This window comes from Doryrhamphus excisus, chromosome 20 (assembly GCF_030265055.1).
Source record: "Doryrhamphus excisus isolate RoL2022-K1 chromosome 20, RoL_Dexc_1.0, whole genome shotgun sequence".
Classification (NCBI taxonomy): Eukaryota; Metazoa; Chordata; class Actinopteri; order Syngnathiformes; family Syngnathidae; genus Doryrhamphus; species Doryrhamphus excisus.
Genome location: NC_080485.1, coordinates 2,625,783 through 2,905,000, shown reverse-complemented (window position 1 = coordinate 2,905,000; position 279,218 = coordinate 2,625,783). Strand labels below are relative to the sequence as shown.

The window sequence follows — 279,218 nt, the reverse complement described above, 5'->3', positions numbered from 1 at the left end:
GATCATGCATCTGCACAGCTCCCAGGTCTACCTCTATTTGCAATGCCGACCTGTGAGGCATGTGCAGGACCCCCTGTGGTTTAAATGTCAGAAAAATACACATTAGGAGCAACAGCATTCATTTAAAGTCGGGACGCACCATTGGGAGATAATGCAACATAGCTGAGCTGCACCCCTGTAACCACAAATAAGATGCAAACCATGTGGGGACCTCATTTCCTCCTAGCGTGAGGAAAACCTTACTTCAACCTACCGTCTGCCTTTTGAAACCTTTGCAGTAAAATGTAATAGTTTGAAGTAAAATGCAAAGCCGACAGATGACTGCTTGGGAGTCACCTGGGAGTGACACCAATGAAAAATGCTAATAGCGAACAGCTCACAGAGATTATGTAATGCTGTGGTGATGCTTCATTTGGTGAGGATCATTTAAAAGAGTGGGGGCTTAATAGATTCTGCCTTTATATTAAGTCTTTCCACTACTCCATTGAGCAAACTGTTTTTTTTTCTTAAATCATGATAGAGAAATGTAATTGTGTGCCTTAATGGGGAGGTTTAAAGTCAGCAAGAGCTACTGCATGGGAAATCCAATGCTGAATAGCTTTGGCACCCTCTGCTGTTAGGCGTGCTCTCCAGATGGCTGACGCTTATACACACACACACACACACACACACACACACTGCAGAAAATAGGAGGAGCTGTCTAACTGAGAGGAAGATGAATAAATAGCCCTTCTCCGACTTGCTTGCAGGACACTGTATGCTCTAAATGCTTCCCACTATTAATGGGTTTTCACACTTGTATTGTCTTGATCAGAATTTGACTAATTTCTCGATACACTGGTTATTTGTCACATGCAGCTATTTTCGGGGTTATAAACAATTTGGAAAAGCTGACTCACTGTAGCTATTTCTTGTTTTGTACAAAGCATGTTCATAAAGCTCAAGATATACAAACAGTTAAAAAGAGGTGAGTAATTAATGAACGTATTCCAGCTAGAAAGCCCACTATTTAAACACCTCCAAAAAATTTTTATTTTATATACATGTTTTAATCAAGTAGTACTAGGCACATTCAAGATAACATGTAATACTTGCAAAAATTGGTCCAATTTTTGGTCATTTTAAGCATTACCGGAACTTCCCTCCTGGCTGCATTTAATTCACATAGCAGGTTTTTGTATCTTACTATGTCCTATGTCCTGCAGTGCACATTTCTACGGCGTCACACTCTTCCGTACTCTGTGTTTTCTGGCAGGCCCGCCTCTCCCCACTGAGACAAAGAGACTAGCTGACACAAGGACTAAATGTGTTCATGCCTTTGTTCTATGGAACAAACTCACCAAGGTGCTGAAACCAATGCACAGAGTGAACGCTCTTCCTGCTTGTTTAGAGGTGGCCGACGAGGGCAGCATGCACGTGGCAATATAGTCACATGCCGAAGCCGGCAGAATTATCAAGTTCATTCTCATTTATTTTGTAATTAATTAATTTTTTTGTCGTCACGGCCCATAAGAATTTTTTTCGGAATAAAAAATATTGTCATGTTTTAATCTCATAGGATTTTGTGACACCCATTGTTCATAGTAATTACTATTTGTAATATAATTATATTGAAAATGTGTTTTTTTTTCCTGATATTTGGCAGCCCGTGGAGCCCCTTTACTGTTTGCCAAGATTGCCTAATGGCCAGTTGGTCCGGGCAATTTCCCTCGAGACAGCCATTCTCTGTGACATGAGCAGCTTTAACTGCAATACAAGTGTAAAAAACAAGCAAATACTGTATATGTAATGTATAGTTAAACAATAAGGGCCAAAGGTAGGGTTACAGTATTATCAGTTATCAGTTTCATCTTAACAATCAGTAGGGTCACGTACGTTTTAGGTATAAATTATATAATTATTAGAATACTGACTCTTTATGTAAAATGTAACTCATAAAACTTGTGTAACTTTAACCCTACTTTTGGACCACTCTGTACATATAATATAATATATAATATTGTATTATATGTATGATAAAACTGTCAAGCTTTCAACTTTAAATTGTGTATTCAGTGACATTAATACAGTAAACCTCGGATATATCGGATTCAATTGTTCCCACTGGTTTTGTCCGATATAAGCGAAATCCGTTATATGCGTATACCGGAAAATGTCCGTTTTACGCATATATCGGATTTATATCCGGTATATGCGTAAATCGGATTTTATCCGTTATAAAAAGGCACTTCCTTGACTATGTTTCCAATGTACCTGGACTGGGCAATGAAAAGAGACGTAAGGTAATGAGAATTTAACTTTATTGGACTCTGAGCATAACAAATTGTTAATTAACCTAGGCCCTGTTACGCCCGTCAGACCTACCTATTTCCAATAGTGAGGTTAAGATCTCATTCACTGCTGTGCTAGTATTATTGACGTTACTCACTTTTATATATAATATAAAATATTATATATAATAAAATGATATAAATCGCGCAGGCAACGCTGCAAATGACGTCGTATAGCGATTCGGCGAATCGGAGCGCCACGATGCGGCCATCCGATATATGCGAGGGAAATTTAATGGAAATGCATTGGAACGGGACTGGAGATTTTGTCTGAAATAGGCGAAATCCGTTATAAAAAAATCCGATATATGCAACGAATTTTTATTGGAAATGCATTACAGAAAAATCGGTTCTTTTTTTTATCTGTCCGTTGTGAGCGAATTTCCGATATATCCGAGTCCGATATATCCGAGGTTTACTGTATGAGCAAGTTGACTGACTTTTTTCACCTAAAAAATACCCCAAAAATATTCTGCATTTTTGCAGTAGTCTATATAGGCAATAGAAATGCCAACGATGTAAGTGGGCCGAACAATCACTGCTAAAGACTTTGTAAAAATGTGTCCCACTGAACAATTTATTTGAACAGAACTACTTTACATGCTCACTGCTGTCCTCTGTTAAAGCCATGCACATTATTATGGTGCTGCACATTAGCTTGCCTGCTATTTGTGGTTATCTGACGTGGACCTTAATTGGTAGCACTGACTCCTCTCCTCCATCCCCTGCTGTAAGTCCACGTCATGCTTCAGTATCGTAATCGTATCATCCCACCTGATCAGAAATCTCCTCTGACAGCCTCAGCTGTAACAAGCTCTTGGTCATCATTTATCACCCCCCAGAACAGATTGACTCCTTTCATAGCACGTGGCAGCGGGTCATTCCCATGCAGGGACCTGGCTGGAGTAACAGCGTGGCAAGGTGTCTGCATGGAGGGCCGAGAGATAAAACTAGTGAGGAAATAAATGTGGGAGAGTGGAATGTGCTTGTCATCAAAGACAGAGGAGGGGGGGGGGCCCTCTCATTAACGTGCGAGTGTGAGCGCTTCGACAGCTCCAATATCGTATTAACACACCTACGCAGGCCCCAAGAGGGAATAATAAGACCTCTTTTGTGATGATCCTCACCATCTCCCTCAGAGATGTGCACCAGAGATTACCCCATTAATATATCACACTATTCACTGGGGGGGGGGGGGGGGTGCTTTCTAATCTAAAGCACATCTGTAGGATCTCACAGGTGGACTCTCTCCTGTGCTCTGCGGGTCTTCTGATTGTTAGCAAGCATGAAAAGCTCACTCATTCGCCATTAAGTTCAATTGTAAATGTGTTTTTATGTGAGATGACGTAGTGGACTAGTGGTTAGTCATGTTGCCTTAAAAGGCTCTGTCCTTTTTCCCCCTCTGTTGGGGGGGGCGGGGGGATCATCATCCACACCTGATGTGAGACAAGAACAGACGTGTTCCCCTTTTCTGTGCTTTTCACTAACACTGCAGGTAATGGTTCCAACACATCCAAGAACGTCCTACAACACTGGATATACAGTTCATGCTGGAACCATGTAGTATTTTTAAGCATTGATTTCATGAAGTGCTACTACCTCCATCAACAACGGCAAAGTGACTGCGTGTTAAGCTTGTGCCAGATGTTGAGGACCCCAGAGCAGAGACCAAGGCAAATGTAGAAAAAAAGTATTGAATGATAAACAAAGGGCGTTCACAGAGGAGGAAAAAAGTACAACAAAAGACGCCAATAGCAGAAGCCAGAAGGTCACTGGGAAGATAAAAGTAAAAAAAAAAAAAGTAGCAAAAACAAAGTAGCAAATAAGGAATTACAAAGTTGCTCAACTACTTACAGACATTCATTCATTTTCTTCCGCTTTTCCTCACGAGGGTCGCGGGGGTGCTGGAGCCTATCCCAGCTGTCTTCGGGCGTAAGGCGGGGTACACCCTAGACTGGTCGCCAGCCAATCACAGGGCACATATAGACAAACAACCATTCACACTCACATTCATACCTATGGACAATTTGGAGTCGCCAATTAACCTAGCATGTTTTTGGAATGTGGGAGGAAACCGGAGTACCCGGAGAAAACCCACGCATGCACGGGGAGAACATGCAAACTCCACACAGAGATGCCCGAGGGTGGAATTGAACCCTGGTCTCCTAGCTGTGAGGTCTGTGCGCTAACCCCTAGACCACTGTGCCGCCCCTACTTACAGACAGTAGGCACCAAAAACTACAAGTACAAGGCAGAGAGACAAAAGGTCTGGAGCAAAAAATGAAGCGTGCAATGCACAGTCAGGAGGAGGCATGACAAGGTAAACAATCTGAGGGGAACAATGTAAGTGGAGTAGTATATGAAGGCCTAATGGCTGATGGGCAACAGGTGTGCAGACCAGGAGAACAAGGCAGGAGTCTGCTGAAGGACAGAAAAGAGACAACAGGGGGAAGCATACCAAAAGTGCAGATCATAACACGCCTTACATATTTGCTATCTCTTATCAGTACAGACTACTTTAGAGCAAATAAGGATCTTTTTGAGTCTGAATATACAAAGGATGAGCTACTAGTTTTAGAAGCTGATCATGCAAGAAGAGTCAGGACCAGGTTGACTTTGTGGTGTAAATGTGGAGCGAGCAAATCCTAATTTTCTGTTAAACTGATTGAAACTCAGTGTTCCCATCGATGGAAAGGCTTTGTGTATCTGGCTAGGAAGGACACTGCTCCAAGAGACGACAAAGAATTGTCAGAGCTAACAATATTTTTCCACCTACGCATAATCAACTGAAAACACCCCCCAGACCAGCTGGACCACACGGACAACTGTCTATCAAATAAGTCACCATGATATTGATTCCGAGCACATACATGGAGCTTAATCTCACAGGCAAATACACAGTCGATCTAGGCACTGTGTCACAATGTCAAATATTTAGTTCCTCTGTGTTAGAACCTACAATAACATTGGCGCTATAACTTGGTTAATATGTAGGTTACTGAATGTACAGTAAATGGGCTGTATATGTGAAATAGGTGAATCCTAACACCTTCATTGTTTGTGATAAACCACCAGTATGAGGCGGCTGTCTAGAATACACATGTTCTTTTTTTTTATGATGGGCAAAATTCCTCCAAAATGATCAGATTTCCTTTAAGATACATTACATTCAGTGTGTTTGTAAGTCAGTTTCCTCACAAGTTGAAAGCTTGTGCCTTCTACTCATTGGTGGATGGACAAGTGGTTAAAAATGTGGCCTGCGACCCAAGGAACAAGGCACCGAACCTCTCCCTCCAATTGCTCAGTGGGTGCTGGAAAGGAGCCCACTGCCCTAGTGTGTGGCGCAATTGGTAATAATATATGTTGTCTTCACTCCTACTGTGACGGCTACACCACGTCCTATTCCGTCTCACCTTAAAAAAGTCAGGAAAATTAAAAAATATATATGTATATATATTTTATTAACAAGCTGTATCCTGGCTACTAATCCAAGTTCACTTTCTATTGTCCCTTTAAAACAGAAAAGCTGGTTAAATATGAGGGGTGTGCATTTGAAAGCCAATAGCATCACAGCAATGTACAAAGGCTGTACCACAATAATTCAAGGCCACCCAACATTATTAATTTTTGCAAAAATTTCACAACTTGTCTTCTCTGAATGTGAATGTGAGTGGAGCTTGCCATACTGTTTAAGCAGCAATAATTCAATTTTTCCCATTTTTATATTAAAAATCCATCCATACATCCATTTTCTGTACCGCTTATCCTCATGAGAGTCGCGGGCATGCTGGAGCCTATCCCAGCTGTACACCCTGGACTGGTCGCCAGCCAATCACAGGGCACATATAGACAAACAACCATTCACACTCACATTCATACCTATGGACAATTTGGAGTGGCCAATTAACCTAGCATGTTTTTGGAATGTGGGAGGAAACCGGAGTACCCGGAGAAAACCCACGTACGCACAGGGAGAACATGCAAATGCCACGCAGACATGCCCAATCGGGGAATCGAACCCGGGTATCCAAGCTGTGGGGCCTGCATGATAACCACTCCCCACCATGCAGCCCCTATTCAAGAAAATATTCAATGAAAAAACATCCTTCCATTGTTTGTATTTTGATTATGATCTTACCACGTCATAATCCATCCAAAGCCACTTTCACATTCGTCAGATCCTGTTTAAGGTGTTAAATACACACTTATGTGCATCGACTGTTGTTTTGAAAAGGTCAAGCCACAAATCAATGAGATCATGAAGAGACCCAAGTGGCTTCATCATGCGGGAGGTGACTTTGTTGACTCATGAGGGACATTTTCTTTCGCCTCTTGACATTAATTAGCTTAATTTCATTGCAAAGCCCAACAAGGGAATTGTGCTGTCCTCTGAGTGTCACCATGGAGATACGTTCACCACTAATGGGTCGAGATGGACGGTTTTGCTTTGATGACAAATTAAAGTCAGTTTTAATCGCTGAGACACAAGGTTGGATTCTTTACAGATCTAATATAAACTGGTTTAAAGTGGGTGTTTAATGGAAATAGTTTGTTTTTTTGTTTTTACTCTTTTGCTGCGTGTCTCTAAGGGAACTCTGACAGGTTGTAATCAATATTACGTGGTATAATCGACTATACTGGTGCACAAACAATAACCGTATTGTTGATCTGGTGTACACTTGTAAAAAATTAATGCTGGAGGCATTCTCACAGGAAGCAGAAATAAAATGAAATTACTTGCTGTGAGGTAAATCTGTCAGAGCACACCACCCACTCTGAAACTGAAACAGTATGTACACATTGGAGCGAGTCATAATAAATACGTTTGCAGGAAATTGACTTGTGCTGAGTCATTGTGGATCAGGCCATGCGGTTGCGATGACATAAATTTGACCAGGGTCATTCATGCTGGTGAAAGCAGATGCGATCAAGAAAGGCAGTGCTCCCCTCCACCTTCCCCAAAGCCCAGATTGACAAGGCGCATCAGACTCTGGAGATGAATATCACACGAGACAGTGCAGCTGCAGGGAGGCAGTCTTCAAGGCAGTTTTCAGCCTGCATCATTACAGTAGACAGGTGGATCCGGGTAACTGCTCCACAGACAGGTTTGACTTACAAGTGCTAATTGTGTGAATGATGTCGATGATCCTGACCTGAGAGGAAAAAGTACACAGAAACACGACTTTTCAAGAAGTATTTTTCTAATAGATCCAAGGGAATAAATTATAATAACATCCGACTGTGCACAAATTACAATCTGAGCTGATACAAATTCATAAAATACAAAATAGACAAAGGAAATGTTTGGATAATATCCTGTCTTTAAAAAAAATCCATGTTGATTTGTATAAAATTTTAGAAGACACAATGAACAAACTAATCAAAAATCATTGGTGGTGGTAATGATCCAGCATGTGGAGAGCCTTATTTGTGTTTGACTACCTTTTAGCACTGCGGCAGTTTCTTCATTGAGCACCGTGCACTCTCACAATAACGAGGCAGACAGAGCACTCACTACGACACAAAAGTGATGACAGGATACATGTTACAGGTAGGAAAAAAACACTTGGGGCAACTACAACTGTGTGGAATAATAAAAATACATACACATCTACATTAATGCTACAAAAGCAGAATGAATTAGCTCAATTGATTCATTAATAAATTACCGTTTTTTTTGTGGTTGTATACGACTTGTTATTACTCACAAACATGCACATTTAAGCACATTTCACATTTTCTTTCTAGCATAAAAATGGCTAAATGGATCATGATCGGTTGTGCTGTTTTGCTGCCGCCTGTCTGTCTATGGTTGCAGCACACCTCTGAGGGGCATGGGAGGGGCTACCTGAGCACACCTGCAGCCAATAATCCTGGGACTACTTATGCTGTGCTCTTTGGACTACTCTTTGCCAGACTTTTCTTTGTTCCTGGCCTGACTTGTGCTCTACTTTGTTGTGCTTTCTGGTCCACTTTTGTATCGTGTTTGAGAGTATTCTTGTTACCTGCTCGGCTACTCGTTGCCTGCTTGGTTTTCAGTAGTGCCTGTAGTATATGGAACTCTTGTCTCTGGAGTCTATCCCAGTGGTCTTCGGGCGAGAGGCGGGGTACATCCTGGACTGGTTGCCAGCCAATCACAGGGCGCATATATAGACAAACAATCATTCACACTCACATTGATACCTATGGACAATTTGGAGTGGCCAATTAACCTAACATCTTTTGGGAATGTGGAAGGAAACCGGAGTACCTGGAGAAAACCCACGGGGAGAACATGCAAACTCCACACAGACATGCCAAGCGGAGACTGTGTCGCCTACGTACTAAGACGCATTCAAATGGGTAATACAAAGTATTCTACACTAGTGAGTATGTGTTGGTAATGTTACACTAATGAGGCAATAGCGACTGCAGGAAGTACGTTGTCCAAAAAATTCAGGACTGTTGTAAAGTCCATTGTACTCAAATTGGGAAAGTCATTTCTAGACAACTGCAATTTCTAAGATTGCCAGTTCAAATAATTATACTGACTGTATATTTTTGACAGGATATGGTTTGTTTTTTTCAGAATTTTTTTTTTAACATTGAGAAAAAACTCCTTTGCCATCAGCATTTTGTAGGCAAATTACAGCATCCAGCATCCTGTTGCAATAATAAACAATGACATGAAAGAAGCTAATTCACTCATTCGCCTTCATGTTTGTCCACCACTACTTTACATAAAAGCATTAAATCAATGTTACCCTTTGCATTATCTCAGTGCATTTCAGTATCCTCTCATGTGTCTCACTTGCCACTGCGAGAGCCTAATCTCTGAGCATTAATCTTTATTATACAGAGAGCCACTGTGGAATTCAAATCAGCAACCATATACTCAAGGTCACAGAGAAAGGGAGAAAAATATTAAATGGATGAATAAATCAAAATGTACTGAACGATCACAGTGCAAGAGGCGCACTCACTGACTGATGTGTTCTTGATTTTGTCCAATAAAACCAACTTGAATACCTTTCACATATGACCCTGAATAGGAGAAGTGGAAAATGCATGAATCAATGGAGGATGCAAGGAATTTTTACTTTGTAGTTGAATCCAGAGTACTTATGAAACTCTATTAAGCTGAGGCAGCTTTTTGTGGGAGTGCCCAAGACAAGCAGTTTGTTGAAAAAGCTGCTGTCAGGGCATCAGCCAAATGTACTGACTGGACACTTATGTGCACTATAAGCCACGGTGTGCAGCCAATATTTGCCACACTCCTTAAAATACATCCAGGAGCAATGAGGGCAAATAATATTATCTCAATTTTTCCCCTGCCACTTAAAGGAACAATATGTTGTAATTTGACCTATAATAGCAACTTGAAACTCATTTGGGTGGCACACTAGCTTGTAATAAGGATCCTTGTCATTGTCATGGTAACTGCAGGTCACAGTTCCTTTGTGTTGGTATTTCTTTCTGTTTTATATGTAGAGAGCATGAATCACCTCCATTTTCAAAATGTGAGTTATTTTTTTTACAATTCTGCTGATCTGTAATCATAGTGGTCCAGCATGTAGTAAATCAAGATTTGCTAAGCAACTGTTGACCATTGTCAGTCAACCTCCTTCGTGTCTTCCTGTGCTGTATGTGTGCAAGATTTACACCACACAACACCCACAATGTCGACGGAATGTACTGCACCGTCAAAGGCACCTGTGGTTGTACCCAGAGGTCACTGTAGGGCGTTATTACGGAAGCTCAAACTAAAACACAACTCGATCGTGTGGACTGACAAGGAGGCAGAATTACGTCTAAAATTCCTTTTTATATTACAAAATCAACAAGATGCAAGAAAATGTTGATTGGGAATCTTACCAAAGGAAATCGTTGTCGGAGCCTGCTACAAGGAGGAGACCTTGAACATTAAATTGTTATTGGAGCAAAGATGGTTTACCTCAATTTACATCTTACCTAGTTTACCTCTTTATAGTAAAGTAAAGCCAAATTTGGACTTGCAAATACAAGCCAGCAAAAGCACTAAAAAAAAAAAAAGCTAAAACCAACATAGTGATGCTAGGAAGCGTAAAATTCCGGTTATTGGTGTCCATAACCACGGTGGTCTAGGGGTTAGCGCACAGACCTCACAGCTAGGAGACCAGGGTTCAATTCCACCCTCGGGCATCTCTGTGTGGAGTTTGCATGTTCTCCCCGTGCATGCGTGGGTTTTCTCCGGGTACTCCGGTTTCCTCCCACATTCCAAAAACATGCTAGGTTAATTGGCTACTCCAAATTGTCCATAGGTATGAATGTGAGTGTGAATGGTTGTTTGTCTATGTGTGCCCTGTGATTGGCTGGCGACCAGTCCAGGGTGTACCCCGCCTCTCGCCCGAAGACAGCTGGGATAGGCTCCAGCACCCCCCGCGACCCTCGTGAGGAAAAAAGCGGTAGAAAATGAATGAATGAATGAATGGTGTCCATAACCAAACACATAATCCGATTTTTCTCCAAATCCACACTTTGGCCGGAGGTTTTGAAAACCTTTGTTGTTAGTACGGTTGTTTGTCTATATGTACCCTGTGATTGGAAGTCCAGGGTTTACCACGCCTCTCGCCCAAAGACAGCTGGGATAGGCTCCAGCACCCCCACCACCCTTGTGAGGAAAAAGCGGTAGAAAATTAATGAATGTTTGTTGTTAGTACCAAATATCTGCAGGCTCATATGGATGATAGGCCGAATCTTGGAAAGGTAAGTTAATTTAATGCGATACCCGCCTATATTTGGACAGGGCCTGAGTGGCACTTTGCGGCAAGACAGATGGGACAAGACAACTGCTGCAACGGCTCCAGTGTGAGCCCGGGGTCAGATATACTGGTGCAGGACCGTGTAAGTGCCTAATATGAAGAATAAGAAGGATCATCTGAAACTCAAGTATAAATGTTACAGGTAATCAGTGCAGTGAGTCTAATACGGGTGAAATCTTATCTCTTTTGGTTTGTGTGGCAGTATTTTGGACTAACTGAAGGGACTTCAAAGATTTCTTAGGCAACCTACTAACAGAGAGTTTCTATAACCTGGAAGACACAAAGCGTGAAAAATGTTTCTGGATCTGGTAATAGGATTTTTTTAAACTATTTTGTGAATGGAAAAATGCTGTTCTTGACAGACGTATTTGGGAAGCTCCAAGAAGACACCAAGGTTTCTGACTGTATTGTCGGAGGTGAGTGCAAGACCATCATATAATTTACAATCTTGTCTCTTTGATTCTCGAAGCCAAGACCTATGATTTCAAGTTCATAATAAAATAGTTGAGTTCATCCAGCTCTTTATGTCGTTGAGACACGCCTGGCATTTGGACCGCTCCGATGCTCCATATTGGCCATATTACCAATAAATTGTCCAGTACTTCACTACTGATACTTCAGTACTAATCAGTACTGTCCAGTACTGATACCGATATGAGTATCAAGTAATAGCGATATACACGCATCCATCACTGTAAGAAATGACACCAAAAAAGTGTTTATTGTTAAATAAGGAAAATATTGTTGCATGTGGACAAGAGGCCAAAACGCAAAGAAAAATATGTGTTTATGTGAAAATGGCCCTAGACCAGGGGTGGGCAAACTTTTTGACTCGCGGGCCGCATTGATTTAATAAAATTGACAGGGGGGGGGGGGGCAGACTGTATAGTATTTTACACGTGACAGTCCATTTGTACACGTATATTTTTACACATATTTTACACGTAAAAGTGTCATGTAGTCTGCTATATGTGCACTTTGAGATCATTTATTTGATGTAAAGTGCATTATAAATTTATTGTGATTATTATTGTTATCATTATTATTATATTAATAATGATAAATATAAATTATATTAATAATTTTTATTCATAATTTTATTAATAATGATATTTTATATTTTTATTTTTATTTTTACGACCAGTCCAGGTATACCCTGTCTCTCGCCCCAAGACAGCTGGGATAGGCTCAGCCCCCCCGCGACCCTTGTGAGGATAAGCGGTAAAAAATGAATTAATTATTATTAGTAGTGTTATTACTATTATTATTATTATTATTATTATTATTATTACTATTATTGTTACGACCAGTCCAGGGTGTACCCCGCCTCTCGCCCCAAGACAACTGGCATAGGTTCCAGCACCCCCCGCGACTCTCGTGAGGATAAGCGGTAAAAAATGGATTATTATTATTATTATTATTATTATTATTATTATTATTATTATTATTATTATTATTATTATTATTATTATTATTATTATTATTATTATTATTATTATTATTATTATTATTATTATTATTATGACCAGTCCAGGGTGTACCCCGCCTCTCGCCCCAAGACAGCTGGGATAGGCTCCAGCACCCCCGCGACCCTCGTGAGGATAAGCGGTAGAAAATGAATGTATTATTATTATTATTTTAATTATTATTATTATTATTATTATTATGTGCTTGTGTCCCTTTTTTCAGGAGCATTTTGTAAACAACAGACCACACCAAATAACGAAATTGATAAAACAGCTACTTCAACCATCAAAAGGTTGGCTCAAGCCATGATGCCAGGTTGTATGTTGAGTTTAAATGAAATATTTTGGAAAGAACAGGCGGGCCATATTCAAATACTTGGCGGGCCGGATGTGGCCCCCGGGCCGTAGTTTGCCCACCCCTACCCTAGAGTGACACAAAAGTTCGAACCCCCTTTGTGCATGATGTCGCCATACCTCACAACACCTCAGTTCACTAGGCATCAAAGGATCCATTCTGGATGCTTCTTTTCTTCGCTGTTTTGTGTTTCTTGTGCCAAAAAAGGGGTGTTAAAAGTAGAAGAACATGAGAAGAGAATAACACAAACATTCAGCAGGGGTTTTCAAAGTGAGAGGCGGACCTCCCCTGGGAGTTGCCAGAAAACTTGAGGGAGACGCTGCAGTTTTAGTAAAATAAAGAAAGACATTTTTTTCCAAACTTGCTAAGCTACCTTGAGCTACAGCAAAGGCTAAATTAATTGATTTTTGCTTCCTATTGTGAGAGAGTAAACAGAGTCTGGGCTGAGTACAAAAATATTTTTTGTGGGGTGTAAAGAAGCCCCCAACATTATTTTCTCGGAGGTGCGGTACAGTGCCACCCTGGATGTGACATAAACAAACTGGCATTCTCAGCTTTATGACTACACTTTCACCATATGCATCATATATTATGTAAGTTATGGTAGCGTTTTATTGTTTTTACATTTTACTATGAACAGTGACTGGTATGTTCATAGGTTAGATTCCAGAGTCAGTGCTCTATTAATGCCCCTTGCCTGGCCATAGTGGGCGGCTTCTCCCGGCCAACCTTCGTGGTCATACAGCAGGATAGTGTATCCGACATGAATGACCCTGACCCGGCCACTGCGAGCGGCTTCTCTTGCTCTACAAACTGCCAACACATTTCCCAGAAACAGTGGGTGTCATAACAAGTCAGTCGGGATGCAACTCATGGTGTAAGTTAGTTAATGCTAATGAGTTAATGCCTCTTGTTTATACATTCACACTAACATACTTGGAAAACAGGCACCAAAAACAATTATTTCATCTTCTCAAGTGGTTAAGATCAAAACATTATTCATCCCATACAATAGAGATAATTCACATTACATCAGCTATATAGCACAAAATAGTGCTTTAACTCAAATAAATTATTCATTCATTTTTTTACCGCTTATCCTGACGAGGGTTGTGGGCATGCTGGAGCCTATCCCAGCTGTCTTCGGGCGAGAGGCGGGGTACACCCTGGACTGGTGGCCAGCCAATCACAGGGCACATATAGACAAACAACCATTCACACTCACATTCATACCTATGGACAATTTGGAATCACCAGTTAACCTAGCATGTTTTTGTAATGTGGGATGAAACCGGAGTACCGGAGACCCACGCATGGGATAGCATGTAAACTCCACACAGAGATCCCCGAGGGAGGATTCAAACTCCTAGCTGTGTGGCCAGTGCGTTAACCACTCAATCACCATGCAGCCATGCTGGTATTTGACTATAACTAAATAACCTGGCTGTGCAGTGTGGTTTTCGTCCTGGTCCGGGCGAGAGGTGGGGTACACCCTGGACTGGTCGCCAGCCAATCATAGGGCACATATAGACAAACAACCATTCACACTCACATTCATACCTATGGACAATTTGGAGTCGCCAATTAACCTCCTAGCCGTGAGGCCTGGGCACTAACCATTCGGACCGCCGTGCAGCCTCAAATAAATTAAATCTTTCAAAAAATAACATGAATCAAGGCACAAGAAATGTAAATATATTCTTATATTTAATACATGAATTATCTACTCAGATATGGGTGGAGTAGCCAAAAAAACAACCGTACTTATTTGAGAGTATTGTTACTTTACAACAGAGCTTCTCAAATATTTGGACGGGTCCCCGGAGGAGGGGTGGGGAATTGTCAGGGGCGACCCCCATTTTAATGCAGACCTACCAACATGTACTTGTAACATGTGACTTGTATAACACTTGTAAATGTAAATTTATAGTACTCAACATGCAGTTTGACTCCTGTATACGCGTGCTCTACATTCATTTGCATTGTCCTGGTTTCAGTTTCAAGTTCAGTTTCATGTACAGTACAGATAAATGAACAAATATTATCAGGTTTATTCTGGTTTATTCTGCAGGCAGCAGAAACACACCATTTCTGTCGCTATTTACACCACCAAGTCATGCCGGCGTAATGACTTGCACCCCATCTGCTATGAAGTGTCACTCACTCTCGCTTCTTGTGAGCTCAGCTTCTAAAACCTGTAGCTCATCCTCCGTATATATTCAGTCTCAAAAAGATGAAGTTCTGGATCCTCATTTGACCAAAGTAGTTTCCATGATCAGTCGTAGCAAACAGACAGGCATTTGACATGTTGCTGTTGTTGACGGATGTAGCGCTAGGGATCAATGCCCCCAGGAAAGATTTCCTGTAATATTTAAAATAACCAAAATGCTGTAGTATTACATCCAATTATGAATGTACCTGTTACTGCATGGTCAAAGAATGTATATAAAATGAAAAGGCCTTTTAAAGGGCTTTTTTATCAAAATAAGTGTGTCCCATGACATGCACTATTAGGTCCTTCATGCTAATTGTTTTTCGCTCATTAGAACACAAGAAGGGATTAGAAGAGAAAAATGTGTGCTTGTGTTTGACGTAATTATTGTTGATGATGGGCAAAGTTAAAAAAAGTGCAGTTTTCATTAAAATGCTTATCCGTGCCCGACCAGTCCAGGGTTTACCCCGCCTCTCACCCGAAGACAGTTGGGATAGGCTCCAGCATGAAGATAAGCGGTACAAAAAATGGACGGATAGTTTATCTGTGCCCTTCCACACGCAAAATTATAATTGTAAATCTATACAAATATTTCTGTTTTGATATTTCTGGCTTTCTGGAAAAGATTAGTTCGATTTACATGATTTCTTTTGTAAAAACATTGGTTTGGTTCATGATATTAACCTTCCTCTTGTGTTAGCTTTCTGGTATCATCTCTTAGGTTAACAGGTCAGTTTTGACCCATGTATTAGATAGATAGATAGATAGATAGATAGATAGATAGATAGATAGATAGATAGATAGATAGATAGATAGATAGATAGATAGATAGATAGATAGATAGATAGATAGATAGATAGATAGATAGATAGATAGATAGATAGATAGATAGATAGATAGATAGATAGATAGATAGATAGATAGATAGACTCCCTTTATTGTCATTGCACAAAAACACAGTAGTGAAATTGCCAACGAAATGTCGTTGCCTGGCTCCCATATAATAACAGACACAAAAGAAGATAAGTAATAATAAATAATAATAATAATAATAATGTGGAGAATAAATAGATAGAATAGACACCAAATATGAAATATGAATCAGCTATAAAATACACTAAAAACAATAAGTTACCATCAAATTTGCTTCTCATGTCTTGGTTACCTTCTTAGGCTTCCTCATCCATGAAAATGTTGGTTTTAATACTTTTGGTGTGGGCATGGAGGCCTTTTTTGTCACTATACCCCTCCATTTCAATTTCCAAAAATGGTAAAAGAAAAGAAAAGAAAGAATCATATTGATAAATTGAAGGTTCTTTTGTTACCTGGCTATTACTGAGGGCTATAGAACATATCTCTTAAATCAATTAGTTTTATTTATTTTCTCATTTGAGTATTAATCACTAAAGAAACATCTATGGTGTTCGGGTCAATTTTGACCCATATATATTAATGTCAAGAAAAGGTAAAAAAAAAGTGATTGTTTTCAGCAACAGAACTTTAGTATAAAGTGAAATGAAAAAGCAGAACAGGTCCAGATCTTGGTTCACTGTACTTCTTGCCATTCTTTCCATGATCCAAATAGTAAATGTGAAATCAGCCAATCAAATGAGTGAATTCCCCTCACATGTCTGGACCTTGTTTTTCTGCTGGTATACTGGAAAAGCGGTCAAAATGAGAATCCCCTGAAGCTTCCATGACGAGAAGAGGAGCTGGTTGTCATTGTGTTGGATAATTGTACACGTATGATTTCAGTTGTGGCTCAAAATATTGCTTAATAGTCATATTATTATAACCGGGTCGAAAGCGACCCTAACAATACAGTGGTCATAATTTCAACCAGACCATTTTAAAATTTAGTCAAAAATTTGTTTTTTGGTTTTATTTTGTTGAAATAGAGTTTCCTGACAAAGTCAAAAAGCCTTGATGCAATAAACAAATGTTATGTGATTCTTTTGATGCATTAAAATGTAAAACGGGTCGGTGCCGACCCTAACACAAGAGGAGGGTTAACCAAGGTTCTACACTACCAAAGTTTGTAACAGATCATTTCTATTTCCATTCTTTTCAATATTTGTTTCCAAATCTGCACAAAGGTTCAATTGAACAACATTGCCAAGAAAATAGAGTATATCTCTGAAAATGGTCAATTCAAAATGAGCCATCTGCTCACTGATCCCTTTGGGTCCTCATTCAGGTGCCCCTTATAAAATTAGAGGCATATCTCGAAGTGAAAATTGGTAACAGAGTTGTGCTCGTCCTCTTGACAGCAAAATGGTGAAACGCTTGAGAAGTTTCTTATCAGTTAATATGGGTGATTACCAAAGAATTTCACTCTCCATTGTCTGCCAGGGAGGCTAATTATTTTATCATAGAAATTTTAATTAGCTGTATCTCAGGGTTGTCCGCAAAGCTACAAAGCCGTGCCAGTTAGCAGCGCACCAATATGTGAGGTTTTTCATATAGGAATGGAGCTGTTTCACACACACCGCTACAAAAAATAAAAAAATAAAAAATATGGCCTGAACAGCCACAATGAGGAAGCCACGCTTATGATGATAAAAATGTCTCGGCGTGACATTCTGCAAAGTGTTCAGTGCAGCTTCAGGGGATGTCGATATAAAACCTCTATTATGGGAAGGACTGTGGTTGCAGAAGTTGGTAATAAAAGGTTCACTATAGAATCTGATTTTTTTTCACACGGCTCATCATTTATTCCACTGTGCACCATTTGGTTGATGTTGTCTACTGGTAATCATATTTATTTTATAGCAGTGGACCGTGTCCATGTTAGGGGTTAAAAGTGAAGGTGACAGACTTTGATTTGTGGCTCATGATTGATTTGTCAGAAGATGATGGAGTCACAAGCGTGCTCAAACCAATCAGAAAATTACAGGGTTAACTCCGAGTCATCTCCATTATTAACGGATAAGCACCTCTTTTCTGGTCATTCGCAAGATAGTCTTTTTTTTAAGCCATGCCTTGACATGCTCATCGTAGGGTAAAATAAATTAAGAGAGAGGCAAATTAAAATGTGATGGGTGATTGATGTGAAGGATAGTTTGTTATCGTGTGCATTCAGAATTGATAATTGCCAATGTGACCTATGATCTTCTTGATTAACAAGGAGACCGCTCTGTGTCCCCACTGCTGTGGGCCGATTCTGAAAGGTCTTTGTCAGCATGATTTCTGTGCTTCCTTTGTGTTGAATAAATCACTCAGATATGCTATCAGTCTTTCACATTTTGCTCCCTATAGACTGAAAAAGAACCTGTGAAATGATAATGACTTCATTCTTAGCATGCTAGTTGGAATTCCAGGACTTTAACTAATGAGGAAAGTTGTAGGTTGTGCAAGAATTGACATGCCTACATACAGTAATGATACAGTAATGGTAATGTCTTAATTTATTCCAAGGACAAGCAGCGTAGAAAATGGACAGATATTTATTTCAAATATGGTGATTAAAGTTAAATAACAACAAGAAAATACGTAGTAAGAGGCAAAGTTTATTTAATATAAATTCACTCAGCAATTTGTGATAGTCTGTTCACAAGAACAGAAAATAATTGAATATTTAATTTCACCATTTAAATTTAAGCAAATACAGTGTGCAGCCTGTTTTTTTTTTTGTTTTTGTTTTTTTTAAGAAGAAGACAGAGTTTTAAAATCCTATCCTGTTTGGGAACACTTTGGAATGCCTTCCCGTTGGAATATATACAAAACCCTCCCCGGCAAAGACAAGCACCCACACTTTAACCAGCCTTTAATTGTCTCAAAAAAATGTAATTGTCTCAAAAATGATGTGTGCACTGAGCTCCCAAATCCGTAAAAATGTTGTGCTACCTTGGTTAGCGCTCTGCTTGACTGACTGTTGGACCATTTCCCGCTGACACAGGGACGTAATATGTACGCTGGCAGCAATTAACCAATCAGAGAACAGTATGAAATGAATTCGGAGCTTGCCATCATAATCGTAGGATTAACAAAATAACTTCAACTGCTAGACATTGATTTACACAGGGTGTTCAAAGTGAAGTTCCGAGTGGCGTGAGAGCGATGGATGAAAGACGGCGAACATGGAGGAAGCACCAAGCGAGTTACGCCACCATATGTGAATGTATTGTGGACGCTTGGGCTAAGGTATCTGCTCTAACTGTTCTAACTTCGGGCTTTGGCAAAAGCCGGCATTGTTGCTGACTCCGACAATGATGAGAGGGAACCCGGCATGTTTGCTGTCAAAATTACCCAGCTGTTCGACCAGCAGTCTCTATCATCAATAAGGAAGTTTGATGAAAGAGCCTGGAATGAAAGTACACAGAGCTTATAAAGCAGTTGTCTCGCACCTCTAGAAAGTGAAAGTTAAGTTTGTGTGGAAGTGGGAGTTAAGCTAGTGTGAGTATATCTCACACTAACCTCACACTAATATCTGGTTGCAACTGTGGTTGTGCTATGTGAGTGTGGCTGTCAAGAAGGCCTTCTATGTGAAGCTATTAGACCAGGGGTGCTCATACTTTTTCAGCATGCGAGCTACTTTTAAAATGACCGAGTCAAAATGATCTACCCACTACAAAAATGCAAAACATCTATTTATTTTCAAATGTATTGAGGATTATTTGTACGTACAATGTATGTTGATGTACCTTACATAACCAAATGAGCCAATATTGCAAAACACACATAATTAACTATTAACATTTTTTGTAATTACCTGAGTTTACTTTGATGACTTGCACTGAATTGAACCAGCCAGGGATGCATAGTCCGGACAGTAGCTGCTGATAGCCAGCCTCAAGCACACTTCCAAATGTTTATCAGTCATGGATAATATCCGTATCATAATATCCGTATAATATTCCATATCCGTATGGAAGTGATATGTTTTTGCCTTTTTACTTGGTCCAGTTTTTGCCTTTTTACTTGGTCCAGCTCCTTCACTCATTTTAGTGACCATAAACTTTAGCGAGGGCTTAAAATCTTGCAATTCGCCGACTAGCCTAGCACTTTGCATCGTTGTTTACGCATGAGCGGTGACCTAAAGGTCAAAATTCAGTTGTCATCTGACTGGTTGTCCTGTATGTCAATCAAGTAACGGGGATGGATGATAGGCTGACATCGTAAGTTCTGCTGCACTTAGAGACGTTGTTTGATTTGATTGGTCGCCCGAAGGGCAACATTCAGTTGTCATCTGAATGGCTGCCCTGTATATCAATCAAGTGACGGCATTGATGCTGGGATTATATTTTTTTAATGTCACGCCGCGATCGACCAGTACCACCTCCGCGATCGACCGGTAGCTCGCGATCGACTTAATGAGCACCCCTGTATTAGACTGAAAATGCATTAATCTACAGTACAGTAGATCCTCCATCATGGGGATTACGATCCAGGACCACCAGTGAATGGTGTTTTGGTGTCAGGACCATTTTAGCACTTTTTCCACTTTTCAAAGTCTACCATGCCTTGAGTGTGCAGAATGGTATGTTTTAGGACCAACACTGGTGGTTTGTTTGCAACATGTAGGCTGCAGATATTTTAAATTATCACATACTACAGTATTAATTGGCCCTGTACCCTAGAAACCGCCCATGAATGATACGGGAAAAGGCCGAAATGATACTGTGTCAATGCCCAGGGCAGTGATACTGATAAACTATAGAGTTTAACCATGTCAGTATCAGCCCCCGTAGCTGTCCAATCAGAGCGTGCTGTTCTGGTATCGTGGCCGTGAAACAACCAATCAGAGAACAGCGCACGAGGGTTTGTTTTGCTGCCGTCTGTGCTCTGTCAACATGTCAGCGGTTGACACTCCCGGCGAAAGACAAATAGGGAAAAATAGCAAACAGAATATTAGAAATGGAACGTTTTATCACCATTAATGAGGAGGACACTCTTGAAATGATAGAAAAAACTAAAAATGCAAATACAAGTCGGAAAACCAAGGGCGACTGCAACTGCAAGAACGAACAAAGACTGGTAGAAAGTATTCCCCCGCCTGAGTTAGACAAATACGTGTCTATGTTTATTGTAACGTCGTTGTCGACGCTACGGAAAGGACACGACTGTGATCGCTAGCAAGCTTTTATTACACAACAATATTGGCTACTGTCGGCCGTAACCACGCCGTTGCAACCACCGCCAGCAACGCAACAGTGCTTACTCAACACGACACGCCCCTACCCCTGGTGCATTCACAGTCACGCGGAACAGTGATTCTCTCAAATCAAAATTCAACTCTCTGGCACGTTACATGATGGAAAAACCAAAGTACGTGATAATAAGCTCATGATTAAATAGTATGTGATAATAAGATCATCACATGGTTTGTCTGGTATCAGGCCCAGTATCATGCCCCCGCGTGCTAGAATCAGTGATACTGACACTTGGGGGCATGATACGGGGCCTGATACCAGACAAACCATGTGATAACCTCTAATACCAGACCCTACCAACGGCCCTTTTTAGTAGAATGTGATTTTTCAGCAATCTCAACATGGCAGATGATGTCGATTGGTGTTTTATTTTTTGTAAGTTTTTTTTCTGTGAAGGCTGTGAAAAGGCTAAATCTAGTTTAGGGGCCCGAGCCGTGCCACTAAGGAGCGTGAACATTTCAAGTCGGAAGAGCTTGTCAATCCAGTGTGGAGGCAGTAGCTCATGCAATATTTGCATAGCCAGAGAGGTTGGTTTGTGGGAGTCTAAGGCCTGCTAGTTGGAACCACATTCAAAGGGAACAGATAAAGGCCCCCGGGATTCATGCAGAGCAGCATTGTCTCTGACAAAAACACACACAAAAAGAACAGGAAGACTGCAAGGGCTATAAAAAAAAGTTGATTTGGAATGCAGTACTATACGCAGGCATGGAGAAGGCAAATAGAAATGTGAGTGGAATGGAAAGCAGAGAATGACAGTTTAGGTTCACACGTGTGTGCTTACATGATTTCCCTGAAAGAAGAAGTCACACATGGGGATGTGCCTGCTCAATCTTAAACCCTAACCCTATTTAATTCATTCATTTTCTACCGCTTATCCTCACGAGGGTAGCGGGGGTGCTGGAGCCTATCCCAGCTGTCTTCGGGCGAGAGGCGGGGTACACCCTGGACTGGTCGCCAGCCAATCACAGGGCACATATAGACAAACAACCATTCACACTCACATTCATACCTATGGACAATTTGGAGTGGCCAATTAACCTAGCATGTTTTTGGAATGTGGGAGGAAACCGGAGTACCCGGAGAAAACCCACGCATGCACGGGGAGAACATGCAAACTCCACACAGAGATGCCCGAGGGTGGGATTGAACCCTGGTCTCCTAGCTGTGAGGTCTGCGCGCTAACCCCTAGACCACCGTGCCGCCCCTAACCCTATTTAATTCATTCATTTTCTACCGCTTATCCTCACGAGGGTAGCGGGGGTGTCTTCGGGCGAGAGCCGGGGTACACCCTGGACTGTTCGCCAGGGCACATATAGACAAACAACCATTCACACTCACATTCATACCTATGGACAATTTCGAATCACCGAGCATGTTTTTGGAATGTAGGAGGAAACCGGAGTACCCGGAGAAAACCCATGTATGCACGGGGAAAACATGCAAACTCCACACAGAGATGCCCGAGGGAGGAATCGAACTCCTAGCTGTGTGGCCAGTGCGTTAACCACTCAGTCACCATGCAGCCTTGTTGGTATTTGACTATAACTAAATAACCTGGCTGTGCAGTGTGGTTTTCGTCCTGGTCCTGGAACTGTGGACCAGCTCTACACACTCAGCAGGATCTTTGAGGGTGTCTGGGAGTTGACCAACCAGTCTATATGTGTTTTGTGAACTTGAAGAAGGCATTCGACCATTTTTCTCTGACAATTCTATGAGTACTCCGGGAGTACAGGGTATCGGACCAGCAAATTCAGGCTGTTTGTTCCGAGTATGACTCGTGTCAGAGTTTGGTTCGCATTGCCAGCAATAAGTCGGACGCGTTTCCAGTGAGGGTTGGACTCCGCCAGGGCTGCACTTTGTCAACGATTCTATTTATTACTTTTATGGACATAATTTGTAGACACAGTCAGGGCGTAAAGGGGTTTTGGTTTGGTGTCTGCCGGATTGGGTCTCTGCTTTTTGCAGATTATGTGGTACTGCCGGCTTCAATGAGCCGTGACCTTCAACTCTCACTGGTTGCCATTTCAACGGCACGGCACATATAGACAAACAATCATTCACATTCATACCTATGGACAATTTAGAGCTTCCAATTAACCTAACCTGTTTGTGGAATGTGGGAAGAAACCGGAATACCAGGAAAAAAAACATTCATGTACACGGAGAACATGGGAACTCCAGATCTCGATCAAGAAATACAGAAAATCGGATGGCAGTAACATCAACCAGTGAAGCCAATACAGCTTATTGAACCATCACATCCTCCTCCAGCTAACGTCGGAGATTTATAATAATGATTTAAAAAATGTTGCTGTAGGCCTTGAACAGCTTGTGTCCTTGTGACAAGACTGAATTAATTTTTAAAGACGCAGGATGATTTCTATCCAAACATGTTACTTCTTGAAACATGTTGACGCACTGAAGCAAGACGGCGTCAGTTGTCTTGCGATAGCTGCAACCAAGCTTTGCAGCACAGTGTGTGCCGTATAACTTTGCATTTATTAAAGCCTCACTATCTTGAACTAAAGACTGTCTGTGTCTGTGGCGTGCTTGTCAAAGGCAACATTTATTCATAGCTCCACGTTGTCCCAGTCGTTCAAACACACTTGCCTCCCTCAAATTAAGCATTAATCAAATATATGTGTTTGTTTAACCTCTGTGAACCCAAAGAATTGCTTACCGTTTGTGCTATCAATGTGACACTTTCAAGGTTTGTCATTAACTTTTCTGCTGGGGATGAACATTTTACAATCATAGCTGTGTTAAGGTGACATCACCAAGTAACAGGACTCACAGACTTTCAATGACGGTTAACTGTATGCCCTCTTTCATTTGGACTATCTAGTGCAGGGGTGCTCATTAAGTCGATCGCGATCAACCGGTCGATCGCTGGTCGATCACGGCGTGACATTAAAAAAATATCATCCCAGCATCAATGCCGTCACTTGATTGATATACAGGGCAGCCATTCAGATGACAACTGAATGTTGCCCTTCGGGCGACCAATCAAATCAAACAACGTCTCTAAGTGCAGCAGAACTTACGATGTCAGCCTATCATCCATCCCCGTTACTTGATTGACATACAGGACAACCAGTCAGATGACAACTGAATTTTGACCTTTAGGTCACCGCTCATGCGTAAACAACGATGCAAAGTGCTAAGCTAGTCGGCGAATTGCAAGATTTTAAGCCCTCGCTAAAGTTTATGGTCACTAAAATGAGTGAAGGAGCTGGACCAAGTAAAAAGGCAAAAACTGGACCAAGTAAAAAGGCAAAAAACATATCACTTCCATACGGATATGGAATATTATACGGATATTATGATACGGATATTATCCATGACTGATAAACATTTGGAAGTGTGCTTGAGGCTGGCTATCAGCAGCTACTGTCCGGACTATGCATCCCTGGCTGGTTCAATTCAGTGCAAGTCATCAAAGTAAACTCAGGTAATTACAAAAAATGTTAATAGTTAATTATGTGTGTTTTGCAATATTGGCTCATTTGGTTATGTAAGGTACATCAACATACATTGTACGTACAAATAATCCCCAATACATTTGAAAATAAATAGATGTTTTGCATTTTTGTAGTGGGTAGATCATTTTGACTCGGTCATTTTAAAAGTAGCTCGCGTGCTGAAAAAGTGTGAGCACCCCTGATCTAGTGTATAAGACAGAAATTCTAGGCTTTGATTGTGTAACATAGCAGTACGGTATGATGCCACGCCATGGCTGTTCTGATATTATTCACACAAATAATCTGCCTACTGTAGATTTAAATTGGAACTGACTTTCAAATTATGGAAAGTATTTCAACGATGTTAAGCGCTTTAATATTGCTGTTCTAGGAGTCATCAACTGTTTTTTTTTTTAAATATGCCCCCTGTGTGGGTAATTGTGTGTAGCTGCTCTATACGTAGGTGTCCACATCTTAATATAAAGGTAGAGAAATTAGCGTAATAGGTGGCCTTTAGAGATTTTACAAAACACATTCACACAACTACGTCAATTACGTCATTGAGTGCAATCAATTGTTGATTGTCTTTTGAGCCTATTGAGGCAACATAGAGTGCGCAGCTTGGCTGCAACCAGCAGAGGCATTGAGTCTCAACTCATTTGTGCTCTTAAAGGGCATTTTAGCGGAGCATTTCATGTTTAATTACTGGAAAAAAAAATCACGGGTTGTCAAAAATATCGTGTTAACAGAGCTTACTCATTATTTCATTAATTACATTGTTTGTGGAAAGCACATCATGGCAAGCCGCATCTATAGGATGGCTGACGTCGACAAGTGTAGAGACTGATGCTTTTATAGCTTTATTCTGACCTAAACACACACCATATACTATACTATTCTCAAGGTGCATTCACGGAAACGACTATCCCAACAACACCTTAATTATGCGTGTATTTGTGGTATAAATAAACCAAATCAAATGAGACAGAGAAGAATAGTAAGTGGATGTTCTTATCAGCATTGAAGTGGGCTCAGAATCCCAGAAAAATACACTAAAAACATAAAACCAACTAAAATTCCAAGGTGTCTGAATGCAACCCTGATAAAGTGTGATTCAAATTCCTGCGACCTTAAAGAGAGTAGTGTTAGATTGATGTACATTTTCAGTTAATTTGGAGCTGGTAATCCATACAAATGCAGTATATACTAGGGATGATGATGATCTGTTACGGATGATACATTTTTGCCAGATACGAGTATGAAAAAAAGTAAATTTTGTGTATTCGTGTTTAAAGAAAATGCTAATTATGTATTCACTCTCCCCGCTCTGTGATTGGCCAGTCACATACAGCGACCGCCTCTCCGTAGACAAACTTTGCACGTGGCAGTCACAGAGATGCTGAGCTGAACTGAGTTTTCTTCAGCTGGCCTCTATTTCTGTATGCATCTAAAGTTACTTGGTAAACTTGTGGAGCAACATTTGACAAGACAGTGCTGTGCAGGCTTGCGTTACGTCCGTCACTTATGCATCAGGTGTAGCGTAACCATTTTTTTCCTTGAAATTTATTTTTGTTTTATTCCACAAAGTCATCATGAAACAGGCATGCTACTTACAATAAACAAATGTTGTTCATTTTTATTTGGCAGTACACAGACAGTGGTAACAGTAACCGATTAACTGACGTATTGACTGGCCAAAACATTAGGTACACCTACACAGTAGCTGCATCAAACACTGTAAGCCTGTATGGTTTTGGTCAAATTTGACACCCCTCTCAAAACTTTGCAGTATACACGGTTCAATTCTGATTGTTTTTTTTTTTTCGTCTGCTCTTCTAATTTGGCTGGTGAGATAAAGTCACTTGGAAAACTTTGCTCGAAGTTTGAAAAATACAATGAACAAGGCTGACAGATTATTTCTTTATTTGCCGACATCGCATGTTTGCATGAATCACCAACTTCACACAGATCAATAAAAAATAATGAAATAATAAGTCTTACAGATCACATACACAGTACACATATAACGGAATAAGAATAAATAGAGCAACTTCTGATCAATCCATGTCAATTTCAGACTTAAAATAACGTACAGACGTAAGACACACCTATTCTGGTTAAACCGCACTCACTTCCTGTTTATGCCCCGCCCACTTCGAGTACAGTACGGATACAGATCATTTCGATGGTTGAAAAGATACAGATATAGATAGTGGTGTACTTGCTCATCCCTGGTATATATCGTCCATATTTGGCATATTTCACACTTGGTTACAAATTGTGATTAATTCATTTGAAAAATGTGATTAATCTAACTACAAAAAACAAGTTGTTTGGTGCCGCTTGTTGGTAAATCGTGACACCACAAATGTAAGATGACTGATCTTTTTCAGGCTTTTTCTCGAGTAAAAACACTGAGTCTTATATTTGGGTCAGTATGGTAAAAAGCAATTAAATCAATTGTTAATTTTCCGCATGGTCAATCAAGGATATTTAACGATTGTTTGCACACTGTTTTGAAATGTGTTCACTGCTAACTGTCATTTATAAACCAGTTCAGGCCATGAACAATAATAAATAAGGTCCATAACAAGCTGGTATTGACAACTATGCATTGTGCATCATTGTCAAAAGTCTCATATTCCACACAGGGTCCGTCATTTTGATACATCGATTGCATGTGCAGTATATCTTCACAGAGCCTAAACTATGCATCTTTTTGACAGATATTGATTTTCTCATCGGGTTAACATACATTTCCCTTTGCACTCACTTGATGTGTTTATGGTTGCCATTCAGAACAAAGTGCAAGAACTGCCCTGAGTGCTTAACCTTATATCAACTACAGCACTCTGTGATGTCTGAAATGGTATTAATTAAGTATGAAGGGGGGAAAATGGCTAAACAGTCCTTGTAAGGATGCAAGGAAAGCATCCGGATTTTAATTAGTTAACAGAGTGAAACATTATTAGTGGAATGACTGCATCGACCCATAGGACACAAAGCTGGATAATGACACACAGTAGTCGCGACACATGAAGAGCGTTAATGCAAGCATGAATCCATAATGCAAATGTTTAGAGAGCATGTTGAATGTGTGAAGAGAAATGATATTAATAAAGTCGATAATCACAGTTCTTGACTTGGTACAAGGAAAAAAAAAACATTGGCCATCTTGGGTCAGAAATCCTAAATCTCTCTGGTTGAAAAACTGAATGTTTTAACAATATTTGTTAGAAATTGTGACATAGAAGATTGTTTTGACAGCATACCGAGTATTTTTGGGGGTGTTGTACATTCAACTTTGCTCACCAGGAACACAGTGTCCCAATTCAGGGCCTGCTTTTCAAGGCGGAATATGTCATAAAACTATGTCACTATTTGAAGGTTGCTTCTCTTCAGATTTTTTTTTTTTGCAGAAAACCTTGGTCCTATCCTTTGGAGCCACCCACTGCTCAATAAATGTGTTTCACTTTTTAAATAACTAGAGGTGAAGCATAACTCTGTAACATTTTAATGCTCATAAAATATGCCTTACATGCCGTACAAATTTTGCGTTCACATGTTTTGGTTGTGTCACTTTTTTATTTCCTTTGTTTGGTTCCTATTCCTGTTTGCTTGACAAAACTCTCAGTCGGTACAATGTAGCTTTTTGCAAACAAAGGAGTTGTGATTTTGATATTTGATATAAGTGAGCAATTGAATCCCGAGTGAAGATGTACACGCTACATGATGGTTGCTTTATTTTATTTAATATTTGTCAGGTTAACAAGTAAACTGACTTGATTTTTGGTCGTGATGCATGGCATCTATTATGTTAGATAATCCATCCATCCATTTTCTATGCCGCTCATCCTCACTAGAGTCATAGGTAGGCTGCAGCCTATTCCAGCTGTCTTTGGGCGAAAAGCGGGGTACACTCTGGACTGGTCGCCAGCCAATCACAGTATGTTAGATAAGTACAGTTTAAATGTAAAAAGTGAACAAAGTGCACACTATTTGACCCACACACTCACAGACGTGGAGACTTAAACACCGAGACTTAAAACTTTCTACCACTTATGGTATATGTATACATGCATGTATAATATCTCCATGGAAACCTTTTTATTTTATTTACTATATTTATACTATCTGGCCCTCACAGTGTCTGTAGAGAAAGATTATGGCCTTTAATCTAGACTCCTAGTATAGGGTTCTATACTGTGCATACATGCCAATACATGTCTGACACTTATGAATAAGAAAGTGCAACTTTTGCTATGTAATGGCAAACAATGCAATAAGACATTCCACAAAGGCACTGTGTATAAAAATAAATATAATGTAGATTTACGTTATTTTTTCCTCAGACACGCTTGCCATCCATTTACTATAGTAAGTCACCCAGCTGAGATTCCAACAGGGAAGAACCTATTATCACTGTGCTCAGACATACGCAACATATGGACTACCTGGTGCTGAAAACCCTGAATACATTTGGCTGGCGTCTGGAGAATTTACCCTATATGCTTTAGTGTGTGTGTGTGTGTGTGTGTGTGTGGTGTGTGCATAGATGTTTGCACTCGCAGACAGAAAAGCCTCATAATTTTTCCATGAGAGTGATCTCTCATCTATTCTTAAAGCCACAATACTACCTTGACTCATAATAGCTGGTTTGCATCAGTCGACGACTGTATAGGATTGTGTAAAGAATTCTGTAAAACGTCAAAAACGCCATTATTGTCTGCCTGTTTGATACTGTACATAGGCTATATCTGTACAGTATACATGTGTGCAGCACCTGTGTGCATATGTGCAATTGTGCAGGCTTGGTCGTCCCCTCACAAACAGCAGCAGGTGATAATAGGGCTGTTCTTTTTCCGAGGTCATGAATAATTCAGAGAGCATGTGCTCTAACAGATCCTTGAGTTGACAGAATAATATGACAGATACTGCCACCGCTATTACATGAGAAATATTGCAAGTATTTTGGAGATTCAAGCTGGGTAGACATTGACCTCCTCTATGTGCCACTGGGGTGTGGCTTAAGATAAATATATTAATATAAAGTATTATATAACATGTGACATAATAATTTCATATGATATAATAATGATAATGGGCGGCACGGCGGTCTGGTGGTTAGTGCGCAGACCTCACAGCTAGGAGACCAGGGTTCGGTCCCCGCCCTCGGCCATCTCTGTGTGGAGTTTGCATGTTCTCCCCGTGCATGTGTGGGTTTTCTCCGGGTACTCCGGTTTCCTCCCACATTCCAAAAACATGCTAGGTTAATTGGCCACTCCAAATTGTCCATAGGTATGAATGTGAGTGTGAATGGTTGTTTGTCTATATGTGCCCTGTGATTGGCTGGCGACCAGTCCAGGGTGTACCCCGCCTCTCGCCCGAAGACAGCTGGGATAGGCTCCAGCACCCCCCGCGACCCTTGTGAGGAAAAAGCGGTAGAAAATGAATGAATGAATAATGATAATATAATAATTTCTTAAATGTTACTATTTTTCATTCACCAGGGAGTGTTTTTTGTTTTTTTAAATTACAATTTAAGTATTTGTTTTTTGTAAGGTTGTCAAAGGAAACACATCAACTGTGGTAATTAATTTATTTCATTAATTAATAACATTTTTGCATAATTAATACACACACATGATGGCAAGTCGGACCTACTGTATATGATGGCAGACGGAGACAAGTGTAGTCAATCTGACTTCAAAGGGCATCATACACGATAGACTCATTGGGCTCTATTTTCTATTTCCGTGGACCAGATGCGACGCAGGACAGGTGGATTTGGAGATTTTTTTGTGGGCCCACTCCGAGTACAGATATGGATGCAGATAATGTAGATGGGTGAACAGATACAGATAGTGGTGTACTCGCTCATCCCTACTTCTTCATTTATTGTATTTTTTTATCAACTCGAAAACATTTGTGGTCGTACCTTTTATCTGTATATGAAGTACATGCAGTCTTTGCTTCTTTCAGGTAAAGTTCTGACGCTTTGATGCAAAAGTCTGATTACCTTGAGTTTGGGTATATAGTCCTCTTTTCATTCAGCAGAGCGGAAAAAATACATTTAATGCATTTGACTTTTTGCAAGTTGGAAAAATCAAAATGCTGGCTTTTCCTCTGTGGAAGAACATCAGGGATTATCACCTTCCAGCTCACGCCTGACCCCTTCAGAATGCAGCGGAACTGCAAGTTCCTCCAGTATGACGTTTCTCTGGATTTTATTGCCCAATTATGCTAGGAGTCCACTGGGTTCGCGAAAACCCACGCGTGCACGGGGAGAACATGCAAACTCCAAACAGAGATGCCATGCGGAGAATCAAACCCTGATCTTCCCGATCTTCCACTGGTAGCTTGCTATTTTTTTTTTTCAAATCAATACATTTTTGCTAAGATTAGACCACTTTGCTGCTGTTTGACAGATATTTTGTCAGTGTTTTTATTTATGTATTTATGTTAAAGTTCCCTATATATTTATTTACCACCACCTAAGGTTGTTTATATTTGTATTTCTTATTAAAAGAACCTGATGTATGGCTTAACTGAATCTGTTGAGGACAAATAACATTTTTCATTTAAAAATTGCACCTTGAGCAGAATTCATTATGTTCATTTGAATGAATATAACTTATATAACTGGATAAAGGACAACTTCCGAAAACAAGTTTCCACTGTTTTAATGAGTTAACCTTAAATACTTTAAATAACCTCATCTAATGTTATTCAATTTGTTTTTTTTTCTCCCTACATCCAGTCCACTGAGGAAATACATGTTGTATATGAGGCTTCAGGTTATCCTTAGTTTGAAGTACTCCTGTCTGAAAACAGACATTTTATACAACAGTTTTTAATATTAAGCAGTTAAGCAGTTTTGTTGAAAATGTGTTAATTATCAGTCATTTAGGCCGCACGGTGAGCGAGTGGTTTGCATGTAGGCCACACAGTCAGGAGATCGGAAAGACCTCATCTCTGTGTGGAGTTTGCATGTGTGGGTTTTCTCCGGGTACTCCGGTTTCCTCCCACATTCCAAAAACACGCTAGGTTAATTAGCGACTCCAAATTGTCCATAGGTATGAATGTGAGTGTGAATGGTTGTTTGTCTATATGTGCCCTGTGATTGGCTGGCCACCAGTCCAGGGTTTATCCGGCCTGGGATAGGCTCCAGCATATCCACAACCCAAGTGAGGATAAGCGGCATAGAAAATAGATGGATGGATGGATATTAGTTTTTTTTTTTTTAAGTTTATTGTGTTTATAAATAATCTGTCAAAACGTCAAGGCCAACTTTTGCTTTTAGATTTGTCTCTTTTGTCCGTTCCTGCTTCCATGTTTTGGGTCTTTGCTGTGACCGGTCAATGACTGACAAGAGGTCAGCAAACGATATTCTACTTGATATCTGTGGATTTCTCAACAGAATTTAGCCAGCAAATGCACACACACGCCCCCACACCTCAGTGACATTTTCATTAAATACATTACACGGGCTGTAGAAAGTCATGATATTATTGGCTACATGCTGACAAACAGAAACTGAAGTCAGCGACGGCACTAAGAGTCTCTGAGTGCACTCAGAGTCCACAATTAACCCAGAAGGGATGCTCGCGACAACTTCTTCTTAGGTTTCTGCCCTGGATTGGATCACGAGATTGGAATCATATAGAAAATACATTTATAATACAATTCAATGGACAAATACCTCACCTGCTTCCCGTCACTTGCTGTAAGGCATACAGTGCTGTTGCGTAGACGCCAATAAAAACTTCACTCTTTGTCATTCCATCAATGTTTTATACTCGTATTATAACAGAGCTGCTGCGGTAATTTCATTGCATGACAGGAGCTAATTGATGAAACATGTAGAAGGTGTAGGAATTGAATAAACTCTGCTTTGTCCTACTCTTTTTTTATGTGGAATTGTGCAAGTGTTAAATAGACTGTTTGCAACTGGCTCAAAATTACATATATTAAAAAATACACCACCGGCTAGCAAACGTTCCAATATGCTATACAGCAAATGATGGCCAATGTTAGTAGTTTAACTTTGTCAAATCTCTATCATTAAGAGACATAATTTGTATGTGTGTGTGTGTTACTTGGGGCATAGCTTACATGCTCAAAGCAGAATGAGGGATATAACAGACTATAATGCCTGCAGCACCCAAATTGTTGCAAATAGTCCCTCTAACACGTGATGTTACTTAATGTGAAGCATTTTCCGTCACAATGTGGGCGTTTAGTTTCCTTCCATGCATCGGTTCCTGTGTCCATGCCCTTATTTTGTAGCTACTTCCTTTGTTGTTCCCTTCCGTTCTCTCAATCCCTTCTCATTTCACGCACCTGCCCCTAATTTTCTATTCCCTATTTAGTTCAGGTGTGTGCTCTTTCCTTTGTTGCTTCATTGTCAGTTGTTTGCCTTGTTTGGCCGGTTGCCGTCTCTTTGTTGCTGAATAGCGCAATTAACATTAAAAATACATTTTTTTATCTGCATTTTGATCCTGCTCTCTGCATCCTGGGGTCTCGAAGCAACGCCGACTTATTTTCCAAACAAAAAAAACTACTACCATTGCCATAATAAAACACATTTGTTACATTCCCACATATAATATTCATTTTCTTTCAGGTATTTATTGTATTCTTTTATTAAACTGGAATATGTCTAATTTGAGATCTACCATGGTGGCATATCAAATACTTTACCAGCAAATTCCGGCTTGTACAGCATCCGGTGCATTCACTGTGCTTAAATGTTGACGCTACATAGTCATTCTGTAGTCGGGACTGAAGTGGCTTCCATTAAATTGTCATGATGGATGGCCGATGCCCCCTGAGTGTCATTCTTGAGAGTCCCGGCAGCATGTCACACCAAAACTTCCTTGGAAATAAAAAAAAAAACAAATAGTCTCTTCATGCAGCATCTGTTCAGATGGAAAAACATTCAACCATGGCTTGAAAGAAAGGGCCGGCTAATGAGAGTTAACTGTGCACGGAAAAAATGATTACAGCGACTGACACACACTCCCAAAATTTTAAAAAAAATGTAGTGAGGGACAATCGCTTCGATGTTCAAAGCTGTCCTTTCTGGATATGCAAATATGTCCAAATATGTAAATGAACTGAGCTCCAATAAGTGTGAAGGTCATGCCCATTAATTTGTCATTCATTAACTATTTTTTTAATGTGCATGGAGATTGTAACCCCATAAAGAAGGAGCCCACGCAATCCGTGCATGTGTTAAAAAGGAGCCACCAATGTGGACAATAAGCTTTTCAGTCTCGGGTACAATAGGATGGAATCAGCAAGCGTTTCAGATGACTGTGTATAACTCCCCCATCTCCTGTCCATTATATTGCTATCCTCCCCATGAATTGAGCCAGTAGGCAGTGAAGGCTATTGCACTGCTATTGATGCTGCATTGTCGCAGACCAACTGCTGAAGCTTGTACCACACATTGGTTTGAACTGACTGATGATTATTGAATGAAAGAGAGTCAAGTATTTGTCAGTAACTCTTTCACCAATGACTGCAGTCTATGATGATGCACACGGAAGACACAATGCAAAAAAAAAAAAAGACTCAGATTACAAAACAAACATTTAAGAACCTAAAACTACAATTTAATATGCAGTTACAGCGGGAAATACTTGTGATGTGATTTATATGACGGAGCAGCTGCAACATTATCAATTAATACTGTATTATTTTTCCGAGTCATGTCACATTTATAATGTCACAAATCTCTTGATACGTTTTAATTTGTCCCTCTATTTGTCCCTCTGCACCAAACACGGAGGAGAGGATAAGGAGCACAAAGACACACACTAAATGGATTAATAAAATAGCAATCTACAGAATATGAGTCTGTTTATGCACATGCATTTCCTGCGCCAGGAAGGAGAGCAATATTGTTTTCACTCCAGTTAGTTCGTTAATAAATTAGTTAATTGGATTATGCTAAAACTGAAGAATAAAAGACTGAAGGACACTGAATGTGGAAAAGCGGTAGACATTCCACGCATCAACAAAGTAATCTTTGGTGCAAATTTGAAAAAAAGTGCATTGACAAATGTATTTTGTTATGCCATACTCCAGGGGTGCTCACACTTTTTCAGCATGCGAGCTACTTTTAAAATGACCGAGTCAAAATGATCTACCCACTACAAAAATGCAAAACATCTATTTATTTTCAAATGTATTGAGGATTATTTGTACGTACAATGTATGTTGATGTACCTTACATAACCAAATGAGCCAATATTGCAAAACACACATAATTAACTATTAACATTTTTTGTAATTTCCTGAGTTTACTTTGATGACTTGCACTGAATTGAACCAGCCAGGGATGCATAGTCCGGACAGTAGCTGCTGATAGCCAGCCTCAAGCACACTTCCAAATGTTTATCAGTCATGGATAATATCCGTATCATAATATTCGTATAATATTCCATATCCGTATGGAAGTGATATGTTTTTTGCCTTTTTACTTGGTCCAGTTTTTGCCTTTTTACTTGGTCCAGCTCCTTCACTCATTTTAGTGACCATAAACTTTAGCGAGGGCTTAAAATCTCGCAATTCGCCGACTAGCTTAGCACTTTGCATCGTTGTTTACGCATGAGCGGTGACCTAAAGGTCAAAATTCAGTTGTCATCTGACTGGTTGTCTTGTATGTCAATCAAGTAACGGGGATGGATGATAGGCTGACATCGTAAGTTCTGCTGCACTTAGAGACGTTGTTTGATTTGATTGGTCGCCCGAAGGGCAACATTCAGTTGTCATCTGAATGGCTGCCCTGTATATCAATCAAGTGACGGCATTGATGCTGGGATGATATTTTTTTAATGTCACGCCGCGATCGACCAGCGATCGACCAGTACCACCTCCGCGATCGACCGGTAGCTCGCGATCGACTTAATGAGCACCCCTGCCATACTCATTATGTACAGACAAATCAGTCAAAGGATGAAAATACAGTCATCTCATTGTAATTCAATCGTAACATCTTCTGAAAATCAGTCAAGTTTAGGAATTTAATTACAGCGTTTTTGTTATTAATTTCTACAACTAGCCAAAAAAATATATTGCTACGGAAAATAATCATATCAACCCATTCCAGATTCACTAGTGTTTCTTCACTCCCAACTTTCTGCGGCCCCATGGTGGGTTATTATGTAGTTGCACTCAGTAAAAAAAATGTGCGGATAGTGACCAACACATAGGGTGTTTTATTTGGGCACCTTCAATCCCACAGAATACATACATACATACATTTATACATGTATGTATAATGTATACATGATACATTCACGGGAAAATGGACACAGTCATCCCTTATTCATGGTAGTTAATTGGTTCCAGAACTAACCATGATAAGGGAATTCCTGCAAAATAGGATTCCTTATTTATTAATCTAATAGTTTCATAGTGAGAGCATAAAAAACTGTTTACAACCTAAATATGTTTTTTTTTAACATTATTAGAGGCCCTATACATGAAATAACACCCCCATAGTCACATTGATGTTCATATTACCCAATATAGTAAACATAATCAAAGAAAATAGCTATTGAAGACATATAAGACTCATCCTTGTTTGTTTTTGGAATTGAGTTTTAGCTTGGTGTTCGTTATAAGAGTCGCTGATTTTAGGGCCTCTTGTTAGATAATTCAAACGTGCTTGTTGTTCTGGCGATCAAGTGTGGTGCTTGTGTATCTCATCGAACATTACAGTAACGTCAGTGAAACTCAGTGACCAGTGTAGAATACGACATATCATTACAACATCTTTGAATGCGGCTTCTGAATGCCTTGTATTTGTAATTAGATATTTTTATGTGGTAAAATGCTTAATTTAGGCAAAAAAAAATAAAGATTTGCTAAAACACGCATTAAAAAAAACTCAACCACAAAACAGTATGACTTTTATTTGAAGCTTGAGTTGGTGAGGAATCTAGTTTGCAATGTTTACTAACCAAGATAGGGTACAAAAGTTAGTGAAGAAACTTAAATGAAGAAATAAGTAGAGATGATATCTAATCCAAGTTGCACTAAGCACTATAAAAATCTGGATTTACGTTGTTGCTTTTTAAATGCCTACTCCTTTTCAGAAATGTAGAATTGTGCAACCAACAATATGATATTCCTTGATGTAGCTTGTTAAGGAAAATAAACATACTATAACATAGTAGAAGTTATTGATGATTTGTCTAAGATTATAAAACCCAACAGTGGTACTGCATTTTAGTCAGTCGAAAATCAAATAATGATATTTTTTCATGCATAAAACAATGCAACATGGCTTTATGTGGAAAATGTAATGGACAAATGAGCAGTTCACTTTGCTTTTACCTTTTATTGAAGACTCTTGTTGGCAAAGACGGCAATGAGTGCAGAGGAAGGACGGGACAGGGGGGGCCACACGGACACAACCTTTGTGTTTTGTAGCGGTTTCTTCTTTCCTGAATTCAGTTGTTTCTCACCTTCTTTATCAAAGTGCGACACTCCATTGTGGTTTATATTGCAGCCGTGGTGTAACTGTGTCAGTTCGCGAAGAACCACCGTCAACCAGTGATGACATCATCACCTGGCAACGGAGCTGGCTGACTTCCGAGTGGGAATTGAGAGCAGGCTAACGGACGTGTTTCGTAATAAAGACACAGTTGGGACTCATACAGTCTGTAACAAGATGATAACAAGACCAACGCATGGGATTCCACAAACTGATCCAATTCAGGTCAAACAGACTAGTTTTTGTCACATTCTCATGCCCAATGAATGAGGCTTGCAGGGCACCATAGTATTGTGTACACGAAGTATCAACATATTTGTTGTCGTTGAGTGTGCAATACAAAATAGCTGAATAAAGACATAATGCTACCAACGTAGGGTAAAATACAACAGTTCCAACAAAAGCCGAGACTAAATTTTGGTGAAAATGTTACGAGAACAAAGTCGTTCCAAAACCCGGGCTTTATTACATTTATGTTAGCATGCGGTTCAAACATTTATGTTAGCATGTGGTCCAAAGCATTTATGTTAGCATGCGGTCCAAAGCATTTTGAGCCCAACCCATAGGGGGCGCCATAAATGTCATTTACAGTCACTTGTTTAATGGCTTACGTTTTGGACTGGTATACCATAGTAGAGCATGCAGTGAGTTTGATTCCTGACTAGTGCACAAACACTGGACGTTAGGGTGCATCAAATTTGAAGGGGAAATTTTTAATTCATAATATCAATTTGGCTGGCATTCCATTTTTTTCTAATGAACATAAAAATGTCTTTTGCAAAGTTTTGAGGAAATCCATTGAGATTGAGGGGTGCCACCTCACACATAAATTTTTGTAAAAGTTTGGAAAATGTGCAATTTCTAGTCTAATTGCCAAAAAGTTGACCTGGAAATGTTGAGTACAATGAACTTCTACACAGCATCATTTTCTATAGGGTCATCAAAGGGGGCCCAGACCAAAGACCAAGCTGAGACTGCTAGTCTGAAAGGAACTAGTTGTTGAGGGCAGCATCTTAGGAGAGCTGGTGGGTTGTGCTGCACAGTGCCTAAAATAATACATGGACAAGTGGATATCACATTATGTAGGATTATGTAGTACCACTCTCAATAAATATGAAGCATCAGTAATACTGTCTACACTATATGTATTACTGTTGTTGATGTTATGCTTGCTCAGCTATTAGCTAACTGTCATTAGCAAACTATAGCTAGCTAATGTTAGCCACAGTAAAAGCAATGAGCACTAAATACCTATAAATATGACTACAAATCATTCAAATTACAAAGACAAAACCGCAAATTTGCTAGTAATATGTAATAGGAGTATAAATACCAACAAAAACATAAAGATCACCTGAGAGTTCTTGAGCTGCAGTCTTTGCTGACCTCAAATCTCCATGGCGACCACTGAACTGTTCACCACTTTATTCCACAAAAACAGATGTATGGTGGCACCCCTAAATAATCATGTATTGGAAAAATATTTTCTATGTGTTGTTTCTACATATATTGGAACACTTTTAGTACCCAGCCATATCAAAATTCAATAATTGTGTTTTTTGATGCACCCTACTGGACTGAATGTGCCGAAAATGTTGAAACACCTCAAAAGGCTTATGGTTGATTCCAAGAATGGCACATGAAAATGTCCTTTTTGGATATTCTACGACAGGGGTCGGGAACCTTTTTGGCTAAGAGAGCCATGAAGTATATATGATATTTTAAAATGTGTATCTGTGAGAGCCATATACATTTTGAATGCAATAAAATGTGTGCATTTTTATGTAAGACCAACAGTTTTAGATATAATGGGCTCTAATTACGTAGACCAGGCACACTACCCCACGCCAATGGGGTGTGGCCAGCACACTTTCGTGAGCAGCGCAGTGTCTAATAATAAATCAAATACTTGCTGCCATTAATGCAACTTCTGCTGCTGCATAGTTTTGAACCGTATTCAGTACACGTATTTCATTCTTTTGGCCATCTTCACCAGAAGGCTTGGTTCTGCAGCTTTAGCTATTTGACTAAAGGAGGAAAGTTTACATTTACATGTTTTTTTGACATCTCAATGACCGAGGTAGACTACAGCATTACCCAGTAATAATCAAGTTTTGGTGTTTGACCTGGAAAATATCATCAGGAAAGATAGATATGGTTGGCCGTATTGCAGCAGAATATAGATGGACGAATTAAAATGCATAAGAAAGTTGTTGATTTTGAATATTATTTTCAACAGTCATTTCGGTGATGGTTTACTTTAAAATGTTAGCAAAAATACATTTTTATTGTGGTAAGAAATGCTTGAGAGCCAGATACAGTCATCAAAAGAGCCCTACCTGGCTCCCGAGCCATAGGTTCCCTACCTCTGTTTTACGACAACCAAAATACATATCTTTAGATTTTGTAGTTGATGGAAACATTGTTGCGCTACCTGGTGGATACATTGGGAATTGCAGTTTCACCAAGCGGGTAACAAAAGTCTGAAGGCGCAGATAATGTTTTGCATCCCCATGTTGACATCTAAGAAGGTGAAAATAAATAAACAAAAGCGAGCTCCAATAAAAAAAAAACAGCATAATAATAATAATCCAGTGTAAAAAGGTGCGCTACAATAAATCAATGTTCCATCACTGTGCAGCGCAAAATGAAAAGCAAGCAGTCATCAGGATGATCCAAAGGCACCAGCAACATTCAGGTCCCAGTGACAGAGGGCGCTGATCTTATTTTGGAAATCACAGATAATCTCATCCAAATGTGGAGACAAAAAAAAAAAAATCTAATAAAAAGTTCCTGAAATATTCCAGCTTTGAAGGACGCCGCACGCTGCAAACGTTGTCTGAGCACAAGTGAGAGGGGTCCGGTTCAGGGGGGACCCCTTTTGATCGGAATTAAGTGGGGAGAAAAAGAGGAAAAACGGGAGGAGGAGGTGGAGGACGAGGATGAGGATGAGGAGGAGGGCAGGGAAGAAAGTGGGTGCTGGTGCCAGACGCAGTAAGAAGTGAACGTACGTGTGCATGGTGCTGCTGAGAGTGTGACGTGATATTGCAGCCCGCTCCTGGAGCTCTGCAAGCAGCCAGTAAAGCGCCTTTTTGCGTTCTCGCTGGCTCCCTAAACATCTCCGACTAAACACGGATTTTTTTTTCCTTTCTCCGCTTCCTCGACATGATGAGAGGATGCTTTTTGGCGACTTGCTCGGGAATGGAATAGAAATGACGAATAAACCTGTGGTTTTATTGTAAAATCAAAGATCTTTTTTTTTTTTTTGGAAAGAATTTCTCTCTTTAGTGTTAAATTCAGTGACTGTCGCTTGGCTCTGCTTGATTTGATTGTGGATGGGAAAGCCTGTGCAGATGATGAGGAGGAGGACCGTGGATACGAGCGGGCAAATAACGCATATTGTATTTGCTTTTATTTTTTGAAGCATCTTGTTGCGCCGGACTTGTGTGTGCGTGCGTGTGTGCGTGTGAGCGCGTGTTGGAGTATGGAATCACTTGAGGGCTGCGGAATTGATTTATAAAGGATGTGTTCAAGTATGTTGGGAAAATAGCCATAGCTTCCGCGGTGTAAGGTAAGATTTTCTTTTCATAATTTACACGCTCAAAGTTTGTGCATTTAAATAAGCGTGAGTGTGTCCGTGAAGCATGCATGCGTCCACGTATTTTTTAATTTAAGGCAATGATCTTGTCTCCTAAAAGACAAACATCACTTTAAAGTGTCTCCATTCACATCGCTTCAACAGAAGACAGACGATTGCTTTTTGGAAGTGTCTGTCTCCTGACGACCCATTTCTCCTCCTCGTCCCCGGGAATACCGATTCCCTCTTGACGCCCCTGCACATGAATCTTGCACAAGGATTCATGTGCATCTCGATAAGAGCCCATGATCCATGCCGCGAGCCACGCACGACAGATAAGTTCGAAAGCCACCATTTCCACACTATTCTTTTCCTAGTCTGTATGTGAACGCATCAGCCGTGCGATTCCATCGCCTTCCCTTCCGCGGTTGCGCGCACGAGCACGCGCGCCCACGCACGCACCCGCTCGCAGCTGCATTGCCTGCAGGATTAAAGCAATCAGGACATGGCATTGCATTCTCCCTCACATTCTCTCCCTCTCTACCCATCTCCGTCCTCGCCTCCTCGTTCACACGCCTCCCGTGCACGCGCACTCACACACACTGGTTGAAAAATGAAGCATTTTATTTCATGTAGTCTGACTTAAATCTGCTTTCTTTTTGTAAAACGTGCATGCAAGTTTGCATGGAGGGGGCAGGATTGGGGGGGGCTCGCACACTTGCACATATAGAAATGGCATATAGAAATGACGCAATTTGAGCATTGATCAAAAGACATTTTCCTACTTTTGACCCAGATAACAGCCTCTAAATGTCTCACGCACGTCACCCCAGCACACATATCCACCCAGAAATAAATAAATAATGACCAGAGTAACCACAAGGTGGCAATGTTTGCACAAAGTACAGTAGTGAGGCAGTCACAACACATGCAGCCGAGGTTTATGTGCCTTGTTTTTATGTCCATGATGAGAAATACATGACTCTTCATAGATCATCCATGTTGCTCCTTTGTCTCTCCTCGCAGGCCAAATGACATAGGATGAAGGCTGTTCGCAACCTGTTGATTTATATATTTTCCACCTATCTTCTGGTTATGTTTGGATTAACTGGTGCCCAAGATTATTGGTGTTCCACTCTGGTGAAAGGGGTCATCTATGGATCCTACTCTGTGACTGAAATGTTCCCGAAGAACTACACCAACTGTACATGGACACTTGAAAACCCAGACCCGACCAAATACAGCATCTACCTGAAGCTATACAAGCAAGACCTGAGCTGCTCAGAGTATTCTCTGCTCGCCTATCAGTTTGATCACTACTCGCACGAGAAGATCAATGCCTTGCTCAAGGTCAACGAGTCCATCGTGTACCTGTGTGATTCCAAGAATATTTATGTGTTTTTACTCTACGACAAGAATTTTGTTCAGCTGCGGAGAGTTTTCCCCTCTGATTCCAACGGATTGATGCTGCAGAAGCTGGACGAAGAAGAGAAGTCAATCGTGGAGTTTCTGGTGTTGAACAAGGCCAGCCCCAGCCAGTTTGGTTGTCAAGTGCTTTGTACGTGGTTGGAAAACTGCCTGAAATTAGAGAAAGGCACCGTGGAGACGTGCGGCATAGTGTACACAAAATGCACGTGTCCCCAGCATTTAGGAGACGGAGAATCCGAGAGCATGCTCATGCTCAACAATGTGGTTTTACCCCTCAACGCGCAGACGGAGGGCTGCTTGTCGCCACAGCTGCACGCAGGCCAGGTCTGCAATCTGAGTGCCGAAGTCAAGCGGCCTCCTAAGGAAGGTGAGTATCCTGTCCCTCTTCTTCCTCGTCCTCTGTGCTGACGTAGTAACGGAGCACTGTGTCATTTAATGTGCACGTCGATCACTCCCTACTTCTGCCCTGTAATACTGCATGTCTCAAGTGTGATGGCCCATGAAACAAAGAGCACACATACAGTAGAGGTTTCGTTAAGATGGTTGCTGCCACACAAATTGGATAAAAGAGCTTGGAGTTGTCAACTTTTACAGTGGAACCTCTGAAGTCTGTCGTACAATTTCGAATTAATCGTCATGTGTGACTCATGCCAAGACGATGAAGTTTGAAGGGCACTCTTGCAGGATGTCACACAAGAGCGGTGCTTTTCAAATAGTGGAATATCAAGGGGGCGTGATTAATCTTAACTTGGGAATTTTACGTTGTTGCAGATGTTATCTCAGCTTGTGTTATTAATCTAGTTTCATAATCAGGTGATTGTATAAATTTGCTGTTGGCAGCATCCCATGCAGTGCTTTGTACAGATAAAGAAATAATAATCAGGCTCTAAATGGTATTTTAATTCAGAGGGGGTGCAAAAAAAAGTCTATCCCACAGGGGTGGCATGACAAAATATAATATACCAGACGTTTTTCGCTTTTTTGCGACAAAAAATAGGTCTTAATGCAAGACATCTGCATATATCACAGCATCGCAGTTCAAAAACCATGAGCTGCATGAATTAGAATAATTAGAATAAGAATTATATGCATGCAAATTTTATGCAAAATAAGCAGTCTCCAGTATCACCTTACAATGTTTGTCAATCAATGTTTTTTACACTCGTGTGACAAGTAAGTAGGCTAAAAAAGTGATTTCAAAAGTTATTTTACGTCTTAATAATACGTCTTAGCAATAACAGTAATTACTATAATTATTCAACATAAATGCTACAACAGCAAATAACCGCGGGGATCTTTAATTACACTCTGACCTAAAATGACTGGCATTAACGCCTGTGGCTGTTTTTAGTTTTTATTAACTCCACAAGATGAAAAGAACTGCATTTAAAGTATCAAGAGTGGTCAGCATCCAGCAGTTGTCTTCCTTTGCATCCTTTTTAAAATGTCAGTTGCTACTCAGGTATTGGTGTGAATTGGCATGTTATACTTACTGTACTATTTTGTTTCATAAATTTCTAGCTGATTTGCTACTTACTACAAATACAATATTGGTTCTGTCAATACGGTGTTGTATAATATACTTAGAGGGGACCTATTATGCTTTTTCCACTTTTTGCCCTATAAATGTAGTTATAATGTTGTATTCCTGTGTTAAACGATACCAAAGTTTCAGCTAATGAGGTTGGCGCATTTGGAAGTGAGCTCTAAAAGAAGCTTGGGATGGCTCAATGCTCGGTTTCAAAAGGCGTGGTAAAACCGTTCCTTTGTGATGTCACAGAGGGGTGGACTTTCTCATATATAAGTTCTCTGCCCTCCCCCAAGCGCTGCTCCGCTGTTTACTTGCTAGCAATGCCCCGAAAGGGAAAGACATATTTACTTACAATTCCTAAAAACGTCACCATCAGGCAAAAGTGGTTGGAGTTCCCGTCCACGGCATTTCACACTGGACCGTTTTGTGAACATGGGCCAGTATGCAGCTGGACTAGCCGACAAACTTGCTGAAGCCTGACGCTTTTCCAACGTTACTTGGTCGTGTGGACTGAGCAAGCAGTAAGTAACAATTTATTACTGTCCTGTGTTTATTTTGTGGAAGTCAAGGAGCAAAAGCACTTGCATACAGGGATACCAACGTCGGTTACCAACGCTAAAATACTAAAGCTACTTATCATTGAGAGACGTCTTGAAGTAACCTCTTTTCTTGAGGAAATTCGGACTTTACAGTCTCTACTTCCGAATCACATAAGGCTGTGTGTTAAAAGCCGACATAAAAAAAAAAAATCAGCGTTTATTATGAGCTCCTATACTGGCACAAACCGGAACTCCTTTTGAGTACTCATTAGTGTGACCAACTACAGCGGAGTGGGTGTGCCTGTAGGCGGGCCGTGGGTGGAATACGTTAACAGGCCATTTTTTGCGGGAACCATGAAGTCCAAAGAAATACAGCTGAATATGTGCAGATTCTTGAAGAAAAAGCTTTGTGTGCTGGTTATCATGTGTAGCTGCTCTATAGGAGTCCACAACTCAATACAAAGGGCTGAAAAATGATCATAATAAGTCCCCTTTAAAAAGGAAATGGTCAAAGAGAGCTTTTCACTTCCTAATACACTCCAAATCGCTATTAAAGTGTAAAAAAAGGTTGTTATGCTGTACGTTTTCGCCAAGGTAACTAGGTAGCTAAACACCCTCTTATGATTAAGCATTTATGGTAGATTTTCTACAATTGTATGAATGTCTTCATATTAAACACTATTACGTTCACGCCAGTCATGTTTCACCGTGGAACGGATGGGGAAAATACTTTTCAAATACAGATTGTGTTTAACCTCAGAGTTTCCACTGTATTATACAGTTTTTATTATACAGTCAGATAAAATGCTGCAAATTGCACCTATAACAGTCAAAATGGCTGCAAAAAGTGGCTTTCTTAATAATAGAAGCAACGGATGCAATTGCTATTTGTGTCATGAATATGGCGGACACAATGCAACATTTGCTGATTAGCTTTTAAAACTCATGGTCGGATGTTTACAATCAATATGATGAGACTGTAAGGTTTTATGTGTTTTCACTGCGGTGCTGCCATAGGACAATGCAACATGTTCTGACTGCACATTGGCTTGTAACAGTAAACGCTTCTGATAAGGACATAATAGACCAAAGTGGGAACATTTGAGCTACGTGGGGAGCCCGTTTTGACACATATAGTACATGATTGCGGTAAAACGGATAGCGTTGTTTGAGAGATGCACCAATGAGTTAACCTTTTTTATTTAAAGGGCGGGTATAATGATGGGACAATTGCTATTGGTCTTCAGTTTCTCCCTTGTGGGATTAAGGAAACAGTTGCAGGAATCACTCCCTCGAGACCACAAAGGGAACAAGTATATGCTTTTATGCAGTAGTTGTACATGTTGGGAGGCTGCTGCTGCATGGATTGTATTTAGAAATTGTGTTGGAATGCATGAAGTGGATTTCTATTTCTATTTTAGACATGCAAGTTGATGTTCTTGACGCATCAAAATTTGGGACATCAAGACCGATTTTTAATAGGAAGAACAGCGTATGTGTCAGCGTATGTAAGCCATGTTTCCATCAAGCAAAGCAGTTTGGTCTGGAATGGTACATGACTATTACATCTTTGACCAATCAGAAACATTGATTGGTACCCTGAAGTATTGTGCCAAAAAGGGTTATTTTGGTACCCTTTATAACCTTTGATGATGGGAATACAAAAAAAGTGTAGCAAACAGAACTGACTAAATCATACATCTTGTCGGAAATGGGACCTTAATTAGTAAACAGTTAAAATATGTTATATATATTTAAAGACAAGGCGTTATATATTTTTAAAGACAAAGCTTTGCGGTATTATTAGGCATTAGTATCATATTTTTTTCTTGTGGTATGACTTTTGTTTGATTTTAGAATTGTTTTGTTCAAATTTTATTTGGAAAATGTGTCAATAAAAAACGAGCCACACGTCAACCCTCATCTGCTATTTCGTAGCTTACTTTATTGTAAAGAAATTATCTCAATTAAGAAGTGTTATTGAGAAAAGTGTGATCGCAGGATCAATGTGTTGCAACAGCTATTTTTATTGCAAATGTTGATCTGAAATTTGGAGGTGACAGCGTTCACTGACGAAAAGCCTTCTGAACGTGTTGTGTATACACACCGGAAATAGTGTACTACCAGCCTATCAATCACAGCCTTAGTCTGTATCGATTTTTTGAAAGGTGCACGTCATGCTACACAAGCGTGTTTGCAGGGGGAGGAGCTAGCAGGGGCAGTGTATGGTGGCCCCTTGACACGCACCCATTATCCAGGAGGGGTTTCTTGGAATAGTTGAATATTTGACGATTCTCATGGAATACTTATGCAAGATGGCGCGTAAACTCGTAAAAGTGAATCCCAGCGTGTCTTCCAGATTTGCAGTTTTGAAGTTATTTTGTTCATTGCGTCTGGTTGAACATCATACACTTGGATATTGGGTTTCGCCAAGCCAATGTTTTTTTATCACAGATCTTTGACTTATCTGTGAGAACTCCACAGTACCGGTGTCTCCACACTATAAAAATCCTTAATGGGAGACATCCCTTCCAGGTTTCACAAACTAAACTGGAAACTGAAACCAGAGTATGAAAAATGTGTACATATCAATCGTGGACTTCCGAGTTGTAGTCAGTGCTTGTATAATCTTTAAAAGCACCCTGAAACAACCAGGAGGTTTTTTTTAGACACTTTATCTTGACTTTGAACTTGTGTCATTCTATAAACTTCATATTGAAATGCATAAGCTATTGGTTATCCATGGCATTAAGAAATTAACGTACCCAATAGGTCACAAGCAGAGCCGGATTAATGCACAAGCTTTCCCAAGCTAAAGCCTATACTATGGCCCCCAAATGGTAACTTAATGAATGATGGATTATGTCAATTTCAGAGGTTGGTGCCATTTTGAAAGAGGACAGACAAAGACAATGTAGTCTAAGGGATGAAGCTCAAAAGAAAGGTTTTAATAGAAAATATCGATACCAGGGGTGCTCACACTTTTTCAGCATGCGAGCTACTTTTAAAATGACCGAGTCAAAATGATCTACTCACGTATGTATTGAGGATTATTTGTACGTACAATGTATGTTGATGTACCTTACATAACCAAATGAGCCAATATTGCAAAACACACATAATTAACTATTAACATTTTTTGTAATTACCTGAGTTTACTTTGATGACTTGCACTGAATTGAATCAGCCAGGGATGCATAGTCCGGACAGTAGCTGCTGATAGCCAGGTTAGCCAGGCAAACGCACTTCGAAAACGACATTGTGGAAAAAAAAGTCCACCTCCCATTCCGTATGGAAGTGATATGTTTTTGCCTTTTTACTTGGTCCAGCTCCTTCACTCATTTTAGTGACCATAAACTTTAGCTAGGGCTTAAAATCTGACGCAATTCGCCGACTAGCTTAGCACTTTGCATCGTTGTTTACGCATGAGCGGTGACCTAAAGGTCAAAATTCAGTTGTCATCTGACTGGTTGTCCTATATGTCAATCAAGTAACGGGGATGGATGATAGGCTGACATCGTAAGTTCTGCTGCACTTAGAGACGTTGTTTGATTTGATTGGTCACCCGAAGGGCAACATTCAGTTGTCATCTGAATGGCTGCCCTGTATATCAATCAAGTGACGGCATTGATGCTGGGATGATATTTTTTTAATGTCACGCCGCGATCGACCAGTACCACCTCCGCGATCGACCGGTAGATCGCGATCGACTTAATGAGCACCCCTGATCTATACATTTCCCCGCAAGTGACTAAGTTCAATTTGGGCATCTTGTCAACAAACTGCTATTATTTACCTTTACCACATCATCTTATATTAAAAAAAAATAATGACACTCGTTGAAAAACCCAAATGGTGGGAATGGTTGTTTGTGCCATGCGATTGGCTGGCGACCAGTCCAGGGTGTACCCCGCCTCTTGCTCCAGCATGACCCTGCGACCCTAATGAGGATAAGCGGTATAGAAAATGGATGGATGGATGTTTATCCAAAGAAGTCTTTAGTGAAGTAATTGTCTGGAAGATGTCACAAAGATGTCACTGGACTTTATTCCATCATGGAAGAAAGAAGAAGCCTGGAACTAGGAGGTGTCTATTCTGTTATGCTGTCCTCGAGTCCCACCCACCCAGGTGCGGTACCCTTTTGCTAAGTGGATCAGCGGTGTGTGGCCATGTGTCAGCATCAGCTTGTGTCAATCAAGGGTACGTGTGAGCGCTTTCTACGTGTGCAAGCTGGAGCGGGTTCGATCATAGTGCATTCGCTGTTTAATTCTACAGTACTTTTTCTGTTTAATTCCAATCAATTCCAACAACAGGACTTTTGCTTTTTTGCACAGGGAATTCTCTGCTACAGCGTGACATTTGACATTTTTCTATCAGTATGTTAATATCAGCTTAAGAGCAGAGCTTATTTTTTTGCCTCTCTTGGAAGATTTTCTACTAGCATCTATTTATAGTGTCAGTTGATGGGAGGTTTGAATAAATCCGTTTTCATCTGGATAACAGGGGGGAGATCAACACGCTGGGTTTTAAAAGAGCACTTGTCTCTCCTCCTGGCATCGTAGTGACAGAGTGGGTGTTCCTGATGAACAATAAAGCATTACAAACAGTCGACAAGGGCTCTATTTGATAAAATCACTCGTCTTTGATCTTCTCACTTCCTGTTGAGAAGGACGCCTTCCGAGTGCATCAAAAGCCGAGCCGAGCTGGAGTTTGTACGCTCGACACACACCCCTGCAATGGCCTTGCTTGCGTTGCACTCATCCTTTTAAAGGTTAAAGCTCGTACATATTTAAGGTGATTATGCAGACAAAAGACAGACCTCACTCGTCGATGCTTCGCCACTTTGGAAACCAAACTGACACAATGGCAACCCTTAACGCGGCTCCTGACTCATTTATGCAGCTTTATTTTTATCGCCGTCACCGTTTCATGCATTAAAGTTGTAAAAGCAGGAGGCGCAGTGCTGCACTGACACTCACTGTGATTTAATTGTCTCTCTCTCGCGCTCTCTCTCTCGTGTGTGTGTGTGTGTGTGTGTGTGTGGCCTCCTAAAACACTCACAAGCATGATGACTCGCCATTGCCCATTGGTGAATTAATAAGTGTTTGTGTGTGTGTGTCAGCTTGCCGATGTCTGGATGACGTGTCCAGGCTGCTTTTTGAAAGGTAGGACTTTGATTTAAAAAAACAAGAAGCAAAAGTGTGTCAGAGGGAACAGCTGCCATTCCAAATTGGGATGCTTTCACTTCCTTTTTTCTTTTAAAAATGTAGCCGAAAATTGCACAAAAAATAATCCGAGTTGATGTTATCGCAGGGGATATGTAAATAAATAGATAATATCAGTTTTGAATCGAATCCATCGTGGAAACATTTCTGTCCCCTAGAGGGGGCATGGCAGTAAATGGTAATGGTTTCAGTTGAACATGCATCAGATTACAATTGAGTGCATCCCATAATCAGTTCCCACTTCCTCATGTCCAAAAGGAGTAGGAAGAAGCAAAGCTTATTAAATCCTACCCCTCCATCTGGTACTTTTACAATCAGTAACTGTTACATTTGTTCACTTCCTGCTTTCCATAATACAGCTTAAGGTTTTATTTTTATTTTATTTTTTAAATAATTCACCTCATACCGAAGTACTGGGTGATATGAGCATCCAATGCCATAATGGGTACCATAGTGCGTGTCAATATAGTGATATATATAGCACATCATGACTGGTTCAAGACTCTTCATCCTTGTATTTAGCAAACATCAACTGCTTGTATTGTTTCTTGAATTGGCTCATCGTTGTGCATTGTTTGATTTCCTTACTCAATCCATTCCATAGTTTGATTCCACATACTGAAATGCTATGGCTAGCATAACGTAGTCCTAGCATAGAAGTGTTTCAAATGTACTTCTTCCCTGAGATCATATTTCTCCTCTCTTGTAGAGAAGTATTGGATGACATTTTTAGCTAATTGGTTATTTTTTAGCCTTATGCATTATTTTAGCTATTTGAAAATTAACTATATCAGCAAGTTTAAGTATTTGTGATTTTAGAAATAAGGAGTTAGTATGTTCTCTGTAGGCGGCATTATGAATTATCCTTACTGACCTTTTTTGCAGTACATTAATAAATAAAATAAATGTAAATAAATAAATTAAATAAATATAAATCAATTAATTAATGTAAATAAATGAAAAGCATTACGCTAGCTTGACGTTGGCGTTCTCTGCCACTTTTTCATTAACATTTGCAATAAAAGTGACTGTTAGAATGATGAGATTTGATTCCGATCCCGAATGTTCTTTCTTCAATATAAATATAAATATGTCAATTTTTTGCGCTAACAATTCATTGTGATGCAATCTCTCAGAACAATGTCCTCTTCGCTATACACATGAAGCCTTTCCATCAATGGTAACATTGTATGCCAACAGAAACACTTGATTTCTCTTGGCATGGCTCCACGTTTACACCACCACTTGCCCCCCCCCCCCCCCCCCCCATCTGCTACAAAGTTCCACTCATCCTCTGTATATTCAGGCTCAAAAAGATAAGGTTCTGGATCCTCCAAAAGTAGTCTTCGGGGGTGTCGCTCACTAAGTCTGCCATGATCAGTAGTTGCTTTCTCTGCCACCAATGTTGACGGAAGTAGCATTAGTTCCTCTCAATGGTCTATAGCAGGGGTGGGCAAACTACGGCCCGGGGGCCACATCCAGCCCGCCAAGTGTTTGAATACGGCCCGCCCAATCTTTCAAAAGTATTTAATTTAAACTCAACATACAACCTGGCATCATGGCCTGAGCCAACCTTTTGATGGTTGTATCAATTTCGTTGTTTGACATGGTCTGTTGTTTACAAAGTGCTCCTGAAGAGACACAAGCACATAATAATAATAAAAATTAAAATAATAATTATTATATTATTATTATAACTATTATGATTATTATATTTATTATATTAATGCTAATTATTATATTAATTATATATAATAATATTGTTATATTTGCATATTTTACATAATAATAATATAATAATTATTTTAATTTTATTTTAATTATTATAATATTTTATTATTTTTAAAATATTTAAATATAAATATAATATAATAAATAATAATAGCAGATTGCATGACAATTTTAAAAAATAAAAAAAAAGACATGTGCTCAAATTTCACATAAAGATTGTGGATGATGGGCAAAATTCCAAAAAAATTCATTATAAAATGTATAGGTACTCAGCACTAATGAATGATAATGATCACTAGAACAGATCAATCAAAGTCACAGACCAGTCACAACCATGATTACATCTTTTGTGACGCCGCCTCCACCTCACACTGAAGCAAATAGGTTCCCCCACTGTTACATTTTCAAACAGGCTGCTGATTGAAAATGCAATTAAAATGCATTATTCCATTGATGCATTGCATTACTTTTTTGCAATGAATGCTACTTCATTCCTTTGGCTTCAGTCGGATGTGGCAAAGAAAAGTAAACAATATATAACCTTCAATACTGGACTATGTTCCACATTATTGTTGTATATAACCCAACTAGTTTCTAGGAAAATGTTTAGCACTACAACCCTCAAGACTGGACTTGACAAAAATTAAATGTCAAATACACAAAATATCCCTTATCTGCTCTGGAACACATTTCACCAACATAGTAGACATATTTGTCATGTTTTTAAGTAGGGATGTATTCATGCTGTCTTCGCTTTCAAATAAACAAGTCAATATTAGGATTCTGCTAATAGCGCGCATTATTTTTTGGTTGTAATTCTCATGATAACAGCTCACATTTTTCTAGTGTATACAATACAATATGCACCTGTATTAGTAGGACATTGTATACAAGCTTTAACAATATTTTGCAAGAAGTGGTAAAAAAATCAGTCTTGGACTAATGTATTGCATTGTTATTGTGTTTTAGCAATTTTGTACTATGTCAAAGATGTCTTTCAAAAATTTACCAAAAAAAAAAAAGGCTCCCCTGCAGGTGCTGGCATTTCCTATCTACTATGTCGAGGATAAAAGCTCAATATCCTTGCACTTGAGCACTTATAAATCTTGCTCAACCTGCACTTAGCTCCAAGAAATCAACCGCTTCATGAGATATCTCCTCGTTTTGTTGCTCTGTCTACCCGTTTTTTTTTTTTTCTTCCCTCGGCTACATTCGACTGTCTCATTATTCTGGTTGTCGTTGTTGCTGCTTTTGGAGAATCAGGGTCGATACGTTTTGTTGCTTTGGGGTTGGATGTGTATTCTTGTTTGTATTCCAAGAAGCGGACTGTTAACGAAGCTTCAAATCGTCACGTTCTTGTCTTGATGTCTTACACACTGCAGGAGCTGCCTCATTCATGCTAATTTTGACGTGGAATAGAAATGAGATATTTTCATCCATGTATTTACATCCACATATTGTCCAGCCACCAATGTACAAAATGTCATGGAAAAAGATGGCTACAGAAGGAGGTTATAATTTGCATCAAAACTCATAATGCTACAAAAAAGTGGAGCTCATAAGTATGTAAAATATTCTAATGAATATTGAAAGAGTCCACAAAGGGGGCCTGCAAACCCCATGTTAGTACAAGAAGTAGGTTAGCAACACAAATCCTGATCCTCTTTCCCCACTTGTGGGAAAATGAACAATGAAATGGTCCTAAATGCAACATAGAATGCATCTTAAACATGATTCATGTTGGATTTCTTAGCCTTATTTAGCAGGAATGCTGCAGAAATCCCCATGAAACAGGAGCACATCCGCTTTCTTTGAATGTGATAACGTGCAGATTGTACACTTGCATGTACTTCATTTGAACATTCTGCTTTGTGAATCGGCTAAAGATGGTTTTTATCTGTGAATGAAACGTGGCGCACAGCGCTCCACTGCGCCGTCATCCGCCGCAGTTGTGAGCGTCGCCGTCGCTCGGCCCCGCTGCCTCGTATAGAGAGGCCTTTTATTCACTTTGGATCTCAGTCAAGTCACTCAGTAGTCAAACTGCATTATGCTCACCCCCATTGTTCCGTACACTTGGAGGCCATTTTAGTTCCAATTCAGTGAAGGAACGGCCTCAGCGCGACAGCCCTGAATCTGTATGTTTTACCCTACACATGAATTTCTTATTTCAAGCGATAGAAAAATACCTTTATGCTCCAAGTCACTTGAAAACACTGATTTATACAACGTTTTACATTTTTAATGGCACTTTAGATACGTTTCCCTGTGGTATTCTTTCTCAACCTGCCTTTCTTTCTTCACCTGAAGAACCTTTCTTCAACCTTTGCAGTCTTTTCTGCTGAGATGGAAAGAAAGTTCTTAGTGAGTGGCAAGGTCAGCGCAAGTAAGGCCAGTAGACTGTAGCTCCATGAAAAACCAATGTGACAGCACACGACATCTTCCTGGCGTGAGATAATTGGGAACTCTCTGGCCAAAGCATTAGGTACACCTTACTGAGAAAAAAAGTATGATGTTCTAGAAAAGTACAACCAAAATAGTAATTATTGTTACTGTAACTTTATGTTAACCCCAACGTAAGACTATATGTTTTCCCTATCAAATAACTCTCAAAAAGTTGGGCCATTTGCTCGCATCATCTAAAGATTTACACATGTAGACCAACAGGTGGCACCAAGATGGCTTCCAGTCAGAGGTTTTCTTCCTGTCACTCACAACATCATGAGAGATGCACTTGAACTCAAGTTCTCGGTCCAAACAGTCCAAACAAGAGCTCTTATAATTCTGCACATGATCAGACATACTTGAGATTTATCAAAATACGACTTGGAAACATGATTCTTTTGCAGTGATGTCATCATATTCAGAAAGCAAGGTTTCTCGTCTCCATAGCAACGACAAGTCGGTGTAATTTTGTAGAGGAGCCTGAATGAATTTGTATTTTTATTTTTTATTATAATGATTAATGTCATTCTTTTACAATGTCACTATATGCTCACTCGCACCCACCGCCCAAAATGGTAGAGTCCCATACAGACAGTAAAGAATATGGTGACTTTATGTTATGTTTGTGGGCCACACACTGCACACACTCCATAACCTCCCTTGAGACTTGGCAGCCCACCTTTGTATCATTTTTACTAATGAGCACACGCTCACTCTGACACATGTAATCATTTAAACGTAAATATCGCCTATGCCAGGAATTCTTTGTGTTGATATGCAGACCACTTTCTTTCAATTGAGGGCCCATCTCGTTATTTTTGTCAAGTCGTAAAAATACACCCTGATTTGCTCTGGTTCTGCTTTTAGCCTCCAACTGTACATCTCCAAAGATGCACAGCACTGATTTGTCCTGAACGACTTGTGAACATACATGAATGGAAGGATATTCATTAACAGCTCATGTCAGTGTAAAAATTCATGAGGCTCCAAGGTGACTCCTGAGTCACTTTACACACTCGTATAAAACTGGGGAAAAAACTCAGGTTTAATGTTCTTGCACTGTCACACATGGATTCAAATGGGCTCTCTGGAACCACTAAAGTCCCAGTTGACCACCCATTACAAAGTCATGGTCCAATAAAGTATACAGTCCAACACATGAGGCTTTTATCTGCATGCTATGACCTGAAACATGTCTTTAGACTGCAGGGAAGGAATGGATTTTTAGTTAAATTACTTTAAATGTAAAGTGTTGTTGAATTGTTGTTTGGAAGTTTATGCCATATTATTTTGTATTTATTTAAAAATATATTCGTATCATATTTATTTTAAATAATGTATTTGATTTTATAAGCAAATTGCTTTAACGTTGTATGTTTGAACTTGATTTCAGGGATGCAATCTTGTCAATCATCATACTTGTCAACCATCTTTACATATTTATTGTGGATTACTTAGTAATCGCTTGTTGACATGGAGTAATCCATTGTTTAATTGGTTAATTGGTTCCCGACCCGACTGTAATAAGTACATTTCTGCGAAGTAGAATTATAAATAAATGAAATGTTTCTAGTGTTAGAGCATACAAAACCTGTCCATTCATTCATTTTCTAACGCTTATCCTCATGAGGGTTGTGGGGGATGCTGGAGCCTATCCCAGCTGTCTTCGGGCGAGAGGCGGGGTACACCCTGGACTGGTGGCCAGCCAATCACAGGGCACACATAGACAAACAACCATTCACACTCACATTCATACCTATGGACAATTTGGAGTCACCAATGAACCTAATATGTTTTTGGAATGTTGGAGGAAACCGGAGTACCCGGAGAAAACCCACGCATGCACGGGGAGAACATGCAAACTCCACACAGAGATGGCCGACGGTGGGATTGAATTCAGGTCTCCTAGCTGTGAGGCACACTAACCACTCCTCCACCGTGCAGCCTTCTAAATATGATATTTAACATTATTAGAGTTACATTTTACTCTTGTATTAACCACTATAGTAATAATAACAAATAAGTCATTATCCTTTTTCTATGCCGCTTGTCCTCACTACGGCCACTAGGGTATGCTGGAAGGTATCCCATCTGACTTCAGGTGAGAGGCGGGACTCACCCTCGACTGGTCGCCATCAAATCGCAGGGCACATACTGTATAGACCAGGGATCAGCAACCCATATGTGGCTCTTCAGACTCTACAATGCTCAAATAGTTTTATTTGAGCATTATAATATTTAAATATTTATATATTAATATATAAATATTTATATTTTTAGCACCCGAGTGGGGCAAATTTACGTCTTTGAGACCATGAATGCACCCTGACTCAGTCCTTTTTCTGACTGGTGATTGGCTGAGCATGAGGATGAGCAGACACAATGCTAATTTCACACAGGTAAAAATGGCCGGAAAAAAGTAATACTTTCCCAGAGCTAAAAATAAATTAGACATAATATAAAAAAACTATCAATTCAAACTTACAGTGAAAGCTTGTTGTTCCGGCAATCCGATCAAATTTGGTGTGTCTCACCGAACATTACTGTAACATTACTGACACCTAGTGACTAGCGTCAAATACTACATATTAACACTTGTTGGGACTGAGCAATGCTGTTGCCTTGATAAGGCAATAAAGGTTAATAAGAGCAACTGATTCAGGTGGATGAGTTTGCATCAATTTAGCACTGCAACGATGCACATATAACTACTTTTTTCCTCAGTTCAGCTACTTCCGTTACGTTTCTATACAAGTTTCAGTATACATCTCTACCCATACTATTACCTACAGGCAGATTTTTGAAAAAAAAAACCCAAAACAAATAATGTTTCTATCACGTGTCAAGTCCTTTTCTTGCATTCCTACTTTTCCAAGAGACACTTGGACCATCCACCAGCAGGTGACGATCAGCTGTGCAAATCGTTGTTCAAATTTTGACATGGATTTGTGATCCCAGTCCGGAGGCAGTGTTCCTGCCGTGCCGCGACTGGGAGTCAGAGTGATAACTACCTGCTATCAGACTGTGTGCTGCCAACTCTGTCTGTGCAAATGGAAGAGAGGGGTTTTCATAGCGGCACCGCAGACAGGACGTGGTCAAAGTGTCGACATCGTTTATGGATTTGAGCCCGCTTGAGGGAAATGCACTGGGAGTAAAGGCACTAGGTTAGAACTCAGGAGAGTCAAATGCACATGAACAGCCAAAACAGCAAAAATTGTTTCCTCACTATTCCCACCAATTTGTTGTTGTAAACTGGAGTTCTTATCATTTGGAATATATGTTATTTTAAAGTTATTTGTTTTTAATAATGTACGTATATACAAAAATATATTTAAAAAATATTTTTATATTTAACATATATACAGCCAATCCATTAAAACAGCCACATTGCAGTTCAAATATCCCTCCCTCACTCTGTCATGATTTAAAAAATAAATTTAAAAAAATTATAAAAAAAATATTATGTAGTAATTTTGTCTACTAGGCGTCAGTAATGACACAGAACAGTCATGAGACAGGACAGGACATTTCATTACATTACCTTCACCTGCATGGAGTCAGTCATGACATGTCTGACATGATGGAGTGAAAAAAAATTATCTTCCCATTCCATGTGGAAGTGGTAAATTTTTGTATATTTTTTACATTTTGTATTTTTTCTGTATATTTACATTTTTTTACTCCTTCTTCTCCATTCTGTTGAAAAACCTTTCTTAAGTTTACAATAAATTAATTGGAGGCTAACTGGTTAGCTCGGGAGCATGCTGTGCTGATCCCGTAGCCTGCACATGAGCAATGTGGGGTAAATAAAGAATGGAGTGTAAAGGTGGATATAGGGTTGTTATTGCATGTCTACAGGGCTCTAATCATGATAGAAAACATATTTAGGAAGTCAAGCAGGTTTTCTATGCTCTAACTATGAAAGCGTTACATTCATGAATATTGAACCTTACTTGTGGAATCCTGTGGAACTTTGAAAATGGAAAACAACAGTTCTGAAAACCTAATCTGAACTAGCTCTGAAACAGCGACACACAGTATGTTTACATGCACTATCTCTAATTCGACAGTTGGCCAAATGTAGTGTGCCTCTGATATGCTGCGGGGGGGTGATTGTGGTCATATCAGCTTGTTCAGGATGTGAGTAGAGGCTGAGGATGCAACATGTCAAAATCTGTCACCAGAAGAGGCGTTGGGGTCTCAGGGACATTTCGGGGACTTTCCACAGCTTTCGTGTGGGCAATTGCATTTAAAAGTTGGTGTAAAAATGCAGCTGTTTGCTCCTGTTTGATTCAGAAATGTTGATTTATTTTACTGGTTTGAGTTTTTATGAATCATTCACGAAAAAGAATGAAAGCAAACACCTCATTAAGATAGTTAGATGTTGCAGATTTGTCCCAAATGCAAGAAAATGCACCAAACTGCAGAGAACACAAATTATAGTCATGGTGTTAGATAAGTACGACAACAAACTAGTTCACACATTGTATTTAAATACACACTGTGTGTGAACTTATGTATATAGAATGACAAATAAACCTAATAGACAACATGAAACAAATAATATTAACAAAAATTTAAAGAGCAGTGCCGCAAAGTTTGATCGTACTAGACTTATTTGTCATTCCCTACTGCTAACCTAAATGTGGCAAATTAGTAAAGGTTTTATAATGTAGCTGTTAGAGTGCTCGGATCCAAACCCAGAAATGGTTGGTTCAATTCCCGATTTGAGCTCAAACTGCCAGTGTACTCTTACTTCTCATTCTACTTTTAAGTGTATTTCCACAGCATTTCAGTCCAGCTTCAGCTTCTGAACGACTCCTCCAGCTGTTTGCTGATATTCCATCATCTAGTACCATGAGATCTTGTTTTGACTTTAAAACGATTAGTACGATTCCATGCAGAAACACGAATTAGGCATCTTCCCCATTCTATCTTGCCACATCCCGTATGGCCATGATGTCGATGTATAATTTAGCACTCAATGCGGCGTCTATATCATCCGGCACCATCATGCCTCGGAAAGTGTGTCCAGTGAGTCTTCTTTGAGTGGTCGGCTTGGCGTTAAAGAGTGAATAACTCAAACAGGGACAGGAAGTGGAAAGTAGACCTGATTTGCAGCAAGGAGCAGCAGATCTGTTACTTTTTCCACAGGGTTAATACTATACATCTATACTAACGCACTTGGACGGTCTGTTTTCAAGGAGATGACTGTGTAACTTATCACGGCATTATTCAGACAATGCACGAGTCTCAGCAGTTGTATAGCCTATTATTATGTCATATTACAAGGAGGAATCTGAGTTAAGTCTCACTTAATGAGCGCTGTAAGATGAAATAGCCTCCTCACATGTCGTTCAAACTATCAAACACTCTAAAGTCCTTTCTTGCTACTTACTACTCTGCACTCCACTTACTATCCACTATTTTCACTGAAACAGTATGAAAAAGTGAGTCGAAGTGGATGCTTCTAAAAATGATACTATTGTAGTTTGGGTGTAAAATTTGAAGCAGTTATCTGGGAAAGCAGAGGATATATGTAGGGTTTTTTTTCTACATAAAAGCTGTAGTCATGTTGCATGTTATACATGTGACATAATAAAAAAATGTGAAAAATAAGCATAAAAACATAAATGTAATAATAGAATAATAAATAAGAATACTTTCTCAATAAGATAAATAACTTAGTGAAATAAGTAATAAATAAGTGAATACATTAAATAAGGCAAATCAGAAAAATTGAGGATAAGTATACACAAAAATGTTAACTAACGCACACAAAGATATTTAAAGACATTTCTTTTTATACATTGAGCAATCAATCATCAATAAATGAATGTGTTTCTTAATCCAGGTGAATTTGGAGCATTTTGTTGTTGTTGTTGTTGTTGACTTCATGCTGCATCTGTCTCTATGAGCTGTTTTTTTTCCCCTTATATTGAAATGTCACCTTTAATATTTGTCCAGTTCCTTGATGTCTGTGACAACAAGTACTTGGGGTTTCTCTGCGTCCTCATTTTAGATTTCGATTTTTCAGTTAGTGCTCCAAGTGCCTTGGATTTTTCTCTGCTACCTGAAGTCATGTGCTTTCTTGTTGATGTCAGTATTGTGTTTTATCAGAGGCGCGTCATTGATGGAGACGTTGTTTTGTTTGTTTTTTTTTCGTTCCATCGTGCTTCTCTGCCTCAGCACTGCCACCAATGTTTTTTTGTTGGTGAACATTATGATGTTGATATTTCTGCTTGATATTGTTCTTGACATCTACGTCCGCCCCTCTGATTGCAGAAAGTTGGCCACCTGTTGCTGCCTTCAAGTAGATATGCAGGGTGTATATTTTTTTCATACCTGTATGTTTCTGTATGGATTTTTTGGAAACATACTTTGGTAAATTTGATCACATCTATAATATAGGGCATATATATATTTATAGTTTATTATTACACTTCTTAATCTAGAATTGTTCTTGTTATTTGTTCGTTACTGTAAAAGAAATTTGTCCCACTTCATGGGGCAGCATTGCTATTGGAGATCTAGTCAATGATCACACATTTAAAAAAAAAATGAATGAAAAAATAAGAGCAATGGAGTTTAACATAAATGAGAAAGATCGACAAAGAGCCCACAATGAAAGTACACAGACTCTAGAAAGTGAAAGTTAAGTTTGTGTAGAAGTGAGAGCTAAGCTTGTGTGAGTGTGAACAATGTGTCTAAGTGTGCCTGCCTGGAGTTGTATGTAAGTGTTGTGCAACTCTTATTGTGTTATGTGAGCGTAGGCTGTCTACAAGGAGCTATCATACTGAAAATACACTTACATAAACGAAACTCTAGATGTAATAATATCTAACATGACCTTTTCTGTCCAATTATGCTGCTTTAACAAACGAGAGAAGAAAAGCAGTTGGTGTGCATCGTTGAAAAGTGTCATGGCGTGGTCATACATTTTTTGGTTCATGTGAAATATGTGGCTGCACGGCGGACGAGTGATTAGCACGCAGGCCTCACAGCTAGGAGACCCGAGTTCAAGTCCACCCTTCGCCATCTCTGTGTGGAGTTTGCATGTTCTCCTTCATGGTTTCCTGCCACATTCCAAAAACATGCTAGGTTAATTGGCGACTCCAAATTGTCCATAGGTATGAATGTGAGTGTGAATGGTTGTTTGTCTATATGTGCCCTGTGATTGGCTGGCCACCAGTCCAGGGTGTACCCCGCCTCTCGCCTGAAGACAGCTGGGATAGGCTCCAGCACCCCCTGCGACACTCGCCAGGATAAGCGGTAGAAAATTAATGAATGAATGAGTTTCAGTTTCTTGAGTTCAGTTGCTGATTTGTGTGCGTACATTTCGGTGTTGCCATCATCGGCCACAATTTCTTGTTGATTTTGAACAATTTCCCATGACAGCTTTCATTTATATTTGCAGGCATTGTTAATTTAAATTAAATGACTGAAGTCATACCCAATGAACCACCTTCTTGCCAACTGTAGACATATTGAGTTGACAATAGTTCCGTTTTTTTTTATTAGAAGTGATCCAAAGCAGATTTAAACATGTTTTTATCTCATTCATGTGAGATAATTTTTGGTTCCTCTATAGTACATGAACAATGGCTGATTTGTACACCATCTGTTTCATGAGGTGAGTACTGTAGCAACCGAGTTATATGAATATCTCTGGCTAAAACCTTGCTGAAAAGACTGCCTTGTGTCCTGCAGCGTCACACGGTCACACGGGCATCATGCAACATTTCCATTTGTAATTGCACATCTTGCTCCCAACATCACAGCATTCAGACTCTATTTTGCAATTTATGAGTTAAAGATAAGTGGACTTCACGAATCAAAGGAAGCCACTGTTGCCTCCTCGGACTTCAAAAAGGCTTCTATATGAATACAAACAAAAGTAATGAGTCTCTGTAGATGAAGAAGGCCGTCTTATCCTCTTATTATACAAATTAGATTTGTTTATTTCCATCATATGCATAATTCACTATAAGAAAAGATCTCTGCAGTCTCGACAATGGAGTACACATGGAACTTGTTTCCGATCCCGTTAGCAAGAAGAAGAACAATTGCGATAAAAACATTTACAATGTCAAATCCATTGGAGTGGGCTCCTGCACCATTCATCCTTCAAAGAATACCGGCACAACATTTTGCATGAGCTTGTAAAGGTTTTGCCCTGCAGTTTTGTGGCGAGGCATAAACTCTGCCGTGAGCCTTTCTTGTCACATTTTTTTTAAGAAGCAAGAAAATCATATTTTAACTTTTTTGTGTGGGCTGCCGTAATATGTTTCTTTTTGTCCTCTACCCCTTGTCGCGTGGTGCTGGAGATGCAAATGCAAATTATGTACCGCTTTCAGCCTCTTAGTTGCATGCTCCTGCATTTCAACCCAGTTGGTTTTGGCCTGTCAGTGGACGGCTATTTCTGCCCACAGTGAAGAGGAATTTGCATAAACATCCACCCACAAACCCTGGAAAATGAGTCTGTCACTCAAAGACTATGTGGGGAAGTGGAGGAGAAATCCAATCCTTTCTCAAGGGGCTGTAACCACTCTCATTGGCATCCCTTCTGTCAGGGATGGCAAGTGTCCTTAAGAATATGGCCTTTGTGTATGTACGTTGGTGCACCGTTATGTGGAACAGCAGCAGCACATTATATAACAGCGTTTTGTCGTTAGTACATCCACACGGTTGAAACACAGCTAGCGGTTGAGATGAATTGTTTTACAACACCTACAGTTCAATTCATACTACACTGCATATGAAAGAATAGTACCTGTAGACCCATAAAAGCCTATTGCGTTGATGTTGATGACAACTGTGTGTATCACGGTTTTGTTTTTCAGAGCAATAAAATTGCTTTGTGGCTGTTATTAGACAGATTTAGCACCAGGAACATACTGGAGATCAGTGCTTTCACAGCCATCACTCTATGGAGTGTAACCTGCCTGGTTCAGCCAGCCCCAAGTTCCACCCTGGGAATGAACCAAAGTTGTTTGGAAGGAAGATTTCTATGCAAAAACTGGTTTCAAAATAAAAAATAAAAAACAGACATTGGCTGTATATGAGCTATTTTAATGTGATTTTTCTACCAGCTGTCTGTGGGTCCGCCATCACTCCATCACTCAATATCAAGCAATATCAAGTGCGGAAATTTTTCAACTGAAACTTCTCAAAAATCTTGAATAATATATTTTGCAAAGATTACGTAGCTGCCACACACCTTGAGCCGACGTAACAAGTCAACAGCACAAACAACATCGGCTCATCCATCCATCCTCACGAGGGCCGCAAGGGTGCTGGAGCCTATCCCAGCTGTCCAGGGTACACCCTGGACTGGTGGCCAGCCAATCACAGGGCACATATAGACAAACAACCATTCACACTCACATTCATACCTATGGACAATTTGGAGTCACCAATTAACCTAGCATGTTTTTGGAATGTGGGAGAAAACCGGAGTACCCGGAGAAAACCCACGCATGCACGGGGAGAACAGCGATGGCCAAAGGTGGAATCAAACACGGGTCTCCTAGCTGCGTGGTCTACGCCCTAACCACTCACCAACGTGCAGCCAACATTGGTTCAATACAATAGTTATTTTTTTGCCCGGGCAAAGATCCACGACCCACTGAAAACAGCTCAGGAACCAACTTTTGGATCACCCCCCACCAGTTGACAATTCCTGCTTTAAAGCAAATGAGGTAAAATGGAGTGCACTACTTGGCTGCAACCAAGAGTTGTTGTTTCCGTCTCAACCAGTTTGTTTTCTAAAGAAGCATAATGGAGCTCCATGTACGCTTTTTTTAGTCATACCACTGAAAAAATATATTTAAAAATCGAACAACCGCTTGTTAACTTTTCACAATTAATAAAGGAAATAGACATCCCTTGTTGCCTTCACCTGTACTTTTTACTGTGTTTTTTGTTCTCATTAAAAAGAAAATGAAAATGTCAAACGTGAATGTTTTTATGCTTTTTCTCTCAACAATGGCTGTCATGCTGCCATGCTGTGTTTTTGTGTATTTTCAACAAATTCACTTCTCGGCATCTTAGTCAATTATTTTGTGAGGCAAAAAAATCCACAAATGAGCACAAACCATTTACTCTTCAATATTTTACACATTCAAATGTAAAGGTTTTATTTAGTTGGGCTTTTCTTTTATTACTTCTTTGGACCAAGTAGTCAATTATCACAAAAAAGGGTTTTAAAAGGGTTTGAAAGTGTATTAACAATAAGTGCAATAAATTTGGTTAAAGTTCAGAATGAAAGTAAGACCCAAATCGACAAAGATGGGACATTGAAATGTGGAAGAATTTTTTATTCTGTGAGAATAACAATTTAATCTTGACAGCCCTGATGGTTTCCAATCAAGGGGATCCCATCTGAGATGTCTTCCACACGGCACAGTGGCGGGCGGGTTGGCCTTCATGATCTGGGGTGTTTTTTTTTTCCTTCAATGGAAGAATGGAGCAATGTCGGTGAAAATATTTCATTGTGAACATTTGACCTGCCTGTGTCGGCACTCCTGTTTATTATAATTATTATTTTTGATATACAATCTTCTCACGCAACAAGCAAAACAAGTACATATATAGAGGATAAAAGAAAATATTTGAACTATTTTTGTACTATTACACACGCTTTCACTTTATGAAACTGACAAAATAACACATCCCTCATTCTGGAGAAATAAAACAAGTAATCCATGTGCAATGCAATGTAAGCAAATTATGTAAATGAGGCATAACCGCACATACTCTATTCAGTTTTGTGCCCCCGTTTGCTTTCCTTCCTCAGTCATTCGTCTAGACTTGTTTAACAGATGACGACTAATGCTGCTGATGGCTTGACAGTCTGCACTGACTGGCCGTATGTTAGTATGGGGGTGGGGGTGACCTAGCAAACTGGAGAGTGAAAGAAAGCCTTAATAAGGCTAAATACACACAACAATTGAGTAGGGCTTTTGTATGCAAAGCTATGCAGTCGCTTCGTGAAAAATGAACATTACATTTTGTGTCAAACACTTCCGCAAATGTGAATAGTTTGCTCCTATTACAACATTGGAGACACCCTCCTTCATCTTGTGGTCCTATAAATAAATATAAATATATATAATATAAGTATAATGATAGTATTTACGGTAAAACCCCAAACTTATCCCTACCTGGATTAAGTGATAATTTCCACAAAGTATGATTCAATATTAATGAATAAAATATTTTTGGAAAGAGAGCATTCTAAATAGAGGCTTTAACATTATTAGAGCCTTGTAGAAGTGAAATAACACCCCTGTAGTCACTTTTACACTCCTATTATTGTTTACATCACACATTGTTGCCAGCTAGGTGACTTTTGTCACTAAATATGGAATATTCCAAACCCTCAAAAACGATCAAGCTACTTTTCTGGCATCATTGGATGTTTTTTTAGTCATTGGGGACCTAAAAGTGAAAGCATGTGTTGTACTTTTTCTGATTTCACTCAGCAGCGGTAGATGCTACTTAGAGATCTGCACAACCCGACTTGGAGGTAAACAGATAAAATACAAAAATTATTTTGATGAAGATGGCGACTTTTAAATTAACAAACCAAGAATCAGGTTGTAATTCGAAATGTACATAATTAGGGTGTTTTTACATTTTTTTTTTTTTTATGTTTTTTGTGATATTTTCCGACAGCATCCGCTACAAAGTAGCCCAGCTAATAGCTACTCTTCTTACTGAGGAGTTGGCAACAGTGACATCACATTACACGGGCTATGGGATCAATGCAGGGACATAACTGCTCGCTGCCACTAGCGTAGAAATTAACGAGTAACCAGTTAGCGTCTCCGATTTACTTACTGAAGAAGGAGAACCTGTTTTTATTTAGATTTTTTCATTTGAATTAGTCTCCATGCAGTGTGAAAGATAATGCAATCTGACATCATGGCTCTTAACATGAGCAAAATACTACCTGTATTTCATGAATACTTGTCTCAATATTTTGTGACTAATAATAGGTAGTCAACCATTAATCAGGGTGTTTTGGAAAAAATGTGATAAAGCGAGAGCCGACTGTATTGCTTTTTAGCAGCATGTATTCCATGCTTGTGTATTGTATCACAACATTGTAGTTATGGAAAATAGTTACTTCACTAATCCATGTATTTTTATTTCCGAAATTGACGGATAACATGCGAGTGACAATAGTTCAAGAGAAAAACAAATTAAAATAAACAATGTTCCCATGACTGACTAATTTGATTTAATTATTTAGTCTGCACACAAGGGGGCTTCATTAGTGATTCAACATAATCACATTAAAGTGACATACACTATGTCATCGTGGCATTAAAACCAGTAAAATGCAGAACGCGTGTGCCGCAGTCTGCCTCTTTAAGTCCATTTTCAAACTCTCCATCAATAAAAATCAATACATAACACGGCTGTCATATTTGGCGCATTGCTAACCTGCCAATGTTGCTGCAGATTTGAAACTCATTCGTCACTGACGTATACCACAATTACATACAGTGGTGTTGTGCATTGAGACCGCTTACCATTTATCTTCAGCGTGCCTGCAGCATGCTGCTCCAATGAACATGTCTACATACTGCTGAGACATTGCGGCAGCACCCGGTGCAGATGGCTCAACAATGCCTGAACATACAATTTGCAATCGATCACTCACATAAAGCTGAGTGGACAGTTAATGCTGGAATTGGATCGGATGCACAATCTGCGTTCCAACTGACTGGATATTGTATTTTTGTCTGAGAGACAATACTGTCTGTTTTAAGGGCTTAACCTAGCGGATGACTTATACGAGTCTCTTCTTCCGTTGTACAACTTTATGATGATTCTTTTATTAGGGTTAAAGGGACCGTTTGGCTAAAAAATATTTCTTTTGAAATCAAAAAAATATAAGAACCAGAATCAAGAGTCTTGAACCAGTCATGATGTGCTTTATATATCACTATATTGACACTTACTATGGTACCCATTATGTCATGATGTCATTTATATATCACTATATTGACACTTACTATGGTACCCATTATGTCATGATGTCATTTATATATCACTATATTGACACTTACTATGGTACCCATTATGTCATGATGTCATTTATATATCACTATATTGACACTTACTATGGTACCCATTATGTCATGATGTCATTTATATATCACTATATTGACAGTTACTATGGTACCCATTATGTCAAACATGTCAAAAACAAACAAACAAACAAATAAAAAAACCTTAAATTGTATTATGGAAAGCAGGAAGTGACCAAATGTAACAGTTACTGATCTTATCTTACTTATTGTCTGGAAATATGGGCTAATAACTATAAAAGCAATCTTCACTGGCTAAATGTACTGCAAAAAAGGTCAGTAAGGATAATTCATAATGCCGCCTACAGAGAACATACTAACTCCTTATTTCTAAAATCACAAATACTTCAACTTGCTGATATAGTTCATCTTCAAACAGCTAAAATAATGCATAAGGCTAAAAATAAGCAATTACCTAAAAATGTCATCCAATACTTCTCTACAAGAGAGGAGAAATATGATCTCAGGGAAGAAGTACATTTGAAACACTTCTATGCTAGGACTACGTTATGCTAGCCATAGCATTTCAGTGTGTGGAATCAAACTATGGAATGGATTGAGTAAGGAAATCAAACAATGCACAACGATGAGCCAATTCAAGAAACAATACAAGCAGTTGATGTTTGCTAAATACAAGGATGAAGAGTCTTGAACCAGTCATGATGTGCTATATATATCACTATATTGACACGCACTATGGTACCCATTATGGCATTGGATGCTCATATCACCCAGTACTTCGGTACGGGGTGCATTATTAAAAAAAAAACAAAAAACCTTAAACTGTATTATGGAAAGCAGGAAGTGAACAAATGTAACAGTTAGTGATTGTAAAAGTACCATATGGAGGGGTAGGATTTAATAAGCTTTGCTTCTTCCTACTCCTTTTGGACATGTGGAACTGGGAACTGATTATGGGATGCACTCAATTGTAATCTGATGCATGTTCAAATGAAATAAAACCATTACCATTACCATTACCATTACCATTACCAAGAACATGATCTGTATGACCCACAGGCTGTAACAAGCTAAAGTACGTCCTTTTCTGTGCTGAGCTGCTCCTCTAGCTTACTAATCCTTGCCTCCATTTCGGCAAATAAACTGCATTTCTTCCAAGTTTCATAGCTAACTAAGCATGTGACACACAAGCAAGAGAAATCAGGATGAGACAGAGAAGCCATGATAACTTCTAAGCGAGCTTGAATGTAGCGAAACGGAGGAAAAAGTGCTTAGTACACATGAGTAGAAGTCTAGCTGGAGACTAACCAGCTGTGAACAGGAAAATCAGCAAGTAATTTAGGAAGAGTCTTCAGATAGAATAATACAAAAAGAAGCTGCACACGACCGAAACCTGGAAATTCATGGTTAGTTTCCCACTTTGGGGAAAAGACCTGTAACATCCTAACCAAAGCAGGCAGCCAAACACCCGCTTCCCCTCCATTCCTCCAGCTCATCCAATCACTAGTCAGAACTCAGCCAGGATTCATTCAGGGTCTCACAGAAAGTCCGACAAAGATGCATATTTTCCCTATTCGGGTGTTAAAAAGCCACAACAAAGAGCCACATGCGGCTCTGGAGCCGTGGGTTGCTGATAGCTGGTCTAACAAGCCCTGGCCAATATCACTTAACATAAATATATTGAAAAATGCAGAGTTAATGCATGTGATCGGGATTGGTAACGGACAATTTCACACATGGATGATCGGAATCAGCAGCATCAAACCCTGATCAGCACATCCCTACCAGTAACCTGTTTAGAAATGGTTGTATTATACCTGATATGCCATTGAATATGTATTGATATACATAGTTATCGCAATAAGCACCAGTATATATATACCAATATGAATTTATGGCAATATCGCCCATTCCGACCGCCAGTGTCGTCAATGGCTTCTTGCAGAAGTGTAATATGGAGCGTTGCAGTGTTTTAGTAATTATTGGTCATTTTAACTTTTAACATTACAACTTGGTCAAATTAATTAGTGCAGGCAATTGATTGACTTGATTTGATTATTTGTTGACTCCGGTTTCCTCCCACATTCCAAAAACATGCTAGGTTAATTGGCAACTCCAAATTGTCCATAGGTATGAATGTGAGTGTGAATGGTTGTTTGTCTATATGTGCTGTGTGATTGGCTGGCCACCAGTCCAGGGTGTATCCCGCCTCTTACCCGAAGACAGCTGGGATAGGCTCCAGCACCAATGATTATTTGTTGTGTTCCTATAGTACTGAGTCAGTCAGTCACTTTCCTATGTCACAGGAAGTTCCATTTCCTTTTTGCATGGTTATCATTCCGCCCTGCCAAAAAAGGGAAGCAAAAACTTGCTGATATCATGAACTCCAAGTTTTGTTAGATTTTTGATCCGTAAATGGAGCGGACGCCTCAGGTTTCGAATCTCCACTAGTAAAGCATCATCGGTATTCATCAGGAAGGACATCGGGAATATAAAGGACTCAAGCCAAAAATCAGTTTGCGGATCAAAAAGATCCGACGTGGCGACTCGGTAAGGAAAAAGCTGAAAGAAACAAACAAACAATTCAAGTTCCTTGAAGTCTCCAGTGGCAACAATAATCTAAAATACTGAAAAATCTGATCTTTCAGCCAATACAGAAAACAAATCAGATGGTTAGCTGCTCTCTGCAGCATTTTATGAACTCTCCAACACGAGAGTCATAATGAAACGTGACAAATAAAGAAGGGCACATGGGACAAGCCTTTGGATGGCTGAATCAATACCGTGCCACCGCAGCTTGTCGAGGCGTCCAAAAAAACCTCTTCCCCGATAAAAGCCCACAGTTGGCCATGTCATGTTGGGTTTTTTCCTCTTCTTCTTCCAAGCGCTTTAAAAAAATAAAAATCCATCTGCATAGAATGGACTGAGTAAAAATTGTTGTGAAATGGTCAAATGTACCATTAACCTATAGGAATGTAGCATTTTCCTATTTTGGTTGTTATTGGCTTCAACTGGACTCTCTGATCTGTTATTTTTCTTCTTCTGTCTTCTGTGTCGCGTCTGTCACGTTAAACATGATGTAAATAAGGTTGGGTTGCTACCTGGAATTCTGTATTCATTTCTTTTCTTTGATTTGATGCATTCAAAGGCACCTTTTGTTTACAAAGATCACATTATTATTGGCAATTTGGATTTGTGAAGCACCTTTACGTTCTTTGATTTGGTCTCTTTGAGTCTTACATCAATGGAGGAAGGTCACATGACTCACAGCAGCAACGTGTGGTTGGTTATGTGTTTTATATTAAACTAATGAATTGAAAGTAATATGAATTGTGGTTTCTAACATTCCTTTATCCTTCATGTAGACGCATCGCATTGCGCTGATCAATGATCAAAGACCGTCACAGCATGAACGTGTGGTCTAAATAATGTGCCTATTATGATTTAATAGTAAATAAGCACACACACAAAAAATTAATTTGTCTGCCAGTAGGCCCTGTTAATGTAATTATGATAGCAGCAGCTATGGCAGCTTTGCTCTAAAATGTTTTTTTTTTTTTGCTTTGTGCAGTGAAGTGGCACAAAGCCGCCCTGATAGTTTATGATGAAATGAAAAATGGTGAACTGAATACACACAGTCGTCATTTTGGGGGGTTTATGTGCAAAAAATGTTGATTTCACGGTTTATGAACGGATTTATCAGAACACCATATTTAATGTTTGAGATGCTGAATCAAAATGGCGTCCCAACAAAGTGATGTTGTTGTTTTAGTCTAATAGTCTGTGTATTTTAGTCTGATCTGTTAGAATCACTTAGACATGGTTGGGTTAAAAATATTGTAAAATAGTATGTTTAAAAGTAAAAAGTACAAGTTACCATAAACGCTTGTAAACTTTTTTGTAATTATGACTTTAGTCACATAATACTTTGACTTAATTTGCATAATGCAATATTTTCTCCAACCTAATTTTCCAGAAATTACAACTTCATTTGTTGTTTTGTTTGTTTCTCAGATTATGACTTTATAAATATTGCTTTTTTATTTAATATTTCAACATTATGACTTTGGATGCAATACATTAACAGGGCTCCACGCATTCAGTTCAGTTAACAAGAAAATGTTATCTGAACCGACAAGTCCTCCTTGACACTTAACGTCTCAAGTTACACCGTAATACCTGATTTAGCTACACTAATAAACAACCGTAGGGTGCAAAAAAAACAGTGTATAAAATAATTCATTAGTAATTAATGAAGAAGTCAGTTGTTCCCAACTAAAGTCAATAACTGTGTTTGTGACTCTATCTTGATGGCCCATCTTTGAACAGTTGAGCAGCTATCAAAGTCAGAAAATTAACTCTTTTTAAGTGGTCTTTAGATTTGTAAAATCTCATTTTCTGGTGGAGCTCTTCCGTCGTATTGATACTGCTTCTCTTCAGTTCCACTCTAGGAGAAGATTCATATGGGGATGTTTACACCCTCTAGGACAGGGGTCGGGAACCTTTTTGGCTAAGAGAGCCATGAAGGCCAGATATTTTAAAATGTGTATCTGTGAGAGCCATATACATTTTTTTAAACATTGAATGCAATAAAATGTGTGCATTTTTATGTAAGACCAACAGTTTTAGATATAATGGGCTCTAATTACGTAGACCAGGCACACTACCCCACGCCAATGGGGTGTGGCCAGCACACTTTCGTGAGCAGCGCAGTGTCCAATAATAAATCAAATACTTGCTGCCATTAATACAACTTCTGCTGCTGCATGGTTTTGCACCATACTCAGTATATTTCATTCTTTTGGCCATCTTTGCCAGAAGGCTTGGTTCTGCAGCTTTAGCTATTTGACTAAAGGAGGAAAGTTTACATTTACATGTTGACATCTCAATGACCGAGGTAGACTACCGCATTACCCAGTAATAATCGAGTTTTGGTGTTTGACCTGGAAAATATCTTCAAGAAAGATGGATATGGTCAGCCGTATTGCAGTAGAAAATAGATGGACGAATTAAAATGCATAAGAAAGTTGTTAATAATTTTGAATATCATTTTTAACAGTCATTTCTGTGATGGTTTACTTTAAAACGTAATCAAAAATAATTTTTTATTGTGGTAAGAAATGCTTGAGAGCCAGATACAGTCATCAAAAGAGCCCTACCTGGCTCCCGAGCCATAGGTTCCCTACCTCTGCTCTAGGACTTCTATGCGGCAATCTCACATTATTGTTATTTATCAGGTGCTTTGCAGCGATGAAATCCTTCACTAAGTTGTGTGCTCCTTGAGGCTATCTTGGCACAGCATCAGCTGAGTGGTGTCCAAAGCTTGACTGTTGTGAAGTTGTCTCAACAGTTACTGAAGTGCAATAATAGCAGTTTTCGTCTCTGATCGGAGGTGACAATTTCATGCAAGGAGGTGAAACAGGAAGATTAGAAGGCAGAGTGAGAGATTACTTTGTCACTTGGCAGACAGAATGCAAACACTATTGAACTGTGGAGGGGGGGGACACCCCAAACAAACCTGTATGGGTATTGTTCTTTGTCGGTGTCTAAAAATGCACCATTGGCATTTTTAGTTGAAAGTGCTTGTCTATGTGCAGACACTGTAGATTTTTATCGTTCTGTTCATATCACTGATGTAAGGCTTCATTTTATCTCCTCAACATGTTCAACATCTTTAAGGTCATGGTTGGTTCAAACATCAACGCCTGTTAACAGCACGCGAGATAGCATCGGAGTCTGTTTGCTCCATAAGGTGAATTTCATCCTCCATTTGCGATTACTGCCTCTACCCCCCAGTGTGTTGTGCACTTTTTACAAATTGCAGATTATACAGATTGGTGATAGGTAGTATCTGTTTTAAAAGCTCCATTAGCTGTGATACATGTTGCTGGCACAGCTGCAAAAAGTGGACAAGAGGTGTTAATGAGATTGAGATCATTGCATGTGTGTATGTGCGTGTGTGTATGTGCATGTGTGTGTGTGTGTGTTAGGGGATGGGTAAACACTGACTGCTGTAAAGAATGATGGACACTTCTTCCTGGCAATAAAAAAAAGTGAATTCATACATTAACTGATCAAAACAAACAGTACATCACAGTACATTATGCACATAATTAAAAAATAGTTGACTTTACTTTGTGTATTATATTGATTTGACTATAAGTCTTTTTAAAGAACTGTTTCTAAAATTTCTTTAAGTCAAAAATGAATATTGGTAAAAATGGTTTACTAGACTGCAGTGATAAGAATAAATTGCTGGTTTGGTAACTCTGTCCAAAACATTTTTTCTACCTAGTTTCTGTATTTTAGCTACAATCGGTGTGTGTGAGTGACAGGAAGAAAAGCTGTGACTTGGTAGGGGACGGTAGGTGGTAGGTGTAACTATCAAGACCCTGAATATAAGATAAGTCTATATAAAATCTGTGAGGTGATTTCGAGCTGCCAAACATGTAAACATGCTACCGGCAATTGCATGCATTTCTACTAGGGCTGCAACTAAAGATTATTTTCTAAGTGGATTAATCCGAAGATTGTTGTAATAGTAATCATGGAGCTCAGAAGCCAGAAATGAGGGTGCAACAATTATGAACTGCAGACAATCTTGGCATGATATCGGTTGTGGAAATTACGCGTTTTTTTTGCGGGACTACCGCAACAGTGAGCGCTGTGGTTCTCATGTCGGCAGCGTGTCCGATATTAATGCACCTTTCCCGATGAGAATACACAGCTTCTGGCATCAGCAACAGTTTGGCGGATATTTCACGTTCATGTTCACAAAAACAGTCCCGTGTCAAATGCTTTTGACAGATGAAAATATTTTTCTCTTGCTCCAATAACTTCTGCCTGAACTTGGCTCGTAAATAGAGAAGCAGAGCTTGGGGAAGGGCGGTGGATGGCACAGAGTGAACCGCAGCTACAGCCACGCCCATAAGGAAGCCTGCTACTTTGTGACATCACAAATGAAAAGTTTTGCAACGCCCTCTGAAACCGAGCGTTTTGAGCCATCTCAAACTTTTTTCAGGGCATCACCAAATGCGCAATGATCTGAAAATGATCATGATCTGAAACTTTGGCATCATTTAACACTAAAATACAACATTCTGAGTACATGTACAGGTCAGAAAAGTGGAAAAAGCATAATAGGTCCCCTTTAAAAAATAGCAGTAGTCATAGTACATATTTTACCTGACATGATTCATGTTTTGTCCCCCATGGGTCACATTTCAGATATATCATGGTAATACTAGAAAGAACACAATTATGGAATTAAACAATGTCGTTGGGGCATCAGGCTTCATTCAAATGGGGATTCAAATCAGATGAGATTGAATATCTGCTAATGTCACCGCACAAAAAATGGCCAAATGAAATATACAGTAGCTTGTCTACGCAAACAACACACTCATGGTGAATTAAAACGGCACTGGAAGCCATTAAAGTCATTAAATATATTGTGTAAATATTGTATGTGTAGATATGGATTAAAGGTGCACAGGCCATTAAATAAGCACAACAATTGCAGATGGCTGCCAGAGTCATGTCGAGGTCAGTCCAGGCATGCGGCATGTGTGCAGGTTTTGAAGTGGTTTCTGGCTTTCTGTAATAAAAAAAAAAAAAAAAAAACTCAGTGCTATCACACTGAGAAATTGGTCACATGAAACTCCATGGTCAGAGACAAAGGCAAATTGGAACTGGAATTTCCAGACCCTTTAAAAAAAACAACACCCTAACAAATCGAGAGATATTTGCAACGGAGGTCTGGATCTATTATTCCACCGCACTGGGACTTGTGTTTCTGTTTAAGTCTTGCATCCTTGCAATACCTGACTGCACTATGACTGGCTTTTTAGTCGTGATTCATGTAATCAGAGTGGTCTTACATGTCACTTGTTAGATATTATTATTTCTGTTAGTCTTCATTTTCAGTCTTACAGCTTTCCATAGAAGGCCTTCTTACCACACACATTCACAGCACAACTACAGTTGCCCAATACTCCCAGATAACCCGTGGGAAAGTTCTGGCATAGTTAGAACCAGTTCCATGCAGTCTCTCTTAGACAAACTTAACTTTCCCATTTCCAGGCACACAAGCTTAAGTTTCACTTTCTAGAGGGGTGTAGCAGCTGCTACTGTATATAAACTCTGTGACTTTCATTCTGGACTCTTCCTCCATCTTCGCCAATGATGATACAGTCCAGCAATCTAACCAAATATATTGCTATTATTTTTAATACAATTGAAAAACCTTTTCTAATTGTGTGATCATTGACAACTTCTGCCATAGCAACACAGTCCCAAAATGGTTAAAGAGAAGTAGAGCTTTTACAAATGTTACAACACCACTTGGATAATTATTTTGTTGTCTTTAGTTAAATGTGTAATAAATGTGAACTCATACTCATCTCTTATGTCTGCAGTTTCCTGGAAAAGTAGTATTTAATATTTTGAAATAATAAAAAAAATGGTCTTAAGATACAATATGAATTCAACAATGTTCATTATTGTCATGACATTAGAACTGTACTGCATCATATTGCTACAAATGACCGTATGTAGCAAACATTAAGACCCTGGCATATATTTTTAGATTTCAGGTCACTAAGATGTGAGAACTGGCTTGTGCTGCCTCCACAGGCATCTTCCTTTCCCAACGCTTGCACTTGGTGAGGTAACACCATGATTGAATTGCATCAGCGACTTCCCTTCGGGTCTCACCGAGCTCACTGAACCGTTCTGGAATGTTTTTGACAATTCCGATATTGAGCCAGGAGATATTTTGACAAAGTGGGCAGGCGTAAGTGTCGAAGTTTCGTGCACTGATCTCTCAATTCCGAAGCGTGAGCGTTGTCATCATGGTGTCAGGAGAAGTGCAGACCGCTGTGACTTCTGTAGGTGATCGTTGTCACGATGATATTGTTTTGCTGATAGTCAACACACGTACTCGGGCGGATCCTGCATGCAGGAGCACATTACATCATGACCCCGGAGTAAAAACACGATTGATCGGAATTACAAGTGATTGCAATTCCTTCACAGATGTGTTACATCATTACGCAACACACAATAGATATTTGATGTTATTCCAGCATGTGTAGAACATTATTTGCTGTTGTTCTATTAGATTCTGATATCAAATTGCGACGTTGGTGTGTGTCTGAGCTCACATACGGACTGCTTTTTACGGGTAAAAAAAAAAAAGCACAGTGCACAAATGCCTGTATGCACTTTTTGCCCTGAGGCCGCACTTGTTCACAGTGGAAATCACAGAACACTGTTTTATTTTGTGTGTGTCCTCAAGCAGAGAACATATTTGGATGTTTGGCTGGTGCTTTATTTGTGCCTTTCCGACAAATGTCCCTCGTCATTTCCCTTTTTTGTGTGTATTTTCTTATTATTCCTCTACACAAGCTTTGATTTATTGGCCTTGTTGCATTTTTGGACAATGTGTGTGAAAACAGAAAATTGATCGTGGAGGCCGTGTTGGTTCTGGTCCCATCTTACAGACTGTCAGGTGTGTAACTCCAAGCCTGACTGAATTCCCAAATGGACTGAAGCCATCAGCGCACCCGGCCAGACAGATGAATCTAAAACAAGCAATGAGATTTCTGCCTCTCGGGTCCCGACAGCTTTGCTAAACCTTGTGTGAAACAGCCATTGGGTCTCCACTGTGTGTCTCCCCTGCTTTTAATGCACTTTATTTAGAAGGCCCCTCACGTTCCCGGGGAGGGCGAGGCCTGTCCGACGGGCTCTCAAACTACTGCTTGTTTTTGACTAAAATAAGAGCATGCTGTTCTCTTTTAATTATTCAATATGTGTAGCTAGCGAGAAAAAACTAAGAGCCACCCATCAGATAATGTGTTGGCTTTGGCAGAGTAAACACCCACACAAATCTGTCATCGCCTTAGTGTATGTGTGTGTGCTGTGTTTCTCTAAGTAGATTAAACCCATTTGAGATGCCCTTACCTACGTCAAACATATTTAGCCTTTTTTGTAACACAAAGATACAAAAAGATATTGAAACAAAAAAGAAAACTCTGTAAGATTTTCTGTAAATTCAAAAAATGGCTTCTGCAAAAGCAATTTGTTGGTGAAGTAACATTATTCACAGGTTTTGACTACCGGAGGCCAAAAAGAAAAAAACAGAAAACAGCAGTACTGAAAGCTAACAAAACCCCTAAAGCCTTTTAGTCAGCATTCATGCTGTGATGCATTTAAAATGACACCTCTTTGCTTGAGATAAGATTTAATGTAAACATTCAAGGCTTTGGGAAATCTTCATTTCAGAAACATGTCAGTTACGCAATATACAAAAATATTTGGACGGAAGTGAAAATGGAAGAAGTGAGTCAGCATACATCTTATTGTATTTTCTTAAGGGATGATCCTATAGCAGGGGTGGGCAAACTTTTTGACTGGCGGGCCGCATTGATTTAACAAAATTGACGGGGGGGCTAGACTCGATATTTTACACGTAACAGTCCAGCTGGAATTATTGTATCTGTAAAGGTGTCATGCAATCTGCTTTATGGGCACTTTGAGATCATTTATTTGATGTAAAGTGCGTTATAAATGTATCATAATAAATGTATTATTATTTATATTATATTTTATTTTTTATTATTTATTTATTTATTTATTTATTTAGTTATTTATTTATTTTATTATTTTTTATTTTTTATTTATATTATATATATTTTTTATTTTTTATTATTATTAATTGTATTATTATTTTATGCTTGTGTCCCTTTTTTCAGGAGCACTTTGTAAATAACAGACCACATCAAATAACGACATTATTGTATCTGTAAAAGTGTTATGCAATCTGCTATATGTGCACTTTGAGATCATTTATTTGATGTAAAGTGTGTTATATATTTATACTAAGAAGAATAAATTTATTATTATTTTATATTATTATTATTTGTTATTATTATTATTATTATGTGCCTGTGTATTATTATTATTATTATTATTATTATTATTATTATTATTATTATTATTATTATTATTATTATTATTATTATTATTATTATTATTATTATTATTATTATTATTATTATTATTATTATTATTATTATTATTATTATTATTATTATGTGCATCAGCCGTACATGAGACCTGCATGTGTGTCTGTTTAAAATAGAAGCCATTTGAAAGTGTATGATGCACTGCTGCGGCCGAGCGACATGATGCGTCTGGTGTGAGTCCGGGGTTAATCCTCTTATAGATTTGCACAGGTTGTTGCTGGAATACTCTTCCACGCTTCCATACTGATTTGTGTTGACAGATATTTAAACAAAAATGGTAATGTGTTGACTTCCCACAACATTTTTACATTCATCTTCTGATTTAATTGACTAATTATGAATTGTTTTGGAATACTCAAATAATAGGTGAAACTATCCTTTTCCGTCTAGTTTTTCCCTTTCAATATGTGGGAAAATAGCAAAAATGTTATATTTTTTCCTGTGAAGGGCTTTATATGCTGGAGGTATTGCGTGTGTTGCATGATGTACCCACAACCGACCGACACCCCCACTGGGCTTGAGGCTGGTGTCTGCTTTTCCAGTTTCCTTTTATTTCTGATCATCTCCGGACTCATGCTGTTACAGATAACTAATATGACCCCATGCACTCATAAGTAGACCGACATAAACAGTCTAACTCTGTGGGAAATACAAATCCCATGTATGCTGTAGTGCAACATCTATTTGTAAATGTCAGAGTCAGAGTATGAATCACCAATGGCTTGTTTTTAATTTATGTATCATTTACTGTGAAGATGGAACTCATTGTGGTTTGTAGGCTTAGAATAAATGATGCAAATGTCCGAGTCGATAACAAGGTGCATCATCTTGCAGGGCCCCTGGCGGGGCTGAATCATCAACACATATGTCAATCTAATGTGACTATTTTTTACTCTCAGTGTGTAGCATGAGCCTGTTCACATTGATATAGGGTGTACTGTATCTGTATTTAAAAATTTTCATAATGATTCAATCAAATAAATTGTAACATTTGTCTATTGAACTGGCGACCAGCCCAGTGTGTACCCCGCCTCTTGCCCAAAGTCAGATGGGACAGGCTCCAGCATACCGTTGTGACCCTAGTGAGGATAAGCAGCATAGAAAACGAATGGATGGATTCCAATCATTATCACCTCCATCCATCAATTTTCTACCGCTTATCCTCATGAGGTTCGCAGGCATGCTGGAGCCTATCCCAGCTGTCTTCGGGCAAGAGGCGGGGTACACCCTGGACTGGTGGCCAGCCAATCACAGGGCACATAGACTCCAACATACCCCCGCGACCCTAATGAGCATTAAGTGGCATTGACAATGAATGAATGAACATAGAATATAATTCACAACAAAACATAATGAACGTTCATCATTCGTTCATTTTCTAACGCTTTTCCTCACGAGGGTCACGGGGCGTGCTGGAGCCTATCCCAGCTGTCTTTGGGTGATAGGCGGGTACACCCTGGACTGGTCGCCAGCCAATCGCAGGGCAATCAAAATCAAACAACCATTCACACTCACATTCATACCTATGGACAATTTGGAGTCGCCAATTAACCTAGCATGTTTTTGGAATGTGGGAGGAAACCGGAGTACCCGGAGGAAACCCACTCATGCAAACATGCAAACTCCACACAGAGATGCCCGAGGGTGGACTCGAACTTGGGTCTTCTAGCTGTGTGGCCTGCGCTAACCACTTGTCGTCCAGGCAGCCTGTTATCACCTTCTTAAGTTAAAAAAAAAAAAAGATATTAAGGCATTTTCATTCAATGCTTGTAACCTAATATCACATCACTTTTATTTGTGAAAAAATATTTTTGTGTCCATTGAGGGTAGAGCACAGTTCTTATATGGGATGCAGGATGATATAATACGATACCTTTTGTTTTGTTTTTTTGCTGACATTTATGTAAAATATTTGCAAATTAGAATAAAATAGTTTCTTCGAGTCCAACAGAAGGTGACCTATTACATCGTGCACAGGAACATCTGGCAAACCAATACAAAAGACCAGGGGATAGTAGTTGGCAAATACATGACACTTTTATTTTACAACTAAGAAATTTAAAATACAGTGATTTTATTAGCTATGAAATCATACGAGATCATATTTCTCCTCTCTTGTAGAGAAGTATTGAATGGCATTTTTAGCTAATTGCTTATTTTTAGCCTTATGCATTATTTTAGCTGTTTAAAGATGAACTATATCAGCAAGTTGAAGTATTTGTGATTTCAGAAATAAGGAGTTAGTATGTTCTCTGTAGGCGGCATTATGAATTATCCTTACTGACCTTTTTTGCAGTACATTTAGCCAGTGAAGATTGCTTTTATAGTTATTAGCCCATATTTCCACACAATAAGTAAGATATGGTAGAACCAGAGAAAAATAAGAGTGTGGAGTGATTTCTGATTGAGAACAAAATTTGCTTTGTTCAATACTGAACACCTTATGTTGTATATTTGTAAAATTAAGCCGAACATGCTTCGGAGGTCCACAGAAAAAGGTAGAAGTAGTGTGTGCAACAACCGCTTAATATAACGAGCAAAACAAAGCATAACAAGACAGCAGTGGCTTACTGAAACTCAAAATTATGAACAAGTTAACCACTGCAAACTGAATGTAACAAGAGAAAACGAAAACTACCTTCACCGTGATCTTCACAGCTAAACAAGGTCAGGAGCGATTGGCACTTCTCCGCTGCAGGTGACACGCTGATAAAAAGGAAGTGAATGTGCCATTTAAATAGACCGCCTGATTAGTGCAGCTGTGCACCGTGGCTGCCCGTGATATGTTTGGGGGAGTGCAGGCCGTCGGACTTTTGGCCTTTCAACTATAGCAGGAGCCGAGTCGCCAAAATCACCCCATTACAATAGTAATAGTACAAGAGAGATAAACAAATAAAATGACGTAGTATCAGCATACACATACATTGTTCATATTTGATGTCATCTATTTATTCTCCACATTATTATTTATTATTTATTATTATACAGAAGCCAGGCAACGACATTTCGTTGGCAATTTCACTGCTGTGTTATTGTGCAATGACAATAAAGAAAGTCTATCCATCCATCCATCCATCTGTATCAGTAGGAAAGCCAATATTGAGCATCTGTACTTGTATCCATTAGTTGTGGTTGGTATGGATGTTGTGCAAGCGAGGCTCCAATCACGGCAGTGAGACAAGGACGAAGCATGTGTTGTCATATCAGCACAGTATATCATTGGCGGGTTGTGCACTGCAACGCAAATATCAATGCGCTTCCAATCCCTTGCAGCACGCCGCAGCATCTTGCTTAGACGCTACTAAGAAGTGACATGGAGGAGCAGGGAAGGCATGAAAAAGGGTCCCGAACCAGGTCGAAAATCCCAGTACATGTCGCCCCCCGCACCCCCTCAATGCTTGCCAGGACACCCTGTGGGAAGTTATATTTTGATATTTCTATAAACACGTCCTATTATTAGCGTGTCCTCCAGCACATGTGACATCAGTCTGACTGCTTCCATGTCTTGGCTTTGCCTATTACACTTTGTCTGACTCACCAGTGGACTGTGCCTCCCAGCTGGCAATAGGCTGACACTCTCTTCCACCTCATTACCAGGAAGGCCAGTGCATGGAGCGAATGCACCTCCTAGTCTAGTTAGAGCTTGGCACCTGGGGTTGTACAATACGATATGGCATTTACCTCAAGAAAGAATACCTATAAAACACAGATAATGAACTAGTTAGTGAAGTATTGCGTGGCTATGAGAAGTCTGTTGGAATGTACACAGTCGCTCGCATGAGATGAGAATCCTGACTGTGTGCATTTCCATTTTTTCCCTTCCCCAATCTGCCTCTTGCGGATCAGTGCTTCTGTCAGATGCTCGCAAGAGAAGAATATTTTTACAAACAGCAGAACATTTTGAGTCGCACAAAAAGAAATGCAAGTGATTTCATGTGTTTATGTGTCAGTCATAAACAACATAGACTAACATGTCCGCTATGCATCGTGTTGCGAGGCTGCCCTGAGTGCATTCAAAGTTGGTAGTTGTCAGTAAGAATTCTCCCCCAACACTTTATTGGACATAAATCTAGAACACAGACAAAGCTCTGGCATGGATTTGGGTCATGATGATGCATTCTGTTGTTTGATTTACTATGCAAGCTTGTTCCGTGTTAGTAATGCAATAACATCTTGTTGAAGTCTCAACAGGAAAAGCACAATATATGAGCATTTTCCTCTAATGTATCAGAATAAGACTTGTCTTCTGGTATAGCGGTAGATTTTAATAGGCTTTTTGCAGCGAGACTTGATCATTTGGCTTTTTTTTGGGCCACTCATTGACTCATTTATATGGCTCATAGATTTGATCAATTCAAACGGCGCACCCCACTACATTTAATAAGTCAAGTCTTTTTAAGAGCCATCATTAGTAGATTGTTTGGAGCAAAAGCATAAGGTCACCTTTGATGCGTTCATGTGCCGAGGAAGCTCTTTGGCTAAGGAGACTTAATTATGGATGGGCTGAAGTGAACATTTATCATATTTCAAGTCCAATATTATGACATATTTGTTACAGCATTAATTTAGATTAATGGCGCGGGGAGAGTTCCAGATATGTTCTGTATAACCCTTAGCAGTCCGTCCCTCTTATGGTTTGCGCAGTAGGCAAACGTTTTAATGTTGTTCCATATTTTAAGTTAAATTACAAATTCCCCAAGTGATGGAACCATAAACACAGATTTAACAGAGACTGTAATGCTTATTTTGCATTACTTTGTGTGGTCATTTTGTTAACCTTGAGTCTGTTAAGAATAAAAGTGGCAGATGCTTTGTCATAATTTCCCAAATGAACAAGGTGTAAGCCTTTCAACGTAATATTACATTTACATCGTGCTTTTAAATTTGTTGTCAAATCGTTGCATTCGCAAAAATGCTAATATGTGTTCAACCACGCACCAGTCAGATTAACTCCTGCATTATTCCGAAGCATTTTGCATCTCGGCTATCTGTCAGGCAGAGGGCCGAGCCGTAAAGAGGTGGGTGGTAATGTCATGTGAGTCTGGCCCGTGCTGAAGAAGCACATGAATATAGGACGGTTATTAGGTGTGAGTGTGGATGACTGCATATGGATGGATGCTCCTTGTGTGTGTGTGTGTATGTGTGTGTTTGTGTGCGTCTACATCCATTTCTGCCTGCTGTCAAATACATGAAGCTGTGCACGTTAAAACATTGTGTGCACTACACACAATGAGTCACTTATAATCTGTGTAGTGCAGCGGTGACTAACTACAGTATGTGGGGTCACACGGATAATGTAATAGAGAATATAGCAGTATTCTCAGTTTACCCTCCAGTTTGGCTCTCCACATATACTAGTATCCAAATTGGCACAATTGCATGTGTTAACAGAATATCATTGTTTGCATATTTCCTTATGAGAGTGCAATTTTTTGGTAATTAATTTTTTTTGTAAACTCTGGTTTACATTCTAGGTTAATTGGTGGCTCCAAATTGTCCATAGGTAAAAATGTGAGTGTGAATGGTTGTTTGTACATATGTGCCCTGTGATTGGCTGGCGACCAGTCCAGGGTGTACCCCGCCTTACGCCCGAAGACAGCTGGGATAGGCTCCAGCACCCCCTGCGACCCTCGTGAGGAAAAAGCGGTAGAAAATGAATGAATGAATGTAAACTCTGGTTTACATTCTAGGTTAATTGGTGGCTCCAAATTGTCCATAGGTAAAAATGTGAGTGTGAATGGTTGTTTGTCAGACGTCTCTGTGTGGAGTTTGCATGTTCTCCCCGTGCATGCGTGGGTTTTCTCCGGGTACTCCGGTTTCCTACCACATTCCAAAAACATGCTAGGTTAATTAGCCACTCCAAATTGTCCATAGACATGAATGTGAGTGTGAATGGTTGTTTGATTTTAATTGACCTGCGATTGGCCTCTCGCCTCCAACTCAAAGTCAGCTTGAATAGACTCCAACATACCCCCGCGACCCTAATGAGCAATTAAGCGGCATAGAAAATGAATGAATGAACATAGAATATAATTAACAACAAAACATAATGAACGTTCATCATTCGTTCATTTTCTAACGCTTATCCTCACGAGGGTCACGGGGCGTGCTGCAGCCTACCCAGCTGTCTTTGGGTGATAGGCGGGTACACCCTGGACTGGTCGCCAGCCAATCGCAGGGCAATCAAAATCAAACAACCATTCACACTCACATTCATACCTATGGACAATTTGGAGTGGCTAATTAACCTAGCATGTTTTTGGAATGTGGGAGGAAACCGGAGTCCCCGGAGAAAACCCACGCATGCACAGGGAGAACATGCAAACTCCACACAAAGATGGCCGAGGGTGGAATTGAACTCGGGTCTCCTAGTTGTGCAGCTCATAATGAACATATTACACATTATTCTTCTAAATAGTGTTTCTTTTTTAAGTCGACCATGAGCTTCAGCTTTGCAGATGCCAACCGCTGCGGCAGATGTTATGTAATGATTACTGTGACGCATGGTGATTATAAGAGCAATCAGAGTAAATCTAATTGCAATGTGTTATTTTTATTTTTGTGAATAGAAAAAAACGATCTTTTTAAGGTGTGGTGCCTATTTTGAGCGATTAATCGGTGCATGGCATCAAATAGATCAAGCTACCATTTGAGTAAATACGACTTATTTGTAAAAAGAAGTGGATTGATGCCTCTATACACATCCAAGGGTATAAAATACAACAAGCTTCCACTTGCAATAAGCCTAAAATAATAGATAAGTGATGAAATGAATGTGTTGTTTCTCACTAAATCTTAACAAATGACATTTTCCCTTAAATAACCTTCTCAATGAAAACACAATCTTTAAACTATGCAGTGTATGACTTGAATACGACTCCCGACTCCCTGTTTGCCTCCCACTTTCTTTTTTCCACTTTAAAACCCTGCAAAAATTGCATTAGTTGATGCCATCAGCCAGCTGCATCATGATTCCAGTCACATCAACTTGAGCGTCTCAATAATGCCTCTAAATGAGCCGAGCTCTCATTAAAGGAATTTCAAACACCCCACTTAGACACTATTTGCTGTCCACACGCTTATTGTTTGGCTTTTTAACCAGATTTATCCAAAATGAACGCTTGATACAGACGGAGGGCCACCTCCCCCGACACACACTCCCTGCACCCTGTATTGAATATGGACAGAAATGTGTGCACATTTTTCACTGCATGGTTGCTTGGTAACAACGACTAGACATGCGATTTCCTTCTCTGCTTACTTAGATTTAATTTTCAAGTGATATGGGGGATAGTCCGTATCACTGGTTGAGGCTCCCCTTCCTTTCTAAACGGATTGAAAAGACTTCAGGAAGCAGATAAAGTCTGTGGTCCATTCACACTTTAGGCACTGTTTTAATCCTCAATTGTAGCCCGAGTGCAAAAAGGGGCGAGTATCTACAATACTGCTTCTTCACTTGACGATGATGAGCAGTTATTTTCCTGGGCAGGGGCTAAATCTAGCAGACACGGCAGCACCGCACTGAAGCTCACTGAGGTTGCAAACAAAAGAGTTCTTGTTCTGATTGAAGCCACGCTTTGCCCTCCCCTCGCCTTCCCATGGATACTGCTAAATAGATAGAAGGCACCGCCCTTGGTGGGCATAAAAAAAAAACATCACACAAACAAAAAAAAAACACAAATCCTCTGGGGATTGTGTGGCCTTATTTGTTTATTGATTGCACATAAGAAGGTACGCGTGTTCCTCATGGCCTGATTAATTACAGGGACTCACAAAGACCAGAAAGCCAACATTTTATGGGGCTTGTTAACACACTAAATTGAAACCACAAACGGTGGGTTCAGATGCCATTAAGTACTACTTATGTATGTAAGATTGAAACATGAGTGCGCAGACTATATAGTATAACTACAGGAGATGCTAAGTCTTCTTGGGGTTATGTTCCATGAGCCCGAACCCTAACTCATAATAATGTCTTTGTTTACACTGTGATCCCTATGAGATGTTTCACAAACCTATTCATTCATTGACTGCAAGACATTTTCAGAGAAAATCATTTTCCGTGGACATTTATATTGAAGTAATATTGAGTTTTAAGACTAAATAAACATTGAAACTATGTAAAGAAACTTTAGACTCTTTTCTTTCATCAGATTTTGTTTCTAGTCTTTTTGGGGTCTCAGCGAAAACACACGATTTTGACCAAAAAATAGAAAATTACGTCCAGATTTTATGTTTTAGTGACTTCTCAAACATCTGAACAGTTGTTTACTTCAATGAAACAATAGAAACAACACAGGAAAAATTATTTTGATGACAAAATAACAAGATTTATTCACAGATTTAGAACGTAACATAAAAATTAATAATCTCGTTACAGATGTTTGCATGTCTTTGAACTATTTACAGATGTGTGTGTAAACAATAGACCTGTGTGTGTGCATGTGTGCGCACACTATTTGCAGACGAACAACAACAACAACGGCGTCACCAACATCACCCCTATCTTTGCGATCGCAACAGATCCACGGCCAAACTCTGTGCCAGTGTAAGCTGCCTGTATTTTTGTATCTGCGCACAATTTCAGTCAGCAACTTCTGTCTTCTTCATATCTGTTGCTGCCAATCAGAGGACCTAAGACTAAATAAACATTGAAACTATGTAAAGAAACTTTAGACTCTTTTCTTTCATCAGATTTTGTTTCTAGTCTTGTTGGGTCTCAGCGAAAACACACGATTTTGACCAAAAAACTAAAAAAAATTAGTTTTTTTTACAGAGAAGCAAATTCAAGCAGAACAGCGACTACGTCCAGATTTTATATTTTAGTGACTTCTCAAACATCTGAACAGTTGTTTACTTCAATGAAACAACAAAAACAACACAAGAAAATTTATTTTGATGACAAAATAACAAGATTTACTCACAGATTTAGAACGTAACATAAAAATTAATCATCTCGTTACAGATGTTTGCATGTCTTTGAACTATTTACAGATGTGTGTGTAAATAATAGACCTGTGTGTGTGCATGTGTGCGCACACTATTTGCAGACGAACAACAACAACAACGGCGTCACCAACATCACCCCCTATCTTTGCGATCTGTGCCAGTGTAAGCTGCCTGTATTTTCGTCTCTGCTGGATTTGCCGCCATTTCTCTCTGCGCACAATTTCAGTCAGCAACTTCAGTCTTCTTCATATCCAAACTGTTGCTGCCAATCTGAGGAACACTTGCCCCCTACTGGGACAGAAATACATTGCATACAATTTTAACATTTTGCATCACAATTCGGTGAGTGACGGGCAACGACAACATATAACACAATTCTGTTTGAACCCGCACATAGAAAATAGAACATGATGGAAGTTGGACGAGCTCAAGTTCTCAGGTTTTGGATCATTGCAATACTACAGCGTGACGTCTGATGGCGCTCACAGAGGCCCGGGTTGTTTGTGTGTTTCCTCAGATGCTTATAATATTAGCGGGGGAAATTGGTCACCAGGCTAAAGCAACAGCTACGCTTCCGTCTCCTGTGGCACCATCATTATATCCCTCGAAAGTGCTAGTGGTGGTTTTGTTGTCTGGTTTTCTTTCACAATCTATCATTACTGTCATTAATGAAGGACAGACACAAAATGGTCAAGAAATTGATATGAAAATAACAAGACACTTTTTGGCAGAAATGAACATCATGCTGGCTCATCAACTCCATAATGATAAGAACTGTTTTTTAAATATAATATTTATATTATATTATTATTATATCTTAATAATTATTATTATATTTATTCATTGATCATATTTTTCCATATTTTAAAAGGTAGCCCATTTGTTTCATTCCTGCTTTCCACATGTACCAAACAACAAGTTTGCAAAAAATATAATTGACTGACAGAAGACTTAAAAGTTCCAACCTGCAGTACAACATCAAACAGTTCATTTTGGTTGCTCTTTCTTTTTCAAAGTCTCCTTGTAAGATTTCAAAGTGGTCTGCCATCAAAACTGACTTGACAGTGCAGTGACAGTTGGAACGGAAAGGAAAATGAATAGCATTTTAATCAAGGAGGTGAACTTCAACTCTCTCTTAAGAGGGTGGTGGTGGTGGTGTCACTTGTTCAGATCTTTCTAAAGAAAGAACAGAAGAAAAGTTGAAAAGAAAAAAAACGAAAGTTAGGAGTGACGCTGCAGTCGTACAGCAAAGCTTGACTTTGCGGGGAAAGAATAATGAAGAAAAATCTCTTGCTGATTTGAATTTTTGTGAAATTCCCTACGGATGTTAGTATGTGTCACAACCTGAAGTGAAGTCAGTGTCTTTGTTGTGGGATGAAAAGCAGAAAAAATGGTTGGACTTTGACCACATCAGAGGTCGCTAATTATTGAGAAAGTTAGGAGTCCACACTGTCTCCTAATGGTTGATGGCGGGCTTTGCTTCATTATATGACAAGTGACAGCGTTTTAGCATTGGCCATGTTTAGCTATAGAAAAATGTTATCATCTGCCAATAGCATTTCATACAAGACTGTCAGGAAGTACGTTGGTAGCACTTGGGAGAGTGACCAATCAGGAGGCACGCCGTGGGGGGCGGAATAAATTAAAACAGATCATTTTGGCGGGTAATCCAAATCCAAAAAATAAGGAAACACATCTGGGATAGGTGCAGATTCTGAAAGATCTAGAAAGTTTTCTATGCGAGTTATTGTGTGTAGCAGCTCTATAGGAGTCCCACAACTCTACAAAGGGTTGAAAAATGAACATAATCCCCTTTAAGAAACAATGAAAATCCAATTCATCTGTTCCAAAATGTTATAAATTTGATAACATATTTATTCCTGATTGAGTCACAAAGGCGTGGACACTTTGCTTGGGTGTTTGACTAGTTAAGCAGACACACTTATTCACCCTACTTTATTCTGTGTAGCATACACATATACGTATATATTACAAACATTTAGTTCCAGTTACTACATCAGCATCACTCTGAAGTCATCTTTGGCAAAAACCTCGCTGAAATAAAGCGGTATTGAGCTTTTTTATTGGCAGAAGCCACAACAAGTCATAAAATGGTCTGCAGTGGTTTCTAAGACCAATCTATAATGTTATATAAGGCCGTTAAGAATTTGAATGTGTTGCCTACTATTCGAGTTTTAACGGGGAACTTTACTGACTTGCTCAGAGGGAGAAGCATAAATCTGTAGTACCACTTTATTCCTGAACAACATTCATATGCACACTACTAGGAGAGGAAAAACACACTGATATAGTAAATCTGCAACATTCAACTTGAGCTTCCACTGTAATTGACTAGTTCTCATTACATATTGACGAGGGGGGTAACAATACATGTATTTGTATCGAAATGTTTGCAGTACAAACAGTCAAAGTACAGCAGTCAAAGTTTAGTACACATGTATCAAACAATATTTAACACAGAAGTTTATATTACAGCTGAACATGTTACTAAAAGACATGGAGTTAAGACAGGGGTGGGCAAACTTTTGGACTCGTGGGCCGCATTGAGTTAACAAAACTGTCCGGGGGGCCAGAATATATATTTTTTATAACACACACACTATTTTACGCTTATAATTATAACAGTCCACCTTTAATTATTTGTATAATTGTATTTATTTATTATATATTATAATGATTAATTATATTATATATATAAATTTTATTATTATATATATTATATTTAATATATTATATTATATTTTATATATTTATTATTTATTTAATTTATTTATTTGTATATATGTATATTTGTATATATGTATAACAGTCCACCTTGAATTATTTGTCTAATTTTATTTATTATATATTATATTTAATCTACATATTATATATATATATAATTTATTATATATATTATAATTATATTATTAATTACATTATATATCAATTATATTATATTTTTATATATTTATTATTTATTTTATTTATTTACTTATTTGTATAATTTTATCTGTAAACGTGTCAGATTATTAGCTATATAATTTAAATATGTTCCATATATCCCTTTTTTCCAGAGCACTTTAAACATCAAACCACATCAAACTACAAACTTTAATTTTACATTTTAATTTTTTTTTTTTATTATTATTTTTATTGTTTTTTTTACTGAATAAGACATCCGACTTGCAAGTCATGTTGCCAGCATGTACGTATGTTAAAAGTTAGAAAGCAACTGGCGGGCCGGATTCAAACGCTTAGTGGGCCACATGTGGCCCCCGGGCCGTAGTTTGCCCACCCCTGAGTTAAGATGACCTTTTGTTTGTTCGATTTTCCTATTTCATAGTGCTTTTATGTCAATTCTTTTATATCCACCCAAGTGGCAATGCAGTTTTGAATTGGGTTTGAACCCCATCGAGTTTAATTAAATTGTTGCTTAAAAAGATGGATATGAAAATTTTGATAATTATGCCTCAATGTTTATAAAATTCTATTGATACCTCTAATTTTGTGGCGCAGCGCGAAGTGGCGCAGGGTGGCGCAGCCGACATAGTGGTAATTTGGTCCAGCGCACCACACAACTAATGCACAGCTAATTTGGTAATTCGGACTGTCTGATATTTATTTATTAATTTGCTAATGATGCACCTCACGGATCTCCATCAGATACATGTATTTTTATATTCTTATTATTACATGGTGGTTTTGTCTTTTATGGTGCTAAGTGTGTGCAGCATTAACCTCCTAAGACCTGAACTCTTGCAAGACATTTTTATTTCCTTTTTTGATATTTAGGCTAATTGGGACCTGATGAGTGTAAAAACAAAGATTTATCTTTTTACATAATGTAGTTTCGATTCGTTTTAAATCTGAGTGAACACAATAACGTCACAATTGAGTAATGATGTGCAAAACTTGATTTGTTGCCTGAATACAGCAGCATTTTTTCCGAGTGCAAAAACAAAATTGAAAGCAACAACTTGTGCCCCTTTACGCAAGTCATATGAAGTGCTGCTAACAGTTGCAGGAGGACAGATATAAAACAAAATATTTTTCATTGCTACTGTTGAACCGTTCATTTCAATTTCTGAACATGCCGTGAAACATTTTTTCCCCTTGGGAAAATGTTCATGCCTATGTATGAAAGGCAGCGTAACAGTTGCGATGTGCCTGTAAGCAGAGGAACACCTTGCACGTAACACACTGCACTCGAGTTTTCCCTGAGCATCCTTTTGCTCTGCGACGTGATGCGTTCTTTGAGTGTACCACTTCTGGCAGATGTGCATTAGCCTTCCTGCGGAATGAGATGTGGGGCACTGCCTGCACTGGACGTTGTTTCCCTTGGATTGAGACTTCTGTGTCATTTTCCTGCTCTGAAAAGTCAGAGTTGTCATTGTCTCTCTGAGCCAAGAAGGGCATGGCTACTTCCATGCGGAATTGAAGGAACTGCATGATGTTCTTCTTTGGTGTGCCATTCAGAGTGAGGTCTTTGTGGTACAGTAGCCAACTGCTGGCTGAAGCCAGATCGGTAAAGTGCATCAGCATCCACAGTGTCCATTTTTTTATGGACACTCATTCGATAGTAGCTCATCATTCTATCCACAAGGTCAACTCCGCCCATCTTGGAGTTGTATTCAAGGATAACACATGGTCGATAGATGGTCACATACCGTTTCGGTTTCTTGTCCCATCTCTGGAACGTATCTTCTGGCTCTTGAGCATGTACAGTAGACATCATCAACACTGGTTTATTGTCAAACCACTTGGTGACACAGATGTTTCCATCCAGATTGGTAACTTCCATTTTTTTCATGGTCTTGTCACTTGGCAATTTCTGCACCGCAGCAACAACTCGATTCCTAATAATTGTGCCAGTTATATACACCTGATTCTTCATCATGTGTTACAAAACATTTTGTTTCAATTGTTGTTTTGTTTTCTAACAAAATCATCCCAAAATACAAATTCTGTACCAACTCCCTCTGACCACATTTGTGGACATGTTCAACAAAACCAACAAAACTAAGTTCCTCTGTCCACATATGTGTACATCAAGTTTAGCAGCATGGTAAATCGTCAAATGTTCTTACTTTTGCAAAATCCAACTTCCACAACACACATTGAACACTTCTAAACATATCTGAGCAAGAATCAGCCATGAAATGTGTTTGAATTTTTTACCTGGTCGACTTTTGGATTGGGAGGAGCCATCTGAATGTTTGGGTGGGTTGTCAGCCATCTTGAATTTTACATGTGCTTTGTTACACTCTTCTTCCACCACTAGGTGGCAATTTAACATCCTCATAAGTCACGGGTGGGCAAACTTTTGGACTCGTGGGCCGCATTGAGTTAACAAAACTGTCCGGGGGGCCAGAATATATATTTTTTATAACACACACACTATTTTACGCTTATAATTATAACAGTCCACCTTTAATTATTTGTCTAATTTTATTTATTTATTATATATTATAATGATTAATTATATTATATATATAAATGTTATTATTATATTTAATATATTATATTATATTTCATATATTTATTATTTATTTAATTTATTTATTTGTATATATGTATATTTTTATATATATATTTGTATATATTTGTATTTGCTTATAATTCTAACAGTCCACCTTGAATTATTTGTCTAATTTTATTTATTATATATTATATTTAATCTACATATTATATATATATATATAATTTATTATATATATATTATAATTATATTATTAATTACATTATATATCAATTATATTATATTTTTATATATTTATTTATTTTATTTATTTACTTATTTGTATAATTTTATCTGTAAACGTGTCAGATTATTAGCTATATGTTTTAAATATGTTCCATATATCCCTTTTTTCCAGAGCACTTTAAACATCAAACCACATCAAACTACAAACTTGAATTTTACATTTTAATTTTTTTTTAAATTATTTTTATTGTTTTTTTTTTACTGAATAAGACATCCGACTTGCAAGTCATGTTGCCAGCATGTACGTATGTTAAAAGTTAGAAAGCAACTGGCGGGCCGGATTCAAACGCTTAGTGGGCCACATGTGGCCCCCGGGCCGTACTTTGCCCACCCCTGTCATAAGTGGACGCCAGGTCCTTGTAGTCCAAAATTTAACATTGTCGTCTTGACAACCAAAAATGTGATGTCCAAAAAACGTTTTTCAAAACGCAATTTCAATAAAATATAAATGTAAAAAAGGCCAAAGTAATTTATTTTTTTGTATCAAAAGTATGGAACTGTGTCACACAAACGTATCGACCCAAAATATTGTGCATCCTTGCAACCCTAATATTGACTTCTTTTACACCTGCAACACAAAAATAGTCTTTAACTTGCAGACAGACAATAAATGTGCAACACAAACTTAATGATCTTTTAGGCTGTCCGCTCATTTTGATCAATCCCTCATTCATGTCTGCTTGTAATCTGACACTGTCATCGTAACCTCAAATGACATTTGCTAAAAGTGTATTGAATGGTCCTCGCTGGCCACCTTTTGCAATCATGCTAATGTGTTTGAGATGATATTTAGACTGCAGAGCCTGATGCACATAAAAACACTTTACTTGTGAGTCAGCAAAGCAGCCAAATGTGGTGCAAAACAAAGAAATCAGTCAGACACTTGCCCTTACATTGCTGAAAACGAATAAGTAATTATTTAATCAATGACGCATCGTTGTATAAAATTCAAAAAAATCATAATGGGACTTCTCAAGTCGGGTACAATTATTCTGTTATATGGACAGACTATTACCGTGACAAAACCTGTAGGGAGTGTGCAGGCAATGTACCTTAACATTAGGGGCTTTAATTTCGTGGCACAACCCACGCAGTGGTAATTTCATCCAGCTCACCAAGCGATAAAAACATACAGAAAGCACATGATTACTAGTGGCTGCTGTAATTATAAGAGGAGAATATTTGCAAATCAGTCATCTAATTTAACCAGACCAACATTACTGCATAAAAGGGAATCTTATACTCTATACATCCATCAATTTTCCAGATCCTCATAAGGGGCCTGAGCCTATCCCAGTTGACTTTGGTTATATGGCATATGGCATATGGCAAAAGCACATATAGACAAAAAATTCACCTTCCTGCATGGAGGTGAGGCAATGCAAGTTGACCACAACACTATGAGATTGATATTTGTTAACCCTTAGATGCATGAGTGACTGGACCCTACACTCTTCCATAAGTGGGTCAAAAATGACCCATACTAGAATCAATGCATTTTTATGCCCATTTTGCCATTTTGGTTAGGAATAATCACTTGTATGATATTTAGTATTATATTTAGGACCACACAAGAATTTCAGCTGTGTATCTAGCAGCCAAGGCATGGATGAGGAAACAAAAGGGCAATGCCCAACAATATGTATTGTAATGTTAGCCAGCTAGTGTCAGCTAGTTATAAAGTAGGCTAATTTGTTGATAATACTAACAGTCATGAAAGACACATACACTGTATATGAAGATAATACTTCTTGTATTAGCACTTTATGTGTAAAATAATCTTCCCGAGTGGTGACACTTCCGATATAGTCTGTGTGGTCTACAGTTAATTTATTCCTGACAGCCAAAGTTGATAAGAATCGAAGGTTCCTATTGGATTCCATAGAAAATGCATTGGGGTCATTTTTGACTCACTTATGGAAGGTCGGGGTAGTAACACAAAAACTACAATTTCTTAAAATGTATAAAAGGTAAGTTAAAAATTCGAATGGCATGATATTAAAAACATGTTTTTTTTAGGAATACCTGGAATATGAAATGATGAAAAATTTTCATTACTAAGATATTTCAAGAAAACAATCTGACCGGGTCATTTTTGACCCACTTATGGAAGGTTGGGGTAGTAACACAAAAACAAAAATTTCTTAAAATGTATTTAAAAAAAAGTTAAAAATGTGAACGGCATGATATCAAAATATGTTTTTTGAGGAATACCTGGAATATGAAATGATAAAAAATTTTCATTACTAAGATATTTCAAGAAAACAACCTGACCGGGTCATTTTTGACCCACTTATGGAAGGTTGGGGTAGTAACACAAAAACTACAATTTCTTAAAATGTATAAAAGGTAAGTTAAAAATGTGAATGGTATGATAGCAAAAACATGTTTTTTGAGGAATACCTGGAATATTAAAAGGTTGACAAATTTTCATTACGAAGATATTTCAAGAAAACAACCTGACCGGGTCATTTTTGACCCACTTATGGAAGGTTGGGGTAGTAACACAAAAACTACAATTTCTTAAAATGTATTAAAAAAAAAAAGTTAAAAATGTGAACGGCATGATATCAAAATATGTTTTTTGAGGAATACCTGGAATATGAAATGATAAAAAAATTTTCATTACGAAGATATTTCCAGAAAACAACCTGACCGGGTCGTTTTTGACCCACTTATGGAAGGTTGGGGTAGTAACACAAAAACTAAAATGTCTTAAAATGTATAAAAGGTAAGTTAAAAATGTGAATGGTATGATAGCAAAAACATGTTTTTTGAGGAATACCTGGAATATTTTCATTACGAAGATATTTCTAGAAAACAACCTGACCGGGTAATTTTTGACCCACTTATGCATCTAAGGGTCAAGGTCTAGGTCTACCAGCATAAACTCTGATACATTTTCCTGTTGTTATACTTCCTGTCTGCATTATACTCGTCCTGTACAAGAGTACTACATAATGTCCTTAAAGTACCCTCCACTTTTATATCATCTTATGTCCGTAGAGATTCAATTACTGGCTGAATACTGCTGATTTATGTGACCATTGAGCACGGTCCAATTTAAAATGAGGAGGAAGTACAGAGAATATGCATTTATCAGTGCCTCTAAATGCCACAATAAAGTGAAAGGAAAGTCAAGATTTAATTGTTTTTTTATCCATTTAATGTACAAGGCTTCTTGCGCTCAAAATGTAGCCCTTGGTGCTCTTGAACTTTAGCCTGGTTTATAAATTATAATTAGATTAAAGAAAGAGGGTGCGTGAAGGGAACTTTTTTTTTATGATTTTGTTGATGAGAGTGAAAATGATATGCAAAGGGCTAAGGTTCCTGCATTGAAAGCTCATTAAGGCTGCTCACAGTAGATCAAGTAAAGTGGGAGAAAAAAAAAGAGGGTGAGGGGACACATGGATCACATGTTGTGCGAGAAATACTGACTTAAGGATGTATTCAAAGCCATGTTGGGGGCGGACATCAGTGAATAATACATGCAGTCATCTCATATTATCATTTAATAGTGGTTATATAGCTATATATATTTCAAAAAGTGTGTGCAATACTGCATTATAAGGCTGAAGCTTGGATTGTTGGATTGACGCAAGCAAACAATGTCAAATTAAGAGATGATGAGTTATTGAAGCTAATCCAATTTAATAATTCCACTATCACTTTTATTGCAAATGTTGATCTGAAATCAGAGGACATATCAACATCAGCTACTGATATGGTTTGGAGGGCGGGGGGAGTGAGCCTGTGAAGTGTAGACATTTTTATAGCGTTTCACTTACTCGCAAGTTTTCGCCATTCGTGGGTGGTCTGCGAATAGCGGGGATCTGCTGGACTGGGAGAAAAAGCGGGTAAGCTCCCGACATGTTACACAGTAGGGGTGTCTTTTTGAAATTGCACCACTTCAACTGCTTTCATCACTTACATCAATTGATAAAATGTCTAAGGCTTGCTTCTTTTAGGCGCTCTAACGTGCACGAGGGCTTTTCACCGCATATCAGACAAGTACATCAACAGGCGTGTTCTTCCGCCAGAATAAGTCAGTGAGGAAATTGGTCATGTTGGCTTCGGAACTACAGTATTTTGAGAGTGAGGCTGCACAGGGCATTAAATGGACAGAAGCTAACATATCCTGTTTCACAGAAAGGATACAACCAACTGAGCAAATGTATTCAGAAACCTGCCCACTAACCAATTAAACAAGTTGTATATGCCAGTCTACTATTGCAGTAACTGTGGATCCAGGGAATGGTACAAAAAGTACAAAAAGTACAATTCCAGGGAAAAAAGTTTGATACCAAATTATTGATACTACTGATATCAAACTTTACAATGCTGGTATTGATATTTTGACACGCTTGGGGAGATTTGTGTTTAAGAAGCAATTACTATTAATCACTTTACTAGCCACATTTATGGTAATGGTTTTATTTTATTTGAATTTATTTATTTAATTTAATTAATTTATTTTTTAAATTTTTTAAATTTATTTAATTTAATATATTTATTTATTTGATTCCAATTGAGTGCATCCCATAATCAGTTCCCAGTTCCACATGTCCAAAAGGAGTAGGAAGAAGCAAAGCTTATTAAATCCTACCCCTCCATCTGGTACTTTTACAATCACTAACTGTTACATTTGTTCACTTCCTGCTTTCCATAATACAGTGGTTAATACAGTGTAGTACAGTGTTAAATATTTACATTTCACAGTGGTTTGTGCAGACCTGAAGGAGAATGACTCAAATAAAGTTGGATTTGATTGTGTACCTCTAGATTTGTCGTCATCAAATACCAAAACATCACAACTATAAACAAAACATTCAAAGATATCAATGGCTCAAAAGTACAAACCGTGGCTCCAAGGGGTTTACTGGCTGACAAAAGCTGGTATCGTCACCAATGGTGAGGGCTGGTCATCCAGGACCATCATTTTCATGATGAAATCGCAGAAGGCTTTAGTCTTCGGGTCCGGGTTTTGTGGCAAAACTGGTGTTTCTGATGAGGTTTGACATTTTGAAGATTGGTTTTGTTTGTTTTGTTTTGTTTTATTGCGGAATGCGACCAGTCCAGGTTGTACTGTGCCTCTCGCCCAAAGACACCTGGGATAGGCTCCAGCATCCCCGCAACCCTAGTGAGGATAAGTGACAAAGAAAATGTATGCATGGATCATTGCGGAATGTTTGCAGAGCATCTGGCTCTGTATAATGATAAAGCAATACAATAATGTGTTACACTGAGTTGAGGTTTGTAAAACTGTATACATAAATTGCTGTAAATTGCATTAAATTACATAAAGTGCAGTTGTCATAAGACAAAGCATTGTTTAGGTATTTCCCTGTGGTTCAGAATTCTTCTTTATACTTTGTAAACACCAACTGCTTGTTGTGTTTTTAGTGGGTTATTTTAGTACATTGTGTAATTCAATGTTCCATAATTCCACATACTGATGTGCTGAAGGCATTTAGTGTTGCTTAGGTATTTTTTTTTTGTGTGTGTGTGTGTTATTTTTTTTTCTCAGATCATATTTCTTCACTTTTGATGAGAAGAATTGTATTACCTTTTTTGGCTAAAATTATTTTAGTTTTACTTATGTTCAGGGATAGTCTGTTTGTATTTTATCACCCCTATATATGCAAATTTCCCCACTGAGGGATGAATAAAGGCATATCTTATCTTATCTTATATGAAGGTTTTTTGTTAGGTTCTTTGTGACTTCACAGATAGATACGTATATAGATTTATATAGACATATAGATTTAAACAGTTTTGGTCCCAGTATTGACCCCTGGGTTACGCCGCGCTATATATTTAAGATTGCAGATGTATATTTTACTAGCTTCACATGTTGCTTCCTGTTTGCCAGGTAGCTTTTTACCCAGGTCCAAATTAACCCTTTGATTATCTTGTTCGTTAATTAAGATACTGTGATTAAATGCTTATGTTAAATCCATAAATACTGCAGCTGCACACTCTCTGCGGTCTATAGTTTAAGTAATTTTCTCGATTATTTCAATTAATGCCATGAAAATTAAAAGGTTTGCTCTGTATCCATATTAGCTGTCCGTGAGTAATTAATTCTCATTCATAGATCACGTTGGGTCTTTATTTTTGAGAATTATGTTCCTGTTCATCATTTAAATTATGTATCCAAATAGTGTACATAACAGCTGAAGAAAATAAATGTTAGAAAAGGTCCTATTACTATATTCCTATTCTATTCCTACAATTCCTATCACATGTCGTTCGTGTCCCAAGAAGCAGATTTGGCCACCGAAGACCAGATCGTCCATGTGCCCACCCTCGACCGCTACCCAAAGCACATTGCACCAGACCCTTATGGTAGGTGGTGGGTTTAAGGGGGCGAGATCTTGTGTGATTTCTTCTAATCTAGTCTGGCTCCATGATGGGGCCCCAGTGTGCCACGCCCAGGCGAGATTCGGTCCCTTCTCTTGTTTGTATTCTAGAGTCTTCTGAATCACTCTTTGTATGGCCTGTCACCTCGGATCTATTTGCCTTGGGATACCCTACATACACATATATCCACAGATATAACCAAGGATCACTTGGGCACTCAAACCCCTCCACTACGATAAGGCAGTGATTCACGGAAGACTAGGCTTCACCTTGTGGACTGTAATCATAATAACTCCTACATTAACATATTTGTTTTTCGTGTTCCCCATAACGCTTAATATTCTTGACATGGTAACAGCAGGGAACAATGTTGACGTTAGTAATCAATTCCATACACTGAGCCAACGGTAAGATGTTGAATGGCTAATTGACCACAGTAATGGCGCATGGCTTCGTGGCTGTGCACGATGGAGACATGCACATTAAAAAACAATTAATTCCCAATACTAATGCCACTCTTGGCTGCCTTGACCGCAGCATATAACAAGACGCGGTCACAGATTAGTCATTTCAAACTCAATTTTTTATTTTAATGCAACCTATGCAATATTTGGGGTTTGAATTATACATACATCAATTTGTTTTTTTTTTTAAACCACATTACTTCTTTTGTTAGCTAATATACTTGCTTGAAAAGCCACAAAGTTATCATATAGTCATGACTATATTCAAGATAGTACCCTGAATTTTATGCACAGCCGCATTAGGAAAAACAGAAACAGAAAGCATACTGCTATCCTATGCTTGATTGTTGGGAAATGTTAGAAATCCTTTTAAAAATGACAGCAGGCTTATCCATTCCACATAAATTATGTTTTCAGTATGCACAATATTTTGCTGGCAGCTGTCTAAGGGAAGTTTTCCCATTGCTATTTTGATTTATTACTCCTAGAGCATGTTTATTTACATGCACACTTTGACGCAGCTTTGGAAGCATATCAGAGCAAATACCCCCACCGGGACAATGATTAGCAACTCACTGTAAGCTAATTTCAATTATACTGTAATCTGTGTGTAAATGAGTCATTTCATAATCCAGTTAATGTCCGGAGAAGACAACAGGAAATATATTTGTTCAAGTGAGTCACAGAAAGACAATATGATGTGCATTCGTTTGCAAACACGTTCACGTTTGAGTGAGCTGGATAAATACTGGTATACATTCAAAAGGAAAAGGCCGTTTTATATTCTGGGTCTCCAGATTTATACATGCAAAGCAGCATGTGCCGCCAAACGTTCGCTCGCATACACTAGTGCCATAAAGATATGTGGTTTCTACACAAAAAAGGTCTTAAAGGTTGAGTTTTGCTGTTAATTTTAATGATGATGACTGAAAGCATAATGAACTGTTGATCAATTAAAAAGAAAGTATCATAATATGTATTTCCAAAAACGGGTTTTGAAACAGTTTTTGTGTACTACAAGGCATTCCCAAGTTATCCAGCTGGCAGCGACCCGAATGTAACATGATGTATCGTACATAAGCTAACATGGGAAACATGAATTTACCACTTTTTGTCCATTACCACATTGTCCATAGGTATGAATGTGAGTGTGAATGGTTGTTTGTCTGTATGTGCCTTGTGATTGGCTGGCCACCAGTTCAGGGTGTACCCCACCTCTCACCTGAAGACAGCTGGGATAGGCTCCAGCATGCGGTATATAAAATATATAGCGGTATAGAAAATAGATGGATGGACATAAACCAAAAGTTCCTTTACGCATAGCTTTTTTCTTCCCAACCTGAAGTTTGGGAAACCCTACTCTAGTGAGTTTGAGATCCCTTAAGAGCGTGTAATAAACTGTGGCTGAATAGTACACGTTACAAATTGCTGCATTTTGTTTTAATTATTAATTGGCTCCAAAAGATCATATCAAAACCAGAACCGATAAAATTTTTCCTGTAGGAAATAATGTCAATCCAATTAATCTGTTCCAGACACCCAAAATATGAAAAAAAAAATAAACTTAAGAAATACACTTTATCAAAATTAATTATAGTTGTACATGCAGAAAACAATTCCAAATAATTATAAATGATGCATGAATAACGAATGGGTAGATGCACTGGGAAAATCTGAAAACGCAGGCTTGCCGTTTCCGTATGGACAAGCAAATTCAATACAAATCGCGAAGTAATGATTGTGCATTCATTGCACCTGGGGAACAGCATATGGAGTGAAATTGAACATTAATAAAACGGCACTTGCATCGGATTTTACCGATATCTAGATTTCACCTGTCAATTGCATCCGTACCCAGTGAATGAGCCGATGAACTCGCATCGCGCGCATGTGCATCGATATATCGATTATTTTCCACACCCTTAACACACACGCACACGGAACGAATTGGAGCAGCCGTGTTTGCTTATCAGAGGTGTTTAGTGTGCACAACACGAACTTTATATATCGTAGAAATTGTGTCAGTGTGATATGTTTGTGTGTGTGGAGGCGGGGGGCGGGGGGCGGGGGTGTGCGTCTCACTGCAGAGGAGCAGTCATCACATGGATGCTAGATAAAACTTAAACGACGACAGAAATGTTTTGCACATGGTTGAATATTTATTACTTTTAAAGTTGATAATGCCGTTTAAATGTGTGTTTAGGAAAGCTGAATCCTACAGTGTTTACATTTCAATAAATATTTGTTTATTGAAATGTATGTTTATTGTATGTTTATGTTTATTAAAATGTTTTATGTATATTTGTTTCATGTAAATTGAGGGAGCAAAAGCAGTATCGGCCACAAATATTGGCCCAAGCAAAATCAGCCATCGGCTAAGGGTGATGGAAAAAAATCGGTATCAGCATCGGCCCGAAAAAAAACAAAAACATATCAGTCGATCCCTAGTCTTGACTGCCAAAAGGGCCCACATGTAATTCCACCAGACTTATGGACTTATCTCCTCTTTCTTCTTCTATGGTTTGGTGTGTCACATCTGCCCATTGTGGCACAGTGTGGATGCAATGCAATTTTTTAACCCGCAAAAAAATCATTTTCCCATAAGGACATGGCTTAAAAGGAGATTTCTCCGTTTCCACGTCAGCAGGTTCTGTTTTCCCGGAATATGTCCTTGCACCTCATGAAGTCCTGATCATGTTTGTATTACTGTGCTTCTGTCCGGTTACAGTGCTAACAGAAATTTTCCACCACTGCCCCACAGTGAGTAAATTAGCAGTTGCATTCAGTTACAAAAATATAGAGTCAGTAACGCTTAAGGTGATTTGAATGGACACTCGGTTCTGCGGAATGAAACATTACACGTCAAAAATACTAGTTTGTTACAAAAGTTTGGGAAAAAAAATCTTCAAAAAACAAATCATTAGAAAACTGCGGAATTAAGAAACAACGAAACACTTTATTTTAAAATATCAGCACAAAAATCACAGGAATTCGTACTAAACTCAGGAAAGCAAAAACAATAACTAAAGAGAAACCTCACACAACACTCAGCATGCCACCTGACAGCCACGACCTTTAGAGAAAAAAAAAGACTGAACCAAAACAGGAGACTTTATCCACACGGAATAATTACACAACAAGACAGCCAGGGAAGACACAGGGGGAGGACATGGCAAAACAACACCAGGGAAAAACTCAAAGTTGCACACTCCAAAACAATTCAACACAGTGTTGCACCCCAAACAACAAGAACATTGAAGAATACAGTGAATACATGCAATCGAAAAGCAAATAAATACATTCTTTAAAATGGGACACACACACACAAAAACGCCATGTATCTTCAATAATACATGGACAATGTAAGCAGAATCCAGCGCAGCCATGCATATCTTTGAAACAACTGTAATAAATGTGATGTGATGTTCCCCAACTCGGTATCACAATCCATTAAATAAAAATCCCATCCCGCTGCTGTTGTGCTCTTGTCTGAGGTCATTTTCAGCATCGCCACAGTGTCTTTGTAATTATTTTTGAGAGGGTATTTGCTTTAACATGAGCTTAGTCAATGAGCCAAGACAGGGCATGTTGCAGGCATCTTCCTCATGACTAACTTGCATATGACACAATGTTCCCTATGCTGATAAATGCAGGGTGGCAGTCTGAAGCTCTGGGTTTTACCGCTGCAAAAGGAACAGACACGATTGGAGCCGTGGAAAAAGTGACAGCATGAATTATGAAATTCTCATTTGGGGGCTTGTTGGAAATGATGTATCTTACTTCAAAATGTGGTCATCCATTCTGCTCATCCTAAAGGTTAAAATGTCCTTATTGTGTGCTGCTCTATTTTTTATATATACAGTATTTCTGATGTCTATCTTTAGTTTATAAACTGGGGAATCTCCATGAATACTGCAACTCTATTAAAACCAAGGTCACTACTTGGCACGCCAAGCAAAATGGCTCAGTAAAGGACAAGGTATGCTCTTTGAAGACTGGCGGCCGACGCTAAAGGTGCTAAAAAATGTGTCATGTTTCGCACTTGACAGATGCATTGCTTGGCATGGCGGCGTGGAGCTTGGCGGTATGTGTTAGTGCCAGGTCATCCACTGGGTTTGTGTGTTTCCATACTGAAGCCAAGAGCTGCTTCACGGCTAGTACAGGCTACGTTCACACAGCAGGTCTTTTTTTTTTTTTCCTCATATGTGACCTGTACCTGATTTCGATATGAACAGTAGAATGCAGATTTTTTTCAAATATATCTGATCAGTATCTGCTGCTGCTGTCAAACTTTCGGGAAGGGTACTCACAAATGTAGTCAAAAGTTATTTTTGTCATCCAAGAATTATTTTAAAAATGTGCATCAGTGAAGTGGCTTACGTCAATATCCTACCATCGTACCGTTCTGACTTCCACCCACATGCTCCTTGGATCAGACGTCTCAAACCGCCATAGCCAAAAGCTCTGTCTACTTAGTCTCTTGCGTGTGACCGAATTTTAAGAAATTACCACTTATGTTTACTTCCATAAACACACAACGGTACCGTGTTTTGTGAACAAGTCACATTTTTTGGTGATGTGACTCAGTAGCGCTTAGCTTGGATAGTTCTCTTTAGTCATTTAGCCTGTTTGTTTTTCTTTCGTCTTTTTCCTGATTACAGTCGCCACACTACATACTGATTTTTGGCTTGAGCCCTTTCAATTCCGAATTCCCTTCCTGACGAATACCGATGATGCTTGGAGATTTGAACCTGAGGCGTATGCTCCAAAGTCTAGAACGCTAACCACTACACCACGACAGGCTTTTTAGTCATTTAGCTTTAAGTAACAAAACTAGATTTAACTAGAGAGGTTCTCATTCGACTGTTGCCAAGTGGAAATATCGTGGTCTGCATATAAACAAATATGATTTCTTCCAATTATTAAAACAAATGTTTCATGTATATAAATGTAAATGTATTCATGAAGAAAAAAATATCTGCCAGGTCTCAAGGGGGGTTATGAAACCACTATTCACATCAAAGCCAAGGTACCATGTAATAAAAAAATAACCAGAATAGTCGCTGGGGGCGAACGGCCATATCGTGAAAAAGTGCACAAAAATAATAACGAATAATAATGAATCAACACTGTAACACTGCTCATGACCAAAATGTAATATAGTGCAGCAGTGATGGAAAGAGGAAAAGTGCAATGAAAATCATATGTTGATCTTGATTGAACCAATGAGAGAACGGTAGTTTTATTCTACAATGGTTAACTTTTCTTGTACTTGAAGGATCGTAATATTACTCTGAATTATGTTCTTCATTTTTTTGTCCAGTTTTTGGCACCAACCATCTATGGTGATACAACTTAAAAGGTGTTCAAATTGAAAGGAAGCTGCACTTTTGGGGGAATTTCACAATGCTTATGTGAAACATGAACACACGTCTTTGTTTACCTTTGTTTCCCTGTGCGTTGTAACAAGATAAAACGAGTTAGTATGAGCTAGCTAACAATGCACGTCATGAGACCTACCTACTTTGATGCTAAAGCTGAACTGGGTCAAAAGCTACTTAGCTGACAGGAAGCAATACGTACAGCTAGGAGAATACACATCTGCAAGTTAATATATTACGTGCGGAGTTCTCCAGGGGTCAATACTGGGACCAAAACTGTTCAACATTGACTTCAAATCAATGATATCGCCAAAGTCATGAAAGACTTAAAGCTGGTATTATTTCCGGATGATACCACTGCTTTTTGTTCTGGAGGGAGTACAGATGGAATCATTAGAAAGGTCAGAGAAGAAATGGTCACACTAAAAAGATGATTTGATGATAATAGATTGTCCTTGAACCTAAGTAAAACTAAAATCATGCTGTTTGGTAACAGCAGAAAGGACATGTACCAACAAATATAAATAGACGATGTGGACATTGAAAGGGTGAAGGAAAATAAATTTCTGGGGATCACAATAGATGAAAATATGAGCTAGAAACCTCATATTACAAATATACAACATAAGGTGGCCAGAAATATTTCAGTATTGAACAAAGCAAAATTTGTTCTCAATCACAAATCTTTATTGCTCTCTGGTTCTAACCTTCACTCGCTAAATGTACTGCAAAAAAAATGAATGTGAATGAAAGTGCACAGATTCTACTATATATATCAGTTACCGCGGCCTTGTAGAAGTCGAAAGTTATGTTTATCTAGAAGGGAGAGCTTGTGTGAGTAAGAACAACGCCTTTTTCTTGTGTCTGCCACTGTTTTAACATCAGTCATATTTATGTGTTGTGTAACTCTAATTGTTCTATACTTCTATGAGAAGCTATTAGACCAGGGGTGGGCAAACCTTTTGACTCGCGGGCCGCTTTGAGTTAACAAAATTGTCTCGGGGGGGCAGAATATATATTTAATACGCACTATTTTACGCTTATAATTCTAACAGTCCACATTGAATTATTAGTCTAATTTTATCTGTAAAAGTGTCGTACTATAAGTTGTATGTTCTCATGTCACTTTTTTCAGGAGCGCTTTAAAGATCAGACCACAGTAAACTACGAAATTGAATTTTACAGTTTTGTTTTTTCTGAATCAAACATCCGACTTGACTTAGTATGTTGCCAGCTGTTGTATGTTAAAATTTGAAATATTTAGAAGCAGTTGATGTTTGCTAAATAATCACTAATAAATACAATAAATCACTATATTGACAGTTACTATGGTACCCATTATGTCATTGTATGGTCATATCACCTCGTACTTCGGTACGCGACAAAAAAAATAAAAACCTTAAACCATATTAGGAAAGCAGGAAGTGAACAAATGTAACAGTTACTGATTGTAAAAGTACCAGATGGAGGGGTAGGATTTAATAAGCTTTGCTTCTTCCTACTCTTTTTGGACATGTGGAACTGTGAACTGATTATGTGATGCATTCAATTGTAATCTGATGCATGTTCAAATGAAATTAAACCATTACCATATTGCAGGCTAACCTGAAAATGTACAAACACATGCAAAATTTTGATGTACATTTTCAATGTTAACCCAAAAACATGCTAACCAGGGCGTACGCTAACCGAAGTTCCACTTGTAGTTAGATATATCGATATTTTTGTCACACTTAAAACTGCACTTTCTCTCATTCACCATTACCATTACCATAGAAAGCAACTGGCGGGCCGGATTCAAACGCTTAGTGGGCCGCATGCGGCCCCCGGGCCGTAGTTTGCCCACCCCTGTATTAGCCTGACAATGCCCTGAACTATTACACTAATTTGCTTTCTCACCAATAACACAATTTTTACACAATTGATAATAAATAATGAAATAAGACACATCAGATCGCTATAACGTCCTGCTAAATAATCAAACCAACAAGGGTCAAAACGGTAATAACAGTGATACTAATTCAATTAAAGTACTACCCCAAAATGTGAGCATCCAATGCAGTATATGTTGTGTGCTTTCAATACTATTCATATTACCCTAGTCAGTTTAATTAGTAATCTGCTTTCATCCTTGTTTCTGTGGGAGCACAGTAGTCCTTTTCAGTTGTGTCCCTGCAGCAGCAGCAATTTTACTCATGGGTGGTTCAGCCCCGTCACTTTTTGGATGGAAAAAAAAAAAACGCTCGGGATTCTGCTAGTTATAAGCTGCAAGCTTGGCATCGCTTTCACTTGAAAACGCTCCATAGACGGATCCATTTTCTGATAGCATCATGCAGCGGAACTGAAAGCACAATACACGCCTCGCATTATCATGCACAGGGTAAATCTTTGTGAGGAGATGAAACAGAAAGGGAATATCTTTCATTTGTTGGGGGTGATGTTTACAGTCCCACTTGTGTTATTTAAACCTACCCTGTTTCTATAATGCAATATTTATTTACAGGCTTATTCTCGTAGTGGCACTTCATGATAGTATAATGCTTACTTTGTGGAATATGCATCTAAATGGTGTGGCTTTCAGCGGCAGCACAGATTCAATTTATGCTTGTTTGGATGAGTTGAAATGATATGAAAACAAGAGTTCTGTCGTCTGCTTCCCTGTGTGCGTGTGTGTGTGTGTGTATATAAGAGGAGGGATCATCTGCTCATAGCACCCAGCAACAGAGCTTCTTGATGCAGTGCTTTGATAACGTCACAGCTCCATCTAGGTTGCGCGGCGTGGTACTGCTCAATAACCTTGTGATTTAACTATGTGCTGCAAATTATCAATAGCTGCCACTCATTGCTCGTGCATCAACAAAATGCAATAAGCTGCCCTACAACAGGCCGCTCTCTCAGCGCTTGTCTGAATGCGATCTTGTCTTTGGGCGAGTTCACATCCTTTTCAATGAGGTGCAGTGGCGGCTGCACGGAATTCTAATTTGGCTGCAATCTAAGTCATTAGGAGAGTCAACAGCAAGCAAACAGATGGCAGAAGAAATATGACAGATAATTGCATGTCTCAGAGGACAATTTGTAAATCTGTATCCGATTCAGTGCAACCCCCTCATTTTCTTAATCAAGGACAAATTGACTTTTTTTTTAACATCTTATGGTGGTACATCCTTGAGGTTCTGCCAGTGTCAGTGTTGCACAATGAATCAGCGGTTTGATAAGCTCTTTTTTCTATGCATGAAATCGTCTTTAAGAAAAAATACATATCATTACCAATATATGACTGACTCTTCTTAATCATCATCATGATTAGTGTAATGACTTACAAAGTGATTCATCCCATGTGTTCATAACATTAAGTGTTGCACAAAGTGAAACGTGTTAAAGTACATTTTTATTTTGCTATCTTTTAGCTGGATTACAATTACACAGGGAATTAGCAAAACACTGTGAAAAGTTACATTAGAAATGGTGACGTTTTCATACATACATTACTATTTCTCCGTAATGAAATACATCTCAGAGGTCTCGTAATCGTGTATTGGAAAACACAATTAGTTTGAAAGGGATTTTAGGAAGCCTTACTGGGAACGAGTCGTTTTGTGTGTCTGCAGCTGCAATACCTAATGAGCTAATTTGGCCACGCCATTGTGTGTTGCTAAGAAGTGCTATTGTGCACGATATCCACTTTTGCAATTTGTCCATCAAAATAGATGCTATCTATCACAAACAACAACCTAATATTAAGGAGGGAAGGACACCGAGTGGTAGCAACTGGCATAGATATGTGTGCTACGGTGCTAACATTACAGTTACATGCGAGGTTAACTTTATTTTAAGATGTGCAGTGAAGCCTTTTTTTTAACCAAGCTGTCATATGTTTATTGAATTGAATTCGTTACAGATCCGACTGTGAGTAAGATTTCTTGTTTGTAAATACAATATTTGGGCCCTGTGTTTGAGACCTTCTACTTGTGTTTTTAATCAAACATTACATTAATCAATGAAATAACACTGCTATTGTCACCTTTGCAATCTCATTACCCGATGTAGTTGACATAATAATGGAATAAAAGCAATTTAAGACATAAATGAGACTTTTGTGTGTGGCAATAACTGCCTTTTGGACAGGAGTTGACGTCGGGAGTTTAGAGTTGAGTTTTAGCTAGATTACAGTCACAACGTTAGCCGGTGTTATTATCATTAGGATTAGGATTCTTATCTTATTATTGTGCCTATTGGCTCATTCCAAATTCTACAATAAAAGCGGGCAATCATGTCTGTGTTGGTTACTAGTGACCCCTAGCGGCCAGTGTAGGACATAACAGTTAATTTTATGACTTCCATTCAGCCTCTTTTTAATGCCTTAAACTCAGTTTGTGTTTTAGTTCATGTAGCCATTTTTATGCTTGAACATTCATAATCTTGGCCAACAATATGAAGCAATTTATTCCTAATTAATACATTTTGGAGAAAAAAAAACGCAAAAGAGTGAGGGTGCAATTTTTCAAACCGTAAAGTGGTGAGGGACGACTGTATTTAGACATTTTGACATTAAACTTTTTTTAAATCTAAAAGAAATAATGAGAATTATTTCACTTTTGCCATTTTGACATTAAACTTTTTTAAATCTAAAAGAAATAATGAGAATTATTCCACTTTTGCTTGAAACCAAAAGATTCCCCTTGATAAATAATAATGTGTTTCTACTGAAATTGCACTGTCAACACATAATCATTGTATACTTTGATTATTTAAAGATGCATTTCTAATCAGGTTTGGCCAAATGCAAGTGCAAATCCCTGATAACATGGTTTTAAATTTGTTTTGAATGCATTTCTGCCATTCACCATTATCACAGCTTCTCTTTAAAAGGGTCTAAGCACCTTACAAAGCCTAAAATAGTATCGCATTCAACTAAATGCGCCATCCTCCTAAGCTCAGCTGTTGGGAAGTGGATCAAAGACGAGCAATGGGTAATGAGGTAGTCCTCTTCCTGGTCTGTGTGGACTTCACGCTTGTCACTATTTTGGGGATCTCTTCAAAGTGCAGCAGTAATGAAGTGCCATTCATTAAGTGTTTGAGATGGCCAGTCAGGAATAACACATTGAGGGCAACAAGCAGAGTGCCCCCCCCCCCCCACCCCCCGCACGAGCGTTTCAAAGCGCTGTGAGTCCAAGCGTATTTCATGCAAGGATAGACGCATAAGTCAACGGGCATGAGGCTGCCTTTCACACATGGAACATGTCCATACAGTGAAGGTTACTGGCGGCATCACTGCTGATGCTTAAGCTGACAATTCTCCCAACGTGGAGAAGATCAAAGAATGTGGATGAAGGTCATATGGAATGTGAAATCTCTTTGATTCTGTGCTACTCCTTGTCTTGTTTGTCAAGTATACTGCCCGTAATTAGTTGTGGGACATTAATTAAATCAAGCAAGAATATCTTTGTAAATATGGCTGCTAATTAGGCCTGAGAGCATCACCGAGCTGCGATGGCTCCCGGAAGCTCTTGAGCCCTCCGAATCGGGCTCAAAAATAGTTTGGCATGGACAAGAGAAAACATTCCAGCATGATTTTAAATCTAAATACAACTTCTCCTGTGCTGTTCAGTCATGGCTTGTTTTGTGGGAAGGGGGGGGCTACGTAGATGATCATTGGAGCTACTTGTTAGTGCGTCACTTTCCTCTTTCTTCCCCCGTTTTTCAGTTGCTGCAGAGCTCTTCCACTTTTGGAATAAAGACAATGCAGCCCTGCGGATCCACTTATGAAACTGACTGAAGCAAAAGTAATACTGTATTCCTTTTAAATATATTCCAAATACAAAATAATCTGACTCATGAGGCTCAACCAATCAGTTTCTTAAAAATAAGAGCAATATGTTATTAGTTCCAAAATACCTGAGCCCCAATCCTAAACCTCTGATGATTTGTTAATGATGGCTATGCGACCCCCCCCCCCCCTTCTTGTTCTCTTTCTTATTGTTATTTTTATTAAAGGGTGTGAGTGTGTGATATTTGCTGTCTGTTTTTGTGCAGCTTTTGTGCTTTTTCACATGTTTGTTTTGGTTAAAACTGTTTTTGGTGCAGCGGCACGGCGGTCTAGTGGTTAGCGCGCAGACCTCACAGCTAGGAGGACCAGGGTTCGATTCCACCCTCGGCCATCTCTGTGTGGAGTTTGCGTGTTCTCCCCGTGCATGCGTGGGTTTTCTCCGGGTACTCCGGTTTCCTCCCACATTCCAAAAACACGCTAGGTTAATTGGCCACTCCAAATTGTCCATAGGTATGAATGTGAGTGTGAATGGTTGTTTGCCTCTATGTGCCCTGTGATTGGCTGGCCACCAGTCCAGGGTGTACCCCGCCTCTCGCCCGAAGACAGCTGGGATAGGCTCCAGCACCCCCGCGACCCTCGTGAGGAAAAGCGGTAGAAAATGAATGAATGTTTTTGGTGCGTTGGCTCTGCTGGTATGGTTTGGGACTGTGTGACCGTGATCTTCCAAACCTTGTCATGCACCAAATGAGACCACTTGAGAGACGATTCTCATTCCACTTGGAAGTGAACTTGGTTGGGTTGAGGTTCGGTTGACATGAACCACGGTTAAGATGACAGCACAAAGCATGGAAAGTGTACAAAAATGATAAATGTCTAAGAGGAAATGTGTTGCAAGAGTTTCTTTGTGCTCTGCTGTCTTCCTGTGTGTGTAAAATAACCTTCGCAGTGGATGAATATTTCTAGTTATGTCACATACGTTGGCCATTGAAATATTTACTTTATGTAGCCTTTGGTCCATTGACGAAAATACTAGTGTGAATGCTGAGTACATACCAAGTATATATTATTATTTTTTGGTTGTGAACAGCACCAAACCACACTGTAGGAAATTTTTAGGACATTGAGCGCTGAATGGTAAATCAGTTTTTTCACTATTCATCTGCACTCAAAATGACTCAACTACTGCAAAGTTTATAAACTTGTTGTAAAGCTCAACACAATATTACAAACCCATACCAATATTTATTGCAATTCTCTAGCTATTGAAATGTATTTGCAAAAAAATTAATTGCAAATAACTGAGAAATAACTTCTCTCCCAGTAATGAATATGTGCAATTTGTTTGATTCATGGCGCTTTAAATTAAAACAAGGATTTTATTTTTAAATTGGCTGTATTAAATCGAAGAAGCGGCATTACTGTGACGGTAGAAAATATTTACAAAGATGTAATTGCATTGGAATTTCTATCTCGCTCTATGCAACAAATTAATAAGGTCCTAAAATTCAGTTATGAGTCCAAGTGGAATGATTCCAAGCATTGACAATAAAACACGTGAAGCTACTGGACTCTTCTTGTCTTCTTGAAGATATTTCATTCAAAAGGCTTCTTCAGTTCTGAAATTCTATGAGTGGAGTTCCCCTATTTATGTCTCTGATGGGTGTAACCCCTGTGAGTGGTCAATAGGGACCGTAGTTTTGTTATTGTGGCCAACAGTAATGGCTGTTGAACGACGGGCCTGCATATGAATTGGTTGATTGTCTACCTTGCCTCAGTGGCCGCTCTTTCCATTGAATGAGACAATCTTTGGGTGAGAGGTATCAGGACATATTGTAAGCAGATGATAGGTGATGGCGCATTTCTAGTTTGACTAGGATGGCTTCCTTCACATCTCCTTTAAACCAGTCGCACTCCCTATCCATAATTTTGACACTGGAGTGTCCCTTCTTTTTTAGATGCAAATGAGATTCTGACTCTAGGTCAGAAGAAACCGATGTTTTATGTTGTGCCATGCCTTTGCATAAGGGTTGCTTGGTCTCTCCAATATAAGGTCATTGTACTTCTCAATACACTGCACCGCATAAACAACATTTGCTTGTCGGGTTTCTGTCCTTTGGGTCAACCAGTGGGTGTTGGCAGGTTTGAAATGCTTGCTATGTTTGGAGAAAATCCTTCGGAGTGTCTCTGACAAACCAGCCACTTGCCACCTTTTATCTCCTGTTTGTATAGTCGGACTGGGGTGGAGTGACCTTTCTTCTACTGGTGGATTCGACAAGCCCAGTTAGAGTACCAACACTTAGAAAGGGATTTCCTGATGTGTGTCTGTTCTTTCTGTTTTTCATTGTCAGTGGAAAGGATCTTCTCTGCTCTAGCCTCAAATACCCTGATAACCCCTCGCTTGTGTTCTATCAGGTGATCAGAGTCAAAGAGCAGAAACTGGTCTGTGTGGACCTTCTATCTTTCACCGCCTGCACTTCAGAGTCGAAAACCGCTTTTTCTGTGGTCCCCAGTGAAACAGATGCTTCTGTTCACAAAGCTGATGTGGTCAGTAAAAAAACCTACAAGTCCCATTCTTAGCTGCACTTTTGATCTCAATCGCTCGACTGTAAAGATTATGAAATGCGTTGAGTTCTGCAGGGGCGTTGGGTTCTATTAGCAGAGGGGACCACTTTTTCAGTCTAGCCTGGGACAATGTTTTCAGAAAGTAGAACAACCAAGGAATAAAAGCAAAGAGTCGTTCTCGGTCCTTGTGAAACCGGAGCAGGAACCCGGTTAAGGCTGCCTATTTCAACGCAGAATTTCTAGGCACAGCCAGGAGGTCCAGTTTGGGGTCCATTGAGATGATGTGGTCCTGATGGTCTTATCACGTTGTGACCTTCAACATTTACTGGAGTGGTTTGCACCCGAGTGTGAATCTTCTGGGTTGAGACTCAGCACCTCCAAATCTAAGGCTAAGGGTAGACTGCAGCCTTCAGATTTGAAGTGAGGTGTTTCTCCAGGTGGAGGAGTCAAAGAATCTCGAGGACTTTTTTGGAAGTGAGGGAAGACTGGAGCGTGAGATAGATAGGCGTGTCGGCGTAGCATCTGCCTCAATGGACCTTTGTGGTGAAGAGAGAACCGAGCCAGAAGGCGAAGCCCTCAATTTACTGCTCCATCTATGTTCCCACCCTATGGTCATAAGCTTTGGGTCATGACCAGAAGAAAGAGATTGCAGATAAAAGCAGCTGAAATGGCTTTGGACTCACTTTAAGGGAGCTTGGTCATTTGGGAGGAGCTCAGAGACCCACTGCTCCTTGAGGTGACTCTGACATTTAGTCCGGATTCCTCCCTGGTGAGGTGTTCTGGGTATGCCCAGCCTTGAGGAGGCCCAACGTTGGATGCATTGTTCACAGCTGGCCTGGAAATGCCTTGGTGTCCTCCTGGTGGAACTGCAAAAGATGTCAGACACCGGGAAGTCTGGACTTCCCTTCTGAGACTGCTGCCCCCCGTGACCCAGACCCGGATTAGTTGAAGAATTAATGTTCTCTTTTTATTACCTTTTCATTTAAAATCTGGGTACAGTGTGTGTGACCTAGGAATTCATTTAGGTGTCCGTTTTATCCTAAAATTCATCACAATCTAGAAAAGGAACTCGTTCATAACCCGAGGACTACTTGTGTAACCATGTTGGATTTCTGTATTGATCAAATCTGCTCTTTGATGGATGCAACCAATTTGAATCATCGATAATCTTGAATGAAGACACATGACTTTTCAGTTCATTTTAAGGCAGTTTAAAAAGCTCTGAATCGTGGTCCCAACTTGAAGATAGCGCTGTGTCAAATGACAGATTGTAATAACTAGCAAAGTGCAGCAACTGTGCTTTCTACCCTGTAAAGTAGTTCCAGGCCCTTTATTTCAACCTGCTTCTGACAAATGACTGCAATCTTAGCCACTTTATCTAACCACTGGCTTGAATTAATTGCTCAGGAATGGCTTTTTGTACTTGTTGCATTTTTATTTTTCAGCTTTAAACTTCAACAATAGGATGCTTGTCCAGAGACTTGACTGTTCAACAGATTCATATACTGTAATTCACCATGAGACATTTGCCTTTTAGAAAATGTTGCTAGGTTGAAAATAACAAAGCGTAATAACTAAGCGCAACTGATGTCAGGTACAGTATGTTCTTGGGCATGGATCAAACCATCATTGGTAAATATTATGTGTTTATTAAATAATTATTCAATATCAATATACTCAGTATATATACTATATACTATAGAAATTAAACTAGGATGTTACCTAGAGTAGTCACTGTACAGCTTGTATAGCGCCCTCATCTTCCTCAGCAAGACACTTATCATCTTGGAGTTTGTGTTTGGGCTCCATGAGGTCTAGTTTCCTCACAGAGCAGATCAGGTCCTGCTTCAAAATGTCACAGTAAATGTTGGAATTCATGTTTCCCTCAAGTCAGCACTCATGGACCATCACGCTACCACCACCATGTTTGACTTTGGGCAAAATACACTTCTTTTTGTAAGCACTGGTGTTACCAGTTTTTCAGACAATAACGCTTGTGTTGAGTCCTTTTGAGTCAATAGTTAATACAGTATATATCATGAAACAAGTATTGTATTGTCCATCGAGAAGATATATTGTTGTAAAATGATTGCTGAAATGTTATTTCTGAATTTGTTAGTCATACATTGGATCACCACAGTCTCTTTCTCACACAGTATTTCTGGTGTAATGAATTGAACACAATAAATTGCATATATGAGATGTGCAGAATCTTAAAAATAAAGAAAAATATCTATTTTAAACCTACTCAGCTAACCTCTGTTATGTTTTGATGAAAATGTATCAACTTGGAGCTCCTCTGGTGAAAAAAGGTACAGAAAAGGGAACGAAATGTGCTGCATAAAATACTTTGTTTAGGGAATACAGTCATGTCTGTCTTTCTCTTTTGTGGTTTTGCTATATCACAGTTTTTAATTAAAAATCTATTAATTAATACATAATACTGTTTTGTGGCCTAGTAGAAAAGGCATATTCAAGGAAGGTTTTTGTGTAAATAAAGCATAGAAGTAGCTAAATGAACTAAGATACAAATATAAAGCATTCAGAAGATAACACTGGTCACTAGGTATCAGTAACGTTACTGTAATATTCCAAACCAATCCACTTTATTTTCCAAAGTGCTGCACAGACTAGTAAAATAAAAACAAAAAAATAAAATCCAATAAATAAAGGTACAAATTGAATTTAATCCAAAACTAAAAGATCAAATAAGAAATAAAATAATAAAATAGATATTAATATATTAAAAACAAGTAGCAAAGCAATAAAATTATAAAAAATAAATCCAATTAAAATAAAAAGAAAGAACTAAAAGACACAGGACCATACGACTCCGAGTTAAAAGCCAGAGAATAAAAGTGGCTTTTAAGACGAGACTTAAAGCTTTCGATGTCGGGGGCCTTTTTTACTTGGGAGGGGAGAGAGTTCCATATCTTGGGGCCAATGTTTGATGACATATGTACACACAAACACTAGAATTCATTGCCAGAACTAAGACACACTAGTTACTGTTGCGGCTGCAACCCATAACAAGCTAATACTCAGTTCTGAACCACTTTAATCACTTCCTGTTCACCACTCACTCAGGTCCCCGAGCACCGGATCACATTTACAGCAACACACACCCCTTATTTTGTCAACTATATCGAGTAACGGGTAGGAGAGAAGTTACAAGTTTGACGAAGACCTCGATGTGTAGAGGGGTATGGTCACAGGTTTATGTGTGTGTGCTTATGTATGCCGTAAATGGCGTCCACATTCTTGTACCAGGCAGGAGCATAGAGAGGAAAGGCTTGGAAGCTGTAATTTTTGTTGACCGCGTTTTGCATTTGCATTGTCACGTTCCTTACACTGCTGCACGTTATCAGCCATCAAGTTCACATGCAAATGATCTGTTTGCTATCTCGGTTTGGTTTGATCATTATCCTAGGTTATTAGAATAAACCCCACCCCACCAAAGGTAGACTGTTCAGCATCTCTGTACAAGCACTTCATCAAGACGGAGGACCCCTTCCGACCCAGTCACGGCCAAAAAGGTAAAAGGAGGCTGCAACAAGGAGCGTAAAAGTAAACATGTAGAACAGGAATACTACTTCTTGGAAATTCACTTATCACGGTCGGGTCTGGAACCAATTAGAAAATAACAGATGAAATCTCTACACTCTACAAGAAGCAATGAAGTCTGTAAAATTAAATAATTAAAAATAAAAAATCACAAAATTTTTAACTATAATGATGAAAATGGTAATATTAATGATATAATAATGATAAAGATTATAACAATAATGATAATAATGATAATAATAATAATAATAATATTACAATGAAAATAATAACAGGGAAAACAAGACAGTGGCATGAACATGATTATATCCTGCAAAAAGGGGTAGGCATTTATAAGCTTTTGCTTCAGCCTACTCCTTTTGGGCTTGGGATCAGATAGTTGAATACAAATGTAAATAATGGAAAGTTATATTTTGATTGATGTAAGAAATGCACTGTAATGATTCACATATTTGCCCAAATAAAGGGAAAAAAAAAAATTAACCAGCTGAAGAAGGGATTACTGTCTTGGAGACCTTTTTATGCAGCACCCTCCTTAGCAATGACGGGTGCATTTGGTTGTCTGATTTACTAATAAAGGCAATTTGTGCGGGATTTCTTTGTATTTTTTCAGTCCATCACCTGCTGCATATTTGTGAATGAATGATGAGGACCACACTGACAAAAGCGATGTCCTACACTAATTTCTCTCAATTTTGATTTAAATATACATGTGATGCATATTTACGAGTCATAATTGAATCAAGCATTACTTGTGTCAGTTTTGCACCGTGCACTCTTTCAACGTCCCTTTTACTGCGGACAAAGAAAGCATGCATCGTAAGGAAGACAGCTCACAATACAATTTTGACAGTACATTTGCAGTGGCCAAAATGAATCCCATTATAATGAAAAATCTGTGGAAATTGTGGATCAATCGCATGTTATGTCCATGACCTCCCCGCCCCCTCTTCTGTGGCTTCCTTACAGCTTACACATTTTACTTTAATTTTCTTTTCTTTTTCTTTTTCTGGGCAATGCAGGCAAGCGGGTGGGAGGCAAAGAGAAAGGGAGGGAGGGAGGGTTGCAGCTTTGATGAAGTGTTAGTCAAGTAAAACCAATGTGAGTTAATTTGCATGTTTGCTATGTGTCGCCACTGTGCTTCCAAGCTCAATTAATAATTTGACTTCACCGTTGATAAATTTGTTGCATTGTTCTATGCCCTAGAGTGAAGGACATATAAACCCAAACATGTGTGGTCTTTGTTTCTAGCCATGTACTGCAGTTCTTCCCAACACCTTGACCAAAGAGTATGTGATAAGCTTTGTTGTCAGAAGATCATGTCTAAGCCTAGCTTTCATATCAACCTCTATTTTGTCTCATAGAATATGGAATGATCGGAGAGCATACAGTAAAAAGTCAGCGGCCGAGATCAGTTCATGACACAAAGGCCCTGCAGGAGCAAGCTGAATCTGCTAAATTTATGGCGCAAACTGGTAATATGATAGTTATATTTCCTTATTTTATTTTCTTAACTAAACTTAATTTCATCATGCATGCTCTCTTTTGTACTGCACCGTCTTGAGTGGAAATGTTTTTGCTTTATTTTTTATTTTTATTTTATGCCAACTCATTCTCTACATAAGAAATATGAATAGACACATCTCCCATTTCTTTGCTTTGAACATAAATTAGTGTTTATTTCATTTTCACGTACAGGGTTACTCATGTAGTCAGAATATTTATTTATTATTTTATGCTGTAATGTGTGATGAATTGAATATCAGTAGGCTGAAAATAAAGAAATAAACAAAACTAATAATCAGCCAGATTGCCTAAAGAGATAAAGTGACATGAGTGGAGCTTAATAATTAAAATCATAAACTATTATAGCATACCTCCAGCATTTTCATTAGACTGAGTGCTTTATGCTATAATTACAGCACAGTATTAAATTCATTCTCATGTTGTTATGATTTTAGTTAGTTTCATTTTAAAACTATTTTGTGGTTGGGTTCTGGCAAAGGAGACTTTTGTTGTTTTCTTTTATTCCACGTGTCGTTCTGTTTACATTGCTGTCTGTTAATGTTTTCCAAACACCATCGGTTCATAACCATCTTAACTGCCAACTCACCCTACACCCCCCCCCTCCCGAATTAACAGTCACGCATTAACATTCCTACCATTGAACACACGCTCTAGGTATGTTGCGTCCCCATCGAGGTGTATCACCGTGCTTTTGTGTTCTCCATTCTCACGTTAAATACACTCCCTGTGCTGCCTCATTTAACAAATTGATCCACCTTCCAGTCTATCCTATGATCTCCAAATTTAAGGGCAGAGTTGTGATGAGCTAATTGGCCGAATCTAGTTGTTCCACTTTGTAGTGAGGAGCTGTTTTCAAGCGTACTGTGCTTAAAACCTTGCTACAATTCAAAGGTTAAGACATAATTAAGAAAAAAACTTAAATAAAAGAGAATACGTCACATGGAAAATTTATATTTTTATTGCTGACATGAATTTGGTTTTATTTTTGTGGAGTCCAATTCGGGACTTTGACTGTTCTTGCTCGATAATGTTACTTCAATGAGTGTTTAAGACCAATTGAATATGAATCCAGTCCGCTTTCAACTAAAGCCTCGGGATGCTAAACGAGCCGACAGACCTAAATTGCTAGTTTAGTGACCTTGAATTAACCTTGAACTAGTTATTCGTCTGCTTTTTTTTTTTAATTCAGTGTGGAGCCACTTTGGAATATTGTCCCACTGATGTCAAGGAAGCTACACAATTTTGCTGCAGTGCAAGAGAATCCATATTTCCAACTTTCCTTACTCAACTAACACCCATCACTATTTCCATTGTGTGAATTTTTTTTTTTTTTTCCCCAAACGTCATCCTCTTTGCATGTTGCCATGTTCTTATCAGGTTCATTTATTTCTGCTCATTTTTCTCACCATGCTTTTCAACATATTTTTTGTTTCACTGAAATGCTTTGCAAATTTGATGAAGATGAACTAAAAGAAATTTAGAATGCAACAATGTCTGATGTCAATTTTTCATGCCCAAATTTCTGTGATCTTTGCACAAATACGCCTTTGTCGTGACCCGATCAAGTGACTCTGTATTTGCCAAAGATCACAGAATCGTCGTGTAGAGCACCTCTGAAGTCCTGAAGATGCCACCTGTATCAACTGTGGCTAACTGTGGCCCCTTCCCATTTGACCGGCCACCTTAGCCGTGCCCCCCAAGCCCGTACTGCTGCATTTAACTAGTGTCACCCTTCTCCCATACAGGTGAATCAGGTGCAGAGGAGTGGTCCCAGTGGAGCTCTTGCTCTGTAACATGCGGTCAAGGGTCGCAGGTGCGAACAAGAACATGTGTCTCACCATATGGAACACACTGCAGCGGCCCTTTAAGAGAATCAAGGGTTTGCAATAACACTGCCCCTTGTCCAGGTAGTGTTAGCCGCAGATTCTTGAATGTTTTTATTTTTACTCATTTGTTGTTGAAATGACAGGAAATGTGTTGTAATTGTATGATGATCATCAGTTAACCCAATGTTTTCTTTCCAGTTACTTTGTGAATGTGTCTTTTGGTCATAATCACCTTTCTGATTTCTCATTTCATGTAACTGCAAGGCACCCCATCAGCAGCAAAATTTCTTTCATGACGTTTGCTTGTAAATCAGATGACATTTCTTTAAAGAGTCGTAGTACAACTGAAAATAGCTTGGCTGTTTCGAAGGTTTTGGTGTATTTCCGTCCTTAGCACGTGTGACGGTAGGACGGCTCAATCATTGCCACTTATGAATTTATCATTCGTGCAAGTCGGTAACAATCAAAATGCAAAATGTTCCAGTTACATATGAAGAAACAGATTATATTAAAAAAAAAAACAAAACAAATTTTTTGTGTAAACATACTAAACTGTAGCACTACATAAAGCGCCATGCTGGGAAATTAGTATTATGCAAGATTCCATAAAGTCAGTCGGCATGAATTGTTCCACCTCGTGTTTGAAGTCCCGCCTTCCTGCACCTTTTATCTGCCATTGGCTTACTTCAGTCGTTGCTGATGCATCACTGGACCAAATAAACATCAATCACGAGTCTTCATGTTAGATAACGATACATAGAAATGTGATTTTGTTGTTTTTGTGAAAAAAGTAATGAATGGAAAGTGCTTGCCTATTCAAATACAATAATTGATGTATTGCAGTGCTGTCCTGTTAAAAGCTGTGTCAGACAAGTCATAGACTTAACAAATAACGTTCCAATGGCAGCAACAATTATTATATACAATAGGTATATTACATTTTGGCAAGTAAAGTGGCCAAAAACATGTCAACAAAACAAAAGCAACCAAATGTATCAGAGCAGAAATCCAACCAGAGGAGGCATTCATGGTGTAGTTATGGTGCAAGACTCTTTAGAAATCTCACGTCTCGTGCTGTGAAGCTATTAAGGGTCCTGGTGGTTCTGCTAGGGTTATTTGTGGATGTCATGCCTGAACAGAATACTCATGGGGGGGGGGGGGCTGTTCCAGGTGATGCTGGGAAATGTAGCTTATTCTATACTTACAAATACTTAATGTTTCCAGGATAATTAATCCTATATAATTAATTGCAATTTCAAACATTGACTATTACTGTTACCAACAGTGAAATGTGGTGCATTATTTATTATGCATTATTAAGCATTGATATATCCAACAGCTGTTATCCGACCTGGCTCCCTCAGCCAGCCAAGCACAGGACAGGAACTGCAAATAAAAGGTGTTTTTTTCCCCCAATTGTTCTTTGGTGGTGGTGGAAGGATGACAGATAGATAAGAAATAATGACCGGCAAAAGGTAGAGTAGAATTTCATGGTAAGCCAATCAGTGCCGGAGCTGAGGAAGGTGGGTGGTGGACCCGATACATCCATGGCGAGCAGTCTGTCAAGCTAAAACAGACATTTTCAGGATGTACTATAAGTACAGGTACTACATTGACATCATTGATGTAAAAGACAAGAACTTCCTGTACATGTGACGTGTACATTAGTGCTAGCCTGCAGCCATTGTGAGTAACTCTAGTCTCATGAAACATCTCTCAGCACCACTACAAAGATAAATGTGACTTTTTTTACATACATGAAGGTTTTCCATAAATGTAACTTTCCCTGGTTACTACGTTACGGTTTTAAAGTAATTTCCCCATCACTGCAAATGACATGTTGCACACCTACTTGATGGGGAAAATATTTGATGGCGCTGTTTGATGGAGACGTTTAAGTGCATACAACACTCCAAAGTCAGCGTGGCCAAGTTCTGACACATCCAGATCTGTGACGTATTGTACTGTATTCTGAATGTGGCATGTGTAAGTGGGAATTTTGCAGTTTTCAAAACGGGTCAACCTCCTACTCTGCATGGAGTCTCTAAGAAAATAACTCTCGGGAGACTGCTCTTCGGATTCAGCAACATTAAAGCCTTCACTTGTTTCAATTATATATTCTTTGTAGCATATTTTGAATACACAAATATGCTACACAGAACATATATATATATTTTAAAATGACCCATACAAACCAAGGCTATTTTTTGATTTCAAGAGTATATTATGTGCTTACTCTTGTCGCTCAATATTTGACATTTTTAAACCAAAAACTCCATATGTCCATCAGTTTTCTGCCGCCAGTATTGGAAGAGTGTGATGTTTTTTATTGCACACTATAAACCCTATAAAGTTGGAGAGCTGGGGGGGGGGGGGGTAAACAAAACCTCTGACTTCTTGTTATATATTAATATAAGTGCAGCACTTCTATTTTTCAAGAGCTGAACTCAAAGATCTAAAACTCTCACCAATACATAAATGAACAATTTGGAATGCCCTTTTATTGTGGCCAAGCTAAGGCACATGGTGTGAGGTGGATGAATTATGAATGCTCTCTAACACAGAGTTTGACAGATTATTGAACAATATTTGAGAGAGACAGGCCTTTAAGTCAAACATAGCAAAAACTAAAGCTGATTTTGCTTTTTAATTGTAATAGAAAAGCCACTCTTCCCAAAGTGCATAGCCCTGAAACAGAGGCCATGATGCACTCTAGCATTAATTACAGTATTGCCAAGCTGAAAGTCCACAAATTGTTTGCTTTTAAGCATCATCTTGTCTAAGACTCTACTGCTCCAATTTGTTTGTTGTCTCTTTATGGCCCTCGAACTGGCCACACTTGAGAGTACAAGTCATGCTAGATTTCTAATCTTTAGTCGGGAGCATCAAAACCGTGGTTAGATGCAGACCGGGATCTGATGTCAACATGCCAATGGGGGGGACCATCACCTTGATCCGATGATCTGACCACTACATATCAACCACTCATGCTGAGATCTAACTCTTACCTCTGTATATGCTGTGGTTCGAGACCTGGCTCGGTGGGAGTCATTAATTTGCTGTCTACAAAGGAAACTCCCCAAGGATACAGCATAAAAGCTATAAGTCTACTTTTTACTGGCTACTGTTGTCTATGAAATTACAGTGGAGCCTTAGAGTTTTAAGGACACTGGTTGACCTTACATTTTATCTGATTTGGAAAGGATAGAAAATAACGGAAACAAATATGCTTCAAATAATGTGACGTTTTTCATCCCTTGCCGAGCTTCAAACTCAAAAGATTTGTGTGCTTTCAGATGACAGGTCATCTCCTACATTTGTCGAAGGGTTAGAATTTTGAGGACCATATGCTATAAAATAGGAAGAGGAGTCCACCTCGAGTCCAATTTTAGAAAATACAGTCCTACTCGATCAGATCCATATCCAACCTGTGACCAATTATTACAGTAACCCTCGTTTACCGCAGTTAATTGGTCTAAACCCCGACTGTGATAAGAGAAATTCTGCGAAGTAGGATTCCTTATTCATAAATTGAATATTTTCATAGTTAGAATAGAATAGAAAACCTGTTTACGACCTTCAAAGTGCCATTTGTATTTTTATTAGAGCCCTCAAAACATAAAATAACACCCCTATAGTCACATTTATATTTGTACTTCCCAATATAGTAGACAAAATAAGAGTAAATGAGCCATATTGTATATGTGCTGCCCTCTGGGACCTGAGTGGGGGACAAACAGACAGTAATGTTGGGGTTTCAAAGCTTTAGTTTTGCATGGATAATGTCTGCAACAGCCATTTTTATAATGGATTTTTATTATGGATTATGGACCTCCAACAAAAGCTTGTTGTTCCCTGGTGCTTGTGTGTCTCACTGAATGTTACAGTTACGTCACCGACCCCCTAGTGACCAGTGAAGAATACTACATTTCACTGTCTTACTATTAAGTGATATATTTTTTTTAAAGCCGCAAATTTCAAACTGCGATGTGGGGAGGGATGACTTTGATCCAAACCGCTCCACCCGATGATAATAAGAGCTAAGAATTACTGATCGTGTTTTTGTTTATTTTGAACTTGGACACAGCTCGAAAACGCAAGCAAATTTAATTACCAAACGTCCATTTTGGCGATCAATTATCTATTATGATCACTGCTTATCATGTTAAACTTAATATCGTCCATGATCTTAACTTTGGGGTGACAAAAAATTTCACACACACACACTATATCAGAGGTAGGGAACCTATGGCTCGGGAGCCTGGTAGGGCTCTTTTGATGACTGTATCTGGCTCTCAAGCATTTCTTACCACAATAAAAATGTATTTTTGCTAACATTTTAAAGTAAACATCACAGAAATAATATTAAATTAAATAATATTAAAAATCAACAACTTTTTTTTGCATTTTAATACTACTGGGTAATGCGGTAGTCTACCTCGGTCATTGAGATGTCAACATGTAAATATAAACTTTCCTCCTTTAGTCAAATAGTCACCTAGCTAAAGCTGCAGAACCAAGCCTTCTGAAGAAGATGGCCAAAAAAATTAAATATACTGAGTATGGTGCAAAATTATGCAGCAGCAGAAGTTGCATTAATGGCAACAAGTATTTGATTTATTATTAGACACTGCGCTGCTCATGAAAGTGTGCTGGCCACACCCCCTTGGCGTGGGGTAGTGTGCCTGGTCTACGTAATTAGAGCCCATTATATCTAAAACTGTTGGTCTTACATAAAAATGCACACATTTTATTGCATTCAATGTTTAAAAAAATGTATATGGCTCTCACAGATACACATTTTAAAATATCTGGCCTCCATGGCTCTCTTAGCCAAAAAGGTTCCCGACCCCTGCACTATATATATACATATATACGCATGTATAAATATATATTGCTTTTGTAACTTCATGATTTCAATGCAGGTTAGCTCCTCAAGCTCACTTCGCAGTCTCCCTCTCAGTTATTACATTCCCTTCATCTCCGGGAACAGGAAGTTACTTGAGAGACTAATCAGAGAGTTTGTTTGGTTTTTAAAGAAGAAGTACTTTCATTATTTAATATGGCTGCGTATTGTCTGCTGCCAAGGCAAGACATGAGTTGTCTAACCTACTGTATGTCTGCTGCTCACATTTCCATATTCTGCTCTCCAAAGTCAAAACTTTGAGCCAATAGCGAACGTTTTCTGCAGTTTGAGGAGGAAGTTGCCATCTGTCAGCCGGAGATGCAAAATTGAATTGCTCAAGAAACAAAACCTTTTTTGCCAGCTATTGTGTAAAATTAGGAAGCTAGAACAAAACACTCTGGTCCTTCAAAGCTTGCCTAAGAAAGAGACAACTCGTAATTAAGACAACACATGTACTATATTTGCTCATCTCATGTTTCACGGACCAAAACATCTTGCTGTGTTCATGTATTTTTATGAATTTGGGTTGAACATATTAAGGAACAATTGTTGCAGCAGTGTGTCGGGAGGATCCAAAAATAAAATCAGACCATCTGGGGTTTAGACCACGCTTAAAGACGAAATAATTGCCTGCCTTGGGAACATTTTTTTACATCCTTTCCATAACTGATGTCTTACCGGGAATAAAATATATATCATTAATGTGATATTTAGGTATGGTTGCTTATTGCAGACACTATTGAGTATGACGACCCAGTTTACGGTCTGTCTGCTGCGTAATGATTATTAATATATTGTTGTAGGGAGAAACTTGCGCGACCTTTGTCATCCTGCATTAACCTTGAGGTATTTGCAGTCACCCAAAAAGAATCAGCAAGCTGTAAATTTGACGCACCACCCAAATCTTTGCTCAGAGAGTCTGGAACAGTAATATCTCGATTACACTTGGCTACTGTTTGAGCCATCGTTAATTAACGTCTTCACATGGAGAAGTTTGCTAATGAATGTTAAATATACATATAATATACACGAGTGACTGAATTAAGCCCTGCACTGTCCGTGTGCTCAGTGTTTCATCTAATATCTTTATCGTTAATTATTTGTGATTGATTTCATTTTATGGCTAAGCCCAGTTTATTATTGTCAGTTTATGTCACGGGCACAGTGAAGGGATATTGATCGGACCTGACACCTTCTCTGTGCCCGCAGTGCACGGTGTATGGGAGGAGTGGTCGCCGTGGAGTCTGTGCTCGTTCACGTGTGGCCGGGGTCACCGCACTCGGACTAGGATGTGTGCGCCCCCACAACATGGAGGCCGGGCCTGCGACGGACCTGAGACACAGACTAAGCTTTGCAACATAGCCCTATGCCCAGGTATCACCTATCTACAGATAATCTCCCTTCAAAGTTTCACCATTCATCATCATCTCGGAAAAAGCAATGGGTCAAATTGAGGCTAGCAAACCTTTTTCAGTACTTCAGTACCCAAATTAGAAATGTGGTTCTACCCCGGAACCCAAACCGTAATTGACCGATGTAACGATCTGGTATATCACATTTCCATCTGTTTGTTTTTTACCCAAATTAGAAATGTGGTTCTACCCCGGAACCCAAACCGTAGTTGACCGATGTAACGATCTGGTATATCACATTTCCATCTGTTTGTTTTTAATATATAAAAAACTATTGTACCACAAAGTATTAACAAAAAATATCCCAGAAATCATCATCAGACAAGCAGTATCTCACAAAAGTCAATACTAGATTGGGATGATGGGAATTTTGGCTCTTTTGGCTCTTAATTTTTGTTATTTTTGTTTTTACCAAAATACATGCAAAATAAACTGAAATTAAATAGAATTATATCAAATGTTTATTATTTATATACCATTATTTAAATTGTATTCCATGGAACTGATTGCTACAAAAAGTCAATTATAACCCATCTCAGTTAGACCAAAAATCCATCCAGTCTGATTGTGTGTATTATTTGTAAATTTCCAACTACAATATTTACGGTGAAACAACATAAAATCAACAAAATATTACACAACAAAATATCAATGAAAATGCAGCAACCAGATCACAATTTCTCCTTATCTTTGGCAAAAATTGGAATTCAAAAACATAAAGTGCCTCAGCTTTTTTTTCAAATGATGTCGCAACTTTCCTCTCATTCGTCTCCCTTCCTCTTGGTCGTGCTCACAGATGTGCGGTGTGTGTGTAACCCCTACCCGTTCTCGGTATCAACACATTTTGACCAATCACGTGATGTTTTAAGAGGAAAACGAGAAAAAAAAGGCCTGCTAATTCACTTCAAAGAGCCGTCTCTCTCGTCATTCACTTCAAAGGCTGAACGACCCATTACTACTGAGTACACCCCTCACATTTCAGCAGCCATTTTTAGTACAGTGTTCTATATGTTCAGTATTCTAATAGGACACTATATACACTATACACTATAGTCTATATACACTATATAAGCTTAGAATAGTATACATTACAATAGTATATATTAAGTAGATCTAAGTAATGTCCTACTTTCATTCCTATAGTATTTCCCCTTGTGTGCTGAAATGTGAATGGTGTACTCAGTAGTAATGGGTCGTTCCACCTTTGAATAGAATGACGAGAGCTGGCTCTTTGAAGTGAATGAGCAGGCTTTTTTGTACGACTTTTGTGAGATACTGAACTGAACAGAATCGCAAAGCGGTTACTGTTTGTTGTACGTGTACGTGGGATGTTGAAGCAGAATTAGAAATCATCTTGCCCAAAGATGACGTACAGATTAGTTTATATTATTATGATTATTATTATAGTGTATATTTATAAACAGCAAAACCCCATGCTAAAAAAGTCCATATCATCATAAAGTGGACTTATCAATGACAATTCCATGATAATGGTATTGTTTGACTGCTTCACAATACACATACAATCAGCAATTTGATAAAAACTGCAGCAGAGCCCTTTGTGGGTCCAGACCTCAGGTTTAGGAAGGGCTAGGTAAGAGTTTTAAGAGCATTAGAAAAATATGGCCTGCCATTAGAATAAAAATGCCAGGGATAAAAGCAGGTGATTGGAGTAATCAGCCTCCATTCAATCAGAATAAAGCTCAATCAAAGCAGGGTTTGGTAATTGTACTTAATGCTGTGTCAATAATATTGTTGCATGGACAAAAGTCATTTCGGTTTTTTTTTTGCTGATTTTTTTTCTCCAAAAAGTGAAATGCTGTAGTCCCTCTTTAAAGTCCCTTTCGGCTATACATTTTGTATACCCCTGGATTTTATTCTAAATCTCCTTCCCTTTCTGTCTGCCCCCTTTTATTTTTTATTTTTTCCACCATCACTTGCGACATGCTTGTTGTATTGTGGCTGGTGCCTCAGTGGATGGACAGTGGCAAGAGTGGAGCTCTTGGAGTGATTGCTCAGTGACCTGTGCCAACGGCACTCAGCAACGGACCAGGCAGTGCTCGGCGGCCGCGCACGGGGGATCGGAGTGTCGCGGTCACTGGGCAGAAAGCAGAGAGTGCCATAATCCTGACTGCACAGGTAAAAAGCCGCAGCCTCTTTAATTCCATATCCGCTAGGATGTCTAAATGTGGATTAGAATTCATTCATTCATTCATTTTCTACCGCTTTTCCTCACGAGGGTCGCGGGGGTGCTGGAGCCTATCCCAGCTGTCTTTGGGCGAGAGGTGGGGTGGACCGTGGACTGGTGGCCAGCCAATCACAGGGCACATATAGACAAACAACCATTCACACTCACATTCATACCTATGGACAATTTGGAGTCGCTAATTAACCTAGCATGTTTTTGGAATGTGGGAGGAAACCGGAGTACCCGGAGAAAACCCACGCATGCACGGGGAGAACATGCAAACTCCACACAGAGATGGCCGAGGGTGGAATTGAACACTTGTCTCCTAGCTGTGAGGTCTGTGCGCCACTCGACCGCCGTGGATTATAATTTATAATATAAAAAAAAAATTTTAGTTGAGGTTAGGGGAGGGAATCATGGAATTTTGATAAAATATTTTAGATTTTGTGACATGTTACCAACGATACAGTATCCACAAAAGTGACTATACCTCTTTTCATGAAATGAAACTTGGATGTTTCAAGTAGTCAGTGTGCTTGTATTATTTTCTAATTATGATCTAAATAGCTGGCAACACAATTTTGTCCGGCCTCCAGTCAAGCACGGTGCTAGCATTATGGTGTGGAGTTGCATGAGTGCTGCTGGGGAGCTGCGGTTCATTCAAGGAATTGCAATGTGAACTAGAAAAGCTGTGAACACGATAACAACCATGAACACACCTCCAAAACAACCTGTGCAACCCTGGTGAATGTCCTATGCAATATGGTGATCATACAAGTACATCAATAGTACTATTTAGTTCTATTCAAGTTTCACTTTTATAGTATTAGCGCTTGAATAGAAATACTAAAATAGCTGCTATAATGTGAAGGGTGTACTCACCTTTGTGACTCACCTTATGTAAGTGAAGAAGGAAAAACTTGTCAAAACACTTTTCTACCATGATATTCACATAATGATAAGCTGATAAATTAGTATTATGACCTATGTAACACAATAGGCAGGAAAGTAAAGCTACACTTTCAGTCGTGACATGTTGACGTGTTTACACAAACTGACTGACGTGCATGCTCACTGAGAAGTGGGTGCAGAGGGTACGTGTGTCACACATCATCTGCAGCCCGCCATAGACCAGCACACAACGAAAGTTCCTCCTGCACTAAAAGTACTACATCGTGTCTGCATGCTCCCAAATGTCGCACAAGCGTCACTCTCACAAAGACAGGAAGTCCCACAAACGGTTGCTGCGGCAGGGGCGGAGCTAATTGGCGGACGGGCTCTGCGATTCATATATACTGTATATATACAGTACATTGAATATCAATATTGTGTCCCAGGGACAACCTTTCACATTTTATTAGCTGCTCTTATGTTTCCTCTACTGCATGGTGAAAAAACCTTAATAGTGAGAATCAAAGCTGCGTTTCAAGAAAATTGGAATAATGTTAAGACCATGCTCTATCAATTGGATTTGTACAATCCAGTTAGAAATGCTGTATGCCTTTCACAGAATTCAGGGTTAGCCGCCCAGGCTGTCCGTCAGCACCATTGATGCATTAGAGGCTCATAGATGTCAGCTTAGTGGCCTCCATCAAGCCTTGTCTCAACCCACAGAGGCCCTCTTATAATCTCCTGATGCAATTTTTGCTGCTGCAGCCGGAAAAAAAATTGGATTTTTTTTTGTTCTGTTTTGTTTGATTGTGAGAATCTTCTTTCGTTCTGAAAGATTGTCAAAAAGTTAGTTCAGTCAAGGCAAAACACTATAAAGGAAACAATAGAGAGAGAATTCTGAATATGTTTCTTTTATTCCAATTTGTGTAACCTGGAAATATGATTTCTGTCATTTGCTCCACATGATGAAGATGCATTTGTGTGTGTGTTTAATGAGTGCTACTTATTTAGCAATTTAAATGTATCCAAAGGTGACTGATCAAAAGCTTGCACTGAAAAAAAGAAAAAATATGTATATGCGTGTGTGTAATACGTGTTTCTTTGTGAAAATTAATTACATCTCCATTGGTAGATCTCTGCCGAGGCCAAACACTCATTTTTTGTATTTTTTTAAACTATATTATACACCTTCATGGATGCCAGCACCATGATATGCATACATTTGGTTTTTAAGATTGAAATAATAAGAAAATATTTGCAGTATAACATCCTTGACAGGGAGGTCAGTGCTGAATTTCCATCAACAATAGCAGCTTTGAAGCAAACATCTGATATTTTTTTGGACAATATGAGCTTTCAGAACTGAAGTTCAGGGATTGTCTTCGGCAGCTTCTCTTCTAGTACATTTGGAAGCGGTAAAGAAGAAGGTTATTTGTAGGGGAATTGTTGTGCTGCATGTGCTTCCTGCTTCTTTAGAACGGCGCATGGGAATTATTACATTGCTGAAGGGTAGTATTGTTTTGTCTATTGCACGGTTTAATAGTCTTCATTACAAAGGCATTAAACCAGCTGCTGGATATGACAACTTTTGAAATTATTGTGCTTCAACATTGGCAGCAGGAGTGGAAAATCACCGTTTGTAGAAAAGTTTTGGTGGCTATAAAACACGCATATCCCGCTCAGCGCTTCCAGTAATTTTGCTCAATTAATGAATTTAATCTGCAAGCTTTAAGTCAGGGGTGGGCAAACTACGGCCCGGGGGCCACATCAGGCCCGCCAAGTGTTTCAATATAGCCCGCCTGTTTTTTCCAAATATTTCATTTGAACTCAACATACAACCTGGCATCGTGGCTTGAGCCAACTTTTTGATGGTTGAGGTAGCTGCTTTATCAATTTCGTTATTTGATGTGGTCTGTTGTTTACAAAATACTCCTGGAAAAAGGAGCACTAGCACAATAATAGTAATAATAATAATAATAATAATAATAATAATAATAATAATAATAATAATAATAATAATAATAATAATAATAATAATAATAATAATAATAATAATAATAATAATAATAATAATAATAATGATAATAATGATAATAATACTACTATTATATTAATATTGTTGTTAATAATATCAATATAATAATGGTAGTAATATTACAAAATACTCCTGGAAAAAGGAGCACAAGCACAATAATAGTAATACAAATAAGAATAAGAATAAGAATAAGAATAAGAATAAGAATAAGAATAAGAATAAGAATAAGAATAAGAATAAGAATAAGAATAAGAATAAGAATAAGAATAAGAATAAGAATAAGAATAAGAATAAGAATAAGAATGGTGTTGTCAATAATGATAATAATACTACAATTATATTAATATTGTTGTTAATAATATTAATATAATAATGGTAGTAATATTATTATATTAACAAAATAATAATAATATAATAACATTACTATAACTAATAATAATAATAATTCTAATAAAAATAACGATAATAATAATAATACATTTATAACACACTCTACATCAAATAAATGATTTCAAAGTGCACATATAGCAGATTGCATGACACTTTTACATGTAAAATATGTGTAAAAATATAGGTGTAAAAATGCACTGTTATGTGTAAAATACTACATAATCCCCCCCGTCAATTTTGTTAAATTAATGCGGCCCGCGAGTCAAAAGGTTTGCCCACCCCTGTTTTAAGTCTATAACCAAATGTGATACAGTAGTCTCTTGTTTATTGCGGTTAATTGGTTCCAGACCGAACTGATAAGTCATAAGTTCTGCAAAGTAGGATTCCTTACCGTATTTATAATTCAATATTTCCGAGCGGTGGTTAGCGTTCTGGACTACACTACTAAGCACCATCGGTATATGCTAGGAAGGGGATCCAGAATATAAAGGGCTCAAGCCGAAAATCAGTATGTGGATCAAAAAGATCCGCTGTGGCGACCCCGTAATCAGAAAGAAACAAACACTTTATAATTCAATATTTCCATAGTAAAATCATAGAAAACCTGGTTACCACCTTCTGAATACGGCTTTTAACATTATGAGAGTCATCTCAACATGAAATAACAACCCTATAGTCACCTTTACACGTATTACCAAAAATAGGAGATAGAATAATAAAAGATAAGCCATCTAAGACAAGCTCATCTGTGTTGCTGTAAATGTGTTCTTGGCGAGGTGAGTGGGGAGGTGAGTGGGGAGTGGATTTTGGCCACAACAGTGGCCCGGGTTTTTATTAGGGATTTTTATTGGTGATTATTACCCATTTTGTGAGATAATTCATTACTGACACCTATTGACCAGTGAATGCTTTTGAATGCATCTTCTGAATGCCTTACATTTTTATCCTTATATTTTTATATACGTATTTACCCATTTTTATGCTTGAAAATGCCTCATTTATGCAAAAAGTATCGAAGATTGCTCAAATATGTCGATTTTTGGGAGCACGAAACAGCATTTTTTTTTACATGATAGCGTGAAGCCATGGAATTCGAAGTGTGAAGTGGTGAGGGGTTGCTGTATCACCACAATAATGTTATTTCTTCTCTAGAAAAAAAGTCTTCAAAAGAGGGGGTCGTCTTATATTCAGTGTCAACTTATATTCCAGTCAATATGGTATTTGTCAACAAGATTTGTTTGTGTTGCAGCAAATGGCCAGTGGAACCCATGGGGTCCATGGAGCGGCTGCTCTAAATCCTGCGATGGTGGCTGGCAGAGGCGAACTCGGGTGTGTCAGGGGGCGGCAACGACCGGGCATCAGTGTGATGGCAATAGGGAAGAAGTCCGCAAGTGCAGCGACCAACGCTGTCCAGGTAAGCTGGAATACTTGTACAATTATAATAATATAATGTCATTTGTAATATAAGTTGGGTTGGGCTTTTTTTGCAATTTAATAAAAATTTTGCAAATTAATAAAAAGTTAAACTTCAGTTTTCGTACAATGTTGCTTGGAAAAACCCAGTACTCATGTACGTCATACAGACGCACACACATTACAGGGATGGCAAGGTACCTACATAGACTGGCATTACTCATCTTGATGCCCTCTATTCTTCAGTGTAAGGGCAAGAAATGCTTGCATCATGCACGAAATACTGGAATGTTCTTTTCGTCGGTACAGTTACACTTGCATGACTTTGTATTTCAGCACCGTATGAGATTTGTCCCGAGGACTATGCCGTGTCAATGGTGTGGAGACGCACACCTTCAGGGGAACTGGCCTTTAACAGATGTCCACCAAATGCCACAGGTAAGGACAAATAATATTTGTATTTATATTTGGTTATCCCGGTCTCATTCTTAATAATCTGTTCCATAACCTGTTTTCACGTGATGACATTAATGTTGGATTTCCGATGTCATTTTACATAACAAGCCTTTTTGTTCTACAAGTTTATTGCCTAATCTTGGCTAAACTTACAAAACACTGTGACAGTAAAAGTAACCGTGGTGGCAGAATTTAACTGCCAAAGGAGAAAGTCCTTATCCCTTCATCCGAATGCACCACACAGCGTAACTCTTGGCTGCACCTGTCAGATTTTTTCTCAGGCTGTGACTCATTGCTTTGGATTGTTGGAGAGGAAAAGAAAATAGTGTATTTTTAGACAGTCACACTGCTTTTAATTCTGTGATGGATGAAACACACTGACATCTAATATTGTATAGAAAATATACACTTGCATGCCAAATTAACTAAATTGAGAGAAATTGAGTCACACTTTTTTTATAGTTTGGGTGCCACATCAACATCTTCCCCACTTCACGGTTCCAATTTTTCAGCTTTGCTCTATCCCAGGTCTATCCCATACATATATATATATATATATATATATATATATATGTTTTTTTTTCAAACTGCTGAGATTTATATATCCCTCTAAAATATACATCTCTCTCTCTCTCTTCCTCTCTCTCTCTCTCTCTCTCTCTCTCTCTCTCTCTCTATATATATATATATATATATATATATAGCCCTCTAAAAATGTTTATATATATTGTATATGTTATATATGTTATATATACACACACATATATATAGTATATGTTATATATACATACATATATATAAATATATATATATATATATATATATATATATATATATATATATATATATATATATATATATATATATATATATATATATATATATATATATATATATATATATATATATATATATATATATATATATATATATATATATATATATATATATATATATATATATATATATATATATATATATATATATATATATATATATATATATATATATATATATTTAGAGGGCTATATATACATATATATATGAACACCTGGGATAGAGCAAAGCTGAAAAATTTTAACTGTGAAGTGGGGAGGGACGATTGTGTATATGTTGATGTGGCACCCAAACTATAAAAAAAGTGTGACTCAATTTCTCTCAATTTAGTTAATTTGGCATGCAAGTGTATATGTTATATACGTGTGTGTGTATATGTGTGTGTGTCAAAACATTTGTCAAAACATATGCATATTTAAGAACTGGCCACCAGTCCAGGGTGTACCCCGCCTCTCGCCCGAAGACAGCTGGGATAGGCTCCAGCACCCTTGTGACCCTCGTGAGGATTAGCGTTATGAATGAAAATGAATGAATGAACATAAAATGCCTAAATGCCCATCAACATAAACATGTTTAAATTTACTAAAATACAAATATAAGACATTTGAAGTTGATATGTAGTCATGCAACTGTAATTTTCAGTGAGACACACAAGCACCAGACTTGATTGCAGGTCACAACAGGCACAATAATCCCTAATAAAAACGTGGGCTCCTGTTGCAGTCATAACCCAGATCAAGATGAAACACATCTCCTTTAGGGAACATATTTATAGCAACACACACAAGCATGATTCTTATTTATGTCGTATTTATTTAGGGTTACGTTCCCTTATTATGTCTTCTATACTAGATAATGTCAGTGTAAAGGTGACTATAGAGAGTGTTATTTCGCGTTCTCATAACGTTAAACATAAATACACAAGTTGTAAATAGTTTTCTATGCTCTAACGACAAAAAAAATTTTGGTTAGGCATCCAACTTCACGGAAATTCACTTATCATGATCTGGTCTGGAACCAATTAACTGTGATAAACGAGGGATTATTGTATATTATTTAACATGTTTCAATGTTAATTCATGCTGACTCACGAACCAAGAAGTAAACGTTATCGTTGGCAGCCATGAGAGAGCACGCCTAAGGTTGCAAACATGAACACATATTTCTTTCCCTTTTCTGTGCATTTTAAAAAGAGAAAATGAAGCCCTCTAAAAATGTTTTATGGCTTGATATACATGCTGTGATCATGCTTTAGGAAGTGCACTGATGATAACATGCAATACTTATAATATCTTACCGAAACCTCTGTCCGAGGCACATTGATTTGTAGAGCAAGAGCTTACGTGACTTACGTTATAACAGCAGCATAGATACAGCGACGACACTGACAATGTGTGTTCTCATTTGGGTGGCTGTGTCTTCCAGCACAAGACTTATGCTCCAGTCCTCAGGTAAAAAATGCTAACAGAAAACAAGCATCTTGTTGAGTCGTCCTAGTGAAATTTAGAGCTAGGGATCCACTCTTTCGTCTGTGAGTGGCACTGAAACTAGCAGCTAGCGGCTAGCGGCTAGCGAGGCATCATGTTAGTTCACTAGATAAATACAATTTTTCATGTTAGCTGCTAGAATCACAATATTGCCATGGCTTGGTTAATTACATGAGTTAGTTATATAAATGGGACACTTTTGGGTACATCCCATGACGTCCATTGTTAGCTAGCTCATATTCATTTTTTTCTCGCACTAGAATGCACAGAAAAGGGACATAAATGTGTGTTCATCTTTCACATAAGGGTTGTGAATGATGAGAGAAAAGAAAAGTGCAGTTCCCCTTGAACTTGTTTGTGCTCTAAGGGAAAAAAAATTACATTGGTCTTTAAAAGTTCAAATCTGATTTTATTTATCACAGTGATTGCTTAAAGAAATCAAATGTCCATCCCGGTTACAAAATACATTTTTTTAATACAACTTAATCTCATCGACCTGCATTACGATGCTCTTATAAAATGTTATCTTGAAAGCTCCACCCGAGTGGTGTTTTGTCTCTGTGCCATTTCTGTCATTTTGCAACCGATCACAGCATCTCTGTGGTAGTCCATACAAAAGGACACAGAAAAATGCCATAGTGACGCATGAATGAAAAATTCTGCGAATAATAACACAAAGGTGCCGCATCAGTTGACTCTAAAAGCCGGCCTAATGGTTGGACCAGTGTAATGACAAAAGGCTAGAAGAACAGGAAGCAGACATATTTCATGCTTAAACTGCGTTGGCACTGGAAAAAGACCACGATGGAGGATAGTTCAGGTCGGGTCAAGTTTGTTTGTAAAGCGATTAACACAGTTTTGTAAAGGTCGCATTATGCAACCATAAATGGGCTGGAGCCTTTCCACCTTTTGTTTTGTATTTAAATTGAGGTCAAACCCGACGCAAAAGGAAACCATGATTAGCTTTTTTCTTTCCCTCAGGATAGTCAAACTGCTGAGATGGATTTAACAAAGATGAAATATTGATCAGCACAAGCAACGCAACAAAATGTGAGACAAGGATGTAGAAAGACAGCTCGCTTGACGTGTCCAAGTGTGTTAGGGGCATCGGTGCTTACACTGTCGTCATCAAGGTCGTCGCAGGAACTGCACCCAGCGTTGCCTCGACCATCATGGGTGACAACTGCCACCAGTGGCGAGGAGACGAGGTCTGGTTTCGACTGTTTGGATACGAGTGTTGCAATGTGGAAAGACAGGTGGACTCAAGTGCGGGAGCTCAGCTCCAGTCAGGCAGAATCAGTCTGTTTTTTTAACAAGGCACAACCGGAGAAAAGAAAACACATGCGGGATGACAGAAACAAAGCCAGCATTGGATTAAAGTCGAGCTCACAAGAAATACTTTCTTTGTGACATGAAAGCATCTGATTGGAGCAGAAACACATTTCAAAATTGGAATGCCATTGAACTCAAAACAAAATTAAGTCTCCTATAGTCGTTGGGTGTGTAGCCTCGGACAGCAAATAACCATCAGGGTCAGAGAACATTGGCATTGACAGCTGTGGCTGTAGGCAACCTCCCGATGTACTTTTTTTTTTACTTCCACAAGAAGGCTACATTTGAAGCATCAGTAGTGGTCAGCTACACTCTTATATACCATCATTTCCTGCGTTGAGTATGCCGGTTTGACAGATACACACACAAATTATGTTTGTTGGCAACAATTTGGCAAAGTTCAGCAACTAATGTTAGTTATTGAATATGCAGTAATTAACTGTGATAAGTGAAGTTTGTAGCTACAGCATCGAAAACCTGCGTACGACTTTCTAAATGTTTTTTTTTTAACATTATGAGAGCCTTATGAGAGCCAAAACAGACCATTTAAGACATAAGTTGAGTTGAGGTGGGGGCACACAGGAAGTGACTAAGGTGGTTCAGCCTGCCGTGGGTTGCAAACCTAACAGTAGTCCATGTTCGGGATTATTGTGCTTGTTGTGAAATAATTCAAAGTTGCAAAAAAAAAAAAAAAAAAATGTCCAGCGATCAAGTCTGGTGCTTGTGTGTCTCACCAAACATTACAGTAACGTTACCAACACCTAGTAGAATACTACCATTACAATATCTTTGAATGCGTCTTCTGAATGTTTTATGTTTTGGTATTCAACCATGAAAAAGCATTATTTGTAGTTTTTTATAGCCAAAAGGAAGAGTACAAATAAACACTGCCGGGTGGTAACGCTTGCCGAACAAACTGTTTTTCCCCAAAAAAAGAAACAAGGTGTAACAACGATAACAAAGAGGCATAAGAAGCCATGCAGGACCGATGAAGACGATGCCGAGATGATAAATACTAACTTGGCTAATCACCAAGTGTCAGCAGATGCTTCTCGTAGCATCGCCCACCCAAAAATGTAAATATACAGTAAACACAAAATAGAAGCACACACAGACCACAGAATGTAACAGCGACAGCGCTCTTCCAATTAACACCCCAACCTCTTTGCGGTAGGTTAGAATAAACGCCATGGCTATAATTGTACCATTTATGTTACAAAATATAACATCTACACAGAGGAATGGCACAAGGGCCAGGGAAGAGCACATTATTCTGTCCACTTGCATTATAGTCATATAGGGCATTAATCCATCAACCCCCCCCAATGCAGCTTTAGTGTAGCCTTGGCACCTGCTTTGTAAGATGTCTTACTGCTACCTACAGGACAGGAGAAGAGGAATATATATATATATATATATATATATATATATATATATATATATATAAGTTTTTTGGAGCATGTTTCGGCTTGTTCAGCCCTCCACTGAGTGGTTTTCACTTCAAAGATTTATTATTTGTTTCTTTTGGATGATGGGTAGCTAGAAAATAACACCCTGTTACAGTATGTGAGCACACGTTGTCTCTTGGCAAGCATTTTTGTCAGCACGACTCCAGAGATGATTAGTTGATCAATGAATGACATCTTGCTGGGGAGAAAAGTCTTCTTTTGCCAGCCCATTTGGTCATTTACCACTGACTGTGATGCCTTCGGAAATGTGATATAAATCTTTTTGGAAAAGGTTCCAATCAGTGTACCCGGAATGCTCGGAACGCTCCCTCCTCCCCTTGACATTGACAGACACCTTTAGACTGATAAGATGCAGTTGGAGACACAAGAGGGTTTTTTTTTCAAAGTAAAACGGCACTTTTATACTTCATATTCTGCTCACATTGTGTCCCAGAACGACATCTTTGTGAACCACTACAAGTCATTAATTTGTATCCATTTCCATTCCTGTCTGCTTTGTTTCATACTAGAATTACCAATTAAGTTCGCTGTCACTCGTCGGAAGAAGAGTGCAATTACGGCAACGTAACTTCAAGCTATTAAACTCTTCACAGGTTAATGCTCCCAAAAGTGCTCATGTACCCTGAGTAAAGAGGCTAAATGAAACAGAGTCCTCTTGCATGAAGATAGTTAGGCTGTTAATCTGCCGAAGGAAGCCTTATTGATTTCTATTAGTGACGCTGGTGGAGATGCATACCATGACCATACATGTACCAGCACATAGTCAAGTAGACATATGGGACTTTTTATTAGATGGCTGCATGGTGGAGAAGTGGTTCATGCACAGGCAACACAGCTAGGAGACTCGGGTTCGATTCCCGCTCAGGCATCTCTGTGTGGAGTTTGCATGTTCTCCCCGGCTCTCTTCTATTGTGGAGTTGCATCATCACCTCTTTGTGCCTCTCATGCAAAAAATGTGAAAGACGTATGAATAGGTCTTATATCTGTGCATGCGTGGGTTTTCTCCGGGTACTCCGGTTTCCTCCCACATTCCAAAATCATGCTAGGTTAATTAGCGACTCCAAATTGTCCATAGGTATGAATGTGAGTGTGAATGGTTGTTTGTCTATATGTGCCCTGTGATTGGCTGACAAGAGTGTACCCCGCCTCTCGCCTGAAGACAGCTGGGATAGGCTCCAGCATGCATGCAACCCTCGTGAGGATAAGCGGTATAGAAAATAGATGGATGGACTTTTTATTAGAAATGGTGTGCTTTTTAGATTTAAATTAATCACACCACCTTCGGCTTTGTTTAAAAAATTCAGTTTTTTATTATTTATTATACTTGGCAGCTCTTTTCTGATTTTATTACTTATTACTACAAAAGATTGAGGTCTGACACAAGACTTTGCCTGTGGCAATTTTTTTCTTCCCAGCATGACTTCATCAAAACAGGTATGGGTCATCTGGCGGCCATTAGATGATTTTTTAGTAGTGATGGAAAGGCTCTTATCTTGTTCTAATTAATACATGAAAATAAGCTGTCAAATCAATGTAGTCTTTTTGATCAAAGGGGGAAAAATGCATTCGGAAGCTTAATCTGCCTTTGCATGTGCTTTAAAATGTTCATGATATTAAAATGGATGTGCTATGCAGCAGTTGGTGTCAAACTCATATCATACTGATATCTCATATCATATCATCAGACTCATATCATACTGATATACTACTGCAACTGCTACTTGGCAAGCATTCATTCATTCATTTTCTACCGCTTATCCTCACAAGGGTTGCTGGAGCCTATCCCAGCTGTCTTCAGGCGAGACTGGTGGCCAGCCAATCACAGGGCACATATAGACAAACAACCATTCACACTCACATTCATACCTATGGACAATTTGGAGTGGCCAATTAACCTAGCATGTTTTTGGAATGTGGGAGGAAACCGGAGTACCCGGAGAAAACCCACGCATGCACGGGGAGAACATGCAAACTCCACACAGAGATGCCCGAGGGTGGAATTAAACTCAGTTTCCGCCGTGCAGCCCTTGGCAATCATGTGTTTTGGAAATTGAATTAATATTACAGGCCTTGACACCAGCATCTTCTAATATATTGCAGGGTTGTTCAAAACGAATGAACCAATTTCATATCGCCTTGCATCCGTTGTCAAACATTGTCATAGAATGAGTCTGTGACCACGTGAAAGAGGACTCCACTACTATTATAAGCAGATTGTTAAATTGATGCTTCTTACATTGCTGTCAGTCAAAACATGCTTGATTATGATAGTACGTGCATTAGGGTGCATCAAAAAACACAATTATTGAATTTTGATACGGCTGGGTACTAAAAGTGTTCCAATATATGTAGAAACAACACATGGAAAATTTTTTCCAATACATGATTATTTAGGGGTGCCACCATACATCTGTTTTATGGAATAAAGTGGTGAACAGTTCAATGGTCGCCATGGAGATCTGAGGTGATCTTTATGTTTTTGTTGGTATTTATACTCCTATTACATATTACAAGCAAATTTGCGGTTTTGCCTTTGTAATTTGAATGATTTGTATTTGTCATATTTATAGGTATTTAGTGCTCATTGCCTCTACTGTAACTAACATTAGCTAGCTACAGTTTGCTAATGACAGTTAGCTAACAGCAGGCATAACATCAACAACAGTAATAAAGAGTAGACAGTATTACTGATGCTTCATATTTATTGAGAGTGGTACTACATAATCCTACATAATGTGATATCCACTTGTCCATGTATTATTTTAGGCACTGTGCAGCACAACCCACCAGCTCTCCTAAGATGCTGCCCTCAACATCTAGTTCCTTTCAGACTAGCAGTCTCAGCTTGGTCTTTGGTCTGGGCCCCCTTTGATGACCCTATAGAAAATGATGCTGTATAGAAGTTCATTGTACTCAACATTTCCAGGTCAACTTCCAGGCAATTAGACTAGAAATTGCACATTTTCCGAAACATCAGGAGGTTGCCTACAGCCACAGCTGCCAATGCCAATGTTCTCTGACCTAGCCCCGAAAAAGTTTGTGTGTGAGGTGGCACACCTAAGTCTCAATGGATTTCCTCAAAACTTTGCAAAAGACATTTTTATGTTTATTAGAAAAAAATGGAATGCCAGCCAAATTGATATTATGAATAAAAAATTTCCCATCCAAATTTGATGCACCCTACCGTGTACACTTTTTAGATTTTGTGGTCTTCGCCACAGTTGGATTCAGTGTGCAAAACCCAACTTGAGTTTTTCCTTTTTGCTTCAGGGGTGACGTTTTTGGTGCGGCCCTCGTATAGTGTGTGTGTGAGCACAGAGCAGATAAGATAGTGGCGGTGGCGAAGGTGGGCGTGTAGGAGGGGTGGCTTTGAGCCCTCGCTGCGCGTGAGTGTGTTGGTGTGTGAAGAAGTGAGAACGAGAACAAGCGATAGCGAAGGTTTAAGGGAAGCACGGACGCCAGGGGAAATGTTTTGTTACTGTGGGAGTTTTCCTGGGGATGTCGAGCGACCGGGTGATCTGTGAAGTGCGCTCCTGCAGGTCGACAGCTGGGAAGGTGTGATGTTGGAGCGTCTATGTAGGATGCGCACGGCCGTGTGGGTGGATATTGGGCGGTTCTGCTATTTATGGATCACCAGTGCCTGACAGCGACCACAGCAGTAGTGCTATATGCTTGAATAAACCACTCATGCATGCAGCACTAATAACACAAGACATGACGCATATACAGTGGATCCATGCACATTTTTTGTGTGTGTGTGTGTGTGTGTGTGGAGGGGGGAGGGGGGGGGGGTAGACAGGACAGCAAGGCACAAATAAGCACACATTCCACTGGAAACCCTACACCAGGAAAGGGGAAGGAAGGATGAAGGTCTTCCAGCAGGGGCCGGCAGCCAGCCACTCATCACAGCCATGTTAGCGTGTAACATGGACCCCCGCCTTTCTACACTGAGGGGTGAAGCAGTGAAGGCATGGGATGTGGGGGGGGGGGGGGTGTATGTGCATGTATGAGAGTCCCCTTGCATGCATGTGTGTGTAGGCCTGAAGAAGTTTGCTTCTTCAGTATTATTGCCCAATCTTGGAGCCTCAAGTCTGCAGGATGTCATTGGGATAACACAGCAGTTGCCGTGGAGACGGTCGCGAGCGAGCCCAGGCAGAGACAACTCTTAATTGCAGTGCTTTTAACTGTACTGTTAAAAGAAACTGCACGTATTTATTTATTCTGCAAGACACAAAAGTGAAACTTATCTTAGACACCGTGACTCCAGTTCCATCTGTTCATCGATCATCTTCCATTATCTTTCATCAATAACCGTCGCCCGCAATGTAACCCTGGCGAAAAGTGGCTATCCACTGTATTACAAGCCAGGGGACTCCAGTTTAGCCGCTAATACATTTAAAAAAAAAAAGCAGTCTCAACTGTACTGCATAATTGAATATGCATCATCAAATTTTGATGGTGAGTGATAAGCAGCAGAACTGGACAAAAGGGGAATGTTAAATATCTCATGAAAAAAAATAATACGCCTGTCTTCTTCTCTTCTCTTCCCCTTCATTTCCTGTTTCTAACTTTCCCTGCCATCCTTCTGTCATTCAACTCTCCTTTGGTCTTAATCCCACCCCTAAACTCTTTACACCCTCATCCACATCTCCCTTCTTATCTTCCCCCGCCGCTTCCTCCTCTCCAAATCTGTCACCGTCTCTCCTTCCGTCCTTCTGTCTTTGTCTCTCTCGCAGGCACAACCAGTCGACGCTGTTCTTTGGATCACCGCGGTATGGCCTTCTGGGAGCCGCCGAGCTACGCGCAATGCATAACAAATGAATTCAGATACTTGCAGCAATCAGTAGGTGCAAAGTCAGCTCCATCCCACATCCTCTGTTCCCAATGCATCAAAATCTACCCCCCCTTGTACCCCCCCACCCCCCACGCCCCAAGCATCCTTTCTCGTTGCATTGTGGCCAAACATGCTGCTTCTATCGAGATGAAAACTGTACAAGTTGCCATCAACCCACGTTTAAGAATAGCGCCCAGTCATCCAAAGACGTCCGATATGTTTCACTTTGGCCGTAATATCAAATTGGTTATGGGTTTCATCTGATCTATGGATAAAAATAAGTCAGTTTACAAATTACAGTGCATCATTTGTGCCTGTAAATTACTATGCAAACGCTAACAGCCTCCAGGGTATCACATTCTTACACAGAACAAAATGACACACAAATAGACCAAGTAACACATGGAACATTTTTCCCATGAATGCGATCCATTTTTAGTCACTAAAAATACGGTTAGCCCTTCAGAACTGCAAAAACCTTTCTTATTGTAGCAAAAATTGCCAGTTGGGTAAGAAAAATTTAAAACTAGAATATTTTTCTTGTGACTTTTAAGCCTATAATGAGCCCCAAGTTGCTTTTATCACATATATAGACTTAAGTAAAATGTTCTTATTACAAGGTAAGATTAAGCCAAATGTTCTTATGAGATTCATAAATGGAGATAACATTTCCTTTGATGAGGCTAGATTTGACAACAACAACAAGAAAAATGAACAACAACTTTCTTGACATTTTATTGTTTATATTGTATACATGATTTTTTACGGTATAATGAGCAATATGGAGTAGTTAAGATGTATTGCGCAATGTTTGAATAGATATACTGCATATATGAACCTCGACTTTGTGCATTGATGGGAAATGTCATTTTATTTCTTCCCAAGTGTGTGTCTTCTGCTCCAGTTATCTCTCTTTTATTCACATTGGCTCATTTCAAGACACCGGCAAGTGCCAATACAATTGAGTCTGGCTTAGATATTAAGCGTCACATCTTTGAGAGCACAGGCTTTCTTTCTTCATTTCATACACTCCATTTCCTCCAATGTGCAGCCAATTGTGTGCCTGTCAACTGAGTGAAGGATGTCGATGCCCCAAGTTCTGTCCTCTCCTGTTTTTGGAGGTTCAGGGGCACCTTGCAAAAGGTCAGAGGATGCTGGCGGGTGATGGGATGTCCCAGGTGACCAAAAATCTACTGGACCTCACTCAGAGGAAGAACTTCTACGCTGGTGACCTGTTGTCTTCTGTGGAGATTCTTCGCAACGTGACCGAAACCTTCAAAAGGGCCAGCTATGAGCCGTCCTCAGATGATGTGCAGGTAAATAATAATATTTTTTTTTTCAAGTTACTATACGGTGCTTGGCTTACAGTACATGTAGTATGTAGTAGTCTTCTTTAACTTTAACTTTCTCTTTCTTTAACCAGTTGAGACTAAATCAACAGTGCCTCTCTGGGTCATGTACCCTACTATTAATTCATCAAGAATTAATTCTGGACTTTTGAATAATGTAATCATAAAAACTGCATGTAAGGGCATTTAGATCAACAATACTATCTGCCCCAATGGCTGGACAGGACAAAAAAAATAAAAAATAAAAAAATAAAAACTGCATGTGTCGAACTTGACTATTTAGTGTCCGAAGACTTTTGCACAGTGCTGCATGCAGTACAAAAAAATCGATTCTGATCTTTCCTCAGCAATACTGTCATGTATCAGAGACCTTTCTGAGGCATCGCGATGGCTGACAAACAAGCCCGTGGCTCTATTGTATTAAGAAGTCTCCTCCACATCCTAAGCTGTTTCATCTCATCATGTCGGACTTGACTGCAGTCCTGATCCTCTTTATGTCAATGATGGAGATTATAGCTAAAGCCCAACCTCCATCTTCAATACGATAATTTATGTCCTCAGAGCCGTGTCACTTTCAAAGGCACCCTTTTCGGGCCTCGGGATCTCTGCTCACTTCTGCATTCGTGAGTGATTTACTCGCTCTGTCTGCACACCCTGTTTGTTGAAACACCTAACCGGGCGGCGATCAATTGTCTTTTGACATTTGATTTTGGATCATATGCTTAGTGGCCAAAAGCTACCTAATAAGACAGAAGAACTGTATTGACACTGTCTGTCAAAGGTAATAATGCTCAGTTTAGTGTGAAAATCTGACTTTTTAATAGTTTGGATGATATTGTCACAAATATTCATATTTAATAGATTGTTAGTAAGCATTGGAATATTAATGTCACCCTCTACAAAAATATTCTTATTCATCTAATTTGAAGAAGGTCATTTCTTTTGCTAATGGTGAAATCTTCTGAATGATGTTTTACACCGACTTGATTCAAATCCATTGGGAGCAGATGCAGATGCACCATATGTTTTGGCTGCTCAGTACAGTACAATACAATGCAGTACTGTCCTGTATCTGTTGGTTATTATTATTATTATCAGCAGGTATTGTATTTAGATGTAAATCTAAAGATAATAATCAAATGATTTAATATTAAAATCATGTAAAAAATAAAAATGAAACACTGTTTTGTTAGTTTTCTCAGATGAAGTCTTTACCATGGCGTACCAAATTTGTATATAAAGCACTTTAGCAATATCCACAATAATCCAAAAGAAATTATAGAAATAATATATCCATTTTCTCTTATCCCCTGCTGTCTTCAGGCGAGAGGCGGGGTTCACCCTGGACTGGTGGCCAGCCAATCACAGGGCACATATAGACAAACAACCATTCACACTCACAAATGTGAATGCGAATGTGAATAAAATAAGAAACCATAGAAAATCAATGTTAAAACAACACAAGTGCAGTAAAATATTTGTAAAATTTAATAACATGTTTTATGTCAATGCAATTGTAGTTGAAAGTTGCAGTACAATATCCTCATTCATGTTGTGTATCAGGTACAGAAAAGAAATCCATCAATGTAAAATTTATGACTATGATTTTTAGACGTAAGTAAAAAAGTACTATTACATTTGCTGGCAGTTTGGAAAATAATCACATGCAGGTAATATTCTGCAGGAATGGCTGGTGACCTGGAAGCCATCCAGCCATTTTTGCACCATAGAAAATCTGTGAGATGAGGGAAGCATTGTGTCCACGGTTATTACCGCAGCTCTTCGGGGTGGTGTGGGCCCACAGCAGAGCAGTCAGATAGCCCTTTGCCGCTCCCCCTTGATGTGTCTCTGCACTAATGCAGTGTTAAAGTGGGCACATTACCACCAGAGGGAGCATAAGCATTCAAGTAGAAAACAAGATAGCCTGTGTCAAGAGATAGAGAGGGAGAAAGCGAGAGAGAGAGACTCCCTCAGGCACACTGTGGACCAGACGAAATAACAAGACTAAGGATCAGACCGAGGTCCTATTACGACTGCAGGCATGCACCCCGAGCATCCCCGTCTCCCTCCCGCTGAACAAGACAATGTACACAGCTGCTCAAACATTCCCTTTCATCTGTTTTTTTTTTTTTTTTTTCATTTCTGGTTGCAACTTGTGCTTCTTTCCTCCAGCATTCCATGTTTGCTGTGAGCTGCAGGGCTGCGTTCAAGGAGACTTTGTGTTGTGTTGTGTTGTGTTGTCCCCAATGCCATCACACACACAAAGTATGACCCTGTGAAAAAGACCTTTGTTTCCAATATCATGACAGAGATTGAATGCATGTGTGGGTGTGTTACTCACAGTTTTTGTCATTATTACCTCGACAGAATTTCTTTCAAATCATCAGCAATCTCTTGGAGGAGGAAAATAAGGAGAAATGGGAGGATGCGCAGAAGGTAGGCATGTCGCAGTGAATAATTCAGGTCTGAGTGAGGCATGAGTGTTTTGCACTAAAAAAAAAAAACACACACACAGAAAGCTGTGCCACCTCATCCATAGACTTAAATAAAAGTCAGCCTCTTGCTGGGATAATGCTCTGCTTCACATGGGGTCATTTTGCAGGTGTCCTCGTACAGCATGTGGCCTCATTTTGAAGGTGACTTCCGCAGATCACCACTTGGTGGCAGCAACACCGCCACAGAGCAGAGCCTGGCCGGCCATAAAAAGCACTGCAGGGCTCTCCCATTCAGCACAATGTTCCATACAGCAGATACAAATCATGGCAATTAGTGTGATTAGACCATTACTTAAGTTGAATTTTATAGCACTCTGTTGCACTTCAGGCTTTAAATGTTTTATTGATTATGGTGCAGCAGCTAAAAGTCAAGCCTGTTTCCTCGAGTGTGCGTCTGGCTGGGGAAATGACCAGTGTTGTGAGAAAAAGGATGCATTTTAAGAGCGATAGCATAGCATTAATACACCGTGGGTCAAAACACAGCACATGCTCTCAACAACGGGTATCTGTGAATAGTAGCTCCCGGCTAACGTCTTCCGTTCTTTGAGAGATGGCATCTTCAACAACCTGTGTCTGCAAGCTGAACCCCCCACCCTGAAAACACACACGACCTAGACAAAAGATACCATCTGTGATAGCTGCAGTCTGGAGAGGGCATCTGCTGTGTTGCAACTGCCAGATCCACCTGAATTAGGTAACACTCGCATTGACGCAAAATGACACAAGGGCAGTTTAAATACACTTAGATCAGTTTGGTGTTGAGAGCTGGGCCCAGCTTGCCTGTGTTGGCTCTGTTTATTCACGCTAGCTCTAATTTGACACGGCACATCACCGGCTTGCGTCTTTTGGAAGCACTCACAGAAGGAAAAATAACACATTTGAATGTGGTATTATTTTCCCTGTGATGCTGCTTCATTTCCGGCACTATAGTCTACCCCCAGACAATGGCCTGACTTCACAGTTATCAGTTTTTCTCACATGCTGCCTTGTGTTGCATTAATGAGTGCACGCCGCACTCCGTTTGCGCAGCACCCACGCGCTGTGCGTCAAAGATGTTTGAAAAAGACTTCCATGAAGCATCTCACTGTGAGGTTTTACTGGCTGTAGACTTGCTCGGGCCCAGGGATCACTATATATTCACCTCATGTCACTGTTGCCATGGTGAGGGAAGCAAGAGCTCTGTCTAAAGATACTCCACTGCAGCCATTTCCCTGTGCTGCCTTCACATCTTTACAGTTGCCATGGAGACCCACGGAATAAGTATGACTGTGCTGTGCGTCAAACGTGCCGGAAGGGGCGACGCAATGTGCTTTTTTACCACACCCACCACACGCCAACCCCCCCACCTCTTGTGGCTTTGACTCTGCTGTGTCAGAGGCTCTCAACTTTAGCTCATCCACATTTAAATATACAACACACACGAGTGAGAAGAAGGGGGGCTGCCTCGGGAGATCGCCCAATATAAACACAGGGTGAGGTGCTAATTGCTAAATGCCACTTAAAGGCCTTTATAATTGCTTGACATCCTCATTTTGTGCTCACACATTTGTTAAAGTAAAGCTATTTGTTTAGCTTATGTTGTTGCTTGAGGAGTATTGTCAAGTATGGTTACATACAAGAATCACTGGGCGGGGGGCATGTCAAAGCTTGTGGTTAGATGCGACCTGTCATTGTGTGGACTAGCAGCCAAGGATAGTGATTTATTGACCTGGAGGAAATTGCTTACTGGGCTCACCGTGTCAATGCTGGGGCTTGTGGAGCTGTCCGTGGTGCTGACCACAGAGCCACAACCCTCCACTGTAGTGACCGAGCTGACCGTATTGGATGCAGCCATTGATTCTTTGGTCAATACGCTATTGGAAATAAAGACAAGCAAACATAACATCCTGCCGGGATGCTAGTACAACGCTAATGGGCCTTTTACTGACTTGCTAATCATCAACAAGTGAGTACAGAACACATATCGTAGGCGTGTATATGCCAAGGAAACACATTAACCAACCTCAAATCAAATATAAATGTACACCACGTGCCTCATTTTAAGCAAACAAAACACTATAAATTGAAGTTTAATGAGGAAAAAATATGTTTTAATAGTAAGAAATCCCTTCATAACCCTTTTCTTTTGCAAGTGTACATTTCACCTAAAGATGTTTTTGAGTTAACCGGTAACAAAAAAACATGCACACATACATTACATACTAATACAGTTAAAAGTCAACAAAGTTATGTTCTATTAAGTTTCTTGTACAACATATGTAACAATGAATAATATTGATAATAGTTAATCATGTTTGATAATAATTGTAATAATAAGGATTTCACGTTTTTGGCCCTTCTTCTCCATTTTGTTCCGCCACCGACAGCCACAGTGTGTGTGAACTCAAAGCAGCAGAGTGGAAAATGAGGTGCTTTCTTTGTGATTATTTAATAATTTCTTTGTCTTGTGCAGATGTATCCCGGAGCGGTGGAGCTCATGCAGGTCATAGAGGAATTCATCCACATCGTCGGCTTGGGCATGAAGGATTTCCACAATGCGTATTTGATGACCGGGAACTTGGGTAAGAGTCGGCCTCCGAGCCTTTGTTTCTAAAGCTATCATTAATTTCGGCGAAATGATGCGTGGCGCACAGCCTGGAGGAAAACTGCTGGGGATCGATAATGTTTATTAAAACGGAGCAAATGGGTTTTAATGTACTCGATTCTGATGAAACATTCCAACATCAAGACAGAATGGTAGTAGTTTTCGCTTGCATATTTTTTAGATTTGATTTCTTTCAACTGGCTGATTACCAGCTACCCTACTAGTTCTTGGAGATCTTGCAGGGGTGTGTTTGCCCCCTTTCTGGTTTCTAATTTTGCAAATGTTTCAGATCATCAAACAAATGTAAGTTTTAGTCAAAGACAACACAACTGAACACAAGTGATCAGTGCACAGTTTGGAAAATGTTATAAAGCTATTTTGAAAGTTTTGGGACTCCAGCAACCCTTCCCAGGAGTGGCTGCCCAACCAAAATGACCTCAAGAGCGCAGCGACGACTCATCCAAGAGGTCACAAAAGACCCCACAACAACGTCCAAAGAACTGCAGGCCTCACTTAAGGTCGGTGTTCATGACTCCACCTAAGAAAGACAATGGGAAAAAAACATCTGCATGGCAGAGTTCCAAGACTAAACCACTGCCGAACCAAAAAATCTAAATTTCTACATTTTGTCAGAAAACATCTTGTTGATTCCCAAGACATTTGGGAAAATACTCTGTGGTCTGACAAGGTGTCCCATTACATTGCATTTCAAAAACAGAACATCATACCAACAGTAAAATATGGTGGGGGTAGTGTGATGGTCTGGGGCTGTTTTACTGCTTCAGAACCTGGAAGCTGTGATAAATGGAACCATGAATTCTGCTGTCTACCAAGGAGAATATCTGGCCATCTGTTTGTGACCTCAAGCTGGGTTCTGCAGCAGGACAATAATCCAAAACACACCATCAAGTCCAACAAGCTCTGGAGTGGATGGATGGATGGAAGATGGAAGGACTTTGAAGTGGCCTAGTCAAAGTCCTGAACTGGATCCTATTGAGATGCTATTGGCATGTCTTTAAAAGGGCGGTTAATCTCCCTTAATAATTAAAAGTTTTGTGTTCAGTTGTGTTGTCATTTGACTCATATTTACATTTGTTTGATGATCTGAAACATTTAGTTCTGAAAAACATGCACAAAAGTAAGAAATCAGCAAGGGGGTAAACACTTTTTCACATCTCTGTTCAGTGTAATCCACTTCTTCCTGTGTTGAGTAACCTGGCTTTTTTATAACAATTTGGCAAGATTTAGCTACTAACGTCAGCTATCACTGAATGTACAGTAACCCCTTGTTTCAACTGTGTTAAGTGAATTTCTGTGACGTAGGATTCCTTGATTATAAATGGAATATTTTCATAGTTAGAGCATAGAACATTCATTTATGACCTGATAAATGTGTTTTTAACATTATTAGAGCCCTTGGAACTCCTCCAGTAGACATCAAAATCGTAAATAAGAGAGAAATACGACTGTGTGTTACTGTAAATGTGTTCGGGCGCTATAGGTAGCTTAATGGGGGTGGACAGAATGTGACTTCAGGGGTTCAGAGTTGAGTTTTAGCATGGCGTGGGTTATTCCTGCAAAAGTCGCTGGTGTCTTTTTATTGGGGATTGTTGTGCCTGTTGTGAGATAATTTAAACCTGCAATGAAAGCCTGTTATTCTGGCACTCAAATCTGGTGCTGGTGCGTCTCAGCGAACATTACAGTAAAATTATTGACACCTCGTGACCAGTGTAGGGTCGTAGCAAAGTCATGCGTGTGCAAATAATTCGTCTTCTGAATGTGTTATATTTGTATTTTAGTTCATTTAGCTATTTTTATGCTTGAAAATATTTCATTTAGATGAAAAATAAGTCATATTTGCTTCCAATATGTACATTTTTGACTAATAATGAATTCAACTACAAACAGCATGACTAATATAGTTTTGGAAAACCACAATAGAGAGAAGCAAGTAACAAGGGATTACTGTATAGCAGGGGTCGGGAACCTTTTTGGCTAAGAGAGCCATGGAGGCCAGATATTTTAAAATGTGTATCTGTGAGAGCCATATACATTTTTTTAAACATTGAATGCAATAAAATGTGTGCATTTTTATGTAAGACCAACAGTTTTAGATATAATGGGCTCTAATTACGTAGACCAGGCACACTACCCCACGCCAATGGGGTGTGGCCAGCACACTTTCGTGAGCAGCGCAGTGTCTAATAATAAATCAAATACTTGCTGCCATTAATGCAACTTCTGCTGCTGCATGGTTTTGCACCGTACTCAGTACTCATTTACTCATCACTCGTACTCATTTCATTCTTTTGGCCATCTTTGCCAGAAGGCTTGGTTCTGCAGCTTGAGCTAGGTGACTATTTGACTATAGGAGGAAAGTTTACATTTACATGTTGACATCTCAATGACCGAGGTAGACTACCGCATTACCCAGTAATAATCGAGTTTTGGTGTTTGACCTGGAAAATATCTTCAAGAAAGATGGATATGGTTGGCCGTATTGCAGTAGAAAATAGATGGACGGATTAAAATGCATAAGAAAGTTGTTAATTTTGAATATTATTTTTAACAGTCATTTCTGTGATGGTTTACTTTAAAACGTTAGCAAAAATACATTTTTATTGTGGTAAGAAATGCTTGAGAGCCAGATACAGTCATCAAAAGAGCCCTACCTGGCTCCCGAGCCATAGGTTCCCTACCTCTGCTGTATAGTTTCAATTGTTGGTCATCTTCAGACTGCTGAATGCCAAATAAGCCCCTCTATCTTACTTACATTATTATTATTTATTTTAATTATTTAAATTATTTGGGCAATTTACTGTTCACGCTGCACTTTACATTATGTTGTTCATATTTGGTGTCTATTTATTCTCCACATTATTATTATTGTTATTATTTATTATTACTTATCTTCTTTTGTGTCTGTTATATGGGAGCCAGGCAACGACATTTCGTTGGCAATTTCACTACTGTGTTTTTGTGCAATGACAATAAAGGAAGTCTGTCTATCTATCTATCTATCTATCTCGCTGAGACTGCTTTTGTGTGTGTGTACACACGCTGGATATGTACATGAATACCAAAGCAGGTTTTATATAGTTACATTTTTGTACAAACTGTTCATTTAACCTTCCTCTTGTGTTAGCTTTCTGGTATCATCTCTTATGTTAACGGGTCGGTTTTGACCCATGTATTAAATCAGCTATATAATACACTAAAAACAATAAGTTATCATCAAATTTGCTTCTCATGTCTTGGTTACCTTCTTAGGCTTCCTCATCCATGAAAATGTTGCTTTTAATACTTTTGGTGTGGGCATGTAGGCCTTTTTTTGTCACTATACCCCTCCATTTCTATTTCCAAAAATGGTCAAATGAACCTCAAAAGAATCATATTCATAAATTGAAGGTTCTTTTGTTACCTGGCTATTACTGAGGGATATCGAACAGCTTCACCACCAGCAACCTCTTCATCTGACTCGCATCATCTGTGTCTTCTGGATCATACTCCATGATGTCCTCCTGCTCATCTCAATGGCTATGCTGGTCTGTCCGCTCCCTCATTGTCACCAAAAATCTGGTCCAGATCTTGGTTCACTGTACTTTTTGCTATTCTTTTTATGATCCAAATTGTAAAAGTGAAATCAGCCAATCAAATGAGTGAATTCCCCTCACATGTCTGGACCTTGTTTTTCTGCTGGTATACTGGAAAAGCGGTCAAAATGAGAATCCCCTGAAGCTTCCATGATGAGAAGAGGAGCTGGTTGTCATTGTGTTGGCTAATTGTACACTTATGATTTCAGTTTTGACTCAAAATATTGCTTTATAGTCATATTATTATAACCGTGTCCAAACCGACCCTAACAATACATTGGTCATAATTTCAATCAGACCATTTTAAAATTTTTAAAAAGTAAAAATTATTTTTTGGGTTTTATTTTGTTGAAACAGAGTAAAAAATTCTTGATGCAATAAACAAATGTTATGTGATTCTTTTTATGCATTAAAATGTAAAAAGGGTCTGTGCCGACCCTAACACAAGAGGAGGGTTAAACTAGCAATGCTAAGACATGCTTCTTATATTTTTTGGAGCGAATTGCATACAAAAGAAAACCATCAATGCCCTGCGGAATACATTGTGGTTATTTGTAATTACATTGGGTAACATTACCAATGAATCGAACACTAAAATAAAGAATTCTCCAAAATCGAATCGTATATAACGGTCTCTGACAAACATCAATGCTGCAATGCAATTAAATGTAATTGGATGAATACGCGGCATGTTGTCCTGTGTTCTCAGCAATGATAACATGATTATTTGCGATGTGCATAAATATGGTGGGTGTGTCTGATGGAAAGTTATCAAGTTGTAGTGAAATTACAAATCATTCATTGTAACTCTAATGAGCTCCAAAGCCATTTTCAATGCATCGTTGGTCATAGCGGATATTAAAACGGCCTTTTTTTTTTAGACACATAGTCTCTTGATACGAGTCTTGGAACAATATTTCTACTTGCTAATGTTCTCGTGGGTTCTTTTAGCTTGTGTGTCGCACAGGCTCTCGGATGATCGCGCGTCTCTGTGGCATTTCATTTCTCACTCAGCCATGGATGCCGCCTCGGTGGGAATGGAATAATAGAACAGCGCTCTTGATTTATTCATGCAAATGAATGTGAGCACGAACAGCTGTGCTGGTAGGCAATTCCTCCAGAGGAGTCACATTTTCTTCCTTGTATTCTTTACAGTGGCCAACGTTTGACCCACTTATAGCAAACACTCGACACTCAGAGCCTCTTTACGCTGCATGATTTCCATAATGATGGATTGAAGGCCCCCAAGAATAGCGTAGCAATGAACACATCCCGTAACATGCGCTAATGAAAGAAAAAAAAAACATGAGAAGCAAATTAAACTGTGGAAAAAGAATGATGCACGTTTGTACATTTTATTTTGCCCCTTTTGATTATAAAGTTTACAGAAATTAAAATAATTTAAAAGACTAACCGACATTGAATTTGGAGAATGGGACATTTGAGACTGCATGCAACAACGGAACAACAGAACTCACATTAGCACTTAAATTTTTTCCTCCCAAACCTCATCTCATTAGGTTTCAGAGGAAAAACATACGCTATTAGAAAATATAGTATAATTGAATTTTATTGAATGAATTGTTCAATACTAGTTTGTCACTGGCGTTGCGCCCCTGGGCAAGACGTTTCCACGTTTCCATCAGTCTACCCCAGGGCAGCTGTTGTTACAGATGTACCTTACCACCAGTGTGTGACTGAGGAGTGAATGAATAACATTAGTGTGAAAGCTACCGTTTTCATCTTGGTTTTTGGTACTCCATTCATAATTCAGAAGTAGTCAATAATCACACACTTTAAAAGGTTTTCAAATTGTATGAAAAAAAGAATTATATTAGGTTGCAGAACTTGACTCTCAACATCAACGAGTAAGATTGATGAAAGAGTCCAGAATGAAAGTCTAGCCGGTTGTCCCTCGTTTATCACAGTTAATTGGTTCCAGACCCCGGATTCCATACTTGGAAATGGAATAAATTCATAGTGAGAACATAGAAACCTATTTACAAGTTTCAAAATATAGTTGTCACTATTATGAGCTTCCTGTAGACCAGAGGTAGGGAACCTATGGCTCGGGAGCCAGGTAGGGCTCTTTTGATGACTGTATCTGGCTCTCAAGCATTTCTTACCACAATAAAAATGATAACATTTTAAAGTAAACATCACAGAAATCACTGTTAAAAATATTAAAAATCAACAACTTTCTTATGCATTTTAATCCGTCCATCTATTTTCTACTGCAATACGGCCGACCATATCCATCTTTCCTGATGATATTTTCCGGGTCAAACACCAAAACTCGATTATTACTGGGTAATGCGGTAGTGTACCTCGGTCATTAAGATGTAAATGTAAACTTTCCTCCTTTAGTCAAATAGCTAAAGCTGCAGAACCAAGCCTTCTGGCAAAGATGGCCAAAAGAATGAAATATGTGTACGGAGTACGGTGCAAAACCATGCAGCAGCAGAAGTTGCGTTAATGGCAGCAAGTATTTGATTTATTATTAGACACTGCGCTGCTCACGAAAGTGTGCTGGCCACACCCCATTGGCGTGGGGTAGTGTGCCTGGTCTACGTAATTAGAGCCCATTATATCTAAAACTGTTGGTCTTACATAAAAATGCACACATTTTATTGCATTCAATGTTTAAAAAAATGTATATGGCTCTCACAGATACATATTTTAAAATATCTGGTCTTCATGGCTCTTGTAGCCAAAAAGGTTCCCGACCCCTGCTGTAAACATTCACAAACATATCAAGAAGATCTTTTATGAGGCTGACGATGCACTGACTTTGACTGACATTAGAAGTGTAATAATAATCTAAGAGTATTGCGTGTACAGGTACTCTGTAAGGTACATCCTGGCGTCATTTTTACAGTATTGTCCCTTGAGAAGCTATCGACAAAGAGTCATCTAGGGGCGCTTCGGCTATTAGTTTGGAAGTTGCTGTCTTTTTAGTTAGGCAATTGCCAGGGCACTACTTGCACAATTTGTGCGCTTCATTGAACAGCATGAAATAATTTGACTGTGGTATTCTGGGGTTGCAACTTACGCGGTCATGAAAGTCCAAACTATTTTGCACTCATTTTGCACATTTCCCAGAACCGTCAAACACATTGTTGAGTGAGGACCATTGATTGCTAAAGCTTCCGACTCCAGCAGCTTGTCCTCTTTCCGCATGAGCACTCGGAGGACAAAGTGGTACTTTGGACACAATGGGACATTTTGAAGGATATTTTTGTCCTGGTTCTCTCATGTGAAACATTGAAGTCATTACCATAAGTTATGAAACCAACGTTCCTTAAGGTGAAAGTAAACCAAAACTTTTGTGCTATTATGTTGTAATTTCCTTTTTGCCGAGTGCCTCGTTGCAGCATTCAGGCATGATGAGCAGAGCCATAATTACCCCAGTGAATTGCATCACAATTCTAAATTGTCGCTTTATTTGTGTTGCCGAGCTTCATCAGGCAGATGTAAAGCCCCGTTTACATGCAGAATTACCCCGGACTCTGAAAGGCAGCCTCGCTATTATAGGGTGGCTTTTCACGTTGTACCCCCGGACTGAAAAGGCACCCATACCGCCGCTGCATCCAGCAATCCGGCATCCGGTGCCGCGAGCCAGATGCCTTTATGTGCACGTTGCTGCAATGTGATTTCATGGCCTCTCCCTGGATCATCCCGAACACACAGACACGCCTTCGCTGTCACAGTCTTCATCCGAGCGTGGAGTCTTGCCAGGATCCAAATGGTATTGTTGGCAAAGCGCGACGAACAATGGAGCTTTTGCATCAATAGGGATTAGCCTCGCATTCCCCTTTGTGAAGCAGCACCTGACTGGGGCGAGCTGTGATAGCAGGTGGGGAATGGGCCAGCTTTATCCCCCGCTTGTAATGCCGAGGCCCGTTTGCTTGATCCGGAGAATTTTCCCTGTCGGTGCCGTAGTGCACCGACAGGTCCTTTGTGGTGCCTCAGTGGGGAGGTGAAAAAAGGAAAGTGCGATTAAGGAGATTACCTGTCTGCTCGTTGTCAGGTGCCAGTTGTAGCTTGGATCATATACTTTCTGTTGGGAATGTCTTAAAGTAACAGTAAGAACTTGTTTGGCACCAGGGGTCCCTCTGCGGTTGGAAAGTGCAATTCACATTCACTCGAGTGTTTAGGTATTTGAAATGGAGAAGATGCAAAGGTGGGCGGCACGGTGGTCTAGGGGTTAGCGCACAGACCTCACAGCTAGGAGACCAGGGTCAATTCCACCCTCGGCCATCTCTGTGTGGAGTTTGCATGTTCTCCCCGTGCATGCGTGGGTTTTCTCCGGGTACTCCGGTTTCCTCCCACATTCCAAAAACATGCTAGGTTAATTGGCGACTCCAAATTGTCCATAGGTATGAATGTGAGTGTGAATGGTTGTTTGTCTATATGTGCCCTGTGATTGGCTAGCGACCAGTCCAGGGTGTACCCCGCATTACGCCCGAAGACAGCTGGGATAGGCTCCAGCACCCCCCCCCCCCCCCGCGACCCTCGTGAGGAAAAGCGGTAGAAAATGAATGAATGAATGAAGATGCAAAGGTCTCATCGCACAAGGAATTAAATACGTTCAAATTGTGATCAACAAATCCAAGTATTGCTTGCTAATTCACACTGATTGTGCTATTTGTGCTATTTGTGCAGTGGCCAGCATCCAAAGGCTTCCAGCCGTGTCAGTGATGACTGACATCAACTTCCCCATGAAGGGCCGGAAAGGCATGGTGGACTGGGCCCGGAACTCTGAGGACAAGGTGGTCATCCCCAAGGCCCTCTTTGTATCCCAGAGTGCAGGTTTGTCTTTCACAGAGCTTATCCGTAACTCAAGAGACTCAACCTTCTAATAGAGATAAGAATTTCATCTGATTTGTCACACTGTGACTTTCCTATTTTTCAATCACAAACCTCCGGCAGCCTGAGAGTTGCAGTTTCATGCTCCAACAGTTGCTTAGTGACAATGCTTAGCGACTGCACGGAAGATATGAAAAATCATATTCTAGATCTACTGTATGGAGCTCGGCCAGTTCGCCTCGTCGTGCTTCTTCAATCGCTGTTTCCCATCGACTCAGCATTTCCTATCGTCTTATAATCCACTCGCTACTGTATATCACTACGCTGACTTTTAGGTTAATTGCTGTAATGGGCCTTAACCGGAATAAATTGACGATGGCACCATGAATCGCACCTGGAATCAGAATCATTGCTGCTTGGTTATTAAAGTTTTTTAACCTTTATAGACAAGTAACAAAGTTGAATGAATGGTTGTTATTATTATTCTACTTTATTGTTTGGTTCTTCTTTGGTAATATTTTGACTAACTCTAGTTTTGTTGTTGTTTTTTCTCCATTAGACATGGAAGGATCGCCTGTCTTCATTTTGGGAACAGTTCTTTACAAGACCCTTGGACTTATGCTGCCCTCACCAAAGTAAGATCGCCTTGCACTTTTTGCTAGATTTCCTGCCCTGCTCACAAAAAAAATACCAACAACATATCAAACAACACATGGAATCTGCAGAGTTCTTTGTTCCCTGTTCTGGACTTGTGGATCAACGCCATGCCGTCCATGGAACAATTCAGAGACATTGTTTCAAAGATGGCTGCATGGCGGTAGAGTGGTTAGCACGCAGGCCTCACAGCTAGGAGACCCCGGTTCAATTCCACCCTCGGCCATCTCTGTGTGGAGTTTGCATGTTCTCCCCGTGCATGCGTGGGTTTTCTCCGGGTACTCCGGTTTCCTCCCACATTCCAAAAAACATGCTAGGCTAATTGGCGACTCCAAATTGTCCATAGGTATGAATGTGAGTGTGAATGGTTGTTTGTCTATGTGTGCCCTGTGATTGGCTGGCGACCAGTCTAGGGTGTACCCCGCCTTACGCCTGAAGACAGCTGGGATAGGCTCCAGCACCCCCCCCCCCCCCCCCCCGCGACCCTCGTTAGGAAAAGCGGTAGAAAATGAATGAATGAATGAATGAATGTTTCAAAGATGGCTGTATGGCGGCAAAGAGTGGTTAGCATGCAGGCCTCACAGCTAGGAGACCCCAGTTCAATTCCACCCTCGGCCATCTCTGTGTGGAGTTTGCATGTTCTCCCCGTGCATGCGTGGGTTTTCTCCGGGTACTCCGGTTTCCTCCCACATTCCAAAAACATGCTAGGTTAATTGGCCACTCCAAATTGTCCATAGGTATGAATGTGAGTGTGAATGGTTGTTTGTCTATATGTGCCCTGTGATTGGCTGGCGACCAGTCTAGGGTGTACCCCGCCTTACGCCTGAAGACAGCTGGGATAGGCTCCAGCACCCCCCCCCCGCGACCCTCGTGAGGAAAAGCGGTAGAAAATGAATGAATGAATGAATGTTTCAAAGATGGCTGTATGGCGGTAGAGTGGTTAGCACACAGGCCTCACAGCTAGGAGACCCCGGTTCAATTCCACCCTCGGCCATCTCTGTGTGGAGTTTGCATGTTCTCCCCGTGCATGCGTGGGTTTTCTCCGGGTACTCCGGTTTCCTCCCACATTCCAAAAACATGCTAGGTTAATTGGTGACTCCAAATTGTCCATAGGTATGAATGTGAGTGTGAATGGTTGTTTGTGTATGTGTGCCCTGTGATTGGCTGGCCACTCCACCTCTCGCCTCAAGACAGCTGGGATAGGCTCCAGCACCCCCTTGTGAGGATAAGCGGTAGAAAATGAATAAATTTCAAAGATCATAAAATCAGCCTCTTCTCAAGACGATTTGAATTCGTGCAAAAAGTAATATTTGGATGTTTTGTGGGTGTTGCTTGAAAAAACTTTAGGTTATCTCTGAATCCCTTAATCGGAAAATCTTCAGAGTGAATCACAACTGCAAAACATACCACTTTCATTGCAGCAAGTTCTCTTCAGGGACATTTTGCATGAAATCCTTCCAAACACTGTGTTGCTGTACATGCAACCAAATAATTTGTACTCTGCTTTTTGCATCTGTTTATAACACTAGCTTCTAACTGAAGTCAGATAAAGTAAAAATGCAGGCAATGAATGATGCCATGCGTCCGGAAAAGCAGTATCCTAAAGAAACACCTGATGTCAATGCATCCCTTGCACCAGCGTCCCAAGAGCAGTCATTTCTTTGTGCTCCGCGTTCACAGGTGGAGCAGCTGGCATCAGAATGTGTGCACTGTGCATGTGTAGGCAAGGCCCTAATGTGACACTGAACCCTCTCAGCAGGGTAAGCGGATCAAGAGGAGGTGTCAGACTTGAGGGTTTTCCCTTTAACATATGTCAAGCTTGTGACATTCCAAAAAAAAAGAAGCAGAAGATAACTTTCTTCGCTTTAAATGCCGTCTTTCCAGCACAGTCCTGACAGCGAGCCGAGTTTAACAATGAAGTCAATGGATATCCATTTTGCAGTATGTCCCCAAAAAGTGATTCAAATCACATAAAAGGTCTGACAAAAATATTCTCAGCTCCACTGGTTCTGGAAGGGCAGCCTTCCTTTGTGGAGCTGACACGTTCTCTATGTGTGGAAAGTGCTCCTTTTTCAAAAGAGAACATTCTGTCAGCTCCAAAATCACAACTTGGAGGACATATTGAAGTTAAGTAGACTTAGAAGCTTTGTGTACATTGCTGGCAATGCTTTGCTCTTGGATTCACTGCACGATGTGACGGTTCCCAACAACAGAAACTAACATTCTGCAGTAGGTCTGTCAAAAATTCATTATTTGTGTTTAACGGGAAATCCTATAAAGCTTTTCACTCAGCACAAGAAACTAAATGTGAGTGTTATTTAGCACACTCACTTTTCACAACATTGGGTACGCTCAACACAATTCAATGGAATCCTTGGCAATCCAAACAGCCATTTTTCTATGCTGGTCATCCTCACTGGGGGGTGCAGGTATGCTGGAGCCTATCCCAGCTGTCTTTGGGCGAGAGGCGGGGTACACCCTGGACTGGTCGCCAGCCAATCACAGGGCACATATAGACAAACAACCATTCACACATTCATTCCTATGGACAATTTGGAGTAAAAAAAATTATATATTATTTGTTATTATTGAAATGTGTTTCTACAAATGATCTACTAACTAATAAGGATGGAAAAGAGGATTGTGTCTCTCAAAGGCAAAAGGCAAAATAGCAATCACAGTCCATTTTGCCTATATATATATATATATATATATATATATATACCATGCAGATGATCCAAATGCACAAAACATTGGGAGGATATACAAATATAAAAAAAATCTGTTTATCAATACCAAAAGCAGTGTGAGGTCATGTTTTGGCATCTATATTTAGCACATTTGGAAAGCAGATGCAAACTGGTACGTCGGCTAAAACTCTGACTGGGACCAGGTTATGTCTGGGCTTTCCACTTAAAACGGGTTCTGAAAGTACCACTGTTTAACTAATTTGGGGATGGTGTCACCATTTATTTACAACCTACGACATTCCTGTGGGGACGTGAGGGGGGAAAAATGAAAAAAGTGATGATATTATCCATCGATAAGTAATATAGAATGTTAGCCGAGGGAATACGCTATATATGGTCACGCTAGCACTGCAAATAAAATGTAATATGAAATACTCGCTAAATGTACTGCAAAAAAGGCCAGTAAGGATAATTCATAATGCCGCCTACAGAGAACATACTAACTCCTTATTTGTAAAATCACAAATACTTCAACTTGCTGATATAGTTCATCTTCAAACAGCTAAAATAATGCATAAGGCTAAAAATAAGCAATTAGCTAAAAATGTCATCCAATACTTCTCTACAAGAGAGGAGAAATATGATCTCAGGGAAGAAGTACATTTGAAACACTTCTATGCTAGGACTACGTTATGCTAGCCATAGCATTTCAGTATGTGGAATCAAACTATGGAATGGATTGAGTAAGGAAATCAAACAATGCACAACGATGAGCCAATTCAAGAAACAATACAAGCAGTTGATGTTTGCTAAATACAAGGATGAAGAGTCTTGAACCAGTCATGATGTGCTATATATATCACTATATTGACACGCACTATGGTACCCATTATGGCATTGGATGCTCATATCACCCAGTACTTCGCTACGAGGTACATTATTAAAAAAAAACGAAAAAAAACTTAAACTGTATTATGGAAAGCAGGAAGTGAACAAATGTAACTATTGATTGTAAAAGTACCAGATGGAGGGGTAGGATTTAATAAGCTTTGCTTCTTCCTACTCCTTTTGGACATGTGGAACTGGGAACTCATTATGGGATGCACTCAATTGGAATCTGATGCATGTTCAAATGAAATAAAACCATTACCATTACCATTACCATTACCATTACCATTACCATTACCATTACCATTACCATTACCATTACCATTACCATTACCAATGTGAGCAGATGTAGTAATTATCACAGGAGTCCTTGGATGAGTACTCAGCCTGTTGACTCAACTCTATTGGCTGTTTTTAGCAGTATAATCTTTTGGGGAACCTCTCATAAAGCTTCAAATAATGACTTACTCATTTTTGTAAAATACACCACGCACACTGAGCATAAAGATGAAAAGCGGACTTGACAAAGTAAGCTAATAACCACCATGCTAGGTTTCCGTCGTCTTTGTACAGGCAGTGTTTCTGATACCGAGCTCTTGTATTGTTGTTTTATTCGATTGCACAGGTGAAGGTGTCCAGTTAGCGAACGCCGTGCAGTCACGTTGGGATAGAAAGTATTGCAGACAGGATCATTCCAACCATGACATTTATCCTTCTTGTCGTTTTATTTGTGTGTTTCAGGAACCACACAGTTGTGAATTCCAAGGTCATCGCTGTAACTGTCAGGCCGGAGCCCAAGGCCATCCAGACCCACCTGGAGATTGAACTCGCTCACCTGGCCAATGTAAGAAGTGACTCTTGCTCTGTGTCAGTCTGTGTTATGTAGCGTTTTTTACTGTCTGTCTACCGTGGAACATAACGTCTTATTAGCTTATTTGCAGGCACGGTGAACCCTGATAATTACACACTCATAGAATTAAAACAACATTCTCTTTTATGATATCTCGGTGATAAATTGTGAGTTTTCAAGCATTGCAAAAGTATGTGTTTACCTAAGAGTCCTCTAGTGGATATCTCAAGGAGCCCCAAATGAAATTATGACAAGATGTGTTGAAGGACAAACACATTGTGTCGTAGGTTAATTACAATGGCGATGTTGATGATGGTGATTAATTGGAGTTCCCTTGGATGACTTTTTGTTTGGTAAACATTCCGCTTATTTTCATGTCTTCCAGGGAACACTGAACCCTCACTGTGCACTGTGGGACAACAGCATAATGTGAGTAAAACTGTGCTCGCTCATTCAATTACATGTGGCTCTCTCAGCATTACTCAAACTGGCAAATTAGACAAGTTGATTTTTTATTTGTTTTGTATTTTATTTTACCCACTCAGTCAACAAAGTTATCAAATCAAAGTAAAGCATTGAGTTGAGAGAGAAATGGCGGTTAAACTTCATTATTCACTTATTTTGGAACCTATTAGAGCAGGGGTGCTCACACTTTTTCAGCATGCGAGCTACTTTTAAAATGACCGAGTCAAAATGATCTACCCACTACAAAAATGCAAAACATCTATTTATTGTCAAATGTATTGAGGATTATTTGTACATACAATGTATGTTGATGTACCTTACATAACCAAATGAGCCAATATTGCAAAACACACATAATTAACTATTAACATTTTTTGTAATTACCTCCACATTACTCCCCATTTCCCTTCTTAGGTACTGCGATGGTAGAATGGCATATGAGGCAAACGCACTTCGAAAAAGACATTGTGAAAAAAAAGTCCACCTCCCATTCCGTATGGAAGTGATATGTTTTTGCCTTTTTACTTGGTCCAGTTTTTGCCTTTTTACTTGGTCCAGCTCCTTCACTCATTTTAGTGACCATAAACTTTAGCGAGGGCTTAAAATCTGACGCAATTCGCCGACTAGCTTAGCACTTTGCATCGCTGTTTACGCATGAGCGGTGACCTAAAGGTCAAAATTCAGTTGTCATCTGACTGGTTGTCCTGTATGTCAATCAAGTAACGGGGATGGATGATAGGCTGACATCGTAAGTTCTGCTGCACTTAGAGACGTTGTTTGATTTGATTGGTCGCCCGAAGGGCAACATTCAGTTGTCATCTGAATGGCTGCCCTGTATGTCAATCAAGTGACGGCATTGATGCGAGGATGATATTTTTTTAATGTCACGCCGCGATCGACCAGCGATCGACCAGTACCACCTCCGCGATCGACCGGTAGATCGCGATCGACTTAATGAGCACCCCTGTATTAGAGTTTTGAAACAATTCATTCATTCACTTTCTATACCGCTAATTCTCACAAGGGTCGCAGGCATGCTGGAGCCTATCCCAGCTGTCTTCGGGCAAGAGGCGGGGTCGACACGTAAAAGACAAGCGACCAGGCCTGTAAAATTCAAAATATATAGATTCCCGCTTGAAAAAAGTACAGTAATCCCTCATCACCTTGTGCTTTGAATTCCACGGCTTCACTCTCTCACGATGCTTTCAGGAAAAAATGGTTGAATATAGCTTATAGCTTATATATTTAAGCACAGAGCCCGTCGTTGTGTAGTGGTTAGCGTTCTGGACTCGGGTTCAAATCTCCGCTAGTAAGCATCATCGGTATCCGTCGGGAAGGGCAACCGGAATATAAAGGGCTCAAGCCAAAAATCAGCATGTGGTGATCCGATGTGTCGACTCCGTAATCGGGAAAATGCAGAAAGAAAAAAACATGCATATTTCAGCACATTTTGCATATTTTTCGTGCCTAAATGAATAATTTCCAATCAATAGCAAAATATAAGACATTCATAAGACGCATTCAAAGACATTGTGATGATATGTTGTATTATACATTGGTCATATTTGGTGAGACACAGAAGCACCAGAATTGAACGCCGGGAAAACAGGCTTTAATTGTAAATACGGAATCCTGTCGTGTCTGGAACCAACTAACCGGGATAAACCAGGGATTACTGTAATTCTAGCAAGAAATATGAGCTTGGACTTAGCTATACGGCCGTAGTGTGTCAAGGAACAGTTGAAATCTAACAATATGTTGTCATTATGAAGAAGATTAGATGAGTTTTGCCGTGAGGGGATGTCCAACTGAACCGACTTCATCCATTTTAGTCATCTTTTGTTGTGATGGAGTAAGATTACGGAGCCTTAGACGACTCCATGAAACGACGTGTGAGTGATCTGTCGCCTTGTGGCTTTGTGGATACAACAAATAAAGTGTCGCTAATGATTTGCAGTGTTTGTGTTGAGGAGATGTGCTGTGATGACATCAAAACTCATATGAGTCAGTCGTGACTCACGATGCTTTAAATTCTGGCGACGGAAGCAGTTACGCAACCCCGGTTTGACACGGAACAACATTAAATTGAGATCCAATTAGCTATAAAAGACGCATCGATAAGGAAATGTGCTGGGGATTTTAAAAGGGGACCAGATCGTCGCAGGCCTGAATTGCTGAGGCATCAGTCACAACACTGCAGAATTATGTAACTCGGCACAAATCACGAGGATGTAAGACTGCCTTTAAATTAAATGTGTTTGGTTTATATCACACGTTTAAATTGCCTTCATACCATGCGAAGTGACTCCATGTCACATTCCGTGCTGCGTTGTTTACGTGCATGCAAAACACTCCCACTGCAATAGGTCACATGCTTGCCACAGATTCGAACATGAGAACCTATTTGGATGGTTGAGTATGCTATTATGGACATTCTCAGGGTATTAGTTTGAACTGTTGCTGCTGGTAGCCCGTGCACAAAGGAACCCCATGACTCATTGTGTTGAATTTGATGCATAACACTGAAGCAGTTGCTTGCCCACATTTTACATAATGCAGGCATAGTACTGGATGACATTGTTGAATGTGCCCGATCCTCTCAGCCCACATTTTGGTTCATTTTGTGTGTGTGTGTGTGTTGTAAACACACAAGCAGAAACCTCTATTCTCTTGTTCTTTCTTTAACAAAGTAGCTGCTTGTTTGCACACATTTTGTTCTGAATGCCTCCTGCAAGACATTCATTTAAGCTACTTGCAGTTAAGGTTCATGCTTGATGAAGCACTGACTCCATTGGAGTGTTTTGTGTTAATACCGATTGCCATTTAAGAGAATAACGAGAAAAAGAAGACAATCGTGGTTTCAACATCGCTCCCTCGCAGGTGCTTCATGCTCAAAGACTAGATAGGACTAGATAGGACAGCTCTCGTGTGACTGGTGTGTGTTCCTCATAGTCATAAGTTCATCTTGTAACTTTCATTCATTCATTTTCTGCCGCTTTTCCTCACGAGGGTCGCGGGGAGCTGGAGCCTATCCCAGCTGTCTTCGGGCGTAAGGCGGGGTACACCCTGGACTGGTCGCCAGCCAATCACAGGGCACATATAGACAAACAACCATTCACACTCACATTCATACCTATGGACAATTTGGAGTCGCCACACAGAGATGGCGAAGGGTGGAATTGAACCCTTGTCTCCTAGCTGTGAGGTCTGCGCTAACCACTCATCCACCGTGCCGCCCTACTGTAATTCATTCATTCATTCATTCATTTTCTACCGCTTTTCCTCACGAGGGTCGCGGGGGTGCTGGAGCCTATCCCAGCTGTCTTCGGGCGTAAGGCGGGGTACACCCTGGACTGGTGGCCAGCCAATCACAGGGCACATATAGACAAACAACCATTCACACTCACATTCATACCTATGGACAATTTGGAGTGGCCAATTAACCTAGCATGTTTTTGGAATGTGGGAGGAAACCGGAGTACCCGGAGAAAACCCACGCATGCACGGGGAGAACATGCAAACTCCACACAGAGATACCCGAGGGTGGGATTGAACCCTGGTCTCCTAGCTGTGAGGTCTGTGCGCTAACCCCTAGACCACCGTGCCGCCCCATCTTGTAACTTCATTTATCTTATCACGACTGTTGGAGAATTCAATGTTTCCAGGTTTGTGGTACCATGAAGGTATCGTATGGTGTGGAAAACCATACTCAAATCCCTGATCTTTAACTCCCTCAAACTTTTTTGGGATGGACTAGAAAGGAGAGAACATGTCTGATCTCAGATCCGTTATAAGTGACCACTGACCTTCCAAGAAGAGTGGAAGATGTTTTTGGCCATATAATGTAACTTATATGTCAAATCATATTTTAGGGGACATTTTCATGAAGAAAACAAGGACACTTTGTCCAGCATGAGATACTGTACATGAAGTTCACTCAAAGATGCCTGATAGTTTCAATACATGAAGAGCTTGCAACCAAAAGGCGCTAAATCCAATTTTCACTAAGTTGCATGTTTTTCATGAGTTTAATAAACCTCTGTCATGTGTATCCAAATCACATATTTTGGTCTTGAAATCATTTTTAAAAATATGAAAAAAAGTGATATGAAATTTATGCTTTCAACCAAAAGGCGCTATTTCCATTTCAGATTTCAACCAAAAGGAGCTAAATCCCTTTCTTTATTCTTTATTCTGATTGGCCCAAGTTTCCCATCTATTGATAATCTGACCAATCAGAGAGAAGAATACAATTGGCACTGCACATACAGAAAGCCAGTATCAGTGCGCATCCTGTTTTGTTTGTGTACATGAAGTACACGTATGATAGTTACATTTTGTTATGCAATTCAAATTGTGTTTTTACAGTATTCTGTAACATGGAAGTTTTTTTTTACCCCATAAAAGGCATGTCTCTACCTTGACACCTCCAACTTTCATGAGAAACATTATTTTACTTGTACTAAAAAACATACAATGTAAAGAGTTTGTAATGAGATGATTTTTGTCACTGTCACCTTCATGGTGCAGTCAAATATGAGCACTGCTTTTAATAACATTTTTTATTAATTTAATTAATAATAATTATTTTGTATTGTATGTTGAGAATGGCTTCTGTGTTGTAATTATTTTATTAGCATAGCACATTAAAGCACCGTACATTCTTTTACAACAATGCCATTGAAGAAGTTAAAGGTGACTTCAAATTTATTTCAGCCAAAAGGCGCTAAATCCCCATGTCTGTTTTTCTTTTCCTTTTTACAGCTTTTAGCAACTTAAACTTGAACTTAAAAAAGGCATCTAACTAGCAGCCTCTCAGGGATGACGTCACATACAGCAGTTGAATTGATCAATTTCAAAACAGGACCGTGTTGTGGGAAAATAGGACGTTTGGACACCTTATCATATTTGAATTTAGCATATGAAATATCATGCGAATTGTGCAATTGTGCTGTTGGAAAGCATCTGGTCTATTTTTGAACAGGCAAAGCTACAACTGGGACGACTCTCGGTGCACGTATGACTTTCAACAAGCCACCCTTTTCCTACCTTCATTATTTTATGATCCACATCGAGTCGTTTTCATCTGCAGAATGACTGCGCTGGGTGATTGTCTTTTGCACACAGTTGGCTGCTCCGATTAAAATAGAAGACGCTCTTGGAGAACCATTGAGGAAGGGAAACACGCCATCTGTCAGCCATGTTGTTTAAAAAAAACAAAAAAAAGTGCTCAGTGAGAATGTTGAGATTTGTTTTTTGTGTTGCCCAGTCTACTGATTAATTGTGAGCCAGCATCAGACCTTGTGGAACCCGCAAGAAGCTGTGAGGCAGCTGTCATTCTTGGGACTCGACTTGACTTCTTTACTGGATGAGTTATGGTTCTATATGTGCATTTCAGTACAAATTACAATTTTGACTTTTATATTAGGTTAATTGGTGACTCCAAATTGTCCATAGGTATGAATGTGAGTGTGAATGGTTGTTTGTCTATATGTGCCCTGTGATTGGCTGGCGACCGGTCCAGTGAGGATAAGCAGTACAGAAAATGGATGGATGGATATTTCTGTCATCCAAAAGTCTTTTAAATATATTTTTATCACAAAAAATCCTTCTTAGCAGCTTGGTAATGAGTAGGGGGTTGAGTCATCTTGAAAATGTTAGCAAGTAGTATAGTTTTACATGCATCAAATAATTCTAAATGCATATAAGTGATGAATGAAAGGGATAAATGAACAATTAAGGTTACTTTTACCTTTATTGAAGACCTGATGATGTGAGACAAAGACAACATCTACACCAGGGGTGCTCACACTTTTTCAGCATGCGAGCTACTTTTAAAATGACCGAGTCAAAATGATCTACCCACTACAAAAATGCAAAACATCTATTTATTTTCAAATGTATTGAGGATTATTTGTACGTACAATGTATGTTGATGTACCTTACATAACCAAATGAGCCAATATTGCAAAACACACATAATTAACTATTAACATTTTTTGTAATTACCTGAGTTTACTTTGATGACTTGCACTGAATTGAACCAGCCAGGGATGCATAGTCCGGACAGTAGCTGCTGATAGCCAGCCTCAAGCACACTTCCAAATGTTTATCAGTCATGGATAATATCCGTATCATAATATCCGTATAATATTCCATATCCGTATGGAAGTGATATGTTTTTTGCCTTTTTACTTGGTCCAGTTTTTGCCTTTTTACTTGGTCCAGCTCCTTCACTCATTTTAGTGACCATAAACTTTAGCGAGGGCTTAAAATCTCGCAATTCGCCGACTAGCTTAGCACTTTGCATCGTTGTTTACGCATGAGCGGTGACCTAAAGGTCAAAATTCAGTTGTCATCTGACTGGTTGTCCTGTATGTCAATCAAGTAACGGGGATGGATGATAGGCTGACATCGTAAGTTCTGCTGCACTTAGAGACGTTGTTTGATTTGATTGGTCGCCCGAAGGGCAACATTCAGTTGTCATCTGAATGACTGCCCTGTATATCAATCAAGTGACGGCATTGATGCTGGGATGATATTTTTTTAATGTCACGCCGCGATCGACCAGCGATTGACCAGTACCACCTCCGCGATCGACCGGTAGCTCGCGATCGACTTAATGAGCACCCCTGATCTATACGGACACCGCCCTATGTTACAAAATAGTAACATTAATAGTATTTAGTATGAGCATGAGCATTTTAATATGATTGTGTAATTGTCACACACAGAAATCACTTCTTTTGTAGGAATGCTCATTGTTCATCGTTAACAAGAACATTTAAGTATATGATCTACCCTTTTTTTGTCCAGAAAATACTTTTGTTTTTTCTTTCCACCTTTGTACGACTAAATGGTATCACTTTAACTTTTAAAGAACGTTAGGTAATCCACTGAATTCAAATTGATTATTTTGAAGACTCGGCTGGATTTGAAATGACCTTTATTGAACATTTTGGGAAGGTTAATCATCATTTTAGTCTTAGCACACACCCTAACTCATGTTAATGCCAGCTTTTAAGTTGAGAAAGTAAAGTTGAGAATGACATTCCAATCCAGCCCCAGCTCTTTCACCATTCCCTTGCCATTTAATGCTTGGAATCTACTAAATCCATGTAAACCACAGCATGGGAAGCCAAATGAGTATCTTCTTGATTTTTAAGTCGTGTTCCTTCACAGATTATCCCCTAAGTGTAGTAAAGCTGTTTCACTAATCTAAAACTTGCCACGTCAGGATTAACAGCATTTCGCCCACCCTTCGCTCATCATTTAGTGACTTTTTTTTTTTAATGCAAAATGAATTTTTTCCTCATTCTGTTGTTCCTGTCTCGTACAATAGTATAATATGAAACCAAATTGTAGTCTTTGTGGGTTTTTGTTTAGTTTTGAATGCGGTGCCAAGATTCATGCCTTAGAGTTAAGTGTTTGGACAAGGATTTACTCTCTGAGCTACTTAGAAGAAGTACAAAGTATCGGGTGAACAATAGTTGATGTTATGCAAGGAAATGAGACAAAGCACCCCCATGTTTATAGGCGTTTAAAGGAGGATTTTAAGTCATGTAAGCCCATGTTAAGTCCCCTTTTTCCTTGCCTCTAACTTTAATGTATTTCAGTGGGAACCCTTATACTACACGTTTCACTAGGATATCATATAGAATAGCTGATCAATAATTCATATGGAGTGGTGAGAAGCATCTGCTGCAGATTCATGCTGGCTTCAAGCCAAACGGGCCACACGTAAAACTGCAAAAGGCAACTCGACTGAGACTTAGGATGCAAGATGAGCTCCAGTTCTAAATCAAATAACTCAAATTTAAGCCAGATTACATATCTGAAATCAATATCTGAAAATATGACTCGCTGTGACTGGTATATGTATGTAGATATGTATATGTATGAAGATATGTATGTAGAATTTGGGCGGCACGGTGGTCTAGGGGTTAGCGTGCAGACCTCACAGCTAGGAGACCAGGGTTCAATCCCACCCTCGGGCATCTCTGTGTGGAGTTTGCATGTTCTCCCCGTGCATGCGTGGGTTTTCTCCGGGTACTCCGGTTTCCTCCCACATTCCAAAAACATGCTAGGTTAATTAGCCACTCCAAATTGTCCATAGGTATGAATGTGAGTGTGAATGGTTGTTTGTCTATATGTGCCCAGTGATTGGCTAGGGTGTACCCCGCCTTACAAAGACAGCTGGGATAGGCTCCAGCACCCCCCGCGACCCTCGTGAGGAAAAAGCGGTAGAAAATGAATGAATGAATGAATGAATGTATGTAGAATTTAGTATAAATAAGAAAATAAATAAGGATGTTTGACCTTTATTTCAAATATGTAATACATCTTAGATTTAATCATTAATACGAATTATGATATACTTGAATTACTATCCATCCATTTTCTTTGCCGCTTATCCTCACTAGGGTTGCAGGGGGTATGCTGGAGCCTATCCCAGCAGACTTCAGGCGAGAGGCGGGGTACACCCTGGACTGGTGGCCAGCCAATCACAGGGCACATATAGACAAACAACCATTCACACTCACATTCATACCTATGGACAATTTGGAGTGGCTAATTAACCTAGCATGTTTTTGGAATGTGGGAGGAAACCGGAGTACCCGGAGAAAACCCACGCATGCACGGAGATAAGACCTATTCATACGTCTTTCACATTTTTTGCATGAGAGGCACAAAGAGGTGATGATGCAACTCCACAATAGAAGAGAGCCCTTTTTCCTCACTTTTTTTTGTTCAGAACTGATATTGTGCTGAAGCTTACTTAAGTTTTACTGCTGATTATGAAAGAACAGGAAAAAGGTTTTGAAAGATGAGAGTCTGATCTTTCTTTTGGTCTATACCAGTGATTTTCAACCACTGTGCCGCGGGCACACTAGTGTACCTTGAAAAGCCATCAGGTGTGCCGTGAGGAATTATCCAATATCACTTTTTATAATTAATATTTATTAATCATCATTTGCAAATATTATGTCAATAGCCATTATGTCAATAGTATACATGGACCCAAATATTCCAATTCACTTTGGTTTATTTGCTCAAACGGAAAGAATTGAACAGGGATGGAATATTCCTTTAACCAATCCGATTGAGGTATCTTGTACCCGCTCAAACGGAAAGTTGTCAGGGTGCCTTCTTCTTCCTGGTGTTTTTCTTCTTCTCTTGTTTATTGGCGGTTGGCAAGCAGCTTTCGTGTGCATTAGCGCCATCTGTGGAACAGAATCTAAACCCTTCTATACGCCATTCACAAGTGCAGTTTTATTAAAAAAGAAAATATATATCTATATAAAACATGTCCTGAGTTTAATTATAAAATATTAGCAAGATTGAATGTGATCTTTTCCTGTTTAAATTGATCCCGGGTGCGTTCTTTCAGCGCATGCTCAGATATGACGTAACACGCAGATCCAGACGTTCTTCACTTTTAAAAATGGAGGCCAGCAATCGGCACTGGACTAAGCAAAGTTTGTTTTTGATTCAAACTAAATTTCAAGACTGGACAGACGAAAAACTGGCAATACGGAGTTATTCCAACAAGTGGAAGAATAACTCGGGGAAGTCATATCACGTGATGTTGATGTTTACGTTTTACTGGGCATGCCCTATTGACTATTCTGTTGGATTTTCACGGCGCATGTAGACAAGAGATTGGAATATTCCTTTCCATGGATACCATTGTTTCCCGAAAGGTGATTGGGAAAGAGAAAAAGTGGTGATGTAAAAACGTGGCTACTGTGGAGTGTCTGTGGTGTAAAGACTGGCAGAGCAATGTAATATTGGTCCGTGTGGCAACAACTACCTTGTTCCTCCCATAGACTTATTGATGCACGTGTAAGTAAGTAAGTAAATTTTATTTATATAGCACTTTTCTCAGACAGAAGTCACAAAGTGCTTCACAAAAGGCAAAACACAGAGTTAAAATACACATAAAAAAATACAATAAAACAATGTACAATAAAAATAGACATAAAACAGTACATAAAAACAGTATACAATAAAATAGACATAAATATATGATGGTCATAGTACCCTAAATCTACTGAGCTGGGTATGCCTGCAAAAACAAGTGAGTTTTAAGGTTACTCTTAAATGCATCGACAGAGTCAAGCGAACGTAGGGAGGGTGGAAGGTCATTCCAGAGCCTCGGCGCAACAACCTGAAAAGATACGTCTCCTCGGGTCCTAAAACGACTACGAGGGACCATGAGTAAATTTAGATCTAACGATCTCAGCCTCCAAGAGGGGGTATAGGGACGCAACAAGTCTCGTATGTAGACAGGGGCCTGGCCTTGCAAGGCTCTAAAAGTGAGCACCAGGATTTTAAAATTCACACGGAATGAGACCGGGAGCCAATGGAGAGCTTTCAGAATCGGCCTGATGTGAGCCCTTCTGTTGCATCGAGTCAATAACCGCGCAGCAGAATTTTGGACCTGTTGCAGACGAGACAACTCTTTTTGTGAGGTCGTGGTGACATTTTGGAACATTTTTGGTTAGTGGTCTGCCACAATATTTTTTCAATGTAAAAAAGGTGCCGTGGCTCAAAAAAGGTTGAAAAACACTGGTCTATACTATGTCTATGTATATAACCAAAGAACACAATATTCTGTGTGCTTGAAAAATCTGTCAAAATCATCAAAAATATGAGAGCTTCTAAAAATTGTCTGGGATTGAATGAGTTAATAACAGTCTTATATTGGGTTGTTGCACATTGCCATGGCTGATCTCCTGTTGACACCAAACTGAATCAGCAGCACGTCTGCTGGTTGAATACAAGTAATGCACTCTATTCTGCGTCAATGTAATCGTATTAAACAACATTTAAATCCACACAAATGACCACATTTGTCAGTCAATTGATTATTCTGCCCATCAGTGCAATCCAATACGGTATACCCACAAATCAATAATGGATTCGGCCATAAGAGTAAAAACGTAGCAGCTATTTGCAGCAGTGGCCTCATATAGTGCAGACATTTCTGTCGCATGATCTGCATGTCACATCAATGACCGTGTGGCTCAATTAACCTTGTCAAAGCGGGCGTCCTAGAGCTGGTGATAGCTTGCAAACTCAGCAAGCTTATGCCCGAGACAGTGTCCTGAGAGACATGGCGAAGGGGCGGGGCTAGGTCGATGGCATAAGGCAGATGAGAGTTTGACTTCATGCACTTAGTGAATTGATTTAAACTATAAATAATGAAAGCATGCAAACGTATTAAACACAGCTTAGTTTTAAAATAATGAAGTCCTGGAACAGGCGCCTTGACAGCTTCAGAGCCCCCACCTGCTCTAGAAGTTAAACATCCATTTGCAGCTGAAAGTTGCTGCTCTCAATCTGAAGATTCTGAAGTCTAGTTTCGCTTTTTGTTAAAACTTTCTTATTTGGGCTCAATTGTGCATCACTTCTGATTTCATGACAAAAGGTCTTTTTAATGGTCTCCTTCTTTGGTTTCCTTGACATTTCCATATCTGAGATGGGCGTCTGTCAACGTTTTGACGTCACAGACATCCAATTGCCGTATTTGCACCACAGATGTGCTCTTGATCAGATTTAGTCCCAGCGAGAGAAAGAGGAGGCTTTTGTTGTCGTTAGTTTGGGGCTTTTAATGGAAAGTGCACTGTAGATAGGAAGAGCACAATGGTATTCTTTTATTTTTTTTATTTGATGATATCTGTATGAAATGATAGAGTAGAAATGAGAGGTGGAAGTGTGGTGATGCTTAACAGAATTTTTTTACTGCTTCACTGCAGCACCAAAGGTGGTTGAACTGGCAAGGAGCTAAGCATGCATTCTGAGGTATTATTGTGTGTGTGTGTGTGTGTGTGTGTGTGCACAATGTTTGCACTCCATGGTAACAAGATGAGCAATCAGTCATGGTGCTGTGATGGTTTAGTGCTTACTTACATGCTGGATTGAAGCAATGCTACATAATAATGGTACCCCCTGGTCATTTTTGATGGGGAAACAGCATTTCTGTTATTACCATGGTGGCCTCAGATCACCTTCTTTTGTGGGCCTTCATATTTGTGGACCAGCCAGTTCGCATATCATGACGCGCTAGCCCTAGCTTTGGTATTTGTATTATTATTTTGCACAGTTGTTGTCATGGCACACACACACATAATAAAGCACATTAAATAATTTCCTGGCTGGAATCTGTCTATAGTGTCCTCACTGTAAAAGAACCATTCTTCACAGAGGCTGAGTCACCAATGTTTTGTGTGGGCACTCAACAAGTTTGTTAGGTGCACTGTTTGGTCATATGGTAACCAAAGCATCTTTTTTAGGAATAAAGATCCTACAAAAATCGAGAGAGAGTCTGATCTTTCTTTTGGTCTATACCAGTGATTTTCAACCACTGTGCCGCGGGCACACTAGTGTACCTTGAGAAACCGTCAGGTGTGCCGTGAGGAATTATCCAATATCATTTTTTATAATTAACATTGATTAATCATCATTTGCAAATATGATGTCAATAGCCATTATGTCAATAGTATACATGGACCCAAATATTCCAATTCACTTTGGTTTATTTGCTCAAACGGAAAGAATTGAACAGGGATGGAATATTCCTTTAACCAATCCGATTGAGGTATCTTGTACCCACTCAAACGGAAAGTTGTCAGGGTGCCTTCTTCTTCCTGGTGTTTTTCTTCTTCTGTTGTTTATATTAAAGATCCTACAAAAATCGGGGCTTACGAAATGTGTGACACTTTAATTTAAACTCAAAGTTGGTTTGTTTGTGCATTTTGTTTATACTGCAAATTGTAGCACTTTTCTAGCCTTTCAACTTTGGATGAATTTCCGGCCACTTTAACATTCATCACCATTCAGTTACTGTAAAACGCATTTTGCAAGATTAAAATGTATGCTTTTCGTCGTAAATTGCCCGTCATGAAGACATCCAGATGATATGTTGACCGTCTTCAGCCTTAGTGTTTGCATAGTATGCAATAAACATGCACTCGAGATAGCTATATGCCATATTCCTGAGAACGGTTATGGAGTCCCAAATTCAACAAAAACGTGTATACTGTATGCTACAGAAGCAATTATCACGGAGCTTTCGGTTGAATGGAGAAACTTGATCTGTCAACGTCGCAGCTTGAAGATGGAGTACAGAAAGGTCACACAGTCTTTCTGTCACGGCGCTGTCTCCTGGAAGTTTTAACAGCAGACTGCGAGCTGCACCTCATAGTCAACAAGGTGTTCACTCTTCACATCAAGAGTGACACTTTATATTATCAAACGGACACGCACCGGTAAGGTCAGAAAGTGCAGGCAATGTGGAAAATATTAATCTTCAGTAATGCGCCCTTTCCTGTCACTGGAACAAACTTCTGTAAAGTTCGAGAATGAGCATGTCGACTTCTCACCAGGGGGAGTGGTGACTTCATCTCAAGCAACAGGAAGTCATCAATCAGTCCCCTTTGGCTGTTTGAAGGGTGCGAGCCGCACTTTATCACAGCCCTACGCGGAATTACCTCAAACAATATATTACAAAAAAAGTCTGCAGCACTAATACAGGGAACGTTTACTTTACTTTCCGACCGGGCTATGCTCGGGTTTCATTATTGATGATTGCACACAGCCCAATCTCCCCTGGAACCACCTCGCTTGGATCAAGCAGCTTTTGGATGGTAAAAGAGAAATATACAATTTAGCAGCACAGCCTTACAAAATGCTCTGAAAAGTGGGATGAAAAGAACAAAATGGACCTGGAGGGCTGGTTGTGGCCACAAGAGAGCGAGTCAGCATTTGCAGGGTTTTTATTTACTTTCCTGAAATTCATTCAATCGTGTCGATTACAAGCGGTCCTCGGGTTATGTCCGTTCTTAGTCTGTGATGTAAGTCCAGTTTTGGTGTAAGTCCGATCTTATACAGAAGAACATAAAAACACATAGGACATAAAACCCTGTAATACAACATAAAACAATATAGTCATGAAAAAAGAAGTCAGGAAGAAGTCAGGAAAAAAAACATGTTTCTGAAGGTGACATGTGTCCTGACTGTGCAGTTTGCCGGTGTTGTTTTGGTGTGGTCATGCTAACAGTAGCCTGTTGTGTTTTTGCAATAAAGCGAATGATCATCATCCTTACAACATTACAGTACAGTAAACCTCGGATATATCAGACTCAGATATATCGGAAATTCGCTCACAACGAACCGATTTTTCTGTAATGCATTTCCAATAAAAATTCATTGCATATATCGGATTTTTTATAACGGATTTCGCCTATTTCAGACAAAATCTCCAGTCCCGTTCCAATGCATTTCCATTAAATTTCCCTCGCATATATCGGATGGCCGCATCGTGGCGCTCCGATTCGCCGAATCGTGACAGGCCGCTATACGACGTCATTTGCAGCGTTTGCAGCGTTGCCTGCGCGTCCAGGTACATTGGAAACATAGTCAAGGAAGTGCCTTTTTATAATGGATAAAATCCGATTTACGCATATACCGGATATAAATCCGTAAAACGTAAAACGGACATTTTCCGGTATACGCATATAACGGATTTCGCTTATATCGGACAAAACCAGTGGGAACAATTGAATCCGATATATCCGAGGTTTACTGTATGATCTTTATCCTTAATGATGGTTGTGGTGTTGCACGGTGGACGAGTGGTTAGCATTTAGGCCACACAGTCAGGAGATTGGGAAGACCTGGGTTCAAGTCTCTGAAGTTTGCATGTTCTCCCCGTGCATGCGTGGGTTTCCTTCCACATTCCAAAAACATGCGTGTTAGGTTAATTGGAGACTGTGAATGGTTGTTTGTCTATATGTGCCCTGTGATTGGCTGGCGACTAGTGCCAGGTGTACCCCGCCTCTCGCCCGAAGTCAGCTGGGATAGGCTGGATGGTTGTGGCAGTCCACCGTGACTCGCTTGTGCGCGCCATTGTGTTTACGAACTACTGAACTCGGACTGCCGTAAACCCAGGACCACCTGCAGAGTTATTCTTTAGTTTTTGCTTTGCTGACTTCTTGATTCAAAATGACCAGTGTTTTGATCGTGTTCATATTAAGTAATCACTTTGAAATGCATTAGATTTCATTCTGGCTCAAGGTCTATTGTTGAGGAAAGCAAATAGTAACTGTCGCCGTAGTGAGAAACTTGACAGCCAGTCGTCCAAACATGACAATCCCCTTCCCAACGGCAATCACACACTGAATTAGTTTCTGCTTATGTGATCAAATCCTTGAACCAGAGCTTAATTAATAACATTTTGTCCGTCTCCACCTGATGAGTCCTGTTTAAAAAAATGATTTGAATCTGCAAAATGAGTCTGCTCGACTCCAATAGATAAGAGAGAAAAAATGTGTCGAGCTGATAAGGGAACAGATTGGAGAGTTTTTATTTTATCGATGTATTTGTGTGAGCAGACAGGCTGGAGCTGTTCAAAACCTTTTGGGAAATTTTGAGTACAGGCTGTACTGTCCCTTCAAGAAATGATAAACATTGCTGCCGTATTGATCAAGTGACACAGCGGAGGCTGCAGTTAAACACAGCAATGCACTCAGCAGCCATAACATTTCAGATTACACACTGTACAAATATAATAATATTTCATATTTCATTAACATACATTTGTGTGAGCGGTATTCCAGCAGCATGGCGATACAGTGGTTAGCATGTCAGCATCACAATGTTGCTTTTCCTCATGTGGGAGCACAAAGCCACTGAGTTCTATCTACTGTCTGGTTCTTTTGAGTGCCCACACATGTGCTACCATTATTTCCATCCATCCATTTTCTATGCCGCTTATCCTCACCAAGGTCGCAGGGTATGCTGGAGCCTATCCCAGCTGATTTTATGCAAGAGGCTGGGTACACCCTAGAATGGCAAACTAAATTTAAAGTCACGTTTTCACTGGGTTGTGTTAAGTGCAAACCTGAACTGGTGTATTGCATGTGATTATAGTAGCTTAGGAAGCACGTTTGGAATAAACTACGCCATTACCATATTATTAATAAATAATGCATGGATCCCATCCATAACATGCCAACTTTTTGATAGACTTCTTCAGGTGGGTCAGATCTGGAAAAGGTGTACCTAATGTATCGGTAGGGTAGAGTGTGCTTTGAATTGTTCAGCATCTGTTGTTATGTAAAGATGTTTTGTCGTGAAGACAAGCTCTCGCGAGACAACAGGTGATTATTCGATATTAGTATGGATAAATCTGCACTTATGCTCTGTTGTGTTTGCGCTAATGCGTAGTTTGCGCCACATATTAACACTAAGAGGATACTATATAAATAAAAAAAAACAAAAAAAAAACAACCAGAGCAGAAGGCGCTCCGTTCCCTTCCACCTACTACAGCGGTGGAAAGTGGAGAGCGGCAGCAACCATTCACGCTGCTCCGGCGGGGTGGTCTCACTTTCTCGGGGTTCAAATAAACCTGGGCGCGACCACCATGTCGCGGTATCATGACTTTGAGGAATTATCCCGCAGCAGTATTTGTTCCCGTGTTGGAATTCCACCTCCATACGTGTCAACACACTCAGCGACAGCGCGCACTGCTGCTCTCATTGGGCCAGCCTCCCCCCTCTCTCACGCCGGCTGAGAGCCGCGCAGCATCGTCTTGCTTGTTGGATGAAAAATCCTTTGCCAGGAAGCGTCCAAAGGCTGCTAATTAAAGCAGTGCAGGGAAGGAAAAAGGGGGGATTTGAAAAAGACGGAATAACAGGTGGGGGGGCGTCGTTTGGAGCGAAGGATGGAGTGATTTATAAAGGAGGAAATGCAGGTAAATATTCGCCGCGCCTTGTTTTGATTTTTTTTTTTTTTTAGCATTACGGTGATATGTTTATGTCCGTGCGGGAATCAGAACCAGGCTGCTTGGACAGCTCCGATCGCCCCCCCCCCCCCCCCCCCCCATTTTACACCCCCACTCGCCTACTTCTTCTCTCTGGCTCTCTTGGCGCCATACAGCTGCACGGAACCGCGGCGCTTTCTTTTTTTTTTTATTATTTATTTGCTAACTCTACACTGGATTCATATGAATAATTAACTGTACACAAGGATAAACGCCACATGCGGATACGAAGCGTCTTTTAACCGCCTTCTTGTGCTCGCAGGAACGATTCTTGGGGAGCCTGGTCCACAAAGGCGTGTAGAACGGTGCTGACAGATGCCTCGCATACAAAATGCTTATGTGATCGTGTGTCTACCTTCGCCATTTTGGCTCAGCAACCCAGAGAAATGGTAAGTACACTGTTGCTGTTCTTATCGTGTCTTTTTAAGGGGGGAATAATGCTTGATGGATGGGAAACGCTGTGCTAATCCAGTTAATTCGACGCTGAGGGGGGAGTTTATTAGTGTGTATCTGTTTGTGTGCGTGTGTGTGTAGTTGGGGGTCTTTCGTAGTGTGGGCTATACACACACAGTAGGCTAACTCAACTAATACACCTTCCCCCATGCTAGGAAGCTAAAAGTTGCCATATTATGCTCTCCTTTTTTATGTGTGGGAACAGATTGGAGAAAATCACCAGCTTGTGTAATTGAAGTAATTAACAGTGGGAACATGGAGTGCTTACAGTGCAGTACAGTGTGGGCTTCATCATTTACAGCAGAGGGTTCAGGGAGAGCACCTTACTGCAAGGCCTCAGTCACATGACGGGAAAATGATATTACTGTGTCCTGTTGAATAGTACATGGAATCGCACAAATCTATAGGCTACTGTAGTACATGTAACATGTTATCCTTTTGCTACTGCTGGGTCGCACATGGCATCACGTCCGTTATGTGGCCTCAGAGCTAAAATTCACTCTAGGATGTGGAAATTGTTGATTTCCTCAAAAGTTATGACAGACTTCCTAAAATGGTCCATCATGAAGGTAAACAAAGTTCATGAAACTACAGAGAAAGGTGGTTGCTGAACCTGTTGTTCTCGCCGAGTGGAGCAGAGCATGTACACGTTCGTGGCTACGGGAACCAGCAAAATGTATACGAACACCAAAGGTAAAATATTGTTGGAACCCAAAATGGGGAATGCAGAAAGAATTGCCTCAAAATACTATAAAACTGGTTGATATTAGGTATGTCACAATGTAACTTCAGGATGGATTGGCTGCTGATCTGTTGAATTTTGAAAATCGAATAAAATCGGCTTCCGCCACGAGATCGGGCTTAATGTTCGTAACTCTTGGCCATGCTCCGCCATGGGATGTGCGGTAATATGCCCCAAAACCAGTTGCCACTGGACTCCCGCCACCCACAAGAAGAAAACATAATCGCACCATGCAGACATGTCCTCGGTGTACCGTGGTGAACTTAGTTTCACTTTGGACGTTGGATATTTTGCTCTGTAGCTAGAGCGGTAGTTCCCCCTCGCTGTGTAGTGCAGGGAGCCCTCTCAGGGAAGTACTGCTGTAACCGCTGGTAGTTTATATAAGGGAGCATCAATAAGTTACTATTGCATTGAAGAGAATTCATATTCTAAAATCACACCAGAAATTGATCTATAATCATGTCAAATGATTATTCTGATAAGTATCTTGCACGCCCATTTTTTTCCAATTTTATCTTTTATTTATTATTTATAGGGTATGCTATAAAAGCCAGATTATAAAACCAGATGTACAGAAACGACGTGCCTCCATACTTTTGAGTGTAGAATAAAGTGTGAGCCACCAGATTGTGTGAAATATCAACTTTGGTGATATTGTGAAAAGTATTGACAACAGGCAATTATACAACACACCTCACACTTGAAGTTCCCCTTGTGGTATAGCAAATAAATATAACAAGAATATAAGATAATCATGCTGTGGTGTATACTGTACATATCGTGTTACAAGGGTAAGTAAATAATATATGTTTGCAGAGGTGTAATCATTACTGCCCACATTTCCCCCCAATATAGTGCCACTTGTAGTGATGTAAACAAGCCAAGTTGCCCAATTTTGATTGGTCCCCTCTGTGTGTTATGCACCACATCCGAGCCCCCACTGACTGCTGTGTCTCCTCCACAGACCATGGAGTACTCAGGGGTCCCATCTGTGACGCTGATAGTTGGCTGCGGTCTGTCATGCCTCGCCTTGATCACTTTGGCAGTGATCTACGCCGTGCTGTGGAGGTAATGGCTGACATTTTGAAGTTTGCGTGTTTTATTTGTTCGATTATTCCAGAGTTTGTCTTCCATCTAAAAGTACACTGATGCATTTTTACGGCCCTTGTTTCTTTAGATATATCCGCTCTGAACGCTCCATCATTCTGCTTAACTTCTGCTTATCTATCATCTGCTCCAATATATTGATCCTTGTGGGACAAACACAGACGCACAATGTGGTAAGTGTCATTTATTTTACTTAAAGAGATGTGTAGGCCTAAAATTGAACTTTTGGGTTTGTACCGGCCATTCTGGGTTTGGGTTTAATCTCACAACATTTGCAGTTTACTAAAATGGAAATCCAACTTATGTAACAGGTTTCAGGTTCTATCTGTAGTGTGAAGTTGATGAGTTTTATTGTGACTTGAAGCGATTGAGGCAAACTTGAGTGCATCGGCAGAAGCACTATTTATTCCCTCCATTCATTTGCACTCTCAAGAAGAAACAAAATAATACTCGCTTTGGATGCACAACCAAGCTGTGGAAAAAAAAACTAACTGACCTGTAAAGGCCAGAAAACATGCATCGATATTTTATATTCTCAATATGGCAATAAAGATCATTATACGATTCATTCATATTTCTGTTCATTGATTCAATAGCATTTCCACCAGATCACATAGCATCCATTATACACAGTGCATGTTCTACAACTAGCTAGCATTGAGTTAAGCAACCTTTACAATAAAAAAAAAAAACAACCGAAATCAAGGTAAGACAATAAAAACCAAGTCAATGACGCCACTAGTCATTTAGTCACCCAGTAATAAATGAACAAATAAGTAAATGTGAAAACGACATTCCTGCCATGGAGTTCATTGGTTCCACACAATCTACATAATATAGCGGCTTAAAATCCCATAGGTGGCAATTGTGAAAGGTGTGTGCATCTTACAGCATAGTTTTCATCCTCAACCGTCAGTTCTAGCATCAGCCAGTGGTTGCTTTCACGCTGGGATTTCATTGTTACCAAACAGCGGCAACGGTGAATCAGGAGGAGAATGCTATTGTGGTGCGTAAGTGCCGCGTTCCAACGGATACACGTAACGGTGTTTAGCCACATTTTCTGTCTGTTTTCCTTCTTATATTACCCGCTTCCTTCTCGGTGTGGGTGACGTACACGGATTGGTGACGTAAGCGATTCCTCAAAGCAGATATGAAAAAAATATATATTTTGTGTAATCGAGGTATTCAAATATCCATAAGAATTGGTATGGAAAAACTACCTTGAAAGTGCCTGACGTTGACCTTGTAAAAAGACGTTTTATGGTTCCTTTTGTATGCCAGATGCTCTCTGTGTTTATGAGTGCAAATAAACAAGAATGTAACTACTTTGCAAATTACTCATTTTCTTTTGGGTATCACGCAAAGAAGCCTTTAGTGCGTCATCTAAATGGAAAATAAAGTGTTTACTTCAGTCTACTTCAAGGATGAGTCTGTACCGTTGCTCAGATGGTCCTTAGTCAGGTGTTGCATTGTCCTCTGAGCAACCAAATGTGTCACATCAAGACAACGGTGGCATTTGTTAAAAACAGAAAAGTTACAAAAAGATGAATGGCTTTGAAATGACAGCTGTTGGGGGTTGAAATGAGCAGTTCTGCAGTAGTTTGTCAGTGATCTTTTTAGCACACACAGACACACACACACCAGGGAACTTGATTTGGCACGAAAAAGACTAATGAAGCAGTTGAGAGAGGATCTTGTGACAATGGCGGCCATCTTAAAAGTTGAGCTGCAGCCTCAAAGCAGTGTTTGCACTTTGTTGTAACGAGTCAGGTAGTTATGGATGTTTTGCTTCATGGATTGTGATCTGTACCGAAACTCTATTCTGTAACCAGACCAAAAACCTAAGAAGATATCAGCGTCTCATTCAGTGTTGTTTTGGCAGCCAGGTAACACAAGTCTAACATCGACATAATTGTGTATCACTTGAATTGAATTGAGCGGCCTGTTTGCACTAAGTATCATAAAATATTACAAAATGTCTTTTGCACTTTTCTATTGGTTTGTATTGGTTTTGGTGTGATAATTATGACAATTGCTGTGAATTATAAGAACCATTTAAGAACCACCACTAGGGCTGTCACAAGAGTTCATGTCACAAGTTTTCTCAGAGTTTTCTCATTGAGAAAAAACAGAAAGAAAGAGAGTTCACTCTGTCCACTGATCAGCACCTAGACCAGGGGTCGGCAACCTGCAGCTCGGGAGCTGCATGCGGCTATTCAGCCTCCATGCTGTGGTTCCCCCGAATGCAGCGATTTATTTTTTTTTATATACCAAAGTACGGGAAACATGCATTTTCCAAAAAAGTATCCTTGCTGCAAGTCTGTGAATACATCTAGACCAGGGGTGGGCAAACTTTTTGACTCGCGGGCCGCATTGATATAACAAAATTTCCGGGGGGGGCAGACTATATATTTTACATGTAACAGTCCACCTGGTATTATTGTATCTGTAAAATTGTCATGCAATCTGCTATTATTATTTATTATTTTATATTCATATTTAAATATTTTAAAAATAATAAAATATTATAATAATTAAAATAAAATTAAAATAATAATTATTATATTATTATTATGTAAAATATGCAAATATAACAATATTATTATATATAATTAATATAATAATTAGCATTAATATAATAAATATAATAATCATAATAGTTATAATAATATAATAATTATTATTTTAATTTTTATTATTATTATGTGCTTGTGTCTCTTTTTTCAGGAGCACTTTGTAAACAACAGACCATGTCAAACAACGAAATTGATACAACCATCAAAAGGTTGGCTCAGGCCATGATGCCAGGTTGTATGTTGAGTTTAAATTAAATACTTTTGAAAGATTGGGCGGGCCGTATTCAAACACTTGGCGGGCCGGATGTGGCCCCCGGGCCGTAGTTTGCCCACCCCTGATCTAAACTGTGTTCTGACTACTGATTGGATGAGCAAGGGAAGGAAGGGGAGCTAGGCTCGTGTACGCAGTGAGTCTCACTGGAGAGAAAAAAGTGAGGGAGTGTGGAGTTGAGTCTGAATCAAGTTATTGCACAGTAAAATAAAACGATATAATTAACAAGAGCATAGCAATATGTTTTATAATGAGTAGTGCGCTGTAGCTACGTGTTGGGAGCCCGTGACACACTAATCGCTGAGGTGGAGACTCCAGGAGAGCCAGACAGTGTACCGTGGGAGCTGACAGTGCATTGACTGCTTGTAACTACCGTAAGACGGGGCAGACCTCTCGGCAGCCATCACAGAACAACACGTGCTTTCACTTAGTCTGCCAAAAAGTCTCCAACTACCAGTTCCTACATTTGTTGCTTAGTCGCATTTGGGAAAATAAGTCGGCAGAAGTGAGACTTTCGCTTTGTCTCTGTGGGGGGAGGCGGGACCGCTAGCATACACACACACCGAATGCAGCAAACGAGCAATGCAAGGTAATGTCATATAAATTAGGAGTGAAAAATATGCTTTTCAAAGCCAAATGCCACAAACCATGTATGAGAATATAAATAACAAGCAAGGTGAGCCCATCAACCCATGAGCCGGTATGCTGAATTTGTTCATATTAATATTAAAATATCGTCAAGATCTTTTGTATGGTCTTATTTGACACCGGTATCGGGTAATATGTAAACATTACCCAACCATTCACAGAGGGCTGAAGTTGATGTCGAAGTCAGCAGGACTCAAAAGGACAACCAGTGCTCCTAATAAATATGCATCAGCTCTCCAGCTTCCGTTAGTGGCTTGTAAAATGTAAAAGATTGTTTGGCAAACAGTTGTTGTGATTTACAAGCTGCCCACACAGATGCCCTCCTCAGTCATTTGGCAGCCCTGCACACTGACACATTGGCAGATTACACAGACGTGATTGTTTAGCGGGATTGAAGTTATACTTTTTTGCCAGCAATACACCGATTCCCCTCCCTTTTATTTAACAATGCATTTCCGTATTAATATAGATGCTTTACTTTTGGGGGTGCTCATAAAATGCATTGAGTTGGGGCTTCATATCCTACGAAGAAGGTACGGCTTATCAGAAAGCAGATGGACTTGCTGGAGGTTGGAGCAGACACTGCTCATAAATCAAAAGTGCTCCCTCTTTATTAATTTCATTAAGTTCACTGAAAATTAGATTATAGATAATGAATGAATGAATGCAGGAAATAGGAATCATCTGAAATGTGCTTTGCTTTGACCCACCTACGTCTGAAGGTCTGAAGGTAGAAAAGAACAGGATGCAACTTTAAGCAGATGCCGCACTGTGTAAGGAACATCTTAGCCTGATTCATATGTCAAACCTAAATGGACATGTGACAGTATCCTATCCACATTTATGTGGTGCACAGTGGTGGCCAACATAATGAATGAACAGATTCAAGCCGCGGGGGAATTTAAAAGCTGAGTTGATTTGAAGCCTTGTCTGATTGAATCAAGGCTGGAGACATCTTGAGGTCTTGATTACCACACAACCACAACGTATCAAAGAATATGCACAGTGCCCCCCCCCCCCCCCCCCCAATTGGATACTGTATGTACCTCAAAATGTTTCTTTATCAGAAATCCACAGGCATATTGAAAATTATTCTGCTTTGTTCAACCTCTTGGTGAGCTGAATGGGAATACCACAGACGAGGGATGCTTCGATCAAGGTTTTATGCTACAGATTCCAATACCAGGGCTGCACAGTGGTAGAGTGGTTAGCGCATAGGGCTCACAGCTAGGAGACCCGAGTTCAATCCCACCGTCGACCATGTCTGTGTGGAGTTTGCATGTTCTCCCCATGCATGCGTGGGTTTTGTCCGGGTACTCCGCTTTCCTCCCACACCCCAAAAACATGCTAGGTTAATTGGTGACTGTGAATGGTTGTTTGTCTATATTTGCCCTATTGGTTGGCGACCAGTCCAGGGTGTACCCTGACAGCTGGGATAGACTCCAGCACCCACTGCGACCCTCGTGAGGATAAGCGGTACAAAATTAATGAATGAAATGAATGAATTCCGATACCAATCATCCATGGGTACATTCCAAGGGACCCTGGCAAATAGGTATCCATCCATCCATTTTCTATAGTCCTTTTCCTCATTATGGTCAAGGGGGTATGCTGGAGCTCCGAATTCTTCTTGAGTTTTCTAATTGAAAAAAAAAAATGTCTCGAGATAAATGTCTCCTGCATTTAAACAGGCAGAGAGTTCACTCTGTGCATTGGTTCAGCACCTAGACCAGGGGTCGGCAACCCGCGGCTCGGGAGCTGCCTATGCCAGGTGACTTTGGGCGAGAGGCGCAGTACACCCTGGACTGTTCGCCAGCCAATCCCAGAAGCAAATGGGTAATGTTCATTAAATGACAAGACATAATTAATACAATTAGTGTAGCAATAGGCACTTTTTACATACCGGATGGACGAATATCCACTTCCCCGTGGGACAAAAATGAGCTCAGAACTAACTGCATGGCTTGTTTGTTTTAAAAACAAAATGCCACAGTGGTAAAAAGTCACATTTGGAGTCGTGAAGAGAAGCTAGACAGATACTTCGATCGGTTTTTGGATCGGCCTTGAAAGGCATTTAGCGGTATATGTTGATCACGTCTCAAAAATGTGTCTAAATAAGACGGGAGATAATCAACAAAGTTGGAAAAATGTCAGTAAAACAGTAGTGTAGAGGTGATCGGACAAGCAAACGGGCTTGCCTCCAATTCTCTATGTGAGTGCAGGCCAGAAGAGGAGGTGCAATCGTGGCCAAGTCGAGAACTGGATGAATGGCCCAGTGTGAGTAGTCTTAGTGTCTTAGTGCTAGCTTGTGGGTGCCTTCCTGAAACTGCTACTCAAACTTTAATAGTTTGTAATAGGTCTGTTGATAGTGGGAGTTTTTGTTTATTGCATTTTTTGTGTGTGCATATGTAATTAATTCATGAATGTCAAAAAACAGAACAGTTATTGCTGGTGAACTGCTGAACTTAACGTTGATAATTCTTGGCGTATTTACAGTGATCAGTGGAAAAACATTAGTCTTGTAACAAAAATGTTTGTTATATGGAGCTTTGAAATATGCTTTGAGATATGGAAGGGGTGCAAATCGTCCAGCTCCATGTGATCATTCTAAAAATGTTGTCTATAAGCTGAAACTTTGAAAAATTTCATTTTCAGTGCATCAGTGAAAAAAAAAAAGCTCAACATTGAAGTTGGCAGGCTTGTTTTTCCTGTCAATCTCCCCTCCAGATATTGAAGATAAAACATGAATACCAACTAATGTATTCTTGCTTTTGGTTTGATCCGTCTCTCCTGCTGTAATACTATTTGAGAAATGAAAATTTGATTCAGACCTTATGTCCCACTTGCCGTGGGAGGCCGGCAAGTGGAGAAAACATAGCTCCAGTGTGGGTTTAATTGCCATGCCATGCCATGACACTGCCACAGTTGTTGCCTCAACTTTTGAAAGGAGTGCATATAATTGGCTCCATTGTTTATGGATTCCAAGTTGCTCGTCATGAAATAGAAATCCTCTCCTCACTGTGGCGATATCCTGCGGGAACAGCAGAGTCAGTGAGTCACCTTTTCCTGTCTGCGCTTTGGTGTTCATCATGATATGTGGAAGACACACAAAAGGCACGCACAGGTGCGGTTGGAATTTACAGAAATTAGAGGCTTGGAGCCTTTGTCAAACTCTATTGAGTTAAAGTGTGTTAAGTAGGGGTGCCCGCCTGATATTATTGGCTGATATTGGAATGGAAATGAAATATATCGGATCATAGTGGTGTTGTTTTTTCTGCCAAGAATGATACCGGCACGTGATAATGTCATGCTCTACAGAGCTACAAGCTCAGTATGTCCTCAGTCTGGAATTATCTTTTTTTTTAATCTAATTATTAAAGCTTTTGATTATAAATATGCAATTTGCAATGACATAACACTTACCTGTTGCTCTTTGCATGTAATTCACCTCCATGTAAACAGTATCGCTGACTACCAAGGAGCTTTACATCATGAAACACGAAAACAAGGGCAAAACAGGAAGGAAATCCAAAACTAAAGTCTGATCTGTCATGTGGAACGTGACATAAAGCCCTCGTTATGTGAGGTGATACTAAGGCATTTTCCTTCTGTACTTCAAGTCTCATATCATACCTCAGGAAGAATGACTCAGAGTCAACCGTGGTGTTTTTAGCTCTTTTTCTATAACTCCAGTGGTAACCGAGTAAAAGAAGCGTAATATATTCATTATCCGGCATTAGTCAGAAGGAAGTGCTGCTGCCTATATTGGTATTGGTTGATATCGTTATCAGTAATGAGTGTGCTGGACAATGACAGTAAGACAGTCAATATCTTCTCTTGCTACAGTTATAAGTGGGTACATACTTTATTTTAAAGTCAAAGCTTGTGTCTTGTTAAAATGAAGGCTGTAATAGCGTGTTAACAGAAATTTAAGGGTACTATTCTTTAGACGTGCGAGTAACGTGTGCACATCCTGTTTAACCCTCAGCCCACACTGTAGCTTGAGGAAACGCAGCAGTGTGGAAGTTGATGTGGAGCCACAAGTGGGAACAGAAATAGAGAGAAAGAAAAGGCTATTTTGTATGTTAAGTTTAGCTTCAAAGCCCATGGCAGATGGCTCTCAACACAAGACCAAAGTACGGGAGAAGGTACTGTTGCACTGGAGGTATTTATTTATGGTTTATATAGTGGTCCTTTGGCATACGAGTGTTTCATCCAACAAGTGTTTGTTAGATGCAAGCTGTATCTAAAAAAATATTTTTTTGCTTTGAACTGAGAGGTCAAATTTCGATTTTGAGCTGCTACTTACCGGCAGGCATAGCTCAGGACAACTATTTGTGGGGCTTGTGTGATGAAGGCGGAAGCGAGTGAGACCACACCTTTATCTTGCAAAGGTACACTTATGATAGATAAAAACCTATTTCCATCTGCAATTGAGTTAATCATCGACAAAATGGGTTTAATCATGATTAAATATTGTAATGATTAACAGCCCTCTTTAAATTGCATGAATATCTGTAGTTATGTTTTGTGTTAATGACATGATAACATTACCCGACATATCAGATGTTTTTTTTTTAATATTAATTGTGATGTTTTGAGTTGCAGTTGAACTAAATGTATTTACATTTTTTATAAGAATTCAGTTATATGGTATTTAGTTTAAATACATATGTTCCACTTTTATGGTGTTTTATTGGTTTAAAATGTATTGTTTTGACCGTAACACATTTTAGAGCTGTAATTACAATCCTGTCAAACCGTGATATTTTGGCCCAAGGTTATCATACCATCAGAATCTCATACTGTCCCACGCCTACTTAATAATCATTATATCATGTTGGGTGTTGAACTAGCCCAGGGGTGGGCAAACTACGGCCCGGGGGCCACATCCGGCCCGCCAAGTGTTTCAATATGGCCCGCCTGTTTTTTCCAAAGTATTTCACTTAAACTCAACATACAACCTGGCATCGTGGCTTGAGCCAACTTTTTGATGGTTGAGGTAGCTGCTTTATCAATTTCGTTATTTGATGTGGTCTGTTGTTTACAAAATACTCCTGGAAAAAGGAGCACAAGCACAATAATAATAATAATAATAATAATAATAATAATAATAATAATAATAATAATAATAATAATAATAATAATAATAATAATAATAATAATAATAATAATAATGTTGTCAATAATGATAATAATGCTACTATTATATTAATATTGTTGTTAATAATATTAATATAATAATGGTAGTAATATTACAAAATACTCCTGGAAAAAGGAGCACAAGCACAATAATAGTAATACAAATAATAATAATAATAATAATAATGTTGTTGTCAATAATGATAATAATACTACTATTATATTAATATTGTTGTTAATAATATTAATATAATAATGGTAGTAATATTATTATTATTAACAAAATAATAATAATAATAATAATATAATAACATTACTATAACTAATAATAATAATAATTCTAATAAAAATAACAATAATAATACATTTATAACACACTTTACATCAAATAAATGATTTCAAAGTGCACATATAGCAGATTGCATGACACTTTTACATGTAAAATATGTGTAAAAATATAGGTGTAAAAATGGACTGTTACGTGTAAAATACTACATAATCCCCCCCCCGTCAATTTTGTTAAATCAATGCGGCCCGCGAGTCAAAAAGTTTGCCCACCCCTGAACTCGCCACTTTGAGCAAACTTATTATTCTTTCACACTGTAACTACTTGTGAGTAACAGGTTGATTATTATTGTCTGCAGCCAAAGGTTAAAAGAGTTACTGTCAATTGTGCATGCTCCCTGTGTTCTCCTGCAAGTGGCTCTCTTGTAATCCGTGAGGAGAGAAAATAAGGAAACAATTCAGTGATTGGCAAATGAAACTGCTCAGTGCTCTGAGGGATTTAGCGTAACCGCTAAGTCAACATGAGTTTAATCCAATTAGAGTCAGTTTCTAATGCTTCAAGAGTATGATTTGCCTCACTCTACTGTATATATTACTGAAATACCATTTTTGTGTGCTCAATGTTGCCAATGCCTGACATTATACGTTTGCTTTCAAGAATGTGTAATTCATGAATTAATTTATTCAAGCTTAACGTGCTATGCATTTGGAAATAATGAATAATGACTCTTCAAATGTATGGCCTAAGCATCCTGTTGCTGGACCGTCTTTAACTGCTCCCCATCACCCTCCACCCAGTCTCAGTGTCTATCACTTCTGCCATGTTTTAATGTGGTCCTTCCTCACTTCCTTTGTTTCCATGGATACCAACACACTGAGCTCCACATTTCCCGACATTTGCTTTTCTAAAGGCCAGTGTGACTTCCCGGTTTCAATCTCACATTTTTTTGTATGACTGCCTGCAACCGTCCATCGCTTTCATAACATGCTTTTCATAATGTCCCTGTCGTCTTTCCCAATGCTGAGTTTTTATCTGCACACACTAATGAGGCTGAATGGTATAGTCATCCTTGTGTAATGCAGATGAGCATGAATAGCACAGAGGGAACACTGGAAAAAAAACATCCATTGGTCAACAGGGTGTATTAATAGATTGTGTTCCTGATATGTATGGCTCTTTATGTCAACTTACTTGACACTTCATTTGGTACACCTGCACTATTCAGACCCATTACGATGTCTGTATTGCTGACAGTTGTGCTGTACAGATACAGCTTGTACAGGTTGTATTATACTGCATCAATAATGTAATAATTGGGTTCTCAGTGTTGCACGGAGGATGAGTGGTTAGTATGTAGGCCACAGTCAGGAGATCGGGAATACCTGGATTCGAACCGCTTGGGCATCCCCCGTTAGGTCAATCGGTGATTCCAAATTGTCCATAGGTATGAATGTGAGTGTGAATGGTTGTTTGTCGATATGTGCCCTGTGATTGGCTGGCCACCAGTCCAGCGTGTACCCCGCTTCTCGCCCAAAGACAGCTGGGATAGGCTCCAGCTTGCCCTGACCTGAGTGAGGATAAGCTTTATGGAAATTGAATGGATAGAGGTACTTCATCACTGCAGACTACAACCACAGTAATACATATAAGTACGTGCATATGTTTAATAAATTGTATCCTTTTAGCCTATTTTGTTAGTAAAGAAGACCCTACTCCACAAAAGTTCATTTGGTATTTCATTCCACATAGTTCTTTTCAACCAAGAACTGTAAGAACATCACCACCAGGTAGGAGATGTTACCAATACTGGTTTCAACAAACAGATTGAACACAAGTAGCCTCAAAGTTAAACTAAAGTCATAATTTCATTCGGCCTGGATAAAATGATTGTTGTTCATGGCTGTCACTCACCCCATCTGGCGTAGGGGTAAATGTCTGTCTCTCCAGCAATTGCTGTCTCTCAGAGAAGCAAGTGACAATACGTAGCCGTCATGTGGTTATAATAGGCTATACATGCAATGAAAGCTAACATTAGGAGCTAAACTTTACCAAATCACTATTACAAATCATACACTATCATATACTACAAATCATATACTACAAATCACTATTATTAGCGGACAACAAACATAACCAATGCTTGTGTGTGTTACATGGGAGCGGGTTTGCAATGTCGAAGCAGCAAGAAGGAGTAATGTACACATTGGGAAGTTTGCACCTCCCATGCAGTACATAACCAAGGCAGACGGCACTTTTAATGCCCTCTGTGGGTTTAAGCAAATACCTACCCACTTGTCAGGTATGAGGTAATACAGGATTATTCTCTGGTTTGAACCCTGTGAGCATAACGGGTGGATTTAGAGTGGTTCTCTCAGAGGGGGGAAGTCACACAGTGTGGATGGGATGATACACTTCGGTCTTTACCCCGAACTAAACTAGATTGCCTGAGACGATTTACAAAAAAGCGCAATTCCGTCTCTGTCAGATGTCAGTGTGCCTTGACAAGACACTTAAGGATATCTCTTTATTTCTAATCCTCTCCTAAACAATCCCCCCGTGGCGATGTTTCTCTGTGGAACAAAGATGGACGAGCTAATGAAGCTGCAAAGAGCTGCTCCATTATTTGACTTGAATGCTATCTCCTGCCTCCAGCAGGCTTTCTGTACCATTTAGGAAGTGTTTTGGTTTTGTGTTTCTGGGTACAGCGGTTGACCTTGGTTCGCATGCCTGCAGGTGGGATCCCCGGCATACTAATGAGGGTCAATGCAGAGGAATGCGACGCAGTCCACCAGCTCTGATCTTTTAGGGCCACTGTTGCCTCAGAAGCTGTGCAGCCTACTGATATTTATGTTTTGTTCCATACACTGCAATGACTGGCACCTCTTGCTGTTAGGGAATCTATATTACGTCCGCCAAGCTTTACGCATGTTATTCATGAAACTGGCATCTTTCTTTTCTCTCCCATGTGTGACTAGGGTGTCTGCATTATGACCACGGCCCTTCTGCACTTCTTCTTCTTGGCATCGTTCTGCTGGGTTCTCACAGAGGCTTGGCAGTCCTACATGGCAGTGACGGGAAAGGTTCGGACCAGGCTGATCCGCAAGCGTTTTCTTTGTCTAGGTTGGGGTACGTAAGCAATAGATTTTCCTCAAACTCTCCAACATACAGTGAAATTCCTGTCTTTTGATTAAACCTAAGGGGGCCAGCAATGCTTTGTAAAATCAAATTACTGTTCGATATTGTGATTTTCTATTGCATAAGCAAAGAAAGAAAAAAAACAAAAAAAAACCTCAATGTTCATGATTTGACACATTTTTGAGTGGATCATGGTCCAAAAGGTTCTTTCTTTCCGATGTCTCATTTTAAAAGAAAAAAAATACAACAATGAATTTGTTTTTGAAAGAGCCCACGTTCATTCTTCTTGTTACCTAGCAACAAACATGGCTCTCCTAGCCATTGCAGAGCCACCGCTTCCTGTCTCCTATTCACTTAGATTTATAACAAAGATGCCATTACACATCATGGGATGTTAAGGAAGACAGATTGTTTGTATATTACCCAATGCTTTTGATTGATTGAAATCTCATTTATCTGCATAACTTTCTATATTTAAAACATTTTCAAAATTGATTAGAAAAAGGGATGCACGCCAAATGTTACTCGTATCTTCATTCGGCCTGTGTGAAATATTGCAACTGTACGCGGGCGGTGATTTATGACACCCGTGTGTACACTTCACATCTTCAGCACTGCAGAGAGACATTGTGGATGGCCACGGGGGCTGCATGCGCCTCCTGACTCGAGGAAGCCGATTACATCAATAGCACCTTCATGCGCTTTCCAGAACATTAACATTCTGAGCACACAGTTGTAAGAACTGAGCCCATCATGCCAAGGCATCGGATGTTTGTTTGTTTGTTTGTTTTTCACTGTACAGTGATTTTTACTGTAGGGCTGCTCGAACTTTTATCATGTGAAATCACAATTTCCTTTTCCGGGTTCATGGTGCACTGTTGACATATTTCATTGTGTAAACTAATGTTATTTTGTGGGAATTGGTAAGGATTTTCACAGCATATTGCAGACAAAATGTCTCATATGTATCCCATAACACAAGAGCGCTTGGCTAATTATTGTTTTCTCTTCAAGGATTGCCGGCTTTAGTGGTTGCTGTATCAATGGGCTTCACCAAAACAAAAGGCTATGGGACACCCTTATAGTAAGTTTGCCTTTTTTAATCCTTTTAACATTCAGTGCACATGTAGCACATCTATTGCGACACTTAAGCGCAATGATTAAGTGTCTCCGCAGTGGCTCACTTATCTTAAATAGACCCATAAAGACAGTAGCATGAACCCAATCGGATTTCGAGATCGCTCAGCAAGACCCCAATTTCTCGTGAGTTGTATCTCAGCTTGATACCAAAGGAATGAACAATGCTTAGATTCTTTTTAGTGTGTGAAAATCTGCAAATAGAGTTCCAGCATATGGCGCTTGCTCCCCTGACAACTGAGGAAAATACAAGCGGATGTTATTATGTGTGCCATTAACTCCGATGTTAATGGCTGGCTGCAAGTTAACTGTTACTGCTTGCTTTCCCTGCAGCTGTTGGCTGTCTTTGGAGGGGGGGCTCCTGTACGCCTTTGTTGGGCCCGCAGCTGCTGTTGTTCTGGTAAGTTTCAACCATTAGATCCAATTCTTGACTGCAGGGCAGATATGAGATATTGAGGTGCCCTATAAAGAAGCGGCACTCAACATTTAAGCAAAGATAATTGCGCTTATGTTGCATAGAAAGCTGCAAACAAAGTCTCTGGGGAGGTTTGTGGTTTCAAAGTCAAAACTTCGGGTAGAGTGTTTAATGCGTTGGACGAGTGTTTAACATGTTAGCCTCTGAGTCAAGAGATTGAGGCTGTGATTGGATGGTGACCAAAGTTAGCTCGGATAGACTCCAGCTCACCTGTGACCCGAATGAGGACAAGATGGATGGCATCCCATTAGGTGTTAAAATGTTATTTCTTTGGGACCCAAACTACTCACCGTTGTAGCATAAGGTGGCATTCATCATTTAATACTTGGTGTGAGGCGTTGGGGTGAAAGATCACATTAACTCATTCGCTACAGAAGACTTATTTATGTTTTTTTCAACCCAAACACAAAATCCCAAAGACATTTATACGTTTTTTACATTTTTTGTTTTGTTTTTGTTGTTTCTGTTGTGGCATAAATTTGTGTCAAAGTGAAAGTTATGCTTGAAATGCATATTTTCACAAAAACCTGGGTTTTGGCTGTGTGGATTATCTGTTGTTGTCTAGTCATTTCTGTAATGGAGGGTTATTTTTATAATATAGTAAGTTCCATGTGAAGTATTTCCATAATGCCTCATATTAACTCTCTAACTAATGATAATAATACTACTATTATATTAATATTGTTGTTAATAATATTAATATAATAATGGTAGTAATATTATTATTATTAACAAAATAATAATAATAATAATATAATAACATTACTATAACTAATAATAATAATAATTCTAATAAAATAACAATAATAATACATTTATAACACACTTTACATCAAATAAATGATTTCAAAGTGCACATATAGCAGATTGCATGACACTTTTACATGTAAAATATGTGTAACTAGAGAGTTAATATTATTTCATATTATCTACATACTGTATTGTATATAACTCTGGGAAAAACTGTTGATTTTGTTAATACTTGGGTTGTTTATATTGTTTATTTTTCTATATTGTGTATTTTGTACTGCTTCACTGATTCTGTACTCTTGCTGCTGTGCAATACAAATTTCCCCACTGAGGGACGAATAAAGGCATATCTTAATCTTAATCTTATTAATAAGTGGCAGGATCGCATTGATTGTACATATGTAACATTCAGGTAGCAAGTTTGGGTTGTGCATTTTGCACCATCAACTAAAGTTTCTCATCAGAATACAATAATGACTTATTGATTTGTCCTTTTTTAGGAACAAGCTGGTTTATTTTTTGATAAAGCTGCTGTATTAAACTCAAAATCACACTCTGCTGCCCCAGTTTTGTGTCAGTGGAGTTGCTGCTAATGCAAGTCGAAGGTGCCTTTGAGAGGAAAAGTGTTTCTTATTAGGCAGATCTTTTCCTAAGGCTGCCGTGCCGGACTGAGTGTGCATGGCATGGCTCATCCGCTGGCTGAAATGTGACAGATATGAGGGAAAAAAAACCAGAAGCAAGAGGTCAAAACTCAGTGAACACACGCAAAATTGAGGTGGAGAAATATGACAATGACATCAGTCATCGGCTACTAATGGAAATTGTAATGTCGGCAAACCATACATTTGACATTAAGTTTGGAATAATGGTTGCATTGGTCTGATTTATTGAAGATCTGTTCCCTTCACTTTCAGGTCAACATGGTGATCGGTATCCTGGTGTTTAATAAATTAGTGTCCAGGGATGGTATACTGGACAAGAAGATGAAGCATCGTGCAGGGTATGACAGCACGTCCTTGTTAGTACCTTCATTTTTCTTCTTTATTAATTCATGACTAAAGTGGTGCATGTTTTTAAACCAACGATGTGTCCTTTGTTCTAACGATTCTTTTCAGAGCTGTTTCAATTGCTTGCGCACACTTTGCAGGACATTTTAATCATCATGTGCTCATTTCAAGACATTAAGTTCTTTGTTTTATTGCTAGGGTAGGACATTTTATGACAATTCCTTGATTGGCTAATTGGGTCAGTTAATGATCAGTTGGTGGTTATTTTGAAAATTATTAATAATAATACAGAAAAAAAATTATATTCATTTGTTTGTAACAAAGCGGCACGGCGGTCTAGTGGTTAGCGCACAGACCTCACAGCTAGGAGACCAGGGTTCAATTCCCACCCTCGGCCATCTCTGTGTGGAGTTTGCATGTTCTCCCCGTGCATGCGTGGGTTTTCTCCGGGTACTCCGGTTTCCTCCCACATTCCAAAAACATGCTAGGTTAATTGGCCACTCCAAATTGTCCATAGGTATGAATGTGAGTGTGAATGGTTGTTTGTCTATATGTGCCCTGTGATTGGCTGGCGACCAGTCCAGGGTGTACCCCGCCTCCCGCCCGAAGACAGCTGGGATAGGCTCCAGCACCCCCGCGACCCTCGTGAGGAAAAAGCGGTAGAAAATGAATGAATGAATGTTTGTAACAAAGCTGCTAAATGCTAAAAAAAAAAAAGTCCCATGCTTTTTAATTGCATGTTAACATTGTTCTAGATTTTGATACACGATAGTTGCTTATAAGTAAACTACACTTTACAACCATAAGGGGAGTCTGGGAGCAAAAATCTATGCATATTTACAGCTGCTTTAAACATATATGGCAATTCAGAGCTCATTTAAATGGCGTCTAAAAGAAAGCATAGGACATAAACGTAAAGAGGTCAACTCTCTCCTGGGAGTGACATGAATGCACATTTCTTTGGCAGAATAAGTTCAAGATGAAATGCTGTAGTACGCCCACAAGCTGGCTGCGTGTGCCGTTACTAATATTTAACGATGCAGCGTGAGTGGTTGTTAGCGTCGTTGGTCACGCCGTTGTCTCTTCTGCCCCACAGACAGATGAGTGAGCCTCACACGGGATTAACTCTCAAGTGCGCCAAATGCGGCGTCGTATCAACGACTGCTTTGTCAGCGACTACAGCTAGCAATGCAATGTAAGTGACTTGTTAATCGATGAGACAATGCTGCATATACAGCAGGTTCACCACGCTGATGTGGAACCACTGCCGTGGCAACTCACGTTCTCGCTATAAATCACATCACAGCAGACATGAAAAAAAATCAAATTGTTTGTGCTTATGAATTTAACGGCCGCCCTTATATTACTACCAGCTCCATACAGTTCTCTATATGCCTCCTCTCAGGGCGTCCCTGTGGAGTTCCTGTGTCGTCCTACCTCTACTGGCCTTGACCTGGATGTCCGCAGTGCTCGCCATGACGGACAAGCGTTCCATCCTCTTTCAGATCCTCTTTGCGGTCTTTGACTCGCTGCAGGGTTTCGTCATAGTGATGGTGCACTGTATCCTACGGAGAGAGGTAGAGCGGCCACTGCATATTTTCTAATCCATCACCGATATGAAGATTCATTACTTTCAGGATTTTTTGGAACTTCTGCGAATAAACATGTTGATAATTTGCAAGAACTCCACTCAGACAATGAAAATACGCCCGTCCTCAGGTCCAAGATGCTTTCAGATGTCGACTCAGAAACTGCCAAGATCCAATCAGTGGTGATGCAACAGGAGGCTTCCCTAATGGCCACGCTCAGATTATGGTAAATGCAATTCCCTCTCTTTAAAGCCATCGTTACCATGCATCAAAAGCCTCATTTCCACCCAGCACCGGGGTTTGCGGCAGTTCAGTATGTTACGCAGATGTTTTTATGTCAAATTCTCCGGTGGTTAACTTATTTTTATTTCTATCATTTCCAATGGGAGCAAATAGTTTCACAGTCAAAGGTTGACCAGCATCCCCGACAGGATGAAAGGGAATGGTCTGCCTCAGATATTCTGCTATATTTGCCTCCATTTAGCAATGCATCGTTTTTCATTCCCTCATAATTATTTGTGAATAGATGCTACATGACATTAGTGCTCCTCCTAGAATGAAAGCTCAATCCTTTACTTCAATTTGATTGAAATTACCAACCCCATCCTGTACGGGCATGCATCGCCCTCATTTCCCCCCCTAGGATAATGGAGCACCGCTCTCGGCCCGACCTTTGAAATTGGGATGCCAGTCTCTTCATCTAGCCCCACGATGCCATTGGCATGATGGAGAAATGATCTTCCATTAGCATTCTAATACCCCTCCGAGGGAAATAGTCTTCACAAAAGCAGAATAGTGTCTTGCTCTCTTGGGTTCAATACGGTCATATGCAACAGTTGCAAAGTGCTTCCCATTTCTGCATCATCATGCATTGATATGCACTAACTGGCAACCTCAGTAGGTCCACCTCCACACTCTACCGAGATCTACGACCAAATATGTGTGCATTGGGGTTGGGCGACGTGGACCTGAGCATATATCACAATATTTCTGGGCTGTATGGCAATATGACGGTATAAAACTATATACAATCTAAATTCAGTGTTTATAACATATAATGTATATATATTATATATACATATATAGCATTTTAATTCAGAGTCTTGTATAAAAAGCTGCAAAGTTTAAGCCATATAATGAAATACAGCGGTGAAGATGCTCATCCGGCTCCAAGCACATTAGCATGCTAAACTAAGCATTCCACAGTCTGGGGTCAACTACAGAAAAGTCCCAGTCTCCTCTGGTCTTGGACATCACTGGTTGAACCTGGCCCTCAGACCTCAGTCAGCATGCTAGACTGTAAATTTGGATGAGGGTGAGCTCTACAATTTATTTTTTTTGTTTTTTTATTTTGATTTTATTTGGTTTTTTTTAAGTATTGTGGAGCCAGTCCTTTCAAAGCCATCAAAAACAAACAATACAATCCTAAAATCAATTCCTACACATACAGTGCAGGGAGGCGACAATTAAGATGATGTGCTCCCTTTTTTGGTTTCTGTTAAAAGCCGTGCAGCAGAGTTAACTGTAAGCGTGTACTGTGACTTATTCCATGTAAAATACATGACTGCAGTCCAGACGCCAGAAAATAAAAGCATGCATGACTTGCAAGTATATTAAACATCTTACTTATCATGTGACCGTGTTGTTTTTACAGACAGACTTTGAGAAAGACGTGGACATCGCCTGCAGATCAGGTAAAGCGCACATGTTCTCTTAACAATATCCTCGCCTTGCATCTAAAAAACACAAAAAGAGGTTAGACAGTAAAAATAGCTCCCGTTACATAACAACCAACAATCCCCACAGGAATTTTTTCACAGTTACCAAAGTGCCGACTTTAATCTGAGAACAAAACAGTGTGAAAAAGCTGTTGGCTACTCCTTTTAGATGTTGTTTTTAAGTCAATAACAGACTGTGACAATGTTTTTGGGTTCAATTCTGTCATTAGGATTTCTGTAACTATAATTGACGATATCAAAGAATGTGAGGAGGATGGAGGATATTACTTATGACTTAAAGGGGACCTATTATGCTCATTTTTCGACCCTTTGTATTGAGTTGTGGTCTCCTATAGAGCAGCTACACACAATAACCCGCACAGAAAACTTTTTACATTTTGCAGAATCTGCACCTATTCCAGCTGTATTTCCTTTCATTTGTGCTTCCTGCCAAAACGGTCTGTTTTAATTTAATCCACCCACAGCCCGCCTCCGGGCATGCCTACACTGCTGTGATTGGCCACACGCCCAAAGTGCTTCCTAACTATGGACCATATAAGGAAGTCCGCCCGTCTGTGACATCACAAAGGGGTAGTTTTGCCACGCCTTTTGAAACTGAGCATTTTGAGCCATGTCAAACTTTTAGGGCTCACTTCCAATTATAATCACTGAAACTTTGACATCGTTTAATACAAGAATACCACATTGTAATTACATTTATAGGTCAGAAAAGTGGAAAAAGCATAATAGGTCCTTTAAGTCATATGAGTGGAAAGGGAATGCTTCCCTCATCACCCCGCCTTTAGTTCTTTTTCAACGTAAACAAGTGCAACTGGAAGTTTTGTGATGAAATCTTCCCAAGAGGTTAAGCTAAACTCCAGTCTAAAGCTTACACTTATTCACAGTTCTCAGCAGGTCTTCTGGCCCACATTCCTCAATCCTGTCAGACTAAAGTGGACCTAACTGACTCAAAAGGCAAGAGCAGTCAGGTGGCATGAATAAATCATGACCAAGAACAGACGGTAGTAAAGCAGCAGCGCATTTCACAGATTACTCTCCTCTGTGCTAGCAGTGTTTTACAATTATTATTATTAGAGCAGAAGTCACACTCTGGGTTGTTACCTCAAGTATAAAAGTTGATGAGGATGTACTTATGGGATGCAAGCTTTAAGGCTGTTTACGTCCTCCATGAACATTAAATGATGGAATCCAAACTATTTTAGTTTAGTTTTACTGTCATAGCTTGCATGACTGTGGCTTTGTTCTTTTGCAACTTCCTGTCTGCACACTTTTAACAAAAACAAATGTTATCTTTAGAAATGAAAAGAAAGGCCCTTTTCACGTCACGTTTGATCTGGATCTGATCCAGATTACACCGCTGGCAGCAATTACCAAAAAAAATCCTATTTCATATCATCTTACTTTGCAATCTATCTTCTCCTCCAGAAATAAAGTTGGAATCGGATCCTTTTAGCTTTAGAAATTTCAGTTGACAAATGCCTTGGCAGAGGTATCCAGTCCCCGAGTGCTCTTGTCAGACTTTGAAATCTCCTTGCATTATTCTTTTGTGTGGAAGGGAAACATAAATCTTTCTCATTCATTAGCCAAATATAGTCAAAGGAAAAAAATGACTTTTTTAGAGGGCGGGCATATTTTTTTCCATTTAATGAAGTACCTTAATTTTGCATTCAGCTAAGATGAAAAGTCTGCTATCAGTACACTTAACCCCTTTCAGCTCAGAAGACAATAGATTCTTGTCTTCTTCCTGTTTCATGTGTCATAATCAAATATCCAGCTCAGTGGCGTTCAGTCACATCTTTGTCTAGAGGTCAGCCTCTGAGGGTGGTTTGTAGACGGGGTTGGTGGTGCTAATGCGGTCTGCAGTCTGGTCAGGCTCCCCACATTCACATGCGGCTCGGTCTGCCAGGCCCCACTTCCTCGGGCATGCTTTGAAGTGTCCAATCCCAGTTTTTAGGGAGTTCTGCAGGGTCCGCTGCTGACAGGACAGGTGAACTACTTTGATGCCGATTCCCGCTCCAGCGTCCAGGAAGTCGCCAGCCATGCATCTGTCGACAGGTCCTCAGGAATGGAACTAAGCTTCTCTTGGGCCGCCTTGCAAGGATGGTGCGATTTGAGTCTGCTTGGGAGTGAGTGCAGACTGTGTTGGTCGTGTCTCCAGGTCCTTCCTGGCTAGGGCAAGGGTAGCAGCCTCCGGGGTGGGCTTAAGGCATCCAGTTATGGTCCGAAGGGCACTGTTTTTAACAATATCGACCTTCTTGACATGAGGTCTTCGACACCAGACTGGAGCACAGTACTCCGCTGCAGAGAAGAGCAGTGCTTGCGTGGAGATCTGCACCACCTTGGTGGAGGCACCCCAACTAGTGCCTATGAGATGTCGGATTACTGAGACCCTTGAAGACACTTTGACCTCTTCAAGATGTTGTTTGAAGGAGAGTGTTCTGTCCAAATGCATGCCAAGGTCGCTCTGGGCTTGCTGGAAGCCCAGGCACTTGTTGATGAGGACGGTGTGTTCATCTTCAGCTGTTGGTGACTGCACCGCAATGGCCAGGTCATTAGCATAGCCATATTTCTGTGGTGTTGGCTCTGGTAGGCCGTGGGTGTAGATGTTGAACGACATCAGAGCAAGGACAGGAACCTGTAGAACGCTCCTGTTTCTCAGCCTCGGAAGACCGCGGAGGTCACTGCATCACCGATTTGTAAGGTGAAGCTGCAGTTTGACAGTATCTTTGTGATGAATTTCAACATATGTGGTCTGGTATGATCTTTAGTCAGCTTTAGCATATTCTTCTCAAATTGATTGGAAGTCTCTGATTCGGCCATATTTACGTTGTGACAGTTAATTTTCTGATTTTTTTCCTCCTAGCACTCCACAAAGACATGGGCTCGTGTCGTGCTGCCACCATCACAGGCACCCTCTCCCGCATTTCCCTCAATGACGAGGAGGATGAGAAAGCTCCTGAAGGCCTCAACTACTCCACGTTGCCTGGCAACATCATCTCCAAAGTGATAATCCAGCAGCCTTCAGGGCTGCACATGTCTATGGGAGTGGGCGATCTCAAGGAGCAGTCGCTCGCCGACAGCAACGCGGAATTGCGGCGCGCCGTGTATCTGTGCACCGATGATGCCATGCGCCAGAGTGACCAGAACATGGGGGGCCACGACATGGAGGGCCACCCATCACAGAGCCAGATGATGGAGACAGACTACATAGTCATGCCCCGTGCCTCGGCGGCCGTTTCCGGATCGGCCACGCTGCCCGCCCACTTAAAGGAGGATGCCAAGATGAACATCACCATGGATACGCTGCCACACGAGAGGTTGATGCATTACAAGATGAGCCCCGACTTTAACATCAGCCCGTCAGGCATGGACCACATGAATGTCAACCTGGAGCAGCAGTACCCCAGCGCCCCAGACCAGATGCAGAACCTGCCCTTTGAACCCCGAACGGCCGTCAAGAACTTCCTCGCTGAGATGGAGGAGAGCGCGGGCCTTTCACGGAGCGAGACAGGCTCCACAATATCCATGAGCTCCTTGGAGGTATATAATACATACATTTAATATAAATGCATACAATGACGGAACACAGGATTGTTTGGCAATGGACACAACATTAGGCACACCCACACATGAACGCTAAGTACAAGATCTTCGGGCTATGGCATTCCGTGTTATGGTGTTTCTCCAAATGAATTAATTCAAATGTCCGTAAACACGAGACTCATTTGAGAAGTGGATACAGTTTGTGCACTTTGTGCTCAATATCGGCCACACTTTGTGGCTTCATTAAATGCCTAATATCTTCATGTATTTGTTCTTTTTTTCTTTAACAGAGAAGAAAATCACGATATTCCGATCTGGACTTTGAGGTATGTCAAAACACGTTTCTCGCCTTAAGACATGCATCTGTCGTATTGTTTCAATATACGGAGCAAAACCATCCTTGTGTTTTGTCATTTGATTTACTAGCACTTTTTGTGCCTCTTAAGCTTATTGGAACTACACAGCCTTGACCCAACAAGATTTATTGTCACGCTGTGTAGTTAAGGTAAAAGCAAGGCTGTCCCGCTGACAAACAGGGCAAGCATTCTCCTCTCCATTTTGTCCTCCATATCTTCCATCCATCCATCCATCGGCCCTATGTTAATTTGGAAATGATATGCTTTTAAAGCCATTTGCACATTTCATGTTTGATTTCAACCACTTGTGTTAGCGTGCAAATTCCCACCCACTTTGGCAGGTGTTAACATTCAATCGCATTGCCAAATTACTGCATATATATATATATAATATAATATATATATATAACATATATAGCCTTTCAAAGTAAAGGAAACGTAGAATGAGAGCTTCTGGCAGCTGTTTTGGCATGGCGAGCGTTCCGCTTGAACGTAGACACACACCAACCTTTCTAAATGGAAGCCCTGCGCCAAGATTGGATTATAAGGATTTCTCCTACACCAACAAAATGTTCAATGAGGCAATTTGTCACAAAAGAATTAAGTTAAATGCAGATACTCTTGCCAGTCTCAATCAAATAGTTTCCTTTATTTTGGCAGTTTCTTGTACATATATAGAGTTTATGCCGACACGAGCAGATCTGGCCGATGAGTAAACTACCTTGACAGTAACACATTGATCACAGTGCGAGTGGGTGGAGAGAAGATGCATTTCCATTATTGGCTGTCAATACCAAAGCAAAAACCCTTGCCATTGCAGAAAGTCATGCACACCAGGAAAAGACACATGGAGCTGTTCCAGGAACTGAATCAGAAATTTCAAACCCTGGACCGATTTCGAGACATACCAAATATGGGCAGCATGGTGAGTAACAGGAAACCAGTGGGGGAAGCAGCTTATTTAGATGTTCAGATGTTCAGTGCAGGCTACATGTGTGTGGTGATTGTGCAAATGAGAGGTTATGGAGATCAAGTTGTTGGTGTGGAAGTGAACTTCCTTGGAGGGGCGGGGTTGGAGGTTGGTGGGCCCACCCCCCTCCTAAAAGGAAATAGGCATTTTCTCCATAAGGCCAGTCTCAGGGAAGGAAGATGTTTGGTAATGTTGACATCGAGAGTGCATCCATTCCAATGCAAGGCCATGAATGCACTTTGGTTTACATACGCATTTATCGACTTAGCAACTTCATCCTTTTTATTTCAACCATGAATGCATGGCCGATTATTTAATCGATCAACATCTTTGACCTGAAATGTGCTGTTCTTCTCAGGCTGGATTTACGCTACAACTTACCCAATTCCCCATTGTTTGTATTCTTACAATGTGACTGCAGTGTAAGAACAGGTCAGACATTAATGATGTATACACATAATGAGTGAAAATAGGTCTGATACTGATACTGTCTGGGGTACTGCACGCGCCTTTTGAGTCAACCAACGTTTTCAGATGACTGATAACGACATTCAAATTTGTGGCCAATCAGAAATGTTAGTGTCTGTTATTCAATTAATTGGTTATAACACCTCCACATAGTGAGACTGACGATCCTCAAAAGACTTAAAATGGCTTCATTTGATTGATCAGTGAGAAGTAGATGACTTAGTGTGCACCGCCATGACACTGCACCAGTACAGTCCAAAAGTCAGTCCTACAGAAGACCAGCACATCCCTACCCCCTCGCTCCCCAACCCCTCGCCACCTCCACCCCCAGTGACTCTACTCTACCAATGACTTTCCATTCATACCCCCCCCCCCCCCGCCCGCCACCAAGCGGCGCCTTCTTCCTAATTGCCACAGCGTCTGTGGAATGTCAGTGCGAGCACGTCCACACGGAACTGCGCACTCGTAGGGGCCATGATTTGTAGAACCACACTAACAGTGGAACCTCAAAGTCCATACAATTGAGAGTTTGAATTCTCTGAAAACTTTGTGAAGCGCTGTTAGCAAACGTCCCAATAGCCATTCCCAAAAGGACAGCAACTGTACGAGAGGTCAGTTCTGAAATGTCCTTATTTTTGTGATTTTTTTTGTGGCTTTTTTGCAGTCATACTCCACAAGAAGGACCATCCTTAACAAGGATTATTAAAATTTGGAGAATATGGTTGGAATATAGTGTGACATGAGCTTTCTCGGAAGCTACTACCTATCATAGCCGCTAACTTTTTTTTTGTTGTGGTTTCCGCATGCTTTACATTGGTTAAACCTGTGTCATTATTAAAAATGATGAAAGAGTTATGTGAATCACTGTATTATACCTTCATCAATCAAGAAAATTCATGTTTTATTGTTTTTACATTTTAACATTAACTGTGGGTAACTTCTTTTTACACTTGTAAGGCAAGTCTGAACGTAAGTAAAGCTGCTTGAGTCCCAGACACGCCGCACCGCACGTGCTCCATACGATGCCGTTCATCATTACAACATATTGTTGTTTATTGTAGGGTCGGCCATACATTACTTTTGTGATATATGACGATTATAAAATGATATCAAATTTATATTCAGCTGAGTCTTGTATAAAAGGCTACAAACCTTAAAGTATATCATGAAATACACTTTTAAAGTACATTTATTTCAGCCCGTGCACGCATTGCTACTAAATCTTCAACAAACGTAATGCCTGCGCTTAAATTAAGTCAAATGTAGTCACCCATGCACTTCCAGTTGCATATCGGTCACACACGAGGCAAATGGCGGTCACAGAAGTGCGTTCCGTGTGTTTGTGTGTTTACGGATAAGAGGGGCCGTGTTCAAAAATAAAGGCGCTTCCCCACTTCCGTTAAAGCCATTAAACACAACGTGGTGGAAATATACTCACGCAGACAACCTCACGAGCGTGCAAAACTAAGCTAACCCCTGTTAGCTTCCATTCATGCGCCGTAAGAGGAGATTCAGCCAACGTTTGGCGGCAGTTATCACTATTTCAACTTGATGTCAGGATGATTGTTCCGTGTTTAGAATGATTTTGTCCCACGAATGAGCGGTCGGCAGAGTAAATACTTAGCATTTGATTGATGTGATGCTATATCTGCCGCGGCGCAATCATCAACTCTACTTGTTTATGTTGATCATTTATACCGGTTTGCGTCACCATAGTACACTGGTTAACTTCTTTAGAGCGATATGTCGGTTATTTGGAATTCCGTAGTTCAAGCGGCAGAGAGGTTCCACTGTACCGGGATCTGATTCCATGTTTGACTGTGATGCTTTGCACTGATCCGCTCTTTTGAATGATACGACATTTGAAAGTATTTTACGTGTATAAGGCGTGATGAGGACGCCGTGGCACTAATGTTGCGCCGCAACGCCCGTATTTGCAGGACAAGACGATGCCAAACAAGAACCCGTGGGAGAGCTACAACCCGGCGTGCGAGTACCAGAATTACGCCACTATGAATGTACTAGACTCTAGCGCCAAGGACTCACTGGAGATGACGCCTGCAGAGTGGGAAAAGTGTGTCAACCTCCCGTTGGACGTCCAGGAGGGGGATTTCCAAACCGAGGTGTAGAGGTGCGGGAGAAGACAAATACGAACCAAGGAAGGAGGAGAGAAGCGATGTATTTTGCACTGAATAAAGCTACAGACTTTTCTAACAGCCTTGGCATTCATGTCTGGATAATCGGAGCGTGGCAGGGACTTCATGTGCCAACACAAGACTGAGGAGCAAGACCGAGAGAGAGACCGAGAGGAACAATGGGGGGGAGGAGGAAAAGCAAAACCATCAGTGTTACTTTTTTGTATTCTCACTAGTGTACTTAGTGCGGGGCGGCCTGGTGTACAATATTTACCATCACGTGTTATCTTTCAAAGGAATTGGAACAACAACAAAAAAAGCAACCCACACATCTCTCCAGAAGAAACCTCACCGAGCAAATGACGCGCCATGATGTGGTCCCGGCTTCATTGGGTCTGATCCCTGCTAGACCCGGGAGCACAATGTATATATTTATGCAGGTTTTTAAAAAGTTTATAACCGTCGGTTTGGCCATTACGACACTTTTTACTTTCTAGTAAGAAACATGGCAACGAGGCAAAGAGGATCTTTTGTGTCATTATTAAAATGAATGTTTGTCCAGCTACATTCTTCATTGCTTTCAATGCAATAAAGATACTACTCACTTTTATATAAATAATATATTTCACAACTTTAATACTGCAGAAACCTGCTTGAAGGATTCCCCCGGCAAGCTCTCCCATCTGCGGCCCTGTATAAAATATTTAAAAAAACAAAAAACAAAATGTTGTATGGTGTAAATAAACTTTTGTCTACATATGTTTTAATTGTGCCAATTTATTTTAATGAGGAAAAAAAACATAAAAATAATGCCAAACTGATTCAAAGTTCTAGGGAAAATGTTAACATTTGAAAAGGAATGTAAATAAAAGAGGAAATATGTTCGTACTGCTTCAGACGTGGTGTCAACTTTATGCTCTTTCTTGGCTTACTTCCTTACCGCCTTCGTTTCAAAGGAGCGACTTCAGCTTTGTGCTTATTTTGATTTATTTTAGTTTGTTTTTTTTTAACCCAAATTGTCACTTGTTTATGTTCCAGCCAATCTTAGGTCTTTAGCCTTTGCAGTAGTCTCAGGTCTCATGAGGTGGATGCCTTCTCACCAGAAAATTACCTGCAGGGCAGACGTGGCATCTGTAAAGCTGAAGCTTAAAAAGAATGCTGATATGCAGCATTGGAAGTGACAGAGGCTTCAGTACATTTTTTTTCTTTAAGACTTTTTTGAATTTCATGCCAATTATATTATTAAATGATGCCTGCTACTTTCTGCTGTTAAGTACTCAAGCTACCTTCTGGTGTATTTTAAAAATATACTAAAATAATGAGGTAATTGTTCATCCTCGGTCCAATAAGTGATGAATTTGTGCTCCAGTAATGTTCATAGTTTGTACTTTAAAGGGTTCTGGTTTCAAATAGATTTGGTGTTTAATTTTAGTTTTATTCATGGTACTGTCCACATTTTGACATCATGAGACCAAGACTACACCAAATACTGTAATTCATCAAAACAAAGTATCTTGTGGTACAGGAACAGGATATCGTACTCATTCAGAGGCAAGAACTTTTAGAAAAATAAAGAAAAAAACAACCGCTTCCGTTTTGAGGGGAGCTACGGTATGTGGTATGTGTGGCATGTATGGGGGGGGGGGGGGGGGGGGGGTTTCTCCGGGTACTCCGGTTTCCTCCCACATTCCAAAAACATGCTAGGTTAATTGGCTACTCCAAATTGTCCATAGGTATGAATGTGAGTGTGAATGGTTGTTTGTCTATATGTGCCCTGTGATTGGCTGGCCACCAGTCCAGGGTGTACCCCGCCTCTCCCCTGAAGACAGCTGGGATAGGCTCCAGCATGCCTGTGACCCTCATGAGGAAAAGCGGTAGAAAATGAATGAATGGACCAAAGATCTGCAATTTGCATGGCAGTGAATGATTAATCATGAAAGTGCAGTGATACAATGCATAACAATATAGAAGAGAAATGTACAATCAACATTTTACACATTTTAAATTCATTCCTATTAATACATAACATTAGTTTTTTCAAACTTTTACTTACTTCTTGTAATATTTTAACTCTTCTCCTTGTAATGTTATTAAATTAAAATGTATCTATTTACCTTAACACATATTTTCATTAATTCTACCAAATAAAAAATGCATATTCATATTCAATGTTGCAAAATATTACTTTTTTGCCCTAATTTCAATGCAGTCTGTTTCATAAAATGTGATGGATTAAAAAATAAAGGTTGTCATACCTTTTTTCCATGTAATCCTAAAATAAAATTGCTTCATATAAAACAATATATATAAATTTGATATTTTTTCAAATAACTTAAAATATTTGTATTACATATTCCTACCATAATTTCAATGACGTTTTAGTAACATAAAGTAAAAAGTCTTAAATTATATTTTTTCCAAATAATTATATATATATTTTTTTTCTTTTTTCCCCCCTCACTCTGATTAAATATTGCAATATTTTGTTAGATATTTTACCATGATGTCTTTAGGGTTTTTTATTTTCATAAAATATAATTTAAAAAAACATTGCCAAATAAGGCTTACTGGAGTATCCCTACAAATGTTTTTAAAAAGAATGTACATTATTTAATGAGTAATATGTGATGATGATGCTATTATGATATATTGTATACAGAATAATGAACAATGAAAATGTGTTTACACATTGAATGATAAAAAGAAGCCTTTTCTAGAAAATGGTGAGCAAATGTGAGGCCGGTGTTTGTGAGCTAAGGCGGCGTGTCCTTGACAACACGTGCTAGCCGTGTTATTTGCGTGTTACTAAATGGAGCTGTGGCGTGAGTGGCAGCTCCCTGCAGGCTGCTTGAACACACTAAACCCAGTCCAAGTGTGAATCAACACAATCACATCGATCCTGCGTCACTCTCCTCCCACGGGCGGCGCTCCAGCCTGAGGCGGAGCGCTGCTTTGCCGCCGACCTGTGAGGAGAGTTCAAACCTGCGGACACACTGCGGGCCGTGTTGTGACCGCTGCACACATACGCGACCACGACACGCAAGGGGCCGTGACTAAAAAGACTCTTTTTGTTCTCTCTTTTGGGGATGGTTTGGTTTTGTAATATATAAATAAAAAAAAAAAATAATAAAAGAATTATATATGTATATGTATATATATATATATATGTATATATATATATATATATATATATAATATTTATTTATTATATATAACATATATATTATATGCTGAAATATGTGTGTATATATATATACACACACATATATACATATACATATATATACATACATACATATATATATGCATACATATACATACATACACATACATATATATACATATATATGAATATATACATATATACACATATATAGCATATATAGACATATATAGCATATATAGACATATATAGCATATAATATACTATATACATTATATATATACACATATTTCTACAAAATGAACAAGAATCAGAACAAGAATCCTATTCATCCAGAGCCAAGGTCACTCAGGTCAAATGTACACATTATTTGGGGTCTTCACTGTATGCGTATGTGTTTACTTTCTCTTTTAAACGCTTATCTTTGTCTTTTATCTTTTACATCTTTTTCTTCCTTTTTAATCAGTTTCTTTTTTTATCAATTTGTTCTCTGGTCGGTATGTTTTTTTTTCCTCCTTTCTTTTTAATGTATTTTTTTGTATCCATTTTTTTGCTTCTTTTATCATTATTGAAACTTTCAAGGATAATCGCACGTGGAGGAAGACGCCATATTGTATACTGGTGAAGGCTGGGATCGAAGGTCACATGACTTTTTTCTCTTCAACTTTTTTCAGACATTCATGCATCAGAGAGCAAGAATCCGATTTGTTTTGTAAAACAATAAAGATCAACGGTGTAGCTAAGATCAAGGCAGGCACATTTTGGTTGCTAGGAAACCACTTACAGTATTTTGTTTCTTTAGAAAGCACCTACATACAGTATTTATAATACTTTCAATGTCAAAATTGGAGCCACATTGGAGCCACTGAGGGAACCAATAATTCCAACTCTTTTCTATTGTTAAGCTTTATTCCATATGAATGTAACCGTATGGTAACAATAAAAAAATGCAAGTACTATCTATAACCGTACATTCGATATGCTAAAGCTAGTAGCTAACCAAGACACATGACTAACTGCTGATGGCACACTATTGAGAACACAAACTTTTACATTTACAACATTTATGACATCTATTGCGGTGTTTTGTACACATATATAAATATATACTCACCAAAGGCCAAAGTTTCCCGGAGGCTCAAAGGTTTTGGAAGTCAACAAAGCGTCTTTATGTGCTTCTTCAGACTGCCGGAAGTGTTGTGACGTTCACGAACGAACCGGTTCTTTTGAACGGCTCATTAACATGAACGATGGGACCCCCGCCCCCCACCAGTTACATGGGGAGGAGCGCAGCCCAGCGGTGCATGGTGCCTTCACGTGAGTGTGTTAGTAAAAACCAAAAAACACAGAAACACGTGAATGCACCCTGCCTTGGAGAGCAGCAGCACCCTGTGGAATATTTACAGTGAATCCAAATCAGACTTTAAAACTTTAGAATCTGTATTTCAGAATAATTCAAACTCATACCGGTGTGATATCTAAATTCATTCCTCCCAGTGATTATTTCCAGGATAAAAATAATTAAGGCCAGGCTGGCTTCTTAAAACTTAATAAATATAAAAATGAGCCAAATGAGCCGTTTTTTTAAACGGCTCTTTGAAAGAAACGGCTCCCCTCAAAGAGCCAAAGAGCCCATCTCTAACTGCCGGAGGTAGCTTGTACACCGTAGCCAACACTATTGCTAACGTTTCAGTAAGAAGACTAGCTATTGGTTGTCTTGGAAATGATGTCATCATCTACGTAGTTTACACATTATTTGCATATGATGTGTAAAATGCTGTGGGAAAATAATTTCCTTGTAGGAGAAACAAAATAAGTGAGTAAAAACACCTTAAATACATCTAGAACTACAAATAAACTTGATTCTTGGTTTGCTTATTTCATTCATTCATTCATTTTCTACCGCTTATCCTCACGAGGGTCGCGGGGGTGCTGGAGCCTATCCCAGCTGTCTTCAGGCGAGAGGCGGGGTACACCCTGGACTGGTGGCCAGCCAATCACAGGGCACATATAGACAAACAACCATTCACACTCACATTCATACCTATGGACAATTTGGAGTGGCCAATTAACCTAGCATGTTTTTGGAATGTGGGAGGAAACCGGAGTACCCGGAGAAAACCCACGCATGCACGGGGAGAACATGCAAACTCCACACAGAGGCCGAGGGTGGGATTGAACTCGGATAACCACTCGACCACCGTGCAGCCCAGTTTGTTATTGGGAACTTTTTGTTTTTAATGAGCACAATTGAACAGCCAATACCAGATGTGTTTATTGTATTTCCCACATTGAACATGACCCAGCGTGGTTGTCAGTAGCACACCCCTCTGGTGGAGCTTGTTAAGCATCTTCCCTGCAAACATTGACCACCTACCTCTGGAATTCATAGGAACGCCAGCCATGTTGTATTCATCTTGTATGATTAACAAGCCTGACGAGTACTGGCTTAGGAATTTCCCAAAAGCAATCACAAAAGCTATTACAGTGTCAGTTTCTAACCCTCCATTATTGGACTCTCGTTTTCATGTTTAATCCCAGTTAGAATTAGCCAAACAATAACAGGAAGGAAGAAAAAGATGTATTTTTATTGTGGTTCCTGGCTTGTTTAGTTTATTAGCAAGTGAGCGGGGGCGGCATTCAGTGTCATAACAAGCTACCTGAAAGAGGCTCACACAACAGTGATGACAAGGTACGTATGCTCCACTAATCAAACAATTAAGCCCTGGACGTTTCATGCTAATCTGCAGCAGACGAGAGTGCTGAGTGCTTATGTAGTCTAATCCAGGGGTGCTCACACTTTTTCAGCATGCGAGCTACTTTTAAAACGAGTCAAAATGATCTACCCACTACAAAAATGCAAAACATCTATTTATTTTCAAATGTATTGAGGATTATTTGTACGTACAATGTATGTTGATGTACCTTACATAACCAAATGAGCCAATATTGCAAAACACACATAATTAACTATTAACATTTTTTGTAATTACCTGAGTTTACTTTGATGACTTGCACTGAATTGAACCAGCCAGGGATGCATAGTCCGGACAGTAGCTGCTGATAGCCAGCCTCAAGCACACTTCCAAATGTTTATCAGTCATGGATAATATCCGTATCATAATATCCGTATAATATTCCATATCCGTATGGAAGTGATATGTTTTTTGCCTTTTTACTTGGTCCAGCTCCTTCACTCATTTTAGTGACCATAAACTTTAGCGAGGGCTTAAAATCTCGCAATTCGCCAACTAGCTTAGCACTTTGCATCGTTGTTTACGCATGAGCGGTGACCTAAAGGTCAAAATTCAGTTGTCATCTGATTGGTTGTCCTGTATGTCAATCAAGTAACGGGGATGGATGATAGGCTGACATCGTAAGTTCTGCTGCACTTAGAGACGTTGTTTGATTTGATTGGTCGCCCGAAGGGCAACATTCAGTTGTCATCTGAATGGCTGCCCTGTATGTCAATCAAGTGACGGCATTGATGCTGGGATGATATTTTTTTTAAGTCACGCCGCGATCGACCAGCGATCGACCAGTACCACCTCCGCGATCGACCGGTAGCTTGCGATCGACTTAATGAACACCCCTGGTCTAATCCAAGGATGGATGGATTTAAATGGCACTTTCATTTTGATACATATCCATGTTAAGTGGGGAGACAATTCATTATTTATCCCATACAGGATTTGGAGGTGAGGATACGGTTTGTAAATACACAGCAAAACTAGCCTCCGTGCCAATAGATAGTAATCACATGAGGCATGGATGTTGTGAGTGGAGAGTTGTACCTTTCAATCAGTGGGTGTTTCGGCCTTTCAACACTAGACACCCTTACCAAAGGCGGCCAACTACAGTGTGATCAAGCCTGAGCCTGTTTCCCATGCCCAATCATGTGCCTGGAAGGTGGGGGGGTGGCAGGTGAGACACCGAGATCCTGACCTGGGACCAAAAACACTCCCAGATTCCCCCCACATCCTATCCTGGGGTAAGGGCAGGAAAGGGAGTGGTTTTCAAACGTCATTGGGGTCATCGGGTGGGCACCCTCCTTTGTTGGTGTTTCCATGATGTGCCTACTAAAGCCCACTGAAGTATTGCACCTGCAGAGTTGCTTGATTCACGGCAATACCGAATCAACGTCTTCCCACCTGGACATGTTCCACAATGTTGTTGTGCTTCACGGCTGATGTGGCACTTGGTTCCGTGAGCGGAGATCTGGTCAGATTTCAGTGAGGAAGAACATAGTCCAGGTTAGTTGCTGGGGTCACTTAAGTGAATTTGGCTTCTCAAAACAATGTGTTTTCAAAAGAGTAATACATTTGTATCAAACAAAAAAATACCTATACCACGTTCTTGCTTGTGCGTTGTTGTGTGTAACTACCCAGTATGACGTTCCTCCTCACTGAAATCCAACTAGAACACTACTAGAACTGGAACAAAATGGAGGTAACTGTTGATCCACGACACTGCTGATGGCGATGTAATAATACAACTTCATGTAAAAAAAAAATAAACAAAACAACTATCCCTATATAAAGAATGAGGAGTTGACAAAAGCGATTTCAGTGATATTTCCAGAAGTATTTATTTAGTTCAATACAAGTACCGTTTAATACTATACACAATGATGGTACTTGGCGACTCTATGGATGATTTCTCTTCAGGAAGAAATGGCTTAGTTTAACTTAATGGAGCTCATGTGAGGCTGCAGTCATGCGTGCCCATCATAGTAGTACACATTCATGAGGCACTTTGCATCAGAGTAATGATAAATAATTATATTCATGGTGTAACTCAGACTGATGCACCATTAGTTTTGAATTTAAAATAATTTAACCAGATTAAACAAAAAAATTATAGTAGAATAGTGGTTTTAATAACTTTTGGAATTATGACTGGAATGAGAATAGTTCATGAAATGTGACATGAAACCACCGAATGGTTAGTTTAAGGTACTCGCATCATAACATGTTAATACTTTAAAGTAAGAGGGCAAATAAAATAGCAATGTACAGTATTTCATTCAGATGTTTTCAAAGTTTCTTGCAGAAGTCAACACACACGATTTTGAAAGGATGATTAGAACACATAAGAAGCCATCAAAAGCAGTGATTCTCAACTAGTGGGTCGCTGGTCTGGCTCCACAAAATATTATGTAATGACCGGATGTCCTTGAATGCACCTCGATCACTCTGTGCTATGTACTTGCTACGCCATCACGATATGCATGCATGATTATGGACAACTTGGCCATAGGTACATCGCCTTTACATTGTATGGATTGTATGGATCTGCCCACAATAAAGACTCACAGGTGCAGATTCATGCTCGGTTCCATCTATTAACCCAGGTAAAGGTGGTCTACCCAAGACACTGATTTCCTATTAACTAATTAATCAGACTAAAGTTAAATGTGTATATTTTGAATTGTATTTTTTCTTTATCTGAAAAGTTGAATGACAGCAATTGGATGACCTTCATTTTCTTAAAGATGTTTCACCTCTAAACTGAACTCCTAAGATACACCATGTACTTAAAACTCTTACACATTTTTTGTTGCGATAATTTATACATTTGTGGATGAAATGTTTCTGAGCAAGAAGTGGGCAGGATATAATGCTTGTGAATATTAGGAAGTGAGCATCTTTTGCAAACATGCCCTTTAAAGGGTCCCTTACATAATGAATCAACTTTGCTTAAATATATATATTGTTTGTAATTATATTCTACATTGCTCAGTTTTTGAAAGCAAGCAATAATTTCGCAAAAAATGACATTCCTAGTTCATGGTGCCAACCGTGACAAGGTCATTTCTGTAAGTGATGTCGTCATGGTGACACCTCTCAAGGTCGGTCACTGACAGCAAATAGGCATGCCAAAATGTTGTGTTGCTGCTGGATGTTTACAGATCCGAGTGATACTTTGTTTTCTTTTCCCCAAGACAAAAATGAACATAGCAAGTGCAGAGAACTAGAGACAAATGGATGCCCACCACGAGTTCTGTTCTTTGTAGTGAACATTCCACTGATGACTGCTATGAAGGAACACCTTTAGAACACGCATTCGGCTTGAAAGTACTATATGAATGCATTTTGAAAAAGGATGCTAATTCACCGGTACAGCGGAGAGGAAGACGCCAAGAAGAACGATGTCAACGTTGCCACAGAACAGACCAGGTCTTCAGAACAGTGTACTTGTGTTTGTTATGTTTCCAAGTACTTTCAAGCCACTGGGGGGTCATGACAGAAAAATAATTGAGAACCACTGGTTTCAATGCCGTATATGTCAACATGAAGGCAATGCATTGTATATATTAGGTCTGTAGTTGAAATACATAGGAAATGTCAATTGTATATATATATATATATATATATATATATAAGCTTTGTCTCTCCCTCTATTGTATGTGGTATTTTTTGTATTTTCTGGAAGCTGATAAAATAAACATGGGCAAATTAACGGTATGCCAAATTGTACTGTGAAACTCACTCCCTTACGTTACGGCTGGATGTGCAGATCTGTCTGTCGGTGTGTGTGTGTGTGTGTGTGTGTGTGTATCCTAGAATATTGAACCTCAGTGCACATATTCATCATCGCTGACGTCTGAGTCATCGGCCTCCACCTCGCCTTCAATCACCGACTTCTTCCCTCGACAGCACGACACCACCAGCCCGATGAGGAATACCTACATCATCAAATGTAAAGCACACATCAGGAAGGCGCTTTCAATGGGTTGGTCATGTTCATGTTGTTATGTTCAGCTCTGCATTGCACATTTCTGCTGCTTGAGGAATTGTATTTGAACTAGGGTTGTCAATCCATTAAAATATTTGATCATGAGCAATCAAATGTTGCCCATAGTTAACTCAGAAGTAATCATATTTCGCAGATAGAAAAAGTTAATAAATAGGGGAAATCTCTTTGCGGTAAATAATTTAATGTGCAACTACAATGATAACTGCATAAACTACGTAAAGGGCTGTCAATCACGGAAATATGGGCTATTGTATACAGTCAGCAAGCATATTTTAGTATTACTATTTTTCTTTATTCTTAGCTCTTAACTCACCCACAAGGTTGCAGCAAATACAAAATGTGTCAGCTCTAAATATGCTATGTTTATTAATGATACTGGTTTTAAATTGTAAATGTAGTAGAAAATCCTATTTAGGAACATTCAGAAACTATTATTAAATATTTGCCACAATGCACCGTCCCTTAACAAAATGCACAAATCTCCTGAAGTGACTTCCACTGTACACAGAACCATGAAGGACATAAAAACAGTAGCACAAACAGTCAATATAAGAATTCAATGAAACAGAAAGAAAGAAACATAGCAAAATAACGGTATGCTGCTTAGTTATTAATGTCACTTTCATAGAGCCTTTAACATGCTCAAGGATACTGTGACCTATGTTAAAAAGTTTGATGATTTCCACTTGTCCTGACAGTGTGTGTGTGTGTTTGTGGGAGGAGGACAGTTGAGTTTGCTGATGTTGTTGTTGCATGCTTTGGTCCTGTTTCTGCAATAAACAGATTGGCGATTGACCACCTCCTCGTCATCCTTATGTCAGGGCAGACAATACAATATCAATGTTATATTTCATGATGGACTTGACAGTAAAGTGTTGAGAGTAGTGTGGCTGCACAAGATCTTATGTATTATTATTATACAGTGTGTATATATATATATATATATATATATATATATATATATATATATATATATATATATATATATATATATATATATATATATATATATATATATATATATATATATACACACATATACACACACACACACATATATACACAAACATATATACACACACACACACACATATATATATGCACCATGTATATATGCACATATACATACATATGCACATACACACACATATATATGCACATATATATGCACATACACACACATATATATGCACATACACACACACATATATGCACATATATATGCACATACACACACACATATATGCACATACAGTGAAGAAAATAAGTATTTGAACACCCTGCTATTTTGCTATTTCTCCCACTTAGAAATCATGGAGGGGTCTGAAATTTTCATCGTAGGTGCATGTCCACTGTGAGAGAGATAAACTAAAAAGAAAAATCCAGAAATCACAATGCATGATTTTTTAACAATTTATTTGTGTGATACAGCTGCAAATAAGTATTTGAACACCTGTGTATCATCTAGAATTCTGACCCTGAAAGACCTGTTAGTCTGCCCATTAGAAGTCCACCTGCACTCCATGTATCATCCTGAATCAGATGCACCTGTTTGAGGTCGTTAGCTGCATAAAGACACCTGTCCACCCCATACAATCAGTAAGACTTTAACTTGTAACATGGCGAAAACCAAAGAGCTGTCCAAAGACACCAGAGACAAAATTGTACACCTCCACAAGGCTGGAAAGGGCTACGGAGCAATTACCAAGCAGCTTGGTGAAAAAAGGTCCACTGTTGGAGCTATCATTAGAAAATGGAAGAAGCTAAACATGACGGTCAATCTCAATCGGAGTGGAGCCCCATGCAAGATATCACCTCGTGGGGTCTCAATGATTCTAAGAAAGGTGAGGAATCAGCCCAGAACTACACGACAGGACTTGGTCAATGACCTGAAAAGAGCTGGGACCACCGTTTCCAAGGTTACTGTAGGTAATACACTAAGACGTCATGATGTGAAATCATGCATGGCACGAAAGGTTCCCCTGCTTAAACCAGCACATGTCAAGGCCCGTCTTAAGTTTGCATATGACCATTTGGATGATACAGAGGAGTCATGGGAGAAAGTTTTATGGTCAGATGAGACCAAAATAGAACTTTTTGGTCATAATTCCAATAAGCGTGTTTGGAGGAAGAAGAATGAAGAGTACAATCCGAAGAACACCATCCCTACTGTGAAGCATGGGGGTGGTAGCATCATGCTTTGGGGGTGTTTTTCTGCACATGGGACAGGACGAGTGCACTGCATTAAAGAGAGGATGACTGGGGCCGTGTATTGTGAGATTTTGGGGAACAACCTCCTTCCCTCTGTCAGAGCATTGAAGATGGGTCGTGGCTGGGTCTTCCAACACGACAACGACCCGAAGCACACAGCCAGGAAAACCAAGGAGTGGCTCCGTAAGAAGCATATCAAGGTTCTAGCATGGCCCAGCCAGTCTCCAGACCTGAACCCAATCGAAAATCTTTGGAGGGAGCTCAAACTCCATGTTTCTCAGCGACAGCCCAGAAACCTGACTGATCTAGAGAAGATCTGTGTGGAGGAGTGGGCCAAGATCCCTCCTGCAGTGTGTGCAAACCTGGTGAAAAACTACAGGAAACGTTTGACCTCTGTAATAGCAAACAAAGGCTACTGTACCAAATATTAACATTCATTTTCTCAGGTGTTCAAATACTTATTTGCAGCTGTATCACACAAATAAATTGTTAAAAAATCATGCATTGTGATTTCTGGATTTTTCTTTTTAGTTTATCTCTCTCACAGTGGACATGCACCTACGATGAAAATTTCAGACCCCTCCATGATTTCTAAGTGGGAGAAATAGCAAAATAGCAGGGTGTTCAAATACTTATTTTCTTCACTGTATATATGCACATACACACACACATATATGCACATATATATGCACATACACACACATATATATGCACATACACACACACACATATACACATATATATGCACATACACACACACACATATATATGCACATACACACACACACACACATATACATATATACACACACACACACATATACATATACATATATACACACACCCATATATATACATATACATATATACACACACCCATATATATATAGACATATATACACACACATATATATACACACACACACACACACACATATATATATATATATATATATATAAACATATATACATACATATATATACATTTTTTATTAATGGGGGGCATGTAAAATCTACAACACCATAAATTGAAGACCACCTGTAGTGTAAATGTAAATGTAACAGTAACGTAACTCAATATAGATGGTGGTAGACAACCATAATGTATCCCTACAGGGCATTCTCCTTTTTAATGATACTGATATGTGAATTTGTACCAAAAACATAACAAAAAAGTTTATTGACCCAACTTGAAGACCACACTCAACATAAAGCTCCTCTTATTCAAGATTTTTAAGGCAATGTTAATGTTTACTTTTCTTAGAATTAGCTTCAAAAGTCCTCTCTTTGCTAACAGGCGAGTGACAGGAAGAAAAAGTCTGACACGCTTGGGGAGAGATTGTTTGGCACCACCTGCTGATTAGCATGTATAAATATGTCTAGAATAATAACTAGATGATGTTAATAGGAGTCAGGTGAGAGAGAAGAGAGACTTACCCCAATAAAGGCCCAGTTACCAAAGTAGTAGATGGTACTGAAGAACCAAAACTTGTGAAGGAAAAGATAGGATCTTGTCACAATACACTGATCTGGAAAAACAAAAACAAACACACCCCAAAATGTTAAACTAAACACGATCGCTTGTTAGGATCACACATTTGTTATTTAAGGCGCTGCTTTTCATGTGGAACATATTAGATTGCAAGTTATACAAAAATTCCTCTTTTGTGATGTCAAATTTAGGTATGTTTACTACATGACCACAAGGGTCGTAGGGGTGCTGGAGCCTATCCCAGTTGTCTTCGGGCGAGAGGCGGGGTACTTACTTACTTAAGAACTTTATTTATCGGTTAGGAACTTCATTTGTGCAGAGCATCAAAGCGTGTGTAGTTCATGTACCAAACAATACAGCATAAAACACATAGAGTCAACAGATACAAACAATCAACCATCTATTTGCAGAAGAAAGCCTGCCAGCACGATACCACACACGATAAAAACCAGTGATAAAGAAACAATGCTAAAATATGCATGAATAAATAATTTTCGATGTTAGTGAGCCACGTACAAACGGATACACACATGCTTGCCTAACATGCACACACATGAAAATCATGAATTCATGAGCCGGATAGATGTCGGTAAAAAACTTAAAAAACTCTCTTAGTCCTAAATGCAAGTGATGTGTATCTTTTTCCTGAAGGTAGCAGGCTATAGTGGCTGTGTGTCTAAAGCTACGCCCAAACCTTTCAGCTTAACCCTCCTATTGTAAATACTGATGAGTGATTCCTGCTGTAATCCAATTATTTTGCTGCTCAATGTTATGATTTTATTTAGTGGGTTGCGATGAATGTTTGATAGTGAACCTTATCACATACTACAGTATTAATTGGCCCTGTACCCTAGAAAGCGCCCATGAATGATACGGGAAAAGGCCGAAATGATACTGTGTCAAAGCCCAGGGCAGTGATACTGATAAAATATAGAGTTTAACCATGTCCAGTATCAGCCCCCGTAGCTGTCCACTCAGAGCGTGCTGTTCTGGTATCGTGGCCGTGAAACAACCAATCAGAGAACAGCGCACGAGGGTTTGTTTTGCTGCCGTCTGTGCTCTGTCAACATGTCAGCGGTTGACACTCTCGGCGAAAGACAAATAGGGAAAATAACAGAATATTAGAAATGGAACGTTTTATCATCATTAATGAGGAGGACACTCTTGAAATAATCGAAAAAACTAAAAATGCAAATACAAGTCGGAAAACCGAGGGCGACTGCAACTGCAAGAACGAACGAAGACTGGTAGAAAGTATTCCCCCGCCTGAGTTAGACAAATACGTGTCTATGTTTATTGTAACGTCGTCGTCGACGCTACGGAAAGGACACGACTGTGATCGCTAGCAAGCTTTTATTACACAACAATACTGGCTACTGTCGGCCGTAACCACGCTGTTGCAACCACCGCCAGCAACGCAACAGTGCTTCCTCAACACGATACACCCCCACCCCTGGTGCATTCACAGTCACGCGGAACAGTCAGACACTCAAGAGCACAACATGTCAACATGAACACGTCAGGGTCGCTACATTATTTTATCAATCAGAAAAGAAAATGGGGATGAATACGAGCCTGATTCTCTCATATCAAAATTCAACTCTCTGGCACGTTACATGATGGAAAAACCAAAGTACGTGATAATAAGCTCATGATTAAATAGTATGTGATAATAAGATCATCACATGGTTTGGCTGGTATCAGGCCCTGGTATCATGCCCCCAAGTGTCAGTATCAGCCCGAGACCGAAGGTGATAACCTCTAAGTACCAAGCTGAAATGTTGAAGGTAATTACAGATTCAATGAAGCATCTGTAAAAAGCGGTACACCCTGGACTGGTCGTCAGCCAATCACAGGGCACATATAGACAAACAACTATTCAATGATCAGTTTTAATATCATCAGACACCCGAGAGCGCTCGTCTATATTGATCCCAATGACCTCACTATTTTCCTGGGCCATCTGCAGCTCTCCAGCTGCTCACCTGAACTTGCTCAGCACAGAGTGGGACATACAGATGGTTCACAACGGCGGCCTGCCCAAATATATTATGATGTACACCGTTGACCGGCCTCACCTTGAAATCATTAGCGCGTTCTGAAACGAGCAAGGGGCAGAAGTGGGAGTACAGGTAATTTCACCCCGACTCTTCCGTATCTTGGCGAGGGGCTACCCGTGTAGCGCTATGCATTATGTATGTCTTTCATCTCACAATTCACGCGTGAGCACTTAAAACTTGCTAAGACATATATTGTAGCTTTTATAAAAAAAAAAAAAAAAGCTTCACTGATGACAGGCTTCATGTAGCTACAACATTTGTTTCCACCACCTTTCATTCCGCCTTAAGGATACTGGAATTCTTCTACAGCAGTTTTAAATATAAACTTTCCCATCTCTGTGTTACTAAGATCCAACAAAAATGTCTATTCAGTGTCATTTCTTTTTTTTCACGTTTCAGGGAAAGCATGACTACGCCGCCAAATTCAGGCACCGTCATAAATTACTTCATGTAAGCCAACCCGCAATCACATGCACATAAAACCACCAAGTGTTAACAAGAGTTGTGGTCATTCATTCATAACAACAAAATACTCACCGAGATATTATTTTAGCTGTATCTATGACTGACAAGCAATTAAACAGCAGCCCAATTTAAGCCAATTATAAAAAAATGAACACAAAATTAGAAGTGACATTTTCTAATCAAAATATCTATGAAAATGTGATCCTGAAGGGACTTGCAGCACCTCCTGCTTCAGACAATTCATTTGCGTTATGGTCCATAAGTGCCACTAAGTGAACAATTATGGTAATATCTGCTTGGTATTTAAGTGGTCAATGAAATCATAAATCAATCTGACTACTAGTTTAACACAGCAACACAAAAGCTGGTTAGACAATACTGGCTGTGTGCTGAGTTACTGTCTATGCTGCTATACAAGTTGTACAATGACTACTCTAAGAAAATATATTGAAGAAAAAACGATTGCTGAAACGTGAGGGGTGTACTTTTGTGAGACCCTGTCCTTCACCCTTACCTTAAAAACCACTTAAAGTCCTGAAATCTTCCAAAAAACATTAAATTACAAGCATCTTTCCCCAAAGCGCAGCAGCAGCAAACAGACAAGCAACCATGGTGGAAATTGTGCAACAGGGATTAGGAAAATAAGATGCCTTGTGACCAAAAAAAAACAAAACGCTGTAAACATTAATTTGGGCATTACTGTTCTTCAGACAATTTGAGCAGTATGTGTTTGCAAAGAGAGGATATGAACTAATCAGCCATTTAGATTTCATGTTGGAATTGACTGTAGAGTGCAAGGCAGGCACAGAATGTCATTAAGATTACTGTTTAGCTCGTCAGGGGAGGTAATGGGGGTCGCTGATGTGACGATAGAGGTGGTGGCAACAAACAAAAGTGTGGGCAGATCATTTCTTGGCAGATGGGGAGATCATTAGAGATGGATAAACGATGCACGGGGCAGAGCAGAATACCCCATTGTCCCAAATGATAGCGGCCCTTCATAACGAGAAAGCAGAAAATCTCATCAACTCATCCTCTCACCTTAACTACGGTAGTACAATTTTACGACATGCCAATCAGTAGTGGTGTCAAAAAACACCCAACTGACAAAATGAGACGAGAAACGAGACTGTGTCTTCGAGAACAAGATGAGACAAGATTTTGAAATTTTCATTTGTATTAAATGTGTTTAATATTTCCAGACAAGAAAAGCCCTTTGTATTGAATTGTGGACTCCTATAGAGCAGCTCCACATGATAACCTGCACATAAAGCTTTCTAGATCTTCCAGATTCTGCACCTCTTTGTGCAGTCTTTTCATGGATTTCCTGCTTCCGCCACAAACGTCGCTTTACTTTATTGCAGCCACAGCCCACCTCAAGACACACCCACGCCGCCGTGATTGGTCACACTCCCCAGCGCTCCCGAGGACTTCCGGATGCGTAGGTCCTAGGGGTGCTTGATCCGATTGATCAGCCATCGATCAGTATCGGCCGGTATCAGTCAAAAGGCACAGAATTACCACAAGAACTATAAGAACTACCACATTTGCACATGGTGAGTGCGTATTCAACCACAAAACAGTATGATTTATTAATTAATATGTGTTTGATTAGACCAGGGGTGTCAAACTCATTTCGCATCGTGGGCCACATACGGCCTAGGGCAGGGGTGCTCACACTTTTTCAGCATGTGAGCTACTTTTAAAATGACCGAGTCAAAATGATCTACCCACTACAAAAATGCAAAACATCTATTTATTTTCAAATGTATTGAGGATTATTTGTACGTACAATGTATGTTGATGTACCTTACATAACCAAATGAGCCAAAATTGCAAAACACACATAATTAACTATTAACATTTTTTGTAATTACCTGAGTTTACTTTGATGACTTGCACTGAATTGAACCAGCCAGGGATGCATAGTCCGGACAGTAGCTGCTGATAGCCAGGTTAGCCAGGCAAACGCACTTCGAAAAAGACATTGTGAAAAAAAAGTCCACCTCCCATTCCGTATGGAAGTGATATGTTTTTGCCTTTTTACTTGGTCCAGCTCCTTCACTCATTTTAGTGACCATAAACTTTAGCGAGGGCTTAAAATCTAACGCAATTCGCCGACTAGCTTAGCACTTTGCATCGTTGTTTACGCATGAGCGGTGACCTAAAGGTCAAAATTCAGTTGTCATCTGATTGGTTGTCCTGTATGTCAATCAAGTAACGGGGATGGATGATAGGCTGACATCGTAGGTTCTGCTGCACTTAGAGACGTTGTTTGATTTGATTGGTCGCCCGAAGGGCAACATTCAGTTGTCATCTGAATGGCTGCCCTGTATATCAATCAAGTGACGGCATTGATGCTGGGATGATATTCTTTTAATGTCACGCCGCGATCGACCAGCGATCGACCAGAACCACCTCCGCGATCGACCGGTAGCTCGCGATCGACTTAATGAGCACCCCTGGCCTAGGGAGATGTCAAGTGGGCCGGACCATTAAAATTATACCATACTCTGCTATGGTACTGAAAAATATAGTAATGCACTTTAAGATTAAATGAGACTTTTAAAGAAAGGGATTTTTAAACCACATACACATACGCATATAAAATCTAAATGTAATCCCTGCGTACACAAACTAAGGAGAGTGATTTTAAATGTGTAATGAAGAAAGTGTTCGCCTGTCCTGTAAATCTGTAAACTTCATACATGAAACATACATACACATACAATATATACTGAAATTTTATGGAGTTGTATGAACAGTAGAATTCCATCACACAACTTTTGTTTTGAAGCTGCTGACTAACATTAAAGTGCACATTTTTTAAATCACCACAGTAAGGATTCATCTTCACAGAGCTGTATTCTTTCAATGCAAACAGTAAGCCGTAATATTTTTCGCTGTGATGAGTCTCATAGTGGCGTCGAATATTATATTCCTTCAATACCGAAACTTGTTGCAAACACACCAAGCACAAAGGTTTTCCGTGCATCTCTGTAAATAAATAGGACGTGGTCCATTTTTCTTTGAAAATTCTACACTCCTTATCTACTTTTCTCCGTTTGGATAACGACATTTTGGCTAATGAGGGTGTAGCGGAGAGGTAGAGACCAAGGTATTAACAACGTCGTAACAAGCAGCAGATGGCGCATTGATACCGTCTGCTGTTTTCAGTCTGTCTCAGTGATGCGGCTTGTCTTCTACTCTGATGGAAAGAGTGCGCCCCTTAGCGGATAATCCATGAATTGCAGCGAATTAAAAATATTAATTCCATGTCTTTTATGCATTTTTTCCACTTTCAAATTATCCTGCGGGCCTGATCGAACCTCCTTGGGGGCCGGTTCCGGCCCGCGGGCCGTATGTTTGACACCCCTGGATTAGACATTCTGAGACCCTGGTGAGGATATATATATATGACGCCACAATGCCATGAAGCATGAAGTGATGAGGGATTACAGTATATACTAAACAATGTTAAAAATTCTAAATACAGAACTTAATTGGTGACTTAATAAAATCACAGCATGCCATGGCGAGTCTCAGATACCAAGCAAACATGCCTGCCAGGGAAGAATAGTGTTAACTTCAAAAGAAATATGATTGGACTCTTTCCTAAGTGCTTTGAAGGTGATGCTATGGTCATTGCATTTCTGGGACTGAACTTGCCTTTAATCCTTTTTGCAGAAAATATCCAACATTTTAATGTTTGGGATGACACATTTTGCACTTTGAGGTTGAATCCATGAAGGTATGGCACTCCTCTTAAGTGAAAAAACAGGCACTCTCACAATAGGAAAAAAGTATGAACAATAGAACATGTGTTGCTCTCTGTCTTTCCACAATGAGTTCATTACTCCATGTGTTTGTTTTTGTTGTTTTTTTATGACTTGCTGCAAACAGCCCATACCTTAAACCTATGCTATGCCTCCAGGTTCAAAGAAACATCATGGCTGAAACGGTTTGGCATATGTGTAATTGTCCTGGGAGAGTAAATAAAGTCGTTACCGAGCAAAGGAAAGCGGAAAAGCCAAACAACCAATCACAAAAAAAACGTTGATTGCAACAACTCTATTGTACAGGATGCTAAGGTTTACCATGCTGAATGAATACAGGTGAAATGTGCCGGAGGGTATCCTTTTAAAAACATAAAATAGCCATCCCTGTTTCTTATATTGGCTTAAAATAGCAAAGCTAGGCACATTAACCAAAAAAAACAGCATCTTTGATCCAGTTTTTCCCTTATGTGAAACATGAATGCATAGGGTGTTTCTTTACCTTTTCTGTGCATTCTAACAGTAAGTATGAGCTAGCTAACAATGCACGTCACTGAGACAAACCTATTTGGATTATAAAACCCTAAAAAAAACTCTTACGTTTTATTGTTTGATATACTGTACATGCTGTGATCATGCATTAACAAATACACAATGATATATTTTGATGATAACATGTAATACTTACATCAAATACGGCCATATTTTGATGATTAAAAGCATTACCGAAACTTATTTCCTAGGCGCATTGATTTAGCCCAGGATCTTATGCTACTTCTGTCAACGACAACAACAGCACTTACAAAACAAAAATGCTGACAGCAAACCATTTGAGCGAAATCGAGAGCCTGGTATCCACTCTTCGGTCTGGTCCGTCCGTCAGTTACACTGAGACATACAGCTAGCGTCGTGTTACTCAGCGATATTGTTACTGTAGCAAAAAACAAAATTTTTCTGGCAGTTATTTGCTTGGTTCTACAATTTAGTTATGTAAACGGGCCATTGTTGCCGTTTGAGTTTTTTGTTAAAGCTTTAGCGCCAAAACAGGTAAGTCCCCTGAAATGATAGCTCAAACTATCTTGTTTTCTTTTGTTAGAACGCAAAGAAAAGGGAAATAAATGTGTTGATTTTTCACATCACAAGGATTGTAAATGATGGGCAAAATTTCAAAGTGCAGTTTTCCTTTGTGAGAATTATAATATTTTCACAGCAAGTTGTTGTGTCGCAAAAGCATAAATAGATTAGTATAGTACAATACAAGATGAAATAAAGTCATATTGTAGGGATTGTGAATGATGCAGTGAACATGCTTTCTGGTTGTACTTTGACTTTGTACAAGCTACCACTGGATTGACTTTTTCCTCCCCAGACTTAAGGAAGTTCATGAAATAACAACGTCTTTGAAGAACACAGCAAGTTAACATTGGTGTCAGCTTTGTTATTCATTTGAAGGCAACTGGATCAGATAATTTATTTGGCCAAGGCTTATTTGCTTCACTGTGGAACATGATTGCTTTAACTTTCAAGAGGGAGAGAGCCAAAGTCCATGCTAACACATGCCAGATAAGTGTAAACAAATCATAACATGGCTTTCATCATTCTACAGCAGTGGTGAAGTTTTTTTTATTCTTTTGAAAAATAAGTAAATAATATCTTCAACAGCTTGAAGTCTTAATCCTTCACGTCAATGCAAACTTCCCTGCCCTGTGACGAAAGGGCCAAAGACGGCTTTCAACGTCACATGTTTATTAGATATTTAAAAATGTTGTTTCTTCATAGTCATTACTGTACAGCCTTAGAATGGTGCATTAACATATGCTCTACTATACGGATATGGAATAGAAAAACAAATAGGATCCAAGTGGGCGTTTATTCAAATAGCCTTCAAAAAGTTTGCAAATAAAAAGCAAATAATTTGTTATTATCAGTCAACTTATCCTATATCTATTTCTGCAACTGGCTCTGAATTCTTAACAATAAATAAAACAATTTCATTATGTCCGCTCCATGTGACTGAAGCATCAGGCAGATGCATAATTCATAGTCATAAAGCTCCCTGCTAAGATGTACAGACGCATGTTTTTTGTTTTTCGTGACTGATGTGCCGTAATAAGTGTTGGCATGGCGACGGCAAGAGCCTTTATACCGCATTAGTAAATGTTTGTCCTTGTTATTATTCCCCTTGATAAATAATGGATGGCGATAAAGATTACTGAGTTGTGTTCGACATGAAACAGCTTTGTTGTACACTGGCCTTGGTGTCTTCTAACGCACCTCAACTTGTGAGAAATAAATCTTTGATAATGTGCAGCGGAATCCTGTAGCATCTCACAATTAGACCATCGCTACCTTACAAGCAAAGATGACACACTCACCCTCAGGCGCGTCGGCATCACAGACCCTCGTTGTGGCAAAAGAAGCATTCCCTGACATAAGGCCTGATGAGGGGCTCTGTTCAAAACAAAAATGAAAAAAAAAAAATAGGATTAGATGCACAGATACGGTATGGTGTATCTGTGTAAATGTTTTTCTATTCACAAAGTGGTGCCTTGGTTAATGTCAATCCATACCAGAAGATTAGACTCAAACCAAAACGGACTCTTGCATAGAAAGACACCCAAAATTGTTAACAAAAAAAAAAAAAAACATTTTGTAGACAATAATTACACTTTTACATGCAGAAAATGATGCAACAATAATTATAAGTAACAAAAATGAATCAACAACTGAACAAAGAAGATTAGACTCAAACCAAAACGGACTCTTACATAGAAAATAATGTAAATCCAATGAATATGTTCCAGACACCCAAAATTGTTAACAAAAAAAAACATTTTGTAGACAATAATTACAGTTTTACATGCAGAAAATGATGCAACAATAATTATAAGTAACAAAAATTAATCAACAACTGAACATTTAACATCACTTTTACCTAGTTTTGTTGGACAAAATCCCACAAAACAAGTAACAAAATAATACATGGTAAAAACATTATTCTGCTACAATCACAATTTGCAAGCATTTAAAAATAAATAACGTTCTAGAGCCAATATTTAATGTAGGGGAGAAAAAAAACATATGAAACACATATATGACATATGAAAACATACGATATAAACAAATGCTGTTGTCCTAAAATGGTGCCCATGGCCAACAATCACATGCAAGTATCGCAAGAATTTTTTTTTCCGGGGCGAACACAAGCAAAGGCAAACTTTTAGCACAAATTTTGGATGTTAACTGAAAAACCTGTTACCTGGGGAGGACACTAACCGAGGTACCACTGTACCCGTGCAGAGAAAACTATACTGAAAAAGACTCCCTTCCTCAGATTTATACATATCAACCAACAGGTGGCCGCAAACAGGTCAGAGGCTTTTCGTCCTGTCACTCTCACACACCAGTGATCTGGAGAGAAGTGCAAGTGAGAACAGACGAAAAAAAGTCTCAAAATGTCTCTGAGCTAGTTTGCAAAAATCTATTCCAATCTACAGTATTATATTCCACTTTTACGAAAACAATTTGTAATTTTTTGGTCATAATTAATTCTGAAAATTATGATTTCAATATAATAATTCTAACACTTTTAGAAGCAGCAGACGACATTTAAGTCCCAGAAGCCTTTGACCTTGTGCATATGGGAAATGCAAGTAAGCAGAAGTAAACAGGCAATCAGACATGGCATCACCTTCCTATTGGAAGAAGCTTGTCAACAATTAAAGCATGAACCGCCATTTGGTTGCAAAGCAAGATGGGGAGATGTGAGCCAACAAGTGGACCATTGACGCATTACGATGAGCAATGAGGGGTTGTGTTCACAGACATCATGTCATTTAATGTAAATGTATTTTTTCAGTGTACTTTCCTGCATACTTAAATGTAGAAAACTGTGCATCTGAATTAAGTCTTTCGAGTTTTTTTTCAAGAAAATATACAGTTTTGACATTACTATTCCAAAAGGTTGTATCTTGTAAATGGTTAGCAATAAAGGGAGAGAAAAACACCAGCATGACCCAAAGTTTGTGATGGGAGTAAAATCACTCATATAATGTGCATATTGCGACATTACCTGGCTCAGAAATGGTCAGATCCCTGTCTCCACCATACCCAACAAGATCATCAAAATGACTTGTCATACTCTTCCTCGCGTCTCTCGCAAACACAGCCATCATCATCATCATTTACAGCGGAATCTTCAACTGTCTTCACCACTATTTGAAGTGCTGTGCATTCTGCCACAACAATCCCGATATTAATGTTTTTTCTACATCCCCGCTCTGCACCCAGAATATAGAAATAATAACATCATATGATATAGAAAGAGCACAAACTACAAATGGTCTCTGTGGACACCACGCATTGGCCGAGCTGGAGCATCATCAAAGCCTCATGCACAGAGCTCTCATCAGGGAGGCTGAAAAATAAGAAAGGCGTGGGGGTGACGTTACACAAACAGCTCGCCTCACCTGTATGAGATATTTCTGGCTTCCGTACATGACGTACTGAGGGGCAAGACTGTAGATCATGTAGCTGGTATGGAGCACAATCAAGAGAAGAATCATACAGAGGAAGAGGAGAGCCTGTGGACGGGTTCTTTTAGGTCGAATTTTGTAGAGCTGCAAAGTGACGAGAGGGTGAAGTTACATTTGAAAGTGCAACTGCACATGCAATGTTTAACGGCAGTGTGGAGGTGGTATCTTTATTTACCCTTATCCAGAAGAACCAGATACCCATGTTGCGGATACCAGCCATAGATGTGAGGACAAAATACATTGTGATGACTGTAATCAGGATGTAATCCAGTGGAAAAACCTGCAACACCGTGGTCAATGCAATGCGTAGATGATGGAAATTATCATTCCCAACTCCACAATAGAACATATACATATCTCATCTCAAGCGAGATATTCAATTAAAGAGCTGAGTGGGGACTTACAGGTTGCAAGGTTAACAGAAGTTCATTCAAAGGATTGGTTAGATTGGTGCCAAAGATTATGAATCCAGAGCTGATTCCAGCAGAGTGGAGTGCTTTATCCAAACTGACGCAGAGTTGAAGATAAATATCACCACAATGAAAAATAATGAGAATATGTAGTTATTTGTAGGTCGCACATCTTCCATTCCATATCCTACAACCTCCAAAAATGCACTTACTTTGAAATGAACAGGGCAACAGTGAACAGCAAGGCAATCAGGATGAAGAAAATGCCCAATATTATCTGCAAAGAAAGATAATATACATTTGCTGTTGAGCAATATTCGAATGACCATTCCACATTTATTTTTTTTTTTTGGCGGCATACTTCTTGGTTTGTGGAGACGAAGAGATTATAATCTACTTCACCTGCACCTTGACCATAGCCACCATTCAATGGAATTAAATAGAAATTATTTTTTTGTAAAATCCTACAACCTTATTTTCCCTGTTATTTACTGACTGTTGATAGAAAAAGGTAAATATGAAGCAAAGCAAACTTTTCACAGTACAGTGATAACAAAATAAATGTGCACACACATTGAATCGATGCTATTGCAGGAAATATCTATTGGCCCATATAAATCCGTCATGTCTTATGTGAGGGCCAGACCATATGGCTTGGCCCTCCAATGTTTGGCACTGATGCCAAAGGTGACAAAGGGAAGCAATGGTGCAGCCCAGACATGAGCAGAGAGCTGGGGAGGTGAGTGGCAGCCAAAAAAGCAATAAACCCTTAAACAAGCAAAGTATTCACGTTGAAAAATCCTGTTCCAGATGAAGAATAAATATGTGGGCAAACAGTCATGTCAAACTATGCAGTGTACCGTGTTTAAAACCCAATGGGTCCAATATAATTCTAAGAAAGCAGTATTATTCTTGGTTCCTGGCTGCCAACTGGACAGCTGGTCATGCCTCAGGAGGGGAGTGGAATCAAAACCGAATGTGGACAAAAACACATATATTGGTCATTCATTTCATCTCTATTTCAGCTGGCTGCTGACATGAGCGCATCCTTTATGTATAACCTATCAATGTACGTTTTTGGTTGGCAATTTTGACATTAAAAATAATATTGTTTTCCAGTTACGGGTTATGGGTTACAGTGAAATGTGGTATATTATTATTACAGCATCCCAACAGTCACACAGAGAGAAACTCTTTTTTTTTTAAACTTTATTCTGACCTCAAGAGCAGTTTTCAGTATTACAGGCCGAGCCTGGCCCTTGAAAGGGGACCTATAGTATTATGCTTATGTTTGGCCCATTGTGTGGAGCACCTACACATGATAACCCGTACTGAAAGCTTTATAGACAGCGTTTGTACTCTATGTTTGCAAATTTCTCACCGACAAAGCTGACGAAATGTTCTACACCCAAAAGGCAGAGGAGGATGCCGACCATTGCAAAAAAGATTGGACTTATTTACTCACTCAAATATTCAAACATCATAAGAGACATCAGAAAAAATAAAAAAAATAAAATAAAAAAAACTCAGCACATCACAAGACCTCACTACTACACTACTAATTCGCACTACAGTTAACGTTTTTAGGATGTTTATTTCTATTTCCATTTTGCCAATGGAAGGTATTTTGTTTTAAATACTAACAAAAGGAAGGCTGAGAAGTCTCACACATCCTATTGTGGTTAACCTCAAAAACCATGACAAGTCCTGTCAAAGCACGCAATACAAACATGGCACAGAGACAAAATCTGCAAAACCGAAACCAAAAACTGACTGACTTAAAAGTGGTGTCAATGGAACATTGCGGCCAATAAACACACAACTGAAGCACACAGTTACATGCTCAAAAAGCTAAACAATTCCCTTTAAGAATTGCAGTAAAATGTATAATAAAGTCTTGGACTTCAATGTGGTATAAGAAAAACTACATCAGTTTCATCAGTAGAGCACTTTTTTCTTATTTTCCTTTTATGTTGCTTTGTATTAATCCACTGAATTGTGACATCTAAACACCTAACTATATTCATCAACTTAGGTTATTGCACTACAGTCTTCCCTCATCTACCACGGTTAATTGGTTGCGAGATAAGTGAATTTCCGCAAAGTAGGATTCAATATTACTAAATTGCATATTTTTTAATAGTTATGGCATAGAAACCTGTAAAAAATATCAATTTTCCCATTTATTTTGGTTAATTTAACTCATAAATGATGTTTAAGTTTCACCAAAAAAAGAATGTATGATATTAGATAAGATGATCAATACTACATGTAACCCATATGAAGAGCTTGCAACCAAAAGGCGCTAAATCCAATTTTCACTAAGTTGCATGTTTTTCATGAGTTTAATAGGCCTCTGTCATGTGTATCCAAATCACATATTTTGGTCTTGAAATCATTTTAAAAAATATGAAAAAAAGTGATATGAAATTTATGCTTTCAACCAAAAGGTTCTATTTCCATTTCAGATTTAAACCAAAAGGGGCTAAATCCCTTTCTTTATTCTTTATTCAAGTTCCCCATTTATTGATAATCTGACCAATCAGAGAGAAGAATACAATTGGCACTGCACATACAGAAAGCCAGTATCAGTGTGCATCCTGTTTTGTTTGTGTACATGAAGTACACGTATGATAGTTACAGTATGTTATGCAATTCAAATTGTGTTTTTACAGTATTCTGTAACATGGAAGTCTTTTTTACGCCATAAAAGGCATGTCTCTACCTTGACACCTCCAACTTTCATGAGAAACATTATTTTACTTGTACTAAAAAACATACAATGTAAAGAGTTTGGAATGAGATGATTTTTGTCACTGTCACCTTCATGGTGCAGTCAAATATGAGCACTGCTTTTAATCACATTTTTATTAATTGAATTAATAATTATTATTTTGTATTGTATGTTGAGAATGGCTTCTGTGTTGTAATTATTTTATTAGCATAGCACATTAAAGCACCTTACATTCTTTTACAACAATGCCATTGAAGAAGTTAAAGGTGACTTCAAATTTATTTCAGGCAAAAGGCGCTAAATCCGAAAAAAAATAAATTAAAAAAATATATAAAATACATGGTGTGTGCAGGATTTTTATAGCATGCATTTTTATATACCTATATTGATAGCTCTTTCATTTGCAATATAGACTTGATGACCAAATAGATTGATATGTGCGTAGTTAAAAATCACTGATTTTCTCGAAATCAGTCAAAATGGATTTAGCGCCTTTTGGTTGCAAGCTCTTCATATATGTGCATAGTAAAGTTCATGTTGGTTCAGTTTGGAATCAAGTGAGTTCTTAACCTTTTGAACAATTCAACGATACATTCTGGTGAAAACCCATTTCAGGGTTTTGAATGGGTGTGATTTATGATGTTTTGTTTGATCTAATTTCACCTGCATATAAATACTACAGCAATTTCTACTCTGACCTTTTGACAAGGACAAAGAGCAGCTTATCGTTGGCCAGTCTGGTGTGTACGAAGACATTGGCTTTGTGCCACTTTGTTTGACCAGTGCTAGTTACACAGCGGGTGCATCAGGTGGGAATAACTGTTCTGCACTTTAGTAAATTAGAAGCTATAGATGTAAGACGCATGTCCTTGTGAATTCAGGTAGACATCTATCTATCGGAATGATGTCAAACTGAAAGACCACAATGGATGTGTGATGGATAGCACTGTCAATCCATATAAAGCAGTTCTTTAAGTGCATCCCCTGTGTAAGTGCAGTTAACGTGTAGCCTTGTGGGATATTAGCACATCATGTACAGTTTGCTCTCTGTTTGCCAAAAAAGTGGCAGAAAACATATGAAGTGGTGCGGTCGGGAACCAAAAGATGTGGCCAGAAAAATGTGAGACTTTAGCGCAAAGATGAAATTGCAGAAGACCTAAAAGTGAATGTAGAGCAACCCACACCGGAGCAATGATGAAATGCTGCCAATAGCATTACTGCTGTAAGGTATAGTAGTACAGCAAACAAAATATTCTGTTAAGGGGGGCGAGCATTGCTGTACATTATAAAGCAGTTCATATGAGGACGGACCACAAATTTAATATGAGAACTCAATTACACACCGCCAATGTACCTGAGATATTCTTCCTCCTCCTTTTCAGACATGGGGTTGAATTGTGTAACTGTAAACATTTAATGTACTTCAATGTAACCATGTTTGAAAAAAACCAAACCGTTAGCATTACCTTGAAAGGTCTGAGAGCACTGGCCACTTTGTTGCAGCAGTTCCTCTCTGCAATTTCAAGGTGTCTCCCTCTGCGTCGGAGGACCTGCAGCTTACCCTCCAGGTCCTGCAGGTTGTTTCTGTCCCTGGATGACAGGGGGCGACCATCTTTACACTGGAAAAAATAAAACACAAAAACAGCAATGGCATCAAATGTCCATATTTGTAATATGTCCATAAACACAAGATGACATTGAAAATAAAAAGTGTCTTGGCATAAATGGTAAGAGGCCATATATGTACATACACAGTTATAATAGGCTTTAATCACAAAAGTAAGTGAAAACAGGATATGAAAAAAATCAATTACACTCTAATGCAGGGGTGCTCACACTTTTTCAGCATGCGAGCTACTTTAAAAATGACCGAGTCAAAATGATCTACTCACTACAAAAATGCAAAACATCTATTTATTTTCAAATGTATTGAGGATTATTTGTACGTACAATGTATGTTGATGTACCTTACATAACCAAATGAGCCAATATTGCAAAACACACATAATTAACTATTAACATTTTTTGTAATTACCTGAGTTTACTTTGATGACTTGCACTGAATTGAACCAGCCAGGGATGCATAGTCCGGACAGTAGCTGCTGATAGCCAGCCTCAAGCACACTTCCACATGTTTATCAGTCATGGATAATATCCGTATCACAATATCCGTATAATATTCCATATCCGTATGGAAGTGATATGTTTTTTGCCTTTTTACTTGGTCCAGTTTTTGCCTTTTTACTTGGTCCAGCTCCTTCACTCATTTTAGTGACCATAAACTTTAGCGAGGGCTTTAAAATCCCGCAATTCGCCGACTAGCTTAGCACTTTGCATCGTTGTTTACGCATGAGCGGTGACCTAAAGGTCAAAATTCAGTTGTCATCTGACTGGTTGTCCTGTATGTCAATCAAGTAACGGGGATGGATGATAGGCTGACATCGTAAGTTCTGCTGCACTTAGAGACGTTGTTTGATTTGATTGGTCGCCCGAAGGGCAACATTCAGTTGTCATCTGAATGGCTGCCCTGTATATCAATCAAGTGACGGCATTGATGCTGGGATGATATTTTTGTAATGTCACGCCGCGATCGACCAGCGATCGACCAGTACCACCTCCGCGATTGACCGGTAGCTCGGGATCGACTTAATGAGCACCCCTGCTCTAATGTTTGTAAAGCAATTTCCTATCTGCAAGTTGTTCACTTAGTGCAGAAGTCTGTCTCTCTGAAAGTATATATCAGTATACTTACAGGCCGTATAAACATTAAGAGTTGTACAGCCTAATGGGATCCCATGTAAAAGCTATGTAAAATAAAAACGTGTCGTGTGTGTACTGACATAGTGGTTTGCAATTGGGTACAATCATACTGACAGGTTTTTGTAATAGTTTTTGTAGCTTTTTTTGTTTTAGCAATGTAGCAGTGATCAAGAAGGTTCTGCAGGATGAGAAAGTGCTGGTGTTCTACTACCGAGCCACTGTCAGAAGCACACTGGCACATTCTGTCTTGGTGTGGTGCACCAGGATCACAGTGCCAGACAAGATAGTCCTGCAGAGTGTGATCAACACAGCACAAAAGATCACGGGCTGCGCTCTGCCAAGCCTGGAGGACATCATCGGTTCTTGCTAGCTCTGTACAGCCAAAAACATCATCAAAGACGATTGTCACCCTGGCCATCGCCTGTTTGATCTGCTGCCCTCTGGAAGGCGCGACAGGTCACATAAATCAAGAGCAGACTGATATTGCTTCTTTCCTAGAACTATGTCAACCTTAAAGAAAAACTGCACGTTTTGTGGAATTTAACCACTATCTACAATCCTTATGTGATGGATGGATGTGATTTGTAGGCTGGGAAGGCTGAGATATACTGTATGTATGTGTGTACATATTTATATATATACACAAGTATATGCGTGAATATGTATATATGTAAATATTATAAAGATATAAAAACAGAAAACAGAAAATGAATGAATGAATGTATGTATTATACATGTTATCATTAATAAAACTATAAAACCTTGTTGGAGTTTTTTTTTTTGTTTTACAAGCAGTCTTTGTAGGCAGCATAGGTGGGTCCCATTATGTGCAATCACGAGTTTACCTCTCTTTAGCTGTTTTTATATCTTTACAACACACACAAAACAAAATGACATGTGTCATGTCTCATATAAGGATTATTGATGACGGACATAATATTTAAAATTGCAATTATTAGAGCCATCTATAGACACAAAATAACACCCATATAGCCACATTTACATTCACATTGCCCGACATGGAATATATTGTAAAATAAAATAACTTTAAGACAGTTTCGCTTGTAGAAATCAAAATCGTGGGGGACAGGAAGTGACGTCTGTGTCACCAGGTGTGAGTATTTGAGTTGAGATCGGATTTGAACTTCATGTGGGCAATGGCCACAACAGAAACCTGTTTTAATATTATTACTTTGTTATTATTATTATTGTGCCTGTTGTTAAATATCTTGATGATAACGTGCATTGAAAGCGTTTAATCTTGAACATGATATTCATGTGCTAAATTGTGTGCAAGTACATTTATGCTTTCATGAAAAACGCATCTTCTTCGGGCCTTGCCACTTTGCTCGGCAGTGCTTGAACATGCCATATGTGAGGCAGACTGAGACTTATGTATATATGACTTTTTTTCCGGCGACAGACGTGTATTTTCTATTCTTCCATGTTCACAATTGTTACTGCTGTGCATAAATGCACCGTAATGCTAATTCTGTGCTGCTCTGCATTTTTTTTTTGTGCATAATCTCATGCTACATTTGCTCATATGTCAGTTAGGCTCAGTAATAAGACTTAATTTCCTTTTTGAGATCCGTATGTTATGTGCCTTTGTTTTGATAATTATAATTATTAATAATTAATTATATTAATGTTCATTATTGTTATTATTATTATTATTTATAGTATTTGAGTATTATAATTACAATAATTATTACATTTATGTGTAACATTAGCTGATTAGTACTGAATATTTCCATGTTTTTGCAAACCAAAGCACAGCATAAGATCGGTTAACCACATATTACAGCTTGTCAAAACTTAATTACACATTTTAGCTCATTTAGCCATTCTTATGGTTGAAAATACTTAAATTTGTGAAAAAATACGTACATTCGCTTCAAGTGAGCAAAAGTATTGGAGCATGTGATTGACAGTTGTGTTGCCCAGGTGTGTTCTATTACACTGATTATGTAATCAATAAATAACACGGAATGTCTACACTGAATGTCTACACTGAATGTCTACACTACGTTACAGATTGATTAGGGTAGGTCTAGCCTGCATCTCAGGTGAAAACAACATGAAAATCAGAGCGCTGTCTATGGGTGGAAAAAAAAAAGCAATTGGGAAAGAAGGGAAAAGAAGATGGAAAATCAATAAGAACCATTGCAAAAACATTGGTCATAGCCAGTGCAACCATTTGGAATGTCCTGAAAAAGAAATAAACCACGGATGTACCAAGTAAGACAAGTCAAACAGGCTGACCAAGAAAAACATCAGCAGTTGATGACAGAAACATCGATTGATGGAAAGACAGAATGCTGTCCTTTCATCCCTCCCTAACCCCATGCTCACACTGGATCCGTCGCGGCAGTAGTCCTGGTCCAATCCTTCTTGCCACAAAGTGCCACTTAGACAGAAACCGGTAGGCACTGCGGGAAGTGAAGACTGTGCTCGTGAGAGCAGATACTCCTGCAATAACTAGCCTTGTATACAGGAACTTCATGCAATCAGTAAGACCAAAACGTATACGCAGCACCGCACAGAGCTGAGCCTACAACAGGCATTTTGGTTTTCTGGCAAAAGAGTCGCTATGGATCCAGTGTGAGCGCGGGGTAAAAGACTGAGTCTTTTAGTTGCTAACAAGTAAACATAGCAAAGCCATCTTCTTTGCAGATGGGTCCATGACCATCAGTACATCTAAATGCGATGCTAACAATGGTGATACCACCCAAATGACCATCGTTGGCGGGCAGAGGCCCCACTCCAGTGTATTTGATCGTCATTTGACACCACTAAAGAACCGACCATTCTTATCTGGACCTGTCTCCTCCTTTAGAGGATAAATAGATTGCATCTTGCATCTGGCTCTCAGACTAGAGATGTCCTAACTAGTCTGACTGGTGTGTGCCCCACCTAGTTTTTGAGCATGAACTAGACTAGAGCGGTCCTACCTAATCTGACAGGTAGGACTAGTCTTGGAGTGTGATCGAATGAGAGCTGAAACATCTAAGACAACCTGAACAGTTTATTCTAGATCGATTGAATGCCCTGAGCACTGTGCCAATACTTCTGGAGGCTATTGTAAATTGCTCTTATCAGTGCAATACTATACTTTATACTGTTTTTCATCTTTTTAAATGAAAGTACAACTTCAATAGAAGAGTGTCTTCAATGCTAGCACATAGTTCCCATATGTATTTTCCATATTATTTTCTTGTATTTTAATTCCCTTATTTTATACTTAAATTATATTAGAAAGGCAGGAAGTGAACAAATGTAACAGTTGGAATGGATTGAGTAAGGAAATCAAACAATGCACAACGATGAGCCAATTCAAGAAACAATACAAGCAGTTGATGTTTGCTAAATCCAAGGATGAAGAGTCTTGAACCAGTCATGATGTGCTATATATATCACTATATTGACACGCACTATGGTACCCATTATGGCATTGGATGCTCATATCACCCAGTACTTCGCTACGAGGTACATTATTAAAAAAACCCAAAAAACCTTAAACTGTATTATGGAAAGCAGGAAGTGAACAAATGTAACAGCTAGTGATTGTAAAAGTACCAGATGGAGGGGTAGGATTTAATAAGCTTTGCTTCTTCCTACTCCTTTTGGACATGTGGAACTGTGAACTGATTATGTGATGCATTCAATTGTAATCTGATGCATGTTAAAATGAAATAAAACCATTACCATTTTACATTGTGGAAATGCTACTTGATAAGTACATTCGCTTATTTTCATATCATATGCAAATGCTGTGAGAAAGGCTTGAATCTTCAATCTTATTTAGCTACAATTTTGTGGCCAAAATATTAGAAACCACTCTTGGCATAAACCAGTGCAGTTCTATGCCACCATACTATGTCTGCAATAATAATTATACCGCCAAATCAGTGACTCTCTGACCACATACAAAAAATGTATGTAATAAACATATTCATGAAGGTGCCACACCTTGGATTTCAGCTTCTCGATCTGATGCTCAACATCATCAATGTCCTCCGTGTTCTCCAGCCGCTCATAGGCCACACTCCGTGTGCCTTTTATTAGATTCAAAGGCAGCACAGACATTCCGTATGCCTAAAGAAGAAGAAAAAGCAAAGCATTATTGTCAGACCGGGTTGTTGCACATGCATCATGCATCCACCTACACATTCCCACCCCCTGCCACAAACTGTGGAGCACAGCGAGTTAGAGACGAAGGTAAGCAAATACACACACGGTTGACAGAGGGATTTGACCCCCCCATGGCCTCCCATGCTGTGTCATTTTGGGCTGAGGAAGATTAAAATGGTAGAATGTATAATTCCGGTCAAAACTACTTGTGAATTTGCTGCAACCATTTTGTGTGACTATCACTGTTTAAAATCGCCATGATGCAATGTACAGCTTAACAGTGCCCCCATGTGACGGCACCATAGCCTCCATGCAGAATGTAATGCATTTGAAAATCCATTTTTAAGAAGAAAAATCCGAAAGTGAATCAAGGTACAGCATCAAGTGATGAAAGGCATGAAGTGGAATGACATGGAGTGGAAATGTATACACCTTAGCGGACTGGCACACAAAAATATAAACAAATATGGTCAGGCCATACAGAGGGAGAGGCTATTAACACAACATTCAAAAGGTGCTTTTAAATCTCTTGACATACGGGCTTTAATCTCCTGAAGGGATGTTTGAACTTTAATTTAAAATGAGGGGCACCTCTAAAACCTGACAACATAGCGATCAATACAAATGACTATAACAGAGGCAAGTCAATGCTCTCTTACTCACCCTGTCATGTCTGGCTTTTACAAATCTCGCAGAGAACCATTTATTGCCTCGTAATAAAACAAAAGGACACGTCTGTGCTAGACATCTTTCAGCCTTGACAAACATGCTGCCCTCTTTCCTCTACTTTCCAAAAGTCAGCCTGTATTTTCTTTTAAACAACTTTTAATAGTTTGTGCATGTTATGAAACATTGACCGCGTCGCATGGGATAGTAAGAAAGGCTAGACTATTATTAGTCTCGACTGTGGATCGGTGCTATGGGCGAATGTCGCCTCCTGCAATGAATCATGGAGCTCTTAAGGCCGGAGCATGTCCAGAATATCAAATACACTCATAAAAGGAAAACCTGTTCAAGATCCCTGGAGAAACATTCCCCTTTCCCTCATGTGCAACTACATGAGTGAAATATCAAAGAGGGAAAACACAGGTGCCCCGATGCTGGAGTCAAAATTGGTAACTCGCGTGGAATCGTGTGTGCTCATTAAAGTTATTTTAAACCCACTGCAGTTAATAATTATTAAAAATAACTTTGAGGGGGGGGTGTACATGTGCATGGGGTGGATTAGGGCTACGGAACCGTCTGAAATTAGTGAGAGTGAGTCTGTTAAATTGGATTTGAATGAACTACAGTAGGTAGACGCAGTTGCCCTTCCTAAGACTTTGTTTTCTTTCCTTATGGTCGAATGGTCAGAGAGGGAGGATGCATCCCCTACATTCTCAATATCCTTTGATAAAGAGGTCAATCTAGTACAACCGAGCTAATTAAAACTGCTCAGGATACAGGGTGCATTAGACTAATTTAAACTAACCAAGCTAATGGCGTTTCAATATATAATGCTCTACAATGAATAGCCTTGTTAATGTGCCGCATAAAACATTTTCCCTATAGCAAAAACAGTACGTGTTCCCAGCAAGTCTGGCTTAAGACACTTCTAATAGGGGTTTTCCAATTAAATGTCTATCAAAGATGAATTCTCTCTAGTTGCAATCTTTGTGTTGGACTAGATGTGATTGGTGTTGGTCTGGAGAGCACTTTTGAAACTCGATCTCCTGTCTTTTCTTGGAATTATTCCCAAGACCAGTCAAGATCAAAACTACATGGACAGCAGTGTTTCATGTGTGCACTGTATGATTTACGCATTAATGTTTATACTTTCTGGTGAACTTGGATTAACATAGTACGTCTGATCCCGCAGTGGAGTTTGTCATCATTTTACAACCAGTTCAAAGAGGAATCATTTGGCTGTTTAATAAATGAAGTGTTTTATAAAAGTGGTTTAGCTGATTTCCAACTGCTGAAAATAGATCTTGTGTGTTCATGGGATGTTATACATTTCAGATTTTTTTTTGGCAAATCTTACCATACAAAGTTTAACATGATCATGGTGTTGTTCTTCAATTTTGGTCTTGACATTAGGTCCGTTTACATGGCTGTGACTATAACACAACTATCTTGTGGATACATTTACCAACAACACAGAAATATGTGGTTTGTTTGGGAAACACCAGACTGACAAAAAGAAGCAACGAAGCAGATGGTGGCCCAAGAATTTTGCATACAAAATACAAAGATAATTTTTTTGTTCTAGACCAGGGGTTGGCAAACTTTTTGACTGGCGTGCCACATTGATTTAACAAAATTGACGGGGGGCCAGACTCGATATTTTACACGTAAACAGTCCAGCTGGAATGATTGTATCTGTAAAAGTGTTATGCAATCTGCTATATGTGCACTTTGAGATCATTTATTTGATGTAAAGTGTGTTATAAATGCATCATAATAAATGTATTATTATTTATATTATTATTATTTATTATTATTAATTGTATTATTATTATTATTATTATTATTATATGCTTGTGTCCCTTTTTTCAGGAGCACTTAGTAAACAACAGACCGCATCAAATAACGAAATTATTGTATCTGTAAAAGTGTTATGCAATCTGCTATATGTGCACTTTGAGATCATTTATTTGATGTAAAGTGCATTATAAATTTATAATAATAAGAATAAATTTATTATTTAATATTATTATTATTATTATTATTATGTGCTTGTGTCCCTTTTTTCACTTTGTAAACAACAGATCGCATCAAATAACAAAATTGATAAAACCGCCAAACCATGAAAATGTCGTCTCAAGCCATGATGCCAGCTTGTATGTTGACTTTAAATGAAATACTTTGGCAAGAACGGGCGGGCCGTATTCAAACACTTGGCGGGCCCCCGGGCCGTAGTTTGCACACCCCTGTTCTAGACTCTTGACCTTGACTTGATATGTTTTCTTCACTACAAGATAACTATCTTGAGGACGCTGACCGAAAACCTAGAAACGTTTGGGTGATTTAGGAAAGGACACAGTGACACGGTGTTGAAGATTAACCACAAAACGACATCAACAAATCCTCTTCAGTGTCTTTGTAATCTTTGAACAAAATCTTCAAAACAGTTCAGCTAATCTGCAAAAGCAGAACAAACGAATAGCCTTATTACGAGTCAAAGTGGCAGTCAATCGCCAGCAAAATAATTAAGTCTCTTCCATGACACTTATATAATTAACTTCAGAGTGTGTTAGCCGACATCTAATGAATGGCAGTGGGCAAAGTCTGTAATCTTTTGACAAGAAGCTTAAAATTGTTTCTCTAAATGTTTCATCTTTATGTTTAATCTTACAAACTTTTGTTTATGAATCGAAAAGTGTACCCTCAGCTTTTTCTATGGCGGTATAAGTATATGCGATTTTGCATAAGTATGCTCTTTATGGTGTTGAAACTACTGACTAAAGAGCTACACAGGGGAGTGAATTAATTAGGCTGAGAATATTCTAATATACAGTACATAGGAAAAATGTGACATTGCCGTGATTCATTAAGTGACAGCACCTACATAGGTCAATGTCGTGATCTGTTATTAGATCAACAGGCCTTCGTCTTTACCATTTAAAGTCACCTTTGCTTATTTAGGGTGTAAATTATTGAGCAAGAGGAAGGTCAATATATAATTGAGCCATTTGACATACAGTACATCTATATGTAAAAAAATGCTTTTAAATAAAGCCACTGATAAGATGAATGGCCGGATGTACAATTAATAAAATATAACATATAGATCAGGGGTGCTCATTAAGTCGATCGCGATCTACCGGTCGATCGCGGAGGTGGTACTGATCGATCGCTGGTCAATCGCGGCGTGAATTAAAAAAATATCATCCCAGCATCAATGCCGTCACTTGATTGATATACAGGGCAGCCATTCAGATGACAACTGAATGTTGCCCTTCGGGCGACCAATCAAATCAAACAACGTCTCTAAGTGCAGCAGAACTTACGATGTCAGCCTATCATCCATCCCCGTTACTTGATTGACATACAGGACAACCAGTCAGATGACAACTGAATTTTGACCTTTAGGTCACCGCTCATGCGTAAACAGCGATGCAAAGTGCTAAGCTAGTCGGCGAATTGCGAGATTTTAAAGCCCTCGCTAAAGTTTATGGTCACTAAAATGAGTGAAGGAGCTGGACCAAGTAAAAAGGCAAAAACATATCACTTCCATACGGAATGGGAGGTGGACTTTTTTTTCACAATGTCTTTTTCGAAGTGCGTTTGCCTCATATGCCATTCTACCATCGCAGTACCAAAGAAGGGAAATGTGGAGTAATGTGGAGGTAATTACAAAAAATGTTAATAGTTAATTATGTGTGTTTTGCAATATTGGCTCATTTGGTTATGTAAGGTACATCAACATACATTGTACGTACAAATAATCCTCAATACATTTGAAAATAAATAGATGTTTTGCATTTTTGTAGTGAGTAGATCATTTTGACTCGGTCATTTTAAAAGTAGCTTGCATGCTGAAAAAGTGTGAGCACCCCTGATATAGATTGTAGTAACACATGGGCTGTGTGTGTAATCTTCATAATCAAAACATAAATCTGCATGGACCTATATTTGGTATGGAAGGTTAAAATGTGGCAGGGACAGTTAGACAAAGCTGAAAGATAAGCGGTAGACTTTATAGTGCCCCATTTTGCACCTCTATTGTCACAATAATGTTGTGTTCATTTCCATTTGAGTGACTTAAAAGACAAGACTGCAGCAGTACTATTGCTGCGAACAGTGCCGCGGTGAAGAAATAAAAATAGCTTTTACAGCAGGTAATTGGAAGAGTCAATGGCAAAAGAGGGGGCAGTGGAAATCTAAGCAAAGCTCTAGCCTCACAATGTACTTGGTCATTAGCCACTCTCTACACTACTGAAAACTGTGAGAACGGTGGCTAAAACCCCAGTTGAGATGGATTAGCGATGCTAAAGGAAGATTGGTTCTACAACTTACTAGGTTGTGTATTATTCATCAAGAGCTCCACATTCGATTGTTGTGTAATTTGTCAAATGGGACTCTGGGCTCAACAGAAATTGGATAGATTGAGGTTGGCTGTCACTTTCACTTTTACTCCCCGGGTTGATGCCCAAGTATTTTTCTCGCATTTTGGTTTCCCTCCAGCATGGTACTCCCACACAGAGCGGTGCCACCCCAAACAGAAAATGTTCAGTCTCTTTACCAAGATAACTGTGAAAATTGGACAGTCTTAACAAAAGTTGCGTGCCATTTTTTTGGAGAGGAATTAGAAATACGGCAGAATGTAAAAAAGACATACATTAAGTAGATCTATAAATAAAAGTGACATCTGATCAGACATTTACAGGTCAACATACTTCCTCAAAGGAAAAGACGTCAGCAACAACTTACTCATTTATATATGCATTTCAAACCAACTTAAAATGTGGAAACTCATGGCACTGGTGTCAACTCACTGTGTAAGTGATCACTGCCAGCATCCCAATCAAGGTCAAGGAGCTGATGGAGAAAGCCAGGGCAGTGAGACCATCTGTAAATGGAAAGACAGGATGGCAATTGGATATAGAGTACAGTGCATCGCTTGACCTTGTTCTAAGGAGACTTGAGCAGAATCCTGCAATACATCCATTTGACAAAAACTTGTAGCATTGCCATTATTGCATGTTTTTATTAGGAGAACCATATTATGCTACTTCATTTGCCAAGGTTTCAAGAGGATAAAATGGTAATCAATGTTATGTATTCATTTAGGTCACATAGGCACCAAAATTAATTTGGTCCATGTTCACAACATGAAATTATATGAAGTAAAGCCATTGGATCAATCAATTCACATTACATACAGCAAAGAGTTTAATTGAAACGGTTGACCTTGAACATGACAAAGGCTGTTTTACGAAAGGTTTAAACTTGAAAAACAACACAATACTTGTGTTTCTGAGAAGTTATACATAGATTTATCTGTACGAGTTGAACTGGGGCGGCACGGTGGTCTAGGGGTTAGCGCGCAGACCTCACAGCTAGGAGACCAGGGTTCAATCCCACCCTCATGTTCTCCCCGTGCATGCGTGGGTTTTCTCCGGGTACTCCGGTTTCCTCCCACATTCCAAAAACAAAAACATGCTAGGTTAATTGGCCACTCCAAATTGTCCATAGGTATGAATGTGAGTGTGAATGGTTGTTTGTCTATATGTGCCCTGTGATTGGCTGGCGACCAGTCTAGGGTGTACCCCGCCTTACGCCCGAAGATAGCTGGGATAGGCTCCAGCACCCCCCGCGACCCTCGTGAGGAAAAGCGGTAGAAAATGAATGAATGGATGAGTTGAACTGGACTGTTCATAATGAAACAATAGTGCATTACTCGGTTGAGGACGACCAATTTCAACTTGCACGATTTATGACAAATCAAATTGTCAATAAAATGTAATACCAAATGCATGGCTGGTTATTAAATGTAAACAGAACAATGCCTAGCTACTCCAAAAAGGGTGAGGAAGAAACACTCCGAGACACAGAGTCCGCACATAGCAGCAGTTCACCGAAGTGATAACCAGTGTCTAATGTGAATAGCATAACAAGCACCGTATTGTTGAATCTGTCTACAACACTCCCACATTGAAGATAAGTAGACAAAGAGAGACAGAAAACATTTCCCAAATTTAATCTAAGGCTCTTGCTGTTCATCAAAGTTTCATCATATCGTATGTATAAGAACTGGTGAGATGTATTTAAAATGTTATGGGTATTTGTACGTATTCAATATTCTTTACTGTGTTGCTGTAAAATCTTTGCATAAACACAGCGGGTCTCTGCCATTACTTTCAGCATAGACGCAGATGACTCAAAACAGCTTGATCTGGGAATATAAGTAGATTGAGTTGAGAAGTGTCAACTCTGAAGAATAAAAGGGGACCACCTATCAGGCAAGGGCAACAGTAGGTGTCACAGCAGCTGTCAAAGCTGGAGTGAGAAGACAGGGATTGATGAACAGACCGATAGACTCTCTCCCCTGTCAGGATCCCACCTGTTATAGGGATCTGTGGAAAATGCTACACAGTTGCCGCTTTCCAGTTAGCCCTCGTGCTCTCAGCGGCAGCTTCTCAGCTCGGGGACCGCCCGTCAGCACAGGACTAGGTGGTTATGCGCTTCTTTCTCCTTGACATGGATATTCATATGATTAGAGAATATTAACTTGATATTCTGGGCTTGGATAATATGTGCTGTTTACAGCATATAGCATACTTTTGAGGGGGGTGTCACCAGCTGAAGGCCAAATAGATTAAGAAGTAAAGGATTTAAACACTAATTTCTCTTTAGTAATGCATTACAGTCATCCACCGTTTATTGTGGTTAACTTGTTCCAACTGAAGATGTAATATTTACACGAATACACTTAATAAAAAAAAACTCCTCCACATATGGATATAAATAGATAAAAGGTCTCCATAACATTAATGTGTAATAAAGACATTGTAATAAAGCAAATTTTGAAGTCATTAAGTTACAGTGACCTCAGTGACCATTCATAGCAAAGCAGTCAGCTGCATTATGTGGCAAACGTTGCTTTCCTTTACACAATTAACCTCCCATCTGGAGAGAGAAGGGAGAAAGGGAATTAGAACAGGGATCACCCTCACATTTCCACCACGGCAACCTGGAAATGTTCCCCCGTGCCAATGGAGGAAGGTTAGGAAGCATGCATGGGGGGTCCACTATTGTGAAAAGAGGCAGATGGTTTAACTTCCTCCTTGATCCGCATATGGCAAAGGTCCAGAGGACTCAGAGGAGTCCACATTTGGCACATTTCCCACATTAGCATGTTTCGGAGCATATTAAACAGTGTTCCTCTCAACAAGTGAGGACACCTGAGGAGTGTGCAGTTGCAGTTTTGGGATCAGTGTTTTCTTTTTAAAGGCAATTTATTTGTTAGCAACTTTACATACAGTCTACTGGAGGGAAAATTATATGACTATGTATGAGTAGTATGTTCACATATGCTATGTTGAAAATGCCTTGCTCTGTTAAAAAAAAAGTATTTGGGAAAAACTTAAAATTCCATAGGGGGGGTACAAATTTTGTCCTGAACTGTATCTATTTTGAATGTCGATCCAGGAAATTGTAGCACATTTTAATCTATACTGAATGACATCACATTTTTGCTGCAGACACACACATATGTCAATGCTCAATATATGTACATGCGACACCAACACATTTGCCGCACTTAATTAGGCTTAATAAGACTGTGTTTACACTTGTGGTTCAGCATTCACAGTGATATTTTAGTCATAGGACCAAATGGTGCACAGTAAAAAACATATGCATAAAGAAGGGACTTCATTGGGCGGGTTCCATGACATTTTATGTGACACAACTCTCATATTCCAAACCAAAATGCCACCACTCACTTGGGCTGACTATATAAAAGAAAGAAGAGTACTTACGGCTACTGCCGAGCTCCTCAAAAAGGTACTGAACTTTCTCCCACTGGGTGGCATTCTGTTGCGGTGGAGCCTCAAGTGGAACAAATGCTCTGAAAAACATAAATTGTGACAATTTTGGTTTGGGTGCATATCCTTTGAGAGATAATGTAAAAACTGTGCATAGCTATGAATTTTCATCAAAAAGATTTTTTACCCTGTGTAACTAGAACGCTGTCTATACCAAGAAATACAGCCATTTTTTTACGTAACTTAAAGAAGAATTGTCTCTTTCTGAGGTGAAAGTTTTTCATTTTGCAATTGTGTATACCTGTGGCAGTGAAAGGTCAGAAACCATTTAAAGGTTAACAAAAGCCTTGTAAGATCAAGCCGCAGAAGCTGTTGTGTGAACTGTCACCCAACAAAACACTGGTGTCTCTTGGTGGGAGACAAGCAGTCCAAGGGGAAAGCTATCATGTTGGTAAAAATAGAAGGAAAGGGGTAACAACTGGCGTAACAAAGCGTCAATAGTCTCAATGTCTGGAGAAAACTGGCTAAATTACATCTTCAGAAGATCACTGAATCCCAGGACACCATGGAGTAAAAAGTATGGTACAATCTTGATCATGTTATCACAGATTTCACATAGACTCCATCAAACAGATCATTCCAAATAGAATAGGTAAGTAACACTTATATAGCTTTGTCTTTTGAATGTCTTATCACGGCCAGGAAAATAGCACTGTAAATGTTCGACAAGCTCTTCAGCTCATGCAATGAACACAATGGCATCCAGCTATCGAGTAGCAAAAGAATGTGTCTAACTTACCCAATTAATAGAAGCACCAAGCAGACAATGGCAAATCCAACCGTGTACTTCAGAGCATTTCTGACTTGCTGCAATAAGAGAGACATTTAACTGTACAATCATGGCCATGAAAAAACTATCATTCAGTTTAAGTGGCAAAAAGAATGTTGATGATGGTGGTGGGTGTGTGCAATGCTGGGAACGAGTCAATACTCAATTTGTCTTGTGAATTTTATGATTCAAAAGTAATACTGTGTTTACTCTATGTACCCAATCAGAGATAATGTGATCATCCAAGTTGCAAGAACAAGTAACGATACAACCGGTCTTTGGAAAAGGACCACCGTCGTCTTAAAGCTGACACACGGAAAAGAGAAGCAGCAGTGTGAAAGCTGCTGATTTTTGCATCACTTTCTGAAGACATACTAAAACTTATGTAACAGATGCCAGCTGGTGTGGCTGCGTGAAACCACGCTGGTAAACCTCACACCCTGATGCCTTAAGCAGCTGTGCTGGATGATGAGTTGATAGCTCTGGCTTTTCGCTCGTCAGCTAGCGCTACTAAAATCTCATTTAGCGGGGATCGGTATTCTTGAGCATCAAGGCCTGCATCACACTGCAAAGGTGCTTATTGAATTAGAGGGTCATTTTTGAGCCATTGCATCATAAGACACCATTGTGAGCAGTAATAACAACACAACTATGGAACAATATAGTCCAGGGGTGGGCAAAGTTTTTGACTAGCAGGCCACGTGTATGCATGCATTTTCTGTACCGCTGATCCTCATGAGGGTCGCGGACATGCTGGAGCCTATCCCAGCTGGGGGTACACCCTCGACTGGTCGCATTGAGTTAACTAAATTAGCCAGGGGCAAGACTGATGCACACTATTTTACGCTTTTACCTGGAATTATTTGCATTATTTTATTTGTAAAAATGTGCTATATCTGCTTGTGTTCCTTTTTTCAGGAGCACTTTAAACATCAGACCTCTATCGATTGATCAAATTGCAAAATTGAATGTTAATTTTTTTTTTTTTTTTTACTGAATAAGACACGCAGAATGTACATGAATAAAAGATGTGTGATATAGTAAATTATAAACAAGGAACGATAAAACATTGACTATTAAAGAGAATGTGAATATCCCTGCTTTTTTTTTTTACTCCCCAGACAGAACATTAGGTAAAGGGGACCTATTATACTTTTTCTACTTTTCTGACCTATAAATGTAGTTAAAATGCTGTATTCTTGTGTTCAACAATGCTAAAGATAATGAGGTTTTGCGCATTTGGAAGAGAGCCCTGAAAGAAGTTTGGGTTGGGTAAAAACTCTCTGCTTCATAGGGTTGAAGATTTGTTGGTAGTTAGGAAGCACACACATGTGTGACCAATCACAGCGGAGTGGATGTGCCCGGACGCAGGCAGTGGGTGGAATAAACTAAAACAAACCCTTTTGGCGGAAAGCACAAATCCAAGGAAATACAGCTGGAACATGTGCAGATTCTCTAGAAAGTATTCTGTGTTGGTTATTGCGTGTAGCTGCTCTATAGGAGTCCAAAAGTCAATACAAAGGGTCAAAAAATGAGCATGTCTGTCTGTCTGTAATAGGTCCCATTTAAGTTGTGTGTCACATATTTGCTGACTTGTGTTTGTTTGACACGATGGGTGCGGTACATGTCTGGATCGCTGCATGTGAAAAGCTACTTGAAGAATAATTGAAGAATAATAACAATACAATTTGGAGAATAATAACAATACAGAATAATGTGAAATATTACCGAGCAAGTGTTGACGTTGTCATCATCCCTTTCTTCATAATAGAAATAAACGAAAGGGATCCATAGAAAGACACAGAACAGAATGATGGAGTAAAGTGCTGTGGAAAGAAAAAAGATAAAAATCAGAATTCATCATTTATAATCATTTCTGCAATGAAGATACAGCAGAATATCAGTTTGCGTGTTTTCAGTCACATTGGAAATGTACGGCAAAATGTTGCCTCGATGTGTGTACCTTTTCCATACAATATGGCACAAATCTTGTCATGTTATTAATACACCGTTTAAGTCCAACTGTGTGTTCTTAATGTATTTTTATCACAAAGTGTCGTCGTTGGCAGCTTGCCAACACCCAGGCACAGGCCGCTCTTGTACGAGTCTGATTAAATAAAAAAAAACAAACAAACATGGAAACAGTAACTGAAAATCAGCAGTGTCCCCTGTTTATGATGTCATCATCGGTTGACTCAAAATAGATTTCATAGCTTGATATGTATACAACAATTCTATATGCATATAAATGATGACTGAACCTTTAAGGTTCCTCAATTGAGGTAAAGATAACATCAAATATTAATTTGTCATTTATATGTATTTATATGCATTTTAATTATTTTATGCATGCAAACTATAAATTAAATGTTTTTTGTGTGGGTTTATGGTACGGATTCAATGGATGTACATGATTTCTTCTTCTGGAAAAGATTGATGACGCTAACCAAGGTTCCACTGTACTGTATACTGTATATACACACATACTATACAGTAAATAATTCTCAAACATTACACTGAACATTTCTTCTTTCTATAAAACTTTGTGGCGACGGAGAGATTTGTAATTTAATACATTCACTCAGGACCTAATGCGGATCAATAAATATTACTCCTCATGGAAGCCTGAAATTGCTATAAGATGTACCCAGTTAATCCAATTGCAATGATGTGAAATTTCCCTTGACAGATTAAAAAGGCACCAGTGAGTACACACTAATTATTTTCTGTGAATATTTTACCTTTTCTGCATTTCCACAATCTTACACTATTCCAATTCTTTTACTCAGTCACTTCATTAAAATACATATCTCAAAAGCTCATGTGGTATGTGTTCTAATAAGTATGTCATATTATAAATTGTAGTGAATCATCATAAAAAAACAGTATATTAAAAAGGAACTGTAAAAATTACAAATAATTGCATCTAAGGTGTATCTTTGTTTTTCTCAAGCTGCTGCACCTGCCTTGAGTTAAACACTTCAAAAATCCCATACCTCGTGAATGTGTACAAATTGAAATGTGTTGCTTCAATCCTAAAACCAAACACATCTGTGAAACAGTATTTTAAATCACCTTTGTCGCTATCCCATTTAGAAAGGAAAAGAAACAAGGCGATAATAATGCTAGCGCATTCACTGAACACATTATCTGGAAAGTGTCCATGACAACCTAGAATTTCAACATCTGCTAAAGCTTTCATGATGGCCCACAGTAAAATTGTTGTGGGTTTTTTTTTTCTCTAAATGCTTTGAAATCAGTGGCACATATGTAGTCATCTGAAAAACACATATTTTATGACAGTGACATAGCACATGCGTCAAAAGAGGCCTTTCTTTAAAAAAATAAAATAAAAAAAACATTTTTATCCTACAAAAAAAGGTTTGCCTTACAGGGTATTTGCGTATGAATGAGGAACCAATTTTACGACTTTATAATGGGACAATTCCCAAGGAAAATTGAGCGAAGCTTCCATTAGAGGCCGAAAGCAATGCTGGCTGTTAGACATGATTTTTTTTTTTTTTACCAATTTAACAATGTTTTTGGAGAGGCTATCTGATGACTTTGATACTCTGGGAACACTTTGCCAAGTTTTTACAGGGGTGAATAGTTATGTGTTTTTTGTAACTTGCAACCAACTTTTTTTTTTAATCAATTGATATATTTTAGTTCTCTCGGAAAACTTTTGCAGTTTCTTTTTTCATGCACAGCAGACTATAATTGAATATCTATGTTTGGAATGGTTGGTCAAACAAAACAACGGATTTTAAGAAATTCCTGTGAGCTTCAAGCAGCTATTGTCTGCATGCTCTTTTGTCAACAATTTTAAATGATTCATAGTCGGGTAAGTTTGTGTTCATTTAATCATTGAAACAGTGCATGATGACAATCCCTTCTGACAGGCTATGATGTAGTCAAACAAGTCACTTAAAGTTACTTTGGGTGTACTCACACTAGGCCATTCGTATCGTGCTGGACTTAGACGGGCTTACTTGTGCCTCTCCTGGCCCCCCACTCGCATGCGCTCACACAGCGTGCTGTAGGTGGCCTTTTCCAAGCATGCCATACTTTAAGTGTGAAGTGTCAGGACACAGTACGATCATCTTAGTGTGTGCATGCCCTTATTGACCACACCTGTCTTACGATTCTTACAACCAAGTTGTGATAGGATACTTGATCACAAGTGTGTGCACTTCGTCTACGGGAGATGTTTGCTGAAACAGGGACACATAGCGTGATAACAAGACACATCATTATTTTCAGTCTTTCTGCAGGTGTTAATAAAACCACTGCTTGTACTGAGTGCACAGCGCTTTTAGTGTCCTCAAAGCCATCCAGCACAAGGAACAATTTATCCTTTTAGAGAAGCATTTGTATTTCAACCCATTATCCTGCTGCCACTGGCGTGTTTAACATTGCTTTGGGCAGCTTTGGAAAGAAAAAAAAAAAAAGCACAGAATCACCAATGACTTTTTAGAGTGTCAGAGGCAATTCCAAAATTGGTATGCAGTATATTTTCTTTGTGAAAGCATACTTTGTCAAACTGTCTTTGTTGGTCTCTTTACGAGAAACTAAATGTTCACCAAAAAAAAAAAAACTTTTTCAATGTAGAAAGCCAAGGTGAGGTACACTTAAGATCGAGAAACAGTACTTTAAGCTAATGGTATTCTTTTCAGCAGTAAGTGGGTGGAAGACAGAAAAACCATGATGAACATGTCTTAGAGCACTTGATCTCACAGGAGATCAAGATAAAGAATGACTGACACCCCATGAAAACTACATTTGAAACGATGGTAATTGCAGTGCATTATTTTTTTTTGTACAGCACGGGTGCTCACTCCACCGATCGCAATCTACCGGTAGATCGCCTTGGTAGTTTGGGTCAAGTGTGTAAGGATTTATATGTTGGTTGTGTATATTTTTGAACTCTGGATACTGCTTAAACCTTCTTTTTCAATGAGCAACCTTCTGCATGCTACAGTCCTCCATGTTCCTCCGCTTCCTCCTTGCTGTCGAGTGTGTTTCTACATGCAAAAGATCTTGTAGCCGTTTTTAATGGTTTAAAACTGATGTAACTGTGACCTCTTTTAGTGTGCAGTTGCGTCTTTTAAATACATCTTTTTTAAATACATCTTTGGAATCGTCTTTGGTATTGAATGACTTAATTTACAATTTACACTATCATTTGGGGTAAATTTTATTTTGTCATATAACAAAAAGATTGTAGGTTGACAAGGTTGTCCCTCAACACGTTGTGTTTGACTTTCAGGGTGTCACTGTACCAGTTCAAATTAGTCACAGCAATAACGACAACTGAACAATTACAGATGATAAATTACAGAACAGCAGATTATGTTCTTAAATTACAGTCACTGTTGTATTGTAAATGTAACAAACAATATATTACCACAAGTCTAAACTACAGATTATACACAGCATTAAGCATTTTCAAAGACAAGCTATATTTTATCAAATGTACTCACGGCAACACCCAAACAAATATCAGCAACATATCGGCTTACTTTTTCTAGACTGTGGACATTATTTTCAATAATTATTATTTTATTGACCAGTCCAGGGTGTACCCCGCCTCTCGCCCAAAAACTGCTGGGATAGGCTCCAGCACCCCCTGTGACCCTCGTGAGGAAAAAGCGGTAGAAAATGAATGAATGAATGTGGTTATTGCTCCACTAAGGTATGCATTTACACTCATTTACAGCCAAACTACGTTCAGATGACATAGGGAGCAAATAAGTAGTATGAAGTCACTGGCACATGGGTCAAATTAATCCTAACACTATGAATATTAACATACTGAAAGAAGGGGTCATACTCCATTACCATATGTTACTCTCTAAACCAGGGGTGCTCATTAAGTCGATCGCGATCTACCGGTCGATCGCGGAGGTGGTACTGGTCGATCGCGGCGTGACATAAAAAAAATATCATCCTGGCATCAATGCCGTCACTTGATTGATATACAGGGCAGCCATTCAGATGACAACTGAATGTTGCCCTTCGGGCGACCAATCAAATCAAACAACGTCTCTAAGTGCAGCAGAACTTACGATGTCAGCCTATCATCCATCCCCGTTACTTGATTGACATACAGGACAACCAGTCAGATGACAACTGAATTTTGACCTTTAGGTCACCGCTCATGCGTAAACAACGATGCAAAGTGCTAAGCTAGTCGGCGAATTGCGTCAGATTTTAAGCCCTCGCTAAAGTTTATGGTCACTAAAATGAGTGAAGGAGCTGGACCAAGTAAAAAGGCAAAAACATATCACGGAGGTGGACTAACCTGGCTAACCTGGCTATCAGCAGCTACTGTCCGGACTATGCATCCCTGGCTGGTTCAATTCAGTGCAAGTCATCAAAGTAAACTCAGGTAATTACAAAAAATGTTAATAGTTAATTATGTGTGTTTTGCAATATTGGCTCATTTGGTTATGTAAGGTACATCAACATACATTGTACGTACAAATAATCCTCAATATATTTGAAAATAAATAGATGTTTTGCATTTTTGTAGTGGGTAGATCATTTTGACTCGGTCATTTTAAAAGTAGCTCGCATGCTGAAAAAGTGTGAGCACCCCTGGGCTAAGCCAATCCTCCACAGGGAGAAACAAATGTCCAGGGATGAAAGTTTAGCACATGTATATACGCTCTAACAGAGAGCCGAGGACGAATTAACGCATTCGCTAATGTTTTTTCGACCCAAATCCGTATTTATACGTATTTTACAATTTTTTTGCACGAATGGCAAAGACATGATGACGCAACTGCACCATGGAATAAATCATATTAAGTGCAGTTTTAAGCTGTAAAAACGGCCACAAGGTGGCAGAGGTGCATTTTAGAAGAGCTCCGCATGGATCTTTACCATGTATTGCTTTGAAAAATCATCGGTCAAAAATGGCCGGTACTGAGAGGGATGTCTATTTAAAAATGTCTGTAATTGAATTTTTTTTATTTAATTTTTTTTCTATAGCGTTTATTTTTTACATCTTCATTTATATCTAGGAAGAGACATTTTGCTGGTTCTTGTGCACAATTGGAGGCTAACACTTGCCGGACACATATATAGTGTCAGTTGAGGACACATTGTGAAAACAGTACTTTGATGTTACTTGGCAACTAATGTTTCAGTTAATAATTAATCAAAGCAGCATCCGATATATCATAGAGTGCAGCATCATTCCTTGCAGCTTCATATAAGGCTTAATGAGAAACATTAGACCCTTGTCCCAACCTCCGTGTGGCCGTCCACAAGGGTATTAGAAGCTAGACTCTTGTCCCTTGCTGACAGGTGAAATATATTACATTTTATGTGAAAATTAAATGCCAGGGGACATTTCACTCTGAGACACTCTCTGACAAAGGACTCCTGAGAGTGATGAAAATATCTGTCCATGCAGGCATTTGCTGAGCGGTATGGCACTACGACAAGCACCTGCATCGCTCCCAAACATCTAGGGAGAGACCGTGTGGATAACGCCGTATGAGCCAGGATTGGAACGCTTTAAAATGCCTATTAGTACGCGTCTCAGGGGCCTGATCAAACTAAGGAAATAATTAAAGCTCCGCATAAGGTGTGAGAAAAGGTTATGACAGTGGCCATATACTGTACTTCTTCATGTTGTATTTTGATAACTGATGTTTCTATATGTATATAGTAATACAGAATTAGAAGATAAAACGTTTTCAGAATCTGCAATAATCTGCCACAACAAAGAGGCCGAATCCACGTGTGGCTCCCCTGTCCTGGAGGATTCATTTGTTTCTCCTAAAAGACAACGTATGGTGTGTGTAGCAACGGTCGTCCAAACGCTGCTATAGTAGTGTGACGTCACAATATGCACATTAAATGGGTGAAGTTACTCCCGTCACAAACTTTAGTTTTTTTTTTCTCGTTTCCAGTATTCCTTTATCTCTAACCATTTCAAGATACAACCTCTTGAAATGGTAATATCAAACTGAGTATTTTCTTGGGAAAAAAAAACTTTAGCGCCTAAAGCAGGGGTGGGCAAACTACGGCCCGGGGGCCACATCCGGCCCGCCAAGTGTTTCAATATGGCCCGCCTGTTTTTTCCAAAGTATTTCGTTTAAACTCAACACATAACCTGGCATCGTGGCTTGTGCCAACTTGTTGATGGTTGAGGTAGCTGCTTTATCAATTTCGTTATTTGATGTGGTCTGTTGTTTACAAAATACTCCTGGAAAAAGGAGCACAAGCACAATAATAGTAATAATAATAATAATAATAATAATAATAATGTTGTCAATAATGATAATAATACTACTATTATATTAATATTGTTAATAATATTAATATAATAATGGTAGTAATAATATTATTAACAAAATAATAATAATAATATAATAACATTACTATAACTAATAATAATAATAATTCTAATAATAATAATAATACATTTATAACACACTACATCAAATAAATGATTTCAAAGTGCACATATAGCAGATTGCATGACACTTTTACATGTAAAATATGTGTAAAAATACAGGTGTAAAAATGGACTGTTACGTGTAAAATACTACATAATCCCCCCCGTCAATTTTGTTAAATTAATGCGGCCCGCGAGTCAAAAAGTTTGCCCACCCCTGGCCTAAAGGCTTAATTCAGATGTACAATTTTCTGCATTTAAGTATGCTGGAAATTACACTGAAGGAACGTGATGTCTGTGAACACAATCCCTCATTGCTCATAACGCGATTTAAAGTGTGATTCAAATGTTTAACTATTAAAGAGACTTGTGTCAAACAAATAGACTTGTGTGGAGTATTTTAGCTTGATTGACATATTCAGTTCATTTGGAGCACTTGATACATACAAATATACACTATATCATTATTTATCTTTCTATCCATTAAATATAGTAAAAATTGGCATATTTTAGACAGTTGCTAGTGATGATTAATCATGACTAATTACTTAAAGGTCTGATTAATCTGTTAAACTTTTTAATCATTTGACAGCCCAAGTTAATGTACATATTGAATAAAGAATAAGACTTACGATGAATGCTATAAATGCAAACAGTTGTTGACACAGCCACAATCAAAAAGGAAACTAACCATTGCTTACACATTTGCTTGGGACTTCGGCCAGAGACGTATGGAAAATGGGCAATAAAGGATTTCTGAACTTACATCTTGGTTTTCCTCCATTTGTGTATATTTTTATTTCGATTCTCCTGTATATAGTGCCAAGAGTGTTATGTATGGTTCTGAGCTGTGATTCAAGGTTGGGCAATAGGGGGCAGTTGCACACGATTGCTAGTTTCAGCCACCGACCCAAGAAAGAAGAGGAGTTCATCTTGCGGTAAGGTATAAAAGCGCTGTTTCGTAGATGCCAATAAAAGGCTGATTTGTGCACACAGTTGTCCTGCCTCACCATCATTACAATATTTCATTACAATATTTTATATACCTACCAACAGAGCTGCTGCGGTAATGTCACTGTATGTCTTGAACAAAGTCAGTGACAAAGCTTTCATGCATACGAACATCTTTCTTCCGGTGATTAACAATCTACAGAATTCTCCCAAAATGACTTTAATACTGCCATGCAATGCATGCATGTTTTTATGCTGTGTAACTAGACAGTAGTTATGTTGATGAAGTTAACAATACATGTCCACATATACAGAACAATATTGCATAACATTACTCCTTTGGGTCTCAAATTTGATGTTGATACCATACTGGTATGTCAGGCACAATAACAACAACATGGTTGTTTGACATAGACGGGACCGACTTAAGGGTTGCATGCCATTCCTGTGTTCCTGGATACCTGACAGTGCAGCCAATATAAAACTTAATAACAATATATAAAATTGCATACATATGTACATACATTGAAATAAAAATTCAGTATATTGTAATGTAATTACTTTTACATTTCAATTTTATACACTGAATTTACTACCACTATTTCTGCTTCAAACAAACCGTGCAAACAATCCGTGACCTTTTGTTGAAAATGGCGATTTCCACCATCTCAGTTGTTTGTGCTGTTGCTAAAAGGCGCAATCACTTTTTTGGAATTGAAACCCTGTCATTACGTCTGCAGCAGACCTTTACATGTGTCAGGGGATTTAGGCCTTGTCCACACAAACACGGATATTCCGCTCGGCCCCCAATATAAAGGAGGCTTGGAGTTTTGGCCTCCTGTGCACTTGAGTTTGACAGCCTTGATCTAGTACATCTAGCATATACGTTCACCTGGTGAATGTGTTTTTAAGTGGACATATTAGTACCTTTGTGTATTGGGTTTTTCATGTGGGAAATTCATGTGGACAGGGCCTTAAATAAAATCATGCCGTTTTATGTTGGGAGACGTAATTGAGATGTGGCAGCAAATTAGAAGATGAAAGGTGCCAACTCATTAGCATATTGGACCATATTTTTATGATTAAACAGCAGGTTCTACACACCAAAAAATGTTCCAAATCTTGAAAGAATCACCTGTCTATTACATGCATGTAGGTGGTTGTAGTCTATTTACAAGAGGATAGCATCCTTTCCAGCTCCTCTCCTGCAAATGGCATTGAAAAGGGAGACAGAAAGCCAATGATTTATTTAGAGGGCTCAGGGGTATTTTGCCCTGTTGCTTAAGGGTCTTATGCATCACTGCTTTGAAGTAGTGAGCAGGCCGAGGAAATAAAATAATAAATGGACAAAGATATGAAATGGAATGACGGGGCTTTCAAAGTCACGGTTCATCAAAGATCACAAAAAAGCTATTTGGGCTTGAAAACGAAGTGGGTGTTTCAATAACAACCATTCATCGATCTGACCAACACATGTTATAAGTGACTGTGAAGAGGAGGATGTTTATGTGACTGTTTAGATATTATATATATATATATATATATATATATATGAGTAATTGTATTTCTATTGACCCTATATGCAATATTACCCTATATGAATACTAGAATAATACTAGTATCTCGCTTTTTTTTTTTTTTTTTTTTACATAGACACATGCGATTTCGATTAAATACAGCACCCACATGGTTTCAGTAGCATCAAATGGCTTTTTGTCAATGTACTATATATCCAGTTGCCAAAGAGACAAATGGACAGAAGCACAGCACATCTCAGTGAACTTGAAAGGTTTGACTTGTGAGGGAGCTCTCCATCCAACACACATGGAGCTTGGTCTCCACCTACTGGTAAATGGGAAAGTAAAGGTCTTTTCCTAAACATCATTAACAATGTAGTGAAAAGGGCAGGCACCCATTAAAAAAATGACTATTTGCTCAGCTTCAGCTGTCAAGTCCTTCTATATTGTCAATGTTAGTGATGTATCATCACCAATAGCAGGCATATAAAAACAAGTCACCTCTAAATGGCTTTTGACTGACTGAACATCTAAATGTAAATCTAAATAGCCTACAAAATGGCTGAAGCCGGTCTCCATTGTGTATGAGTCGAAATATGACAGCCAATGTCGCCTGGCTAGGGCAAAAACTGCTTCAAACCCTTTCATAAGAACAACGAATTTCAATGCGACAAGTGTATTTACATTTGCACCGTCTAATGAGGAATTAAAGCAATTACCTTAATAATCGGAAAAATACTGACATAATAAGACGAGTTATTGGCATGTCACACATCACTGGTACCCTTCTGTAGAGGTATGAAAAAAAGAAGAAAAATTGAAAGTCATTTGTGGAAGTAATCCTTTGAACGCTCACTGAGCCGACGTCTCATGAGTTCAGCAGAAGAATCTTCCGACATCACCGCCATTTAAACTGACTAAAGAGGTATTTTTTTTAACTGGTGTATGACTGGTGGGACAGTGAATTCAAGTTGCATAATGGCATTATGACTATATATACACTTCAAAGTACTTCATTAGGCTACTTTGCCGATATTAGTGCAGCAAATCATAGCTGCATCAGCAAACCTTAACCTCGACAAGTAATGACAGATCAGATCATCTAAATTACAGAAATCATGGTTACTTTCCGAAATGAGCAGAATATAATTCAACATATGGTGCTGTTGTTTGTGTTGCAATTCTAAACATATCAGAATGAGCACACACATTTTGATGGAGCATAAAAGCAAGGTCTAACTGGACTAACCAATTTCCTTAAAGTTTCCAAAATGCATGAAGTAGTCACAGAAATTGTGTATTCAAATATATTGTCTCACAGTGATTCTGGGTTAAATACTCCAAATTACTAAAGCAAATAATTACATCCTTTGATGTTGGACAGATTTAACTACGACAGCATGAACATGCATTCCATTCCAGGCAGTTTGGCCAATAATTGAATTAAAGACTAAAAGGATACATCCTTCAAGACTAAACCATCTGAATTATTCATGTGTTGTGTCTGAATGAAGGAAAGTTCCTATTTCAGGGTATGTTTAATCCAAAGTAGAAATTAAATCTAATTTGTATGTCTGGAGGACAATAGACTGTGGTTTCTTGGCTGTTGCATAAGCATGGGCTGAAAACGGACTGCGGAAGTTTATTGTCATAAGGCCGGTGGAATTAGTTTATTGGATTGAGCAGTCGAAAGCGAGCAGACAGCTTGTCATTTCTTAACAGACGGAGCATAACAGTGTTGCTTGGAGGCACTTTAGGCTAGCAGCTGTTGGAAAATGTGCAATAGCGTCTCTGGAATGGCTGAATTTGCTGTCATCAGAGACAACAAACTCGGAGCCAAATACACAGGCCAAACACGGAGCCGTTTCAGTGCCACTATAGTTTTATGTCAGCAAGTGATAAGCAAGAATCCTTGCCTATTACTGCTATCGCTGATAAATACTTGTGTGATCTATGAGACCTTTTTTTCATTTTTTCACAGTATTCTTAAGGCCTTGGGATTGGATAATTACAGCATGTCTGATTATTTTTGGCTTACAAAACAAGTGGGACCGAAACAATGACCAGCATTCCTCTGTAAATGTCTACTATATGCAGTATGCATGATAAAGCAAATTATTATGATACAATGATAATATTATGGTAATTATTTAGTACAACGTAATTAACCTATATTGTATGTGATCTCGCTCGGGCATCTCTGTGTGGAGTTTGCATGTTCTCCCCGTGCATGCGTGGGTTTTCTCCAGGTACTCCGGTTTCCTCCCACATTCCAAAACGCTAATGTTAGGTTCATTAGATACACCAAATTGTCCATAGGTATGAATGTGAGTGTGAATGGTTGTTTGTCTATATGTGCCCTGTGATTGGCTGGCGACCAGTCCAGGGTGCACCCCGCCTCTCACCCGAAGACAGCTAGGATAGGCTCCAGCATACCCGCGACTGTTGTGAAAATAAGCGGTAAAGAAAATGAATGGATGTGATCTGACCAATTCTAATGGCCTCAGCTTGGGAATGATGAAAAGGTATTTGGTTTATGTCAGTGGATGCAGTGGAACATAAGAAGTCATGCAAACACAAGTGTAAAGGGTTGGTAATGTAAGAACAAAAACAAACTTGTAAGACCAAGTGTCAGACCGGATAAGGCTGTTGTGTCAATGAGTGATTGTCTCAGCTGTTATGATCACTTTCGAGGGTGTATATTCAGTCACACACACAGCAAAATGATTGTAATAAAAGAAAAATACTCTTCATATGAAATGGCATGCACCACAGCTACAAGTACAGGACAAAATGAGGGGAATCACGTACTGTAATATCCATACAGGACTGTATCCTCAATCTGTGCTCTTGTCACATTGTTTGCAGCCCATTCCTGAAACAAAATAGTAAAAGGTCAACCAAACTAATTCAAAACATGTCTTAAAAAACATTTATGTATTAATCAAAATCAACATAAAAACACCAGAAATATACAATATATTTTTTTCCTGATGCATTTCAAAAGGGAAAAACAAACCAACCCTTACTAAGCCACAATAGACAACATTCAAAACAAGATGTCCTTAGGGAACCCAATTTCTTCGATAGAATATTAGTGGAGCAATTAGAAGAGCGGCTACAAACCTTATAGGTGCCATTTGGATACTTCATGAAGGAGACGAGGAAAATATCCACTGGTAGAAGTGCTGACGTTATCAATGCAATGGCCAGTGCGCATATTGCCGTGATGGTTGAAACAACTTCGCTTTCCTGACGACTTTGAAATTTGCGGATATAGACCCAACAGAAAGCAAGGATGACCTGAACAAGAACGATATATGTGAATATATATTTCAATGAATGACATACATATTTGTTCACAACTGTTTATTAGCCAAGTAACTAAAGCGCCAAGACTTGCAACTTGACTTGGACTTTGACATCAGTGACTCAGGACTTGACTAATGTGATCCATTTATAATTTCCAGCAAGACAACACATTTTCCAACAGAATCTGCCTCATTGAATGCATTCATTAACATCTAATCAAGTTTAAGAACAAACAAGGGTGTGGATAACTTTGCTGTGCAGTGACCAAATCCTGAATGTTACGACAGCACTCATTTCTGTGGTTATTTTTGTTACGCTAGTCCATACCTACTACAAAGAGGTGGTACTTGAGCAACTGAAGAGTCTAGTTAATTGTGGTGAGAATCTGGATAGAGTGATTCTATGGGAATTAAACTTACAACAATCAATTATCGCCGATTTCCTCAATTTTGTGGATCGCACGATCCTTACATATGAAGCTGTTCTTATCCGACAATCAGCCACTGTCCCTTTTGTTCTGCCAGACTGACAGCTAGTAATCATTCTTTCATTCATTTTCTACCTCTTTTTCCTCACGAGGGTCGCGGGGGTGCTGGAGCCTATCCCAGCTGTCTTCGGGCGAGAGGCGGTGTACACCCTGGACTGGTCGCCAGCCAATCACAGGGCACATATAGACAAACAACCATTCACACTCACATTCATACCTATGGACAATTTGGAGTCACCAATTAACCTAGCATGTTTTTGGAATGTGGGAGGAAACCGGAGTACCCGGAGAAAACCCACGCATGCACGGGGAGAACATGCAAACTCCACACAGAGATGGCAGAGGGTGGAATTAAACCCTGGTCTCCTAGCTGTGAGGTCTGCACGCTAACCAAGCTAGTAATCAGGCTAAAGCTAAAGCTAAAGCTGGTGGGAGTTCATTGAGTTGATTGAGTTCATGGCATTGAACCACCAGCCATTTTCAGTCACTTTATTTTTGGTAAGAGGCTCAAATCAGGTTTGCAATGCAACTTCCTGTGCAAGTTTTGCTTGTTTTTTAAATATGAACAATAAACGACAAAATGAATTGATGTAATTTAGTATTATGTACAACTAAACTTGTCATTTATGTTTTCTCCTTTGTAGTTAAACACGTTTGTATTGTTTCACGGTATTCAATGTTTTTCAACAAACGACTGGATCGTTAAAGATGAAGGCTGGCAATTTTGTTTCATTTTTTGAGGCATCCGGAATGAATTGATTGGATTTGCATCATTTCCTATGGGAAACATTGATCTGGTTAGACCAGGGGTCGGCAACCTTTACGATCAAAAGAGCCATTTTACCCCCTGGCTCACTAAGAAAAATAGACTGGAGCCGTAAAACCTAATTTAAAAACAGCAGAGACGTGCTCGAGTGGTTAGCGCGCAGACCTCACAGCTAGGAGACCAGAGTTCAATTCCACCCTCGGCCATCTCTGTGTGGAGTTTGCATGTTCTCCCCGTGCATGCGTGGGTTTTCTCCGGGTACTCCGGTTTCCTCCCACATTCCAAAAACATGCTAGGTTAATTAGCGACTCCAAATTGTCCATAGGTATGAATGTGAGTGTGAATGGTTGTTTGTCTATATGTGCCCTGTGATTGGCTGGCCACCAGTCCAGGGTGTACCCCGCCTCTCACCCAAAGACAGCTGGGATAGGCTCCAGCACCACCCGCGACCCTCGTCAGGATAAGCGGTAGAAAATGAATGAATGAATGAATGAATGAGAGATGTGCTCACATTCAGAGCGAATTGCGAGTCTCCCAAGATTTTGATTGACTGCCAGATTTGGAGGGAATTTTGGGGTATCAAAGCACTTCAGAGTTGGTCAAGTAGTCTTGGTCTCACAGAAAGTCGGATTTTTTTCCAAAGATGCGTATTTTCCCCATTCGGGTGTTAAAAAAAAAATACTTGAGCAATGTGACGGGAGCCACAACAAAGAGGCTGAAGAGCCACATGCGGCTCTGGAGCCGTGGGTTGCTGACCCCTGGGTTAGACTATGTTTCGGTTTGAGTCGGACCGTCTGGCACTAACCAATGTTCCACAGTATATTTGCACTAGTTTAGTCAATACATTTGCAAACATTACACAACAGACAGACGCGATGCCATGAGAGAAAAGGTAGGCTGATCACATTATTTAAAATGACATTGTCATCGGAATAAAGACCCTTTGATAAAGAGCTTCCATTCACATTCAGGAACAATTAAAAGACAAGCAGCCTTAAGTCGTCTTTTTACCTTGTAATGATATTGCATCTAAATAACAGCAATTATTGGTGGTGCCTTAATGGGGAAAATACAATTACTAGTGTTATGAAGAGAAGTAAAGCCAAAAAAAGTAGATTAGGTCGTTTATAAGAAAATGGTACTTGTTAAAAGGTCCATCAAACTATGTACACGTTTAAAAAAATATCAAAGTTGTATTAAAGGGCAAATGTTCGATAAGAGAGGACATGGAGATTTTACCACTGACTTAGGCTCTGGTCACGTGACTGCAACCGCTGCTAATGAGCAGTAAGCCGCTGAGCTGCTTCGAGGATTCATTTTAGCACTATTGCTGTACTTAATTTGTCGAGAAAGAAAATGTGACTGAATGATAGTAATTTCCATACACCTTAAATCAGACCATTTAACAAAAATATTGTACATTCACCTCCAAAAACAAATTTCTAACTGCGCAATATGCCAATTCAGAATTCAGTCGCCGCCGTTGCAAGTCTAATCGAATAAGAATGTAATCTTAATAGGACGCTTATTCGTGTTTTATTCAATAAAGTTATCACCTTCCTGTGTGTAAGACTAAATCAAGACGAACCGAGTGAGACAGTAGTGTTGCTACACCACGGTAGCCATGTTGACACTCAAACGCATAAATCAAGAAAGCTCAGCGGTCGCGAAAGTATCTCAACCGTGTGTCGTTCAAACTAAAAAAGGATAGTGTGGCTACGCAACATCACAAGTGCTTACCAAAAGTATAAAGGTGAAAATAGACCAACCGAGAGCCGACTCAGAGAGAAAAGACTGAGCGGCCATCTTTACTTCCTGTAATAACAAAACCACGTGGTTTTCATGACGTCATCACGCAGGCGCTGACATCGATGGCCCTTCTTTTGTGTTCACTGGGTTTACACTTTTATTATTCACAAATGAAGAACTTTTATATTAAAATGGGGTACACATTCATGGCTTGCGTATGTTTTGTGCCTTTGTTAGGCTTTACTATTTGAACAACAGTTTAAGGATATATTCCATTTACAGGAAGTGAAAAAATGTGTGTCCTTGGGAGTTTTTGTCCATTTGTGAGGTCACTGATGTTGGCATGTGGTCTAACATCGAATTTTGTATGTTTTAATGACACAATGTTTACTGTGTGCGACGTGTCCTAAAATAACTTAATAATGTAATAATTTTAATGGCAAAATATAGCCTTATGGGGCAAAAATGATGTTTTTACAACCTAATGTATAGCGTTTGACCACCTATACTGTTTTGTTTTGGGGTTTTTTTATATTCTATACTGTTTTAACAGCAAAGCATTATATAATAAGCACTGTACACCCTGTACTGGTCCCCAGCTAATCACAAACAAACATTCACACTCACATTCATACCTATTGACAATTTGGAGTGACCAATTGACATAACATGCATGTTTTTGGAATGTGGGAGGAAACAGGAGTACCCACGCACGCACGGGGAGAACATGCAAACTCCACAGATCGCACAGATGCCCAAGCAGGGAATCGAACCCAGGTCTGCATGTGTGCATGTATGACCTACATGTTAACCACTCAGCAGTAACTAAACTTAGCCAAATCACTATCAATAGCTGACAACAACGTAACATTGCGTGTGTATGTGTTACATGTAGTACATGTGTAGCTTATGTAGTCAAAGCAGGCAGAGGGGAGGATGCTATATGAATAACATTAATACTTGCAGTACATTTAAAAGTGAGTGCCCTCTGGGCAGCTGCGTAATCGAGGCTGACAGCACCTTCAATGAAAAAAACCCTCCATATTTATAGTGGTGGAATTTGTCCATTAAAAGACAGAACAACATTTCTACCACTTAATTAACAAGTTGATTTTAAAGCAGTTTCCCTTTGCTGAAATCAATAACCATATATGAAAATGTAATTTGTGCTCCAGCCTCTAAAAGACAAATTACTACATAAAGTTCATTTATAGTTCATTATGCACTTAGACTGGAAAGGTAAGATCCTTTATGCTGCAAGCAAATATTCCTGTTTCTTGTGTTGATTAAGATTTGTGCATTTATCAGAAGGACTTAATAATGTTTTTTTTTTATCATATGTATACTTATACATATATATATATATTCATTCATTTTGTACTGCTTATCCTCACAAGGGTCACGGGTATGCTGGAGCCTATCCCAGCGGCCTTCAGACGAAAGGCGGGGTACACCCTGGACTGGTGGCCAGCCAATCACAGGGCACATATAGACAAACAACCATTCACACTCACATTCATACCTATGGACAATTTGGAGTCATATATATACGTACGTATACAGTACAGGCCAAAAGTTTAGACCAGGGGTGGGCAAACTACGGCCCGGGGGCCACATCCGGCCCGCCAAGTGTTTGAATACGGTCCGCCCGTTCTTTCCAAAGTATTTCATTTAAACTCAACATACAACCTGGCATCATGGCTTGAGCCAACCTTTTGATGGTTTTAGCAATTTTGTTATTTGATGTGGTCTGTTGTTTACAAAGCGCTCCTGAAAAAAGGGACACAAGCACATAATAATAATAATAATAATGATGATAGGGCTGCACGGTGGTTGAGTGGTTAGCGTGCAGACCTCACAGCTAGGAGACCAGGGTTCAATTCCACCCTCGGCCATCTCTGTGTGGAGTTTGCATAAACATGCCATTCCAAAAACATGCTAGGTTAATTGGCGACTCCAAATTGTCCATAGGTATGAATGTGAGTGTGAATGGTTGTTTGTCTATATGTGCCCGGTGATTGGCTGGTACCCCGACTGTGGCCCAAAGACAGCTGGGATAGGCTCCAGCACCCCCGCGACCCTCGTGTTGATAAGCGGTAGAAAATGAATGAATGAATAATAAATAATAATAATTATATATATATATATATATATATATATATATATATATATATATATATATATATATATATATATATATATATATATATATATTCATTCATTCATTTTCTACCGCTTTTTTCCTCACGAGGGTCGCGGGGGGTGCTGGAGCCTATCCCAGCTGTCTTCGGGCGAGAGGCGGGGTACACCCTGGACTGGTCGCCAGCCAATCACAGGGCACATATAGACAAACAACCATTCACACTCACATTCATACCTATGGACAATTTGGAGTGGCCAATTAACCTAGCATGTTTTTGGAATGTGGGAGGAAACCGGAGTACCCGGAGAAAACCCACGCATGCACGGGGAGAACATGCAAACTCCACACAGAGATGGCCGAGGGCGGGGACCGAACCCTGGTCTCCTAGCTGTGAGGTCTGCGCACTAACCACCAGACCGCCGTGCCGCCCATATATATATTTTAAATATAAAATAATATCAGATTGCATGACACTTTTACAGATACAATAATACCAGGCAGACTGTTACGTGTAAAATGTACAGCCCCGTCAATTTTGTTAAATCAATGCGGCCCGCGAGTCCTGGTTTAGACACACCTTCTCATTCAATGTGTTTTCTTTATTTTCATGATTATTTCCATTGTAGATTCTCACTGAAGGCATCAAAACTATGAATGAACACATGTGGAGTTATGTACTTAACAAAAAAAGGTGAAATAACTGAAAACATGTTTTATATTCTAGTTTCTTCAAAATAGCCACCCCTTGCTCTGATTACTGCTTTGCACACTTTTGGCGTTCTCTCGATGAGCTTCACGAGGTAGTCACCTGAAATGGTTTTCCAACAGTCTTGAAGGAGTTCCCAGAGGTGTTTAGCACTTGTTGGCCCCTTTGCCTTCACTCTGCGGTCCAGCTCACCCCAAACCATCTCGATTGGGTTCAGGTCCGGTGATTGTGGAGGCCAGGTCATCTGCCGCAGCATTGCATCACTCTCCTTCTTGTTCAAATAGCCCTTACGCAGCCTGGAGGTGCCTTTGGGGTCATTGTACTGTTGAAAAATAAATGATGGTCCAACTAAACGCAAACCGGATGGGTTTGCACGGGTAGCCATGCTAGTTCAGCGTGCCTTCAATTTTGAATCCCCAAATCCCCAACAGTGTCACCGGCAAAACACCCCCACACCATCACACCTCCTCCTCCAGACTCCACAGTGGGAACCAGGCATGTGGAATCCATCCGTTCACCTTTTCTGCGTCCCACAAAGACACGGTGGTTGGAGCCAAAGATCTCAAATTTGGACTCATCCGACCAAAGCGCAGATTTCCATTGGTCTAATGTCCATTCCTTGTGTTTCTTGGCCCAAACAAATCTCTTCTGCTTGTTGCTTCTCATTAGCAGTGGTTTCCTAGCAGCTATTTGACCATGAAGACCTGATTGGCACAGTCTCCTCTTAACAATTGTTCTAGAGATGGGTCTGCTGCTAGAACTCTGTGTGGCATTTATCTGGTCTCTGATCTGAGCTGCTGTTAACTTTTTTTTTTTAATTTCTGAGGCTGGTGACTCGGATGAACTTGTCCTCAGAAGCAGAGGTGACTCTTGGTCCTCCTTTCCTGCGTCGGTCCTCATGTGTGCCACTTACGTTGTAGCGCTTGATGGTTTTTGCGACTCTACTTGGGGACACATTTAAAGTTTTTGCAATTTTCCGGACTGACCTTAATTTCTTAAAGTAATGATGGCTGCTTGTTTTTCTTTCGTTAGCTGATTGCTTCTTGGTATAATATGAATTATATACATATACATATACATACATATATACATATATATATATATATATATATATATATATATATATATATATATATATATATATATATATATATATATATATATATATATATATATATATATATATATATATATATATATATATATATATACACACACTGTATATATATATATATATATATATATATATATATATATACACTGTATATATACACACACACACATATATATATATAGTATATATACAGTAAACCTCGGATATATCGTATTCAATTGTTCCCACTGGTTTTGTCCGATATAAGCGAAATCCGTTATATGCGTATACCGGAAAATGTCCGTTTTACGCATATATCGGATTTATATCCGGTATATGCGTAAATCGGATTTTATCCATTATAAAAAGGCACTTCCTTGACTATGTTTCCAATGTACCTGGACGCGCAGGCAACGCTGCAAATGACGTTGTATAGCGGCCTGTCACGATTCGGCAAATCGGAGCGCCACGATGCGGCCATCCGATATATGCGAGGGAAATTTAATGGAAATGCATTGGAACGGGACTGGAGATTTTGTCCGAAATAGGCGAAATCCGTTATAAAAAATCTGATATATGCAATGAATTTTTATTGGAAATGCATTACAGAAAAATTGGTTCTTTTTTATCTGGCCGTTGTGAGCGAATTTCCGATATATCCGAGTCCGATATATCCGAAGTTTACTGTACATATATATATATATTGTATATGTTGCAATGCAGTGCAAATAACCACATTTTCAACAACTGCACAAAGAGGTCAGAAAGAATGTTTGCATTTTCCCGTATGGAACAGGAAGTCGATGTAACCTGAGTGTACATGGCAGCTTCAAATTTCGCTTGAAAGTGTCCGAGCCTGGGAAATATTATACGCCAATATGCATGCTGTGTCATTGCTCTGTTATTCCTTTAAGAATTTTTGTAGCTAGTACAACACATTTTAGTTCAAACAAACAATTACATTTTTTCCTGGTAAGAGAGTCAACACAGGCCCAGCTGGAAGCCTTGCTTACAATCCATTTGCAGAAACACTCCCAGATCAGGTAACACTGTTGGCGCATTAATAACTTGTTTATATAGCACTACCCACGACGCCTCAGAGGAGAAGTAGCATTTTGTTTGCTTTCTTTTCCTATTCGGGTGATAAAATGTGTTTAATGCCAGTTGCAGTACACATTACCCACGAAGGATGATGTGCACTCAGTTCAATAAAGAGATTCTACAAAGAATCTACAACAAAAAATCCACAAGCAAAATGTGCATTTGTATGGAATGAACAATGACAAATGAAGGAGTTCATTTGTGTGTAAGGATCCGCCCTGATGTGGAATCACTGTCCACCAAAACCACAAGGTCTATGATGGCAGCTCTCAAATCACCAGATTGCTGTAAATTCTCTAGTCTGGACTCTCAACACCGGAGGAGAACGGGATACACATGGCTGGACCCAAAACCCTCCTGCACTTCCATGTTTACGTGGAGATCATGTGACCATGGACAATGGTCATTTTTCCTGAAAACTGATATTATCCAACAAAGACATATATTGTAAAACAAAGACTATTATCATTGCCCGAGACAATCTCTGCGAATAAGCAGAATCTCCTTAAAATAACATAAATATATATAAATATATATAAATAAATATATATAAATAACATCTCCCTAAATCACTCAGCAAAAAGTAACATAAGAAACATGGGTGTCATTATTGACCACGCCACGTGACTAGAACCACCACTCCATCTCTAAACTCAGACCCATGGTGTCCAACAAAGAACCCGAGATGATCACACAGGGATTTGTGTATTCTGCCGTGATAGCCGCTTTACATGTCTGAACAAGAGCGAGTTGGCTCAACTACAATCTCTTCAGAAGGCCGCTGCGAGGCTTTAAACCCGCACCAACCAGAGAGCCCACATCACGCCCATCCTCAAAACTCTCCATTGGTTACCTGTCTCACGGCGTGTTCATTTTTAAACCGTTGTGCTCACTTTTCGAGCTTTGCACAGCCAGGACCCAGCATACGTACTGCTCGGCTTGTAGCCTGAGGTCCGCCAGGCTGATGGTCCCTCGCACCTTTTTTAGAACACGATGTGACAGATCTTTTAAAGCAGTGGCACCGTGTCTTTGGAATGACATCCCATTGTCCCTCCGGTCCAGGGACTCTGTAGAGACACTGACTGTTTGGAAGTTATTAATAGTTAAAATTCAAGTTTTTTTTGTGTGTTTTTCATGACTCTTTTTGACCTCCTGCTTATTGTGCTTATTGTCCTGCCTCGCGGTCTGCACAGCGTTCCCTGCCTGTCCACTGAGGATTCCCTGCTCCTCTATTTATGAACTCTTGAGTCTAAATAAAATTCATTTCTTTTGCCCGAACTCTAGTGTGTGCATTTGGGAGTTTGGTCCATGATGCTCTCACACCTACGCTTTGATAGCGCTATCATATCATTCATTCATTCATTTTCTACCGCTTTTTCCTCACGAGGGTCCCGGGGGTGCTGGAGCCTATCCCAGCTGTCTTTGGGCGAGAGGCGGGGTACACCCTGGACTGGTGGCCAGCCAATCCCAGGGCACATATAGACAAACAACCATTCCCACTCACATTCATACTTATGGACTACCTATTTGGAGTGGCCAATTAACCTAGCATGTTTTTGGAATGTGGGAGGAAACCGGAGTACCCGGAGAAAACCCACGTATGCATGGGGAGAACATGCAAACTCCACACAGAGATGGCCGAGGGTTGAACCTTGAATTGAACCTTGGTCTCCTAGCTGTGAGGTCTGCGCGCGAACCACTTGACCGCCGTGCCGCCCGCTATCATATCAAATTTGAAATTTCATTTTAAATGTGCATATGCGTATTAAAATACATCAAATGACAGAATTGCTTAAATTGAGCGGAAAACCTTAAGCTATAAGAGCTTCTAGTCTTCTGGTCTTTCTCCAAAATGTAGAATATGTCCGTTGGAATTTCTGGAATTTTCTGTGTCCGTTCTGGATTGTGATTTCCATTTTTCAGCATGCGGCCTATATAATGTTTGAAGAAACATTTATTATAAGCCATGATGTTCTACAGCGGCTGCACGGTGGAGGAAGTGGTTAGCCACACAGCTAGGAGACTTGGGTTCGATTCCCCGCCCATGCATCTCTGTGTGCAGTTTGCATGTTCCCCTGTTTGGGTACTCCGCTTTTCACCTACGTCCAAAACAGTTAAGTTCATTGAGCACTCCAAATTGTCCATAAGTATGAATGTAGACATTTGATTGACTGGCGACCAGTCCAGGGTGTACCCCACCTCAAGACAGCCGAAGACAGGTGGGATAAGCTCCAGCAAGTGAAGATAGGCGGTTTAAAAAATGTATGGATGTTCGACCGCATGTCAGAATCTTAAGTTCATCCACGCCAAACAAGCATGTCCTTATGGGCCCTTCTTTGTGCACAGACATTTGCAATAAAAAAGATGTCCCTCCAAGTTTGTCCACATCTTTTAGTAAGATTTGTTGTTTTTACATGTTTCAGTATGTACTATATTCCATACTGGTACACCTGGTCCTTTCTACCTCAAGTCCAACACCTGCTTTAAACAGACAAAATGTGTTTTCCCCAAAGATAACACTTTTCTCACAGCTGTTCTTTTTCAGACTGTTTGCGCTGATTGATTTTTTTCTTTCGCTTCAATGATGTGGTCCATTGTACGGTTCCACACCAAACCTGTGTATAATTGTACCTTTTTATGTCTTTTATGTCAAGGTCTCTTTTCATCCCAGCAAATGACTTTTTGTTTGACATTGTTTGTGCAGACTAGTGACACAGGATGAAGACAGGTGCCAGGTTGGACGGTGAATAGAAGACTCTGAATGCAGTGATGCGTGTGTTTGTATAGAAGGCAAACAAGTGCTTTTCTAAAAAAAAAATACAGTGTTTGCTTAAGTAATGACTGCACACATGTCCATACAAATATAATAATCCGCACAAACACATTAACACTCTTAGGGCCTGAGGGTTATTGTGGGATTCATAGCAGTGATATACTCAAACATCAAGTTCAACCAATTGTCCTTATGTGAAGAATGCACACATACGTATGTATTTCTTTCCATTTTCTGAGAACTCTGACAAGAGATAGCGAGTTAACATGACTGAGCTTACAATGGACGTCATGGGACCCACCTATTTTGACAATAACAGCCTAAAAATAGCTAAAAAATACTCCAACAATGGTCCATTTACATAACGGACTTGTATATTAACCAATTGACAGCGACATTGTTATTGTAGCAACTAGCTATTGTATCTTGCATCACTCACAACACCTGAAGGCACCGCAATGGGACAGACGCAAGAGTAGATACGACTGGCTTGCAAAAAAATAACTCATTTGCTGTCAGCATTTTTTACTCAAGGATTGGAGCACAAGGAGTGGTTAGCGGGCATGCCACACAGCTAAAAGACACGGGTTCAATTCTCTGCTTGGGCATCTCTGTGTGGAGTTTGCATGTTCTCCCCTTGCATGTGTGGGTTTTCTCCGGGTACTCCGGTTTCCTCCCACATTGTAAAAACATGCATGTTAGGTTAATCGGCGACAGTGAAGTGTGGTTTCTATATGCGCCCTTTGATTGGCTGGCGACCAGGGTGTACCCCATCTCTCGCACGACACAAAAGACATTTGGGATAGGCTCCAGCATACCGGCAGTGCTAATAAGCGGTATGGGAAATGGTTGTGCTGAAAGACACAGCCATCCCAATGGTAATGGTAATGGTAATGGTAATGGTAATGGTAATGGTAATGGTAATGGTAATGGTAATGGAAATGGTAATGGTAATGGTAATGGTAATGGTAATGGTAATGTAATGGTAATAGAAATGGTAATGGTAATGTAATGTAATG

At 39.4% G+C, this 279,218-nt stretch overlaps 2 protein-coding genes and 1 long non-coding RNA gene across 10 annotated transcripts; 1 reads left to right on the top strand and 2 right to left on the bottom strand.

Moving 5' to 3' along the window:
* Positions 1 to 40,213: 40,213 nt before the first annotated feature.
* On the top strand, positions 40,214 to 210,796 carry adgrb3 (adhesion G protein-coupled receptor B3). 8 transcript variants are annotated; one of them, XM_058058087.1, is made up of 31 exons: positions 40,216 to 40,838; positions 41,871 to 42,639; positions 118,013 to 118,123; positions 119,921 to 120,082; positions 126,117 to 126,281; positions 128,294 to 128,458; positions 133,073 to 133,237; positions 133,573 to 133,674; positions 143,554 to 143,660; positions 144,779 to 144,967; positions 147,368 to 147,436; positions 149,948 to 150,056; positions 158,338 to 158,484; positions 159,041 to 159,116; positions 163,455 to 163,557; positions 163,949 to 163,992; positions 181,120 to 181,246; positions 183,017 to 183,120; positions 183,230 to 183,332; positions 195,058 to 195,208; positions 196,232 to 196,301; positions 196,688 to 196,754; positions 198,494 to 198,597; positions 199,683 to 199,781; positions 199,992 to 200,163; positions 200,306 to 200,401; positions 201,830 to 201,869; positions 204,778 to 205,454; positions 205,748 to 205,783; positions 206,634 to 206,738; positions 209,192 to 210,792. In XM_058058087.1, exons 2-31 carry the CDS (start codon positions 41,886 to 41,888, stop codon positions 209,378 to 209,380), a joined length of 4,608 nt encoding a protein of 1,535 aa, XP_057914070.1. In that variant the 5' UTR covers positions 40,216 to 40,838; positions 41,871 to 41,885; the 3' UTR covers positions 209,381 to 210,792. The 8 variants fall into 8 exon arrangements, with proteins under 8 accessions (XP_057914075.1, XP_057914072.1, XP_057914070.1 ...); XM_058058088.1 differs by having other exon boundaries at positions 40,217 to 40,838; positions 144,773 to 144,967; positions 198,494 to 198,579; positions 209,192 to 210,753; XM_058058086.1 differs by having other exon boundaries at positions 40,217 to 40,838; positions 144,773 to 144,967; positions 209,192 to 210,753.
* Positions 192,395 to 214,724, bottom strand: LOC131107788 (uncharacterized). The gene is made up of 3 exons (XR_009120332.1): positions 213,664 to 214,724; positions 201,802 to 201,911; positions 192,395 to 200,151 (listed from the first exon to the last, which is right to left on the bottom strand). It is a non-coding gene; the product is annotated as an uncharacterized LOC131107788 (long non-coding RNA).
* A 2,394-nt stretch (positions 214,725 to 217,118) lies between these two features.
* On the bottom strand, positions 217,119 to 270,505 carry lmbrd1 (LMBR1 domain containing 1). The gene is made up of 16 exons (XM_058058095.1): positions 270,375 to 270,505; positions 267,196 to 267,372; positions 266,881 to 266,944; positions 254,917 to 255,014; positions 253,159 to 253,226; positions 252,354 to 252,442; positions 249,366 to 249,439; positions 243,724 to 243,849; positions 238,458 to 238,610; positions 234,470 to 234,534; positions 234,252 to 234,354; positions 234,023 to 234,127; positions 233,782 to 233,931; positions 231,688 to 231,763; positions 222,957 to 223,048; positions 217,119 to 219,237 (listed from the first exon to the last, which is right to left on the bottom strand). The coding sequence occupies exons 1-16, from the start codon at positions 270,438 to 270,440 to the stop codon at positions 219,127 to 219,129; spliced, it is 1,617 nt and encodes a 538-aa protein (XP_057914078.1). The 5' UTR covers positions 270,441 to 270,505; the 3' UTR covers positions 217,119 to 219,126.
* Between the last annotated feature and the right edge of the window lie 8,713 nt (positions 270,506 to 279,218).

What these genes read in the sequence shown, in the direction of transcription:
- adgrb3 (XM_058058086.1), top strand. Translation starts at nt 41,886, where the DNA reads ATGAAGGCTGTTCGCAACCTGTTGATTTATATATTTTCCACCTATCTT. An exon ending in CCATAATCCTGACTGCACAG is followed by an intron (nt 128,459 to 133,072) that starts GTAAAAAGCCGC and finishes TTTGTGTTGCAG; the next exon opens with CAAATGGCCAGTGGAACCCA. An exon ending in ACTGTATCCTACGGAGAGAG is followed by an intron (nt 200,164 to 200,305) that starts GTAGAGCGGCCA and finishes GCCCGTCCTCAG; the next exon opens with GTCCAAGATGCTTTCAGATG.
- lmbrd1 (XM_058058095.1), bottom strand. Translation starts at nt 270,440, where the DNA reads ATGGCCGCTCAGTCTTTTCTCTCTGAGTCGGCTCTCGGTTGGTCTATT. An exon ending in TTGGTGCTTCTATTAATTGG is followed by an intron (nt 252,443 to 253,158) that starts GTAAGTTAGACA and finishes TATGTTTTTCAG; the next exon opens with AGCATTTGTTCCACTTGAGG. An exon ending in GTTGCCCTGTTCATTTCAAA is followed by an intron (nt 234,355 to 234,469) that starts GTAAGTGCATTT and finishes ACTCTGCGTCAG; the next exon opens with TTTGGATAAAGCACTCCACT.